Consider the following 211,429-nt stretch of genomic DNA (forward strand, 5'->3'; position numbering starts at 1 on the left):
GAGAACAAACAACATGTAACACGTGTGTAGTCATGTTACTGAAAGAACTACTGGAAAGTGCTCAAATACCATGGTACGAGTGTGGTATAAAAACCTATCCAGAATATAACTAAATCATCACTTATCCTCCCCATGAACTTGTATAACAATTGCAAAAATTGTATTGACTTGAAGAGATAACAGTTTACTATGGCCAAAGTAAGCCACTCTATGATGCAAGATGTAATTCTCATCTGGTAAAGGCAAGTCAATATAATTGAAGAAGGAACTGTAGGCTTTATTACCCCATCTCTCTATATGTGGCAAACAAAATGTGCAAGAGATTTGTTATTAATGTTAATTTTGTGCAAAATGTAGGTAATTGAAGTGTATGTGCTAAATTCAAAGAAGATTTGAATATTCTGTGGTTATAAAGTTTTGGGGATCAATTATTTACTAAACAAAGGAAATCTCTTAGCATAGGAATGACTAACAGTTCGTTTTACATTATGTTTTCTGGCCTGACTGCTCAGTAATTAGCAAAAATGAGAAAAAAGATAATGTACGTACATATCCATTGTTTCCCTTTCTACAGATTTAAAGTTGGATTTAAACAACAAATGATGTAGATAGGGAGGACTCTATTCAGAGCTGTGTAAATATTTTCCATGAAAGCCTGAAAACGTGAAACTCAGCTAGTTTCAGTTTGAACACAGATATTAAAGCAGCTGAGCTCTGTGCAAAGAATTGTTGATCCTAAGAACTCTTGATTTAAACTCAAAGCAAAACATGTTACTATCTAGGATTAGAAAGGAATTTCTCATGGTTGAGTGTTGTGATTTTCTTTCAGTGTCTTGGGCTATGTCTAGACTACATCCCTCTTTTGAAAGAGGGATATAGTTTAGATGTACCCTCTAGGAAACTCGTGACAGTTGCTCATATGATAAATCTTCAAGATCAATAGAAACTTCAAGAACCCACATGCAGCATAAAATTTGATATCAGACTTCTTATGAAGTTTTACCTTCAGCATCTTGACCTTGAATTAACCTGAATCTTAAGAAAAATGCAAGGTTGCAAAACCATTTGAATAAAAATGTCCATAAAAGTTTATCTCAGATAATTAACAGGTAAAGCCACAAAATTAAAATCCAGAGAGAGATTAAAAGTTGCAGGATTTCATATCTAGAGGATTTGGGTTTTTTATTTTACTCATCATATAAGAGGTCAGTGTGCAAATACTGGACCCAGAAATAGCCAACATCTGGATGTATTTTGGTCCAAGGTTTTGGGGCAGGACCAGAATTAGTATTAATCCATACAAACCAAAAATAGCAGGTATGCACAGCTTTGACTGAGCTCTCATATAACATAAGCTGTGCTTTTGCTATCCACTTACATTCTAATAATTGATCTACAGTTGTGACTATGTATGATTACGGTCAAAGGTAAATACTATACATGGTCAGAAGTAAATACTATACGTAATCAAACCCTGCTTGTTGTCCTTGACTACAGCTAAGGAACAGGTTGAGTGGATGTCACTGTTTTAGATTCTTACATGTTGCCTAGTGAGGCACACCCTGTGCTAGTCCAATGGGCAGAATAAGACCTATCAACACACCTTGTGTATATACTACTAGCTGGAGTTACCTGGCGTTGCTCGGGAAACCGGAGGAACAAATGTAGAAAAACAGTAGTCCATTATCTTTTTTTGAATGGTAGAAAAGTTGCACTGATTTCTATAGGGATTAAAATATAGATCCGCGTCATCCCCGGAGGGGGGATGCGACCCCAGGTGGAGAGGAGGTTACACGCGGGAGGGGCACCCCAGCTCGCGCCCGGAGCTGCAGGTGCCACGGGGGGCAGGGCGGATGCCTGAGCCGTTGTGTGCGTGGGGGTTGGGGCACTGGGTGCCGGTGAGGGGTGGGGGGAAAAGGGTCACTTATGTAACCTTGCGGGTGGGAGGGGGCGAGTCCTGGATGGCGCTGGGGGCCGTAGGAGCTTGACAACAATTGGAGCTTGTTTGTAGCAACTAACAGACGTGACTGTCCATTTCATAATTGTTTCTAACACTAACTTGGTAAGTGCCTTATAGAGTAAATCTTCCTAATATGTGAACTAGAAAAAAGTTGGTGCCACAAAACTAATTATTTCCCCCTTCATCTTTTAATAAAAAAAAGTTTTGGACATCCCTTTAACCATGTACAACAACACTTTGAAAACGCTCTGTACAAGTGATTAGATATCTCAGGAGACCAGTAATAGCATCTGGAATCTTTAATTTATATAGATTCCTGGTTTCAGTTAAACCCAAGCCAGATGAGCCTTTGGAAGGCAATTTGGTGTCTTGTGAAATGAAATTCGGTGCTCTTAGTTGAGTTCTTAGTGGACTAAGGTTGCCAACTCTCCCATTTTTGCCTAAAGGCTCCCAGAACGGGCTCTGTCTTCTGAAGGATACTGCAGCCAAACTGGAAGATTTTTGGCTACTAAAAGTCTGGACTGGTGCATGAGGGCTAAAGAAGGGATAGAAAAAAGACTGAAGGCTCCAGGGTTGGTGAAACTGATGTCTTTCACAAAACCTAAACACATATTTATACAAAACACATTAAAGAGAATGAGCTCTATGATAAAGTACTGTTAAGAGAAACATTGACAGTTTTGGAAAATGGCTTCTTCTTTGAGACATGTGTAGAGGCACCCTTCTTCCATCTTGCCGACTCATTCATTAACAAACATTGGAAAAGACCTAGTCTACAAAAAACACTTTTGGGGTGACAAATATTGTTTGATTAGATGAAGTGGTCTTCTAGTGAAGATGGGGCAGAATTGTTGTCAATACATTTTAGTGATTCTCTGGAGCAGTTTCTTAAAAAGGAAGATTATCTAATAATGGTGGTTTCCTGTACATATTTCATTAAATACTATAGAAAGTTCTGAAGTAAAACTCCTGCCCAAAATTTTGCTACTTCAGACCAGGTGGTAGGAGGTACACCTTCATGCAATAAGGAGTGGAACATAGTAAATTTACCCTTGGTTGCCTTCTATTCTTTGGATAAAAGAAGCAAATGTGAATGATCATTAATGGTAAAAATCTAGACATGTTAAGAAAATGTTTGTGCAACTGTTTAAATGTATCAGAGGGGGTAGCCATGTTAGTCTGTTTAAGTGTAATTTGTAACAAACAGGAGAGAAGCTAACGGAAACCAGTAAAAATGATAAAAGGTTTAGAAACATGACTGTGAGGGAGCAGTGAAAGGAAGGTCTGGTGTCCCAGAGGTTAAAGAAACCTTCGGAGTCCAACTAGTTCAATCCTGCAACCAATGCCAGGTCTGGAGGAGGAAGAAAAGGAAAAACCCTGGCTCTGACTAACAGGGAGGCAGGAGCTTAGTTCAGCAGTCTCAGGGCATTAACCAAGGAAGCAAGCCCCCCACTCTAGCCCTTTGGGTAGGGTGACAATCTGTCCCGTTCTTTATTGTCCCTGATTGAAGCTGTCTTCAAGGTGTCACAACTTTTTTTTTTTTAAAGGAGCAAATAGTCCTTTATTTGCACTCCCTCTGCTGGTCCTTGAGTTCCCTATTCAGTGCAACCACAGCAGCTCTCGTTTGTAGCTGGCCATAAAGGCAGGCAGGCATGACCAGCCCTGGTGTCTGAAGTAGGCAGGGAGAGGAGGGAGAAAGATAGAAACCAGGTAGTACTGAGGAATATTGGTAGCCTGTATATAGTGAGGGTTAGGGTGTATGGGGTGAGTGAGGAGTGTGCATCTTTCCCACACACCGTGCACCTTAAAGAAGTGGGGATGTCTGCCAGCCTTTCCAGAACATGGGGCTGAAGCCCTGACTGCCAGTGCCCCCCTCCTCCCTGAGATGAAACCTCTTTCCCTGGCACCCCCACCACTGGCTGCAGCTCCCAACTCCCTGGCAGCCTCATTGCCAGGTGGCTCCCACTGCTGGACTGAATCCTCTTGCTGCCGTGGGGCTGCAGCCACATTCCCAGGCAGCCCCTACTGCTGGGCTAAAGCCTTTTGCTGCCGTGGGGCTGAAGCCCCATTCCTGGGTGGCCTGCACTGGTGGGCTGATGACACTTTCCCTGGGGTCCCACCACTGGCTGCAGTTCCAATCGCCCTGGCAGGCCTGGTCCCTGGTGGCCCCCCACCATGGGTCAGCAACCCCTATCCCTGGTGGTCCCCACCATCCAGTGACAGCCCTGTTCCCCAGCAAGTCCCCCCATTCCCAGTGGCCTTAATCCCCAGCACACACTTCTGCTGAATACCCATCCCTGCTCCATCCTGCCATCCAAGCCATGACTGGTGGGGCTCAGGCTGAGAGCATCAGGGCTTAATCCTGCATGCCTGGAGCTCCCCATGGGGGAGAAGCCGACAGAGCCCACATGCAGAATCAGGGCCACATTAACCACCTGTGGGCCTGGAACCAAACATTTTTGTGGGTCCTCAGAAGGGCAATGGAACATGGCATTGGGATACCAGTCCCCAGAGCAAAGGGACAGCTAGAAGCAAAGGGGCATGGATGGCAGGCAGTGTTCCTTCTAAGCTACCCAGCAGCACAGCTTCACAGGTGATTAATCAGCCCTGCCCAGTCAGTCAGCTCCATGCAGGGAGCCCTGAGCCTCTGACTGGGCAACACTGATTAATCACTCGGGAGGGATGCTGTGCTGCCCTGCAGCTTAGAGGGACCACTGATGGCAGTGGCAGCCCTGCTCCACCCAGGCCAGTGCAAGGGCATTATTTACAAACTGGCAGTTGACAGGCACGCAGTGGTGCCAGAATCCCCCTTTCCCATGCCCCACAGCCCCTAGATGCAACATCCCCCCTGACTCCCTATGACCACAGCCGCCCACATCCCTACCAGAAGCACAGAATGCTGAACATCACCCCTGCCCACTGCCCCCCTGCCACAGCCTCACCAGTTGTCCAGAACCCGCTCCCTAGTCTTCTAACACATATTTTCTTTCCCACCATCTCACAGCCCACACACATAAGACCCTCCTAGAGACCCACTCCCCCACGCCGTGCCTCCTGGCTACATTCACTGACCCTATGTTGTGCTTAAAATAAGCACACGGGATCTTTTTTTCAGGGGGGATAAGGCAACACGTCACATTTATGGAGCATAGATAGACCACTCAATACTTTATCATACGCATATAATACATTACACTCATGCACTCACACACACACACGCAACTAATAGTTGCTCCCCTTATATGCACTGGCCAGGTGAGTTTAGATGGGGAAGGGGTGGAGCTGGGCTTCCGCAGATCCGGATTGATGCTCCAATGTTGACAAGACAAAACACAGGGTCCCTGCAAGATGCCTCATTTATCTCTCTCATGCAGCCAGTTGTTCATCATCTCGCCTTTTTTAATGCTGCTTCAAAGAGGGTCCTTCCAAGGGCAGGCACTTGCTGCTTGACTCCCAAGGCTGTCTATATGTCCAATCTTATTTTCAATGAGCTCATTTCACAAAGTCTTATTGTTCTTGGATCTGACTCCCAGCCCCTCTCCACCCTTGCAATTGCTGCTGAAGGTGCTCACCTTTCACACCTTCTCCATTCACACCTCATTCATTTCAATAGGGCAATCAATGAAAAGGGAGAGATCTATTCTACTCCTAGAAAGACATTTTTCTTTACCTTAACTATTCCTAAGGCCTATAACATAAAGTGCTTGATACAAAGTTTCTATGGAAAAGACTGGATACAAGGTTTCTCTTAATACAAGGGATTCTATAAGAAGGCTTAACACAAAGATATATATAAAAGGACAAGATCTATCTAATCTATCTATATATAAAAGGACTTACAAAGTTTCTCTTAATCAAAGTTATATGAGAATGACACATGGTTATATGGAAAAGTTACAGAGATTTAGCCACACCTGCTGGCAGGTGACGGTGTCTGCCAGGTTGAGTCCATTGCACAGCCATGGCTGGTCCTGAAGCAGGGAATTGCTCCAACTCCTTGGGATCGGCCAAACCCAGCCTGCCTCCACCGGGCTCCCTCAAGATACACTTGCTTGGAGGGGCCCAGACACGTCCCCTTAATGTTCACCCCAGGCCCTCTCAAAGGCAGTGCTGCACAGCTCAGCAAGGAAACCAGCTCAGACATTTTTTTGCTGTTTTATTGAACGTTCTTCCCTGGTTTACAAGTGCAGGTCAATGGGCGATGAATTTCTTTTGGGCGGGTTGAAATTTCTTATATACATCATCAATATTGAGGCTTTATGTGGATGTGGAGGGTGTGCCAGTACAAACAAATAGCCTAGGTATAAATATATATTTTAAACAGTCCATAGGGATGGAAGACAATATATTAAAACAAGGGATAATTAACAAGGAGCAATGCTTAAGATATTTATTTAATATGAAATCAAATGAAGAAAACTAACACTACCCCTGGAGTACATTATTATTGTCCTAACAACTCAAGCTATCACCAAAATAGGGCATATTGCACATAGCTATATAAATAAATCAGACATAGTCATTAAGTAAAAGTCTAAAAAATATGCACAGCTTTAAGATGCTAAAACAAATCGAGTCAACTAGAAATAGTCATGCTCTCCTTTCCAGTGTTAATACGAGAGTGAAAGGCATTCACTCAGGCTTACACACTCTCTCTGGGAAATGTTTAGGATCCATGCTATCCAAATGAAACAGAGATCTGTAAAATAGATAAAAGTTCTACTTTGAAACTTTCACCTTGTGTGTGTGTCACTAACTCACAGAAGTCCCCAGAACACTTGTCCAGAATCCAACTCCAATTGAAAGGCCAAACAAATGGAACAGGATCCATGGTAAAGTTCTTCCAGTTTTAACAATTTACTATGTATTAACTAGTGACATAGGAGCTATAACAATAATTAAGATCAGAGTTTGCAGATATGGACAACACTAAAAAAATTATGTTAAAAGAATCCTTTCCTTTTCTTACCTTAAGCCATTAACACCTATGTAAACTTTGAAATGTAATCATGCAAATGTCACGAGCTTTTAACCCACCTGAAATTTTGGCACCACCCCGTACAGACTGCCCCAGGCCAGGAGAGATTCCTATGTCTGCAGCTCAACTGGCTCTTGCTGCCTGCAGTCCAGACAAGAGCAAATTAAGATACCCCAAACAAACTCCGCTCTGTCCCCCCGCTCATTGGACAGATGCTAGCACCCACTCACCCCCCTTTTTTCTCCACATACCCTCATGAAATCTACTCCTCCTCCTTCTCCCCAGCAAGTTCTACTCAGGAGAGAGACCTATTTATGGAGCCCAGCTATGGCTGCTGTGCTGAGACAGACAGGCTGCGTCTAGACTGGCAAGTTTTTCCGCAAAAGCAGCTGCTTTTGCAGAAAAACTTGCCAGCTGTCTACACTGGCCGCTTGAATTTCCGCAAGAACACTGAATTCCTACTGACTGAAATCAGTGCTTCTTGCGGAAATGCTATGCTGCTCCCGTTCGGGAAAAAGCCCTCTTGCCCAAATGCTTTTGCGCAAGAGGGCCAGTGTAGACAATGCGGTATTGTTTTGCGCAAAAAAGCCCCGATAGCAAAAATGGCGCTCGGGGCTTTCTTGCGCAAAACCGCGTCTAGATTGGCACAGACGCTTTTCCACAAAAAGTGGTTTTGCGGAAAAGCGTCCATGTCAAACTAGACGCTCTTTTTCTGCAAATGCTTTTAACGGAAACCTCTGCTGTTGAGGAAGTGCCCCTTTCAGGCCAAGAAGCTCTCTGTGCAGCACCCCTAAACCTCTGGGCAGGGCTTAATTAGTAGCTGCACAGCTGCCCGGTTGTGCAGCTTGCAGGGAACTTAGAATAGGGCCCCAAAGAGGTTCACAGCCTCAGTGCATAGTCCTAACATGCATGTGGCGGAAAGAGGCTCTCAGCAAAGTGGGACCATGGGACCTGGCGCTGGGGCTCAGGCTTGTCTTCACTTCTTCCGCATCATAACATCTAACGTGTAAGGAGAGTCATCACACAGCTGGTGCTGGCAGGTAACCCCCCCTCCTTGGCAGCCACCCTCTACCCCAGGCAGGATAACTCAGGATCCAATCCCCACTCTCACCACCAGAGTGAACAGCCTGTCCCAAGCCCCACCAGGACACCCCAATCCTTACTTCTCATGGGAGCCAAGGGGATGACCCATCTCCAGGCACCCAAAAGTGGATTGGAGCCCATCCGCCACTACGCTCCCCTCTCACACCAAATCACAGAGGAAAGGGAAGTAGGGGCTGCAGCTGAGTCTGGGTCAGGTTGAACAGGGAATGAATTGGCCCTTATCCTCAGAGCCTATGCCTATTTAGACTGTGAAGGCCAAACTAGAGTTTGTTACTAAAAGAAATTCAGAGCAATGAAAAGGAATTCACTATAAAGGGAAGGGTTACATGGAAAACAACCTTCATTCTCTGGGGCCTGGGAAAGGGAATAAATCTGCTAGCTTCTTCCTCAGAGTTTATTTAGCTGTTTTACCTTTATCATAAAGACACCAAGGACAGAGGTAGGAAAGCTCTCCCCTGAGAGAGTGGCATTTGCTTTCATTCTTTTGCCTTTTACCACCTTTCACAGTGCAGGTTGGAGGGATGCATTTATTTGAAAGGAGTCTTGGCTGATGGGTATTTTCATTGTTTCCTTTCCCACTGGCTCATCCTGTGGTTGGCCTTGATAGCTGGGTTCTATGCAGTTGGTACCTCTTCTGCTTTTCTTCATACAAGGGGAAAAATAAGTTTGCCTGCTGAGATGTCATTCCTTTCAGAATCTTAGTGTCAGCAAAATAGGAACTTGGGTAAATCAGGCGAGGTGCAGTGAAGGTGGCCCACCTAACCTTAACACTACTCTTTTCCCAGTACTGCTTTAATAGGCTCTGTTACATACATGTATTTACTTTGCTAGCACCACATACGCACTTCACCTCCCTGAACAAGCCTTTAAATAAGAGTCCTGACATCAGCTGGACCAGGATGGGGCCCAGGGACAGGACACTGCAGCCACATGGGTGCTAGGCCCCAAGTAGGGTCTTGTTGGCCAGGCTGCCACAGCTGGAGCACAAGTTGGACCACCGCAGCTGGTCTGTTGCAGTAGTGGCATGGTCACCAAGGCTAGGCCACAGATTTTGCCCCATGAGCATGGCAGCCGGGGACTGACTGAGGCAGTTTGATGGGGGCTGGAGCCAGGGCTACCATGGCCAGGTGGAGGCATCTGCCACTGCCCGACCCTCTTACTATCCTGGCTGGGAGCACGCACACAGCCTCTACAGCGCTCCCTCAACTGGGCCTTTAAATGAGCAGAATGCTCTAAGCAGCTAGTTTTTACCCGGGATCATTGCCTTTCCATTACCTCTGTTTAAAGGAGAAATAGAAAAAATAAAAAAGACTATCTTGACATGAGTAATTATAAATTTTTAATTTTTTTTTAAAAATTTTAATTTGAAAAGTTGCATATATTTTGGAAATGACGAAAGAGACATATTTGGCTCAAGAACCATAAGTTGCTGACCTCTGATTGACATGAAGGATGCGTGCTGCTGTGGGATGAAGCTACAGGAAATTAAAGATGAAATCCCAGTGGATTTCCTGACCCCATTCCCACTTCATTCCAGTACAGCCACAAGAATATGAAAGGGATCTTAGACTCCTGTCACATTATTTCCAAGTTCATTGTGCTTTTGTTGTGGCAATTCTGCATCCTGCAAACATAGCTTGGGAGCCAGGAATGGATCCCAGAAATCACATTTGAGGAGTGACACACTATCACAACTTGCAACATGATAGAGACACACCACTCGCCTAATTCTACCTTGTGTCACTTGTAAGATGCCATGGGAAACAGTGGTTGTATGATTGGTGATAGAAATGTAGCCGTCTGGGGTAGCTGAAGCAAAATGCAGGACAATGTAGCACTTTAAAGACTAACAAGATGGTTTATTAGATGATGAGCTTTCGTGGGCCAGACCCACTTCCTCAGATCAAATAGTGGAAGAAAGTGGTTGTATGATTGTAACTGTAAGCAGAACTTGGCCCTGTCCTTTGTTGAGGTATGTGCTAGAATCCCAGCTCCTTGGAACTTTTAAAACTAGATGGGACCATGCAATAGAAAACGTACTGCGGAGGGACACCCTCCACCTGCAGAGGGGGTAAGGCTGCATCACCTACCAGGGCTTTTGCATTTCTTTGACATCAAGAACGATTTGAAATGCTCAGCGCCCACCCAGCCCGTATTTCAAGGGACTGTCCCTTATTTCACTGCTTTGCCCCACAGGGTGCTCACCCGTCTCTTCGTTTCAGATGCAGTGACGCGGACCCGCAGCGACACTGTTACCCGATAAGGGGACCCGCGCTAGAGCAGCCCCCTAGCGCCCGCGGGCTCTGGGCAGCTTCAGCCCGAGCGGAGCCGAGTCCGAGCCATGGCGGCGCCCGCTCGGCTCCCGCCTCCCTCACGTGACAGCGCCGGGCCCGCGCCAGGCGCCGCGCTCCGAAGATGGAGGCCAGCGACAGCGAGGAGGAGGATCTGGCGAGTTATGGCACCTCCCTGGAGCCTCTGCTCGAGGGTAAGGGGGGTCCGGCTCCCCCGGCTGGCGTGGCGGCATCTCCCTGAGGAGCCCGACTTACGCTGCGGGCGGGCGTTGAGCGAGGAGCCGCGTCTGCCCGCAGCGCTCTGCCCACATGGGGAGGCCGGAGGGGAGCCGCCTTGTAGCCAGACCCTGCGGGGCAGATCCCCGTCTCGGCAGCCGCCCAGCTAGGCCGCTCGTCCGGCTCCAGGCTGGCGAGACGAGCGCCTCTCCCTGCCGCCGCCTGCTCTGTGGCTCCCCAGGGGCCTGCCCTACGCGAGCGGCCCCGCTCTCCTCAGCCAAGCTCTTCCCGGGGGCGGTCCAGTAAACACGGCCAGGTTAAGAAGGGGCTGGGCGGGCAAATGCCAGTGAACCGAGGCTGCTGTGCTGCGGAGTGTTAATAGGGGGCGTAGAGGTGAAGAAACCTCTGGGTTTGGTCTGGTGGTTGGGGAGGCTTGATGTAGTAGTTGGTGCACAACGCAGTTGCGTCTATAGGGAAAAGGGGGTGGTACAGATCAGTGTTTCTCAACTTTTGTAATATATATATAAAGTACCCCTTTTTAAAAAAAGTATAAGTACCCCAAGTACCTACAGTTTTCAGGCACACAATTTTGTTTCTACCATTGCAACTCATTTGTTTAAACAATTTAATCATCGCCGGGCGGGCGATTAAATTTTTGGGTGTAAAAAGTACAAAAATAATTAAGCGCTGTAAAACTTAAAACAAAAATTCAGTTTTCTTCAAATTTCTGTTGTGTTGACGTACCCTCCAGACTTCTCTTGAGTACCCCTACGGGTACTTGTACCACTGGTTGGTACAAATGATAGACAAGAGCTGGCAAACATGCAACACAAGCAAACTGGAAGGGGAGCATGGGATTTCTTCTCTGATCTTTGTTACTAATTTCTAGATGCTTCTTTTAGCAGTAAGAGGTCCTCAGTTTTCGGACACAAATGCCATTAAGGCCTGGGATCTGCCCACAGATTTTGTACCAGTTTGGTTATGGTTGTGATTTTGTTTACTAAAATAGTGATACCAGTGCAACTCATAGTGGAAACACAGTTATGCTAATATAAAGATGCTTTATGTGAGTATAGATTATTTCTCTTCCTGTACAGGAATAAGTTAGATCACTCAGGATTACTTGTCTTTTAATAATGTCACTTCTCGGCCAAGTTGTCAAATGTCTGCTTAAATGGAATATCAAAAATCCTGGTACAGTTTTCACATTCTGAACAATTGAAGGCTTCAATTCTTAGTACATTCAGAGAAGTTCCAGCATTTCTGTAAGGTCTTGTTGGTGGTCAGATTGTTAAAAATAAAAGTATATTGTAGTTATAAAAGTTGACCCTTTTCACGTCTATACTCAGATAACCAAAAACATGTACATGGCTGACACAAGGCTTTTGCAAAAACAGAATTGTATTTCTCATAAATGTTGGAATAGGGCTGGAGTGCAGTAAACAATGAAAGTAAATGTATTTATTTAGATAAACTTAGAAAGCAATTTGTTACTGTAGAAGGTAGGCACAATGTACAGTAGATCTCTCCATGGTTTTTAGTGCATCGTACTCAAGGATGAAATACAAAGTGTTGCTCATTTTAATACTGTTTTCTATTGCCTTATAAGTAGGGTGATCAGATGTTCCATTTTTAAAGGGATAGTCCTATATTTAATAGGGATGGGGCTCATCCGTTAACACTCACTGTTAAATGCAGCCCCTCGCCTCCTCCGCTGCTGTCTCTATCAGAAGCAGCAAGAGGAAGCGGGAGCTGGTGCTTATGGGGAGCTGCTTGTCCTCCCCACCACCCCACTACTGCCTCCCACAGAGACAGCAGTTTGGGGTGAGGGGGGAAGGAAGGAGCTGGTTTAAAAGTGAGCGCCTGCCTTCCTGTGCTGCTGCTTCTGTGGCCTGCTCCCCCTCACATGTAAATGTGTAACCACTGAAAATGTCAGCAGTTACACTTTACACAAATAAACACCTTTTAACATCCTTGTATTTAATCCTTGTGCAGGTGTCCTGACTTTTTTCTTAAATATAGGCACATTGTCCTGAAGTTTTTGTCTCCCTCCTCCTATAAGTGTCAGCCGGACCTACTCACCAGCTGCCTACCTACCAACAATGAGTGGCAGGTGGGTTTAGTAGCTGATGATTGGGAGTAGGTGTACAAGCTGGTAGAAGGGCGAAGATGCAGTGTATGGGGCTGACTACCCTGCTGGTGCATCTGCCCAGCTCCCACTACATGCCAGCTCTCAGCCAGCAGAGTCCCACCCACATATCCTGTTTCCAGCCAGCAGTGGTGGTGCATTGCAGGCTGTGGTGGTTGGTGAGTGCAGGCAGGTTGCCTCGTGGTGGCTGATTACATGTTGCCTCTTCCCATTGGCCTTTTACATGCTCTTCCTCTTGCTATCCTCTCCCTGTCTTTCCCGTTCACTCCTCCCCCACCTCCAATATCCCCTTTCCATGTGGAGCACCTCTCACTCCCAGAGCTGTGTGAAGAATCAGCTCCTGGTCAGAGTGCTGAGCTCACCAACAGTCTGGCTGGCATGCCCCTTCCTTCCTCCACTGCCTCTGTCTCAGCTAGCACCCCAGAAAAGTCCAAGACCCTCAGGCCTGTGGCTGGCCAAGAGGAGCTGAGCTGAGCATATGCCAAAGCCCTGTACAGCTCTAGCACAAGAGAGCCTCTCCACTCACAAATTTTGGGATTGTGGGGTAGAGAATCAATTTCCAGCTTGTTTCCATCCCAAACCTGCAGTCCCTTGGGCAGGGGCTTAGCCCCCTCTTCTTCTCTCTCTCCCCTATTCTGTGTCCTGCCCTCAGGGAGTGTGGGACTGTTCTGTCCCCTATGCACTGTCCCTGCTCAGCCACCTTTCTGACCAGGCTCTGTGATACTTGTAACCCCTGCAGTCAGATTCCCTGGGCCTTGGTGCACAATAGGTATTGTTGTTGGCCAGCTGCAGCTTGGAGGTGTTAGATGCTATTTAACACTATGTGAGGCAGGAAGGGATGAGCTCTGCAAAGACATGGAACATGTCATCCCTTCCCCTCTCCTCCTTTCCTGCGGCTAGGGCAGCTCCCATCCCATCTCTCCTGCATAGTGCTGAAAGGCTGCTGCTGGCCACATTTCTGCTGGTGTTAGTGCAGAAATCAAGAAGGAGGCATGTGACCTTAGTGATAGAAATGTAGCCATGTTAGTCTGGTATAGCTGAAACAAAAACCAGGACTATGAAGCACTTAAAAGACTAACAAGATGGTTTATTAGGTGATGAGCTTTCGTGGGCCAGATTCACTTCCTCAGATCAAATAGTAGAAGACCTTGTGTGTGTCATCCCCATATGTTGCCTTGGGAAGTCACAGTGCCAGGTAACATGACAAGAGGGTCCACTGGGAGCCCAGCCAGGCATGGAGGGTGGAGAGTTACAAGTGGGGAGGATCAGATTTGTCGTTCACCCCCTGCTGTATGAGAGGTGTATAGGAGTATGTGTGTTACCTCTGCCCACGTGAGCCCTAAAGTCTTAAATATATGAAGATAAATACTGTGTAGTTTGATTTTTTTTAATTTCTTTTTAATGGGATTCAGTCAACTTGATTATCAGTGTGAATGTTTGTACTGCATAGTTCTGATGGCTGTTGAACTCACTTGAATATGAGTAATTTTACAAGTTGTCCCATATTCAGAATAGGGAAATATGGTTACCCTATTTAGAAGGGTCAGAGTCAATAATTTTCCTTTTATATCCAATTTCATAAAACTGCCCTGGAGGTGCATGTAAATAGGTATCCTGCTATCAAAAGCACAGAGACTCTATGTAACCAGAAGAGCATCTGCATGTGGGTACATGCACAGGACTGCTTGCCACATGAATGTTTAACCTTCATCTTATGTATTATATATGTACAATATTATATTTCAGTGGTAAATATTTGCCTAATATAGATTTCCACCCTTTGAAGGCCATGACAAAAGTTTTGGGGCCTTAGAGACCTATCTGATCCTGCAAACACTTAACTGGGACTTAATACTCACTACTGTGAGTAGTGTTGAAGTCAGTGGACAGTAAGCACTAAATAAAACATGTTTCAGTTATCTGTCCCTGAGATTATAAATCTCTTGGAGAAATGACAGTGTCTTACATGATTTTGTCAAGACATGCATACTTTTGGTTTTCAGTAAACAATACAGTAATGAGTTTACACACAACAAGTTTATATAAAAATATTATATATACACTTTAATATATATACACTTTAAAAGCGCTTATTATGCGAATCCCTCTGTTCCCTGGAAGTCGTCTTGTTAAAATGTAATTTCAGAACAGGCAATTGCACCACATATTTCAAGGTCCATGATTCTGTAATAGATTGCATGTTGGCAGAGGTCTGCACTTTCACAGAGCTTCCTTAACTCCGGTTAGGGTGATGGTGCTATTGGAAGTTTTTTGGTTTTGGGGCAGAATCATGCAATTGAGGTACTGGCCACTTAAAGATAAGCTTGGCTTTTAAAGATCCTGTTGACTATTTGCAATGATAGTGTTCTTAGGTAACCTCTGTGTTGATTAATTTCCAAATTGGATAGTAACATTCTGCCTTCTAGATTCTTAGAGCTTCAGTTGGATATGATATTAATATTAGTAACACTTAGCACTTTTAATTTTCATAATATTTTACAAACACCCTCTTATGTAGATAAATAAGTACAGATTGAATTTCTGTGGTCTGGGAATCTCTGGTCTGGCAACATACAGGGTCTGACAGGACTACAGAAGTTGCTGACCTAGAGAATCCCAGTGGCAGAGGTTGCTGGCAGCTGGGAGCAGAGCCAGCCAGCAGGGGCAGCAGAGCCCAAAGCCTGTAGGGGCAATGCTCATGGCACCACAGAGCTGCTAGGGCTGATGGATATTATGGGGCAGCAGAACCTGCAACCAGTGGGACTGGTGGGGCCGCTGGAGCTTGTGGGGCCACTGGCAAGGGCAGGGCTGCTGCAACCAGGATGCCAGGGGATTGGTGCTAGGTGGCTGGGGAGAAGAGCCTAGCAGGGAGGCTGCCCGCCTCCCACATCTCCAATGGTCTGGCAAACTCCCTTGTCTGGGACCGGTCAGGTACCAAATGTACTGGACCAGGAAAGTCCAACCTGTATTATTCTTCCCATTATATAGATCAGGACATTAAGGAGACAGTTTATGGTTTGCTTCCTAGCCATAGAAATAATGGGTGTCAGAACTGGGATTAGGATTTAGGAATCCTTAACTATTTTAATTTTCTTATTCTTTCTCCGTTCTTGTTTTAAACTTCAGTTGTTGTGGAGTTGTGAGAGTGCTGCTCTGAAACTGCTCTGTATGAAACCAGTCAGAACTCGAGGTAGTGTGCCTCCTTTCTCGGAGCACACTGTCACCAGAGCAAGAAGCTTTACATAGCCTTGACCTTCTTGGGCTTGACCTCAGAGCATTCAGCATCCCCTTCCATAGCATGCACTTCCACACCATGCACTTGGGTGGGGCTCCTGGAGAAGCGAGAAAGCACTGCCCCCCCAACTCTGCAGGAAGCAGACACTCAATCAGCATTGTAAAACTGATTTGCTTCCCGCTGCCTGGCCCCAGACCTCACCTGTGGCTGAGGGTCTGGCCTTTATCCTGCTTCCTGGGCTAAAGGTGTCACTGGTTGCATCCCCCTTCTGTAGCTCAGGTTATGGACATCAGACATTGTTTATGTGCAGAAAGCTGGGCCTCAGGAGAAGTCACATACCCAATTCCCATGACCATCTAGGCATTGGTGCAGTACCTAGGAAAACTGAGGTACACAGTATTTGTATCCAACGGTAAGACTCACATGCAATATGAGGTACATAAAACTGCACTTCATTACTACAGCATGTAGTGTTGACCTGCACAGTTGAACTGCTGTCGCTTTGCACTTCAGAGTTGGCTGCTATTCCTGTGGGGAACAAATGGTTGTTGAGAAGAGTGAAGATTTGATTCTTTTAACCGGGCTAATTCACTTTCCTTTGTATTTTTATAATTATAGGTCAACGAATTAAGAAGCCAGTTCCTCTTCAAGAGCAGACTGTTAAAGATGAAAAGGGACGATACAAACGTTTTCATGGAGCGTTTAGCGGTGGTTTCTCTGCTGGCTACTTCAACACTGTTGGTTCAAAAGAAGGTCAGAGATTGTATATGAAAGTCATTCTCGTGGAAAAGACTGCAATGCTACTTTATCAAAACACAACATTACTCTGTTTTGGGAAAACAAATGTAAATTGGCATTATATAATTTTTTCTGCTGATGTTCAGTGTTTAATACTTTTCTGTTAAAATGAACATTATTGAAGGTGCTTCCCTTGGAATGTTCTGCTTATGGATGCATCACATTATGTTGGCATGTCCTTCATGTGTTTCTAATTCATAGAATGTCAGAATGGCTATGTATACCATTTCCTTGCTGCATTCATACATTATATTAGAGTTTATTTTGATACATTTCTTAAAAATTTGCTTTCTTAAAAGGATGGGCACCTTCAACTTTTGTATCATCACGTCAGAAGAGAGCAGACAAAAGAGTCCTTGGACCAGAAGACTTTATGGACGAAGAGGTAAATTTACAAAAAGTTGTGGCAATATATGCAGTGATATATTGTTGCATGAATTATATAAATATGGATAATAGTCACTTTTATTATAGATAGCCTAATAAGAAATTTGTAAGAACGATTCATTTTAAATTTTCATGAAAAAAACTGATTAATTTTATCAGGGACAAGTGCATATTTGGTGATGGTGGGTTTTGCTTGCTTCTTAACTTGGAAATATTAGGATGTAAAATATGAGCATCTCGTTTTGATGGCAGACTAGTTTTGAGGGCTGATAGGTGTAGTTTTAAATGTTTGTAGGGAATTTAAACAAAATAGCATTTTCAAGAATCTAAATAAAATAATTTACGCTACATCTACACTACAGGGTTTTTGCGCAAGAAGTCTTTTGCGGAAGGTTTCTTGCACAAAAACTTTATTGTGCAAAAGTGCGTCCATACCTCAAAGCGCATCGCTTTTGTGCGAGAGAGCATCCACACTGCATGGACACTCTTGCACAAGAAAGCTTTGATGACCAGTGATAGAATGACCATCAGAACACCTGTGGTTTTCCAGATAAGTTCTTTTTTGTGCAAGAAACCCCTGTGGAATGTCCACACGTGCCTTTTTGCGCAATTGCTGTAGCACAGAAAGGAGTTATTCTTCATAGAAGGAGGTATACTTACACTTCAAAAAACCCTCTGTTGTGTCGATTGACTGTAGATTTTATTGCACAAAAGCGTACTTGAGGTGTGGATGTTCTGTGTGTTTTTACGCAAAACCAGCCATTTTTCCGCAAAAACCTTGTAGTATAGACGTAGCCTTAATGTTTTACTTATTTTGTATCTATGATATGATAATTCTAACCAGTTTTATAATAAACCTTAAAATCTTCTGGGTAGGATCTATTTAAAACAAACAAAAAGCCTTACTAAACAGAAAGCAAACAAAACTTACTAGGTCTCCATCATAAAGAAGCAGATGTAATTGAGGACTGTGATTTGTGCTAGTGCTTAAGAGGAGGTAGGTGCTCATTTCCCATTGAAATGTAATTGGAGTTAGACATCTAACCTAGTCAAAATAAAGGGCATAAACCACATTTTGTCCTTGGAATATTTAATATTAATCTATATTTGAAGAAAAGTTATTTTGTAATTTTAATTTTTCCATTTTGTGTGTCTGTTTTTCAGGATCTTGGTGAATATGGGATAGCACCTAAAGAAATTACAACAACAGAAGACTTTGCTTCCAAACACAAAGATAGAATAAAAGAAAAAGCTAGGCAGATTGCAGAGGTAGCTTCATCCATTCCAGGAGCCACTGCACTGGGTGATTTAATTTCACCTGCAAAGTAAGTAGGTATAGCTCCCTCCTTCCCGAAACCAAAAACCTATGCTGTATTGGCAAGTAAAGGAATTTCTGACTGCTGCATTAAGTGCAAGTAACTGCAAAATATGTAAAATTACATTTTCAAAGGTGTCTTCATCTGCCATCTTGTTTGGTACAAGCAAATTTTGTGCATAGTCATTTGCATTTCTGCATGCAAGGTACAAATACAAATGATATGTGCAGAATTGTGCTTATAGCAATTTTCTGTGAAAATTTGACCCATATTATGCAGGGGTGGGCAATAATTTTTGATGGGGGACCAGTCTAAGAATTTGGTAAGTGGTTAACGGATGCACTTTTCTGTGATATTAATGAAGGGGCTGTGGGGTCTGGGCAGTAGTTGGATACAGGAGGGAGCTCTGGATGGGTGATTAAATCAGTATCTTAGATGCCTATATACAAATGCGAGAAGTATGGGTAATAAGCAGGAAGAACTGGAATTGCTAACCAATAAATACAACTATGATATTATTGGTATTACAGAAACCTGGTGGGATGGGACGCATGATTGTAATGTTGTTATGGAAGGGTACGGCTTGCTCAGGAAGGACAGAGAGGGAAAAAAGGGAGGAGGGGTTGCCTTGTATATTAAAAATGTACACACTTGGACTGAAGTGGAGATGAACGTAGGAGATAGCTGTGTAGAGAGTCTCTGGGTTAAGCTAAAAGGGGTAAAAAATGAGGGTGATATCATGCTAGCAGTCTACTACAGGCCACCTAGCCAGGTGGAAGAGGTGGATGAGGCCTTTTTTAAACAATTAACAAAACTATCCAAAGCCCAGGATTTGGTGGTGATGGGGGACTTCAACTATCCAGACATATGTTGGGAAACTAACACAGCGAGGCACAGGCTATCCAATAAGTTTCTGGACTGCATTGGAGACAACTTTCTGTTTCAGAAGGTTGAAAAAGCTACCAGAGGAGAAGCTGTTCTGGATTTGGTTTTAACAAATAGGGAGGAACTAGTTGAGAACTTGAAAGTGGAAGACAGTATAGGGGACAGTGATCACGAAATAATAGAGTTCATGATCTTAAGGAAAGGTAGAAGGGAGACCAGCACAATTGAGGTAATGGATTTCAGGAAGGCAGATTTTGATAAGCTCAGAGAACTTGTAGGTAAGGTCCCATGGGAAGCAAGACTGAAGGGAAAAACAACTGAGGAGAGTTGGAAGTATTTCAAAGGGATGTTGTTAAGGGCCCAAAAGCAAACAATTCCGCTGTGTAGGAAAGATAGAAAATATGGCAAAAGACCAGCTTGGCTTAACAAGGAGATCTTGCATGATCTCAAAATAAAAAAGGAGTCATATAAAAAATGGAAACTAGGACAACTAACAAAGGATGAATATAGGCAAGCAACACGGGAATGCAGGGGCAAGATTAGAAAGGCAAAGGCACAAAATGAGATCAAACTAGCTACAGGCATAAAGGGAAACAAGAAGACCTTTTATAAATACATTAAAAGCAAGAGGAAGACCAAGGACAGGGTAGGCCCACTGCTTAGTGAGGAGGGAGAAGCAGTAACAGGAAACTTGGAAATGGCGGAGATGCTCAATGACTTCTTTGTTTCGGTCTTCACCGAGAAGTCTGGAGGTGTGCCTAACGTAGTGAATACAAGCAGAGAGAGGGTAAGTTTAGAAGATAGGATACACAAAGAACAAGTTAAAAATCACTTAGGAAAGTTAGATGTCAGCAAGTCACCAGGTCCTGATGAAATGCATCCCAGGATACTCAAGGAGCTGATAGAGGAGGTATCTGAGCCTTTAGCTATGATCTTTGAAAAATCATGGCAGACAGGGGAGATTCCAGAAGACTGGAAAAGCGCAAATATTGTGCCCATCTATAAAAAGGGGAATAAGAACAACCCAGGAAACTATAGACCGGTCAGTTTAACGTCTGTCCTAGGGAAGATAATGGAGCAGGTAATTAAGGAAATCATATGCAAACACTTGGAAGGTAATAAAGTGATAGGGAATAGTCAGCATGGGTTTGTGAAGAACAAGTCATGCCAAACTAATCTGATAGCTTTCTTTGATAAGATAACGAGCCTTGTGGATAAGGGAGAAGCGGTGGATGTCATATACCTAGACTTTAGTAAGGCATTTGATACGGTCTCGCATGATATTCTTATTGATAAACTAGGCAAATATAACTTAGATAGGGCCACGATAAGGTGGGTGCATAATTGGCTGGATAACCGTAGTCAGAGAGTTGTTGTTAACGGTTCTAAATCCTGCTGGAAAGGGATAACAAGTGGAGTTCCTCAAGGGTCTGTTTTGGAACCCGTACTGTTCAATATCTTCATCAATGATGTAGATATTGGGATAGAGAGTACGCTTATTAAGTTTGCAGATGATACCAAACTGGGTGGGGTTGTGACTTCTTTGGAGGATAGGGACATAATTCAAAATGACCTTAGCAAGTTAGAGAAATGGTCAGAGGTAAACAGGATGAGGTTTAATAAAGAGAAATGCAAAGTGCTCCACTTAGGAAGGAACAATCAGTTCCATACATACAAGATGGGAAGCGACTGTCTAGGAAGGAGCATGGCGGAAAGGGATCTAGGGGTCATAGTGGACCACAAGTTGAATATGAGTCAACAGTGTGATGCTGTTGCAAAAAAAGCAAATATGATTCTAGGTTGTATCAACAGGTGTGTTGTAAGCAAAACTCGTGAAGTCATTCTGCCGCTCTACTCTGCACTAGTTAGGCCTCAGCTGGAGTACTGTGTCCAGTTCTGGGCGTCACATTTCAAGAAAGATGTGGAGAAATTGGAAAGGGTACAGAGAAGAGCGACAAGAATGATTAAAGGTTTAGAGAACATGACCTATGAAGCCAGGCTTCATGAACTGGGCTTGTTTAGTTTGGAAAAAAGAAGATTAAGGGGGGGACATGATAGCGGTTTTCAAATATCTAAAAGGGTGTCACAAGGAGGAAGGAGAAAAATTGTTCCTCTTGGTTTCTGAGGACAGGACAAGGAGTAATGGGCTTAAAGTGCAGCAAGGGAGGTTTAGATTGGACATTAGGAAAAAATTCCTAACTGTCAGGGTGGTCAATATTGGAATAAACTGCCAAGGGAGGTGGTGGAATCTCCCTTTGTGGAGATATTTAAGAACAGGTTAGATAGACATCTGTCAGGGATGGTGTAGGTGGAGCTTGGTCCTGCCTTGAGGGCGGGGGGCTGGACTCAGTGACCTCTCGAGGTCCCTTCCAGTCCTATTATTCTATGATTAGGGAACAAGAGGAATGCAGGGTTGGGGAGGGAGTTATGAGAGAAGGGATGAAAGAAGGGATGCAGGGGGTTTGAGCTGTGACCTGGGGCAGGGAGTTGGCGTGTGAGAGCGAGTGGGTGCCAGGTGCAGGCTCTGGTTGGAAGGTGCTTATTGTAAGTGGCTCCTGGCCAGCAGCCCCCAATTTTATTTATAGCTTTAAGGAGCTTCATCATGAATACTTTAAAAGTAGACTGTCAACATAAATGTTTTGTTAATTTCTCTTAGAATAACTATTGGTGTTGAACTGTTGCGAAAAATGGGCTGGAAAGAAGGACAAGGCGTTGGACCTCGAGTAAAGAGAAAGCCTCGCAAACAAAAATCTGGTATGTTCAATGAAGTTTTGAGTAATGGAAAATAAATTTCTAATCTTCTCTGATATCGAGAAGCTGTTTTGAAAACTTCAATTTGCTTTTTTTTTAAATTTTAACTAAGAGAAACTTACTAAAGAATTGGAACTTCATAATATGGTGCTGTTATGTCTTTATAGATCCTGAAGTAAAAGTGTATGGCTGTGCACTACCACCTGATGGATCTGAGGTATTATGCAGGCAAAAGTTACTGTTTTTTATATAAAAATATAACTTTATATATATCTTTATCTATATACACACACTAGAACACAAACCTGGTGTTGATCTAGTCCTTAACTCAGTTTTTGAATTTTGGAAAATAAAATGAAAATGTATGTGTTTTATTTAAATCATTGTTCTGAGATGGGGCTGTAGATGAGGGGTTCAGCATGCAGGCTGTCCTGGGGAGAGAAGGCTACCCCAGCCCATCTCTTACCACAGCAGCTTCAGTCCAGGTGAGCAGTGCTTTACCCTAGCCACTGCAGTTCCAGTGGACCCAGTGCGTTGCCCCCTTTTTTCCCCCAGCTGGGAGGATAGACAAGAAAACAGACAAGCATATAAGCTATCTTGTATAGATAGCCGTCCCTTTCTCTATGCTTGCCCTGTGGTATCCCAATGGGGTTAGAGCTGTCTTTGGCCCTTTGCTGCCCCTCTGTGGTTGTTACACAGGATAGCTGTCCTTAGGAGCAGAACCCTTTCCTGGTTATGAGAAACAGTCGCATTTCAGGCACATCCCATTATCCTGGCACAACCAAACCTTTGCTTTGCTTTAAGTTGTGATAAAAGGAAGCTACATATCAAATTTGGTGGTCCTAGCTCTTCCTATTTGGGAAGAATTCTTGAACAGATAGACTCTCTCTATATATTTGAGGTTGTCTGTCTGTAAGCAAGTGATTGAGTCTAACACAAAAAAACTCCAACTATTATATAACTAGACTACTAATATTTGTAATGTTGGTCCCAGGATATTAGAGATGGGCAATGTAATATTTTTTTATTGGATCAAGTTCCGTTGGTGAAAATGACATGCTTTTGAGCTATACAGAGCTCTGCTTCTGAATGCTAATGGTTGGTTAATGTAAACCTAGAACAGCTCATTTTGTTAGGCATATGCAGTGACATTACTATGTATATAAAGAATTTTTAAACTTTTTCAGAATTGGACTTCATTTAGCTAAATGTTATGGGACTTGCATTTTTATATTGTTCTACAGTGTTTAATGCTTCTTTATTGTAATGTACTTTAACTTTGTAAAAGGATGAAGAGGATGAATATCAGCCAGAGAATGTTACGTTTGCACCCAAAGATGTAATGCCAGTAGATTTGACTCCTAAAGAGAATGTCCATGGACTTGGATACAAAGGTTTAGATCCCACCAAAGCATTGTTTGGGGTTTCAGGAGGAGGAGATTTCAGTCTTTTTACTGATGGTTCTGAAAATACAAGTAATCTGCTTGGTGATCTGAGACCTAGTAAAGGAAGAAAACTCGGAATCTCAGGCCAGGTAAAACATTACTGTATGTATTGTGTTGCAATGTCAGTTATAGGAAATAAATGTTTATTTTAAAATCTCTCAAATTAGAATTGAAACAGTTTTAAAGCAAATTTAAAATACTGTTTCTATTATTAAAAAGAGTACTTGGTGTTTCTCTGTTTCAATCTCTTTGAGAATCAGAGAGAGTATGAATTAAATCTTACAATATTTTGTGATGCAGAATAGTCATTTTATACCAAATTAGAGTTGGGAAAAACTAAGGCACAGAGAGGTAAAATGATTTGATCAAACACCAATAAATATGGTTAACCTGAATCTTGAATTTAGTATATATTGGTTGAAAGAAGTAAGATTTGGTTCCAATTAGATTATGCATGACATTCCAAAATTAAATTGTGATAGAAATGTAGCCGTGTTAGTCTGGTGTAGCTGGAACAAAAAACAGGACTATGTAGCACTTTAAAGACTAACAAGATAGTTTAGTAAGTGATGAGCTTTCATGGGCCAGACCCAAATTGTGAGAGAGTGGAATAAAACAAACCTCTCTCGCGGTCTTGCTGTCTCTCAGTACGCTTAATATTGCAGTAGAATCTGTAAGGGCCAAATGCATATCAGGCAACTTCCTAGTCCATATCAGGTAACACTTCTGGTTAAAGCAATAGCATTTTTTTCTATAAATACAGATATTTCTTTTTTTCTGTTATGAGAATATGGGATAATGCTATAACAGAAACTACCTTATCAATGTGAAGCAATGCTTTCATTAAATGATCCCTTTTATAAGGTAGTGTCATACTTTTTCTACTCTTTCTGGCTTTTTGGAAAATAAAATGTAGATAATTGATCTTTATTTCTTCTTGACGCCTGATCAAGATGGAAAATACTCAGAAACTGTAGAGTGATTGCAAGAAAGTTTATGTGGTTTGAAAAAAGGCCTGGGAGGCAGGCTACCTTGCTTCTTTTCCCATTGCTACAGTAACTTGCTATGAAGCCATGGCTGAGTCCCTTAAAGCTTCTATATGGTGTAGCAAATTCATTGATGTAATGTAATAATATGATGAGTACAGTTTAAGTACAAATTAATGCTGTATTTCTTTAGTTGGAGTAAAATGAGCTTTTCATGATACAAAGATGTTTAATTTTTGGCCATTTCTTTCCCATGTTAGGTTCTGTCAGCCACATTCAGTTGCCTTTTAGCATTATGCCTGTGATTCATGTTTTCACACAGAACATTGTCAAGTTATGTGATTTTAGGGGAAAAAAGAAATATGGTCAAATATGACTGTATTTATTCCCATTGCATTATTCTCTTTGAAGGCTTCTTTCCAGTAATTTATTTTTTTCCTTGAGAGCTAAACTAGTACCTTTGTTATTCAAATGGCAGGATATATTCTTCAGTATGAATAAGACTGCCAATTATAAGCCAGACACGCCCCTAACATATAGTAGTCCCATTCCCTTTCTGCTTAAGGACACATTTGCTGTTTTGATCATTGGTCTCTCATTTGGCAGGGTATAATGGAAAGTAGGGATAGTAAACTGCATTCAATTGTGTAAATTTCAGCAGTCGGCTCCTTGGAAGCCGGTGCGCCTTCCCGGCTATCCCTCTACCTTCCCTGCCTCCCCACACACTGCTGCCTCTACCTGGGCTCATTGGTTAACCATGTACACAGTTACACTTCACATCCCTAATGGAAAGCTATCAAACTTGTCCCAAACATGTAATTTTAATGTCAGACAAAATTTACATATTGTGACATGTTACCTTTTCAAGGGAAAAAATTCTACTGTGTCAAAATATAACCATTTTAAATTGAAAACTTTTTTTTTCTAGGCTTTTGGTGTAGGAGCTATGGAAGAAGAAGATGAAGATATATATGCTACTGAAACACTGTCAAAATACGATACAGTTCTGAAAGATGAGGAACCTGGAGATTGCCTGTATGGTTGGACTGCACCAAAGCAGTATAAAAACAAGAAAGGTAAGAATTTTATATCTGAAATTTCAGTATATTTGTATTTAAAATACTGTAGATGAGGATGCTAATCTCTTTTTCAAGTATGTTCATTTATAAAGGATTGATACTTTAGCCTTGAGATTTCAACATTTCACCTATTCCCCTCCATTCCTGTTAATAGTAGTTCAAAAGCAGATTAAATGAAAACTTCTTTTTTCTTCAGTTTAATTTATTTGAAGACATTTTTTGTGCTGGTGCAGGAAAAAAGTGAAAAGCAGCCACTGCTATAAAATACAGATCACCATTAAAAGAACTTATTCCAAAGTTGTCTGTGGTCTAAGTATAAAATATTATATGGAAAAAATATTAACTATCAAGATTGCAAAGAAAAACATTCAAAAGTTAGAAAATGTCAGTATGAAAATTTCCAGCACAATTGATCTAAAACTACATTAGCATTAAACAGCTCTAAATTACCATGAAAGAGGGCTGCTGTAGGAGGAAAATAATTACCACTAACAGTAGCAATAGTTCATGAGTAACATTAATGAACAGTAGCAATAGTTCATGAGTAACATTAATGGTTATTGTTGAAAATCTCAGAAATACTGTGTGTGTGCGCTCGCACGCGCACTAGGTTAAAAGTAATACTAGGCCTTGATTAAGACTTTTGAATAAGTTTTATGTCAGAAAAGATGCATTGATATTTACAAATGCTTCAGTAATTTACTTGCAAACACATGGCGTGATTTTGCACCCCATACTAATCTATCTATCTATCTATCATCTATCTATCTATCTATCTATCTATCTATAGCTATACTATTTTTAAAAAAAGGAGAGGCATCTATCACACCGTTTGTCACAGAGAACAGAGTTCTTGTGAGACTTCTCTGCCTCTGGTGGGTCCGGAGGCGCTGGGCAGAGAAAGGGGAAGGTGCAGCATAGACGCTTTGTGTGCCTTTCGCTTTCCCGCCAAGTTGCCAGAGACAAACCAGCCGCTGCCAGGTAATGGCGTGTATCCCTCCCTGGCAGTGGAACCCACACGCCATTCCCGGATTGTGGCGCAGCCCGTCTCACCCACCCTGAGTGCACAGGCACCTGGGCAGGGCTGTTCTGCCACACGGCCAGTGAACTCAAGGGAGACTTGCACAGAAGTGGTGTCCAAGAAACCCTTCTCCCGAACAACAGCCAGAATCCAGCTGCTCCCCTGGCACGAGCCTGGGCCCTATTAAATCCCTGAGTCAGCCCCTCGGTACTGCCCCGTGTTTGCAAACCTGGCCCTGAAATACCTCTCCCTCCCCCACTGTGACCCTCAAATCTTCCTTCCTCAGACTGGTTCAGCTAAGTTAGTGGGCCCATGGGCCGAGTGTGGGATGGAGGCCGCATCTTGCCAGGAACACAGGGAGTCCAGCCAGCAGATATGGGTAAGCTGGCCAGGATCCAGCCTGCCAGCACCAGGATGACAGACTCCAACAGCCCCAGAGTGCTTTCCTGCAGGTGTGAGTGCATGGCACGCACGGGCAGCACAAGGTGGGGCAGAGCAAGGCCATGGCAGCAGCAGGTTCTTCATGGGCAGGATGGTGACCAGGTCTGCTTTTACCCCCCTTGCACCAGACCAACCTGAGTGTATGTCTGTCCTCACAACAGGATGGGTAATGCTAATATGGATAATTTTGGAGATTTGAGTGGGGATGTTCACATAAAGCAGCACTTGGTAAAGTACTATCTTTGGATTGAATTTAATGCATGTGTATAAACTTGAATTTTTCCATTTTTTTTCACCAATTTTTCCACCAATATGCATAGTGTATAGCCAGTCTCAAGTGTGGAGGCGTCAGTAGATTCTGAATGAGTTAGGGATGCCTAAGGGATTGTTGCTTAGCAAAATTTTTGCAGGACATGTAAGTTAGCAGTAACCGTGCATACTGTGTTTGTATTAAACCATGCATAGTAGTATTGTGCTGATTTGTTTGAAAGTTGAGGAAAACCAAGGATTTTTAAAAAGGAATTTTTAAAAACGTCAGGATATACTAGTTAAAAGATGCTGTATCAGAAAATAAAATCTTATGAAATTATTTAATTAAAGTTGAATATTTCTGTCTATGAAGTTAATTCCATAGTTGAATTAGGACTTTGAAAGTCCTAACTAATACTGTCATCATTTTATAGAAGTGGAGAAAGAAGTTAGATATATTGGCAAAATTCTCGATGGCTTTTGCTTGGCTTCTAAATCATCGGCTCCAAAGAAGGTAAATGAAACATAAAATGTTTCCTCTTAGCAAAAACAGCTCTTACAATTTTGCCATCTTTATGTCTTTAAATATGGACAATAAGTAATCACTTATATTAGGTATGTAATAGTGTATTTGATTAACCAATAGGCAAAAACTTGTAGGTTAATGCTATAGACTGCATGCATTTTCCCCCTCTGCCCCGTTAGCACATTTTTTTGCAGGGTGGCCAGCAGCGTGTCTCAGTTCTGGCTTGTGATGGATCCAGGACCTGCCCCTGCTCCAGCTCTATATTTAAAGTGTTATTAGGAAATAGGCAGGCAAGCAGCCCGGCTTAGTTCCAGCTCACTCTGTCCAGGAACTCAGACACACACACACCCTGCCCCAGACAGTGGCTGCTGCCACCCCTGTATCAGAGGCAGCAGCATGGGGTTACAGGCAGCTGGTCCATGAGGGAACCTGGTTTTTAAATTGTCTCCCCTAGTGGACCAGCTGCTTCCTGACACCCTGTGCTGCCGCCTATGATAAGTGGCAGCAGCGCGGAGTGGCAGGGAACTCCTCAATAGTGGGGACAGAATACATTGGCTGCTGGGCCCACCCCGGGGGACTATAGAATAGTCAAGTAAACAGTAAGAATTCATGAGATTACTCAACTGTTCAATTAACCGATATTTAACATTCCTGACTCCTCATATATATAAAAGCCCAACGTCTGTGGCTCTATAACGCTGTAATACCTCTGTAACACTGTAACGTTTTCTGTTGCCTCTGGGCGGCGTCACGGAATTGATCAGTAGACAGAGCGGAGCACTGAGCGCCGTGTGACGGGGCAGGATCGTCCCGCGGCAGTGAGAGCGATCCACCCTGCACTCAAGTGGCGCCGACCCCCATGCTGCATGGAGACCGCAGAGCCCAAACGGCCGTTTGCGCCGCTTGCTCCCACGTGGCAGCCCGGCTGAGTGGCACAGAAGTCAGCCGAGCGCCACAGCGGGAGGTGAAGAGGGGTTGGGTGGTGATGTACCGGGGGCGGGGCCTGGACAAACATGTGTCTCTGACGTCAGGAAAGGGTGCCAGATTCAAAAGGAGGAGAGCGGAGGAGACAGAGGAGAGCGGAGGAGTGAGAGTGAGAGGCAGGAGGGGGAGAAGAGAAAAAGAGAGACAGAGAAAGAGGCAGGAGGCAGAGGAGAGCTGAGAGAGAGAGGGGGAGATAGGAGGAGGAGGGGAGAGAGAGAGAGAGACTGGAGGCTCAGGAGAGAAGACTGAGATAGAAAGAGAATAGGACGTGGAGGAGAGACCCGAGGGCAGGGCGAAGAGGTGGGGCAGGGATACTCGATCCCCACCAAGACACACACATCTTATGATTTCCAGGTTCCTTGCAAAATCCCGTCTTATGACGGGCTATTGGCTAGTATGTCAATAATAATCAAACTTATCAAGGAAAGATGTAAGCATGTCTAAAATAGATCCAAAGAGTGATATGCAATTTGACAGAGCTTCTTGGTTATTACTGTATTCTAGTGCGTTCATAATGTGTCTTTTAAGAAAAATAAGTGTTGATAAGCAGCAGAGATGTCCTAACTAGTAAAAACAATAGGTTTTCAGGCTGATAATACAAACTTGAAATATGTCCATCCACTACAAGTTGCACCTCTGAAGACTGGCACTCTCTGGTCTGGTAATATCCATGGTCTGTCTGGATGCTCCTGAACTAGAGAGCCTGGGAGCCTAATGGCAGGAGGGCCAGCAGTCTGGCTGGGGCTGGAGGCAGCGTGGCCAGAACACCACAGCAGTGCAGTGACCATGACTTCTCAAATACACTCATAGTGGCAAATTTGTTTTAATACTAATTTTATTATTTAAGTACAAGATATATTGTTGTAAATATAAGGTGGACTAAAATTCAAGCGTAATATGAATTTTTTTGTGACAGTAATCTTTTCTGAAATAGGGAAAAAATCATTTAGTATACTTTAGCATAAGCAGGTATTGGGATGTCTCATTTAAGAGCTATAGAAACAGAATTTCAGTGGAGGATGCTGAGGTAATTTAGAAGTTTAGGTAAACAATTTAACTTTTAAAATTTGAAGTTGCATGTAATTCCCCCCTGGAAGGATGATGAATTCTTATATAATATCCAAGGTATTTTCTGAAATAATTAAAAAAAAATCCAGTTCTTGATTTTTCTGTTATGCTACAGTATAATTTTAGACACTGACAATTCACTATTTTTCAAGTTTCAGATGTTTCTGTTTTTATTACAACAGCATTTATTTATTGACTCTAATTGGGCCTGTCCAGTTTGTTTTATAGCTTGTTTTTCTATTGTTAAAATTTACAAATTAAACTGATAGACTATACGGTTCAGGCTTGCAGAAAAAGACGAAGGGTATGTCTACACTACCCTCCTAGTTCGAACTAGGAGGGTAATGTAGGCATACCGCACTTGCAAATGAAGCCCGTGATTTGAATTTCCTGGGCTTCATTTGCATAAGCGGGGAGCCGCCATTTTTAAAACCCCGCTGGTTCGAACCCTGTGCAGCGCGGCTACACGGGGCTCGAACTAGGTAGTTCAGACGAGGTGTACCGGTAGTTCGGAATAGGAAGCCTAGTCTGAACTACCTAGTTCGAGCCCCGTGTAGCCGCGCTGCACGGGGTTCGAACCAGCGGGGTTTTAAAAATGGCGGCTCCCCGCTTATGCAAATGAAGCCCGGGAAATTCAAATCCCGGGCTTCATTTGCAAGTGCGGTATGCCTACATTACCCTCCTAGTTCGAACTAGCGGGGTAGTGTAGACATACCCTAACTTTTTTGTATTCTGCCCTGTGGTTTTAGTGATGGGCATCTCATCTGTTAATACAAATATGAAACTACATCTCTCACTGTGTTTTCTGTTTGTTTTGGAAGACTTACCTACCACCTGAGTTGCCAAGGGATTACAGACCAGTCCATTACTTTCGGCCAGTGATAACAGCTAGAAACGAAAACCCATTTTTACTTCAGGCATTAGTTGAATCAACTGGGAAGCTTGAGACTGATACTCCACAGGAAAGCAGACACACACTGAATGCATCTCAGAGGAGGGAATTGCTAGGAGAGACTGCTCTGGAAGGTATGTGATGGGGTGTTCTTGTTTTGTTAAAATTTACATTCAGTGAACACCGAATAGAGTACTAGTTTATCCTCGTAATATTTTTAGCATACGGAATACTTGTTTATAAACTCAAATATTTATGATCTTGAATATGTATTTTCTAACTTAATAAAAACTAAACTCATCCTCTATGCTAGCCAGCATATTGGCCAGTGTGTTCCCTGTGTTAATTACTGGGGATACCTACAAGCGTGTTTCAGTTCCTTACACTTTTTAATTTTAATTAATGTATGTGAAAATATTTCATTTTTTTGCATCCAGAAAGCCTTTATTTATTTTAAAACTTCTGCTTGTGTGGGTTTTTTTTAACTTTAGAAATTCAGATCTTGTATAGCCTATAAGATTTGATAGCTCTCTAGATGCTAGTTAGAGACTGGAGAAGATAGTAAATAAAAGGAAAAGGGAATGTTAAACTTCTTAACAAAATTAACACTTATTTTAAGGTCAACCAGTGAAGGACACTAGAGAGAGAATATATATTATTAATTGCCTTTCCCTTCAGTTAAGTTGAGAGGCTACAATATTCATGCAGGGTGGATTGATTTAAATTTGTGATTGTTAATCTTTAAATCAGGTAATCATTAATACAATCATCTATTTTTGTTTTTGTTTTGTTTTGTATTTGTACATTTGATTTATTACCCTAAAGAAAGGTTGGTTCTCATTAGTTGGTAACCATTAAAATATATTGATTTGTAATTAAATACAGCCTTTGTACTAATTTTGGTCTTTTTTTGCTAACCAAAAATACTCTATACACACTTATTTAAGCAAGTATATCACTTAACTTACATTTATTCAGATTTTTAATTTTTAAATGTACATTATTTAGAAAATTATCAATGCGTTTCTTTACAAGATACTTTTTTACTTGATTTGTGTCAAACTGTTTGAATAGGAAATCAATTAAAATGCACAAAACAATCATTTTTAGTTTTATTAGATAAATTTAAATCATCACATGTATTAGATACATAAGAAAAGCAAGTCTTAGTTTTTCAAAATGTGTTTTGCATTTAAAACCAATTTATTAAACAAAGGAAGTATGTATTATATGTAGTTGCTAAACTCGCTGCTTTTCATCAACATGTCCTTCAGGATTTTAGAACTAAAAGGCCGCATTCTCTCACCAAGTTTTATTCATAGTTTTTGGAAGACTTCTTTTTTGTCTTAAAAAAAAAACCCAAAGCCCCCCAAAAAATCCTCCAGTTGTCTTTTTTTTTTAAACTATGAGAGAATTGGTGATTGAATTGAATTAGTTGAATAAACTGAGACAAAGAAATATAATTTATTGGCATACAGAAGCTACTTTTGCCAGAAGCTGAGTTAGCACTTGAACACTCTTATTCCAGATGCTTAGCCAATGACTTCCTGCCAGTGCTGTGAATTGACTTTCTTTAAAACTCAGCAGCATGTACTGCTTAATATTTAATTTTATCTAAACTGTTTTAAACAATAATAAGTTTAGGCCTTAACATAGCAGTCGTCATTTCAGATTTTAAAAAAATAAACCTTATTTTATTTAAATAAAATCTGAATTATAATAATAAACTCCTGATATTTTTTTCTTTAAATGATAGATTTTTATCCACCCTGCTCTGAAACACCCCCAGAAGAAGGGGTCCCCGCAAAACCTGGAAAGGTCAGACTTCACTTCTCTCAGTAAAAAAATAAGTAGAAAGCTTCCTTTTTTCTTTAGCCTTTCAGGCCTTGTCCACAAATCATAAATAAACAAAACATTGCACAAAGCTGATTTAACAAAATATTCATTGCAGGTTACACTTAAATAGCTAAGACAAATTAACTTTGTAGTATAATAATGCTATTTCATTGTCTTTAAAAGCATTCCATCTGGCAAAGCTCCATTGCATGGCCTTTAACTTTGACTCGTGAGCACTGGAGATAGACTCTGAACTAAATACCATATATAGTATGGTCCGGCATCTGATAGTCCGGCACCATCAGGAACCCGGAAGTGCTCCGGGCAGCCGGACCATTGGAGCTGCTCTGCCCCCGGCTTCCCCGATTCAGCCGCTGCTGAAACTGACCAGTGGCTGAATTGGGGAAGCCAGGGCAAAGTAGCTGGAGTGCTGCCGGTAGGTCCCGTAGCGCTGCCCCTCGGCAGTTGGTGTCTGAAAGTTGGTGTCTGAAGAAACATACACAAGTTTTAGTAGATTTGTTTTAATGTAATCTAACACACAACCTGCTGTAATAACTGAAAAAAATATGTATTCACATACCTTCAAATTTATAATCCATGTTTTAATGGCTCATGTCATTCTAATGCACTTATTTAAAATCTTAAGACCCTTCAAACTCGGAATCAGTTGTAGCTGCTCCTTCATTGTCATTGTAGACATCAGCAATGTCCTCTTCATACTCAGATTCCTTATAAGCCTCCATTGTGTCATCAGCAAATATGGCGTCATCTTCTGATCCATTAAGTGGCCTGGGGAGCGCAGGGTGGTAGTTTGAGTCCTGCCTCTCTCCACCCACCTTTGGAGTGACCAAACCGCCAACACAGGATAAGGGATGTCCTGGAGGGAGGTGGGGTGGGTTATGGAGTGGGTTAGGGGTTAGGGCATTTGCCTATAGAGTGCAGGGTGGCGGGCTCGAGTCCCACCTATTCCTTTGGTAGCTCAAGTTTTCCCCCTTACCCACTCACCTTGGGAGTGACCAAACAGCCAACACAGGTAGGGAGGTGGGGTGGGTTCCATCCAGCATAACTTTTCTATCATTTCCAAGGGAATGGACTCCCACGCATCCTCGACCTACTGGGCAACCAGATTGATTTTGGGCTTCATAAGATTCCTGCCTTTTGTCAACTTCATCATGCCTGAGCACATCCAGTCAGACCACATTTTGTGTAGCCTGTCCTTAAAGGGTTTGTTCAGGCAGATCTCAAGTGGTTGTAGAACAGAAGTTAAGCCTTCAGGTATTACTCTAAAGTAGTTTTCAATTTTTTGGCCACATGTTTCACCATGTGAAACATCAGTCCTGTGTGCCCTGAACTTGTCCCAAACAAGTAAAGAAGGTTTCTTGGGAAGTGCTCCTGGTCTCTTATTTCACACTTTTTCCAGCCATTCAGTAGTCCCACTTTCATCCATCCATCCATCCCTTGTCATGTGCATGCCCAATGACACCCCCTGGAAATTTCATGGTTTTAGGTAAAGTTTTTCTTTTCAAAATAACAGGATGGAGCTTTGATCCATCAGCCAAACATGATAAAACCACTGTAAGATGGATTTTTTTCATGGCCATTGGTTTTAATTAAAACTGTTTTTTTACCAACACCATTTACTGTTGCTCAGGAGATCAAATGTCATTGGTGTTTCATCCATATTTCCTATTGGTGACAGCTCAAATGCACATTCCTTTCAATGTTTTATAATAAACCTTTGGAAAGGTTCAATTTTTCTTCAAGGTCTCTTGGCAGCTTTTGTGCTGTCTTTGGCAGTGAACAAAGATAGAGACGGTGATAGTTCATGAAGTACGTACGTCAACCTGCTGATGCAACAAATATTGATAGCTTTTCTGACTTGTATTTGTCGTCTTTTGGCATTTGCAAATCATACAGACAAATTCCAGTTCCAGTCAGAAGGTACCTATTTTGTTGACATTCAACAACGCAATCAATGAAATCTTTCTGCAGTTGAGAAAATGAAATGTACCTTGTTGGACTTTTTTTCTTGCTTCTTGACATATCTTTAGTGTTGCTTTATTTTTTTCACCATTCCCTTACTTGCTTCTCATGGACGCAGAATTCACAAGGAGCTGCACAATTATTGTTTGCTTCTGCATATTCAACAACTTTAGTTTAAATGCTGCATCATAAGCAGACCGTTTTCTTTTTATTTCACCGTTGTTCATTCTAAATTTTAGAAAATAATGTATAGATTTTGTAGAACTTTATAGAGGAATGTCACATGCTTTGAACAATTATAATTTGATAGTGACATTGTTTATTTCAAAGAAGCCCTGCAGATTGATTGGCATGTCTAGGGCAGTGTTTCTGAAAGTGGTTCCATGGAATCACTTTCAGAAACACATTAACTGGCCGCCCCAGTTTGTTTGTTTATTTACCAGCACCACAGCCACAAAGCCTCGTGGCTCCCATTGACTCCGTTTTGCCCTTTGCATCCAAGGGGAGCTGCAGGAAGTGGCTTGGGCCAGCCGGGCCACCACTTCCCGCTACTCCACTTTGCTGTGAAGAGAGAAATGGAGCCAATGGGAGCCATTAGGCTCTGTGGCCACGGCACCGGTAAATAAACAAACCAGGGCAGCCAGTTAATGTGTTTCTGAAAGTGATTCTGCGGAACACTTTCAGAAACACTGGTCTAGGGTGATAACAGGCTATTTAAATTTTATTAAAGATTTCAGGTCTGCACATTATATTTTCAGATTGCCTAGAGACTTAGGAGGTTCAGTGATCAACGTGCATGAAGACCTTAAATTACTCATAGCAGACTGACACCAGTGCCATAGTACTATCATTCATTGGTTTTTTTTTATTGTCTTGTAATGTCTAGCACTTTGAAGTGGAAGAGTCAAATTTCACGTGGATACAATTTAAATAAAGATAAAATCTTAGCACTTTAAAAAAAAAAAAAAAAAAAGCAAGTCCTGAACTGCGTCTACAACAGGGGTCAGCAAATTTTGGATCCCAGCCTGTTAGGGTGCGTCTAGACTGGTAAGATTTTGTGCAAAAGCGATTGCTTTTGCGCAAAAACTTGCCAGTTGTCTACACTGGCCGCTTGAATTTGCGCAAGAGCACTGACTTTGTAATGTACAAAATCAGTGCTTCTTGCGCAAATACTTTGACGTTCTCGCTCGAGGGAAAAAGCCCACTTGTGCAAGAATACTTGCTCAAGAGGGCCAGTGTAGACAGGGAAGAACTGTTTTGCGCAAAAAAGCCCCGATGGCTAAAATGGCGATCAGGGCTTTCTTGCGCAAAATTGCGTCTAGACTGGCCACAGATGCTTTTGCGCAAAAGCATCCATGCCAATTTAGACGCGCTTTTGCAGAAATACTTTTAATGGAAAAACTTTTCCATTAAAAGTATTTCCGCAAAATCATTCCAGGTCTAGACGCAGCCTTAGGGTAAGCCGCTGACACGTTGGGAGATTTGTTTGCTTTGTGATGGCTGCAGGCATGGAGCCTCTCAGCTCCCCTTGACTGAGAACTGCAAACAGCAGCCAAGGAAAGCTAAAAGGCTCTGTGCCTGCAGCCAGCACGTCCCTCAGTGTGCACTGATGATCTGGGACTGGAAGTTTATATACTGCCAGTATAGAGTCGGCTTATAAACAGGTCATTGGCTTTTTAACTTTTTTTTTTTTAAATGTTAAATGTTTTTTAAGGGGTTTGCTTATGATAGAACAGGCTTATGCTTGAGTATATATGTACTACAGGCAGTCCCCGAGTTATGCGGATCCGACTTATGTCGGATCCGTATTTACGAACGGGGCTTTTCTCGCCCTGGAGGACGTGGGCGGTGGGACCACCCTGACGCGCTGCGGTCCCGCCGCCCGGGTCCTCCGCGGCTTTGCTCCGCATCTCCCTGGTCTGCAGACAATTTTCGACACTTTCCAAAAAGGACTCAACAAACATTTGAACTGTCTCACCCATTACCAAGATAGTTTCCCCAATTATCACCTCTAATACCATTAACTCACAAACATCCCACTCTTCCTACCTCTAATATCAATTCACAGGCACTTACCTTCCTCCCCCCCCCTCCTGCATCCCCCTCCTGTTCTGCAATGTGATTTGTCCTTTTCATATTTGTTCATTTTTTTTAATTGTATCCTTTGGTATATATGGTTGTGACTACTTTCTTCCACTATTTGATCTGAGGAAGTGGGTCTGGCCCACGAAAGCTCATCATCTAATAAACCATCTTGTTAGTCTTTAAAGTACTACACTGTCCTGCATTTTGCTTCAGCTACCCCAGACTAACACGGCTACATCTCTATCACAAGTTTTAGGGAGTGAGAGTTTCGACTCAAAATGGTTCATTAACACATTCCAACCGCTCATCATCTTCTGGCTTTTTTCTCACATTGGTGAAAGTCAGTTCACTCACTGGTGTACGTGCAACGAGGAGTAACGGTAGTTCGGAATAGGAAGCCTAGTCCGAACTACCTAGTCCGTGTCGCGTGTAGCCGGTGGCACGGAGTCCGCACTAGCGGACATTTAAAAATGGTGGCGCCCGGCAAGATGCAAATGAAGCCCGGGAAATTCAAATCTACATTACCACCTACATTACCTACATTACCACCCTAGTTCGAACTAGGGTGGTAGTGTAGACATATCCTCAGAGATCTAGTAGGTTACAGTGTAGATATATGAATGTGTGAGGAATTATCCTGCTCCTTTTATGGCTATATTCACTCTACCAGCAGTAGGTTCACCAAAGATGTCACTTGTAAAAGCAACGTGTTTATAATTTTTATACTGTAACATAATTATGGCATAAAAAATTGCATTGAGGGCCACTTCTGGTAAAATACATTTTCCTCTTTAAATTACAATTTAAAAATATTTCCTAAGAGTTTCCAGAAAAATCGTAACATTTAAAATTAACTAATTCTAGACAATAGATATTTGATTGCTTGAGAGGTATTTGAATGTATGTACAGCCTACATTTTGTTTAGGTAGGGAAATAATATATATGTAATGTCTTTCTTTTACAGTAGAGGTAGTTAAAAAGATGTTTTCTTTTCCATTTATCTTATTATTGCGCTTTTTCTCCTCCTCAGGACCATCTCCTTCTGTTTTAGAGTATCTGTCAGGAAAAGACAGAGAGAGAATCAAAGAAGTGAAACAGGCAGCTGAACAACAAATGAAAATACAAACTTTCTCTCAGCAATCCGTGAATAGGTCCTCCTCGTCAGATGGTGCTCATCACAAGTGGCAAATGGTGTTGGGAGGGCAGATAGCCATACCTGGTTCTAGTGATTTCAAACCATTTGCAAAAAATCCAGAAAAACAAAAAAGATATGAAGATTATATAGAGAGTCTTAAACAAGGACAGAAAGGTAACTAGGAAGTGGTCATGAAACTCTTCTTTATTTCTTTTATTTGGAAACAATATTTCTGCAACTTTTATTCATTGTTTCTTTTTAAGTGTTTCACAGGCTTGATTCCAAAAATGTTTACATGCTTTTCCTTCTTTTTTCCAGAGTCCCTAATCTCGTAAAATGTAGGCATATATATAATCTAGGGATGTAATAGTATAGTCGATTAACTGATTAACCAATATGCAAAGACTTATGCTATAGACTACACGTATTTCCTCCCCACCCCTTGCCAGTACATTTTTTAACAGGCTGGCCAGCAGCTCAGCTCAGACCCGGCTTGTTCTGGATCCTGGACCTATCCCTCTGCATTTAAAGTGTATTGGGAGCAAGGTGGACAGGCAGCCCAACTCAGTTCTGGCTCATGCCAGGTCTGGGAGCTCAGACACTCCCCTCCCCCCCTGGACAGGGGCTGCCCAGGAACTATAGAATAGCTGATTAACCAATACAAATTCATAAGATTAAGTGACCATTCAATTAACCAATATTTAACATCCCCAATATAATCCCATTGACTTCAGAGAGACGAAGTCAACATATTAAATTGTTTGAAAGATTGGGCACTTCGATAATACTTATCTTAGTTTCTCTCATCTCCCCTCATAATGTAGCTCTTAACCTCACAGACTAGTGGTTCTCATCCTTATTCTTTCTGAGACACACTGCAGTGTGCTATAAAAGCTCCTAGCCACCTGTGCTACAACTGGTTTTCTGCAGATAAAAGCCAGGGCAATTGCCTGGAGCCCATTTCCTGTCTTTACAGAGTCCATAAGGTCCCCCTTACTAAGATAAAAGAAAGTTCAGAATCAGAAGCTTTAACCCACCTTGTCTCCGAGATGGAGGCAGCTCACATTTCTGAGTTATTATTTCAGGCTCTGGAGACTTGGCTAGCCACTACTATATCAGGTACATTTAGTTCGTATCTCTGCAATCATTAGGGCTAAAAACATTTTAATTGAGTGTCTGGAGCCCAATTCTACAGAAAAGGATGACATTTATGGAAAAGTCAGTGATTAATGAATTATAGAATACCTTGAACCCTGTTTTTAATTAATAAAAACTTTCCTCCATTCCTTCCATGTACTGTTTTTTCTAATTACATTTTTAATTGTAAATCCACTACTTTGTCTTACAACAAGATAATTATTGGGAATATTAGAACTTTAATCCTGTTTTGGGGTAGGAAAGGAGAATGGGAAACCCAATGTTTTTCTTTTAAAGCAGTTACTTGTGCTACATTGGAAATGTTGCTTCTTTTTATTAGTCAATAATCTAACTATCTTGAGAGAAACTACAATCCTAAAGAGAGTAATTTATCTGCTCAGGACTTAAGATTGTTGCTTTGTATAAAACAGATCAACTTAAGTATCAAACAGGATGAAAATGCAGGAAGTCCTGAAATAATATGGAAGGTCAAAACATTCAGAAGCTCAGCTTGGTGTTAATTCTATTCCTGTCTGCTCTAGAAGAAAATATGAACCAAAGTCTGTTCCTTGTAAACAGAAAAGGATTATTTTTTTTAAAAGCTACTTGGCATGTCCATATTTGCACGTATGATCATGCACATAGTATGCATCCAAAAAGCCAATTTGAATCCTCAGTGTAGGTCTGAAGTTTATTAGGAGGCTCACGTACTTAGCCTTTTTACCTTTACATTTGAAGCATTTTGTTGGAGTTTTGTGTGTGTGTGGGTTTTTTTTGGGGGGGGGGGGGGGGGGATGGAGCATTTCATATTGTGTATATTCCAGTGCATTAGAGCAGTGAGTTAGACATCATCAGCACAGTAATGGATTGGGTAAATGAAATAGCTGTCGTTCATTTAATAAAGATGGTCATTCTGACAGAATCTTGAGCAATCATCCCTGGTTACTGAAGAATAGTATATCCAGCAAGACACATGGGGTTACCCTTCTTATTTATTTCTGAAGTTGTCAGCACCTTTATATTCAACTATGTACTCATCGGACCCTTGTGGAGATGAGCTTGGCTTCTGGAATTATTTGAAAGAATAACACAATGAGTTAAACCTACATGCAAGTTAGTGTATATTATACATAGAGATGCTAAGTATTTCTGTCCTTTTAACTTGCAGTAGATACACAAGAGAGTCGTTCAGATCCAGGGATGACAGAATGGGAGCGAGGAAGGGAACGAGAGGAGTTCTTCAAAGCAGCAGTGCTCTACAAATCCTCCAACTCAGTCCTGTCATCAAGGTTTACTCGGGCCAAGTATGAAGATGATACTGACAAAGTGGAAGTTCCTCGAGACCAAGAGGTTCATGCTCTTAATCATCCTGCATTGTGATTACCTGTGTTAACTCTGAATAGCACAATCCAATTTATTTGAAACATCTTTGTAGAAAATAAATGTTATAATTTTCTATTGCTTTAGGTTTCTTTTGGTAGTGATTAAGAAACCAAAAGGTAATCTACAATACTATTCTCACAGAGTAGTAAAGTATTTGTGGTTTAAGGTCACTAAATGTTGACACTATTACTATAATAGCAGAATTTCAAGAAGCTGATTATATCATGTAGAGGATTTAATCAACATTTGAATTTTACAGACAGATATTGATGACAAGGAATCTGCAGTGAAGATGAAGATGTTTGGCAAGCTCACAAGAGATAAGTTTGAGTGGCACCCTGAGAAGCTACTGTGTAAAAGATTTAACGTTCCTGATCCCTACTCTGAGTAAGATAATGAAATATCTTAATGCTTTCAAAATAATTTTAATTCTTCTAAAATTTGTGTTTATGCAATGCTTGTGCAAAATGCTAGTTTGACATCTCTGGAGGCTGATACCCTCTTTATCTTCAGAATAGATGCAACCCAGAACAGTAGGCAAGCTTTCTTATGGTATCTTTCCAATTTTCTTTTTACTCAAATTTGGAGATACTTTGAAAGGAAATAGGTGATCCTCTCCCCCAGACCATAGTGGAAGCACCTTTGTTAGGGTTTTTAAGTGTTAATAGCTGTTTCATGGACTTCGCTTGTTTTGTAGATAATTTAAGCCTTCATTTTCCAGTATTTTCTATCATCCCATCATTAAAAACAATGATTGACCAAAAAATTCATTTTCCTCTAGTTCATCGATTGTTGGGTTACCCAAAGTGAAACGTGACAAGTATTCTGTATTCAATTTCTTAACTCTGTCGGAATCTTCCACGACAACCGTAACTCAAACAACTGAAAAAATGCCACAGAATATCAATCCTAACAGTAAGTGGGTCACAATTTTATTAGTATAATCCCAGTAGTTAAGAAGTACAGGCAGTCCCCGACTTACGCGGATCCGACTTATGTTGGATCCGCAGTTACGAACGGGGCTCGCCCCAGAGGACACGGACTGCGGGACCTCGTGGTCCCTGCCGCCCGTGTACTCTGGGGCTTTCTCCGTGTCTCCCTGGTCTGCAGACCAGGAAGACTCGGAGCAAAGCCTCGGGGAAGCCGGCAGCGGAGCAGGGAGACTGGGAGACTGGGAGCAAAGCCACGGAGGACCCAGGCGGCGGGACCGCGGTGCGTCTCGGTACGCTGTCTTCCTGGTCTGCTGGGGTGGGGGGGGGGGGGCGCAGCTAGTACGCCCCCTCCCCCTCCCCAGCAGACTAGCCTTTTCTCCAGAAGCCTGTGGCAGAGCAGATGGGGCGCTGCCAGTTGGTCCCGCAGTGCTGCTCTGGGCGCTACTGGACCAACCCGGCAGCACCCCAGCTGCTCTGCTCCAGGCGTTCTGATTCAGCTGCTGCTGGTCAGTTTCAGCAGCAGCTGAATCAGGACACCTGTGGCAGAGCAGATGGGGTGCTGCTGGGTTGGTTCAGTAGCGCCGAGGAGTGGCGCTACTGGAGCAACCCAGCTGCACCCCAGCTGCTCTGCCCCAGGCGTCCCCAAGTCAGCTGCTGCTGAAACTGACCAGCGCTGACTACAGGAAGCCTGAGGCAGAGTTGCTCTGCCCCGGGCTTCCTGGAATCAGCTGCTGACCAGTTTCAGCAGCACCTGACTTGGGGACGCTTGGGGTTCTTAAGTTGATTCTGTATGTAAGTCAGAACTGGCGGTCAGTTTCAGCAGCGGCTGAATCTGGACGCCTGTTCCGTCTTACATACAGATTCAACTTAAGAACAAACCTACAGTCCCTATCTTGTACGTAACCCGGGGACTGCCTGTATATCAATATTTTTTTACAATTATTATGGAATGTGAAAATACCAAGGTGCAGCTCAAGTAAATCTACACATATAGGGATAGATTGTACTGATTTTTTTTATACCAGCTGAGAATCTGGCCAATACAGAGAATCTAATTTTAATTTTTTTAAAGTAGGAAGTGTAATGATAAAGCAAGTATTTGTAAATAATTTGTAAATAATTGATCATGAACTGCTGTAGTGTTTTAACATAAAGCTAATTAACCATGTTGATTGGGATCTTGTACCATTTTTAGAGCCAAAGAAACCATCAAGATGGGATGTATCTGACAAAGAAAAGAAGAGAAAGGATTCTATTAGTGAGTTCATAAGTCTTGCTAGATCAAAAGTTGAAAATCAGCAGCAACTACCAGAATCAACAAAAGAAGAAGCCAGAAATAGAACAAAAGAACCCCTTACCAATAAGGTATAAAATCCCCAAAGATTTAACATTTTCAGTAACAATTGTGCTATTGTACATGGCTCTTCTTTGGTGTTTTGAAATGCCTTTCCTTGTGTATGGACAGAGTCACTAGTAGCAGCTTGTGTGGGTGAGAAAAGATGTGCGCACTTGGGACCAAGCTGTACCCTCCAGCTGTAGAAAAGAGATTATTTTCTACAACATGTCTCTTGTAAACCATGAGTTCTAACCCCCGCTCAAAAATGTGATTTAAAAACTCCACACCCCACCTGTGTCACAACTGGTTTTGTGCATATAAAAGCCAAATCTTGCGCTAAGGGATAGCAAGCAGGGCAATTGCCCAGAGCCCTATGACATTGGATGCCCCAGAAAGCTAAATTGCTTAGGACCCTGGGCTTCATCCCTGTGCAGCAAGATTTAGGCTTTCTATCCTAGGCACCTGCAAGTCTAACACTGATCCTGGTTGCCAGACCCCCTAAAACCTGCTGTGGCCCCCCCATGGGACCTATGGTTGAGAACCATTATCCTATTGAAGCTCCTCAACTGGCGCTTTACAAATAGTGGGTTACACAAATGGAGAGGCAGCAGGCCCAGGGCAGATCTAGCTGCTCTGTAGCATTGTACATGCACATATGTACACTAGGGAGAACTTCCTGACTTTGGCTCTAACTTACTCAGGTTCCCATTTTGGGGGCTTAACCTTCCACAGCTATGAAAGATGAGCGGTGATAAGAGGGTCCTGGTCACCAAAGTTCCCACAGCAGCATGTTGTCAAATAGTTGAGGAAACTAGGTGGCAATGTGAAGGCACCAGTCAAATATAAGACGCAATGTGTGGATGTAGGTGCTGCATGAGTTCTTTGACCTGAAATCTCCCTGTCATGGGTGGTGGGAAGACCAACTCCAATTTTGCCCTCTGCTCAAACAGAAAAGTGGGGGAGAGGGACTGCAACAGTAAACGATAAAATTTCTAGTTTTCTACATGGGAAAACATATTATACATTGATAGGGAACCTAGGATATTGCCATGAAATTATTTAGCATCGAAACACTTTGTATTTTTTTCACATCATTTTGCCCTAGAATTGCCTATATACAACACATACTTTTAATATCAGCGGTTTTCAGCCTGTGGTCATGTGCTGCTGGTGGTAAATGAGGAGTTGGCTAATCTCAGGATGTCAGCAGTCTTCTTCATTTCAAAAGCTTCAGGGGGTATCCGAGTTAGTCTGTAACTTGAAAAACTTAAAAAAACAACAAATAGTCTTGCAGCACTTTAGAGACTAAAAAACATTTAGATGGTATCATGAGCTTTCATGGACCTAACTCACTTCTTCAGATTAATGGAGTTATTAAAAGTCCAGTTTCTAAATACGGGATTGGAGGGGAGAAGGAAAAAGAATAGTGAAAAAGGGGGGAAGAAATAGTCAATTAGTGTCCATACTACATGAAGGTGATAGAGAAGCTTTTTGTTTTAGTAAGACAGCTAAAAACAGATAAGCAAGTTGGTGTTGTTGCCTCAGGGATATGTGGTAATGAATAGGAGGAAACGTGGTGCCTAAGGATGTGAAAGACTAGTCGCTTTATAGGGGGAGAATAAGAGGGTACTTCAAAGTGGCAGCACCGCATAGAGCCTGGGGTTAGCTGTTCTGTGCGGCGCTGCTGCATTGCATGTCGCATGGAGCCCAGTGTCAGGCTCCTCGCAGCATTTCAAAGTGGCAGCGCTGCGTGGAGCCTGGGATTAGCTCTGTACGGCATTGCCATTTTGAAACACTGCTGTGGTGTTTCAAAGTGATAGCAAATCATGGAGCCCGGAGTCAGTGGGGAACTCCCCCGCTGCCCCGGGCTTTGGTGCTTTCGCCTTTGAAGTGTAGCAACAGCCCTAGGGGCACCCTATCAACTAACTGAATAGTCAATGCAAAAATGCACCAACTATTCGATTAGTCAGTTACCTGACACTTAACAGCCTTAGTGGTGCCCACATCTAGAAGTTGGAGAAGAAGTGGTGCAAATGGCAGGAGGTGAATGAGGGAAGAATTCTTGCTTTCTATGGTGTCTTAGAGGGGTAGCTGTGTCTGCAACTAAAACACGTAAACAGTGAATGGTCCTGTAGCACCTTTGAGACTAACCTAAACAATATAGATAGTTTTATGAGCTTTAATGGGCACAACCCACTTCTAGAGGAAGAAGTAGGTTGTGCCCACAAAAGCTCGTAATACTATCTATATTTTTGGGTTAGTCTCAAAGGTACTACAGGATCATTCTTTTTTCTTTTTATTTTTTTTATAGAGAATGTATAGTTCAGATGAAGAAAAGTACTTGTATTTCTATTTCTTGCTCTTTTACTGAAGAAACAAAACAGGAAACTGCATGCATATAGATCTTTATATAAAGTAGGAAATTTGTTTTGCTTGAGTACTATCTATTGAGAGGAATGTGAGTCTTATATGTGGGAACGAATTGTGAAGACCTGTAGATCCAACCATGAGAAATTACAAGGATTAACAAAAAGTGCACAAAGTGGGTAGTTACCATAAATAACAGTTGCCCCTTTTGCTTTTGCAGTTTTAGCAAATATGCTGATGGAGGCTATTTGAAAATGTGGCACGAACCGTGAAATTTGCTTGAGAGTTAATGATTTTAGTTTAGTAGTATAGTTATTTTGTATGCATTAACTAACATAGGTCAGTTTGCATATTTGCCATTTAGGTTTGTTGTGAATTGACTTGGGAGTTTGAGGAACATTTAATAAAGGGCAGGGTATTTACGTTTTGGAAAGAGTATGCAAGCCTCTGCATTGACTTCTGAAGATCCAGATACTCATGGATACAAAGCAGATAGCCATACATTTGTAGGCTTCTAGATACAAAATGTTTCCGCATCCACATTCATATCCACAAAAATGAGCTGTGGATATCTGCATCCATATCTGCGGGTGCGGATACCCATGGATATAAAGCAGATATCCACAGATTTGTAGGGCTCTAACAGGAAGTACTTCCTGGCGGAAAGCCGCACAACAACTCTCAATCCAGACACCCCTCCTGCAGCCCAATCCACTTCATCCCCTCCTATATCCCAACCTCTACCCTATGCTCACTCTGGAGCCTCCTCCCATACTGCAAACCCATTGACCCAATCCAGAACCTGCACTTCCTCCTGAACTTCAACTCCCTGCCCCAGCGTGGTGAAAGTGAATGAGGGTGGGGGAGAGCGAGTGGCAGAGAAGGAGGGATGAAGTGAGTGGGACAGAGCTTAGTGGAAGGAGCGAGGTAGATCCTGGGCTACCCTTAAATTCAGAAATATCTTTGGCATTAAAAAAGTTGGAGACCCTGCCCTACAGTCTTTATAATCCCTAAGTGGTCTGCAGTAGTCTAACATAAGTTGGTGCAACTCACAGTGAGCAAAGAGAAGTAGGGGATCTGTGCTTATCAGGCTTGTATGGCTGTAGCACATACTTAGGGGACAAGAGGATAGCAAGTGTAGTCAGGGATTGTGACTGTAAGAGGGATAGCAGGTGGGAGGTTAAATTCCTTCCACTACACCCACTGTTTTCCCTGGACAATGTACACTTTTCTGTGTTTTGAACCTAGACAGAGGAAGATGATAAATTCATTGCCGTGATCTTAAGCTAATGAGGTGCTTGCATTTGTTGATTTAAAAATAAAAAGAGTTAATACATTATAGTCTTTCAAATGTGCTGTTCTGACATGCATGAAAAAGGCACAGGTTGCAGTATTCTTTATGGAAAGTGACTTAATTTAGTGGTGTCTGAGCTCTGCTATTGTGTATCAACAGTTGTCAAGTTTATAGACTTCCAATGTACTGTGAAATTTGCCAATTAAAAAATCTTCAATGAAAATACCATTAAAAGTGTCAAGATACATTAATTTTATTGGGAGATTTTTCTCCTTCATCGGTGTTTCCTTTTTTTCTTATGGTCATTGTTATGTAGGTAGTTAATGAAAGCACAGATCAGGAAGAAGAAGAAGAAAGCAGACCATCTATGGACTTATTTAAAGCCATCTTTGCCAGTTCTTCAGATGAAAAATCATCATCATCATCATCTGAGGAAGATAGTGATGAAGAGGTGCATCAGCCAACTTCTGCTGTTCCAGACTCAGAAAGTGGCAGTCATGCTAATCCACCAGATACCTCTGTATCTGAGGTACAAGGTAATAGTTGATAATTTTGTTCAATTTCATGAAGTTCTGGTAACTTTGTAAGTAATTTAAAACCTTCTGAGCCTAGTAAAAAAGTGTTTTACTCCAGTCTCTCAAAGGTGCAACTCTTCTTCCCTCCAAGAAGTTACTCCAGCTTTACACTGGCGTTATTGAATGCTGGATTAAGTTCTTTCTATTTAAATATTATCTACATAGGCATAAGACAAAGGCAGTTTTTACAGATATATAGTCAAATGCATTATTTGCTAAACACAAAGAGGGATGAGGACAAAACCTATATTTCTCTAGAAAGAAACCCCCAAGTTAGGTGGTTTTATACACTAGTAATAAGGTATATGATATATGTTAAAGTATATGTATTCAATGATGAAATTTTGACCAGACTAGAAATAAGTTGAATTTGCTTTTGAATTTAATTTCTATATTTTGATATTTTCATTTAAGATAATATTGAAATGGATTTTTAAATATTACAGCAGTATAGCCGAACCACTGCATTTTTCACAGTCTGTCTACACAGCAAATAAATTGAGAGGGGGGCGACTAAGCAATCTTATTCTATCTATGAAGACTGAATAGCAGAGTATTATAGAGAGTTCTCATACTAGAAATTAAAGTAACAATATGCTAGAGTACATTTAAAAATTTACTGTGAAATAGTATAAATCAAGATAACATTCTATTTATTTTAACATTTTAAGATGTTGAAAAGTCTGGGGGATAGCTGTGTTAATCTTTAACTTTAAAAATGAGTAGTCCTGTGGCATTTTAGAGAATAACAAAAATATATATAATCTTGAGGTTTTTGTGGGTAAAACCAACTGCAGATTAAAACCAACATCAGATGAGTTGGACAGGATCTTGTATCTTTAATTTTAAAATTGGCATGTTTGCTTACTTGCCAATTCGGGAAAAAAGGCAATATGAAATGGATCTCTTCATAATTAGTGCCAATTAATCTATTTAGAGCAAATGGCTGATGGAATGATAAATTCCTAAATAACCTAACACCCATAGTCAAACTTAAGGTAGCCTTTATTTTATAGTAAAAAGATCAATTTATGTATACTCTTTAATTTGGAAACTTTTCAGACTTCTAGATCTAAAATCACCTATTCTTACCATATCTTCAGCACTGTAATTTTGCCTAATTATTGAAAAATGTACACAAGTCTGTTTTTGCCCTTAAATTACAGATTAATTTGATAATTTCAGACAACATGTATATAAATATTTTTATTTTTAATTTTGATTTAGAAATCAGCAGCACTGTGATTAAATATTTCATGATCCTAGCCCAGGGCTATTTAACTTTGGAAACCCCGGGGTCCACAATGATACTCACAGCACATGCTGAGGGCTGCAACTTAAGTGAGGTTGCATGTACATGCAAATATATATGTAAATAGCTTCTTTCACACTGATGGTCATGAATACAAAGCACTTCCCACAAAGCACTGGCATTCCCAGCACCTCCTCACATGGTGCTAGAAACGCAGAAACCCCTATACCTGTCTGTTTCAGCCAGCCTGGACGCTTTCAGTGCTTACCCCATCTGGGAGACATCTCATTGTTGTGGAGTGTGTTCCCAGTGGAGGCCATGTTCAAAGGATCCCTCCCGTGGGCCACGTGATTAGCCTTGCGTAATACGAAACTGCCTCACATTCCGCAAACAAATGGGCCGCAGGCCGCATGTTAAGTAGCCCTGTCCTAACCAATGCAACCAATCTTTGAAATGCACAGGAAGGTGCAAAAGGAAAAGCATCAACTCTTCTTTGTTGATAAAGATTTTAAAAAGTTAAGGGGTTGTGTACAAAAAAAGGTTAAGAAATTATATAATGATGTAATTAATGCAAGTCCTTTTTTAAAGAATGTGTGTCATTATCGGAGGCTTCTGAGGATCCCAGTAATCAGAAATAATGGTTAGAAGCACCTTCTGCTTCTTTGAAAATCTGAACTGCAAAATCTAAACAAGCATGCAAGATTCATTAACTTATCTTCAATATTTTATTTTTATGGCATGTTTTCTCAGATGTCTTGGGTAGGGAGAGTTCTTTTCTCTTTTATGTTAAAACCTATATGTTGTTTTTCTAGAAAATATGGCTGTTACAAATGAGCCTGACTTTGTGCCACCTCTTTTGAAGGAGGAGCTGAATAAGGGAGAGGAATTTGGACCGAAGTTGCCTCCAGTTTTCTTTTCTAGTAAGTATTGAAGACTTTACATTTTGTACACTGAAAACAAGTATAAGATGCTTTTATTTATTTATGTTCCCCATAAACATCTTCAAAGTTACCTCATTATCCACCTTCAAATCCCCTTCTTAGACCCCTGACTTGTCAAGTCACCAAACCCAGTATACTGAGACCACTGTCTATCATGCTAACCCATACTGTCTTATTTCCTGGTAGTCTCCAACCTCTCTGCTGTCATCTGTTGTCTTTTGTCTTTTATATTTAGAGCCCAGCAGATGCAGATATCTGCAGACCTTTTTTTATGGATCATGAATCACCGACATAGGTGCTGAAACTAGGTGTGCTGCCACACACCTCTGCCTTAAAGTGGTTTCATATATATATATATATATATATATATATATATATATATATATATATATCCGTTTACAGTTTGGTTCAATGTCTTTCAGCGCCCCCACTATACACATTTTTCTAGCATCCCTGGATGTGGATGTAAATTTTTGTATCCACACAGGACTCTAAATAGAAGATCTGAAAGGTGAAGAAGCAGCTGTCAGTAGCTGATAGCCTTTAAGGTTGCTTTTCTGTCTTCCACACCCTGTATCTCCCCTCCTGCTCACTCCCCCTTACTTATTTTGCAGAAGCAGTGGCCTCCCTTTCCTACTAGCCTGTACAGCAATAATGAAGTTGGGAGATAATTCCTAAATAGCTTGGCTGCTTAAACTAGGTGGATACGAGTAAAGGGAATTTTGCATCCTGTTTTGACCTATCATCTCCTCCCCTTTCTCTTTATGAGGCTGAGGGGGAGGTGATAGATAAGAAGCAGCTGCTTCTCTGCCTTCCAGATCCTCATAGGCTATGAGCTGTAGACAGTTGCTTGCTCACATACACACTGTCTCACCAATGCTCCTCCTGAGAGACACTTTAGCATGTTGCTGCAGATACACTGTGACTCACAGGTCAGCTATAAGTTGATTCTTGTGCATGCAGATCCATAATATATCTGTAAAGCTCTACTTTTTGTTTAGATTTTTAAGTCCCTCGGGGTAGGGACCATCATTTGTTCTGTTTGTACAGTACCTAGCACAACTAGGTCCTTGTCTACGACTACAGTAATGTAGATGAGGCTAATTTTTTTTAACTGTTTGATTTTCAGAGGGAAATATATTGACTGCAATTTGATTTGCAATTAGGTACAAGGTGGGACTTCCCTGGTCTGGCACCCTTGAGACCTGAGCAGTCCCAAACAGAGTTTTCCAGACCAAGGGAGGTAAAAGCTCCCCTTCTGGCTATTGGCCCTTCTCCACACCACAGGCCTGCTGTCCTCAGCACTGCTAGGCTGTGCTTGCCACCCGGGGTGGGGCTAAACTCCCTAGCGCACTGACTCTAGCTGAGGCTGTGTTCTCACCACTGACCTGGGCTGTGCTCTCGGCTCCAGTCCGGGTTGCACTTCCGGGCGCTGACCCCATTGCCTCTGGCTGACTCATGCAGGACTGCGCTCCCTGCTGTGCTAGCTCAGCCTAGTCTGTGCTGCCAACCCCCATTGGCCCCTCTGCCTCCAGCTGTGGGGGGCTGCGTTCCCTGCTGTGCTGGCCCTGCTGCCATAGGGGCGGTGCTCCCTGCCGCCAGCCCCAGTGCGGGTTGTGCTCCCCACATGATGGCCCTGCTACTAGCTGAAGTGCGCTTCCCACCACCAGCCCAGCCCCTTAATCTGGCCAGCTAGGGCTCTTTGGTCCAGCAATATCTGTGGTCCTTACGGACCATGGATGTTGCCGGACCAGAGGGTCCCGGATTTTAGAAATGTAACCTGTACCATACAGACATAGATATTCCAGTGAAAGTGAATGTGCAGCTGTCCCTATGCAAGTAGAGATGTTATAGGTCAACAAGTAGATATCTGTTTATATACACATTACACCCCCATACACATACATTTTTTTAAAAATTTGGCTATCAGTTTGTGCTCATGTTGAAATGAATGTGTAGTTATTTTTTTCTGTACCCAGAATCAGACCTTTTAGATCTTTTAAGTAGGAGGATATATACTGTTGCCATTACCTGGTAAATGTTGAATAGACAGGATTTTTTTGCTGTTGTTTTAATCCTGTTTGTTTAACCATGTTCAACAGATTTAAAGTGAATAACGTGGCATTGTTCATCTCTGGGAACTTGCACGCAGGTTAAAGATATGACGAATATTTAGAATATAACTTCAATTTATATTCAGGTCCCTTTGCAAACTAAAAACACTGGGGTCCTTCATTCTTCTCTCCAGCCTCATATATACCTGTGTACATTAGGATCCACTAGCCCAGACTTATTTGCCTGTGCAGATGCCCACTGATTTCACGGGGGCTTTACATAGACTCAAATGTCAATGTTTAACAGATTCTGATGCAAAACAGGGGCTAAGGCTGAATTTTTTTTTCTTCACCAATATCTGATTGCAAAGGTATGTCTATCGAGAAGTTAAAATATTTGGAATTGGGAGTCCCAAATCTCTTATGTAACTCTGAAAATCTCAACCCATATATTAGGGAATTAAAATTGTGCATAGTTGAATATTAATGTTTGTCTTGGTTTTTATTTGTTTTTATTTCTCTATATTTGATTTTTTACTTTAGAGACTACTCAGAAGCCTGAGTCAGTACTTCTGTCAAGTTCTCCTGAAGTCAATAAGAAAGAGAAACATAAAAAGAACAAAGAAAAATACAAGGCTAAGAGAGAGCACAAACATAAAAAGGAAAAGGTTAGGGTAAATAAATTGGTTCTTTCTTTCTTTCTTTCTTTCTTTCTTTCTTTCTTTCTTTCTTTCTTTCTTTCTTTCTTTCTTTCTTTCTTTCTTTCTTTCTTTCTTTCTTTCTTTCTTTCTTTCTTTCTTTCTTTCTTTCTTTCTTTCTTTCTTTCGACTGATTTCCTAAGTCAAGTGAAAACTGCCAGGATATATGCTAGATCAGTGTTTCTCAACCTTTTTTTTTTAAAAAAAAATTATAAGTGCCCCCAGTACCTGCAGTTTTCATACACACACAATTTTTTTCTACCATTGCAACACTTTTGTTTAAACAGCTTAATCATAGATGGGTGGGCGATGACATTTTTTAGTGTAAAAAATACAAAAATAATAAAGCGCTGTAAAACTTAAAACAAAAATTCAGTTTTCTCCAAATTTCAGTTGTGTTGACATACCTCCCAGACTTCTCTCGAGTACCCCTAAGGGTACTCATACCACTGGTTGAGAAACACTGTGCTAGATTATGGAAAACAGAAATCAAGTTGGGCTGCTTGAACACTCTCCCTTAGCAGTTCTAGTTAAGCTAACATATCTTCAGTTCTAAACAGGGTGTTGCTTGTTCTTTATGTGCCTATGGACCATATGCATAATTTGCTTAGATACTGCATAATGCTGTAAAAAAACAAGATACATTATGATGATAAAGCTTCTAAATATGTTAATGTAATTTATTTGGTCCTTGCTTTCTAGAGACTAGGTTTATAAGTGACTCACTGCTTGACTACTCACACCTCCCCCCGCCTCTATATCAGAGGCAGCAAGCTGGAGAAGCAGGAGCCAGTGCTTGGGGAGAGACAGCTTACCCCTGCTGCTGGTCTGCCTTTTAAATGTAGTAAGAGCCATCGAGCTCTTACTACATTTAAAAGGCAAGAGGTACAGTGGTCCAGAACTCCATGTGAGCTAGGACTGCTCATGCCTGGCTCACAACAATTTACCCCTGCTTCGGGTCTTCAAGTTAAATGTAGTAGGAGCTGAGCTGCCTGTGTGCCCTGCTCATACTACATTTAAACTGCAGAGCTGCAGCAGAGGTAGCTCTTGGACTCCACCGGCTCTTATTTACTAATCGTGTACTTGATACAACTTGTATCGACTATACGATTAATCAGTTACCCGCTTCTTAACATCCTTACTTAGAGACATTGGCTTCTATTATTTAAAGTTTACACAACTGAAAATGTGTAAGTACTATTGTTATTGCTCTGCTCCAGTTAACTTTGGAATTTAACCTGTATATAAACTGTTTCCTGTGATCCCAGTTATTCTTTTTTAGTGACCTTTGGTTTTAATTTGACTGACTTAAAAAATACATGACTAGCAGACTCAACTATTTCTTTTTTTAACAGAAAAAGAAACATAAGAAGCACAGGCACAAAGGCAAACACAAGAATAAAAAATCAGAGAAAAGCAGTAGCTCAGATACTGCTGATAGTAGTGACAGCCTTAGTGATGTGGAGAAGATCACAAATTTGTCACCCCAGGAATTTCTACAAAGGTAAACAGATAATTTACTGAGATCTTTATAAATCTGGCAGCAGTAATGGGCCATAGTCTCACTAGTGTAAATTGGTGTAGTCCCACTTAAGTCAGTACAATATGTTTGTGTCTAGAATATAGATAGCTTTTTGTTAATCAAGTCTGAAAAGATAACTTATTTTAGGCTTTTGGATCTAGATGTGCCATTTGAGGACTAGTGTTAAGATAAAGTGCTACAGGAAAGAGAGCATTAAGCAGCTAATTCTACAGCACTAGATAAGGAAAGTTAATTTGGAAGAGATCTTAGTGTCATTGTAAATTGCTATAAATGGAAATAAATATTGCGTAGATAAGACAAATACAAATGATGAGAAGTGTTGCTGCTATATCTTTTCAGAATATTTAGTCAAGTTTAACAAAAATGTAACCCTCCCCTGGTAACTATTGGTATTGACTGATAGATTTTAGGGAAGTAAAATCCTGGTGAATCAGTTAACTGGTTAAAGGTTGTTTAATCTGTTAACAACTGTTTTTAAACGGGGCATGGTGGGTTGCTCCAGCTGAGCAGGGGGGACTGGGCCAGCTGGGCTGGAGCAGTTTTCTGCCCGTGGTAGGCTGGGGGCTTCTAGCCCCATTGGGCCACAGGTTAACCAGTTAACCACTGGCATCCCTAATGGATTTTTAGAATACAAAATAAATTGTCTGGCTAAAAGCCTTCACAACTGAATGACCCAGCTTCAGTAGGTGCAAGGTGTTAGGCTTATTTTGGTTCACAGTCTGGGCCTATCAGTATCACACCTTTCCCTGCTTGCTGGATCTGTTCTTGAGAATTGGCAATTTACTGAAGGTTAACAGCATTCTGTGCTTGAATACAAGGTTCCTGTAAGTCAGTAACCTGCTGGGTCTAATTCAGCATTCCAGTGGACTAATTTACTTTTAATTGCTTAAAAGAGCAATTTATTTTTGCTCTTTTAGTAAATCAGGATTGGCAAATCGAAGACCCTCCAATATGAACAAAGAAGAGGGTCTTCGATTTGCCAATCCTGATTTACTAAAAGAGCAAAAATAAATGATTGAATTCAGATTGAAGTTTGAGAAACTTATTAATTCTTGTTAAAGTGATTAAATATACCTGTTGCTGTTGTGTATATCTATTAAATATGGCCTTTTATTCCAGGCTGAAATGCCTTCCTGCAAGAAAGCAGTAACTTGTTTCTTCAATGCTATATGACTTTTGATCTGAAACTTTGATTTCCTCCATGATGGAAGATCAGTAATGTATAAATTGCACTGTAAATGTTGTATTTATGCTGAACATATATTTGAAATAATAAATTTATACATTTGTGATGTTTTATCATTTTGAACCTTATGAATTATGGGATGTTGGAAAGATACTTTTGATAATGCATGCTAGCAATAAAAAAACAGTAATAGCTTAGGTGCTAAATTTATTTAATGTGAGGGCTATAGGTAGCAAGGACACATGAATGAAAGTAGGATTTCTCCATTTCACCCCTATGTTTTACTTAAAGGTTGACTCAAAATAGTGACTCCTTGGCTGACTTCAGATATTTTAATAAACTATATATTACAAATTTGGTATTTCTGGTCTGTTAAATCATTGTGTGAAAGTTCTTAAAACATAAACAAGAATGTAAGTCCGTTCTGAAGGAAGTGAAGCCAGGAAGTTAAAAAGGCATAATTTACACAAAGACAAGTCATTCCATGTCTCTCTTATATAGATGTCCGGAATGTAGAATTTCTGTGTATTTCTAAATGTGATAATTTGCTTTCCAGACTTTTTGTCTTAGACAAAATTACCTAAGACAAATTCTATTACCCATCACCATCATATAGCTTTTTCAATAATTTAAACTGTTTGATGCAAGCTAAAATAGCATTACAGTACTGGATTATCTTGAGCACTACTTACATAAATTCCATCATTCATTATCAGCATTATTCTACATTCATGTTTAAAATTAACACAAATGTTATGTTGAAAAACCCAAAGATTCTTCAGATGTTCTTGCTTGCTGGGTACAGATCTGTGCTATATAATACACTTAAAAGGAGGCTGAAATTTCATTTAAAAAGTACATATTAGTCTATAAAGTCCTATTACATTTACAGGGTTGTTTGATGTGCACTGTCTGAACTCCTTGAATGGAACAAGTTGTTAAAACAGCTCATCATGATTTATTATGAGACTCAAAAAATGTTATCCATTTGCAATTGCTAACAAAAACATCAAACAAGCTCAAGGTTGTAAATGATACTCTTGTTTGGGCTACTTTAAAAAAGCAGTAAATTTTTGACATTGACAGTTCATTAGATTTACAGCAACATGGCATAGGGGAGAGAGTTAGTAACAAATATGGATTTGAAATGCTGTCAGGATTACAAGAAGGAGAAAATGAAGGAGCTGAATAAGATTAACTAAAAAGCAGCAGAAAACTCTCTTAATTATAATAAACATATTTTGGTAGACTACTAGTAGTACAGTATTATTATGAACATTAGTGCCTCAAGTTCTGGTTCTTTCAGAAGGCAAAAAGGCTCCTGTTAAATCAAACTCCATTTCTCAATCCTTTCCATTTAGAACAAAGATTTACTTTTTACCAATTATTTAAAAAAATCAAGTCAAAGTTAAAAAGCCATTGCTTCTTTTTAAATTTGCTAATATGACACATTATTTGTTTATATTTTTCTTTAATCCTGTCAAATTATACTAAACTTAAAAATGTTTTGCCTGTGCATTTGATAGCACTTTGTATAATCATTATTTTTTTTTATATACAGGCAGTCCCCGGGTTACGTACAAGATAGGGACTAGAGGTTTGTTCTTAAGTTGAATTTGTATGTAAGTCGGAACTGGCTCCAGATTCAGCCCCTGCTGAAACTGATCAGCTGCTGACTACAGGAAGCCCTAGGCAGAGTTGCTCTGCCCCCGGCTTCCTGGAATCAGCCGCTGATCAGTTTCAACAGCAGCTGAATCTGGACTCCTGGGACAGAACAGCTGGGGCGCTGCCGGGTAGGTCCCCGCAGGACCAACCTGGGAGCACCCCAGCTGCTCTACCCTAGGCGTCCCGCAACAAAAGCCTGGTCTGCTGGGGGGGAGGAGGCGAACTAGCTGCGCCCCCTCCCCCCCAGCACAGCAGGGAGACCCGAGCAAAGCCGCACAGGCGGCGGGACCCCGCCGCCCATGCAGCTTTGCTCCTTTGCCCCGGAGCAAAGCTGCACGGGCGGCGGGGTCCCCCGCCTCTGCGGCTTTGCACCTGTCTCCCTACTGTGCTGGGGAGTCCCCCCCCAGAACACCAGGGAGACCCGGGGCAGCTTTTCTCACCCCAGAGGACGCAGTGGCGGGACCGCTGCGCTCTGGGCGGTCCCGCCGCCCGCAAGCTCCGGGGCGAGAAAAGCCCCGTTCGTAAGTGCAGATCCGACATAAGTCGGATCCGCGTAAGTCGGGGACTGCCTGTAGTGAGTTTCCACTTTTGTCCATGTGGGTCTCTTCATACACCAATAGAGGAGAAAGATACTTTAAAAAGATAGGAAAATCTGATTACCATCCTACAAAATTGACAGGAAGATTTAGGACAAGTGTCGTTTTTGTATCTTTTAAAATGTTTTGAAAATTAATTAGTTTTCAAATTAACAGTGCACATTTAGTTTCATAAAAACATTATATACCCAGCTTGTTTCTTTAGAAGTACATGTTTTCAACACTGCATTAATTTTAAAATCCTTGTTATATCTTTTTTTCCCATGACATAAGAACAGGGTCAGATCACAGGTCCATGTAGCCCAGTATCCTGTCTTCTGACAGTGGCTAGTGCCACAGACAGTGCTGACTTCAAGTTGTCATTGTCAAGTCTCGAGTCCCTAACGTCACATTCGAGTCAAGTCCTAAATCGAATCTCCAGTCTTAATTTAAAAAATGTCAAGTCACTTTTGTACAAGCCATCAATATCGGCATTTTCAGACAATTTTTTCGCCAAGTCGATTTAACAAAATTAGCGAGTCTCAAGTCACAAACAATGAAGTCGAGTCTCAAGTCGAGTCACCTAGGTGACTTAAGTCGGACTTAAGTTCAAGTCATGGGACTTGAGTCAACAACTCTGGGCCCAGAGAAAATGAACAGAACAGTACTTATCAAGTAATCCCTCCGCTGTCACCCATCCACAGTTTCTGACAAACGGAGGCTAGGAATATCATTCCTACCCATCCTGGCTAATAGCCATTGATGGACCTATCCTCCATAAATTTATCTAGCTTTTTTTAAAAATCCTGTTACACTCTTGGTCTTCACAATGTACCGTGGCAAGGAATTCCACAAGTGGACTGTGTGTTGTATGAAGAAATACTTCCTTTTATTTGTTCAATACCTGCTGCCTGTTCATTTTATTTGGTGACTCCAAAATAAAATTCTTGTATTTTATGAGAAGGTGTAAATAGCACTTCCTAATCTACTTTGTCTACACCAGTCCATGATTGTATACACTTCAGTCATATTCCTTTAGTAGTCTCTTTTCCAAGATGAAAAGTCCTATTCTTATTAATCTCTCCTCATACAGAATGCATTCCATACACCTAATCATTTTTGTTACCCTTTTCTGAACATTTTCCAATTCCAGTATATCTTTTTTGTGAGATGGGGTGCTTGCATCTGCACATAGTATTGAAGCTGTGGGCATACCACGGATTTATATTGAGGCAATATTCTATTTTCCATTTTATTATCTGTCCTTTCTTAATGATTCCCAACATTCTGTTCCCTTTTTTGACTGCCACTGCACATCGAGTGGATGTTTTCAGAGAACTATCGACAATGACTACAAGATCTTTTTCTTGAATGGTAACAGCTAATGTAGACCTCTTCATTTTATATGTATATTTGGGATTGTTTTCCAATGTGCATTACTTTGTATTTATCAATATGAAATTTCATCTGTCATTTTGTTGCTCAGTCATCCAGTTTTGAGAGATCACTGTGTAGCTCTTTGCAGTCTGCCTGGGTATTAACTATTTTGAGTAGCTTTGTAGCATCTGCATATTTTGCCACCTCTCTATATACATCTTTTTCCAGAACATTTATGATTGTTGAATAGGACTGGGTCCCAGAACAGATCTTTCCATTCTGAAAACTGACCATTTATACCTATCCTTTCCCCCCTATCTTTTCTCCAGTTACCAGTTCATGAGAGGACCTTCCCTCTTATCCTATAGCTACTTATTTTGCTTAAGACACTTTGGTGAGGGACCTAGTCAAAGTCTTTCTGATAATCTAAGTACACTATATCTACTTGTCCACAAGCTTGGTGACCCAATGAAAGAATTCTAGTAGATTGGTGCGGCATGTTTTCCCTTTATGAAAACCAGAACTTTTCCCCAAAAAATTATGTTAATCTATGTGTCTGACAATATTGTTCTTTGCTATAATTTTAACTAGTTTATCTGGTACTGAAGTCAGGTTTAGCAGCTTGTAATTGCTGGGATCACCTTTGAAGCTCTTTTTAAAAATTGGCTATCTTATTTGCTTTCTTCTAGTCATTTGGTACAGAAGCAGATTAAGTCACAGACTATCGTTAGTAGTTTTGTAATTTTCACATTTATATTCCTTCAGAACTTGGCTGAATATCGTCTGGTCCTAGTGACTAATTACTGTTTAATATATCAGTTCTAAAATTTCCTCTAATCAGACCTCAATCTTGGGACAGTTTCTCAGATTTGTCACCTTAAAAAGAATGGCTCAGGTTTGGGAATCTCCATCAGATCCTCAACTGTAAAGACTAATGCAAAGAATTAATTTAGTTCCTTCACAATGGCCTGATTGTCCAGTGGCCCCACTGGTTGTTGCTTCTGAATTATTATTATTATTATTTTTTTGCTATTACTTTTTGAGTCTTTGGCAAGCTGCTCCGCAAATTCTTTTTTGGCCTTCCTAAATATATTTTTATATTTAATTTGCCTTCCTATTTTCCAGTTTCTAAATGATACCTCTTTTTGCCTTTCACTGCTTCTTTTACTAAACAGTCATGATTGCATTTTACAGGTTCTCATACTGTGTTTTTTAATTTGAGGTATACATTTAAGTTCAGACTCTATTATTGTGTCTTTAAAAGGTTTCCCTGCAATTTGCAGGGATTTCAATTTTGTCGCTGTATTTTTTTTAAATTTCTGTTTAACCTCCCCCTTTTGTGCAGTTACCCTTTCTGAAATTAAGTGCTACAGTGTTGGACTCCTGTGGTATTTTTCCTGCCATATGGATGTTACATTTATTTACATTGTGCTCATTATTACCAAGTGGTCCAGCTACATTCATTTCTTAGATCAGATCCTGTGCTCCACTTAAGATAAATCAAGAATTGACTCTTCTCGTGTGGGTTTTAGGACCAGCTGTTCCAAGAAGTTGTCATTTAGGGTGTCAAGAAATTTTATCTCTGCATTTTCTTCTGGGGTGACATGTAGCCAGTCAAAATAGTTGAAATCTCCCATTATTATTGAGTTTTTTTTATTTTTATAGTCTCTTTAATCTCCCTGAGCATTTCAGTTACTATCGCCATCCTGGTCAGGTGGTTGATAATATATCCCTAACCTATGGAATTTCCACCCATAGAAATTCTGTGATACAGTTCGGGTTATTTAAGATTTTTACCTCATTTGGTTCTATACTTAGTTTCACATACAGTGCTGCTGCTCCAACATGACCTCTTCTGTCCTTCCTGTATATTTTGTACTCTGGTATTATTATGCCCTGTTGATTATCCGCATTCCACCTTACTACATTTAAAATGCAGAGCCTCTCTGGTCCAAGCTCGTGCTGGTCCAGGACCTATCCTGTTGTGTCTTTGCAGTTTAAATGTAGTAGGAACCAGGTGTGCAGGCAACCCCACTTCTTCTACATTTAAATTGCAAAGACACAACAGGGGTAAGTCCTGGACCAGCGTGAGCTGGGACAGAGCATCTTCCCTTATCTACTAATTGTGTAATCAATACCAGTTTTATTGACTACAGGATTAGTCAGTTACCTGCCTCTTAACATCCTTAAATCAGATCCTTCTTGTATTATTTTGCATCCTCTCCTCCTCACTAGAAAATAGAGAATCTCCTTTAGTACATCTGCCCCTTCTGGATGTGTTGGTCCAAACCACTTGCTCTTTTGCACCTGTTGGCTTTTCCCCACCACTTAGTTTAAAAACTGCTTTATGACCTTTTAAAATTTAAGTGCTAACAATCAGTTCCATTTGGGTTTAGGTAGAGCCCATCCTTCCTGTTTAGGCTCCCCCCTTTCTCAGAAATTTCCCCAGTTCCTAATAAAGCTAAACTCCTCTTGTCTACACCATTGTCTCATCCATGCACTGAGACCCTGCAGTTTTGCCTGTCTAACTGGCCCCATGCGTGGGATTGGAAACATCTTTGAAAATGCTACTGTGGAGATCCTGGACTTCAGTCTCTTTCCTAGCTGCTTAAATTTGGCCTCTCAGATCTCTCATATCTAGGACCATCCGTAGGGGGGCATAGGGCAACTTCCTCCTCCTTGCCCCCACTCCACTCCTTCTCTATGCCCTGCCCCTTTCTCCCCACCCCTGAGCAACATAAAACAGGATTACAGCAGGGGAATGGGGATTGGGGAGAGGACTGGGTAGGGTGACAGCAGGACTCCCCCCCCCCCCCACCATGGTGGCCAAGGAGCCTAGTGTACTCCATCCCAGCCAGCTGCACTCTGCTTCTCTGCAGCTCCAGGAAGCAGAGTACCCTGAAGTCAGGTCACTCTGTTTCCAGCTGTTGCAGAGAAGACAAGCACAGCAGGCAGGCAGAGGGTGGAGCCAGCATGCTGCTGGGCTGCTCTGGCTTCCACTGCTGTAGTGAGTACAGGGGCCAGGAGCTATCCCTGCTGCTGCCTTGTTCCAGGCCTCCAGTAATCTCCTGGGTCCTGCCTATAGGCCAGTTGAGGTGGCTGCTATGGAGCCCCTCTAAAGTGTGAGACCCAGGAAGCCACCCCAAGTTGTCCTAAAAATGGTATGGCTCTGCTCATACCCTTCCTGTGTCATTGGTAAATACATGACTCCTAAACTAGCTCTAGTTTCTTGTGTAAGTCCAGACCTGTATCTTTGGTGGCCACACATTTGTCATTTGTATATTGTAAAAAGGTAACAGCACCTAAGTGAGGATGAAAGGAGTTACGAGATAAGGCAAGGGCGTCCTGTGGGGATACATAGTGTAGTCTTAGGTTGCAGAAACTCCATTTCTTTAGAAAGTATTCACGAGGAAAGCACCTGTTCGTGCTTGCAGCCATCAAGCCCGCTGCTTGGAGTTAGCCCGCGTCCAGCCGCACACAGCTTGAATTGGTAGGCGAGCGTCTCCAAGCCAGGGCTACGGGCAGCAAACCCCAGGTGCGTGGGCGGGTGGAGGGTCTTTAGAGCTTGGCGCCCCCCACTTCTCGACCGCAGCCTACCTGGCCCGCGAGCCCGTTCCCCGGCAGGCGCCAGTCAGAGCTGCCCCGCGCCGGCTGCAGCGCGAGCGCTAGGGGCTCCCGTGAGCGGCGGGTACCTCAGAGCCGGGGACATGGCGGGGGCGAGCGGCCGGGGGGATCCGCTGGCCTTGGAGGAGCCTCCGCCGCCCAGGCCCGCCCCGCAGGAGAACCGCTTGGGCGACCCGGACAGGCTGGCGCAGGTGGGGGCGGAGGCGGACGGCGGCTGCCCGTGGACTGGGGGGGGGGGGGGGGAGGGAGAGGAGCGGCGGGTACGTGGTGCCCTGGCTGAGAGACCGGGGGCAGGGAGTCTCAATGGGTGCGAGCCGGGAGGGAGGGGGCGTGTCTCAGTGCCGGGGGGGGGGTCTCACTCAGAGAGAAGGGGAGGTTTAGAGCCCGGGGGGGGGGGGGGAGTCTCAGTACATGGGAGCGGCGTGTGTGTGTCTCAGGGGCTTGGGGCAGAGGTGGGGAGTCGGGAGGGAGGGGGCATGTCTCAGTGCCTGGGGAAGGGGTGACTAAGAGGGGTGGGGAGCCCCGGGCGGGTGTGTCAGTGCCTGGGAGCAGGTAGAAGAGCAGAGTGAGTGTGTGTGTGTGTGTGTGTGTGTCAGTGCCTGGGGGAGGGGTGGAGAGTCTCAGTGCCAGGGGTGCGGAAGCCTTATTGTGTGCTGAAGGGGTGACTGAGAACTGGGGGGGAGTCTCTATGTGGGAGCATGGATAAGAGCAGGGTGTGTGTCTGTGTCTAGTGCCTATGGGCCAGGGAGGGTAAGATGGGATGGGGGAGGTGTCAGTGTCTGTGGCAGAGATATGTGAGAGCCTGGGGATGCTGGTTTCAGTGGAGATGTGTGTGAATGGAGAGGTCATTTCAGTACCTAGAGAGTTGGGGGAATCAGTAGGAGCACTGCTGGGATGAGCTGAAGACCACCTTGTTTTGTAGGACCAGAGTGCTAGTTGGGTAGCTTTCCCTGCCTGTGGAAAGTTATCACCCATCTAAGGCCTCTTTGCTATCAGCATGCTGACTTCTCCCCAGTGCCTATGTGCTCCTTTACTTCCCCTGAATCACAGTGATGTATATTTGTATTGCAAAACTTGGTTCATCTCCCCACCCCAAACATAATGCACTTTGTAAAAAAAACTGTGCCCTGTGCTAAATTGTGCTAATAGTCCACATGCATATTGCATGATGGTTTCATTATAATTAATATGCTATGCTGAAAATGTTATTAGTAACATACCCTATAGCTGTCTGTGAAGACCAGTGGAGAACTTGTATCAGCCTATCCAGGAAAAGAAAGTAAAGTAAGATCAAGGCAGGTTCCAAACCTTAAAATACTGTACTGAACAGCAGCAGCCACCACACTAATGTATACCTACAAAAAAGTCGCACAAAAAATGAAAACTGCTCATGTTAGTTTGTGGTGGCACAGGATGAAAGGCATGAAGGTTGTGGAGAGTATCCTATGGCCATGGACCACATATGGCCCATCAGGTTTCTATTTGTGGCTCGCAAGACATTTTATTTACTGTTGCCCACATACAGGGTTGCCACATTCTGCTGGTTTTCACCCATGTAGGTTTTTTCCTACCGGTATTACTAAAATAACATGCATGTTAAGTAAGGGCATGTGAAGTGAGGTGCATACTGATTGCAAAATGTTGACTGTGGAAGCTGTGTGCTCCCTCTGCATCTGATCAAAGTGCTATGGTTCAGTTGGCATACTCCTCAAATTCTAGATATGCAAACACAAATAACAAAACTACACTATTCCAGGAAACCATCTTGGATATGACAATCTTGCCACCCTCTGAAATAAGGATGTTAAAGAGCGGTTGTTTGGCTAATCATGTAGTCAACACAATTTGTATCGATTGCATAATTAGTCGATAAGGGGGCTCCTCTGCAGAGCCATAGTGGGGGTAGCTCCTGGAGCTGGCTTGAACCTGGACTGAGAAGTCCCAGCTTGTGCTAGTGCTGGACCGCTGCGGCTCTGCATTTTAAATGTACTAAGAGCCACCTTAAAAAGCAGAGGCACAGTGGTCCCGGACCAGCGCAAGCCAGGACTGCTCGATCCCAGCTGGGCCGGGTCCAGCAGCCCATCTTCATGATGGCCTGGGCCGGCCGCGGGCAAAGGCTGCTCTCGCAGCCCCCTGCTTGCAGCCAGCCCTGGTTACAACAAATGGGCTGCTTGGCAGCTGCTGTCCAAGGCGGGGCCCAGCTCCCTTCTGGGTCTCCCGCAGACAGGGGCTACTGCTGGAGCAGCCTCCCTTATCTACCGCGTTGTCTCTGACAGAGGCAGCTGGGAGCAAAGGGGCAGGCAGCACCATGGAGACTGTGCTGGGAGTAGCCAGATTTTAAGCCTCTCATACAGAGCTTATGCTTATTGGGTTGTCGAATAGCTGACTACTTGCTTACATCCCAACACTGAGATGAAGAAGGACTACTCATGCAGCCCACTTACTACCGTGGGTTGCCCATTGCTGGTCTAGGACATTAAAGTTTTTGAGGATAATAAGCTAAGGAGTAAACAGATACAGTGAAGTCTTTCAGGCAACATGTCACTATGCCTCGGTGGGCTAATCAAGCTGAGGATTTCAGGTCCAAGACAAACCGCTGAGAAACAGAGTAGTCTCACCCTAACTAGTGATAGAAACCTAACTGGTGGTTATACTTCCATAAGATACACCAACCTAGTAACATAAATAAATTATCTCAGGTCCCTGGTTAACAAGAAGTCTGAATAGCAGTCTTCTTAGGCATTCCAGCCCTTGTTTTACAACCCAACCTCTATCTAGACCCGTGGTGTCCTACACACTAGCCACTAAGCCACAAGTGGCTATTTGGCCAGTTGAGTGTGGCTAGTTGGCTGGTTGAACTATGTTGTTAGTTCTCTGTAGCAATAGCCACTATAGTGGCTACTGCTTCAGAACTGGTTGGACATCATGGATGTAGACTATATCATGAGTGGTTCTTTAAGACCAATTTAATCAAACAAAGGTTTTTTATAATCCCAAGAGATCATCCACACAGGTCACAATTTAATTCAGATTTTACATAATAATCACACCATTGGCACTCCTTGGTTGCGTCTAGACTGGCAAGATTTTGTGCAAAAGCGGCCGCCTGTCTACACTGGCCATGAGTATTTGCGCAAGAACACTGACTTTGTACTGTACAAAATCAGTGGTTCTTGCGCAAATACTTTGACACTCCCACTCAGGGATAAGCCCTCTTGAGCATGTATTCTTGCGCAAGATGGCCAGTGTAGACAGGCAAGTTAATTTCTTGCGCAAGAAAGCCCGATGGCTAAAATGGTCATTGGCGCTTTTTTGCGTAAGAGAGCGTCTACACTGGCATGAATGCTTTTTCACAAAAGCATCCGTGCCAGTGTAGACGCTCTCTTGCGCAAATACTTTTAACTGAAAAACTTTTCCATTAAAAGTATTTGCGCAAAATCATGCCAGTCTAGACACAGCCCTTTTGTATCTAATATTTAAAGGTTTTTATATATAAGAGAAAAGAAAGAGGGGAAAGTTAAAATAACCCAGGAAAACAAATACATACACTTGACACATTTCAAAGTTTATCATATTTGAAGCAGAAATGTTAGAGATTGTTGGCTTGTACAGACTTTATCCTCAGTTCATTGGTTAGAATGCTCTTTTTACTGTAAGTCCATACTCCAAAGATCAGAGCAGGTAAGAAGCAAAATGGAGATGCTTCCAGGGACTTGTATATATTCTCCCATGTGGAGGGAACTTCTTAGTTTGTGGGAATTTACAGGTGCAAGATGGAGTCCAAGGTCCCATGCAGAGGAATATTTACAGGGCCCTGGGCCCAGAGCAAGTGGGGGCCCCTCCTCACCCCTTCCACCTGTGGTCTCATCCCTGTTCTGCCCTCTCCACATATGACCCTAACCCACTGCCCCGCCACTTTCTGCCTCTTCTTGGGACCTCACCCCTTCTGTCTCTCCACAGTGGCCTCAAGACTGGAAAAGCTCTGTCTGAGAGCTCTTCTATTCTCAGGGCTGCAGTGGAGGGCCCACTGCTGGGGTTTCCCTCCTTTACTCCCAGGCTGCTGCTGGGTTCGGCAGGGGGCACTGGGATTTGGCCTCACCACCACACCTGGTGCTGCTGCCAGAGAGTTGGGCACCTATGTTATTGTGCCTGGATGATAACCAGGGAATAGGGTTGCAGTCAAGAGGTGCTTCCCCTACCACTGCCCTGTCACCTTTACCCTGCTTTGCTGCCTGGGAGTGAAGTTATGGTGCAGGGGCTTTTCCCACCTTCCCAGGACTCCAGGACCCCCCATTTGGTCATTGGGCATGTGACCAGTGGCAGATTAGCTACTGTGCCTATGGGGCACATGCCCTTGCATGCTTTGATAACTCACGGGAGTGGCTATTACCAATATTTTGGCTAAAGTGACCACAAAAAATCTCATGGGATGGGGATGAGCTGCCTTTGTGGCTCATGCTAAGAGTGAAGTGTTCCTTAATAGGCCATCAACTTGAATAGTTCATGTGTTGCTCATGTGTTGCTCAGACTGGATACAAATTGTCTTGAGGACGTTACTACTGGAATAAACACATTTGAAATACAGGTATTGAGTCAATATTCATACTTTTAGATGCAAGGATGATACATGTATACAAACAAGATCATCGTATTTGTTAGACTGTAACTTATCCATTGATATCTTACATGACATACTTTGTATAAAATGTGTTGCAATTCTCTAAAAGTGACAATATTAATGATTAAATGGTCATATTGCAATAAATAAACACCATACAACATAATTCAAGAATCAAAATAGATTTTTTTTTAAACAAATATAAATTTTGCTTGGAAGAGAAGAGCAAGATCCTGATCATGAACAAACAGGAGCTTAAAGTCTTGTTGTCATCTGATAAACCAACTAAAGTCTAATAAAAGAGAGAAATGCCTGAATGTTTTAAACAGCAGGAACTAAAATAGTCTGATCAGGTTATTACTTTCATACTATCTCTTGAAGGCTAACTTGACAACAAGAAGGATTTATTATGTACGATATAATGTATTTAGTCTTTGTTCTGTTCATTTACAGATCCACTTCAAAATTTTGAGAGGACACACTGATATTGTGAGCTCCTGCCATTTCTGTTTTGAAGATACAAAAATCCTTTCTTGCTCTTATGACAAAACAGTGAAACTCTGGGTATGTCATGAATCTGTAACAATCCAGCAGTCACACCATAATTTCTAAACCAAGCAAACAATGTCCTATAAGAATGGAGGTTGAGTGACTCATCAATTGACCTTCTAAACATCTTTTTATTTCACAGGCACAATTACAGTGATAATGCTCCTATTACATACTTTAATATACTTCATGTAAGCACCTGGAGATAAATGACCTTTCCCCCCCCCAATTACTTACAAAAACCTAGTCTCTCACTCACCAAAGCACTTATGTATGTAGGTGGACTCTATTGACTTCAGTAAGACTTGCATTTCAAATGCTTTGCTGAATAACTGTGGACTTATACAAATGCTTACTTTCCATTATATCTTAAGAAATTTTCTGAGAAGTTTTCTAGTTAAAGTTTGGGAATAAATGAAGAATACAGCTTTGCTTATCACAAGATCAGGCACTTACAGGCTACGTCTACACTGGCCCCTTCTCCGGAAGAGGCATGCTAATTTCAAACTTTGGAATAGGAAAATCCGCGGGGGATTTAAATATCCCCCGCGGGATTTAAATAAACATGGCCGCCACTTTTTTTTCCGGCTTGGGGAAAAGCCGGAAAAGAGCGTCTAGACTGGCGCGATCCTCTGGAATAAAGCCCTTTTCCGGAGGATCTCTTATTCCTACTTTCAAGAAGAAGCTGGAAAAGAGCGTCTAGACTGGCTCGATCATCCGGAATAAAGCCCTTTTCTGGAGGATCTCTTCTTCCTACTTTCAAGTAGGAAGAAGAGATCCTCCAGAAAAGGGCTTTATTCCGGAGGATCGCGCCAGTCTAGACGCTCTTTTCCGGCTTTTCCCCAAGCCGGAAAAAAAAGCGGCAGCCATGTTTATTTAAATCCCGCGGGGCATATTTAAATCCCCCGCGGATTTCCCTATTCCAAAGTTCGAAATTAGCATGCCTCTTCCAGAGAAGGGGCCAGTGTAGACGTAGCCACAGTGTTCAACAGCTTTGGGGTATTCAAAAAGACAGGACTCATTCCATTTTTAGCTCTTCCCATGAAACAACTGAAGAGTCCTTACCTTTTATGATAGGTTTCAAGGCAGGTTTCAAGGCAGATAATCATGATTACAAAGGTGGAGTTAAAGTTAATATTTGTAGGAGACAACATAGCAAGTTAATGTATCCAGCTATGTGGCTCATTAAGATGTTCTCAGTTTAATGTTGATAACTCCATCACATTGTCAGAACTACACACTCACTCCTCATTCTATCATAGAACTGGAATTTGCAAAGTATAGCTTCTTTTAATGAAAAGCTGATATCAAACTTTCATGTTGAGATTTAAATCAAAACAAAAAAAATAAGATAATTGTGAACTCTTCCTTAAATAAACTAGATGGAAGAGAGTCACAAACCTCTTCATTAAAAAGAGAATATAATGTACCAAATATTTTTTTCTCACGTGTGGAAGATTAGCACTATCTGATGTGACTTGCATATTTCAGGAACAGTCGTGTGAGAATATTTTTATCTAGTGCTGAGAGATTTTTTTTTGTAAGGACTTGTCTTCACTTCAGGGAAGATTGGTGCTCTAGAGGTTGATCTTGCAGCATTTGTTTTAGCGGGTCTGGTAGAGATCCGCTAAATCAAATGCTTAGGGCTCCTCCATCTGCAGGTATGAGGGGTAAGGAAAGTTAACATGAAAGTTTCTCCCTTGGACCTCCCACTGTGGGGCCACCCCAGAAAATTGATGCAAGGTACATTGATTCCAGCTACACAATTCACATAGCTGGAGTTACGTATTTTGCATTGATTTTATATCTGCAAGTGTAGACCTGGCTTCAAGTGCTATCAAAGAGAATCTGCCTCAATATTGAGGGATTATTCATAGGCAACACAGAAGAGAGACAATGGTTCATATATCCTGATAACTTCTACTTTGTCAAGACAGCTCTGATTTCCTCATCTGTAGGAGTAACTGGGCCAATAATCTTTCATAAAAGGCCAGTTTTGATCACAAAGAGCTAGTGAAACTGTAAATTCTAGTTTGAATTGTTTCTTTTGAAAGAGAAGTTATCAAAAGTGTATCTGAGAAAATATTTGGAATTGCTCTTGTGACTAGAAAGTGATTGGGCAATAAAGTGGCAAATGAAATTAAATGTTGATAAATGTAAAGTAATGCACACTGAAAAAAGTAATCTGAACTGTACATACAATATAATGGGAACTAATTTTGTTACAACTACTCAAAAGAGAGATCTTGGAGTCGTTGCGGATAGTTCTCTGAAAACATCCACTCGTGTAGCAGCAGTCAAAAAAGAAAATAGAATGTTAGAATAATTTAAAAAGGGTAGAGAATAGACGGGGAACATCTTATTCCCTCTATATAAAATCATGGTATGCCCACATCTTGAATACCGTGTACAGATGTGATTGCCTCATCTCAAAAAAGATATATTGGCATTGGAAAAGGTTCAGAAAAGGGCAACAAAAATTATTAGGGACTTGAAAGGGTCCCATATGGAGAGAGATTAAAAATACTGGGAGTTTTCAGCTTAGAACAGAGGAGACTAAGGGGGATATGATAGAGGTCTATAAAAATCATGACTTGTGTGGGAAAAGTGAATAAGGAAAAGTTATTTACATATTCCCACAATATAAGAACTAGGAATCACCAAATGAAATTAATAGGCAGCACGTTTTAAACAAACAAAAGGAAGTTTTGCTGTACTCAGTGCACAGTCAACCTGTGGAACTCCTTGCCAGAGGATGTGGTGAAGACTAGGTTTTGAACCCTGTTAAAATAAGAGCTAGACAGATTCACGGAGGTTAGGTCCATCAATGGCTATTAGCCAGGAAGGGTAGGATTGGTGGCCCTATTCTCTGTTTGTCTGGAAATGGATGACAGAAAAGGAATCACGTGATGATTACCTGTTGTGTTCCCTTCCTCTGGGAAATCTGGTATTAGTATCCTGTCTGCCAGCAGCAGCCGGGCTAGATGAAACTTTTGTCTGACTTTTTATGGCTGTTCTTATGTTATGTTCCTAAGTATTTCACTGGCAGTGCACACATCTTCTGGAAAACACACATTAATAAGGCACATAGTACACGTGATCTAGTTCAGTTGTCCTCAGTCAAAAGTATGTATGCCCTGGAAGGTATGCAGAGGTCTTCCAGTGGGTATATCAGCTCATGTAAGTATTTGCCTAATATTACAATAGGCTGCATAAAAAACACTAACAAAGTCACTACCAACTAAAATATCATATAGACAATGACTTATTGATACTGCTGTATATACTAGGGATGTAAAAACCCTTTTAATTGGTTAACCAGTTAAACATTAAGTTTAATCAGTTAATGGGTTAAAGGGAGGGGATTTAGGGGGACTGTTTCAGTGCAGATGGGCTGGAGTGGCCCCCACTGCCGCAGGCAGGGTCTGCTCCAGCCCGGCTCTGTCTGTGGTAGGACCAGGCATGTGACAGGCAGGAGATGCTCTGGTTGTGATGCTTACTGGGTAATAATTAACCAGTGTGTGGGGTTGGGATTGAGCGCTGAGAGCCCACCCCGAGCAGGATTGGGAGCAGGGGCCCCACATGGTGGGGACTACTCCAGCCAGTCTGGAGCGGTCCTTCATCCGGGATTCCACTTAGTCAGTTAACCTAACGTTTAACCAGTTAACTGACTAATCAGGATTTTACATCTCTAATATATATTACACACGGACATGTAAGTACAATATTTATATTCCAATTCATTTATTTTATAATTATATAGTAAAAATGAGAAAGTAAGCAATTTCTTGGTAATAGTGTGCTGTGGCACTTTTGTATATGTATGTCTGATTTTGTAATCAAGTAATTTTTAAATGACATGAAAGTTGGGCTATGCAGGTCAAATCAGACTTCAGAAAGGGGTACAGTAGTCTGGAAAGGTTAAGAGCTACTAGTCTAAATAGGATTAGAAGGACAGTTTTGACTGCAAGGTTTTTCTTAATTCATAGACAAAACAAGATTGCAAGGTGTTTTTGTTTTGTTTTGTTTTTGGTCAGCATTAGAAAGACACAATGACCTTAACATCTGCTATTGGAGCACTGAAAAATAAGAGAGGACAAAATAGTTAACTGGTTAACCTTTCACATCTCTAATACTAAACAGACAGTGGAGTAAAAGGACATAATAAGACAATATTGATCAGCATGACCGGTGGTAGTCTCAGGACACGTATTGATGTCTGATTTGTGGAACACATGAAAGATAATTTTTTTCATGGATAAAGGTAGTAATCATTCTAATTCTCAGATCAAATGTTACAAGTGAGGCCAACTTCACTGATTTCAGATCTTTTATATGTTGCATTTTATTTCAAAATCATTAATCAAGCTCTTTTGGATTTATTTAAGGATGTTGAAAAAAGTGTTCCTGTTCAAGTCTTTGAAGAAGAACACTTAGCTCCCATTTCTGAGTGCAGCTTGACTCCTGATAACAAAAGGTGACCTTTCATTTGTATTTCATATCTAAATATAAATAGAGAGGAGAAAATAGTGTTGTTTGAGTGTTACATGTTATATTTTTCCAACAAATGAAAAATGCCAGAACAAAATTCAGAACAAATAAACTGCGTATTGCTTTGATGCTTCCAGATGGTTTTGTTAGAGAGGAATTAATCTTTTCTAAATACACATAGATAGGTATGTTGAAGGTGATTAAACAAGTATAGATAATAAACTGTTATGCTCATTAGCTTATCTTTTACCATTTAATATTACTTTTATAATGCAGTAATATAAATTATTGTTTTAGTGTAAACTCATGTGTTTGAAATTAGACACTAAATTCAGTATTCTGTTATTATATTTAGAGCATTAGCATTTACAGAAATAACCATGATCATTATACCACACAGTAAAAGTTGCAATCCACTTCTAGCTGATTCTGAACTCAGTATTAGTTTTCTCTCTAAAATCCACAAAAAAGGCATTAGCTCAAACATCATAGTTTAGCCATCATAGAATTGTTCCTAAATGTGAAGAGAATTGTGCAAAAGTTTCCAAAATTATGAGATCCCCACAGAAACCAAAAATTCTTCTGTTTTTGACTCACTGAGCAAACTCCCCTGACTGAATGAAGGAGAGAAACTTAGGGCAAGTCTACACTATAGACCTATATCAGTATAACCATGTCATTCAGGGTATGTCTAGACATCAGCGTTATTCCGAAATAACATTTCAAAATAATGTTGAGCTGGAGGACTTCTTACTTGGACTCATGGTAACCCTCATTTCACAAGAAGTAAGGGAAGTTGAAGGAAGAATGTTCTTCCTTCGAATTCCTGCTGTGTAGATAGTGTCAAAACACAAATTAAGCTATTTTGACTTAAGCTACACAATTGAAGTTGTAGCGGAAGTGGCATAGCTTAATTTAACGTTAGCCCTGCTGTGTAGATGTACACTTGTGGGGGGTCGAAAAATCCATACTTTTGTGTGATGTAGTTATAGCGAGATAACCCTCCATGTAGACAGTGCTATGTTAAGAGGAGAGTTTCTCCCATTGATATAACTATGCCCTCCTGGGTGCAGCTTCTCCTGTCAGCATTGGAGTGTCTAGACTTAACTGTAAGGGTACGTCTAAACTACATGGCTCCGTCGACGGAGCCATGTAGATTTGTTGTTTTGGCAAAGTCAAATGAAGCCGCGATTTAAATGATCGTGGCTTCATTTAAATTTACATGGCTGCCGCGCTGAGCCGACAAACAGCTGATCAGCTGTTTGTCCGCTCAGCGCGCTAGTCTGGACGCTCCCCTGCCGACATCAAAGCCCTTTGTCGGCAGCCCAAGTAAACCTCATCCCACGAGGAATAACGGGGCTACCGACAAAGGGCTTTGATGTCGACAGGAGAGCGTCCAGACTAGCGCGCTGAGCGGACAAACAGCTGATTAGCTGTTTGTCGGTTCAGCGTGGCAGCCATGTAAATTTAAATGAAGCCGCGATCATTTAAATCGCGGCTTCATTTGACTTTGCCTATGTGTCTAATCTACATGCCTCTGACGACAGAGGCATGTAGTCTAGACACAGCCTAACAGTGGTGCTGTGCCCATAATTTAGATGTAGCTAAGACTTTCCGACAGATTGTTGGTTTAAGAATAATTTCAGAAGATTTTAACTTGACTGGGAATGTTGCTAGAAATCTTTTAGCATGTCAGATAATTGCCTGAGACCTAGGCTTTCATTTTTTGGAAGAAGAAAAAAAAAAGGGCCTCATAGTATATTTTTTAAATATTTTTTGCACACATTATCTTCAGTAATTTTCACTATTAGATTTTTTTTATTGTGAGACATCTTTATTCTACAAAATGAGAATCTTGAGATGATGGTATCTTGAGAGAATGAAACATCTGGGTGCTGGAGTAAATCCCATAAGCTGAGGCCCACTAGGGATATGGCTACATGTAGTGGGGTGGAGTGCCCCCCCCCACTGACTCTGAGGGGGAGGAGCCCCTCCCTGAGCATTGGTGGGCAGCACCTGGCCGTAGCAACTCACCTGGGCGGAAGTCACGAGGCAGGGCCAGGGGTATAAAAGGCCTGCCAGAGAAGTCAGTCAGGCCCCAGTGAGCAAGGAAGCCAGAAGCCTCCCCAGCAAAACCAAGCAAGGAGCTAGACTCTGGGGAAGCTGATGACTGGCCTGGGCTGCCAGGCCCACTGCTGGAGGACTGCCTGGAGAGTTTGTTTACTTGGCTGTAGGACTTCGAACTACAGTGCCCAGATGACCTGCTCCGGACCCAGGTACAACCCAAGGGGGGAAATGGAAACAGCCCAGTAATAGCTGACCTCTGTTTAGCAGAAGGCCCGCATGTTGTGGTATGGACCCCCACTGACCCAACAGCAGAAGGTCAGTGTGTTGCGGTATGGATCCCTGATGACCCAGCAGCCATCTGCTCTGCTGCTGTTAGGGCCCTGGGCTGGGATGCAGTGGAGTGGGTGGGCCTGTCCCCCCCCCTGCTACTCCACTCTCAGGTGGCAGTCCCCCTCCCTCAGCTGGTCCTGTTCAGCCACCTGCATCTGCCGGACCCCAGCCTGAGCAAGGGGTCCCATCTGGGGCTATTGCAAATGGGCCTTGAGCTATTGGTGTCTGCTTCACTGCAGCCCTGCTCTGAAGCAAACCCTGGTTCAGGGCAGGTCTGCAGTGAAGCAGACACCAATTGCTCAAGGCCCATTTGCAAACTGTTTCCCTGCAGCTCCGCACTGGACCAAGGCTCAGATTTATAAACTGCTTCTCTGCTTGCCCCACTCTGAACCAGGACTTGGGTATACAAACTGTTTCCCTGTAGCTTCGCCTTGAGCCAGGGCTCAGACTCATAACTGCTTACCTGTACTAACCGTCTAGTTACTTGTTACCTCTCCCTGAAGTAGGGTTGGGCCTGAGGATGGTTCTTGGGGTATATTGTCGCCCTGCCTAGAACAAGAGCTGGCATGTAAAGACTTCTCACTGTAGACTGTATGTTGTGGTAGTGGGGCGGATTGGCTGTCCACTGACCCCTAGGTGGGAGGAGCCTCTTCCTGATCCTCACTGGGCTACACTACACTGCAGAGTTTTTACGGAAAAACTACACGTACGTCCACACTTTTTGCCGTTGGCTAAGTGTTTGAAGATTGCTAAACAGATAAGCAAACATTCATAGTTTGGTGACTTTATATCTGTTTCCAGTAAAAAATACCACTAATACATGAATTAGATATGGCCTTTATGTATCAGATAATTCCTAATATAGAGCAGAAAATACATTGTTAGATATTTAAGTACAAATGTGTTTAAAATGAAAAGCTATAATCATAAAATGATATTTTTAGATTGTCAGAAGATTAATATATGAAGTTCCTTGCTGTCTAGTTTCCTTTTATTCTGTTAATATATTTAAAATACATTTTCTTATTGAACTTGTATAAAATAATATTCAGTGACATTGTAATAAATGTGAGCTCCCATTTACCTGAAAGCTGTCAGTTTGTCGTATACTTCATTAAATGTATTTGTTTTGTAATGTGGCTTTGTATTTGTGCATAGCAAGATTAGTGGTGTTACACAGCAATATCAACTGCTGAAAATGCAAAAAAACTAGCAACCAAAACACTTCACATTCAGAACAACAAAAACACCATAACTGCTTTAAAATAAAATAACTTGTAATAAGGTGAAATAAAAATGAGTAGGCTCTCTGCACTACAAATTACATTCAAGGCATTTTTTGTTACTTTCTACTTCAAAAAAATCCAACTTCTATTTCAGAATTAACTAACACTTTTTTGGCAATAGCTTATGCAAAGATATAAAGATATAAAAGCAAAATACATTTCCTAAATTATTGGGAAGTAGAGAGAACAAATAATTAACAAAAAACTAAAGGTGTGTGAGAGTTTTTTCCATAAAGACAGCTTTTTATTGTTTCTGCTCTATAGCATTTTAAGTCTGATTTCTTTTAATGGAAACATTGATTGTTGTTTTTTATCTTAATATGTTTCATTTTTAGAGTGATAACATCATCATATGATAAAACAGTAAAGGCTTGGGATATGGAAACAGGAAAAATGCTTGTATGTACTGATTTTTTTCAATGCTTTTCAGAAATGTATAACATCAAATTCATAAAGATTTTGAAATTAGAAGTATAGTAAAAAATGGAACCATCACATGGGGTAGCAATGTGGTCTAGTTGGAGTCTGCAGGCTCAGCTGTGAGAGCGGTCGCCTGAAGTGGGTTTTACCCATGAAAGCTCATGATACTATATATTTGTGTTAGTCTCTGCGGGTACGTCTACACTGCACAGCTTTTTTAGGATACTGGAGGCATCCAGAAATAGCTACCCCGCATCTACACAAGCCGCCAGTTATTTAGAAATAATTTTCGAAATAACGGGCACGCTATTTTGGCATCCTGGTAACCCTCATTCCACTAGGGTTAAGGGATGTCCCAAAATAGCACGTTATTTCGAAATTTGGAGCTGTGTAGATGCACCAAATTTCAAATTTCAAAATAGATTTGAAATAAGATATGCAATTTTTGTAGCACAAATTGTGTATCTTATTTCGAGGTTAGGGTGCTGTATAGACACACCCTAAGGTGCTGCAGGACTACTTCTTGTTTTTAAAGTTACAGACCAACATGGCTACCCCTCTGAGACTGTTTAACTGTGTGAGGCATGTCAGTTTGGTGATGTACCTCAGTTACCTCATCTGTAAAATATCATAAGAATGATTACCTACCCCAAAAGGCTACTTTGAAGATGAATTCATTTAATATTTGTCTAAGTTCTTCTAAGTTTTTCTAAGTTCTAAGACATCAGCTGGCCAATGCTATTTAATTTTAAATTTCCTGTTAATGCAAAATATTAAGGGGGCTTAAAAATTGAAATACTGAAACACACATCTCTCAGAACTTGTTAAAATACCAGTGGCAGAAAGTATTCCTTCTGCAACTATTTACTGATTATAGAAAAAATGATAGTTTCTTATCTCATAACCAATCTCAAAAAGCATGACTTTAAAACCATTTATTTTCTTTTTCAGTGGACCGTGGAGCAAGAAGGCCTTGTAACTTCATGTAATATTTCTTGTGATGGTAAATATGTGGTATCTGGGTTGGACATGGAAAATGCTATATGTGTTATTGATGCAGTAAATGCCATAACAGTGGCATATGTCCAAGGTAATAATTAAAATCTTTACATTGTTTTGTTCAGTTCTTTAGTGTTGCATCTGATGAGATAATTTTTGTTTTGTTACATAAAGTCATAAAAACTAGATTAATATTAAACTCAAGATCAATTAGATTCAACTAGTTTTTTGTAAGGTTGGAGAAATAAAGTAATATGTAAGGAAGGGTAAGCAGAATATAATAAGTCATATCACAGATCTGCTGGATTTTCTTTCTATAAGATTTTTTTATCCTGTTATAGTTTGCACAACTTTGTCAGTATGTATTATATGAGTGTGTGTGTACAAGAATCTTAACCATTTATGTGAGTTAGCAGTCTGCTATTCACCCTTCCTTTTTCTCCAATTTCTTTCCTCTCTCTCTGAAGTGTTTGTTTTCTGTAATAGACTCCTTCTAGGATTTTTAATTCTAGATTTTTCAGGATCAGCAGATTGGTGTTGTCTGGTCTGAGAGCTGCATTTGCGGTTCACTGGTGATGGAATTTATCCCATGTCACTAGGTCTGATTAGGCATTTTGAATTACTTAAAACCCATATAATTCTGTGGGTCTGCACTACCCTTGTGTACTCTTTAAGTGGTAAAGAAGGGCTTGAATGGGATGCTGGAGCAATGGCTACCCTGTAGCCTTCTTGCGGAAAAGCTTATGCAAATGAAGCGCTGCACTTCATTTGCATAATTAATTAGCAGCCACTTTTGTTCAAGAGGCTTTTGAACAAAAAAGAGCTGTGTAGATGGCTCCTTTTTGTGCAGAAATCCCCTGTTATCGCGTTCCCGTTGCCCACCTTAGTCCGCGGGAAAGTCTATAGTTCGTGTCCCGGGAGAAAGTTTCCATGTCCTTTGTTAGTTCCCCAACAGGAGGGGTTTGCACGGTGAGGGGGAAGGGAGGCCTGGGCCTGCCCTCACTCCGGTCTCAGCCCAAGACCCTAAGAACAGGCACTGCTCATTCCTGTTCGACCGGTGGGGGAGTCTGTCCCGAAACTCACCGGTCCGTGGGCTACCTACTGCCCCGTCCTAGGCTTCTTCCTTCCTTCCTTCCTTCCTTCCTTCCTTCCTTCCTTCCTTCCTTCCTTCCTTCCTTCCTTCCTTCTCTCTCTCTCTCTTCCTCTGGCTCCTGCTGGATGCCTGGCTCCAGCTCCAGTCGTCGTCCGGGGCTCCGGTCACTCCCCCTTCTTGCCCGGCACTATCCCTCTTTTAAAGCTGGCACCCTGACTTCAGGATGCCAGCGCATGCGCTCCTCGCCACCGTGGGAGGCCCGTGGCCCGGGACACCCGTAGTGTCCAGCGCAGGCGCCGCCTGGGTCCTCATGGCAAGCCCCGCTGCCCTGCTGGGCTGCTGGCTGCCCATGTGTTCGCTCTCTGACTCCGCCCGGGGCTGCCGGGCAGAGATCAGCTGTGTCCTCGTCTCCCGTGGCTGCTGAGCAAGCCGCACCGGGTTTCCGGCTGGCTTTAGTGCAGGGAGCGGGGCTACGGTCCTTGGATCCCACCGCCCCATCACACCCCCTTTTCCTGAAAAAATGAGAAAGAGCGGCTCTTGTGCAAGAAGGGGTTTTTGTGCAAAAAGGAGCTGTCCATACAGTTCCTTTTTGCGCAAAAGCCTTTAGCGCAAAAGCAGCTGCTAATTAATTATGCAAATGAAGCACGGCGATATTCCATGCCATGTGTCATTTGCATAAGCTTTTCCGCAAGAAGGCTACAGTGTAGCCGTAGTCTAGGCGAGTTGCATCCCAGATCTGGTGACACAAGTTAATATTTCCTTCTGTTTTCTTTCCAAAACCTCTGTGATAGCTACTATGCTATAAACACCAGGAACTGGAGGAAGATGAGATAAGTGGTAGATTGATGATAACATGGTTCATGAGTCTACTTGTGGACTCATAAATAAACATGTAAGACTGAATTCCAGTGGTTGCTTTGCAGTAACCAAGAAGTCGTGTGTGTTTTCTGTATGTACATAAATGTATTGTCAAGTTAAGCTAACAAATATCATCTTACATTGTTACAATTTTTAATTATCTAATTTACTTTCCATAGTTCATTTAATTTTTCTTTCTAAAATTTCCTTCTCTTTGAAAACTGAAAACTGACTATAAATTATATTTTTACAGACCATATTCTGGCATAATAATATATGTTTGAGATGCAAACACTACAAGGTCATGTTTATTTGATTTAAAATAATCTTTCCATGCCTGTTGTAAAGAAGTTCATGGAAAAACTCATCCTAGAGTTTATAAGAACTTGTATCTATAAAAACTATGTTGTGGACCAAAATTAGCCTGACAGTTGTTTTTATTTTTAAGCATTCTCGTTTTAAAGCAATTTGATCACCGATACTGCAGTTCAGCAAGTACATCAACACATTTTTAAGGACTTGATTCTGGGATATGCTGAACACTTTCATTTCCCACTGATGCCAGTGGGAGCTGACGATGCTCAGTATGTTCCAAAATCAAGCCCTAAACATGGGGAAAATCTTATAAATTAAAAGTTAAATGTGTATTTAAGTGCTTTGGTGAAATTGCTTGTTCTTAAGCCAGTAGTACACTACAACTGAATGTAGTTTCAAGGTGGACAACCCTTATGCCTTAAAGGGACATTGTCAGTACAGAGTTGGGTTACATGGACTTTAATGGAACTACTTACATGCTTAGAGTTTAATCATGTACTTTGCTAGTTCAAGATTTGAAAGCTTACAAATCAATGGAATGGTGAGCTAGTGACTTATTTTTAGATTCATTACAAACAAATCTACAAAGTTACTACTCCTTTACATTTTAAATTTTAATTTAAGGCACTTTATAAGGATATGTTTTAATAAAGTTATTGGTCAAAAGACAGCTGAGATTTATTCATAACCAAGGAAAACTTACTTTTTCCCATAATTTTTCCAATGCAGTGTATTGTTTTTACTGGAGTTTATTGTATCCTTTCAACTGAACTGTGATACAAGAAAGACCTTTCCATGAGCTTGTTTTATATTCAAACTGGATGATTATCATGGTTTAAACAAAATTCCACGTACGATATATTGGATTTTGAGTTGTACCATGTACTTCAAATGTTCTTTAACTTTTTCCAATTTATTTTTCTCATGCAAATTCTAATCCCATTGTTGAGATTATTGCAAATTAATGTTTAGATTAAAATGACTTTAATTTTATAGATTGAAGATGGTTTCAGCATCTACCGATGCTAATTTATTGATTGGAAATATTTACAAAGAGGATAGTTTTACTGTGTGTCATAAAGGTATTTCTCATGGCAGAATATCTGACAACTAATATAACAAAACCAGTGAGGAGTCAGTATTTTCATAATAGAATTTCACTTTGGTAATACATTAGTAGTAAACATAAGATTTATATTTGCAAGTCTACAGTTTTATAGAATTGCTTAATGAATCTATGATATTTCAATTTAATGTAAGATCCTCTGATCCTTGAAGAATGCAGGTTGTCAAATCAAGTCGGATGCCTGCAAGATTAGTGCTCATCTCTTTGCTTCAAAATTGCCTTTTGGTTTAGATATAGGTTCTTAATCCTCCTCTCATGTAGTGACAGCACCACAACACCCTTTTTCCTGTTTAGGGATTAGGGTAAGTGATCTCTCCTGTCCTTGCTGCCTACACTATTCCTAAGATTAGCCAAGAATCTGTGCTTAAAGAGTGAAGTGCTGTGCTCTTCTCTAAAGAACAAGCTAGCATATCAACTTCATTGCAAATTTGGATTGCCTGGATATAATCCAATTTAGTTCTTTCCCAGGTGACCAGCAAGACTGGTTTAGCAGAGAGACTTATCTCAAATCATCAGTGATTATTTTGGCATGACATTCTTTCTATGATAGTTAAAAGAATTGTTATAAATTACCAATTAAAATCAGTGGTTAATATATTTTTAAAATAAATTTAAAAAACAACAAATAATCTGTTATCACTTTAAAGACTAACAAAACATGTAGATGGTATCATGAGCTTTCGTCAGCACAGCCCCACTGTCATCTGAAGAAGCGGGCTGCGCCCACGAAAGCTCATGATACCATCTACATGTTTTGTTAGTCTTTAAAGTGCTAACAAACTATTTGTTGTTTTTTAAGTTTATCCTGTACAGACTAACTCCGCTACCCCCTGAATATTTTTACAAGTTTATGTTTGTTGAGGATTCTCACTCTTGGACTCCAGCTCCCTAGTGTAAAATAGGAGGAGCTATCTCCCCAAACTCTTAGGCTACGTCTACATTGGCCCCTTTTCCAAAAGGGGCATGCTAATTTTACAGGTCGTAATAGGGAAATCCACGGGGGATTTAAATATCCCCCGCGGCATTTAAATAAAAATGTCCGCCGCTTTTTTCCGGCTTTTAGAAAAGCCGGAAAAGAGCGTCTACACTGGCCCCGATCCTCCGGAAAAAAGCCCTTTTCCGGAGGATCTCTTATTCCTACTTCAAAGTACTTCAAAGTAGGAATAAGAGATCCTCCGGAAAAGGGCTTTTTTCCGGAGGATCGGGGCCAGTGTAGACGCTCTTTTCCGGCTTTTCTAAAAGCCGGAAAAAAGCGCCGGACATTTTTATTTAAATGCAGCGGGGGATATTTAAATCCCCCGCGGATTTCCCTATTACGACCTGTAAAATTAGCATGCCCCTTTCGGAAAAGGGGCCAATGTAGACGTAGCCTTAAGGTTTTAAGTCCAAAGGTTAGTGATAATAGGTAAGTAGAGAGCCACCAAGCCTATACTGGTGTTTCATGCCCAAGGTTTAATTGCTTGTTCACGTTATTGTTATTGGACTTGTTCTTGTTACCTATTGAGATTAGTCTTTTGGGGTTATTCCTAGCGCTGCTTACTCTCTAGCAATTAGAGTCTTGGCTAGAAGATATCATTAGAGAAGGGGGAATGGTGACCTGCTTCTCTGAAGCATTTTACATGATACTCTTATTCACTCTCCCTACCTACCTCCTCTCAAAGTTCAGAAGGGAATTTCTGGGGTGAATTTTTTTCTTACACTTTGATATTATAATTTTCTATCTTTTGACAGATTACATTTTCAAACATTTTGTTGTGTTATTATCCAATTTTGTTTGTTTTTCTTTTCCTTTCTTGTTTAATCAGGAGTGGGTGATTTGAAGGGGAATAAGTTAATGCAGCTGTTTTGTATGATCACAGTTGCAAAGGAAAGGGGGATTGTGCTTCTGTTTACCCATGTAGGGGTAAAAAACCCTTAGGAGTTTAGGGAGTTCTGCCTTTGTTGAGCTAAAGAGCGGAGATCTAAATGTGACAATCTTGACAATAGCATATTCAGGGAATCAGAATTACAAGGTAGGTAATATTCTCATTTTGGTTTTTATTACAGATCATCACAGAAGCACAGTCACAAGATGTTGTTTTGATCCTGACAATGAGAGAGTCTGTTCAGTATCATGTGATAAGACCATAAAGCTTTGGGACATTATAGCACAATCCACCACTATTACTATTGATGAGTAAGTAAGTGGACTAAGTTATTTCAAAATAATGTTAGTTATTTCAAAATAATGTTGCTGTGTAGAAGTACCCTGATAGATCCAACCTGTCTATCCAATCTGCTCTTAAATATCTCTAGTGATGGAGATTCCACAAACTCCCTAGGTAATTTATTCCAGGATTTCACCACCCTGACAGTGAGGAAGTTTTTCCTAATGTTCAACCATAAACCTGTCTTGCTGCAATTTAAGCCCATTGCTTCTTGTCCTATCATCCAGGGCCAAGGAGAACAATTTTCTCCCTCCTCCTTCTAACACCATTTTAGATGCTTGAAAATACTTGAAAATGGCTATCATGTCCTCTCTGTCTTCTCTTTTCCAAACTAAACAAGCTCAATTCTTTCAGTCTTCCCTCCTAGGTCATGTTTTCGAGACCTTTAATCATTTTTGTTTCTCTTCTCTGGACCTTCTCCAGTTTCTTCACATCTTTCTTGAAATGTGGTGTCCAGAACTGGATGCAGTACAGGCAGTCCCCGACTTACGTGGATCCGACTTACGTCGGATCCCTAGATACGAACGGGGTGAGGCAACTCCCGCACATGCGCAGCAGCATTCCCGGGGCTCGCTCACCTGGGTCCTAGGATCCTCCTCCTCCTCGGGCCGGCTCCGACTGGGGTCCCGCAGAGCTGCCGGGCAGAGGAAAAGTGCCTCCCCACGCCCGCGGCCCCCCCCACCCCCCTGCCAGCAACAGGCTGCCCCCGCCCCTGAGCAACAGGCTGCCGAACAGACAAAAGCAGCCTCTCTGCCCCTCCTCCCCTCTATACATGCCGGGCTCCCGAGCACAGCAGCGTCCCCGGGGTTCGCTCACCTGGGTCCTAGAATCCACCTTCTCTTCCTCTTCGGCCGGCTCCAACTGGCCTCTGCCTGCAGCAGCTGGCCACAGGGACAGGGATCCCGCAGAGCTGCCGGGCAGAGGAAAAGTGCCTCCCCACGCCCGCTGCCCCCCCCCCCCCCGCGGCCTCGCATCCTGCACGCCTCCCCCCTCCCCCCCTGCCAGCAACAGGCTGCCCCCTCCCCTGAGCAACAGGCTGCCGAACAGCAGACAAAAGCAGCCTCTCCGCCCCTCCTCCCCCTATACATGCTGGGCTCCCTGGGCAAACAAAGACTCCACCAAAACAAACAAAGTGCTGGCCTCATTGTGTTAGCAAAAAAAGGACCCTCCTCCTAGAACCCTGGGTGGTGTGTGGAAATAAAGCTATTAGCTCAAAGCATGGTGCAGAGCTGTTTGGTATTTGATGAGTTACTCCTTTAGTCCTGAGTTTGTCACAGGGACAGAAATAGATGTGAAATCTTCTGAACAGGGGAACAGACAGCAAAACAAACTTTAGAGGGGAGTTAACCTTTCCCTATGCTATCCAAAACTAAAAAAAATGTTTGGCTAGAGTTTCCCCTACAATATGTACCAGTTCCGACTTACATACAAATTCAACTTAAGAACAAACCTACAGTCCCTATCTTGTACGTAACCCGGGGACTGCCTGTACTCCAATAGAGGCCTAATCATTACAGAGAACAGCGGAAGATTTACTTCTCGTGTCTTGCTCATAATACTCCTGTTAATGCATCCCAGAATCATGTTTGCTTTTTTCTGCAACAGCATCACATTGTTGACTCATATTTAGCTTGTGATCCACTATGGCCTTTAGATCCCTTTCTGCAGTACTTCTTCCTAGACAGTAACTTCCCATTCTGTATGTGTGAAACTGATTGTTCCTAAGTGGAGTACTTTGTATTAGTCATTATTAAACTTCATCCTATTCACCTCTAACCATTTCTCTAGTTAGTCCAGATCATTTTGAATTACTATGGCCTTATCCTCCAAAGCATTTGTAACCCATCTCAGCTTGGTATCCTCTGCAAACTTAATAAGTGTACTCTCTATGCCCGTGGTCACCAACCAGTAGATCGCGATCTACCGGTAGATCTCGGAGGCTCTAAGAGTAGCTCTTGAGCCCTCTCTGAACTGCGCGCCTGTGCACTACATTTACATTAGATTTCCTCATTTGAGGAGCAGCTACTCACTGAGCAACAGCACAGGTGAGTAGATGCGAGGAATGGTAGGAATATTTTTTTAAAGTAACAGTATAAAGATTGGGGATAGCAAGTGATAGAGAGGAGGAGAATAGAGAGGGCGGGGCTTCAAGGAAGGGGCGGGGCAGTAGCTCTTGGCTTGGTCTGTCATTTAAAAGTTATCTTGGGTATAAAAAGGTTGGAGACCACTGCTCTATGCCAATATCTAAATTTTTGATGAAGATATTGAAGAGAACCTGTCCCCAAAACAGACCCCTGTGGAACCCCACTTGTTATGCCCTTCTAGCATGACTGTGAACCATTAATAACTACTCTCTGGGAATGGTTATCCAGCCAGTTATGCACCCCCTTATAATAGCCCCAATAGGTTGTATTTCCCAATAGTTTATTGATAAAAAGGTCTTGCGAGACTGTATCAAATGCTTTACTACAGTCTATGTCCGTGGTCACCAACCCATCAACCACGATCGACTGGTCGATCACGAGGCCTCGACCAGTTGATCATGCGGTGTTCGGGCACCACCACCCTCCATTTTCCCCCCACCCCTGAGAAGCCCCACTACCTACCTCTAGTGTAGTGCCGGCTTCCTGTGGGGTGGACAGAAGTCCTGTCTGAAGCCCACATCACTTCCGGGGGTTCCGGAAGTGCGCTGGCTTCTCTCCTCCCACAGCTCTGTCACGTGCTGGGGGAGGGGACATCGGCCCCGGAAGAGGAATATGGCGGCTTCCCTGCACTGCCGGCGCTGGAGGGGTGAGTTGAGCGCAGGGGTTTCCCTGCGCCGCAGGAGCAGGGGTCGGCCCCGGGGTTTGGGCTGCGCTGCGGGAGGGGCGTTTGGCCCCGGGGCAGGCACCCGCGGGGGTTTGGCCCTGCTGTGGGAGAGAGGGTTTGGCCCCGGGGCAGGTGCCCGTGAGGGTTTGGCTGCGCTGCAGGAGGCACGCGCCGGCTTCCCTCAGGGGTGTGGGGGGGAGAATCCTGGGAGGAGGCGATAGCAGGAGACTCTCTGCCTCAGTTCCCCCTGTTTCCTCCCCCCTCTCCCCAACCCCCTGTTCCCTCTCCCCACTCCCCAGCCTCAGAAACCTGTCCCCACTGGCACCCTGTCCCCTGCCCTCCCGGTACCCTGTCCCCTCTCCCGTCTCCAGCTGCAGAAACCTGTCCGCACTGGCACCCTGTCCAAACACGTTCCCTGTCCTTCTCAGAAATAAAGACAACGCAGAAACTTTTTGTGTTTGACATAGTATTATATTTGAAAATGAAGCCTGGCCAACAAACCCCCAATTGGGGCCAAGCCCCCATCTGGCCACAGCATCATGACCAGGGCTCGCCGAACCGCAGCAAGCCCCGCTTGCCAGCCGCGTTGTCCGGAGATCTGCGCATGCACAGATCGTTCTGTGCATGTGCAGATCGCCTGAACCTGGCTTTTCCGGGTTGCAATCTACTCGCCACGGGCGAGTAGATTGCATTATTTGTCGAGCCCTGATCGTGACACTTCTGCACTCCCCTTTCCCCCAGACCCTACATATCAGCCTATCATACACTGGAACCCCCTGCCCATAGCCCCTCACATACCCCAACCCAAATTCCTGAACCCTCACATCCAGAAGTCTGTGGCTTACTTAGTACCCTAACCCTACATCTGACCCCAACACTGCCTGGCCTGGAACTCCCTCCCCAAGCCAGCGTTCCCTTATCCACTTCCTCCTGCATCCAGATTTCCTCCCAGAGCTTGCACCTCTCACCCCTTCCCACACTCAAATCTCTCATTCCCACCCCAGAGCCTACACATCCTGTCTCAACCCAGCGAGGGTACGTTTAGACTTCAGGAGTTTTTCAGGATTCCAGAGATACCCCAGAAAAACTCTTCTGCACCCAGGAATGTGTTTGTTCTTCCACTTCTTTAAGTGGAAGAGCAAACATGATCTTTCGGTCACCTATATTCCTCTTTCCACGAGGAAGAAGGGGGCTTCCAAAAGAAGGGGTTTTTCTGACATTTGGTCCAGTCTAGACAGGCCAAATGTTGGAAAAACTTCTTCCTACAGAAGAATTGGGAAAAAAGCAGCAGTGTAAGGGTTGGGGATAGCAAGTGATGGAGAGGAGGCAAACAGAGAAGGCGGGGCTTCAAGGAAGAGGCAGGGCTTCAAGGAAGGGGCGGGGCGGTAGATCTTGGCTTGTTCTGTCATTTAAAAAGTGATGTTGGGTGTAAAAAGGTTGGAGACCACTGGTCTAGGTATACCACATCCACCATTTCTCCCTTATCCACAAGACTCGTTATCCTATCAAAGAAAGCTATCAGATTGGTTTGATAAGATTTGTTCTTTACAAAGCCATGCTGGCTGCTACTTATCACCTTATTATCGCCTAGATGTTTGCAGATGAATTCCTTAATTACTTGCTTCATTATCTTCCCTGACAGAGAAGTTAAACTGACTGGTCTGTAGTTTCCTGGGTTGTTCTTATTTCCCTTTTTATAGATGGGCACTATATTTGCCCCTTTCCAGTCTTCTGGTGTATCTTCCAGCTTACATGACTTTTCAAAGATGATAGCTAAAGGCTCAGATACCTCCTCTATCAGCTCCTTGAGTATCCTAGGATGCATTTCATCAGGCCCTGGTGACTTGAAGATATCTAACTTTCCCAAGTAATTTTTTAAAACTTTTTATGACCTCATCCAGAAGAGCACTTAATCACATACTTGACCTTTGGCAAACGAGCAGTTACAGTGAATTTTACAGGACTATTCTGATGCTAAAAGCTAAGAAGGTATTTAAATGCTTCACTAGATGGAGCCAAAGTGCTCAGAACTGGCAAGATTAAGCCGTTACAGCAGGGGTGGTCAGTGTTCCTTGTAAGATGCATGGCAGCACAGCTTCGCAGGTGATTAATCAGCAGTGCCCAGTCAGTCAGCTCCCTGCATGGAGCTTTGAGCCTCTGACTGGGTGGGGCTGATTAACCACTTGTGAAGCTGTGCTGCTGTGCCTCTTAGCGGGAACACTGGGGTGGGGAACCTTTTCTGGTCAGGGACCACTGACACAGAAAATTCAGTCAGGGGCCATACACAAGCGAAGAGCAAAAAAACAAAACCAAACTCCACAACAACGCCACAACCCTCACTTGACTCCCCAGTGAAAAACAGGGGGCAAAAGATACTTCCTTCAAGCTCAAGCCCTGTGGAAGGGGGAGTTGCTGAAATTCCCCAGGGTTGTATTAATTTTTGTAGGGTCTGGATTTTGTAGTGAATTTTTTGTGGCCCCTTAGGCTCTGGGGTACACCAAAATGAGGAATTCAGCGTGTAGGAGAAGCTGCTGGGGAGCAGGCTGGGGGTGAGAGTACAGGATTTGGGTAGGAGGTAGGGTGCAGGAGCCGGCTGAGGGGGAGAGTGTGGGGTCTGGGTGAAAGGTAGCGTGCAGGAGCAGACTCAAGTCGAGGCAAGCTATGGGCCTGATCCAGCCTGCAGTCCATAGATTCCACCCCTACCCCTGCCTTTACAGCATTCTAATGGCTTTAAAAATCACAATATCCTGTTGCAGTGATTTTCATGTATTTCAGGGCACACAACAATGTCATCTCAGATTGTTGCTTTTCCATAGATGGGCATTACTTGTGCACTGCATCTTGGGACAAAATCTTAAAAATATGGGATGTAAAAATAGGGGAGTTTCGTTGTCATGGACCTATTTGCTTGAACCAAGGCCATAAAGGTTCTGTTAGTTCCTGCATTTTTAGCAAAGATGGTGAGTTAAGTTAAATATCATTATACATATTTTTTAAATATAAATATGTAAGGCATTTCAGATGAGTCACAAAGGGGTCACATACCGACCATATGACTAATTTATTTCTCAATTTCAAATGTTAATGTTTTTCATTCTGATTAAATGGCTACCCACATAATGTCAGTAAATTGAAATTGATGGTCTGTGTTCTGCTTTATTTGGACATCTGAAATGCTGGTTAATTGATATAATCATCAAGGATTTACTGAACAATGATCATGATTAAGAGAAATAAAAACAGTATTGAGCCACCTCATGCATGAACGCTTGCTATTATCCACCTAGTATTAATTAATGGTTGTAAGGCACTATAGAAAATGTAAAGCACTATAGAAAGTAAATGCTATATATTATTACTGTTAATGAGAGAAAGGATGCCACTATGTGTCTTTAGTCAGTACCTTCCAGGAGTAAAGTTTCGATATGGTTCAATCAACATTTTCCAATAATGTGATATTTCAGAAAAACATCTTTATGGTATTTTGTGAGATACAGTAATAATAATTAATAAATGTGGTTGTTGTTTTTCTTTCAACTTTTTAAATATAAAAAGTCTCATCACATTTCAAGACATAAGCATTTTTTTTGTAAGCTCAGTTGTATTTTTGATAACTTAATTTTATGCCTATGTTCTTACATATTAAAAAGCTCTAGGGACTTTCATTATTTTGCTAAAGCATAACTAATACCAGTGCATTATTTAAATTTTGTAACAGTCTGATTCAAATCTGGATTGAGCTTGTTCTGTTAGTCTGTATAGAAAAAACAGAGAGATAATATGGCATCTAATTTTGTATTTTAGCATCCCTTGTAGTATCTGGAGCATATGACAAAACTATAGCTCTGTGGGATGCAGGAGCAGGATATAAAAAACTAGCGTTAAAGGTACTAAATTCCATTTTTGTCACTAGTTTAGCGAGAAGCTATATAAATGCACTGCTTATATGAGTATTTTGTATTTTTTTACATTACCGGTAACTGATGTGTGTGTCTTTTTCTCTCTTTCCCCCACCCTAATCCTTATAGATGTAGACAAAACTCTGTCATTTACCATATGGGCATGTCTACACTGCAGTGCTATTTCAGGATACCACATCTCTTGAATGCATCCACTAGTTCGAAATACAGTATAGCAAACGCGCTATTTCACCATCCCTGTAAACTTCATTCTATGAGGAGTAAGGGATGGCTTGAAATAGTGCTTTATTTTGAAATTTGGCATGTGTAGACAGAACCAAATTTCAAAATAGCCTATTTCAAAATAGACTCGAAATACACATATCTTATTTTGAGTTTTGGGTGCTGTGTAGATGCACCCTATGTGATTTTAATTTCCTGGGACACACACTCTTTTATAATTACCGGCAAGGCTATTTTGTAAGATGTGTTATTAGCATACCACTAGATATCTTCCTTACTGCATCAGCTATGTTAGTAACTGCATTGTATGGATCTTACCTTGGAAGATCATGAATTTCACTCAGCAAGAGATTGTCCAGTATGTGTATAAATTTATAAATGCGATGTCACTTTATTCATATCCATAAAATATAGTGGTCTACGTTTAAAAAAAAATCTTAAGGTCACAAGGGAGATGCACTCAAAAATCAGGCAATGCCAAAGTCATGGTTGTCCATTCATCTTTAGCCTGCCCTCATGTTCATATGCATTATAATCCATCTTTAGTTATGGGTACATGTCTGATCAACTACTATATTCTCTTATTCAGTCTTAACAGTGTAGATGGTGCTTAGTAAATGAAGCAGCTTTGTGATATTTACTTTATCCTCAATGCTCAGTGTTTGCCCTTGTTCCTCATTCACTACACACAGTATGACTGCCTTATATCTGAGGAAACAAGGTGGTACATCTATGGAGGAAGTACATTATGGTTGATACATAGGAACTATTAAATTTAGCACTTTATGGTGAAAATTTTCAAAGGCCCTTCAAAATGTACCATTATAATTTTATTATTGACTTGAAATATTCAGATGTTAACTGTGGATATGATGGATTTTACCTCTTAAGAGTACAGTTCTTAATTTCATTTTGTCCTTAATCCAGTTTTGGTGATATTAAGATTGGTCTGCTGCCATGTGCTGTAAATTGACTGCCAAAGAATCATTGCCTGTAGCAGATGCAGAATACAGTAGCTACATAGTTCTTCTTTGAGGAGTGTCCCATTGGGTACTCCACCTTAGGTGTGCAGGTGCTGCTGCGTGCCTAATCAGATATATTTGGTAGCACTACCTTCTGGTAGGCTGCGCATGGGAAGCAGATGGCATGTGCAGCCAACCATCCCTTCAGTTCCTTCTCTGGTGCTGCCGGTGTTGGTCAGAACCACAGTGGTCTTCACCTATTTTTCTTCAAAAGACTCTCACTTTGTTCTTGTTCGTGTAGTTTAATATAGTTAGCTGATCTTCATAGTTCTAATAGTTAAAAGAGTTAGTGTTATTTAAATTTGTTTTCTTTTTTCTTCTTTGTTTTACTTTGTGGAGGCCAGGTTTTTACCTTTCAATCTTTCCTCTCTGGAATGCCAGGTTCCCCAGGCTTTAAATGTTGCATGTCTTGCAGGTTCTCCATTCTGGTTTCTGATGGGCACAAGCAGTTAACAGCCCAGACATGGAAAGCCAGGGAGCTACAACTGAAGCTGTTCTCCCTGGAGAACACAGGAAGACCAGCCTTAGACCGGGAACATTTCACTCCACCTTGGTAGCCCTTCCCAGTGTCTATGTCTGAGAAGGCAGCTCCCTCAGGTTCTGGCGTTAGGGACTCTTCCTTAGCCCAGCCCAGGAAGAGATCCTATGCATCAAGTAAGGGTGACTCCCCCTCAAAAAAAAGGGACAAACACCCATAATACCCCCTGCACTTACTCCCATTAGGGCATCAGTCAGGGAGGTACCAGGACCGTCTGGTTCTAATGGTTCCTGAGGGTCCAAGGACTTCACAAAGGCAGCTGCAAGGGCACTGGAGAAGCCTAAGTCAAAGTTGGCACCGCCAGCACCACCTGCCTCCTAGTCGGTACCAGTGAAGGCAAAGTCAAAAATGCCTTCTTCAGACACCGAAAAAATCTAAGGTACACTCAGCGCCATCGGTACCCACACCACCCCTAGTGCTGGGGAAACAAAAACAAATGGCACCGATGAATACGCAATGGGCACTGTCCGCACCACAGGTACCACCCTACACACTACCTCTGGCACCAGTGACACTGGAACTGCACTCATTTACAATGGCAGAGGAGCTCAGAGTGACATCTGTGCAGATGACCCCATTATTTGGCACCGATGGTACACCCACATCCAGCAGGTTTACTTTGTCCACTCCTGTGGGTTCAGCACCACCACTGTCGAGCAATGAAGATAACAAGCCTCTTGTTGGTGCCCATACACCAAGGCACTCCTTGACCAAGCAGCGTCAACTCCAACAGCAGCAGCAAGTGCAGCAAGTTTTACTCCAATGGGAACCACCCCAGTTTCTTCCACATCCAATGTCGAAGGGTCCTTGGGGTCTTTACAGAGCACAGCAACTGCCACATGTGCAACCTCAACCAACCCCACCTAGGGCTACTTCTATGCCATCATTGGACAGATCAGTGTGCCAGGAGGAGGACGATCCACCTTCAAGGGACAATGAATCTTCCATCTCTTAGTCATCTTCTCTGGGGGTATGTCTACACTAGAAAGTTAGTTCGAACTAACGGACGTTAGTTCGAACTAACTTTCCTATGCGCTACACTAGCGCTCCGCTAGTTCGAATTTGAATCGAACTAGCGGAGCGCTTAGTTCGAACTAGGTAAACCTCATTTTACGAGGACTAACGCCTAGTTCGAACTAGCTAGTTCGAACTAAGGGCTGTGTAGCCCTTTAGTTCGAACTAGTGGGAGGCTAGCCCTCCCCAGGTTTCCCTGGTGGCCACTCTGGCCAACACCAGGGAAACTCTATGCCCCCCTCCCGGCCCCGGACCCCTTAAAGGGGCACGGGCTGGCTACGGTGCCCGTGCCAGGTGCAAGCCTGCCAGCACCCAGCTAGCAGACCCTGCACCTGGCACGGCACAGAGCCACCCACCCGATGCCCCCCAGCCCACCCCCTCTTGCCGGGACCAGGCTGGCGGCTCCCGGGAGCTTGCCCTGGACCGCAAGAGGCGGGCACCTTCCTGGGCTAGTGCGGACATCGTGGACCTCGTCCACGATCTCCGCACTAGGCACAGGAAAGTGGCCGTCTAGGGCAGGAGAGCTGCCAGCCTGGCCACCCAGGACCAGGTGTGCATGAAAATCAAGGGGGTCCACTGAGACCCCCGACACTGAGCCCTGAGCTTACAATGGCCGTCCTGGGTCAGACCAAAGGTCCATCTAGCCCAGTAGCCTGTCTGCCGACAGAGGCCAACCCTAGGGACCCTGGAGGGGATGGACCGAAGACAATGACCAAGCCATTTGTCTCGTGCCATCCCTCTCCAGCCTTCCACAAACTTTGGGCAGGGACACCACTCCTACCCTCTGGCTAATAGGACTCCATGGACCCAACCTCCATCACTTTATCTCACTTCTCTTTAAACTCTGTTCTAGTTCTAGCCTTCACAGCCTCCTGCAGCAAGGAGTTCCACAGGTTAACTATTTGCTTTGTCAACAACAACTTTCTCTTACTAGTTTCAAGCCTGCTACCCATTCCTTTCCTTTGGTGTCCTCTAGTCCTTCTTTATGGGAACTCAGGAAGAACTTTTCTGAATGCACCCTCTCCACCCAACCCCTGCTTTGAGAGACCTCTATCCTGTCCCCCCTCCGTCTCCTCTTTTCTAAGCTGAACAGTCCCAGTCTCTGTAGCCTCTCTTCATCTGGGACCTGTTCCCAACCCCTGATCATGTTAGTTGCCCTCCCCTCTCCCAGCCTTTCTCTTCCCCTCTCCCACCTCCTTTTCCCAGTCTCCCCCAGTTTTTTTCAATAAAGACAGAGTCAATGTTGGAAGAAACGTTATCTTTATTTTGTACATCAATAAGAAGGGGGGATAGGGAAGGGCAAGTGGAAGGAGGTGAGGGAGGAATGGGGTACGAGCCCCCGATGGGGAGGACTGGGCTGGCTCTGCGGGCTTCTGGGGGTGGAAGCTCTCCTGCAGCCCCCCAATTACTCCCTCTCCCCAGATGGCAGCCTGCGGCAAGTGCAGCCGGGCTGATGGCCGAGTGCTGTGATGTGCCCAGTGTGGGCACTCAGGGCACTCCAAGCCAGAACTTCTTTGCAAGCGGGGCACCCCTTAGAACTGTGTGTTCGGGGTGGGGGTCGGGACCCTTTAAGCGCAGCCCTCGGCTAGCCTGAGACAGTATCTCCATGCTCTAAGTCCTCCTCTGATGCCCTGCCGGCACTGCTTCCGGCCATCCTTAAGCCCTGTTCAGAGTCCACTCAATGTGGACTTACTAGTTCGAACTAGCAAAACGCTAGTTCGAACTAGTTTTTAGTTCTAGATGCGTTAGTTCGAACTAGCTTAGTTCGAATTAACTAATTCGAACTAAGTTAGTTCGAACTAGCGCTGTAGTGTAGACGTACCCTGGATGACACACCTATGCCTCCTCCTCCTGCAGCAGGAGATGACTTTAAGTCTTTCCAAGAGCTTTACAAGAGGGTGGCAGACATCCTTGAGGTCTCCCTACTTAGCCTCTGTGAGAATCAGCACTAATTAACCAATATACTACGTGCCTCCCTGGCAGCTAAACTAGCCCTGCCCATGGACCCAGCCCTCTGGACCCTGCCAAAGCCACCTGGTAGACACCAGCGACAACACCATCAGTTTGCAAGAGACCAGACCACAAATATTATGTCGCACCACAAGGGACTGACTTCTTGTTCTCACATCCAGTCCCTAACTCCTTAGTGGTCGATGCTGTGAAAAAAAGGGGAAAACAGTGTGTTACAAGGACCACTCAGTGGAACATACAACAAGGAGTGGAAATGACTTGATTTAATGGGAAGGAAGGCATATTCTTCTGCATCTCTCCAACTATGCATAACAAACTACACAGCCATGCTTGCCAAATACACACACCACATTTTTGAGCACACTTTATTGAATGTCTCCCAGAGGACAGAAGAAATCAGTTCAGGGTCAATATCAATGAAGACACCACAGTCTCATGTACGGCCCTTGAAGCAGCTCTGGCTGCCTCTGACACAGCGTCTCGTTCCATCGCTATGGCAGTGGTGATGAGGAGGTCATAATGGCTACACTTGTCTGGATTTCCCTGAGAGGTGCAGGCCACAGTAAAAGATCTTCCCTTTCAGAGGTCTAAGCTCTTTGTCAACACCACCAGTGCTTCCTTTCATTTACTCAGGGACTCCAGTGCCATCTTGAAGATGTTAGATATTCATGTTCCCACAGTAAAGCACAAATAGGGAAGACACTTTACTCAGAGGTACAGACCCATGCCTCTTAGCCAAACACAAAGGCAATTTGATAACAAATGGAGACAGTGCCAGAGCAGAGGGAGGCAAACCACTGACCAACCCTCCACCTCTCAGCCATCAATCTCAAGACAAATGTTTTGAAGCTCAGGTCTAGAGTTTGGTAACAACTCTCTGCTTAGGGCAACCCATCCTGTCTAGCTATTCCATCAATGTCTAGCCCCCTTTTACCATCAATGGTTCTCCATTACAATCAACAGATGGGTACTGGACGTTGTAAAGAATGGATGCTGTATCCACTTTTCTTTTACCCCCCTCCCTCCCGTCCACCCACCTTTCATGTCCCTTTTCAGGGACCCATCTCACCAGAGCATTCTCCTCCAGATCGACCACCTACTTCACCTCGGTGCAGTGGAACCCATTCCACATTGTTATAAGGGAAAAGGGTTTTACTCCCACTACTTCCTCCTGTCGAAGAAGTCGGGGGAGGGGGGGAGGAATGGAGACTAATTCTCAATCTCAGGAAGCTCAACAGACACATGACCATAACAATTCAAAATGGTCACTTTATCCACTATAATCTCCGCCTTTAAACAAAGAGGATTGGTTATCAACTATCAACCTCCAGGATGCGTATTTTCACGTATCCATTCACTCATTGCAAGAACCTCAGATTCACAGTAGGTGGCGCACACTTCCAATATACAGTGCTTCCATTCGGACTCTACACAGCCCCAAGGGTCTTCTCAAAGGTGCTGGCAGTTGTTGTTGCACATCTATGCAGACAAGGGATTTCCATATTCCCTTACCTCAATGACTTCCCGATAAGAGCAAGCACAAGTGAAGAAGTATAAAATGCAGTCTCTCTGACCAGAACTCTTTTTCAGATCCTGGGGTTACAGATAAATCTTTCCAAATGCAAACTCCAACTATCCCAGAAAATAGAGTTTATTGGAGCTCACCTCAATTGCATGGAAGCCATAGCATCTCTCACACAACAGAGGTTTCAGACTATATGGGACCTCATATCACTGTCTCAAGCCAGTCTGCAAGTACTAGCAAGGACATGCTTGCAATTACTAGGGCACATGGTGGCAACCATGTCAGTAGTGTTGCATGGGAGACTGCATATGAGACTGCTGCAACAGTGGTTGAGGATGGTGTATAAGCCACTATGCAACAGCATCGACAAACTGGTTTTGATCCCAAACAGAATCAAACGCTCTTTGGTCTGGTGGGCAGACCCAAAAACATGTGTGTTTGGGTACCTTTTCACAAACGTCCCCCATCCACAACTCTCACTACGGCTACCTCTCTCCTGGGTTCGGGGGCTCATTCAGGCCCTCTTATGACTCAAGGACGATGATCCCCACAGGAATCGAATCTACACATAAATATATTAGAACTCAGGGCGGTATTCTACACATGCCAACATTTCCTATACCATATATACAACAGCACGGTTCAGATTTTTACAGACAGCCAAGCAACAATGTTTTACATCAACAGATGGGAGGCCAGATCCAGCCATCTGTGCATACTTACAATCCCATCTTTTCAAATGTGTGTGTGCAAGATGTCTGTATGCACAATAACAGTAATTTTATGTGCTTTGTAAAGTTGGCCATAATATTGGTTTGCTGGGGGCTGGATAAAAATTTATTGAAACTGGTGAATATGATAGCTGCCATTCATTCAGTATAAATGTAAGGAGCAGTTAAGCTCCTTTTTGGAGTACAGTTTTGGAAACAATAGGAGAACCACCCAAAACAGGTCACATTCAAGGTTAGTCAGGAACTGAGATATGTGAAAGGAAGGATTCTTTGAGTATTGTTTGATGTAGATGTGTGCATCTGTGGGCAGATGCAGGCAGAGAGAAGCAGCCAAAAAACCAAGCAAGCAGCAAAAGAAGCACTGGAAAAGTGGCTGGGAGAGAAAGTAAAGTGGGGAAGTTTATTGGGTAGAGTGTAAACTGAGAAGAGTCTTGACACTCTGAGCAAAGGAAATGCTTTCCTATAGTTTCATACCCACTGTGATTAGGGAAACGGGCTTTGTATACATGCATTGTAAATTAATGGGACTGCATCAAAATACATGATTCTAAAAGGCAAATTTGCCATATCTCCTATTAAATGTCTTTGCCTTTCTCCCCATGTTTCTTTTTTGATAAATGTTAATGCATACTTTTCATATGTGAAGTTTGTCTGTCAAAATGAAAAACACTTTTTGAACTAAGGGGTTTATTTTAAAATGAACAGAATTAATGAGAAAATTCACTGCGTGGGTTACATCTTCATTTTTAGTTATAGCTTAATTCTCTTCTTGTGGTAGGAGACCCAATGGTGCTTCCTCAAATCTCCATGCATGCTCAGTGATCAGCTGTGCAGCTGCAAGTAGGAGCAGTCCACCCAATGCAATTGCCTGCCTTCTGAATCATCTCCTTCCCTTGAAGTAGGGAAAGGTTGGTGGCTGCCTCAAAGCTCTTCCCTTTTTTGTTATTTCAGCCACATCTTCAAACTGCTGTGTGCACTAGAAAACAACTCTCTCCCTGTCTTCTTCTCCCCTGCCTATAGTTTATATATAGTTAGCTAAATTATTTAAAAACTTAGGAAAGAAAACACACAAGCAGGCCTGGAACCAAAAATAACTATCACACTAAGGCTACGTCTACACTGGCCCCTTTTCCGGAAGGGGCATGTTAATTTCAACTATCGTAGTAGGGAAATCCGCGGGGGATTTAAATCCTTTGAAGTAGGAATAAGAGCCTCCGGAAAAGGGCGCTTTTTCCGGAGGATCGGGGCCAGTGTAGACGCTCTTTTCCGGCTTTTCTAAAAACCGGAAAAAAGTGGCGGACATTTTTATTTAAATGCCGCGGGGGATATTTAAATCCCCCGCGGATTTCCCTACTACGATAGTTGAAATTAACATGCCCCTTCCGGAAAAGGGGCCAGTGTAGACGAGCCCTAGCTGCCTGCACTGCTTCCATCAAAACTACAATACTAGCTTACATGCTGCACTTTCACAAACCATGGATAGAGAATCTGGCCATGTCAAGTGTATGCTGGAAAAAATGAACCTGATCTTCTGACCAGGGATGAGTGAGCATGTCTGGAGATTTTGCTTACTGTAGGAAGGGCTGCCAGAATAAATTTATGGTGAAGACAGCTATTTTATTTATTATAAAAGTAATAAAGTGCTTACTTTTGGGCTACAGTTACAATTTGCTTCTTCTTCAAGTGGTGTGTCCCTGTGGGTGTTCCACTGTAGGTGTTGGGTCATCCTGGAGCTGCAGATTGGAGTTTTCTTGAGCAGTGGTCAGCCAGACCGCACATACGCGGCACGCACCTCATGCCATTCGTGCTCTTTTAATCTCTCACGGTCTGGCTCCTGCCAGTTGCTTCTTTACCGACTACAGTTGCAGACCGAGCGAGCCTTCTCTCCTCAGAGAAATCCTGTCAGGAATAGAATAGTTAGTTATTTAGTCTTGTAGTTAGAGTTACAGTTTTTATAGTTCTAGATATTATAGTTTGTTTTTTACTTAAAAAAAGAGCAGAGTTCATTATTTAGCACGTCGTACAATTAGCGATGCCGAGCTCCCAGCTTTAAGAAGTGCACCACATGCCGTGACACCATGCCAGCTACAGACGGTCATGCCGAGTGTATCAAGTGCTTCGGTGAGGCCCTTGTGCCTCAAAAATGGGTCCACTGTGCCAAGTTGACCATTAGGGCATGTAAGGACAGGGAGATGAGATTAAAAAATATTTTATTTGACAAAGCACTTCAGCCACCAGAGCATTCTCATACAGTTTCCACTTCACAGTCTTCTAGAGCAGAGAAAAGAAAGGCTGTGTTGCCAAAGTCAGCTTCAGCTTGAAAAAGAGCCTTGCCAGCTCAGTCTTTATCTTCAGCACGAGTGAGTGTCAGTGATAAGCCTGGCACGTCAGGCTCAGTGGCGCCCAAACATCCGTCGCTTTCGGAGCTGAAATCACGACGAAAATCTGCAACGGTGCTGTCAACGGTCGTAATGGTCTGCCACTCAGCACCGCTGTTAATGGCAACACGTACAATGGTACCGACAACATTGGCACCTTCCGTGTCAGAGCAGTCAACAAACGTACCAATGACCTTGGCACCAGCCACACATGTGCTGACAACCTCAGCACCAACCAGCTCAGCACCGACCAGTTCGGCACGAGCATCTTTGGTACCATATGCCTTGTCCAGTCCTCTGGTGCCGAAGAAAGCACCTCATGAATCCACCTCCATCAGATCAGCCAGCCCGGAACTATTGATGTTCTTACTGGCACCGTCTTCCGCTCCACCTTCTCCATATTCTCTTCAAATAACAACTGATGATAGGGGTCACATCCCACGTGAACAAGCTAGGCATCACCTTCCCCTTATACAAGATACCTGCCTCATTCTCCTCCTTCTTCAAGGGGATCACCACACTCACCCCATTCCCTGCACCTACCGCCACATCATCCAGTGTACTACAGAAGTGGTATGTCATCTTGGCATGTTTCACCAGTCCAATTTTACCACAGACGACATAGTCCAGCATATTACAGATATCACTCTCGGCATGACTCAACCCATCATTGCTATCATCATTCTGAATACGACTGTCCTTGCTGCCACAGTCACCCAATCTCCCATGCTCCCTCAACTTCCCCACAACCCTCATATAGTCAGAGAGTAGCAACGTCACCATCTAATGTGCTGTCTACAGTTCATCATTAAGAACCGGAGGGAGGTCAACTCTCCGAGGCCGAAAAGCACCCACGAGATGTATCACCGACCGATCAGGAGTCGTCATCCACTGACGAAGTGGTCATATCTGGCAACCAGTCCCCTCCTGACGACCTGAGGCAATTTCAGGAGCTTTTCAAAAGGATGAATGCATCTGAGGACATCACATTAACTGAGATACCTGAGAAACAACACAGGCTCCTTAAAAACCTCTAGCCCTCACAGTGGGGAAAAGTTGCAATCCCCATAGATGACGCCATCATGGAGGCTGCTGATGAGAAATTGCAGACCCCAGCTTTGGCAACTCCATCTAATAAAAGAGCTGACAAATGATATTTTGTCCCTCTAAAGGGAACCGATTTCTTATTTTCTCACCTTCAACCAAATTTGTTAGTCGTTGACGCTACTCAACACAGAGCCAAATTACCACAATATAAAAACATGACGGATAAGGATAATAAATGTATGGATCTCTTTGGGAGAAAGCTTTATTCTTCGTCCACCTTACTCCTGCATATAGAAAACTATGCAGTGGTACTCTCCAATCACAACTTCGATAACTACATGAAGTTGACCCCTCTCTTAGAACACCTGCTGGACTCTAAAAGACCATATTAAAAGCCGTACTTTAGGAGGGATATGTCTCCTCCAGAACAGCACTCCAAATAGTGCTAGATGTTGCTGACACGGCAGCCAGAGCTACTGCGACATCAGTAGTTATGAGAAGAGCCTCCTGGTTACAGTCTGTGGGGGTCCCTCATGAACTTCAGTCAAAGGTGGAAGATCTCCCTTTCAATGAGCAAAAATTATTTGCTGAGAAGACGGATGATGTGCTGCATTCCAGCAAAGACTATAGAACAACATTGTGCACACTTGCGATGTATACTCCCCCATTCTGCTGTAAACTATACACTCAATATCAAAAGCAGCGGGAGTTCTCTTACTCCAGATACCAACAATGCTCTTTTGATCAATCAAGGAGCAAACAATGCCCATAGAGGAAATGCCCACAGGGCACTCGTAATACTGGCAGCCAGGTGAACAAGCAGCAGATTTGACCTGTTGGTTGAGGGCCTGAAAAATCTCCCCATCTCGCACGAAACATCACACCCTGCTCTGGCCTTCCACCACCATCTGAGGCTTTTTCGTCATCATTGAGTGGTTACCACATTGGACCGTTGGGTCCTCAAAATAGTAACATTGGGGAACACCGTCCCCTTTACCTCACTTCCCTCTACCTCCCCACCCTCCCCGTCCCTCTTCAAGGACCCCCTCACGAAGACCTATTAAAACAGTAGGTACAATGACTGCTCAGTGTAGGAGCAGTGGAAATAGTTCCAGAGGACTTCAGAGGCAAGGGGTTCTACTCCCATTACTTTCTCACACCAAAAAAAACCCGGGAGGATGGTGGCCTATTTTGGATCTCCACTAATTGAATCGGTATCTTCAAAAGCAATGATTCAAAATGGTTACCCTAGCTTCAATAATCCCATCATTAGTGAAGGGAGACTGGTTTTCAGCCCTTGACCTGCAGGATGCCTATTTTCATATAACTATTCACTCTGTGCACCCCATGGTTCCTACGTTTCGTAGTGGGTACAGATTTCTACCAATACCGAGTACTACTATTCAACTTTTCATCAGCACCAAGAGTGTTTTCAAAGATGTTAGCCATTGTCTCAGCCTACCATTGTAGACAAGCTGTGATTATTTTTCCATACCTCGACGATTGTCTAGTAAAAGGTCCATCAGAAGTGGAGACACAGCGAATCATGGCAACAACCAGGCAAACATTTGATCTCTTGGGTCTTATACTCAATACACAAAAGTCAACACTACAACCTACATGAACTCTAGAATTCATAGGCGCCGTGCTAGATTCCGTATCTGCAAGAGCATAGTTCCCCATGCAAAAATTCCAAGCAATCCAAGAACTGATTACTACTGTTACTCTCAGCCCCACAGTTCCCATACTTACCTGTCTCCAGCTTATGGGTCACATGGCTGCTACAGCCTATGTGGTTGACCATGCTCGTTTACATCTTCGATGTCTTCAACACTGGCTTGAGACAGTACAGTAGACTTCCGATAATCCGGCACCCTTGGGACCCAGGTGGTGCCAGATTATCAGAAATGCCGGACTATCAGGAGGTACTCTGGCAGAGGCGGATCTCATCGGAGGGGAAGCGGGGCAGGGGGCGGGGGTGTGCCAAACCCTCCCTCCTGCTGCAGGGAGGCAGAGCCTGTGAGCGGTGGAAGAGGAGAAGCGGTGACAGGCAGGCAGCCGCATTCAGGACGTTCTGGTCAGTTACAGTCACTCCGGCTGGATCCACAGCCGACACGCAGTTAATGTAACTTTCCTCTCTACTGCCGGGAGGAGGGGGGGGAGGGGAAGGTAGGAGTCGGTGGGAGAGGGGGAGGGGGAGGAGGAGGGGCCGAGGGTGTGCCAAAGCAGCCGCATTCAGGACGTTCTGGTCAGTTACAGTCACTCTGGCTGGATCCACAGCCGACACGCAGTTAATGTAACTTTCCTCTCTACTGCCGGGAGGAGGGGGGGCAGGAGAAGGTAGGGGTCGGAGGGAGAGGGAGAGGAGGAGGAGGAGCCTGTCACCTGCGGATCTACCTGTTCCCACTGCCCCCCCCTTCCGGCAGTAGAGAGGAAAGTTACATTAACTGCGTGTCGGCTGTGGATCCAGCCGGAGTGACTGTAACTGACCAGAACGTCCTGAATGCGGCTGCTTTGGCACACCCTCGCCCCCTCCTCCTCTCCCTCTCCAACCGACCCCTACCTTCTCCTGCCCCCCCCCCCCATCAGTAGAGAGGAAAGTTACATTAACTGCGTGTCGGCTGTGGATCCAGCTGCAGTTAATCAATTACTCTAACAACTTGAAGCAGCTGCCGGAGCACTTCCGGGTTGCAGTTGGTGACGGACCATCAGGCGTACCGGACCACTGGATGCCGGACCACCGGAGTTTTACTGTATATGCCCATCACAAGAGACAAGTGCACAGACTGATCTCCCCTCCACTTCACGTCTTAAACTCTCTTACATGGTAGACCAATCCCTGCAATCTTCCAGCATGTGTACCATTTCCATGAGACCAACCATCTGTACACATAACTACCGACATGTCCCTCATCGGATGGCGAGCCCACATGAGTGCCATGTCAATACAAGGATGATGGACCACACAAGAGACTACTTTACATATCAATTTATTAGAAATCAGAGCTGTGTTCAATGCATGCAAGCATTTTGTTACACACTTTCAAGGCAAAAACGTCAGAATATTGACCAACAACATCAACGATGTACTACATAAATCGCCAAGGAGTGCCCGTTCTCATGCTTTATGCATAGAGGTGGTCCGATTATGGAACTGGTGCATATGAAACAAAATTACTCTTGTAGCTTCATACTTACCAGGAGTAAACAACATCACAGCAGACAACCTCAGCAGACATTTTGCCCAAGATCATGAATGGGAACTGCACCCTAGGGTCCACCAATCCATCTTCCAACAATGGGGTACACTGGAAATTGACTTATTCGCTTCCTACATAAACAAGAAATGTCACTGTTACTTCTCCCAAGCAGGCATCAGACTGGGGTCTCTAGGAGATGCCTTCCTTCTCAGTTGGAAGGGTCCCCTCTCATATGTGTTTCCCCCATCCCACTCATTCCCAACGTGTTGGAGAAGATCGCCAGAGACAGAGCAAGAGTTAGTCTCATAGCACCGTTTTGGGCATGAAGATATGCTTTCCTTGTCTGTATCTGATGATTCTTCAGCCTCCCTACCACCTTCCGATTCAGCACGATCTTCTAACTCAGAACAGGGGATCCTTACTTCACCTACAACCACATCTTCTCCGCCTAACAGCATAGCTCATTGTTGGTTCCACTAGGAAGAACTACAGTGCTCAAACCAAGTAAAACACCTACTCTTACACAGCAGAAAACAATTCACCCGAAACACTTACCTTCAAAAGTGGTGTAGATTCCTCTCTTGGTGCTCTAACAAGCATTTAGACCCCTGAACAGCACCATTACATACAGTTTTGGACTACATACTGTCCCTCAAGGACGCTGGATTATCACTTTCCTTTTTAAAGATACATCTATCAATTTTCACTCACCTCATCACAAAGAAATTCATAAAAGGCCTTTCCCCAACCTATACTCACCACACAGGCTACTGCCACCATCATGGAACTTAAAAATGGTTCTGGACACTCTTACCCGGGCACCTTTTGAACCTTTAGCTACTTGTCCACTCTCTATGATGACATTAAAGGTGCTTTTTCTGCTGGCAATCACTTCTGCCTGTAGAGTCGGTGAGTTGGCAGCCTTAATGGCGGTTCCACCCTACACTATTTTTAATAAAGACAATGTAGTACTACATCCACATCCTTACTTCGTTCCTAAGGTTTGTTCTGACTTTCACATAAATGAACCCATTGGACTCCCCTCATTCTACCCTAAGCCACACTCAACTACAAAGGATGCAATATCTCATTCATCGGATGTATGCAGAGTTCTTACATTCTATATAGAAAGAACTCAATCTTTCCGCAAGTTGGATCATTTGCTCATTTCTACAATGGAACGCAATAAGGAATATCCGCTATCGTCACAACACATCTCCAAACTCACTGTCTCCTTCATTATGCAATGTTATATGTTAAGGAATAAACCACTACCTCAGACACCTAGAGCACACTCGACAAGGACAGTGGTGACTTCTACAGCCTTTCTTCATGGGGTTCCCCTCAAGGACATCTGCAGAGTGGCTACATGGTCCACCAATAACACTTTTATGAAGCACTATGCAATCTTGAAGGCTTAAGCGAAAGACACTATCGTGGCTTCCATGGTCCTATCGACTGCTGTTAAACCATAAATCTGAGGCCTACCTACCGCTTATACTGAGTACTGCTACACATTCAACTACAGTGGAACACCCATGGGGATACCACTCGAAGAAGAAGAGGAAGTTACTCACCTTGGTGCAGTAACGATGGTTTTTTGAGATGTGTGTCCCTGTGGGTGCTCCACTATCCACCCTCCTCCCCGTCTCAGATTCTCTTTCCTTATTGTCTTTCAGATACAGGGTCAGGCTCGAGGAACTGGTGGGAACCAGACCTTGAGAGAGATCTAAAGAGCATGAACAGATTGAGGCGTGTGCTGTACATGTGCAGTCCGACTGACTACTTCTCAAGAAAACTCCAACACCGACACCTACAATGGCGCACCCACAGGGACACACATCTCGAAGAACCGTCATTACTGCACCAAGGTGAATAACTTCCTCTTTTCTGCAGGGCCATGAAGACTGGGTGACGGATGTTGCAATTAGCAGCAATAAGAAATGGATCCTTTCTTCCTCAAAGGTAGCAGCAAACTTACAGATGTGGTATAGAAAGCTAATTTGGAAACAGATTTCACTATATATTTCAATGTTTATGTTAGAAAAATTATAACATACTGAAGCAGTTGCCCCAGTCTTTCATTTGTAGTTTTTTGTTTAGCTGAGAAGCAATTACAAAGAATATTAAAAGGAAGTTTATGTGTTGGTGTACGTTTGGTATGACCCAAAAACTCAATTTCTAAGACTATTAAAGAATATTTATGCTTGACCAGTGATAATATGTACATTAACGTCTTAATTGTTTTTTCTAATTTTTAGGATGCTACTTTGAGATTATGGAACATTGAAAAGGCTGATCATGTTCCTGAGGCAATAGAAAACAGAAATACAAGAGACTCAAAAATAGTTCAAGTAAGCATTATATGTAGTTACATCTGATGGCTTTGGCCTTTTAGTCTCCAAGTTACACCTCAAGCTGTCTCAAGTGTCTGGGAGAGAGCCACAGGAAGGACAAGTGTCATATTTGTAAAAACTTTGGCCCATAAAGAGCGTGATATCAGCTTGAGGTTTCTCCTAATGAAACCCACTCTGTCACACTCTGGAATCATCTTCATCTGACCCTGAGGTGAATGGATTGGCCTAGATGCCAAGTGTGCCACTTGCCCCCAGACTCAACCAATCACCACTGGTGCCCAGGAAGTGGAAAAAGAAGGAGAGCCCTTCAGCATCAAAGGTCCGAGAGCCTGGAGGCAAAGCACTTATGTCAGGCCATGTGCCTGTCTCAGGCTCCTAGGGGGTACCACTGTGGTTGGGGTCCAGAGCCCAGCCAGGAACCCTCCCATGAGGTGGTAATATCTCCCTGCCTACAGTGGGGCCTTCGGTGCTCGAAGCAATTCTGGCAGCTAAAGACCAGAGCTGACTGGTTCCTCAGGTGCCCCACTAGGGAAGTGAGGCAGCTCCACCTATGGCACCAAAGACCTAGCCCATTGGAATGCAGCAACATAGATTGGTGGAACACCCTCGGTCACCAGACTGCAGGCGCAGGTCTCCTTAGCTGTGACCTCACTGTGGTCAGTGTGACCCAACTTGCAGGCCAGAAGGTTTATGTCCCTAATGAAGTCTCCATCAACCAGACTTGGGACTCCTGAGCCAAGGCACTGTTCCCTCTACCACCGGTACCAGCCAATGTCTGGCCACAAGTTGCCCAGGCACTGGTCAGCCTTTTTCCAGTGGTCTTCTTAACATCAGTCGCCATCTTGGAAAGCTTGGAACTTGGCATTGGTCTTGTTCACTCCAGTACCGATCCTCAGGCAGGCAGCACAATTCCACCCCTTTGTTCATCCACCAGGGTCAGCAGACAGGCCCAGGTCCCAGTGGCCCTGCTGTGGACACTGGAGAGGATTGGATTGGGACTTCAGCCTGTTGCCAAGAAGGGGCAACTCCCCCTACATGAGAGACAGTGGCTAACCCTAGTATAGTGCATAAAATTCATTGGAGTGATCCTTGACTCCACTGGGTCTTGGATCTTCCTCCAACTCAGACCACACCCAGCATCAGGGCCATCCTTGGAGCGGGGGGGGGGGGGGACAAAGTCCCACCCTTGCTCTGCCCCAACTCCACCCATTCCCCGAAGTTCCCACCCCTGTTCTGCTCCCACCCCACCTCTCCCTGCCTCCATCCCTTCCTCCAAGCCTCTTCACCAGAGTGAAGTGGCTGGGAGCAGGTCAAGCAGAGCAGACTGAGGCTGGGTCACTCTGCTTGACACCGCTGCCGGTGAGTGCGGGAGCAGGCCTGAATCCTGCTGCCAGTGCCAGGTCTCTCACTCATTCCCTGGGTCCTTGGGTGCCACCTTTGACCCCTTGGGAGGCCCCCCCAAAGTGCAGGGCAGTTGCCCCAAACCATCCTGTGAACAGCATTACCTGGCATTTCTCTCCAAGGTTGTCTTTTAGTTTCATTCGAATCAAGACATCTCTATTTACTGGTCTTCTTCCCAATACTGCATAAATTGGAGGAGGAGCATAGGCTACATTCCCTGGATGTCTGAAGGCTCTAGCCTTCTCATTGACAGAACCAGGTCATTTCATAAGACGACATAATTGTTCATCACAGTGGCTGGCATAATGAAATGTTGTCCCACATCCACTCAAAGAATTTCTTCTTGGATCACAGACTGCATTCATTTCTGCTATGACCAAGTGAAGGTGCTGCTTCTGGTGATTGTCACTGCCCATTCTATCATGGCACATGCCTCCTTCACAGCCTTTTTGGCTCATGTGCCTTTTCAGGACATCTGTAGAACAGCCACCTGGTCATCTGTTCATGCCTTTACATCCCATTGTGCACTGATCCACCAGACCTGGGATGATGCTGGCTTTGGCAGGGCAGGACTGCAAGCCACTAAGCTGAGAACTGAGTCCACCTCTGTACATATTGCTTGGGAATCACCAACATGGAATTGACATGAGCAAGAACTCAAAGAAAAAACAGTTACCTACCATTCATAACCATTGTTCTTCGAGATGTGTTGCTAATGTCCATTCCATTTCCTGCCCTTCTACCCTGCAGTCAGAGTTACCAGCAAAAAACCAACCAACCAAACAAAAAAAATATGAGAGGGTGCAGGACTGGCAGCACCTAATCTCCCCTGCTGTGGTATTGCCAGTCCAGGGGACACCGTGGTCAGCCCTATCGGTACCACTAAGGCAAAAATGTCTGGCAACTGTGCATGTGATCGTGCACACACCTAAAACGGAATGGACACGAGCAATACATATTGAAGAACAACAGTTACTAAAGGTAGGTAACCATTTTTCTGCTTGTTTGCATCAGATTGTTATTTTCAGATATTTTTATTTGATAATCTAATTTATTTTTTCAAATACTGTTGTTTAAATTGATGTTTCTTGTTGAATTTCATGTTCTGAAAACCAAGCAGTACAATTTTTCTAAACTTTGAAATACATTTGTGACTGAAGTGAAAAATATTCCCTGCATTCATATAAATTCATCAATTGACAGAAGTTTGTAAATGGAGGACTATACAAAAGAACACTGGGGAGTTTTAGAAATGTTGGAAAGATATTGAAAAAAAGATATTGATCACTTAGAAGATATACCTCATTCTGTTTTTTTGTATGAGTACAAGTAGATACGGCATTCCTGAATACATGAAGAGGGGTGAGATCATGCTCCAATTGAAGTAATTGGTAAAACTCCCATTGATTTCAGTGGGGGTATTATATGCCAACTGTTTCTACATTTCAACAATCAAGAGGTGTTTTGATTGTAGCAGATGGGTACAGTGGTAACACAATTAATAAAGAACAGGAAAACAATGTCTGGCTCCCTAATAAACATAAAAATACTGAGTGTACAAAAGAAGGAAGAGAAGAGGTATGAAATCATTACCACAGGTTGAGGAGAGAGACATTTTTATGACAATTCAGTTTTAATTTAAATGAAACAATTTGTTCTAAACCCATGTGATATTGGGAAAGGGAGCCCATCTTTGTTTTGTAGTCGATCACACCTCTAGTGCTATATAAACTACTACTAATAAATTTGCTAAGACAATATCACAAATTACAAAATAGTATTAGTAAATGTAGGGAAACTTCCTGCACAATGATTAAATGGGCCTTCTTTTCAAAAGTATTGAGCACCCACTGCTCCATTTGAAGCTAACCAGCTGCAAGTGCTCAGCACCTCTGAAAATCAGGCCTGCATATTTTTACTTGAACATCAGTGGTTAGATGATTCATGTCTGGCACATATGATGAACTAACATCCTTTTTGTTGTTTTTTAATGTTCTATTTACATCAGTGTGAAGAATGTGAAAAACCTTTCTCACTCCTACAGTGCGATGACTCTGAAGCAGTAACCAAGTGTGTATTCTGTCGACTGGCTTCTCCTTCGAGAAATATTTTGCCATTACCACCTACCATAGCGCCCGATCTCTAAATTCTTCCCAATAGTCTATTTGTGCAAATACATCTGTGTTTTTAAGCATATGCCTATTAGAGAAGTAAAAGTCTATTAAATTAGTTAACTGGTTAAACTTAGTTTAACCGGTTAAGCAATTAAATGGCAAGGGCAGGTGAGGAGGGTTGTGGGTATGGACTGCTCCATATGGGCTGGAGTGCCCCTGCTGATGGTATACTCCTGGCCCACGGTACTCCTGTTCTGGCCAGGCTGGAGCATCCTGCCCACCATATGCCCCAGGCCCACCAAGGACAAGGACTGCTCGGGCTGAGCTGGTGCTCCTCCAGCCTGCAGTGGGTCTTGCAGGGTATGAGCAGGGAGCTACTCCAGCCCCCACCAGTTAACTGGAACCGCTAAACCTCACCCATTAAGAATGAGGTTTACTGGTTAACCATCAACATTCATAATGCTTATTCATATTTGTGATTACTGTATCAGTATATATTGCATGTACCTACATAGCCAAGAACTTTTTACATACTTCTGTGCCAGAAAGTGACTTCAGAGTTAAAAAAAAAATGCTGATTATAGACCTGTACAAAACATACTGAGTTCCACTGTGTGACAGAGAACCAGATCAAGTCCTAAAATTTTAAATCTATGCATATTGTGTAAGAAAATAAAATTACATCAATACCCTAAAAGTTATTGTGATAAAGAAAATATGTGACTATGTAACTTGCTGAAAGGTTTTCCTTAAATTGTGTAGAATAAAACCATGCTTTTTTGTAATGGAGTGGAGTATACTGGAAATATGAAAAACATTTGCATCAATTGAAAATACTAAAGGATTTTGAAATTCAAATGTGGAGAAGGTATTTGGACCATGAGGTTTTTATCATCTTGATTCCAACATCCCTTACAAAATGTTTCTAAGAACTTTGTCATAAGAACACATTATTATTTGTGTTTGATGTATCATGTGGCAAACTAGTTCTGAATATTCAGGGCCCAATCCTGGAAGCACCCTCAACTCCAGCACCCTTCAGGATTTGACCCTAAAAGTCTATTCCTCTTCACAAGCTATGAGAGGATGTTAATTAATGTGAGATTAATATTTCAAGATGTGGGGGTCTCATTCATCAAAAAATGTTTCAGCAGATTATATTATTTTAAAGGGGATTTATAAGGAGAAAAAAATATATTGTACCTTGGTATGTAACACTCTGGAATGTAGTTAAGCTATGAAATAAATTGAAAGCTATTATAGTATTTCTATCTTTTTTAAGCCATGTGAATTCTGTAGCTATCAAGGCTACATTTGCACTTGAATAAAATAAAATGATTTTTTAAAGAAATAGTATGTTTTATCCAGATTTACTGCTTTGAATTAAACATGAGGTGGCAAGTTGTAACCTATTCCAAGACAATGTCCTCTTTTTTCTCTTAATTAAATATTGTTTGTTTGCAATAAAAAGTTGGAAAAATGCAGTTTGTGTGGTGCTACAATTATTTTTGCAGAATACATGAAATGTGCTTATCTTATTGTTGGAGTAATTACTCTTATTATTTATATTTAATACTGAACTTGTTTCTGCATGTTTGAAAATAATCTTTTTAATTAAATAATATTCTTATAATATTTGAATTGGGAATGTCCTTTATTTATTCTTCCTGTCTCATTTAGCTGAGAAATCAAAGCTCTAAGATTTTCCATTGAGAGAGCAAAACCAATTACTCTATAATGGAGGATTTTATGCATAAATAATATGACATTCAGAGATGAATAAGTTGGAAACTTTCTTTTGAAAAGGTCTTTTATTTTCCAAATTAAGAAAGACAAGTCAAACTGATACTTACTTTGTGTAGCAAATCTAAGTCTTATTAAATCAGTATGTATTATTACTGCTTATTTAACAGAATCAATTTGATATACCAAGTCAGAGATTAGAGTCTCTAGAATAGGAAATTCTACAACTATATCATAAACAGTTTTAACCAGTTTAGTGCTTGGGAATATATAGCTTATTTTGAGCCTGATTTATAAGATGTGGTCCTAGCCACTTGCTAAGATAGGGCATTCAAGAGTTACATAGCATTTTTTTTGATGAATAAAGGATTAGGGTTAAGAACTCCCTAAAATTATCTACTGTGTCCCTCTTTGGCTACTAGCACTATCTGCACTGCTGCCTAACTTCTTATGTTTTTGCATTTCTTTTAAAGTAATTATGGCTTCTCTTGTGGGTATGTAGAGGAAAAGGAAAGTCATACTGACATAGCCATTATTTGGTTCCAAGTATGGCTCTTAGATTCCTGGTTAACTGTCAAAGGGATCCCTGGCTTTACTTTTGAGCAGTGGCTCTCAAACTTTTTGGCCTACGGCCCGCCCACTCAACTCAAATCTTTCCACGGACCCCCAGCTAACCACCCATGATGACAAAATACCTTTGCTTATCACTAAATACCTTAAATACTAAATTATTTGTATTAGGCTACTGGAACATAAAAACATAAAAACGCAGCTATAACATAAGTGGCTGTAAATAACTGATAAGAAAGGAAATATTATGAATCAAAATCATTAAACAGATTAAGCACTTTAACTTTATCAAGTTAGTTTACCAAACTTCATTTTAAATAAATTAAAATATTAATTTATGTCCAAAACAAAAGGTTTCAACATTGTCCTTATTTATGGCAGGCATGAAGAACCTTGTTTGGGTCACGGGCCACTGATCCACAGAATAATCAGTCAGGACCATTCCCCAAAAACCCTAAAAAAAACCCCAACTAAAAAACCCCAACCCTCACAGTTGTGACCCCTGAGACACCTCACTCCCCTCATGCAAGGACAGAGGTTTGGGCCTTCCCCCAAGACAGATTAGCTCTTCTGGGGTCTCAAGACTAGTAGATTTTGTGGGTCACCCTACGCTCTAGGTTGAAACCAAAAATGAGAGGTTCAATGTGTGGGAGAGGCTGTTGGGGAGCAGGATAGGGATGGGAGTGTAGGGTCTGGGTGGAAGGTGGGCTGCAGGAGCTGCGTGAGAGTCTGAGCAGGAGTTGGGGTGCAGGGGCAGGCTGAGGTTATGGGGGTATTGGCAGGAGTTGGGGTTCAGGTGGGGGTCTGGGCAGGAGGGAGAGTGCAGGAGCAGGGGGATCTGGGAGGGAGGGAAGATGCAGGAGTGGGGTGGGTGTGGGGACTCTGTGGGCATGTGTGCGAGGGCAATGGGGGTGTGAGAATGAGAGGAATGGGGGGCGCTTACCTGACTGTGCACCCCACTGCTCCCCAGCACTGCTCTCTGCTGCTTTCATTGGCTCTGATTCTGGCCAATGGAAGTGCAGGGAAAACCTCCTAAGCAAGAGGTTTTATAAATTTGTGAAGGTAATGTGTGATCTTTCAGGTCTTACAATAATGGGTGCACACAAAAAATATTCCCTCAAATACATATTCAGTGTGTGTATATGAATATTGACTTACTATAGTTATTAAAAAAAATTAAATTAAAATGTTAGGGTCCTTATCCCCTACAGCAGTGAGAGGCAACCTAGGCTACTGAGTGAGCCTCAAGAATGGCCCTTTTCATCTCAGTGCACCACAAGATTGTTGTAACCAAGACGGTATCCCACCATAGGTAGTTTTGTGGTTTGGCCAATTGAACTGTAGCAACACTTTGATTGGATGCAGAGGGACACATGGCTCTTACAATGGTGTGTACAATCAGCATACACCGCCCTTGCTTTATGTGTGTGTCACTTTTGTAATACTATGGGGGGGGGGGAACACGGATGAAAACCAGGAGAATCTGGCAACCCTGTGCATGTGCAACAGTAAACAAAATGTTTTGTGGGCCATGCACAGAACCCCAGTGGGCTGCCTGCAGGTTGTCGACCATTGCTATATAGCGGTCTGCCAGCATGGACTCTGTGCCATTAGGACACAGCTTTTATGTATGCCCAGTCAGTTTTGGAACTTAAGCATATATCATTTTACACGTTTAAATAAGTTTGTCCTGGCAATCTTAACATTTCTTGTACCAATGCTAGTGTATGAATTAAAGATGTTAAGTATCATGTAACTGAGTAATCTAATAGTCGATGCATTTTTGCATCAACTGTTAGATTAGTCGATAGGCGGTGCTGCCTCTTTGAAATGCCTCTATGGTGTTTCAAAGCAGCAGCACCGCACGGAGCCTGGGGTCAGCTGGGGAATCCCTAGTTGATCCCAGGCTCCATACGTTGCTGCCTCTTTGAAACGCCACGGCATCTGAGGTTCATATACATCTGCCAACTTGCTCTATTCTGACTCTCACACCTTTAAATGTGTTGTCATATAAGCGTAGTGTACATAGGGTTGCCAACTTACTAATCACAGAAAACCAAACATCTTTGACCCCCTACCCTGAGGCTGTTATGCTTAAAAGAAGTACATGGGATCTTTTTCAGGGGGATAAGGCAACACGCCACATTTATTGATAATATAACAAAGTAGCATATGCACTTACACACTCTCTGTCTCTCTCTCTTGGCTGATGGAATTGTTACCAGTCTATTGCTCGGCTCAACCTATTGACCAGATAGGTCAGGTGCAAAGAAGGAGTTGGGATCTTGTCAATCCGAAATGATGCTCCATAGTCTCAGCAGGACTAGAACCCGAAGAACCATACAAGATACCCCATCCTTTATAGGATTTTCCTTCCATGCAAGTCTATGCATTTTGTCTTGTCAGGCCTTAATCAGTCATTCAGCATCACAGTCAGTTTTTCTGCAACATATGTTTAGCTGGAGATTGTTCTTGCAGTCATCTGCATGCTGACAACAGTATGCTGACAACTCCTCAGGGGTGTTGTCTTCTGGTGGAAGTTGTTATTGGTTCCCTATCAAGGGGTGCTTGCCACTAACATTGGGGTTCGTCAATCTGCCTCAGTCCAGTTTGTGTCTTCAGTGTGCTTTCACTTAGTTGATAATTATTTGGTGCTTCTGAGACTCGGCCCCTCCTTTGACCATTTGAACATGCAGTGGCCTCTCCTAAACATGCACTTTTCTCTCCTAAAACATTCTCTCATTCACACAAACAATACATCTGCAGAATTGCAGCATGGAACAAAGGGGTACTTCTAGTCACTTTAACAAAGTTACAAAGTCTTTCAACATTAAACTTCTTTCTATCTACTACAAGGCCTTGCCTAATATTAACATCAGTATGTATTACAATATTCCATCCCTTTTCTGTAACATCACAATATGCTAACATCAAACAGAGCTGGAGCTACCTTAACAAAGCTCCCTGGCCTGTCTGAGGCCTACATCTTGTATTTAAGTTTAATTCAATCCTTTGCTATAACATACATTCATTATAACTAACTTCTTAGTTACAAAATTCCAGGGCTACAAGGCCCCTCTCCCACCTTGTCCCTTCTTTCAGGGCCTGATCCCCATTCACTCCATCTGCCCTCCCTTCAGTGCTCACTTTCACCAGGCTGGGGCAAGGAATTAGGGGTACAGGAAGAAGTGAGGGCTCTGGTTAGTTTTTGTGGGCTGTGAGGTGAGACTAGAAATGAGGGACTCAGGGTGTGGGAAGGGGCTCCAGGCTGGATCAGGGGGTTGAGGAGTTGGAGGGGTTGCAGGCTCCAGCTGGGGGGGGGGGGGGGGTGTCTGGAGCAGGGCTACAATTGAAGGGTTTGGAGTGCAGGAGGGGAGGGGAGAGGTTTGGAGTGCAGGAGTGGGCTCAGGAATGGGGTAGAAGGAGAGGGTGCATGGTGCTCTGACAGGGAGTTGGGGTGTGGGATCCAGGAGGGTGAGCTGGGATATGAGAGGGGGCTTAGGGCCGAGGCAGGTGGTTTGGGTTCAGTAAGGAATGAGGTATGTGGGCTCTGGGTGGGACTTACCTCAGGCAGCTGTTGGGGTTTGGCAAGCATGTCCCTGCAGCCCCGGGGCCTGATGGGAGCCACGGGGGCTACTCACACTGCATCTATGTCTAGAAGCCAAAGAGACGTGTGCAGCGGAGTAGGGGCTTACCAGTCCTGCACCAACTGGACTGTTAGCCACCTGATCAGTGGTGCTAAGCAAAGCTGTAAGGGTCCCTTTTCAGCCCAATGTGCTGGTCAAAAACGGGACACCTGGCAACCCTAAGTGTAACTGCAGTCTACAGTGAGAGGGGCTTTTTCTGTTCCTGTTGAAACACTAGCTCTCCAAGCAGTGAGGTAAATGGAAGCATTCTTCTCCTCAACCTAGCTGCATCTATGCTGGGGTTTAGTTTAGCATAGCTCTGGGCCTGGTACACCTACCAGTGTTTCAAATGGAGAAAGTGATACACACAGTGATATGCAGGTTTGGCCAGTCTGCCCCCAGGTAGAAATGGAGTGCTGGCCAGCTCATACTGATTGGTATTGAGACATGGGGGTGCAATACCACTCAGATTTGATCTGGCTGCCACTCTGGAGATGGGAGGCAGCTTGAGCCTGACCAAGCTGTGCACCAGGACCTTTAAACTGTGGGCTTGTACCACCACTTGGGAGACATTCCCATCCTGCCCAGCTGATTTGCAGAGTGCTAGATTCCTGTACAGGGGGTCCTCGCTATAAGTCCAAGATACTGACCAAAAAACTTGGACTTATAGTGAAATAACTTAAAGCGGGAATTTTTTTCCCCGCAGCTGACTTCCATTTAAGCAAATTGAGGGGTGTTTTGCAGGAGGGAATGTGAGGACTAATAACGTATCAGTTCCTACAAACATCAACAACTTTAGTGTGGAACGGATGTATAATGGGCGACTTAAAGCGGGGAACCCTTTAGCTCCTGGTGGTGCACATTCATACATGCCTTGGTGCATGTAAAATTTATCCTGCATCTGGAAGGAAAAAATCTTCAGGGGAATAGAAAAGATTAGAGGGAACATTGGCCCATGTTGCAACCTGGCACGCAGGGAGGCCCAGGGCAACTGCCCCCTTTGTCAGAGGGTGACTCTGAAGGTGGGAAATGTTCTGCTTCAGCTAGGACAGTGATTTGAGGGTGCTGATCAAAGCCAGACTGCCCCCTACACTGCGGGGAGGTCTGTTATGCTGCTCCGAGTGTGGATTTTTCGTGTCCCTGAAGAATACCGTAGGTAGGGGGACCTGACTTTTAAGGGTAGGCAATGGCTGGGCAATATACACCCCTCCCCCACTTTTGGGAGCGTGTGCGTGGGGGGGGGATTGCCTCTGCCTGCGTGGCACAATGGCAGGTTTGCAGAGGGACCGAGAGCAGCGTGAGGCCCAACCTAGCTCCCGGAGCAGGGAGACGGGAGCGAGCGCCGTGTTATGCAGCGCGCCCGCAGCAGCGGTAAGAGCAGTGTCGGGGTCTCTCCTACACCCCATCCCCGCGTGCATCTATCGCCGAGCAGCAGCCTGGCTGCCGAGCCATCGATGGGCCGCCTGGCCGCACAGAGGAGCAGCCGGCGCCGTGGCTTAGTTGGTTAAAGCGCCTGTCTAGTAAACAGGAGATCCTGGGTTCGAATCCCAGCGGTGCCTGCGCGGGCCCAGCCCGCCTTTTGCACCCGGTTATTTTTATCTCCGCTCCCGGCTTGTCACCCCACGGCTGGGTGCGTGTGACGGGGCCCAGCTGCCTGCTGCGGGGCCGTTGCTGGCAGAAGGAGACGCCGCTGCCAGGGCAGCCGGGTCTTCCCAGTCCCCTCCCGGAGCCAGCTGCCATGATCCCGGGCAGCGCGGCTCTGCTCCCCAGCGCGCCCATGGTGCCTGGCCCCGCCGGCTGGGCTGCGCTGCGCGCCGCGGAGCGCCTGCCCTGCCGCCTGTCCTACCCCGTCTTCTGTGCCTCTCCCCTGCCTACTCGGCCCTCGCCGGTTGTGTTATGGCACCCATCGTGCCTGCCTCTTCCTGCCCCCCCGGGCGTGTTTTGCCCCCCCCCCTTGTCTGCTGTTCTGCGCACCGTGTAGTGCTTCTCCCCTCTTCCGTCCTGCCCTCCTCCCTGCCCGCTGGGCCCCCTACAGTCCTACTCCCCGTGTGTGCTCTGCCCTCGTCTGCTGCGCTGCGCAGGAATTACGGTGTGTGTGTGTGTGTAGTGTATGCCTTTTCGTACATGTGGATTGCAAGGGTGTGAATGCACCCCCACGGTGCCCCAAGTAAGCAGGGAAATCAGCCCCAGCCTTCCCTGCTGGTCAGAGCATGGGGGAAGGAGGCTTGGGCAGCCCGCCACTCCTGACTTTCCCTGGCCTGTCAGAGCATGATTACTTGGGGGGGGGGGGGGAAGAGGAAGGGGCTGCCTTTCACCCTTTGCTGTTCACACTGCTCTGCACCCATAATGTTGGGCATCCTGACCTGTGTGTTGCCTGCCTTACAACACCTGTAAAGCTTGGCACCCTGCCGTGCCAGCTGCATGGTCAGTTCTTAGAGGAGATTCAGCTGGTGCTCAGCATACACAGCTCCTATAGGCAGAAGATGAATCCTCAAGGTCTAGCTCAAGCTGGTAGGTAGCTGCTCTCTGGGAAGCTCTTGTCCCCTGACTGGCTGGGCCCCTCTCCTTTACAGCAGTGGTTCTCAAGCAGGGGTTTGGGGACTGCAAGCGGGTTTCAGAGGGGCTGCCAAGTGCAGCCATTGTTGTATGGGGTTGAAACCTGGGCCTTGAGCCCTGCCAGCTGGGTCTGAAGCTGAAGCCTGAAAAACACAGTTTTGCCTGGCTTGCTACTCCCTAACAGCTTTGGCTTCCATGTGCAGAAAACCAGTTATTGTGGCACAGGTGGGCCATAGAGGTTTTTATAGCATGCTGAGGGGGCCTGAGAAAGGAAAAGTTTGAGAATCCCAGTTTTATGGGAGAGCAAGCTAACACATTCAGTAGCAGAATGTCTGTAGTGGAGGTTCTTCAGTATTTACTGGTTTGTACCAGTGACTTCTTTTAAGCACGCTGAATATCTATAACCAACTGTACCTTAAGGAGTTGACAAGTTTAGAGAGCATGTTGGGGTCCTTTTTTGTCCAATAAAAAAGACATTTTAGCATATGAATGTAGCTGGTGTGTTTTATGTGTCCTGAACCAATCCCCCAAACTCTCCGTACTCTGGGTGTACTTAATTTGGAAACACACATGGTATGACCCTGGCCGGCAGAGGCAGAAGGGATTGGCAGCACAATGATGTGCTCTGCTGGAGGTTTTTCCCTTCGATTCCCATATGGGCTGGGGTGGAGGTGGGGATTGCCCAGGAAGCAGCGGGAGACACAGAGTGCCAAGTAGGCACCCTGCTCTTTTCCCCCTTATTCCCTCCTTGGCTCAGCAAAATCTGTAATCCAGCAAACCCTGTTTCCCAGGATTGCTGGATTAAAGAGGTTCAGGTGTATTTAGCTAATTGTATGAATAAGAAATACTAAGCTTCTCTTTTGATTGGAAGAGCAAGGTTCAGAAAGAAAAGTTATCATTCACTGCTTCCCAGATTGCCTTTAATGAGGCAAGAGATTGTCTAAATGAGTGAAGGGGGGGGGGATTTCTTTGTTTGTTGCAGTTTCAGTAATTTCAAAGTAGCATGTATTATTAAATGCATCAATTTTACATCCAATGGGTAATGGATAGTGAGTGGTTACTTATTATTTATGGTGCATGTTATACTTTACTCTGGATCATTACCAAGCTGAGAATGATTAATAGTAGGAATTTAATAATATTTCTTCAGTATGGTTTTTTTTTATACTAGGCTGTTTATTTAACATCAGGCTTACAATGCCTATCACCATTATTCTTGTCCTGTAGAATATTAAGTTGACCTGTGTTGCAGTAATTGAAGTTTTACCAAGTAATTGGTTATTTTTATATTTTGAAAAGTATCTTCTCATAGAGGGTTTAATAAATATTTTAGAATGTTTAAGCAAGTGCTTTAGAGATAGTGAAAGTGTGCCGCAGTGAAGGAACATCATATTTACTAGAAAGGCTTACAGTATCTAGCCCATGTTTAATTAGTTGTGGTGTAGTATGTTTCAACTGCTGAAGTTCTGGATGAAGTTTGTTGGCAACTTCAGTTGTCTATATCTGAATTTTGAGGAGCCTGTTCCTTAATGAGCTGAAAATGGTATCTCTACCAAGGATCTGAGCCTTTCAACAGTTTTTTGAGATTTTCATTCACAAAAAGGCAGGGAAATTCCCCTCTCAAAACTCTCTGTTCCCACGCTCTGACTATTCAATAGCTTCTTAGGGAATTAACTTATTTTTTTCCTCCTTTTTTCTATAATTGGTATTTATAGTTGAGAATTACAGAAAAGTATTGACACCACCAAAACCTTTGGGACTTTTTATTTAGCCTTCTTACTGAAGGCTTTCACAAATAGATGACTGTCTATTCCAAGTGTAAATGGTAACAAGGTCTCTGTGCACCTAGTAATGCTGGATGCTACTAGGAGGAAAAAGTAACATGTTAAATATGAACCTTTAAAATGTATATAAAATTTGAGAGACATATTCTGCCCTCAGTCATGCTATTATATTGACTTCAGGAGTATTGTTCCAGACTTTACTCCCAGTGCAGTAAAATTAGAGTGACTAGATGTCCTGATTTTGTAGGGATATTCCCAATAGAATCATAGAACCATAGAGCTGGAAAAAACCTCAGAAGGCCATCAAGTTCAGCCCCCTGCCCGAGGCAGGACCAATCCCAATTAAATCAACCCTGCCAGGGCTTTGTCAAGCCGAGTCTTAAACACCTCTAGGGATGGAGACTCCACTTCTTCCTTAGGTAACCCATTCCAGTGCTTCACCACCCTCCTAGTGAAATAGTTTTTCCTAATATCCAACCTGGACCTCTCCCACCGCAACTTGAGACCATTGTTCCTTGTTCTGCCATCCATCACCACTGTGAACATCCTTTCTCCATCCTGTTTGGAACCTCCCTTAAGGAAGGTGAAGGCTGCTGTCAAATCCCCCCTCACTCTTCTCTTCTGCAGACTAAATAGACCCAACTCCCTCAGCCTCTCCTCTTAGGTCATGTACTCCAGCCCCCTAATCATTTTGGTTGCCCTCCGCTGGACCCTCTCCAAAGCGTCCACATCCTTCCTGTAATTGGAGGCCCAGAACTGGACACGGTACTCCAGATGTGGCCTCACTAGAGCAGAATAAAGAGGAATAATCACATCTCTGGATCTACTGGCAATGCTCCTCTTAATGCAACCTGATATGCCATTATCCTTCTTGGCTACAAGGACACTCTGTTGACTCTCATTCAGCTTCTCATCCACTGTAATTCCCAGGTACTTTTCTGCAGAACTGCTACTTAGTCATTCAGTTCCCAGCCTGTAACAATGCTTGGAATTCTTCCGTCCCAAGAGCAGGACTCTACCCTTGTCCTTGTTGAACCTCATCAGATTTCTTGTGGCCCAATCCTCCAATTTGAGGAGGCTTAGTTGGAGTTTTGTCTTAAATAGGCACCTACTATCCCCCCATCCCGGTCCAATTTTTCATATTTGTTATCTGGTTACCCTAAGTAAAGTATTAGAGCCTTAAGGTCCCAACCTTGCAGATTCTTACTAGGGATATGAAAGTGGAACCATGCACATGGTTAACTGATGAGCCTGGGCTCATTGGTTAATCTTCACAGTTACGCGCAAACTCCAGAGGAGCCGACTGCCACCTCATGTTTAACTGTAGGACTGCTGAAGTTTTCAGTGGCTTCACAGTTATTTAAACACATTTTAACAGCTTTAATTCTTACACAAGTGAGTAACCTTAGTCGTGTGAAATTCTATAAGCTAATAAGACTGTGCATGTTAATCTACTGTATATTTTAGAAACTTTGTATCCATCCATCGGTGAGTCCGTTTGTTCAAGAACTTCTAAATGATAGGCCCCCCCCAAATTTGTTATGCAGCTTCTCCTTGTAACTTAAAGCAAGGTAAGTGTTTGATTGCCACAACAATGCAATGTGCCTGGAATTCCATTGTTTCTCATAAAATGGAAATGGAGAGGCTTGGTAGGAGGGACAGTTGTACTACAGAATGACTACACAGGGGCAGCAAGGGGCCAGGGATAGGGACTGGGACAGCTTTAATCTCATTGGGCCAGCAGGAGACAGGGATGGAGAAAGGAACTACTATATATTTCAGAGAGTTTATGTGAAAATAATATTTTAAAATTGTTTATAAAATGCTGATTCTCCTGTAATGAACCATGGGCCTGATTAACATTAAATAAATCCATCACATAAGTATTTTTCCATGTTTTAAATCTAGCCAATTAGACAAATTGCCTCTCTGTACGTAAATACCCACTGACTACAGGTGGGAGAGAGTTCAAGGGTCTTGTATGGATGGGTCTATTTTTTCAATGTTATAAAGACATTCCTGAAATAATGTGAACTCTGCTTGGCTGTATTCAGTCTTCATTCTGCTGACAAATCTGTCTTTTCATAGCTACTGAATTGTTCAAGGTTTGCAACCTCTCTGTTTTGAAAGGAGTTAAGCATTCCAATATTACAAATTGGAAGAAGATGACCAAGTCAACCACCATTTCTTATTCACTTGTTTCAAAGTTTTGCGCAATTGTTGGGAGACAAAGGTGACTTGAAATCCAAAAAGTCATTTAGGACTCAGTCTCTATCTCAGAAGGATCATATATGTGGGCACAGCCATGTGAGAGTGTATTGCAAATACACATGAATTGTGAGTAGGCCTATTGAAATCCAAGTTAAGCATGTACAATATGGATGTAATAGTGTAATTGATTAAATGATTAAAGGTTAATGTTACTAGCTACATTCATCCCCGCCCCCCCCCTCCCCCCACTCTGCCCATAATATTTTTAGCAGGGTGGCCAGCAGCTTGGCTCAGTCCCGGCTCATGCTGGATTCTGGGAGCTACCTCTGCTGCGATTCTGCAGGGAAAGTAACTTAGGAGCTGGATAGGCAGGCAACGCGGCTCAGTCCCAGCTTGCAGCTGGTACCAGGAACTACCTCTGCTGCTGCTCTGCAGGAAAAGTAATTTTCCTGCCCACCTGGCTCCTAAATTACTCTTCCTGCCAAGCTGCACTGGGGGTAGCTCCTGGGACCTGTTGTAAGCCAAGACTGAGCTGAGTTGCCTCCCAGTGGGCTCCTAAATTACTTTTCCTACAGAGCCGCAGCGGGGGTTGCTCCTGGACTCGGTGCGAGCTGGGATTGAGCCAGGGTCCCTGCCGTCTGACTCTTAAAATACTCTTACTGCAGAGCTGCAGCAGGGGTAATTGCTGGACCTTGAGTGTTTGCAGTGCTAACCCTTATTGATTAATCGTGTAGTCGACACAATTTTTGTTGACTACACAATTAACAAATTACACGCTTCCTAACATCCCTAGTGTACATAACTGTTGCAGGATCAGGAACATTGACTCATCGACTTGCATGAGTAGTTCCATTTAGGGTTGCCAGATGGTTTCAACAAAAATACTGGACACACTTGACATTACATCACAATCTACATTACATCTTATTTAGAAAATATCGCACATTTATATTTTCTCAATTTGTTTCCTGAACAGAAAGCTCAAATACTGGACTGTCTGGTTCCAAACCGGACACCTGGCAACCCTACTACTATTGACTTCAATGAGGCCACTCGCTCAAAATTACTGACATACATAAGTAGTTGCAGGATTGGTACCACAGTTCTCTTTTCTTATTTGTTTCTTATATCTAGGTAGTATTTAGTCAGTATCTTGGGACTTATAAAATGAATTAATCAACATGATTCCGAAGAAGTGTTTTAATGCAAACATAAAATTGTGATTCTCTTTTAAAAGCTTGAAAATTGATTCATGCTAAAACGATTCTTTAAAAATATTGTTATCCCACATGAAATACCTTGGAAGAATAGTTTGTAAAGCTATTTGAAAACATGAAACAAATGCTAACACTTAATTTTAATGTTTTTTTGCATGTGCATAAGCATGTTTGCTTTATACTTTTACAAGGATTTGAATTCCAAGTCTCTGGGGCTGTTGTTTTTAGATCCTTTATCTTTCTCTCTCTTCCCCAAGCTCCTTTCTCTTTGGTTCCTCCTACCTGCTACAGTCTAAAGAGTCTGGAGCAGCAACAAGGATGAGAGAAGCAAGGCTAATTTTAAAAAGCTCTTAATTCTGTGGCAGTGCTAATTAACATCACCCTGGGGACTGCTGTAGCATTATATTTAACAAGAGTGTAGTAACCATTTTTTAAACAGCTTTAAAATTTCTATATCATCTGCCAAGTAGCAGGTTGGAGCAGCTGCCTCCCTATAAATATTTTCATTTTTGTTTTATAGGGATTTCAGCTAATACATAGACCTTTCCCACCCCCAGCACTTTCAACATCATGGCACTTAAAAAGGAATTGTACAGTTAATAAAATTATATAGCTCTAGATTACAGCACCTGGTGTTCATAGGGCATTGTACCCAGGCACTTAGCTTATACTGCCAAGCAATGTTATTTAAAAAGAATATAGCCAAGCAAGACCTGCATAATTTTTCAACATATGGCTGGAGTAGTGGTCTTGTATAATCAAACTGTAGCCTTGACAGTCAGGAGGGCTGGATAGTAGTCCCAGGTTTGGTACTCACATGCTGTTCCATCCTGGGCATGTCACTTACCTCTCTCTAGTCCATTTCCTTACTTGTAAAAGGGCAGCACTATGAGAATTAGGTAATACTTTGAAACAAAAGACAGGACTATGCAGCACTTTAAAGACTAACAAGATGGTTTATTAGGTGATGAGCTTTCGTGGGCCAGACCCACTTCCCATGAAAGCTCATCACTTAATAAACCATCTTATTAGACTTTAAAGCGCTGCATAGTCCTGTCTTTTGTTTCAGCAAGACCAGACTGACACGGCTGCATCTCTATCTATCAGGTAATACTTTGTGAAGCACTTTGAGCTCTTGGAGAAAAGCTCTTTTGAAAAGTATTATTCTTATTGATAAACCCAGTACTTGTGTAACACAGGCCACATTTACAGCCAATATCTTCAACGCCATCAGCAAAATTCACCAGTTTATTTGAGCTCTACATGGGTTCTGGGGTCTGCCCACCTGGATCTGATTGCAGGATTGGAGCCTTTGTTTGCAAATGTAACTTTTTGGAGGTTTAATTGAAAAAAGTCCCTTGAAATTTTTGCTCTAAAGATTTGTATTCCATATAGTTTTCCATCCGTCACTAGATGTTCTTTAAGCATTGGGCTCAACTTATGTTTATACTAGCAGAATTACCCAGCATTGCCTGGATCCTTCAGGGGATCAGGTTGGTGATGTGGTGGGTTGCAGGACTCAGAGCGGTGCTTTACGGTTGGGAGGAGGGGGGAGAGTGCAGGAGCTGAAGGTAAAGCATGTGTGCAGGAATGAGGGTTTGGGGCTGAAGAGGGGCTCAGGGTAGGGGGTCCCATCTGGCACAGGCTTTTTTCCTCCTTCCAACCCCCCCTTCCTGGCCACCAGGGGCCTTTTTTCCACAGTGTATATGACACATATTTTACACTTAAATATTTTGCAGGCTGGTGTTTTTCATTTTGTGTCTCAAAATATTTCAAAGTTTACATGAAAGTGTTAGTGAAATATATTTGACATTGACATAGAAGAGAAATATACAAGGGGAGTAACATGAGATGACGTAGTTGGAAGCTGCTTTTAAAATATCATAAGCCTTTTGAAAGCCATCAATTTCATATGACAGTTTGCTAGACTGGTTGCAATCATATTTCAATGGAACAAATTAATGCTTGGTTGAGGAAAGATAATTCTTGAAAGTTAACTTAGGCATGGTGAACTGAGTAACCTTTCTCACTGGTCATATGTGAGGGCATCATACTGACTACTTGATCTGTTTATGCATACCAAGGTGTAACTGCGTGATGCGCAGGGAACCTGCCAAGGTGACTCAATAGGACAGCCAATCCCAAAGCTGATGGTTATTCCAATATTTATATTTACCAAGCCAGCATCTAACAGCTTTTGTATTGTTCAATCAGAGGTCCAAACCATACAGTTCCCTTAAAGTACCTAACCTCAGGCCAACACCCCGACACTACATCTAAATAAAGTTCTGTCAGTTCCAAAGGATCAGACACATCACCTTCCAGGTCAATAACTATTTCAGACCTTATCCCAAATAGACACTTATTGCCAATTCTTATTAACTAGACTAAATGTATTAAAAAAGAAAAAAGGGAGTATTGGTTAAAGGATCAGTGTACATACAGACACGAACGCAATGTTTGAGGTTGTTACACAATGGAGATGGTGATCTTGTCGTTGCAAAAAATTTTTTTAGAATTTAGTACATGATTATAGTTCTCCAAAAGCCATATCTAGGATGATTTCAGTCAATGACTGGGGCATCAATCCTTGTGGATTAGGGTTTCCCCTATATGAAATCTCAGGCACAACTGAGGCCCTAAGTCAATGTCCAATGAAGGGGCACCAGGGTATCCTGGGATCTCATTTCTTATGGCTTGCAGCTTTCCCCATGAACATCCAAGCAGATATGAGACAAAAAGGATCAGGACCCAAGGGCCTTTATATATTTGCAGCAGCCTCTTGACCTGGGACAACACAGTAGTCTTTTGATGTAACCTCATGATAATTAAACATCAGGTAGCTAACATAAGGTGATTTATCCATTAAGCAATTTATCACAAACTTTAGAGAGACATCTTGAAAATTACATTATCTCAGCCAAGGTTCATCTAAATGTTAATAATCCCTTTTGAGCTCTGAATAGACAGGAAATGCCTGTTTAGAGGATTAGCATCTAAGATATAAGTAAGCACTTAGGCTTTGTCTACACTGCTGGTCCTCCACCCCTCTGGAAAATATGCTAATGATGGACTCATTAGCATAAATTGCAATCTCATTAGCATATTATTTGCTGTTTCTTTTTGCACAAAATGGGGGTATTGTGCAAAACCCCCCACATCTCCACTGCTTTTTTGGGAGGGTCAAAAACCCCTTGTGCAAAAAGAAACAGCAGACAATATGCTAATGAGATCTGCTGGAAAAAACTGGCAATGTAGACGAAGCCATATAGCTAGTATTACCTCTAATTTCTAACAATACAAAAGGTCTACTTGTTGTTTTCTAACCGTACAAGTTTGCATTTCAAAGTTCTAGTCTAACTAGCATTGAATGGTATCAATTACCATTGTCATACTTGTCTCACCTGCCTGTACTATTTCAAAGAGGTAGTCCTGTTAGTCTGAAACTTAAGAAAACAATGAGTGAGATCCCAGGGTTGACTATGAATCTTTTGGCCTAGGATTGTTTGCCCCCTTCTGGCCGTGTGTCTTGCTTGGCACAAGACTTGTTGCAGCTACATAACAGTGATGGCAGCAATGATCTGTATGGCCACATTTTAATCAGATTGTGTCCCAGACTGGTCTCTGTATTTGTATTGAGTTTTGACCCTTCTGCAGCCTGTATAGGACACTGTACAAAGAGGATGGTTAGAACCGGTGAGTTCTGCAGGGATGCTTTTAACTGCACACAATGGCAAATAATATATTTGAGAGTCTTGTCTTTTTGTCTGTCTGTTTGTTCAGGAACTCCTCCTAAACGGTAAGAACTAGGACCACCAAATTCAGTATATGGCTTCCTCTTATCGTAACTTAAAGCACTGGTTTTCAAACTTGGGTTGTGGGCCCGTCTGGGTAAGCCACTGGCAGGCCCACAATGCTTTGTTTATTCAGGCGTCTGTAGCCACAAAGTCTTACAGCTCTCATTGGCTGTGGTTTGCCATTTCCAGCCCAAGGGAGCTGCGGGAAGCAGCGTGGAACATTTGTAGAATGATGATGAAGCATTAAAGTTTATAAGATAAAATGTCCAAAAGTGTATAGAAATGAAGAAATACATTTGGCTTGGATCTGCTTATCATTGAAGACTTGATGGGAGGAACCAAGCTGAAATAATTTTGAAAGCAGTGACTGCTCAGATCCTCTCTGTGGCCATGGCACAGAAGTAATGTTACTATGTCCTTCTCTAGCATTTGACAAAGTGTATAGTATTCTCCTGATTAGGGATGTAAGTGACTAGTCCCTCGACTAGTTGCCTATCCCCCACTTACTGCCTCTATCAGAGTCAGCAAGGGGGAGGAGCAGAAGCCGGTGCTGGGGGGGGAGAGCTTAAAAGCTGGTTTTCCCCAGTAACATCTCTGCAGGGGGCAGGAGAGGCGGGGGGGGGGGTAGTGGGGACTGGGTACGAGCCAGGAATCAGCTGATTCCTGGCTCGTGCCCAGTCCCAGACGCTGGGCCTCTGCTTTTTAAATACATTTAAATATCAGAAGTGCAGCAGGGGACCTGGGGCCCTCCCCAGTTCTTTAGCCCATTTAAATGTATTATGAGCCTGCTCTTAATACACTTAAAAGGCTAAAGCGCAGTCGGGAGAGGGGGAGGGGGAACCCGGTGCAAGCCAGGATAGCTGATTCCCAGCTCACACCAGGTCCTTTCTGTTATACACCAGCCTTTTAAATACATTTAACCCTTTTAAATACATTTACAAGGCTGGTGGGCAGCAGAGAAGCCCCCATGCGAGCTATGAATCATCTGTCTCGGCTTGTGCTGGGTCTCTCCTGCTGCGCTTTAGCCTTTTAAAGAGCCGATAGGCTCTAAATACATTTAAAAGGCAGAGCCACAACAGGGTTAGCTCCTTGGCTAGGAGCTAACCCCAGTGCGGCTCTCCTACATATCAACTAGTCCATTAGTTGAAAAATCCATCAAACTAGTCGATTAGTTGATTTAACTAAATTTAACATCCCTACTCCTGATCATTGTGGACTTTTCAATGTTTTTAAATTGTATCTTTCTTGTTTGGGCAAGAATGAAGTAGATGAGATACAGATATATGAAGAGTGTACAATGCCCTGGATTATTCCTCTGTGATCTTTGTAATAATAGTCCTCTGTAAGTAGTATACAGTATATTGCAAAAATTAGCAAAGATGCTTTGAGATTAGAAATCTTGCATTTTACATTGTTAGATGTGTTACCTTAAAAATATTCTCACTGGAGGCCACCCAGGGTTACACTAGTATGAGTTTATTTCCACTAGGTAAAAGTAAAGAGGAGAAACCAGCCACCAAAGGTTTAAGCTAAAGAAGATAGAACTCTCTCTTTCTTGCACCCACGCAAGCACACACCCCTCCATTCATTCACTCATTCACACCCATTCATTCCTTCCCTCAGGCAATCACACACTTACACAGACATATGGGTTGCAGAAGGAGCCAAAGCATGTGAATCCTGGAAGGTCAGTCTGCATCATGGCTGGGGAAGCTGGTCAGGAGGGACACTGAAGAGGAGTTTCTCAGGAGTAGGGGAAGGAAAAAGAGAGAATCTCACATGTGCTCCTTCTCTTTATACAGTGTCTGAATGGCTCCTGTGACTTATTCACCTCGTCATCAGGGAGCATGCCCAGACTTCCCTTTATCCAGCAAGCAGCATGCCCAGACTGTGATGACTCATTGAAATACGCTCCATCGATCCCAGTCTTCTTCAAACACACTCTCACACTCTCTCTCCATTCACTCAGGGGAGAATGCAGCTTAAAAGCAAGGTGGCTGCATGTTACAAAGATTACAAAGTTGCAGTTTACAGTAAGTTTGAGAGTTACACAGATTGCAAAGATTGACAATCATAATAAATTAGTTTAAAACAGACCTTACAGTTTGGTGTCGCTTTAGAAAATCCATGTATATAAATCTAGTGAGCTCAGGCAGAGGCTTTTTTATGCAACAAGATGTATAACCTATTATATTATGATTATTATCCTGCCACCTGCATGTTATTTGTTTTTACGTGTTTAGTAATAAAAAGCCTTGCTTAAAGTTACAGCAACTTGGTCAAGCATACGTCTGGCATGAATCTATTTAATTTTTAGTTACAAACTCATGAAACCAGAGTTATTAGAAAAATGTTATAATGTACAACATACAGATAAAATGTTTGCTATCTGGAACTGATATGTGGGGAAATTATTGAGGTCTGCCTCAGTTCCTCTCTGAGGGTAGGTCTATACTATAGCTTTTTTTTCGGAAAAAGCTACGCAAATTGTGCCCGGCAATTTGCGTAGCTTTTTCCGATTACTTTTCTGAAAGAGGCTTTTGTTTTCTTTCTGGTCTAGATGGGGCCAAATGGTAGAAAAGCCTCCTCTTTTGGAAGAACCCTTATTCCTCATAGAACAGGGTATACAGGGCTCCCTGAAATAGCACATTTGCTCTTCCGCAAAAAAAAGCGGACGAGCAAACACATTTCCTGGATGCAGCGGAGTAAACCCCCACAGTCTAGACGTACTCTGAGTGTCCAGACATAGCCCAAAGAGTGTTTCCAAGTGTAAATATATCTCTGGTGGAGTTCATTTATCACTGCATACCTAGGCAGATAAACCATAAGAAGCCCACAACCATAATCCAAAATTCTACAACATGGTTCCAAAAGTACATGTAACATGCAACCCTGATGTCTTCACCACACCGCAGCTCTCCAGCACTGCCCTCTCCTGTCTTTTATCAGCACAGACACCCCCATCCTTCCAGCTCCACTCTTCATAGGAGGAGCCCCCAGAGCCTCTCTGCTTGGAGAATCCTTCAGTTTCCATGGTTATCTTTCAGTTCCTCAGGGTACAAGTCCAGCCCCAGTTCCTTAAGCTCTCTCCAGCCCTGGCTCTCTGCCTTTTGCTGTTCTCAAGCTCTCAGCATCCTTCCAGGCCCCAAATATGTAGTCTCATAGTCAATTCTTCCCTCTTCCCATGGATGGGTGGCAGAGTGCTTTCTGCTCTCAGCAGCTTTCTCCAAAGATGATGATAGTGTTGACAGTTACTGCTGCTACTACGGCACCAGTTGTGGCACAGGGCAGCTGGACCCATTTCATTGACAGGAGCCAGTCCTGCCTGTGACAGGCCTTGTATCTTTATAAAGAGTAAGGACCACATTTTTAGAAGCCTCAACACAAATTCTAATTTTGATCCAACAATTAATTGCTGGCACAAGCATTTGTCTAGATTCTATTATTTATGCCCATATTTAGCATGCTGATTTGTTCCTGCAAAAATATATGCTGCAAACACCATTAAAAAAGCATCCTTTACAGTGGCATGGTATTTGACTTTACTACTGAGTTTACTACAAATACAAGAAGAAATAATGTAGGACACATAACTTCTCTATTTTAAAATATATTTATGTTCATATATATTTATTATGTATCTCTTCTTAGAGGGTAAAATTCAATCATTTTCATCCAGCATTGATTTCTTTCAAAATTGTGGGTACAAAATTAATATTTTTTTGAGATTTTGGATCTAGGGTTTCATAAAAGATGCTTATGGAGGAACAGCAGTGATGTAAGATCTCATGTTGTATAGCCTTTGCAAAAAAAACAAAATCAAAACCAAAACAAAACCGTGGCTAGAGCTTCTGAAAATGCGCATCCACAGTAGGGATGTTATATATGGTGTAATTGAATAATTGTGTAACTGCATCAAAGTTTTAGTGGTTACATGATTATTTGATAGTCCCTGAGGGCAGAGCCTGTAACCAGTGTGCTTTCGGCTCCACTCCCTCGGAGCTCCCTGCCACCTCGCGCTGCTGCCTCTGATACAGAGGTAGCAGTATGGGGTGGCAGGCGGGAGCCTGTCCAAAAGGGGAGCTGTTTTAAAAATACAGAGGCAGCAAGGAGAGAGGGGGAGTGCGAGTAGTTGACAAGATTAAGCCCAGGTTTATTGTATAATCATGTCGTCGGCTACACGTTGACGTCCCTAATCCACAGGGATTTGCTCCAAAAGTCCTTCAACTCCTAGATTTCATCTAGTACATTTCCTCAGAAGATTTTTCAGGACTGAAGCCCATGGTGTCCTGCCAAATTTTATTCATTGCTTACCCCAGTTGTACAGAGACTTCATGCTTCTTGCTCAGTAAAGATGCCTGTGAGTGCATCATCACTTGAACTCCCAAATATGGACCAGATCAAACTTGATTTTCAGCTATCTCTTGCTAGGAATAGCAAAAAAGTGACACAGGTCCTGCAGACAGATCATCACATTGGGGGCCATCTTTGTTATACAGATGGTTGCCTAAAGAAAGAAAAGTCTTAGGGGCAGTCTAATGTTTAGTGACTGCTTAGTGTTGGTGTGATTGTAGGCTGTCGGGGTGGATATTTTCTTTTTTTGCCTAGGAGAGTAAATATTGCTGCACACTTCTTTTTCATAGAGGTTTGGATAAGAACATTTGATGCAAACATTGAGTGAAGTTTCTTCCCTTCTTAACCTCAGTTTGAAAGACTGCTCTTTCATAGTCCCGGGCATGCCATTTTGTGAAGTGTCATAGTTTGACAGACATGTCCAGTTACATATTGTCATATTTATTTAATTTAATATGATCTATATGATATAAAAAGATTTGATGGAATTTGATAGATCAGCTCTGAATGTCAGAGGGGAAAAATATTTTTTGTAGTCTGCAGCTGAGAAAACAGTCTTTTTGCATTGACTGCTTCAGTGGTAACAAACAAAATAAGCTACCATTTTGAAAAGATTTTAAATGGTTGTTTACTATTTGAATGTTTTTATTAGGAATTATTTGTGGATGTGTTACAAGAATTTCAGAATATTGTCTTACAAAGTAAAACAGTAGTATTAACATTTGTTTATGGACAGAGAAGTTCTCCTTTTGACATATCACTGTCTTCAAAGGGGGTAGATTGGTATAACTGTCACTCAGCGTTGTGGATTTTTCACACACCTGAATAACAGTTATACTAATATAGGTCCTTAGTGTAGACGTGGCCTTAGAGTGTCAGATCTAAATATAACGTGGAACAGATTGTTTAGCGTATGTTCAAGGTGAACACCTGTGGAGACATAGGACAAAAAAAAAGGGGGGGGGGCTGGGTGTTACAGATTGTTGTAATAAGCCATAAATCCAGTGTGTTTATTAAGACCAAAATTTGTAGTGTTTAGCAAAGTGATGAATTTAAGTTCCCAGGAATATCGGGACTCATAGGGTGTGTCTACACAGCAGGGCTTAACTTGAAATAAACTACGCAAATTGAGCTACATCAATTGCGTAGCTTATTTTGAAATAGCTTATCTCGAAATTGGGAGCATCTACACAGCACTTATTTTGAAATAGAGCATTCCTCCAACTTCCCTTATTCCTTGTACAATGAGGGTTACAGGAGTCGGAGTAAGAAATCCTCCAGCTTGACAGTATTTCAACATTATTTCAGAATAACTGCCTGCTGTGTAGATGTGGACTAAGTTATTTCAAAATAATGCTGCTGTGTAGACGCACCCATAGAAACCATCCTGAATCCACTTATCACACAAAGGGCCAGCTTCTTCCAGGACACAACTGATATTCTCCAGAAACTCCAGGATTAACAGTCTCTGTTAGAACACTGTTCTAACAAAGAGATGTCTCCCTCTACACCCAAGGTGCGGAACCTTTTTTGGGTTGGGGGCCACTTACCCACAGAAAAATCAGTTGGGGCTGCACACAAGGGAGAAGCAAAACAAAACAAAACAAAACAAAAAACAACAACCGAACAATCCTGACTGAGAAAGACACTCCCCACGTTTCCCCCTAAGGCGCCCCAGCATAGTAGATTTCAGTCCTGTGCTCCAGTCCTGTGGTTGGACAGTGGGGAGCTAGAGTGCCAACACAGAGGGCCCTGAGCCTCGGGGGTCCATATCCTGAGGTCCCCTGCCCCTGCTCTTCACCAACATTTGTCACAAGGATGGGATTGCTGCCTGCCTCAGTATCTACACGACAATGGACAACATTCAGCTATCCAACCCAAATACGTCGCCAAACTCATCCATTTTGTCCTCACTCATATATCAATTCTTCATTCAACAATAAGTCCAAACCATGGGAATCATCATGGGTATGTGACCCTTCTGCTGGTAGCAGTCAGCAGCCAGAAGGGCCAGGTTCGGTATCTGGGGGGGGGGGGGGGGGGGGAGGGTTCTTTCAACAATGTAACCAAACTGGCTCGAGCCCCCACTCAGTAAACTGGGAAAATTCCAACCTACCACCTGGATGCCTTTAGAAGCAGTTCTTCCCCTCTCGCAGGCACTGGGTTGGAGATAGAAACAGTCTGTTTAATAACAGTAAGACCTGAGTGTGAGTACTGCTGCCTGACACAGTCAAGCAAAGTGCATGGCTGACAGGTATTGTAGGCTGGAGGAAGCACTGCCTCCTCACACTGATAGGCGTGGCCCTGACCATGCTTTGCCGCCAGGTCCACCTCTGAGGCTTCCCCTGTGTGGTGTCCCTAGATAAGGGGTGGGCAACAATTTTTTACTGGGGGCCACTTCAGAAATTTTTGAAGTGGCCTTGGGCTGCCCCGGAAGGGGCGGGGCCTCGAGTGGAAGGGGCCGGGCTGGGATAGTTCTGGATTCCCTATCCTTTGCCCCTCCGCCCCCCTTTCCTCTAAGTGTCCATGCCCCTGGCTGGGAGGAGACTTCCCATCCTCCCCCGCCCCTGGCCAATCAGGGCTTGGGGGCGGGGGAGCATGTGAAGTTTACTCTGTCCCCGCCCTGCACGGAGCTTAAAAGTGCCATGTGGTCCTGGCAGGGTGGGAAGAGGCTTCACGTGCTCCCCCACCCCCAGGCCAATCAGTCTTTTTCCACCATGCCAGGAGCGCGTGGCACTTCTAAGTGCTGCGTGCTCCTAACAGGACAGGGCCAGGGCAGAGGAAACTTTGTGCACTGCTCTGTCCCCAGGTCCTGATTGGCCTGGGGGCGGAGGAGCACATGAAGCCTCCTCCTACCCTGCCAGGAATGCCTGGCGTTTTTAAGTGCCGTGTGCTGCTCGCAGGGCAGGGACAGAGCGCAGGAAACTTTGCAGGCTCCCCTGATTAGCCTGATGGCAAGGGAGTGGCAGGGCCTTTGTGGGCTGGATCTACCCTCTTGGTGGGCTGAATCTGGCCCGCGGAGGCCCTTTTGCTCACCCTTGCCCTAGAATCAGCTTTTCCTGTTGTGGGCCAAATTCTTATTTACACTAGTGAAAAAGAGAGCCAAATTTAGCCATCTCTTTTAGTGCCATCTTGTGGAGATTCTGATCTAATAGTGTCATGGTAATTTTTACACCAGAGATTGTAACTGATGATATAGTTGCTGCCAGCTTCCATATTTCATCAAGCCTGAGCAAGGGGTTCCTGAGAACTCCAAATCTATTTTTCTGCTCTATCTTGGCACTATTGGCCTCATATTTGATATTGATTATGGCTAATTTGGCTGGAGAGCTACTGCTAGGTACTGTGAAGCTGAAGTTCATCTATACCTGTCCACTGTGTATTTATCTTCTCCATTGCTAAATACTTCAGTGGAAATATTGGTGAGTGACCAGTATTGTGGATACCTATTTTGTTTCTAATGTACTATGGACATATTATAGAAGCTTGTGGAAAACTCTAATGAGACCTTCTGTGTAGGAATGCATCAAGTAAAGATACAGCCAGAAGGGAGCAGAGGTAAGTATGGCACAGCAGTAATTGATTGTTTCCAGTTGGGATTACCATACTTTAAGTACAAGTGGGATGAAATATTGAAAATAGCGGGGCAGTTAAATATTTGCCTGTATATCATCTTTAAGGAGTAAGAAATCTTTATGATTTGTGTCCCTGTTCCTGCACCATTAAAGTCAGCAGGAGCTTGGCCACTGACTTCAATGACAATAGGATTAAGCTCTAAATGAAATACTCATGGAAATCAAAGTTGTTGCTGATAAAGGAAATGAGAAGAATTAGCTGTGATAGAGCTATAGAAATGAATCAATGTCATATTGCTTATAGAAACCACAGTACTAAATGAAATCTCTTTAGACCTCTTTATTCAAGTTAATATAAATCCCCTATTATAGAGCTGAAAATCATGCTGGATTTCTGTCTTTTGTAAAGAGTGTGGAAGACAGTTATTTGATTTAGCTAATAAAAAGATCTATTACTATCACAATAGCCTCTCTACTTTCTAAAATGAATAAGTATGCCATACTAGAATAATATATTAGAATGGTCATACTCTCCTAAAACCATATAAATTACACATGGGCTGCTTTCCTTTGAATTTAACAATATAAGCAAGCATACATGCATACCATTTAGTTCTTTTTTTTGGATACTGTTTTAAGGTGGTCTTTGAGTAATGGCAGCAGTTATGAAAGCTAATTATAACAAATTTCCCAAAGCAGATTCTTGGTTGAGTTAGCAATTGAAACAGAAAAATATAGTGAGTCTCCAAATACTTACATAAATATAAACATAAATATATGCTTTAATTTTTACTTGACCAGTAAATAAATATTTAATCTTAACAGCACTTGTTAAAATGTGTCAAGTGCAAGAATGTGTTGTCAAGGAAATATTTCACAACAAAGGATATTTGGTTACTGATCACTATACAGATGGGCACCATGGGGATATCTGTGATATGTATGTAGTCTAATAAAAATACATTACTCTAAAACTGTACCACTTTGAAACCTCCTTAAAAAGCAGAGCTCCTTTCAGATATTTTTTACGTGGAATTTTGCTCTGACTGCTGTTTCCGTCTACAGTCTTAGGTTGCCTTTATAAGAGAATTCTTAAAAGTCTATAATTTTCTCTGTACTCATTGTTGATATTTGCTTGTTGCAGTTTTCATTGTGTTTTTCTTTTGGAACATTTGTTGAACTTTTTAGTTGCTAGGAAGTGAGAATCTTGTGTGGATGATGAAGTCTTTTGAGAAGGGAAAATTACCTTCCTGTATTTCTGCTTCTCTGAAGGCTGCTCCCTACTCTAGCACTTTTGAGTGCAGAAGGGGGGCCACAAGACACCTGAAAATACCTTACCTCTGTAGGCTTCTGCTTAAAAACTCCCCAAGGTTACAGATTCCCTGACTCTGCGAGGGTTGCTACCACCACCCAAGTGAAAAAAAACCCCTTTCTTCTTGAACCCAGGAAGAAATCACTTGAGAACTTCTTCCAGAGGGGTACCCCAAACCTCTTTACCACAACAGAGCTTGAAAAAAACAAACTGCAATCACTGATAGCCGAACTCAGTCTTAGGCATGCATACATAGACCTCCTATTACCTTTCAGGAAGCAAGAATCAGATCATAGTCTTAAAAAGATGATTTTATTAATAAAACAAAAAGCTATATCTGGTAAAGCATATTTCGTTGCTAAGTACTATAAAGCAACTGAGGAAAAAACAGATTAAAGCAGAGAGAATTGCTTTCCTAGGATTCAACTTTAGATACAATATATGAAGGGGGGCACATGGACTTAGCACAGAGAAGTTTAACCAAACAACAAAACAGAGAAAATAACCTGATCACATCTAAACAAACATTCCCTATCACTTACATACCCATGTCTTCAAGATCCAGTCCATTTCTAGGCATGGGTATTCCTTTTCTGGGCATGGAAATCCCTGTGGTTCAGTTCATCTTTTTCCCCTAGCTCCTGGTTTTAAAACTCCCACAAAGAAAGCAGCAAGCAGATTCTCTTTCAATTCAAATCTCCACACTTCCCATTGGTTCTCCTGGCTCCTTTCTAACATGTCCTACCTACCTGAGTGTAACGTTTTAGCTGAATGCTGGTATGTTTAGAAAAGGACAGCATCCCTTCCCTCCATTATATGCCTCCCAAATCACAGATAGTGATGGGCAGGTTGGTCAACTTTGTCTGTGATTTCCTTCTGAAGATGCGCTCTTTCGAAAGGGAGCATCCAGACTGATTGGACACTCTCTTGCATAAAAGGCAACCACTGCAGACAGGGCTTTAAATCACCACTTGCTTCCGCTGGTGCTGGAGCCTTGCAGAGACATGTGCTTAAGGGACCCCCCTGGACAGCCATTTCTCTGCTTCTGCTGAGTGCTTGCCTAACTCTTTGAGGGACAGCAAAGCTCTCACAGTGCCTGCTGTGGTTGCCCTGCTTTTGTGGATGCTGCAGCTTTTTCCTGTGAGCCGTGGAGCTGGAGCTGCCCCTGAGCATGCGATGGCCCCACACGGCCATGCTGCAGTTTTTGCAGCACTTTGTGCCAGCTGCCTTCCTGGTCCTGACTGAGCTTGACCCCAAGCTCATTCTGGGGAGCTACACTCTGGCAACTGCACCCCACAGTAGAGAGCCATTTTGGGAGGTTCGACATCAGTTCAGACTGGTGGGACCAGCTAATCATGGAACAGTGGAATGACCAGCAGTGGCTCCAAAACTTCTGCATGAGGAAGGCCACCTTTTTGGAGCTATGTGCCTGGCTCGCCCCCACCCTCTGGAGACGCGACACCCACTTGTGGCCTGCCATCCCCCTAGAGAAGCGGATCGCAATAGCCCTCTGGAAGCTTGCCACCCCCGACAGCTACTGGTCAGTGGGCAACCAGTTCAGGATGTGGAAGTCCACCGTCAGGGCCCTCCTTATGGAGGTAAGACACTCTGCAGTCCCTGCACAGGGTGGGGGAGTCCTGGAAAAGGGGCACTGTAGGGAAAAGAAGGTTGGGGGCTGGAGTTGGAGTGGGGGGGAAACCCCGGCTCTGCAGGGTTGTGCTGTCCCTCCTTCACACAGCCCTGCTGCTTGGGGGGGGGGGCAGCCTCATAGGGGGTGGCTCCTGAGGTGTTTGGGGGGCGAAAGGGTGAGAGAGGGATGGGCACCTCCCAAGGGCTCAGGCTACTCCCTCTCATTCTCTGTTTTGTGTGTTTGTTTGTCTTCTTCTGCAGGTGGTGAGAGCCATGAACTCGATCCTGCTTTGGAGGGTCATCTGTCTTGGAGACCTGGACCTGATTGTGGCTGGATTTGCTACCCTGGGGTTCCTAAAGTGTGCTGGAGCCATTGATGGGACTCTCATCCCAATCCACACACTGGAGCATTGAGTGACCCAGTACATTAATAGGAAGGGCTACTTTTCTATGGTGCTGCAGGCCCTGGTAGACCACACTGGACAATTCATGGACATTTTTGTCGGGTGGTCAGGCGGGGCACACAATGTGTGGGAAGCTGGAAGCGGGAACATTCTTCCCCCACAGTGAATTTGCAGTTGGGGACGTGCAGATGCCACTATGCATCATAGGGGACACAGCCTACCCCCTTGTGCCATGGCTTATGAAACCCTATATCGGCCATCTGGACCCCAGCAGGGACCAATTTAATGCCCACCTGAACCGGGCCTGGATTCAGGTAGAGTGCACCTTCGGCTGCCTCAGTGCGCATTTCAGGTGCCTGCTGATCCGCCTCAATGGGGGAGCATAACATCCCCGAGGTGGCCGCGGCATGTTGTGTCCTCCACAAAATTGTGGAGAACAAGTGGGAGGCCTTCCTCCCAGGATGGAGGGGCAGACGCTGGCTGCGAGGGGTGAGCGTTCAAGCAGCCGAGAACAGCTGCCATCTGCCAGGCCTGTCAGGCCGGGGTGCGCATCGGGAGGCCGCGAGGGAGAGGTTCTCTCAAGGACCCCAGTAACTCTCCTCAGGGCCTCCCCAATAGGGGCCTCTGGCTTGATGCTCTATCCCTTCCCCACCACAACCCCTCCGTTTGCTCCTTCCCTGACTTCTCAATAAAAACACCTGTTTGATTTCCAACAAAATAAACTCTGCATTTATCTTTCATTACAAACAGATGGGTGGGGGAGGGGGAGCTCATAACCTGGAGGGTGAGAGGGACTTATAACCTGGAGAGGAAAGGGGGACCGGAGTGGCGTTAGGGACGGCTAGATGTGCCACATCGGATGTGGGAATCTTGTCAGGGTTGTGTGGGTCTGGGGACCACAGGGTGGGTGGGCAGGAGGGGGGGCTGGAGTGGGGTCAGGGATGGCAGGTAGGGAAGGGGGAGGGGGCATGGGCATTACCTGGGAGGGCAGACAGAGGTGGAATGGTCATAGCGGAGGGGGGGGCATAAGGGTGGAAGGCAGGAGCAGCGACAGCAGGCGGTTGTGCCATCATGCGTGACATGGTATCACATGACTGCATGAGCTGGTCCCATGTGCGGTTCTGCCACGAGGGGTGTGTCTAGACTACAGGGTTTTGTCAACAAAAGTGGCTTTTTGTCGACAAAACAATACCTGCGTCTACACTGCCGCTGAGTTCTGTCGACATAATGTCGACAGAACTCAGCAGTTTTGTCGACGTCTGTAAACCTCATTCTACGAGGAATAACGCCTTTTGTCGACAGAGTTCTGTTGAGAGAAGGCGTTATTGCATCTATACTGTCCTTTGCGTCCACACTGTCATGTCGACAAAGCGGCTTGCTTTGTCGACAGAACTGGATGTAGTTTAGACGCTTTTTGTCTACAGAAGCTATGTTGATAGTATCTGTCGACAAAAGTCTGTGGTCTAGATGTACCCTCAGTGACCTCGCGGACCTTCTGAGCCGGGATCTGCTGCATGTTGTGCAGCATGCTGACGCAGAAGGTGCGCGAGGACCCTGGCGTGCCTTCAGGTCCCCAGGGCTGTGGTAGCTGGCATGAGTGGTGTGGCTTGGCCCTCAGTCCCAGCTGGTCTGGCTGTGGAGAACACAAAGAGTGAGAGGTGGTCAGTCATCCATGTAGACACTGTCCCAGAGGCCGTGCCCACCTCTGTGAGCAGCGACCAACAGTCCTCGAGGCAGAGAAGGTGGATGTCTTGGGAACAAGGCTAAGTGTGGCCTGCACAGCAGGCCCTGCCTCACAGGGGCCTGGAAGTGCCTCAGGGACCATGCTGCCCACTTTCCTCTCCTCTCCTCTGGCCCACGGAACAGCAGGCAAGAGAAGTGTCTGTCTGCAGTGGGGTCCCCCATGGGCAGCAAATGAGCTTGAAGCAGCCTGGCTTTCCCTGGTGTCCACACACACACCTGTGGAGTGCAGCTCTGCCCACGGTCATGGATAGTGCCTTGCATGTGCATGTATGGCCACCTGCTGTGTACAGCACTCCTGAGTGTGTCTAGGGTCGTACCTGCACTCTTATGGCTAGCCTGCTTCCAGCCGTGGCAGCCTAACCCTAACCCCTCCCTGCCCCCACCCACCTCCACAGCTGGACTTGTCTGGTCTCCCCTGAGCCTGGCAGCAAGATCCCACCTGTGCTCAAGGGCTGCCTGCTGCATCTGCATGCCACACGCTAATGCTGCACATGGTTCCACGTGTGTGGACCGCAGCACGATGTCCAGCCCAAGCAGCCCGAGTGACAGTCGCACTCCTCCCCCCTGCGGTCATCTCCCTGGCCCTGTGTGTGCTACAAACTGAGACCACTCACCTGAAGATCCCTCCCCAGCATCCGACGAGGCCTGGGCGATGTCTTGGCTGTCTGGCACCAGCTCCAGGGACAGGGTGACAGTCTCCTCCTCCTCCTCCTTCTCCTGCTCCTGCTCCTCCAGCTGGCCCTGGTCCTCGTGGTCCTCCTCCACTGTGACCTTTGGCCAGCTGATGACGGGGATCTCGAGGTAGGAGTCGATGATGGGTGGGGAAGACGTTTCCCCACCCCCAAGATCTGGTGGAGCTCCTGGTAATAGGGGCAAATGTGGGGTCCTGCCTCTGAGCGCGAGCTGCGCTCTCTGGCCCGGACGTATTCCTGATGGAGCTCCGGACCTGTTCCAAGGTCTGAGGTGTGTGTCTGTGCTCCGCCAGGGACTCAGCCATGCGCTCAAATATTTCAGTGTTCCGGCGCCTGGAGCGGAGATCCTGCAAGGTGTCCTCCTCACCCCTCAGCTCGAGGAGGGAGAGGATCTCCACTCTGGACCAGGAGGGTGTGTGCCTCTTGGTCCCCCTGGGTGGGTTCTGGGATCCCTGGGGCTGCTCCCTGTGAGGGCCAGGAAGGCTGCGGGAGGCTTGAGGCTCTGCCATGGGTGGCAAGGTCTGTGAAACGGAGAGCTGTGTGGTGAGGTGCTGCTCTCAGGCTGGCTTCCTGCCACGAGGCTTGTCCAAGGGGCCTGCAGCTTTAAGAGGAGCCAGGAGACAGGAACTATAGAGCCCTAATTACTTTGGATGGAGTGTCCACCAGGGCACCTGTGTTATTTCCTGGAGGCCTCTTCTTCAGAAAAAAACCTCTCCTCCTCGTCCACACATGCCTTTTTGCGAAAGAGCTCTTTTGGAAAAAGGCTTCTTCCTCGTAGAAAGAGGATTACCAATGCCAGAAAAACCCCTCTGTTCTTTCGATTTACTTTTGGAAGAATGCGATTGCAATGTGGACGTAACGCAGGTTTTATCGGATAAACGGTCGTTTTTCTGACAAAACTCTGTAATGTAGACATACCTAGTGAGAATAATTGGAGTCCCTCCACCTGGCCCAGGATATAAAAAAGGTCTTTGCGGGTTCCTTCCTTTTGTCTTCAATCTGGCTCATCACTTCTGGAGGATCTTTGCTATGAACTGAAGCCTGAAAGGAGTGATGACCTATCAGTTGATGTATTTAAGAGACTGAATTTAAGACAGCAGAGGATTCCACCTCTGATGGGGGCCTGCGGCACCACAGTTGTAACCTCAGTGGGCTGTGGGTTGCTGCAGCCTACTGAGGTAAAGGGGAATGGCCTGTCGGCTCTTAATCCATTTGAAAGGCTGGTGAGTAGATGGGGAATCTGCACGAGCTGGGAATCAGCTGTCCCGGCCTGCGCTAGGTCCCTACTGCTGCATGTTTTAAATGGATAAAGAGCCAATAGAGGCTAACCCTGCTGGGGCTCCCTTCTTATTGAATAGTTAATGGAAAATCCATCGATTAGTTGATTAATCTAAATTTAACATCCCTAGTATATTGTAGTGTCTATGACATCCTCTTTTTAACTTCTTTTCTGAATTAAAAGCAGGAAAACTGTGATGGATGCAGTGAGACCTAAGATCTGTGAAATAAGTTATTCTATCTGTCTGAATTATGTGTAAGGTAATTCTTCTATACGCACTTCACATCCGGTTAAACTATGTTTTTGTTTTTTATTTTCTGATTTGCAAGCAGATGAGAATTGCTACCGAGTCATTTCTAAATCTTATTTATTACAGTTTATATTTGTCAAGGACCCTAGAAAATCCTTCAGTGACTCCAACTAGTAGAAAGAATAAACATTTGCAGAAAGAATAAAAGGATTTATCATAAACTAAATTAAATTGTCCAAAGGCTGTTCATCATTAGATGTGTGGGAGGAAAGAGAATTAGAAAGCAACATAGCATATTAGTAGATCAGGGTCACTCAATACTTCATATTATGCCTTTTCAATATGTTGATAATAAAAAATTACTTAACCATTGTATAAATCAATCAAAAATACAGTTATTAAATGTTAAAGGTTGACAAGGGGTCTAGGAGTTTCAGTGGGTAGAACTAGCTTTTCACCTCTAGGTCACAAATAACATTAACAATGAGATCATCCTATTTGTAAGTTACAGGACTAATCCATAATTTGGCATGATTGGCATACTGCTGAAATGATACCAAGAACTGGAAATGCAGAATTTATTGCAGGATAGGATTTATATGTGTTGGCAGCAAGATATTTATGAAAGCTTGCAAAACAATATGTATTTTTCCTGTCATAAATCAGTTCTATTGGTCCCTACCTTTTAAAATGAATGTATTGCTTGTAAAATATAAAGACTGGTAAAGAGAGGAGAGATGAAAGACAGGGCTCCACTTTATGTGCTATCAGCTAGATTTTTAAAAAAATACACCATATAGTTGCAACATAGCATCTGTTCTTCAGTTGATTTTGTCTTTTTGTAATCTTGTGTAAGTCTCTTGATCAGTTTTTGTCAGGAACGCTCTTGGTTCCTTGCCAAACCGTGCTGCTTCAAAACGAGACAGGAAAGAAATGGAAAAGATTCTGATGTTCATTCACTGGTATCAATCCGAAGTAACTCCACTGACTTCAGTTGAGTTACTTTTTAATACAATCAAAATCTAGCATGATGTACATCAGTCATAGAGCAAGTTAGGCAGGCCTTCAAGTGTATAAAGATTAGGTAAATTATAAGTACTAAAAATTATATTGATTTATGCTTCCTGAGTAACAATTAATAAAGACAATTGAAATCTTTCAAGGGAGAAATTAAACTTTTTCAAGCAATTGCCCTAAAGTAATTGCTAATTTAAGTCTGGGCTGCTTAATAATAAATTCTAACCTAGATTGAATATTCAGGATATCACACTGAAAAGATTTAATAATAACATTTTAGTTTAATTTCTTCACAAAAAGTACAGATAAATTGCTGACCTTTATGAGAATATTTCTCCATTAGTTATGTGTCACCTTGACCGAGTTGTTTGGCATACCTACCTGATAACATTTACTCTCTGCCTGTTTCACACAGTGAGTGTGAATTATTAGTGTTTCCATTCATTCTGTCACACATGGATAATTCAGTTCTTAAACTAGGGCAAAAGAATAATAATCTATGAATAGTTTGGTAATGACCTATGCATGATAGGTGCTGATAGGTATAGTGTGAAACTATTGGATGCAGAGAGTCATAAAGAATTTGCTTTCTTTTTAGAGATGGGTTGGCCATTACTAAATATAAATATTATAAATTACAAACAGATAATGTAGTAAATGAGTGGCACATAAATGTATGTAATAATAAAAAACCCAGCAATATACTATGTGAGGCTGAGACAAATAGTTCGCTACTTTATTGTCTAGGAAGGAGCATGGCGGAAAGGGATCTAGGGGTCATAGTAGACCACAAGTTGAATATGAGTCAACAGTGTGATGCTGTTGCAAAAAAAGCAAATATGATTCTAGGTTGTATCAACAGGTGTGTTGTAAGCAAAACTCGTGAAGTCATTCTGCCGCTCTACTCTGCACTAGTTAGGCCTCAGCTGGAGTACTGTGTCCAGTTCTGGGCGCCACATTTCAAGAAAGATGTGGAGAAATTGGAAAGGGTACAGAGAAGAGCGACAAGAATGATTAAAGGTCTAGAGAACATGACCTATGAAGCCAGGCTTCATGAACTGGGCTTGTTTAGTTTGGAAAAAAGAAGATTAAGGGGGGACATGATAGCGGTTTTCAAATATCTAAAAGGGTGTCACAAGGAGGAAGGAGAAAATTTGTTCCTCTTGGTTTCTGAGGACAGGACAAGGATTAATGGGCTTAAAGTGCAGCAAGGGAGGTTTAGATTGGACATTAGGAAAAAATTCCTAACTGTCAGGGTGGTCAAATATTGGAATAAATTGCCAAGGGAGGTGGTGGAATCTCCCTCTCTGGAGATATTTAAGAACAGGTTAGATAGACATCTGTCAGGGATGGTGTAGACGGAGCTTGGTCCTGCCTTGAGGGCAGGGGGCTGGACTCGATGACCTCTCGAGGTCCCTTCCAGTCCTATGATTCTATGATTTATAAATTGTATTCTGACCAACTTGTCTTTAATATTACCAAGTGTTTTTAAAAAAGCAGTCATATTTGGGTTTTCAGACTTGTATCTTATGTGCAAAACACAACAGGTGTTATTTCCTCAGACTAATTTAGCAAGAGCGAGCACAATGTGTTGAAGAAGTTTGTGACGGTCAATACTATGCATTTAGATTAGAAGAGCCTCACCTGAATGAATCCCAAGAAAAAGAATTAAATGAGAAATTCAAGTTTCACTGAACAATAAAAACTAAATATCTAAGGCTCTGAAGTGGGGAATCTAATAGAATTGTAAAGTAGGCAGAGTAAGTATGATGACTCACATGAACAGAATCAGGCCTGAACTTGTTGCTATGACATCTTACAATATATTACTGGTAACCCATAATCTGTTGCTTCAGTTCTGCTGCATTATTTTCTCTGACACCCTCACTGACCCTAATTTTGTAAGAAAATAACTTGCACTGTCAAATGTTCACGCTCAATAAAAATGATCTCATAAATAAAAATGTTTTTTTCCTTATAAATACAGGTTATTTTTGTTATCATGGTGAGTGAGGGAGTCATAAGCATGAAAACAAATGAATGCATGTGGCTATACTGCCAGAATTTTCAGTAGATTTATCTTCTCTTAATGGTCTCCAAGAACCTTGTCCATATTACACATTTTAATTGTATAAAAGAGACTGTATTGGCTTTAAAATAACAAATATTTTGCAGCCACAATTCAGACTTAGACTACTGTTTTACTGTTATGTTAGAGCGTGGTGTTTAAATCATGCTGGAGAAAAGACTGAATATGATTCCGTTGAGCACAGTCCATGCAGAGTGAAGGTAATCTGCATTTGTTTCCTGAGAGTTTGGGTGTGTGCTGCTCTGTCACAAGAAAATGGTTTAAATTCCAGTTTTGCCCTCCCCCAGAAGGTGTTGTTCTTCTTTGAGCAGAGGCAGACATGTATTCCAAGTAGATGTGTGCATGCTGTGCACATTTGGTGCAAAGTAACTGAGAGGGTCAGAAAACACCGTCTCATATAACCAGTGCAGGAGTTACAGGCATGAGGTTCACAAGCTGCATCTCTGGATACTCTGTCAGAGGCTGGAAATAGGTGGCAGAGGAGGGATCATGTGATGATTACCTGTTCTTTTCATTCACTCTGGGGCATCTGGCATTGGCCACTGTCAGCATACAGGATACTGGGCTACGTGGACCTTTAGTCTGACCCATTATGGCCATTCTTATGTTCTAACAGACTTGCTGGGACTCTGGGCAAGGTGGGATGGAACCATCTCCATGCTCCTGGAAGGGGACCTCGGGCAGAAGGGATGGAGTTGGGGGCAGCCATCTTGCAGTGCTGCTCAGACCATGTCAGACCATGTCATGTTGGCCCTTCCCTACCCAGGCAGCCCTCAGAGCACACAGCACTCCCTGTGGCAATTTAAAGGGCCTGGGGCAACTGTCCCTTTTATCCCCTCAATTAGTGGGCCTGGATACAGCTGAGCAAAATTCTGCAGTGCCAGAGTGCTTGCACACCTATTTGGAATACATGTCAGTGTAAGCAGGGTTTGAATGAACGCTTCCCTGACAGCTAGCTGGAAGGGGAAGCGATTTTGGGTGTGTTTATGTAAATACAGTTTGCTCCTGTTCTGCTTAGCTATTCAGCAAATAGAGGGGTGTCAAAGTGATCAACTTTGGCAGGTGTTGGGTTACAAATTATCTTAGTACTGACTGTAGGGGTAGGGAAATGTGGTTACCTGTGTTGTAATTATTGTGCGATTACAGGGAAGCAGGACTGTGCTTAACTTTGTCCAAATAAGGGGAGGTCACCCTTCAGGGAGCCTTGTTAAGCCAGGGGCTTAAATGCCAGGGCCCAATCTTCCCTCTAATCTTTTCCATCCATGTGCAGAATAAATTTTGTTATGTGCACTGAAGCATGTGGAGAGGTGCACCACCATTATAAACATATACCGCTGGCTGTGGACCCTGTGAGCACTCTGCTAATCAGCTGGGTCGCATTTGAATTTCTCTTAGGTGGCTGCCCATGCACTCAGCTTTCAGGAAACACTGCCAGGGCCTTGTGAAAGTAAAGGGTGGGAAGGACAGGTGTCCTAGTAAGGAGGCTGAAAACCTTTCCAAAGGATTTTCCTTGGATTGGTTTAACTTGTTTCCTCCCACCATTTAAAGAAAGAGCTAAATAGCATTAGGGGCATCTTTGTTATGTTAAATATCCAAAGAGCTGAAATCACTTGAGGTGGTACAGGGTTCCTGCCTGGCCTACAAAGAGCTGACAGTTACTAAGAGCAGGGCCATTCCTGGAGTGTGTGTGTGTGGGGAGGGGTTTGGAGAGGGGCTGGGTAACTTCTTCCCCATGCCCTGTCCACCCCTCATTCCACTCCCTCCCCCAAGCACTTTCCCCTGAGCCACACAGCCCAGCGAATTAGTGAAGGAACAGGAAGCACCGCATGGAGCCTGGGGCCAACCTTAAGTCCCCCGCTGGTCCCAGGTTCCATGCGGCGTTTCAATCTTTGAAATGTACAAGAGCCCCCCCCCCCCCCGGTGCTCATGTACATTTCAACGTGGAAGCGCCACATGGAGCCCAAGATCAGCGGGGGACTGGCCCCAGGTTCCACGTGCCATTTCAATCTTTGAAATGCATAAGAGCCCCTGCTGGGGCTCTTGTACATTTCAAAGAGGAAGTGCTGCTGTGACCCTGCCCCTTCCCATGGAGCTGGAGCTGGAGCTGGGGGGAACCAGCTTTTAAGTCGGTTCCCCCCAGCACCTTCTCCTCTTCCCCCTCTTGCTGCCTCTTTGTGATAGAGGCAGCAAGGAGGAGGGCGGGGGCGGGGGCGGAAGCAACTAGTCGACTAGTGTGTTGAATATCCAATAAGATTTTGCTTATCGGATAGTCGATTAGTCGCTTGCATCCTTAGTACTGAGTTGCATCAATGGAAAAGAACCTCTAGATATTGAATCCAGCCCTGGTTGCTGTTGGCTCTTCTTGGCAGTAGGGTTACATCAGCATCACATTTAAAAGAATTGCAGTTATTGTAAGTTAACAAAATGCAGGACAATGTAGCACTTTAAAGACTAACAAGATGGTTTATTAGATGATGAGCTTTCGTGGGCCAGACCCACTTCCTCAGATCAAATAGTGGAAGAAAGTAGTCACAACCATATATACCAAAGGATACAATTTAAAAAAATGAACAAATATGAAAAGGACAAATCACATTGCAGAACAGAAGGAGGATGCGGGGGGGTGGGAAGGGGGAGGAAGGAAGGTAAGTGTCTGTGAATTGCTGATATTAAAGGTAGGGAGAGTGGGATGTTTGTGAGTTAATGGTATTACAGGTGATAATTGGGGAAACTGTCTTGATAATGGGTGAGAAAGTTCAAAGACTTGTTAAGTCCCTGGTGGTAAGTGTCGAATTTTAACATGAATGACAGTTCAGAGGATTCCCTTTCAAGTGCAGATGTAAAAGGTCTTTGTAGCAGAATGCAGGTGGCTAAGTCATTTAGAGAGTGTCCTTTCTGGTTAAAGTGGCAAGAAACTGTTTTCTCTTTGTGATCTTGTCTAATATCTGTTTTGTGGGCATTAATCCTTTGGCGAAGTGTCTGAGATGTTTGTCCAATGTACATAGCAGACGGACACTTTCGGCACATGATAGCGTAGATTATATTTCTGGATGCGCAGGAATATGTGTTCTTGATCTTATAACTCACTTGGTTAGGTCCAATAATGGTATCAGCAGAATGAATATGTGGACAAAGCTGGCAACGGGGTTTGTTGCAAGGGAAGGTACCAGGGTTGGTATTAGTGTGGTATGTCCTGTGGTGGTTGGTAAGAATCATCTTGAGGTTAGGTGGTTGTCTATAGGAGACTATGGGTCTGTCTCCCAGAGCCTCTTTGAGTATGGTATCCTGTTCCAATATAGGCTGTAGTTTCTTGATAATGTGTTGGACAGGTTTAAGTTGGGGGTTGTAGGTGATGACAAGTGGTGTTCTATTGTTGGTTTTCTTGGGTCTGTCTTGAAGTAGATGGTTTCTAGGTATTCGTCTGGCTCTTTCAATTTGCTTTTTTGTTTCTCTGGGTGGGTAGTTGAGATTTATAAATGCTTGGTAGAGATCCTGAAGCTTCTGGTCTCTGTCAGTGGGGTTAGAGCAGATGCGGTTGTATCGAAGGGCTTGGCTATAGACGATGGATCGTGTGGTGTGTTCTGGATGGGAGCTGGATGCATGTAGGTAACTGTATGAGTCAGTGGGTTTTCTGTAGAGAGTGGTGTCTAATTTTCCATTGTTGATTTGTACGGTGGTGTCCAGGAAGTGGATCTCTCGTGTAGAATGGTCCAGGCTGAGGTTGATGGTGGGGTGTAGGTTGTTGAAATCTCTGTGGAATATCTCCAGTGTTTCTTGGCCATGTGTCCAGATCATAAAGATGTCATCGATGTACCGTAGGTAGAGGAGGGGTGAAAGGGGACGGGAGTTGAGGAAACGTTGTTCTAGGTCAGCCATAAAGATGTTAGCATACTGTGGGGCCATGCGTGTACCCATGGCTGTGCCGCTGATCTGGAGGTATAAGTTGTTCTCAAACCGGAAATAATTGTGGGTGAGAACAAAGTTACATAGGTCTGCTATCAGGTTGGCAGTAGTGTCCTCTGGGATAGTGTTTCTAATTGCTTGTAATCCGTCTTCATGTGGGATGTTGGTATATAGAGCTTCTACATCCATGGTGGCAAGGATGGTATTATTGGGGAGGTTATCGATGTTTTGTAATTTCCTTAGGAAGTCAGTAGTGTCTCGGAGATAGCTGGGGGTATTGGTTACGAAGGGTTTGAGAAGAGTGTCTACATAGCTGGATAGACCAGTAGTGAGCGTGCCAATACCAGAGATGATGGGACGTCCGGGGTGCCCAGGTTTATGGATCTTGGGAAGTAGATAGAACAATCCTGGTCGGGGGTCAGAAGGTGATTCTGTGAGGATTTGTTCCCGAGTAGCTGTGGGGAGGCTTTTAAGGAGACAGTGTAGTTTCTTTTGGTAGTCCAAGGTGGGATCAGAGGGGAGAGGTTTGTAAAATGTGGTGTTCGAGAGTTGTCTGGTTGCCTCCTGGTTATAGTCGGCCTTATTCATAATGACCACAGCACCCCCTTTGTCAGCTGGTTTGATTACAATGTCCAGGTTGTTTTTGAGACTCTGGATGGCATGGTGTTCAGCGCGGCTAAGATTGTGTGTCGCTTGTTGTCGTTTGTGAATAATGTCAGTCTGTGCGTTGTTGCGGAAGCTGTGTATATAGAAATCCAGATTGTAATTCCGACCGTCAGGGGGAGTCCATATAGAATTATTTTTCCTTTGGTGTTGGTAGGGGGGATCTGGTAGATCAGATTGATGTTCAGTGGTGGTTTGGAAATATTCTCGGAGACGGAGGCGGCGAAAAAAAGCCTCAAGGTCACCACAAAATTGTATCCAGTTTGTGGGGGACGTGGGGCAGAAAGAGAGACCCCGGGACAAGACAGACTCTTCTGCTGGATTGAGTTTGTAGCTGGAGAGGTTAACAATATTATTCGGTGGGTTGAGGCAGTTGCTGTTGTAGCCAGTGGTATGGAGCAGGTTAGAAAATTTATTGTCTTTTCTTTGTTGTAGGGAATAGAAGTGTGTATAGTAGATTTCTTGTCTGGTGGAACAAAAGTCTTGCAAGGTGTCAGTCGGTGTGGATGTTTGTCTTGAGATGAGACGATCTAAGTTAGAAATGTCATTCTTGATGGTTTTCTGTTTCTTGTATAAAATACTTATCAGGTGGTTTCTTAATTTCTTGGATAGTGTGAGGCAGAGTCTTTCACTGTAGTCAGTGAAGTATGTTGATCTTAGTGGATTGTTCACTTTCAGTCCTTTGGGTACGATGTCCATTTTCTTGCACATTTTCTAACCTGCTCCATACCACTGGCTACAACAGCAACTGCCTCAACCCACCGAATAATATTGTTAACCTCTCCAGCTACAAACTCAATCCAGCAGAAGAGTCTGTCTTGTCCCGGGGTCTCTCTTTCTGCCCCACGTCCCCCACAAACTGGATACAATTTTGTGGTGACCTTGAGGCTTTTTTTCGCCGCCTCCGTCTCCGAGAATATTTCCAAACCACCACTGAACATCAATCTGATCTACCAGATCCCCCCTACCAACACCAAAGGAAAAATAATTCTATATGGACTCCCCCTGACGGTCGGAATTACAATCTGGATTTCTATATACACAGCTTCCGCAACAACGCACAGACTGACATTATTCACAAACGACAACAAGCGACACACAATCTTAGCCGCGCTGAACACCATGCCATCCAGAGTCTCAAAAACAACCTGGACATTGTAATCAAACCAGCTGACAAAGGGGGTGCTGTGGTCATTATGAATAAGGCCGACTATAACCAGGAGGCAACCAGACAACTCTCGAACACCACATTTTACAAACCTCTCCCCTCTGATCCCACCTTGGACTACCAAAAGAAACTACACTGTCTCCTTAAAAGCCTCCCCACAGCTACTCGGGAACAAATCCTCACAGAATCACCTTCTGACCCCCGACCAGGATTGTTCTATCTACTTCCCAAGATCCATAAACCTGGGCACCCCGGACGTCCCATCATCTCTGGTATTGGCACGCTCACTACTGGTCTATCCAGCTATGTAGACACTCTTCTCAAACCCTTCGTAACCAATACCCCCAGCTATCTCCGAGACACTACTGACTTCCTAAGGAAATTACAAAACATCGATAACCTCCCCAATAATACCATCCTTGCCACCATGGATGTAGAAGCTCTATATACCAACATCCCACATGAAGACGGATTACAAGCAATTAGAAACACTATCCCAGAGGACACTACTGCCAACCTGATAGCAGACCTATGTAACTTTGTTCTCACCCACAATTATTTCCGGTTTGAGAACAACTTATACCTCCAGATCAGCGGCACAGCCATGGGTACACGCATGGCCCCACAGTATGCTAACATCTTTATGGCTGACCTAGAACAACGTTTCCTCAACTCCCGTCCCCTTTCACCCCTCCTCTACCTACGGTACATCGATGACATCTTTATGATCTGGACACATGGCCAAGAAACACTGGAGATATTCCACAGAGATTTCAACAACCTACACCCCACCATCAACCTCAGCCTGGACCATTCTACACGAGAGATCCACTTCCTGGACACCACCGTACAAATCAACAATGGAAAATTAGACACCACTCTCTACAGAAAACCCACTGACTCATACAGTTACCTACATGCATCCAGCTCCCATCCAGAACACACCACACGATCCATCGTCTATAGCCAAGCCCTTCGATACAACCGCATCTGCTCTAACCCCACTGACAGAGACCAGAAGCTTCAGGATCTCTACCAAGCATTTATAAATCTCAACTACCCACCCAGAGAAACAAAAAAGCAAATTGAAAGAGCCAGACGAATACCTAGAAACCATCTACTTCAAGACAGACCCAAGAAAACCAACAATAGAACACCACTTGTCATCACCTACAACCCCCAACTTAAACCTGTCCAACACATTATCAAGAAACTACAGCCTATATTGGAACAGGATACCATACTCAAAGAGGCTCTGGGAGACAGACCCATAGTCTCCTATAGACAACCACCTAACCTCAAGATGATTCTTACCAACCACCACAGGACATACCACACTAATACCAACCCTGGTACCTTCCCTTGCAACAAACCCCGTTGCCAGCTTTGTCCACATATTCATTCTGCTGATACCATTATTGGACCTAACCAAGTGAGTTATAAGATCAAGAACACATATTCCTGCGCATCCAGAAATATAATCTACGCTATCATGTGCCGAAAGTGTCCGTCTGCTATGTACATTGGACAAACATCTCAGACACTTCGCCAAAGGATTAATGCCCACAAAACAGATATTAGACAAGATCACAAAGAGAAAACAGTTTCTTGCCACTTTAACCAGAAAGGACACTCTCTAAATGACTTAGCCACCTGCATTCTGCTACAAAGACCTTTTACATCTGCACTTGAAAGGGAATCCTCTGAACTGTCATTCATGTTAAAATTCGACACTTACCACCAGGGACTTAACAAGTCTTTGAACTTTCTCACCCATTATCAAGACAGTTTCCCCAATTATCACCTGTAATACCATTAACTCACAAACATCCCACTCTCCCTACCTTTAATATCAGCAATTCACAGACACTTACCTTCCTTCCTCCCCCTTCCCACCCCCCCGCATCCTCCTTCTGTTCTGCAATGTGATTTGTCCTTTTCATATTTGTTCATTTTTTTAAATTGTATCCTTTGGTATATATGGTTGTGACTACTTTCTTCCACTATTTGATCTGAGGAAGTGGGTCTGGCCCACGAAAGCTCATCATCTAATAAACCATCTTGTTAGTCTTTAAAGTGCTACATTGTCCTGCATTTTGCTTCAACTACCCCAGACTAACACGGCTACATTTCTATCACTATTCTGTAAGTTAACAGTTTCTTAATCTGAGCCCTTCTTAAACTCCTGCCCCTTCTTAAAGCCCCCTCCTATTTTGCTTTACTCTTCTTCCTTCTCAAGGTTTTGCATTACAATACTATCCTGGCAACCGTGACTTCAGCAGCTGTTTTTGCAGAATACTGAATATCTAGGATCTCACTATAAGCCAGAAAACATGCACTCTAACATCTATCTTCAAAAGATGAATCTGTTATTGACTCAGACATGAAGGCCTGTAGCAGAAAGGAGAATTACAATATGGTCATATTCAAATATCAATTTGCTAATGTAATTATTTGATTTGTATATGAAAATGAATTTTGTATGCACAAAAATATAACTGCAATTTAGGAGTTAGTCTTTCAAAACGGTTTATTTAAACTCCAAAGTCTGAAAGCGGTTTGCAGACAAGTGGAATTTTGTCTCATTAATAATTTAGGGCATGTCTACACTAGTAAACTATTTCAAAATAACTTAATTCGACTTAACTCCCAATTTTACAAAATTGAACTAGCGTGTCCCCACTATGCGGAAGCGTTGAAATTAGTCCAAGGCAGACTTTGTTAATGTGGACACACTAACTTGACTTAGCAGCACCGGAGTGTCCACAGTAATGCTATTTCAAAATAACTACAGGTTGTACCTCGCTGGTCCTGAACAAGGGGATTTGCCGGACCTGTTCTGCCTGGCCTGTGCTGCCACTGGGTTAGGGTGCTAGCCTGCCCCAGCTGCTGTGCCAGGCCTCCTGGGGGCTCCCTAAATGCTGCTGGCCTCGCTGCTGCCAGAGCCAGAGCACCACAGCTTGAGCTCTGGAGTGGGGAGAGAGCTCCGCAGCTGCCTAGCTCTGCGGCTGGGGCCGGAGCAGTACAGCCAGAGCCAGAGGTCCCTGGATGTCGCTGGGGCTGGGGCTGGAGTTTCCCAGGTGCCTGGAGCCAAAATGGGGCCAGATCTGGAGCTCTGTGGCCAGGACCAAAGCTCTCTCACCACCACCGGGACTGGAGCTCCATGGCTGACATTGGGGCCAGAACTTCCCACCATGCCACCCATTCCAGAACACCCCAACACTGGGCTCCCGGCTGAATTGCTGGTGCCTCTACAGCACTCCTGCCCCGTCGCCAGACCTCCCTGTTCCTAGGCTCTGTGGTCCAGGAACAAATGTGATCCATGCTGGACCAGGGATGTTGCCAGTTAAGGCAGGTACAACATGTATTTCAAAATTAGTGTTATTACCTGAGGAAAGCAGGAGTACAGATTTTGAAATAAGCGGCCCATTATTTTGAAATAACGGGTGTGGTAGTTCCACTTATAAATTCAACCTAAGGAGAGTTTTTTCAAAACAACACCCTAGTGTAGACCAGGACTTAGTGATAAGATGATTTCTAATAAAGTTAATAAGCAAATGAATATTTTTATTTCTGTCATGTCTGTTTTACTATAATTTAAAAAAAAAAAAAGCAAGGAGTTTTTTTCTTAAAATGAGAGATGCACTTTACTCACAATTATCATAAAAATAATTAATGCAGAATGTAGAGGTGACTAGACACATCTTTTAATTAAAATAATAGACTCACCGAAGAACAACTCTTTTATGACATGTTCTATTATTGCTGCCACAGACCCATAATTTAAAAATTACTGCCTCGGAACCCAGGTAGAAATGATTTTGCAATCATTGTCCTGTTAAAATGAAAGAATTCTCTGTTTAGGAAGAATGTAGTTGTATAAAATGTGTTATGATTTGTAGGATAAGTATAAAGTTAAAGAATTTAAGTATGATTAAGAATATAACAGTTTCACCTTATAGGTTGTGGCCTGCAGGGAAAAGGTTACATCAGCAAGTAAGTGAAAGCTGTGAGAATAGGTAAGTTGTGTCATTTGTGGTAAGGTAAGGATGTATGGTTCTAAAAGTAACTGGAGCTTTTACTTTATTAATAACGAGGGGTATGTCTACACTACAAAGTTAGTTCGAACTAACAGATGTTAGTTGGAACTAACTTTCATAGGCGCTACACTAGCGCTCCGTTAGTTCGAATTTAATTCGAACTAACGGAGCGCTTAGTTCGAACTAGGTAAACCTCATTCCACGAGGATTAAGCCTAGTTCGAATTTACTAGTTCAAAATAAGGGGTGTGTAGCTCCTTAATTCGAACTAGTGGGAGGCTAGTCCTACCCAGCTTTCCCTGGTGGCCACTCTGACCAACACCAGGGAAATTCTATTGCCCCCCTCCCGGCCCCAGACCCCTTAAAGGGGCACGGGCTGGCTACGGTGCCCGTGCCAGGTGCAAGCCTGCCAGCACCCAGCCAGCAGACCCTGCACCTGGCACGGCTTGAGCCAGCCACCTGATGCCCCCCAGCCCTCCCCCTCTTCCCGGGACCAGGCTGGCGGCTCTCGGGAGCTTGCCCGGGACCGCAAGAGGCGGGCACCCGCCTGGTCTAGTGCGGACATCGTCGACCTCGCCCACGACCTCCACACTAGGCACAGGAAAGTGGCCGTCTAGGGCAGGAGAGCTGCCAGCATGGCCACCCAGGAGCAGGTGTGCATGAAAATCAAGGTGGTCCACTGAGACCCCCGACCCTGAGCCCTGAGCTTACAATGGCCGTCCTGGGTCAGACCAAAGGTCCATCTAGCCCAGTAGCCTATCTTCCGACAGCGGCCAACCCTAGGGACCCTAGAGGGGATGGACCAAAGACAGTGACCAAGCCATTTGTCTCGTGCCATCCTCTCCAGCCTTCCACAAACCTTGGGCAGGGACACCACTCCTACCCCCTGGCTAATAGCACTCCATGGACCCAACCTCCATGACTTGATCTCACTTCCCTTTAAACTCTGTTCTAGTTGTAGCCTTCACAGCCTCCTGCAGCAAGGAGTTCCACAGGTTGACTCTTTGCTTTGTGAAGAACAACTTTCTGTTACTAGTTTGAAGCCTGCTACCCATTCCTTTCCTTTGGTGTCCTCTAGTCCTTCTTTATTGGAACTAATGAAGAACTTTTCTGTATGCACCCTCTCCACCCAACTCCTGCTTTTAGAGACCTCTATCCTGTCCCCCCTCCGTCTCCTCTTTTCTAAGCTGAAAAGTCCCAGTCTCTTTAGCCTCTCTTCATATGGGACCTGTTCCCAACCCCTGATCATTTTAGTTGCCCTCCCCTCTCCCACCCTCTCTCTTCCCCTCTCCCACCTCCTTTTCCCAGTCTCCCCCAGTTTTGTTCAATAAAGACAGATTCAATTTTTGAACACAATTGTCCTTTATTTTGTATATCAAGAAGAGGGGCTAGGGAAGGGTAAGTGGAAGGAGGTGAAGGAGGAATGGGGTATGCGCCCCCGATGGGGAGGACTGGGCTGGCTCTGTGGGCTTCTGGGGGTGGAAGCTCTCCTGCAGCCCCCCAATTGTCCCCTCTCCCCAGATGGCAGCCTGCGGCAAGTGCAGCCGGTCTGATGGCCGAGTGCTGTGATGTACCCAGTGTGGGTACTCCGGGCAATCCAAGCCAGGACTGCTTTGCAAGTGGGGCACCCCTGAGAACTGTCTGTCCGGGGTGGGGGTCGGGACCCTTTAAGTGCAGCCCTCGGCTAGCCTGAGACAGCATCTCCACGCTCTAAGTCCTCCTCTGATGCCCTGCCGGCACTGCTTCCGGCCATCCTTAACCTCTGTTCAGGGTCCACTTAATGTGGACATGCTAGTTCGAATTAGCAAAACGCTAATTCGAACTAGTTTTTTAATCTGGCTCCGTTAGTTTGAATTAGCTTAGTTCGAATTAACTAATTCGAACTAAGTTAGTTCGAATTAACGTTGTAGTGTAGATGTACCCTAGAAGATTTACCCAGCATTGCTTGGGTCCTTAACTAATTTTTGGTTTTTTGAAAATAACATGAAAATGTACATTCTTTATTTAGATCATTGCTCGGGAATGAGGAGTTCAGCATGCAGGCTGCCCCTGGGAGAGAGGACTACCCCGGCCCTCTCTCACCGCAGTAGCTTGAAGCCAAGTGACAAGTGCCTCTTCATAGCTGCTGCAGTTCCAGTGGGTGCAGCCAGAGGAGGGTTCATGTCCCCCAGCTGGAGCAAGTCTGTGTTTATCTGCCCTCTGTGCTCCCCAGTCAGAGTGAGAAATGCAGTGAACTCTGCACTTTCTCCTCACTCCCTGATGAAGAGGCACAGCCAGCAATGTCCCTGTAAGAGCCTGGGGGTGGGGGAGACTTCAGCCCCCCCAGCTTTCCTAAAGGGCACCTGGGATGTGGGAGACTCAGGGCTGGGGTAGTCCCAGACAGGGAGTGAGGGACGTGTACCCCCAGCCAGCCTCTTTCACCTGTCTGGTGATTCTCATTTCTGTATGGTTTTATGAGAAACAATCCTATTCCAGGCTCATCCTTTTTTCCTGGCACAGCCAAACCCTTACCTTGTTTACAGTATGATAAGAGGAAGCTGTAGACCAATTTTGATGGTCCTAGCTCTTACTGTTAGGAGTTCTTGAACAATCAGACAAACTCTCTCCAATATTTAGTAGACAGGAAACAAATGCAAACACTGCCACTGTTCTGCTGTAAGCAAGGAGATTGTGGTGGTGGGGAGAAGATAAGAGAGGAAAGGCTTTGGGAAAAAAGCAGCAGTGAATTTTGCCTGGGTTAAGTCTGAAAATAAGAAGATTGTCTCTCATTGATTTTAAGCTGAAATCAGTAATTGGCAATGATATTACTTGTTTGTTAAAGGGTATAAAAATAAACTGTTAAAGGGATTCATTACTAATACCTGTCTGACTACATTGGAACCAAGCAATATAGATTAGGTATGTTAAATTTTTATTAATCAACTAATTGAGTAGTTAATGGAATTTCCATTGACTACGCAATTAGTTGAGAAGGGGACTCTCACTATCCTGCTGCATCTCTGCCTCTGAAACATACAAGAGCCACCAGCGGCTCTTGTACATTTCTTGGCTCTTGTACGTTTCAAAGGGAGAGGCACAGCGGGGAACTGTGTGAGCGGGAGCTCCTGCTCCCCTCCCCTCCCCTCCCTGCTGCCTCTCTCTGAGGTTAATTTACCAGTCGAGTAGGGTACTATAGATAAGAGATTCTGAATACACACATTAATATGTAGAATGATAGCAAATTGAATGACAGTACAGGTTGGACCTCCGTGGTCAGACATCCTTGGGATGTGAGTGGTCCCAAACTAGGGAATTCGCTAGATCAGAGGAGGTCAGGCCTTGGGCTCTCCTGGTGCTCTCTTGGCCGTGGCCTCAGTCACTGCACTACCTCCAGAGTGTCTGCTGGGATCTGCTGCCCCTAGTGGGACTCCTCTGTGGGCCACCAGCCCCACTCTGGCCAGTGGGGCTCCCAACCCCTGGCCAGGCTCCTCTCCTCGCCGCTGCCCATCTCTGACTGGCTGACCTCACTCCAGCTGCGGCAGGGCTTCCTGCCCTCAGCTGTTGGCCCCACTCCCTAGCTGGCGGGGCTCCCTACCCCAGCCACTGGACCTGCCCCCAGGCCTCTGGCCCTCCAGGCTGCTCTCTGGTCCTGCAACATCCGTGCTCCTGCTGGGCCATGGATGTTGCCAGACCAGAGAGTTCTGGATCAGAAAGGTTCAACCTGTATATGTAATGTTACCAAGAGGTTTCGAGCATAAAATGCAGGTGTTAAGCTCATGTAGGATATGGATTCCCCTGAAACCCAAATATATCATTATAGCCTCAATTTGGAGTGTTAATTAAAAAAAAAAAGCAGAAATCTTGCTCTTCCATTTTTTTGCATCTCTTACTATTCTGTCATTGGGTCCTTTTATTTCCTGTTGTTACCAAGTCCCTTCTTCTCCATTAATTTATTTAACCTTTTCCTGTTGTTCCCAGGCAGGCTACATCTCTTTTCAAAACTATGCCAAGTGTCCTCATTTTAAACCAGAGGGCGAGGAGGTGGGAACGTATTTTGAGTCGGGGACCATTGACCCACAGAAAAATTGGCCAGGGCCACCCCCCCCCCCACACACAAAAAGAACCACACACACACACACATACACACACAAAGAACCACCCTCACTGGCATGGTCCCTGACTGAGGAGGAGAAAGACACTTCCCACATTCTTCTTGCACACCAGAGCCTAGGGCAGCACATCCTAGCAGATTTTGTGTGCTCAAGTTCCACGGTGGGCAGTGGAAAGGCTGGCTCCCCAAAGCTGGGGGGAGGCCTGACAAGCCGGGGCTTCATTTGGCCCCTGGACCTGTTTTAAACAAACTACAGAGTAGGTTTTATCTCGGTACCATCAAAACAGTTTTATTTCAAAAATACCCATTGTAATATTTTCAGTGCAGAAATATGTAAACATTGGTTGTTGTTGTTTTTAATAGATGGAGTAATTTGTTTAAATTACACTCTTGAATTAGGGGTGGGTGAAGATCACACATTTGAATAATTAACGGGTTTGTACAGATGTAACACACACAAAGCATGTCAGCATAGAAAAAAATAAGTATTTTCCTTTACAAATTACACTGACTCCTTTTTGACAGCATGGGGCAGTCCTCCAGGATTGAGTATGCATTTTTGCATAAAATGTATGATTACTATATATGTGAAAATCTGGAAATAACATGTGGGCACCTACACATCAAACAGGTCATTTATGTGAGTAAGTGGATAATTTGTGCATGGCCAATCAGATTCCTCCTTTTCAACATTCCTAAATCTTCCAATTATAGGAGTTTTAGCCTCATTCTGAATAATTATTTACTTTTGAATCTACTCTTGAACAGTGTGCTTCACCTAAGCTTGGCCTGCAAGAAGATGGCAATTTAAAGTCTGCAGGAGCAGAAAACTTTCAAAAATATCACTGGACAAGAAGTTTGTTGCTTAATTCTTTTGCCCTTCAAAGAATTATAATGCAGTCATATTGTCTGCTTGTGCTGCTAATAGATAGCATTTACAGTTAGCAAACACCTCAGCTTGACTTCAGTATCTCATTCCCTGCTTAAACATGTATTATCTTGTATATTCCTTCTAATAAACATTATATTTTAGTTATATTCACTCATGTCACAGGTTAGTGAGAACTATTAACTCAGAAATTATATTTTTAGTGGAAAATCTAGTACAATCTTAGGAACTTTTCAGTATCATGGGTTGTTCCATAATGTTGATTGTGCAAGTAAACAAGCAGAAAAATAATATATCAGGAGCAGACAAAATGCACATGGCCTGGCTGCCAAAATGCTGGATGGCCCAGTGGAAGCTTCAGGCAGGCTTTCTGTCTACCACACCCCCAAACCACTCAAAATGGCTAGCTGTGGAGGGCCATATGTTCTGCAGGTTGCGAACCGATGGGGGGGCTTTGCACACTGCCCCTGCCCCCAGCATAATCTCACAGCTTTCATTGGCTGAAAACTGGCCAATGGGAGCTGCCTGGGGCTTGCGGCTCAGGCGGTGTGGGACATTTGTGCCCTGCCCTCCACTAGCTCATGGTGCGCAGGGAACACATGGCCCCACAGCTGGTCACTTTGAGCGTCGGAGGGGGAGAGAGCGGGAGGGGAGGGGGGGAAGCATGGAAGGCAGGGAACCTGCCTGATGTTCCCACTGGACTGCTGGCAGGGAGCCACTTAAGATATGTACCACTTGGCCAGAGCCTGCACCCTCTCTCAACTGTTTGCTGCCTCTCCTGCACCCTTGCCCCACATAACCCACACCCTCTGCACCCCATTTGTGCACTAGGGATGTAAATGTTTAACTGGTTAACTATTGACTAGAAGGATGAAAGAGAACAGCACCTGCCAAGGCACCTGAAGGATGAAAGAGAACAGCACCTGCAGGCAGGACTGCTCTAGCTTGGATAAATAGCCCCTGCCTGCAGGGAGTTCTGGCAAGTGCTGTTCTCTTTCATCCTTCTAGTCAGTAGTTGGGACTCAGGCAGAGACAGATGCATCCTGGAGCTGAATACCTGCCTGGGTGGATGGGTGATGCTGGAAACCTTTGGCATCATTGACCATGGGATGTTGTTCTGGGAGGAAGGACTACTAAGCAATGTTGGGTTCCACCAAAGAAGGGGAAGAGTATATTTGCATACAGATTGGTTGGAGCAGCCCCCCGCCCACCTTCCCTTTAATCAGTTAACTGGTTAACCAATATGTTTAACCAGTTAACCAATTAAACAAGATTTTACATCCCTATCCTGCATCCATACCTCTTCCCAGACCCTGCATCCAATTCACAGCTCACAACTCAAACCCCTGCACCCTTGCTCCAGGTCACAGCTCTTTCCCAGACTGTGTACCCCTTCCTGTGCCCCTCCTCCAGATCAAAATCCTCTTCTGCACTGATACCCATATCCCCTCCCAGACCCCTCACCCTATCTTGCACTCTGTGCCCCTAGTCACAAACTCCTCCCAGACTGTGCACCCCCTCCTACACCCTTTTTCCAGGTCAATATCCTCTCCTGCACTGATACCCATATCCCCTCCCAGACCCCATATCCTATCTTGCACTTTGTGCCCCTAGTCACAAACTCTTCCCAGACTCTGCACCCCCTCCTACACCCTTTCTCCAGGTCAAAATCCTCTCCTGCACTGATACCCATATCCGCTCCCAGACCCCACACTCTATCTTGCACTCTGTGCCCCTGGTCACAAACTCCTCCCAGACTCTGCACCCCCTCCTACACGCTTTCTCCAGGTCAAAATCCTCTCCTGCACACAAACCCGTATCCTCTCCCAGAACCCACACCGTCTCCTGCACTCCATCCCCAGCCCTAAGCTTCCTTCTGCACTCAACCTCCATCCCAGACCCCCCACCTCCTCCATTAATATGGAAGAACGCAATCCTTGACCGTTTATCAAATTCTTGGAGAGGCTCCGCCATCAAAAATTACTGCCCACTTCTGTGTTATATCGATCAGAATATGTGTAATGTGGGGCCAGTTTCAACTGTGTTCTAAATAGGTGTACCATATACTTAACAAATCTGATAACATTAATGTGAACTAATCAGAGAATGTAAAATGCAATATTTTTTTTTAAACAACCAGTAGGCTATGTCTACACAGCAAGCAGTTATTTTGACATCATGTCAAAATAATGTTGAGCTGAAGGACTTCTTACTCTGACTCCTGTAACCCTCATTTTATGAGGCATAAGGGAAGTCAGAGCAAGAGTGCTCTATCTCGGACTTACTTCCTGCTGTGTACACAGTGCCAAAAGTTGAAATAAGCTATTTTAACTTAAGCTACCCAATTGACGTAGTTCAAGTTGCGTAGCTTATTTTGGCTTTAGCCCTGCTGTGTAGACGTGCCCATAGAGACTAACAAAAACAGTATCATGAGCTTTCATGGATAAAATCCACTTCATCAGATGATGATTTTTTAGTGATATAGAGAAAATTACAAAGTTGAAACTTTCAGTGCATACCTATAATTTATGAGGGATGTCTTCATAAGGGAACATGTAGGATCAAATTCAGCCCTAACTTGCATTCTAGCAACAACAGTGTACATAAGAATTTGAATCAGCATTTTTAATATTCTGCTGATGAGTAACAGCACATCTCTGAAAACCTTCTGGCTCCAAATCCTAAATTTGTTCAGTTTTCAAATCATAATTAACTTAATCCTAATGACACCTTATATCTTAATTGCTAAGCAGATCTCAAATACAGGGTCAAAATGTCAGCAAAGCAAGGAAACTTTGAAACAAAGCGGCAACTTGGGTTATTTGGATTGAAAGAATTTATCTTAGGTTCTCCTCCATGAAACCAATCAGTCGCTAGGAGGTGCCACTGCTTGAAGTCTTAGCTATCCTAGAAAGTTGTTCTCCATACATTAATCTGCCCTTGGTCACATCTGTCTCTACGGTGCATGTATGTGCAAAAGCCACCCCTATGCTGTGGTTAAAGTAGGGGTGGAGCTGCAGGAAAAAATGCAGGGGTGTGTGACCAATATTTCCTGTCATAACCTCATGAGACCTTATTGAATAAATTTAACTATCTTTGGATCTCAGCTCTTATGAGCTGAGATTGTATGTAAGCTCTGGAGGAGAAAGATGTGATAGTGAGACAGAGGGATTCAAAAGGCTAATGTGCCAGACAAGTATGGACTTTTTGGGACAATTGCGTGTGAAGTGAATTTCCTAGGGATTCCATAGGGAGAAATTAATGCAAATCACTCCAGTCGTTATGCAAAACTACAGCCTTTTGAAGCTATACTCTGAGGAAAGTCTGTGTTGATTACATGTTACCAAAGGCCTCAGCTGAGGACACGGGTGAGGTCTCATGGACGGGCAGAGGAAACACTACAGAGATGTCCTTAAGAACACCTTGGTAAAGTGTAACATTGACACTGACACTTAGGAGAGGCAGGTGAAGAATCAAGTAACATGGAGGACCACCATCAAGAATGGTGCCCAACACTTTGAGATCAAGCATTGTCTCCATGAAGATCAGACAGCCTGATGAAAGGAGCATGCTCAGCCACACATGCCGGTGGAGATAGAGACCTCACATGAAGCCACTGCAAGAGAGTGTCCTTGCCAGAATTGGCCTAATTTCTCATCCTCATGCTTATCAGTTATAGGCGTCCAAGGGGAAATCTTACTCAATTCGAGGGATCCCAGAGAGACCAATGGCCAAGATCAAAGGCATGAGCTTTATAAAAAAAACAGCTGCTCTGCACAGCCTGGTTTCTGGTTCTTAAACTTATGAACATGTAACCATGAGAAATCCCAGATGTGGGTTTTGAAGTTGGAAAAAGAGTGATTCTGCTAAGCTTTTTAGCATGAGTAGTCTTTTCTAGTGTCATTAATGTGTTTTCTCTATAATGTTTTCACTTGGCATCTGCTTGCCTCAAAAGCTCTATGTAGTAGTAGCTTACAAGAGTGGGCATAGCCTTTGGAGACAAATCGAAGTATAGATGCTGATCTTGTAGCAAGTTTTGCTTGCTGGGAATATTACAATGTATGTAGGGAACTGTAGAGCCTTTAAAGATCCCCTGGTCACAATGGGGAGAAATATGGGGCTCAGCTGAAGAAATACGGCGGGCGGGAGGGATCACCATCGGGGAATATAGGTGCAGTTGCTCTTTGTGACACAGGATCCTACCCCTGGCTTGGAAGAGAAATGTTTTGCTTCTAGCTCCTCCTCTCCCTTGGCAGGGTTGGTAAGAATAATTCCCATCTATGTTATCTATAACCTGGGGGGGGGGGAGGGCCTCACAAGGGTGAGGGCTTTCTGGGGCTAGCAGCCATCTCTTACCCTGCGTTTGTACAGGGCAAAGCACACTGAGGGCTTGAAGCCCCTGAATGCTACTATAACACACACCTTGGGGGATATCTCCAGAACTTGCAGGCTCAGGCACCTGTGTGTCTGGGTGTTCCCCAATCCCTGCAGGCTCACCCCCCCAGATCTCTGCGGGTCCCCAATCTCTACCCCGGTATCTGTCCCCGAATTTCTGAAGGCTCAGCCGCAGTGCCTCTGAGGTTCCCCCAGTCCCTGCAGGCTCAGCCCCCAGTGTCTATGGGTCCCCACTTCCTGTAGGCTCAGCCCTCCCTGTCCGAGGACCCCAGTCTCTGTGGGCACAGCCCCCCCATGTCTTTAACGGACCCCACTCCTGCAGGCTCGCCCCCCGCGTCTATGGGGTCCCCACTTCCTGCAGGCGCTGCCCCCGTGTCTATAGGGGACTCCGCTCCCTGTAGGCTCAGCCCCCCCCCCATCTGTAGGGGTCCCCCAGTCCCTGGCTTGCAGGCTCGGCTCAGCTCCCTCCCGGAGTGGCGGGTTTGCCCGCAGCCACCGGAAGGGCTCGCTTGCCGCCCCGGCCAGCCCCATCTCCGGCTACAGCCGCGGGGCCGCTTCCCGGCCTGGGAGCCGCCGCCGCGCCCCGGAGCGAAGGGCGGCCGCGCGCGCAGCTCCCCTCAGCCTCGGCCGCCGCAGCTGCACAGCGAGCGCGTCACGTGGGCGGCGGCGGCGCAGCGCCGTGTCCCTTCCACCTGCCCCGAGCGGCGCGCGGGCCGGCCATGGGGCTGCGCCAGGGGCGGGATGCTCCGGCGCCTCCACTGGCCCGTCGGGCTGCAGGGGCGCCCCGGGGCTGCCGCGCTGCGGGCTGGGCGTAGAGGAGAGGCGGGTGAGCCCGGCCGATTCCCCCCCCGGCGAAGGGCAGGCGGCAGCGGGGACCCGCCATGGAGAAGGCGGCGGCCGCGGAGCTCCGGCAGGGCGCACTGGTGCCGCTCACCGCCATCTGCCTGGGTAAGTGCAGCGTCCTCCCCCCGCCGCTCTCCACCCCCCTGCCGAGCCGCAGCCGGGAGAGAAGGGCGCCAGTGCGGAGCCCGGGCAGCTGCGGGATGGACACACGCTGGGTGGATGCGGAGCCGGAGCGTGACGGGCACATGGGTGCCCTGGCCATGGGTGGCACTTTGGGCGCAGGTAGCCCTATGATAGCTGCGCACAGGCAGGGAGCCGTATGGGCACCCTGGTCATGGGCAGGCACCCAGCGCCCTGCCAGCCTGCCCTATGTGTGTTCTGGGCATTGAAAGACACGGAGACACCTTGGGCACTGGCAGAAAGCTCTGACTGCAGCTTGGGCATGGGCGCACACAGGGCACAGGTGGACACATGGCCGTGCATGCCCCTGGGGTGTGGGCAGACATGGATGAATGCCTTGGGTAGGGACAGGTAGACATGCTGATCGCAAATCGCTGCCAGACGCGCTGGGCACAGTGCTAGTGTCTGTACTTCGAGCAAGGAGACTGCAGACTGAAATGGGATCAGCTGTACCTGGTGTGGGGCATGACGTGTCTCCTGGAGCTTGGGCCAGGTTGGTGTGACTGCATTTGTTCTCAGTTGTGTTTTCTGTTTCTGCACAGATTTCTGTGACCCTGTTTTCAGTCTAGTTTGCAGTAGCTAGAGGTTATTTCTTGGAAGTTAGCAGTATAGTTACTGTGTAAGCAAGGTGGGTGGTTTGGGGCTTGTTTATGGTTTACAAATAAGTCAGCATGGTTTCCCTTAATAGCATTTTTTATTGTGTGTGTTCTGTGCTTTACAAAAATGCCACTACCAAGAAAAACGGAATATTCTTACAAAGGTTACTAATGCTGCTGCAACCACATAAACACATAACACTTTTTATAACCAATGTTAGGTGTTATTTATTTCAACATACCTCTATGTGTGCAAACTTCTTAACAAAATACATATATTTAATAGCTTAAAGGAAAAAGCTCATAACACATTATGAGTTTGATACTCTGTTGTTAGTGAAGCACACAGTGCAAAATCTCTGGCTCTATTCGAGTTTCTGTTTAAATACCAGTGGTTTATAACATCTCTATAACATAACTTCCTGTGTACTAAAACTTGGCACAGACATTGGAGCTTGTCAAGATGGCTAAATATAAAATTTGTATAACATTTACTAAGGTTTTAACTTTGCAATTCCTCTTGACTTCAAAACTATCACTGTAACATTACATAATGCTTAGAAAGTTTACCAATATTTGGATAATTGCCACTTTTTCATAATCCATACCCTGGTCTAACTCTTGTGAGACATGTTGAAGGTATCACTAATTCTGCAACAGTTACAGTCCTATCATCAGAGGTTCCTACCAACTACCACTGGGCTAGAGCTCTCATCTGGTTGACAGATTAAAAATAGCAGTAGTTTAATAGTAGTAGTAGTAGTTGACAGTTTCTCTTACTCCATCATCTTCTGTTTCCCTTCCTCTTTCCCTTCTGCCTGGAGCAACTGTTCTCATCTCTACTTCATAGCAAGTTTTAATTTCTGGGAATTCAAATGCAGAATACATAGTTACTTATTTTAGATGCTTTTGTGCATAGCTGGCTGCCAGTGCCCAAAATGCCTGTGTGTCCATTAATGTCCATAGCGCTGCCTGCCCATGCCCAGGTAACTGACCCTATGTTCTAAACTGTTTTGATACTTAGTTATCTTGACATATATTTGAACTATGATGTCCTATCAAAATAAATAGTATTTTTTTTAAAAAAAAGACCTTATTTGCTAATATAATAAACTAATACTAACTTCCAGGAATCCTTAATGGTAAATAATACTAATTGTAAAAATGCATTGTATAATTCTATCCACTCCCCATGGTATGTACTCAACAAACTAACTTGAGCTGCCATCCCTAATGCCCTGGCCACACTGCTATTTTTAATGCAGTAGCTGGTGCAGAGCTGGAATATGGATGTCCACCCCAGATGGGAGTCAATCACACCTCCTAGCTGCTGTGCAGACATCCCTAGGAATATCGCTTATAATGGATTCATTTTATGTTGAACCATAATTGACTTCTGTATCTTTGGTTTTGTACCAGAGGTGAAAAGTTTTTTGGCGTCAAAGCAGAAGTTGATAAGAGCTATTTTCCAATCCAAAGTCCTCATCTTGAAAGACAGAGCTCATTGGAAGCTGCAGATTTTTAGCACCTCAGAAGACTATGCCCTGAAGCAACAAAATAGCCTATACAATAAACTTATTGCATGCAATACAAGCCCACTTACTGTGGACTGGGAAAACTGTGACTCCTTGTTTTTTCCAGCTCCCCTTTTTCATCCCATGAGTCTATCGATCTTCCTATGCGCTATTTTCCTTGCAGTTTATCTTCTATACCCATACTTTTAAGGATTCCAGTGTTATGAGACCACTAGAAGCCAGTATAGGTGAGTGTTTTCTTCTAGGCCTCTAATGTTTGTGACAGCATGTAAGTTTGCACAGCTACAACCTAACTGAAGGCAGTTTGACTTAATGTGGTCCCTTCAGTAAGAAGGAAAGGGACATTGGAAGTTATGTACTGGTTGTGCATTTGGGAAAGGTAAAATAAAACTCAAACTACAGTTCAGTCCAAGGCCCTATTTATAATGATAGTTTAATTTGAAATGAAAGCAAAGCAGCTCAGAACTCTTGGTCTCAGCCACCAAAGTCCTTTCTAGCCTTCAACAAGCTGGGAAGATAGAGGACACACCCTTCCTTTGGGTAGCCTTTTCCAGAGACATAGGTCTTTGGCTAAGCCCTATCCAAGAGACTTCCTTCATAAAATTATTTGAATCCTCATTTTTCAAGCCCAGTTTAGGAGCGTTCTTTTATATAATCTCCAGCAAGCAGTCATGTGACACTAGGTCAGCTGAACCATCTCTGTGTTGAGCACTGTCTACAGATAACAACTCCCAGTGTAACTCAAGTCGTCATAGCTTAGATCTACTTACTGCAGGATCCATATTATACTAGTTTGATGGGAGAAGCTCTCCCATTGACTCCCCTTACTCATCTCATTCTGGAGTCAACGTCCAAGCGAGCCTTTAACAGGCCTTTACTAAATTGACCCTGGTGGATTGATCACGACAGTGTGATCCCGGTTGTAGTAGACTCAGAGACCGACCCTTACTGTTCAATCACTAAGGAGTCTGAGCTAAGTCTCTAAATCTGTCAGCTTTTTCCTGAGATTGGCATTGAGTCACCCTACAACTGAGTGGGCAGTGACTATCTTCAGTTTGTCTATTAGATTCTCTGTGCTTGTAGACTAGCTTTCTTATGAAAACATTTCATGAGAAGCAGAGAGGTACTCTGACCTGTGGAGACCAGGAAAATCTGAACAGAGTTGTGTGATGTGGATAGAAGAACTGATGAGTGGATGACACTGGCAGATCTGATTAGATAGGAATATGACCGAGTGAGAGCAAGCTGGGAAATACCAGACTAAGTGCCATACTCGAGCTGAGCATCAGTGAGCTTTAATAGATTACTACAGACTTGCCCTAAGATATACTTACCAACATATCACAGTACGCTAATGCTGTGTGATTATGTTATTAGTTTCACAGTATTACATATGTTACTGTACATTAATTATGTAATAAAATTTATGCTATTAATGCTATTAAAATACTTTGAAGATAATGTTAATGCTTAATAATACAAATCTGCAGCTCTATTTCTGACACAGAATACACAAACATTGTTATTCAGTTGCCCTCCTGCCCACATATTTTACTAAAATGTGCAATCCTTTTTAGATATTTAGAAAGCACTGAAGATCATTTTATTGCTTCAGAGCTTCGCTCTCCCTGTCACCAATATTCTCTCTTGGCTGTGTTCATCATAATATCACCAGCACAACAATTGCAGTTTTGTGTGGTTAGTCTTCTGTTAGGGTCCCTTTCTATCTTCAGTTGTTATGGATCTCTCCCTTGAGGTAGTCAATAGTCAGCTGAAATCAGTGAGGGTCTAGCTAGCTTTTGGACTTTTGATTACAAGGGTGAAAAGTGTTCTAATTAGTGTGATCAGTGGTGGTTTTTCAGTGTGAATTGCTGTCCACAAAAAACACCACTGTTTGATACAGGGTACTGAACTGCTCTGCTGCAGTGGTGACTGGATTTGAATTGGCAACTAAGGTATGTCTAGAATGCAGTTGGATACCTTCAGCAGGCCTAAGCTAGCTGGTTTGGGCTTGTGGGAGTCAGGCTGTGGGGCTTTTTCATTGGAGTGAAGACTTCGGAGTTTGGGCTGAGCCTGAGCTTGGTCCCCAAACATAGGATGCAGCCCAAGCCCTGAAGTCTTCACTGTAATGAAATGGGCCAATCTTGTTTTTTTATTTGCAGTGTAGACCTATGCTTAGCAGCATGTCCCATTGGCTGGCCTTTGCAGTACCCTTTGTTAAGTATTTAATATTTCTGTTATGCTTGTTTTAATTGTTTTGTAAGCTCTTTTGACCAAGGGCTATTTTTTTCTTCTGTGTTTGTACAGTTCCTGGCACAGTATGGCCCTCCTCCAAGTCTAAGACCGCTAGATTCTGTTGCAGTACAAATAATAGTTGGGTGCAGCATCCCAAGTGGCTGTCTGAGAAGGAGACAAGTCCTGTTCTTCATGTTGTTTTTATTACACTTTTGTCAATAAATCCTTTTATCATAAAAGCTTTATGATTGGTTTTATTTTCCAAAGTTCTTCAAAGTGGGCATTCAGAAGGGATATTGTTGAAGAAAGTTTGAGAATTTTCTGATCATATCTATTTTTCAGTGTTTCTAATGCACCTGTCACTATAGTGTCTGGGCATTGTATGTGGGTTATAGAAAACTGTCCCAAAGGGTAGTCAGGACTAGTGAAACCCCCTTATTAATGAAGCAGGTGCCTCATTTACTGTAATGTCAGTCTGTTGCTGTACCCTTTGCTACATTTAATTAATGTCTTTAGTGAATCGCTATTTCTCATCCTGTATTCTGAAACATTTTCTGGTGAAGTGAGACTTTGAAAAATGAAGATCGGTTGGGGAGTAATTTGCAGTGGGATAGCGGCAGGTATCTCCATATCTCTCATGATTAGCACTCATCTCTTTTTTGTTATACCTCTATAATGGCATTGAATAAATGGTGTGTTGGCTTTGGCAAAATCTTCTACAGAGTGACATTTGTTGGTAAGGAATAAACTTTGCTTTAAATAGGGGGGCCAAACTTTAAAATAGTATCATAATAATTAATTTCCAACATTGAAACGGGTGAAATGGTCAACTGTTGTTATGCATGTTTTTAGTGTAATAAATAACCTATAGAAGATAACTTAAAAGTAGATTGGCAATTGATTCTCTTCATAGAGTAGTTGACAGACATCTAACTTCTTGTTTTCTGGATATCAGAAGAATAGTAAATTATGCGAATTCTCAGTATAGATAAACAAAGTTCTTGTTTGAAGAATGCAGCACAAGTATCACTGCAAAGGCTTAGAAAAATTGATAGCTAACTGCTACCTCATGCCAATTAACTCTATAATGAATGCTATTTTTTGTATCTTACACAGTGAATCTCTTCCTAACTGGGAAAATAGAAAGTGCTGTTACCTCATTAGGTAAGAGATGTTTATCTTATTTCCTCCAAGCATTTGCGGTTCTTCCTATTTTGATGATGTTGCCATTCCCCCCATCCAGATAATGCTGTTGCTGAAACTGGATGACTCAGAGAAAAAGTTTAACAATGTATTGTTAGAAAGTTCTTGTTTGAAAAGTTTAAATCTCTAGATGAGTATAATACTTCACCAAAATAGACATTGCTTTCCTAGACAAAACTTTAAGCTTGAGATTGTTTGCAAATACACATTAAGATTTTTTCCCCTGAAAATATCAGTGAGAGAAACTACATTTTATTGTACCAACTTCTGCTGGTCGTATGGACAAACGTTTGAGTTTCACAGAGAGCTCTTCTTCAGGTCTGGGGAAGGTAACCATAGTGTTCAAACTAAATATAAGGTTAAACACTCCTGTGTCCCATATTGTAGGTAGCCTCAATGCTCTGATCCAGCAAGAGAAGTTGGTCCAGTATTACCTCACAAGGGGAGCTGACAGACATGACAGGCCTCTGGGCAAAGTGCGGGGGGGGGGGGGGGGGGAGAGGGAGGGGAGGAGACTCTGCATTCCTGAAAGGGGCTGGACCTTGGGCAGAAGGGGCAGGTTAATAGCGCCACTTGGAGTGTGCTTCACTCCCCCCCCCCCCCCCCCACTCTCAGAACCACCTGGAGCACGCTGTGCAGTAGTGATTTAAAAGGCCAAAAGCTCCGGCCACCGCTGCTGTTCCTCCCATAGCAGCAGCAACTGGAAGCCCTGGGCCCTTCTGAATCACTGGGTTAGTGGTCCAGTACCGCACCCACCTTATCTCTTCTTATATCCTGGGATTAACACAGGTACATCGACACTGCATTGAACAATGTTATGTTTTTGTAGAAAATGGGAAGCCATGAAACTCACGTATGTACAGGAGGCCCCCGACTTGCGACGTGATTGGTTCGGGGGGGGGGAAGTGTCACAAGTCGGGGGCGTCGTAACTGGAACCTGCATTTACAATAGGCACCGTGCGCCGTTGTAAATGCGGGCCGAGGACGTAAGTCGGGGGTTTCCAGCCCCTTCCGCACTTACAAAAATGGTTGTAAGTGCGGGGGGGTCGGAACTTGGGTGGTCTCAAGTCGGGGGCCTCCTGTATTTACATTCTCTGAAAATACAAGAAGATCTAGAAATGCTAAGTGGGGGGCCTCTAAGCAAACTTTATTCAGTTTTGTGCAAGATGGGTATGTGTCTGACCAGCATCACAGCTAGGTAATACGTTAAATCCTGTATACCGTGCTTGTGTGGCCAGGAAACTAGACAACTGTATTCTCGAGTGTTTCACTTGTGGCTTCAGACTACTTGTAATGAATCCACGTATTCACACAGTGTACATAGTTTAACACTGATCCATTGATTCTCTTAATTTCCATGGAAGATTCCAGATTTCTGATGTTTTCTCCAGGCCTCCTGAGCAGCTGCCTGAATCTCTTGGTGAGCAGGAAGGCTTAATGGGAAGTGAATATGACTGGAGCAACCTGAGACCAAAGAGAATACAAGTGTATGTGGTGAAGCATTTTTCCCTGCATTCTGATCATGAGGTGCTTTTAGGGTACAGAGACTTCTGGTCACTGGACCCAAAATGGAAACTGCAGCTGTGAAGATGCAGCTCCTGTCATCCCATCTGTTGAGAAGCTGGACAGGTCACAACAGCCCCCCATGGAAAAAGGCTCATCCTGAAAGAGCCATCAGCCTCAGAGCTCCAGCTGCCCTGGCTTCTAAATGAACCTTGGACCTCTTCTCCAGAGGGATAGGGATTAGCTAACCACAGTTATAAACACCCTCTCTCCTGACTTCCAGGCTTGTACAGCTCATTAGAGATTTAACAGGTGATGTAGGCGCTAAGTATTTAGTTATTACTGGGTCTGAAAAAAATTGAGACCAGTTGTGTTCAAAATAGAGATGTAATACTGTAGCTGATTAACCGATTAGCAAAAGTTTATAGATTAATGCTATAGACTACACGCATTTCCTCCTTACCCCCAACCAGTAAATTTTTTGCTTTTAAAGTGTATTAGGAGCTGGAGCAGACATCCCCGCTCAGTCCTGGCTTGTGCCAGGTCCAGGAGCTCAGACTGTTCCCTCTCCCACCTCACCCCCACCCCGGACAGGTGCTGCTGCCACCCCACACTGCTGCCTCTGATACAAAGGCAGCAGCAGGTGGCAACAGTCAGCCAGTCCATGAGGGGAGCTGGTTTATAAACTGGCTTCCCTTGTGGACCAGCTCCCACCTGGCGCCCCACACTGCTGCCTCTGATACAGAGGCAATAGCATGGAGATCCTTGAGAATGGGGCTGGATTTCACTGGCTGCTGGCCCTGCCCCTGGGTACTATAAAATAGTCAAGTAACCAATAAGAATGCATGAGGTTAATCGACTATTCAATTAACTGATATTTAACATCCCTAGTTCAAAAGTTTTGTTATGAGCCATAGGTTTATGTTTTATGCTTGAGCTGCAAATAATACTTTCTCATTATTGATATAATATTCTAGTCAATAGCAATATTCAGGGCTCGCCAAGCGGCGGCGAGCCCTGCTCGCCAGCCGGATGGTTCGGCATGCTGCGCATGCGCAGACCGCGCTGCGCAGCTGTGCCGGCTTGTAATCTACTCGCCATGTGCGAGTAGATTACACTAATTGTCGAGCCCTGGCAATATTATTACTTATATCTATTATTATGAGTAACACTGAATCCTAATAAGGGCCAGGGCCCCATTTTAAGAGAAACTATTCAGACTCATAGATATGTATAATCCCAGCTCAAAAATGTTATAATCAAAATCTAAATAAAACATAATAAGTGAATGTGACAAACTATAGGAGAGAGAGAGTAGGAGGGAGAATGAAGTATCCAGAAGATAACATAATAAGCTAGTTTTTGCACAATTTAATGCTTTCAGAACAGAACTGGAGCTTGGAAGGCAGTTGTGAGTGCAATGGGAGAAGGTAGTTTCCCTTTGACATACCAGCAGAAATGTGGGTAGTTTACAAAACTATTTAAAAATATTTTTGGAACAAAAATATTGAGCTCTAGTCAGTATTCTGCCTGAATGATTGTTTGGCTTTTGTTCTGTATCCATTACTGTATACTGTATGTGAGGTCACAACTTATTTCATTCAGAATTGCACTGCTTCTTGTTGATTTAGTTTAATTGAAAAGGTCTTGGCATTATCATTTTAAAAATGCTATTTCTGGTTAGAAGTTGGAAGCGGTAGATGGGTTTTGTTTTATGAGGAATGTTGAGATACTGTAGCTCATAGAAGTTTCAGGGTTTGGCTCAGCCTTGGTGTTGTTGGCTTCTGGCCATGCAACTGGAATGGTGGAAATTTAACCCAGAGGGGCATTATAGTGGAGTAAGTCACCTGCAACCACTTCTGTGCTTGGGGTTTGTGGGGAAGGGAGAGTGGGTCAGTATAGCTCTAAAAATTATGTTCATGGTGAAGGAGGGGCACAGCCAGGTTCCTGGAGTATTTGAGAGTTCATTCTCTGCCAGATTTATGTTAAAAATTGCCCTTCCATGGCTGAACCCCCAGTATAAGCTCATTTTGTAAACACTGTCTTCCCATGGGATTGAATTTCTCTTCTGGTTCAGTTGCTTTTGCTGAGCCAGAGGTTGCAGTTTGTGTCTTACCTCTAATAATGTGGATGGATTAATTCACTCCATGTATAATAGTGATCATAAACATAAGGGGAAACTGATGGGTGCATGGTACTATGCATTGCAATCTTCCTCATGAATATTTGGTAACAGGGAAAGTACTCTAACACAGTTTATCTGGCCAGCAGACCGTGTGTCTGTTTACATTCAGTTTGATCAGTGTAAGCCTCCACTAGGGATTTGATTCAGTATTCCATATAGAGGACATTATTAGGATGCATTTCTGTTTGAGAGAAGCTCTCTGACCTCAGATCACTCATGTCAAGATTTGCATAGAATATTTGTATACAGTTTTTTAAAAAGGGATACAAACATAAAAGATTAAGTATTGTTGTCCTAAATATTGATTTTGCTTTTAAATACAGCATTTCTGAAAATAATGTAGCGTTATCTAGGGCCTACAATTCTCTGTGATGTACTGTTCTGCGTGGCTAATCTTAAAGGCAGGAAATGTAGGCTGTTCTTGGCTTTTAATAAACTCTGTTCTCATTCTTGTTCGGAATTTGCTTAAAAGATTGATCCTCCTCCCATCCTCCCAGGAGCACATGGCGCTGGGCTGCGGGGAGAGCAGAGGAGGTTTCTCACACTCCCCCATCCCCAGGCCAATCAGGGCCTGGGGTCAGAAGAGCTGCGTGAAGCTTCCTTCACTCTGCCCCAGCCCTGCGAGGAGCCCGCGGCATTTCAAAGTGCCACGTGCTCCTCGTAGGGCGGGAGGAGGCTTCCCACGCTCCCCTGCCCCCAGGCCCTGATTGTCCTGTGGATGGGGGAGCGTGCCAAGCCTCTTCCAGGGCATGGGTGCCGAGTGGGAAGGGGAGGCAAAGGGGCTCCGCCACCACCAGACCTGGGGTGATGGTCTGGGGGTGGGGTAGCCCCACTCTTCCCATTTAGGCCCCACCTCTTCCGTGGTGGTCCGGGGCTACTTCAAAAATTTTTGAAGTGTCCCCTGGGCAAAAATTATTGCCCACCCCTGCACTAAAGTAAACTTTACACACTGTCACACACTAAAGTAAACTTTAAAAACCATTATTTCCTGATTTCAGATGCTGTGTTTAGACTTCAGTGATCTTTGTAACAAGTCCTATAAATACACACATTAATAACCACATCTCCATCAATCTGTTGCTGATTGCTAGAAACCATTTGTATAATTCTTAAATACCAGTTATTATTAATGGACATTTTGTCTTTGTATGGACTGCATGATTGAGTCTAAATTTATTGACATCACAATCCCTTCCAAATCACAATGTTTTAATTATGGAACTGAACAAGTGGCATACGAGGTAGTTTGTTGTACTGCTACGCTATGGTGCCTTTTTTTCCTCTTCACATTAGTATCCCTCTCACTCTGTCTTCTACTCTCTGCCCTTAACTCCTGAGTGGCAGCTTTTTAGGTTATCACTCTAAGGGTGAAAGCACAGTGAGCTTAGTTTTGAACTAAACTAGGGCTGTCAAGTGATTAACAAAATCACAATTAATCATTCAATTAATTCCAGCTGCTAAACAGTAGAATACCAATTGAAATGTAATAAAATGTTTTGATGTTTTCTACATTTTCAAATATATTGATTTCAATTACAACACATAATACAAAATGTATGAACACAGAAAACATCACAGAATCTAGAAATGTAGAATTATGTACAAAAATACCTGCATTCAAAAGTAAAACAGTATAAACATTTAGAGCATAAACGTCCATTTAGTCCTACTTCTTGTTCAGTCAGTTGTTCAGACAGCTTATCTCAGACAAGGAACATTTGCAGGAGATAATTCTTCTTGTTTACTGTCACCTGAAAGTAAGAAGAGGTGTTCACATGGCACTATTGTAGCTAACATCACAAAATATAAAAATTCACATGTTTCTTAGAACATAAAAACAGCCATAATGTGTCAGATCAAAGGTTCCTCTAGCCTAGTATTCTGTCTTCTGACAGTGGTGAATGCTAGTTGCTCCAGAGGGGAATGAACAAAACAGGTAATGATTAAGTGATTCATCCTGTCACCCATACCCATCTTCTGACAAAGAGACTAGGGACAACATCACAACCAATCCTGCCTAATAGTCATTGATGAACCTATCCTCCATGAATTTATCTAGCCCTTTTTTGAATACTCACAACATCCTCTGGCAAGGAGTTCCATACGTTGACTGCATTGTGTGAAGAAGTACTTCATTTTGTTTGTTTTTAAAACTGATACCTTTTTTATTTGGGCTACGTCCTCACTACAAGGTTATTTCAAAATAACTACTCCCAGAATAACTATTTTGAAATAATGCATCCACACTACAAATCCCCATCGAAGTAGCACAGATCTATATTGAAATAGTGTGGCCACGCTCATTGGAGCCCCTTCCCCGCGGAAGCACTCTGGGCAGCTCACTTCCTGTAGCTGTTTCCTGAGGCTTGTGCTTAAAGGGGCTCCCCTCTACAGCCATGTCTCAGACTCTTCACCTTTGCCTACCTCCTTGAGGGACAGCAAATACCACGCCTCATGCTCTGGTCACCCTTGCGGATGCAGCAGCTCTTCCAGCATGGAGCTGCAAAGCACTCACTGGCTCTTGGACCTGCTGCTGCAACTCCTAGCGCAGTTTATGCAGGCTGCTCTTGTGGCACTGCTTGAGGACGACGACCAGCTTGGAATGGCTGACCACTTCATCCAGGCCCAGATGCTCCTCATGCACCACATTCCCGTCCATCTTCCCCTACACACTGTGCACCACCGCTTCTGGCACCGGGACACCAGTACCGACTGGTGGTACTGCATCGTCATGGAGCAGTGGGATGACCAGCAGTGGCTCCAGAACTCCGGCATGTAGAAGGCCACTTTCATGGGGCTGTGCGAATGGCTCGCCCCTCCCCTCCAGTGACGGGATACCCTCCAGAAGCCTGGCGCCATCACTATTTAGAAGTTTGCTACGCCGAACAGCTGCCACTCTGTCGGGAGCCAGTTTGACGCGGTGAGATCGACCGTCAGGGTCATGCTCATGCAGGTATACCTCTCCTGCTATTGTCCCAGGAGTGTGGAGAAGCACTGCAATGGGTTCCCTAGGGAAGGGTGGGGGGAGAGGGGGAAATCTCCTCCTTCCCTGGAGGCTTTTCAGTCCTGTCTTCACAAAGCCTGCCGGAGATGGGGTAGTTGGGGTTGGTCCTGCAGTGGGAAGGGGCTTAGGCTCAGGGATCTCCAGAAGACTCTCTCAACCCTGTGATTCTATGATTCTATCATTCTACAGGTGGTGAGGGCCATTAATGGCATCCTGCTGCATAGGATCCCCAACCTGGGTGACGTGGACCTCATCATTGATGGCTTTGCTGCCATGGGCTTCCCCTACTGTGGGGGTGCCATTGACAGCACCCACATCCCCATCCGGGCCCCCGACCACCAGGCCTCCAAATACATCAATCAAAAGGGGTACCTTCCAGTGGTCCTGCAGGCCCTCGTGGACCACTGAGGCCACTTCACTGACATTAATGTCAGGTGGTCAGGCAAGGTGCACCGTGCCTGTGTCTTTAGGAAGTCCAGCCTGTTCCAGAAGATGCACACCAACACTTTTTTCCCCGACTGCACCATCAGAGCTGGGGACGTGGACATACCCATGTATATCGTGGGCGATGCAGCCCTCCTCTTGCTCCCCTGGCTAATGAAGCACTACACTGGACACCTGGACCCCACCAAGGAATGGTTCAACACCAAGCTCAGCAGGTGCTGCATCATGGTGGAGGGTGCATTCGGCCTCCTCAAAGGGAGACTCTGCTGTCTCCTCACCTGCCTGGACCTCGGTGACGGGAACATCCCCCAAGTGGTGGCAGCCTGCTGTATGAGAACAAGGGGCAGACGTTTCTGCCAGGGGGGAGGGCAGAGGCCGAGCAGCTCATAAGGGCTTTTGAGTAGCCACACACGGCTGCCATCAGGCAAGGCTGTCGGGGACTGTGTGCACCTGGGAGGCCTTGAGGGAGAGTTTCAGACAAGGCCAACTGTGACACTCTCCCCCAGGCCTCCCCACAAGGGGTCTCTGCATTGCGCCTCTGTGCCTTTCCTCCCTCACACCTCCCTTCCCCTGCCCTCCCTTCCCACTTTCACTCCCTCCACTCCCCTGCAGACCAAATAAAAAAAAGACTTTTTGTTTCAAACAATAAACTCTCTTATATTTATTTGGGGAATATATAACTGGGGAGGGACTGGTAAATGAACCTGGGAGGGGGAATAAGTGGGAGGAGGGGCACAGGGATGGGGCTGGGACTGGCACCTGCTTCAGGTGGTCCCACCGCCTCATGTGCAGGGCCCTTGGCAGCCGTGGGGGAGCTAGGAAGAGAAGCCGGGGGCTGGGGGTAGAGGGGTGTTGTAGGGACTGGGAGGGGAGAGAGTGCTGGAGGGTGGCTGCTGGACTGCTCTATGACAGCGACCATACACTCAACAGCCTTGGTCTATGCCATGCACATCACCTCCTGGTGCCAGGACAGCTGCTAACCAATGTTGTGCCACAGCTCCCTGTCAGCACAGTGCTCCTGGCAGCCCTCCTCAGAGTTCCTGTTCATGGAACGGAAGCAGTCCAGATGTTCCTGCTCCAGGTTGTTATGGGGTCACCAGCACCTGCGGCTATTGTGGGTTTGGGAGGATGGCACGGGAGTTGGCGGATGCATCGTGCTCATAGCTGGTCCAGCTGCGAAGAAAAGTGCGAAGGGCAGTCATCCCAGGAGACAGTATGCATGAAGCCCAGCCCTAATGTCTGAGATTACGCCGAAGGTCTCGGTTCAGACAATGGAGATGTGCTTCAAGCAAGGCCATCTGTGGCATAGACAGTGGGCACTGTCCTGCAGGGGCATAGACGTTCCAGAGGAGCCTTGCTACCCCCACTTCCCGGAGACAAGCAAGCATGAGACGGTGCTGGGCAGGACAGGAGCCTGTGGGTGGCAGGGAGGAGAAAGGGTGGCTCGGATTCCCTCTGTGCCACTCACACACGGCGTCCCACAGAGAGAGGACTTCTATCCCTGCCCGCTGGAGGAGATGGGGCAAAGTGTTTGATCAGCTGTTGCCGCTTACCAGGAAGGGTGGTACTGAGGTCCCCTTCTCTACTTCCCTCCAACAGGTTCCACTGCAGAGGATCAGTGTCTTTCGCCTTGCTGTGCTTGACCAGGAGTGGCTGCTGTCTGAGTGCAGGCATGAGCCTGTGCTCTGTGCAGCACTGCTGTGTGTTTCCTTGACCCCAGCCTCCTTAGTGGTGGCCTGTGGAGGGAAGGTGTCCCACCACAGTTGGGAGTTAGGCAGGCCTGTCCAGGTACCTTGTGAGAAGGAGCAACAGGTTCCCATTTGGCAGCCTCATGGGGCTGTCTGCTCTGGACTGGCGCTCCATGTATATCCATGTGGTGCGATCCTCAGGCCAAGAGAGAAGTGTGCAGCCCCTCGCAGCCCGCTGCCTGACCCCACATGTAGATAGGTAATGGAACTCTCTTGATGTGCTTTCCCTGGTTTCATCTGAGCCCTGGGGGATGCCGGGAGGGGGGGGTGGAGGGCAGCTCCAGGCTGAGGATGAGTTCCTTGCTGGCTGGCATAGTGTCAATGCTGGCCTCCTCCTCCTCCTTCTCCTCCTCCTCCTCCTGGTCCACAGCCCTGCCCTCTTGGAGGTTGAGGCCAGGCTGGAGTCCACAAAAAGGGGGGAAGGTACCGACTCCCCTCCAAAGATGCCATCCAGCTGGGCTTAAAGTAGCATGTCTGGGGTGCTGTCCCTGAGTGGGAACTTTGTTCCCTGGCCTTGGTGAAGGCCTGCCAGACTTTTCACCTTCATCTGCACCTGGCCCTGGCTATGACAGTGCCCCTTCTGGGTCAGGCTGGTAGCCATCTGGCCAAAGACACTGGCATTCCAGGGCCTGGTGCGGAGATTCTGGAGATTCGACTCTTCACCCCAGACCACAATGAGATCCAGGATCTCTACCAGTCTGGGAGGGGGCCCTCCTTTTCCACCCCTGGCTGGAGGCTTCTCGGGTGGCGTCAGACTTGCTTGCCCCCGTGAGGGGCTTGGAGGGAGCCACGGGGTCTGCCATGGCGGCAAGCAAGAGCAGTGAAAGCTGCTGGTGCATGGCATGGGGCTGGCAGGGTTGGTATGGTGCCACAAGCCCTTTCCCTTCTGCCTGTACCTTTAAAGGATAAAGGGAAACTACTGCATTTTAAGGGGTGTGGACAGAGTAGCCACCAGGGAAGCTATGAGAAGCCCTGGAGGCCAATTATTTTGAAATAAGCACAGCTGAGCCATCCACATTCACCCTGTTTCAAAATAGAAATTTCGAAATAGGCGTTATTCCTTGTGAAATTAGGGTTTATGATTTTGGAATAAAAAGCTTGTTATTTTGAAATAAATAATGGTCTTGCTGTGTGGATGCTCACCTTGTTATTTTGAAATAATGCTGTAGTGTAGACGTGCCCTTGGTGACCTCTAGTTCATGTGTTATGGGAAGGAGTAAATAACTCTTCTGTCTTCACATTTTCTACACCTGTTATGATTTTATGTCCCCCCTTAGCCATCTCTTTTCCAAACTGAAAAATTCTAGTTGTAGTAATCTCTCCTCAAATGACAGTTGTTCCAAACCCCTAGTAATTGTTGTTGCCTTTTTGTGAACTTTTTCCAATGCCAAGACCTCTTTTTTTTTTTTTTAAATGAGGCGACTGCATCTGCAGTAGGGATGTTAAGAAGTGTGTAATTAATTAATTAATTGTGTAGTCGACACAAATTTTGTCGACTACACAATTAATTGATGAGGGTTAGCACTCCCTCCCAGCTTGTGCAGGGTCCAGCATCTACTGCTGCTGCAACTTTGCACTAAGAGTATTTTGGGAGCCGGCGGGCAGGTAGCCTGGCTCAGCCCCGGGAGCTACTACCTGCTGTGGCTCTGCAGGGAAAGTCATGTAGGAGCAGCTGGGCGGGCAGGCAGCCCGGTTCAGTCCTGGCTTGTGCCAGGTCCCTGGAGCTACCCCCTGCTGTGGCTCTGCACTTCATGCACATAGCTCCCAAGACTTTCAAGCCAGCTTCCTGTGTGTACTGGCTCACAGGGGGCCAGGGAGCTGCCCCCCACACTGCTGCCTCTAAAGCCGGCTTCCTGTGAGCATCGGCTCCTGCCTGCTTTAACGCTGTTAAATTGCAGTTAATTGACTAGCCAAGTAGTCGATGGAATGTCCCTCGACTAGTCGATAGGCACTTCCACATTCCTCCTTTGAAATGTACAAGAGCCCTCACTGGGGCTCTTGTACATTTCAAAGGAGGAATGAGGAACTCCGCATACAGCCTGGAAATCCTGAGGACTCCGGGCTGCACACAGGTGGCTGCTTGGAAATGTACAAGAGTCCCCAGAGGGGAGTATGAGTTCCCCACTGACCCTGGGCTCCAGACTGCACTGCATGCCACTTCCCCAGAACCTGGGGTTAGCTAGAGATTCCCCAGCTGATTCTTGTTCTGTTGAAATGCCTCATGGATTCTCCAGATGACCCCAGGCTCCATGGTTGCTCCTCTGAAATGTGGAGGTGGAGTTTCAAAGGGTCAGCCACTGCACAGCTGAGCCCGGGATCAGCTGTGCAGCACTGCCCATTTGAAATGCCAAGGCAGCCCCCGGGTTCTGTGGAAATGCTGCACAGTATCCCTCTCCCCCCCTTTTTGCTGCCTCCATCTAATAGAGGCAGCAAGGGGATGGAATCGGCTAGTCGACAGACTGTCCAATAAGTGCATGCTTATCGGATAGTCGACTAGTCCTTAACATCCTTAGCCTGCTCTCCTACGTGTAAACGTGTAATCGCTAAAAATTCAGTGGTTACATGTTTATAAAAATAACGTTGTATTCTGTATTGTAATTGAAATCAATATATTTGATAATGTAGAAAAATGTTCAAAATATTATGTCATTTTCAAAAGGTATTTGATAGTTTAACAGTGTGATTAAAACTGTTATTAATTTTTGAGTTGATCACAAGTTAACTGCGATTAGTTGACTGCCTTACACTGAATGTAAATTTAAAAATATTTGATGTGACTGAGATGACTTGTTTTGTGTTTTGTTACCAACATTTAAGGCTCTGCTAACATAAAAAGGTACTGAGTTTTTAAAAATATATATCTGTTCATTTATTTTACCCAGCACACACTTTATGAAAGGTGAAAGAAGAGCATCTTAGAAAGCAGATTTTGAACAGTTCATTATGTATAAATAGCTCCCTATTATTACACAGTAGAGCCAATGCATAGTGAATAGGGAAGAGGCAACTAACTAGGAAGGAGATTTTTCTGTTGAAGCACAAATACCATAGTAAGGAGCATTGATAGGAAATGGGATACCTCAAAAATACATGCCCATTAAATCATATTTGGACAAATATGAGCATATTTTTTTCAGTTTGCCTTAATGTGTCAGTGGTCCTCTGACTTTAATAAAAATATTTTTGTGGCAGTAGGAGACAACAAAAGGAAAACTTTGCTATTAAACTGTTGCCCATTCAGATTAGGAATTGTAATAGGAGCAGCAAAGCCCAGAGTGTTCTTGTTCTGTTAGAGGAGGTATCCAGTGGCAGTGGACATTATCAGATAAATTGCCAAAATTGGCAAAGCTTTGTTTCCTTTATAACCATTTTTTCCCACATATACTTTCAAATGAGTGAGTTAGCTAGCACAGTATGTAGTTCTTTTAGGGGTGTAGTTGACAGCAGGCATGCAGAAATAACGAAATAAACTACTTCACACCTGAAAAATTAAAATCTCTGTTGCATGAAATCCACTGCATGTACTTTCTAATATTGGAAAAAGCTAAACTGTCCGAAGAATCTATTACTTGGGGTCACTCTCGTGATCATTCTAATCTAGATCACTAGTGGGCAGTAATTTTCACGGGGCGGGGGAGGGGGACTCTTCATTAATTTTGGTATGTGGTCATGGGCTGGCTCCACCCCAGAAGAAGTGGAGCCTGGGGCAGAAGGGGCGAGGCTGGGGACTAGCCACTTCCAGTGCTTTTGGTTCCCTGCTGCTTCATTGTTCTTGAATCACGGTGCTGAAGAGCCTTTGTGAAAAGAACCTAATATTCATAAAGTTGTAGTTGCAGCAGTTAGGAGATCTAATTGTTGCAGGTTCACCTCATGTGGTTTTAGTTCTGCCCATGTTGCATTGATACAGTGATGATAGTGGAGAGGGAACTCATTTAAAATTCTACGTACAGTCTGTAGCAATACATGTAAGGAGAGAACTTTAGAGCTATGGTGAGACAATCATGTGGTTCATACTTTCAGTATAGTTGCATCCACTTCTCAGTATTCTGCCTATGAGCAGTTTCAGGGGGGGCCACATTGGGGGGCACTTTATTTTTAGAAATGTGAGCAGACAACATTTCACTGTTATAAAATTCATTGTGGAATTATTTCATGTTGCAAACATGCGTAATTAAAGACTATTAATGTAAACTAGGTGTCTTGGTGTATTTGCTGTTTACAGGATGACAGTAAAGTTTTTGTATCTCATGCCTCAGGTAAGTTATCTGTCTAATGGTTTTTATATTCATGTGGTGTACACTTAAACTACAATATGTAGTACTTTCTGCATATCAAGCTGTAGAGTATGAATTTAAAAGTAACTATTTTATGGTGGTAGATTTCCAACAATCACGTGTTAGCCCATGATTTACAAAATGTTGATGGTATGTTCTCAGCACACTGAGAACAGTGTTAATAGTATGTACACATGCACAAGAAAATCCAAGATAAGGTCCTCCTTTGTCTCTTTATAAGCATTTAGGATATGGGAAATGAAGCTCCCATCAAAAGGTAAAATGGTCTACTGTGAGGACCAAATTAATTTCAAAATCTAACAGAACGTTCAGAGCAATTATTACATTATCCACACAGGGTACATCTAGACTACAGGGTTTTTTCGAAAAAACTTCCCCTGCGTCTAGACTGCTGCTGCATTCTTTCGAAAGTAAATCGAAAGAACGCGGCATTTTTTTCGACCACGGAAAATCTCGTTTTACAAGGAACAATGCTTTTTCAAAAGTGCTCTTTCTAAAAAAGTCATTATGTGATGCAAACTGTGCTTTTTTCGAAAGAGAACATCTGGACTGTCTGGGTGCTTTTTCGAAAAAGTGGCTTGCTTTTTCGAAAGTACTGGTGGTAGCCTAGACTCTCTTTTTTGAAAGAGGCTTTTATGAAAGTATGTTTCGAAAAAGCCTCTTTCGAAAGAGGCTCGCAGTCTAGACATAGCCACAGTTTCCCCCTCATACTGTACTAAATGAATTTTCCTAGCAGAATTTTGTTCTTCGAACATTTCAATTTCCTCTTCCATTAAATTGGATATTTGCAAATTAGATATAGTCACAGGCTCTGATTTAATAAATGGCGCTCCCATAGTGCCCTCCATACGAACATCTAACATTGTTTTGAAAACATTGGGCTGTATTTAACATTACTACTTCTGCTGCTCCTCTCTCCAGAAACATTTCTCATTGACATCAGTAGTCCTTGCTGATGATACCACAAAAGTTTTGTGGGAATAGGGCCCAGTAGCCATTTACATTTCATGACGTCCTGTTAGAATAGGTAAGTAGTATCACAGACTTTTATAGAAGAAAAACCTGAAGTGGAGTGTTGGAGAACCTGATTTTTCTAAGGCTTTGTGTACACTTAAAAGTTTAAAGTGTAGCTGCAGCAGCAATTTAAATTGAAAGTTTGACCACAGAACTCTATATAAACACCTCCATAAGGAAAGTAGCTAACAGCACTGGCTGCACAGCTCCTAGTGCTGTAGCATGGTCCACACTCACACTTTACTTGGTGTAACTTGCTATGTTCGAGCCTGTGTAGACTTACCCAAAAAGTTAGAGGTGAAAGTAAACCTGTGTGCCCTGGTATGGTGCTCTGGCAGGAGGCTGGCTGGCTGGATCGCTTAGCTGCAGGAGGAGGAGCAGGGTGCTTTCAGCACAGCAGGCAGCCAGGCAGGTTAGATGGGCGGTTGGGGGCACCCCACACTCCTGGGGACTGCCCAAGTCCAAAGCTGCCACTCCCTTCCCTGGCTGCCATTTTGAGGGGTGGGGAAGCTTCAGCTCCACTTGGTTGCTGTGTGCGAGTTTTTCCTATTTGCTGTGTGTTGTTTTTTTTCCTGTTTGCTATGACTAGGGAGCAAGGGGAAAGTGCAGAGCCTGCTGCATTCCTCTGCCCCCCCCCTTCCGCCCCAAGGCAGCTAGGAGCAAGACTTGCCCAAGATCACATGGAAAGTCTGAGGCAGACGCAAGAACTCATGACTCTTGATTCTTGACTCTTGATTCTTGCTGCAATGGGTGAACCACCAAATTAGCCTTCCTCCTCCCCTCCTTACAAAACAACCAAGCAAAACAAACCTAACCCTGCATTGGATATCCTCACCCATTTTCTCATTTATGTATGTCTTTGGTTGCTTTTTAATAGAGAGATAAAATATTCAGTAAATTTACAAAAAACAACTATGCCTTGTTAAATTAACAACCCATGGCAGGGTTCTGAACCCAAACATTGTGCTTGTGAATGAAAATCAGAACGTGCAATGGACCATGTAGCTCAGTTATGCAAATGCAGTGAAATAAAACTATATATTTTAAGCACAACTAAAACATTTTCATAAGACCTTGGCTTCTATTTGGGCACCTATATAAAACTGCCACATTTTCAAAGGTGTTCAGCCTCTGGCAGTTTCAATTACTCAAGATAAATTAGGAGAATCTTCAGTGGAATCACACTTATGTAAAATTAATATAAAATAAGTGACATTAAAATTAGGCCTGGTCTGTACAAAAGCATAATGTTGCATGACAGACCTGGACTATTAGTATTTGTACGGAGTAAGCTGAAGGGAAGGAAGGAAGGCAATTCACTGAAATACGTTATCCTGCATAAACATTCAAGCAACAGACAAAATTCAACTGATATTATTCCCAGCAGATGTGGTCTGCATGAGCACATGGTTTAAAAGCAGAGATGTGCTTGAACCAATGCATTGCATCTGAACACCCTTCTGTCTTTGGGAGTATTTAATATTAGGATCTGGTCTTGTGTCTTTCACTTCTTTCATATATTTGAGAACTCTTTTTTTTTTTTTTTTAAATTCCAACTCTGACGGATTGTGATTCGGTTAGGAGAATTAAGTTTTCCAGGAACTTACTATTAAAAAGTAAGGTTCCAGATATTTCATGTTGAATATGGATCTCCTCCTGTTGCTGAGTGGCATCTCAGTCTCTGGGAAGCTGGTAAATAGGTAAGGAAGCTTTCTGCATCATTTTATACTCTCTGCAGATCCATGCAGGATTATTGATTGTATCTTTTTGCAGCTTCGTCCAGGACTATTGATTTTTTTTTTTTTGTGAGGTGTCTGCTCACCTGCATTTAAAGCAGAAAACCACGTGTCTTAATTTAAGACCAGGGCAGGAGAGAAACTGACAGCAATGAAAGGATACAATTGTTGACTCCTAAATTATCTGTAACCATTAGAAATTGATGACAGCTAGTATAGCTAATGTGTATTTTTGATTAGCTTAAACATTTAATTGAAGTGCCCTTTTCTTTTCTTGGTTGACAGCTGCTTGCAGTGGAAAACTGGAACAGCACACAGAAAGACGTGGAGTCATCTATAGTCCTTCCTGGCCACTAAACTATCCTCCAGCCATAAACTGCAGCTGGTACATTCAAGGAGATCACGGAGATATGATAACAATTAGGTATGATTTGTAGTGTTCTGTTGAGATAAGATTGCTCTCCTGAAATGAAGCATAAGGGTTTGTGTAATATGCTATTATGAAGTTGTGTCTAAAAGAACTGTAAAAATTATAAAGTTCTTTTGCTAAGAAAGTAGTGGTTGATGCTTGGTGAAATATAATTGCTGGTCAGGAAGATCCTTTCGTTTAAAAGATATTATGCAGTTTATTTAGGTGTCTGAGGTAGTGAGATGGTCCCTGTAGTATATGAGTGCTTCACAATTTTGTAATGTCCTTACCCTTACAAAGTTGTATGAAGCAAGAAAGCACTACTGTGATTCCTATTTGGAAGGTGGGGACCTGAGGCACAGGAAGACTAGTTTGGTCACATCAGCTGAACAATCATTTTGCTTTAATTGTAATAGGAATGAGAACACTACACTTGGATTTAGAATAGCATTTGAGTTTAAGGTTGAACAAATGTTAGGACTCATGTCCGAAGATATCAAAATCTTGAGTTTTTCCTGTTTGAGTTGACAGAAATCTTCCGGATGTCAGTGAGATATGAGCCATTTGAGGAAAATTGTACAGCTCCCAGTTTTGGGTTATTGTAGAGGGATGGTTTAGATCTGGGGACTTAGCTACAAAACTACCTTCCAGCTGACATTCATAGTTGAGTGTTTGGGTTTCAGGTTGTTAATCAGACTCATGTCTGATCTAAAGCAGTTGTTAGTAGTCACATAAGGAAAAAAAAATCCACACATGGAAGATCTAAACATGGTATCCATGATTTTTCTGTTTACTCAGATGGCTAGTTAATAACCCATTGGAGGCAGCCAGGCTAGAGTTCATATTGTTCGGAATAATTAAATTATATTGGTACATGGTAGTAGGAAATTGAATAATCTACCAAGTAATATCTAAAGCGTTAACAGTGGTTAAAATGGTCTGAAAGAAGTAGGAAGGGTCTATCACAATCTGAAAGTTGCAGCTTTGGTCAGTTGGTGCTTAAAGTGGGTTCCATGGCTCAGTTTTGTTTTATTTTGTGTGTGCGTGTATGTGTATTTTATTTCCTGGTCTGCAACCCCTTGCAAGTACTCCATTCCCCTGACTCTATAAATACACACACACACACACACTGTAAGCACTGAGTATAATACAGAAGGCCAATTTTTCAAACAAGTCTTTTAAAATAGACCCATAGAATTTGCATGCTGTTTTTATATGTTAAGAACTGTTTATACTTTAGTTCTGCTTGATAAAGGAGTCAGTTTTCCACTGCCATATATCAATATACTGTACATTATTGCAAACAACATGAACTCCAGCCTGGTCATCTCCAAGGGGTTATTAACCAGCCCTCTGAGTAAACATAAACATTCTAGATGACATATTCAATTCTTCCATCTGTGGATTTTTCTCCTTACTACTGACAACGGCCTTTGATTAAACATAAGCCTGATTAATAACCTTAAATCTAAAAAACGAGTAGTCCTGTAGCACCTTAAAGACTAACAAAAACATATATATAGTATCATGAGCTTTTGTAGGCAATACCCTTAAGGTATACAGGTCTACTCATTTTTAAAGTTACAGACTAACACGGCTACCCCTCTGAGACTTAAATTCACTCTCTCCTGTGAATGTCAGATGGAAAGCAGTTTTGTAGCCTAGTTCTCAGATCTAAACCACCCTTTTACAGTAATCCAAAACTGGGATCCATTATATTAACATTCAACAAAGCGAATTAATGCTTCCAACAATAAGCAATTACAATTAAAGAGTTAACATCGATGACATAATTTCAGTCCTTTCTGGGAAAGCACTCTTAATAAAAGAAGCATATACACACATACTCTCACATATACATCTACATATCTGAAAAGGATATTTTGGACTCTAATGCTCTCATTAAGTAAAAGTACTTAATTCTCTGTGCTAATCACAGTATCCTCTTCAAACCAAGAACTATTTATTTTTGAAAAAAGCCATTTTTTGTCTTTAATACTGCTGTATTTGGCACCATCTGCTGAGTCGTAAGCTCAGCTGCTTAAAAGGACTGCAAACCTTTTTAACTGCAGATGCTCTACAATTAAAAAGAAATCTGCTGCAGATGGAATAATAGGAGGGTTCCTTCTTCCACTGTTTGAAATAGGAGCTAATTATAATAAACAAGCAAATGCATACCTGCCAACATTTGAGATCCACTAATAGGTACATCGCTTCAAACTCCATTAAAATATACTGGAGTAGGAGAGAGAGAGCTTCTAAATAGAGACTGTTGGAAATTAGGGGGAAATACACTAATGAAATATAGAACTTGCTTTAGGTGTACAGATGGCAGAAGAGTCTAAAGAAGGTTTATATAGAAGTTTTCATTGAAATATATTTGGCCAAATTATTCATACCTGTTGTATCCATTCACAACTCTGTTTCAGTTTAGCTAGGCATTATTTAATCAAAATACTGTTGTTTTGTATTGTAGTAGCACCCCCTACCAGAAGCTTGAGATCTGATTTGGGGTCCCCATAGTTACTTTAAATTCTTTGTTGCTAATAGGGTAAAGATGACTATGGAAATGATAGTAATTTGTTTCCCTAAGCTAGGTATATGCACAGCTATGTGGTTTTAAGTTATTGCTATGTACACAGCTAACAGTGTTTGGTTTTTTGTCATAGAGAATTGCACAGGGCCAATGCCTGCTCTGAGATTCACATGTACAGGTTTCACTGAAGATACTGGGATCCTTGGGTGTATATGTCCAAGAGATCAGTTTGGTTCACTGGTGACAGATGGGTTAAGATGTTTTGTTAAATAGTTGCTTTTCTATCTTAGAATTACTCATATTAGTATCACTTTGCATCCTATGCACAGTTAATTTGAAGATCTCTAAGCACATCACAACTATTAATGCATACAATGCCACTAGAAAGCTTACAGTATTAGCAATATTATCCATAAGAGGATACTGAGAAATAGGGAGGGTAAGTGACTTGCTCAGAGTCACATAGCATGGTCCATTGCAAAGTGAATAGAATCCAGGTGTTTGGATTGTGTTGCTCTAACCACTAGTCATGCTCCCTAACATTCTTATAGAAAGGTATGGAAGGGCAAACTGACATTGTTACTGTTCTTGATTCAATAGGATTTGGATTTTAGAAAAACGAAAAAAAATCCTTGAGCTGTTTTAAACCAGCTGTATTTACTTTGACCTTCAGTTCTCCTGACCAGCAAGACAGCTGCATTACACAATATTATAGTTGGGGTACACCAGAAATCCCTAAAGGATGAAATTACAATTGTAAGTAGTTTGGTAAACAAGACGATTGCAATCTGGGCCAGTTTCTTCTAAACCTATTAGTCAGCAGCTTAAAAAAAAAGTCCTCTTCTACATGTCTTCCAAGGGCATCCCCTTTGAACACTTTGTTTTAATATTTTCCTTTCCTATGTTTGTATTGATTTTCCTCAGCTGTTTACTTTTTCATGATTTCGCTTTTTCTTCCTTCTATAGTTAATTTCTCAGACTCAGCAGAGACAGGTTCAACAGAACACACATTTGCTTTTTTGCGTACTCCTCTGTTAACTTTTTCCTTATCATCCCCAAAGAAGCTTCCTGAATAGGAACATGTTGCCAAAATTTGAGAACAAGTGGGTAGCTACTAGGGATGTTAGATATAATGTCATTTAATAATCGGGTAATCGCACCAAATATGATTGGTTACATGATTATTTGATAGTCCTGGCCCCACCCCTGGGGAACCCCGTGCCATCCTGTGCAAAGGGGATCTCACCTGTCCTGCGGACACAGGTTGCACCAGCATCCCACACAGCAGGCTATATCTGTGGCAAGCCTGGACCTACTGTGGACAGAGGCTGCTCTACGGCAGCCTCCCCTGCCCCCCAGCCCCACTGGGGGTGCAGGAGACCAGTGCTTGTAAGCTGACTCCCCACCGAGCACCAGCTCCTGCCTCCTGCTGTGGGAGGCAGCAAGTGGGGCAGGCTGCTTCGCAGAGCCGGCATTCAGGGCTTACAGTGTATACCGGCTCCCGCCTGCCCACCTCACCCTCCATGCTGCTGCCTCTTTATCAGAGGCAGCCATGTGTGGTGGGGGGTGGCTCTGCTAGATCCAGTGCCTCTGATACAGAGGCAGCAAGGAGGGGGGAAATGCATGTTGTAGATAGAATTATCTGATAAGCCTAGGATTATCTGTTAATCGTGTAGTTGATTACACATTCACGTCCCTAATAGCTAGTAGACATGGAGTTTCTAGCATTGCATTGCATTGTTGCAAATTCAGGAAGCCAGTTCATTAGCAATTGTGATATGTAAACAGCCTACTTTCCCAGCATGGCTCTTCTGTTACCAACCACCTACAATTACAAAATATCTGTCTTAATACAAAAGATCTCCAAATGTATGTCAGGAAAAAAAGACTTGGGTAACTACCAATTACTACTCCCTGAAGCTAGGAATGGGCAATATGAGGTAGATCACTTGATTACTTGTTCTGATCATTCTCTTTGAAGCACCTAGCATTGACTCACTGTTGGGAGACAGGATGCTAGGCTAATGGACCTTTGGTCTGACCCAGTATTGCTATTCGTACGCACAAATATGGTGACCACAAGCAAAATATTTTCTTATGGTTTCTTTCATGACAGTGTATTTTCAATTATCTTGTGAGATCAGCTATTGATCTTTCATACATAGTATATGTTCTGTAACAGGGCTTACAATTATAAGATCAGGATCAGTCTTTTTGTTCATAGTGATTGTTATCCGATTGTTTTGATTAACCACGTCACAGGGTGGAAATGTCCAGCCTCGTCAGGGGCCACTCCCAGCTGATTGGCCTCTGTGGTTCAGTCGGCTCACTGCTTTTCCTCCAGAGCTCTGGTAGCACTTCCTTCCGTGGCAGTGATCAGCTCTGAATGAGCTGCTCCACTGGCCTTTATATCTGGAGCATGCTGAGCAGGGCTGTGGGGGCAGAGCTCTCTCGGCCAGGTAACCCTGGTTAACCCGTGCTGGTCCAGTGTGGGGTTGTTACACCACTCACACATGGTAACACTATAAATTAAGTGCATTTAATTATTCTGAAGTTACAGAAGTGAGAGAAAAGTCTATTCCACATTTAAACTTCAGGGTGGAATGGTAATAACAGATCTGCTTTGCCAACTAGCCTCCCTAACTATTTTGGCATGTGTCTTTTATCTGGTTTTGCTTCGGAGATACAAGTTATCTGCCTTGTGAAAATTCAACAAAGTTCTCTTGAAATTCCTATTCGTGCCAGCAAAGTACAGGAAGCACCTTGTAAAACTAGGGCCTGCTTCTGGCAAACCCTCACTAATATGAGTAATCCTGGAAAAATAATGGGAGTGCTTTCTGTCTCCTATGTGAGGCAGGTCAATGTTATTCTCATTTTTATGAGGGTGGGAGGAAGTTCCTGGAGAGATTTATGGCCTGATTTTTCCAGAGGTACTGAACACCCACCATTCCTGTTGCCTTCAGTTGGAATTGCAGGTGTGAGCCTCACCCTTGAAAGGCAGGCTCTTTGTGTCTGTCTTGAGGTTACACAGCAGGTCAGTTGTTGAGGTGGGAATAGAGGAGACTTGCTGTGTCCCAGCTCCTTTCTCTAAACAGTTAAACGGAATTTTTTTAATGAGCCAATTAAGCCATCATCTGTGTTCACAATCTGCCCTTGCTGAGAGAGTTGGCAAACAGGAGTGACTTATCTTGCTTAATTGGCTGTTACATTGAGCCAGTGCTTTCAAAGGGTTGTAGAGGATTCTTTATACATAATATTATCTAACTAAATTTTGACTGTACATTGCCCCTTTAAGTCTAAGCAGTAAAAACTCAGTATAGTCTTTCCTTCATAGATGGCATGACTTTTTTTAACTTACAGCGGTGAAAATGACTATTGATGATAATGTTATTAATGCAGTTATTAGCAATTAATTTGGATATTAGAAAATTATTAGGAAAATGTAATTATTGACCATTTATGCTTTATTTGGAGCAACTTTACAGACTATATACATTATACAGTCTATTCTATCATTTACAGTAAGCTCCCCAGATCCCTGCAGTGTACCAAAGTAGTCTTTAATGATGTGATATATTGATGGAAAGAAACAGTACGTGCTTTACCTTTTTCTTGCAGAATTCTAGGTAAGCAGACTTACTGGTGTCTTTCCATTAAATCACATTAGAACTTTTTTGGTCCTTAAAAATGTAATGTCTTCAGTATGTAGTGGGATATTTTTAATAGGTAGAATGTTGTAGTTTGCATAGAATTGATTTTAAAAGTTCAGCAATAAAACCGATATTTTAGAAGGCAAGTTAACTAAAGTTAATATTTCTCATTAAAGCACATTTGTTTCTCCCAAAAGATTCAAATCAATTTGGCCAAATTTCACACCGTCATGACCATCCCCCCATGTCTCTCTTGATATCATTGGGGATATATTGCCACTGTTAATGAGGGAAGTTACAGGCCCACATCATTTTAAAAGAATACTTTCAATTGCAAAGCAAGCTAACTTTTCACCTTTTTATTAATTAATCAATCAGAAAGAATAAGAAGTTACTTATTGGCTCAAATGAAGGCTGCAAACTTCCTCGGGATCTGTAAATTTTCTGGCTTCCTTCATGTACATTTCCTAAGAATGTCTGAAATCAGTCTGAAACAAAATACAGGACTATGTAGCACTTTAAAGACTAACAAGATGGTTTATTAGATGATGAGCTTTCGTGGGCCAGACCCACTTCCTCAGATCAAATAGTGGAAGAAAATAGTCACAGCCATATATACCAAAGGATACAATTAAAAAAAAAAAGTGAACACATATGAAAAGGACAAATCACATTTCAGAACAGAAGGGGAATGCGGGGCGGGGGGAGAAAGGAAGGTGAATGCCTGTGAGTTAATGATATTAGAGGTGGGGAAGGGTAGATGTCTGTGAGTTAATAGTGTTAGAGGTGATAATTAGGGAAGCTATCTTTGTAATGGGTAAAATAGCTGGAGTCTTTGTTCATGCCCCCGCGGAGAGTGTCGAATTTTAGCATGAATGCCAGTTCAGAGGATTCTCTTTCAAGTGCAGATTTGAATGTCTTCTGAAGTAGGATGCAGGTGAGTAGGTGATTGAGACAGTGTCCTTTTTGGTTGAAATGGCAAGCAACTGTTTTTTCTTCGTGATCCTGTCTAATGTCTGTTTTGTGGGCATTGATTCTTTGGCGAAGTGTCTGAGACGTTTGTCCAATGTACATGGCAGACGGACACTTTTGGCACATGATAGCATAGATTATATTTCTGGAGGCACAGGAATATGTATTCTTGATCTTATAACTCACTTGGTTAGGCCCAGTAATGGTGTCAGCAGAGTGAATACGTGGACAAAGCTGGCAACGGGGTTTGTTGCAAGGGAAAGTACCAGGGTTGGTATTAGTGTGGTATGTCCTGTGGTTGTTGGTAAGAATCATCTTGAGGTTAGGTGGTTGTCTATAGGAGACTATGGGTCTGTCTCCCAGAGCTTCTTGGAGTTTAGTGTCCTGTTCCAGTACAGGCAGTCCCCGAGTTACGCGGATCCGACTTACGAACAGGGTTTGCTGCCCATCTCCCTGGTCTGCTGGAGATCAGCAGACCAGGGAGACGGGGAGCAAAGCCTCTGAGGACGCCGGCAGCGGGACAGCCGCGGCGCGTTTGGGCTGTCCGATGCCCGCGTGCTCCGCGGCTTTGCTCCATGTCTCCCCAGACCAGCAGACGTGTTCCGCGGCTTTGTTCCCCATCTCTCTGGTCTGCTGGAGACCAACAGACCAGGGAGACGGGGAGCAAAGCGGAGGAAAGCCGCGGAGCACGCGGACAGCCCAGACGCGCCGCGGCTGTCCTGCTGCCGGTGTGCTCCGCGGCTTTGCTCTGCTTTGCTCCCCGTCTCCCTGGTCTGCTGGAGACCAGCAGACCAGGGAGACGGGGAGCAAAGCCGCGGAGCATGTGGGCAGCAGGAGAGCCGCGGTGCGTCTGGGCTGTCCCACTGCCCCTGTGCTCCGCGGCTTTTCTCCGGACACCTGTGGTACAGCAATTGGGGCGCTGCCGGTTGGTCCCGTAGCGCCGCTCTGGGCGCTACGGGACCAACCCGGCAGCACCCCAGCTGCTCTGCCCCAGGCGTCCTGATTCAGCTGATTCAGGCGTCCTGATTGGAGCAACCCAGCAGCACCCAAGCTGCTCTGCCCCAGACGTCCCCAAGTCAGCCGCTGCTGAAACTGACCAGCGCTGACTACAGGAAGCCCGAGGCAGAGTTGCTCTGCCCCGGGCTTCCTGGAATCAGCCGCTGATCAGTTTCAGCAGCAGCTGACTTGGGGACGTCTGGGATTCTTAAGTTGAATCTGTATGTAAGAACTGGCGTCCAGATTCAGCCTGTTGAAACTGATCAGCGGCTGATTCCAGGAAGCCCGGGGCAGAGCAACTCTGCCTAGGGCTTCCTGTAGTCAGCCGCTGGTCAGTTTCAGCAGTGGCTGAATCTGGATGCCAGTTCCGACTTACATACAGATTCAACTTAAGAACAAACCTACAGTCCCTATCTTGTACGTAATCTGGGGACTGCCTGTATAGGTTGTAATTTATTGATAATGTGTTGGACAGGTTTAAGTTGGGAGCTGTAGGTGATGACAAGTGGTGTTCTATTGGTTTTCTTGGGTCTGTCTTGTAGTAGATGGTTTCTAGGTATTCGTTTGGCTCTTTCAATTTGCTTTTTTATTTCTCCGGGTGGGTAGTTGAGGTTTATAAATGCGTGGTAGAGATCCTGAAGTTTCTGGTCTTTGTCAGTGGGATTAGAGCAGATGCGGTTGTATCGAAGGGCTTGGCTATAGATGATGGATCGTATGGTGTGTGCTGGATGGGAGCTGGAAGCATGTAGGTAACTGTATGAGTCAGTGGGTTTTCTGTAGAGGGTGGTGTCTAATTTCCCATTGTTGATTTGTACTGTGGTGTCCAGAGTTCAGAGGATTCTCTTTCAAGTGCAGATTTGAATGTCTTCTGAAGTAGGATGCAGGTGAGTAGGTCATTGAGACAGTGTCCTTTCTGGTTGAAATGGCAAGCAACTGTTTTTTCTTTGTGATCCTGTCTAATGTCTGTTTTGTGGGCATTGATTCTTTGGCGAAGTGTCTGAGACGTTTGTCCAGTGTACATAGCAGACGGACACTTTTGGCACATCAATCTGTATTTTGTGTATATACTAATGGTGTGGATCTCTCCACCCCTCATCTATTTGTTACCATCACCCATTGAGTAGCCAGGCTGATGCTCAAGATAAAAGAATTTGCATTGTCGTTTGAGAGAATTCAGTTGAATAAACTGTCTAGAATAGTAAATGTCCACATCTTGTGTTTTATAGATGCCAGGGGGGAAAAAGGACCGTGGCAGCAGCACAAGATCAAATTACCAATGGTGAAAGATGGGAAATAGTGGAGATCAGGCAAATTATGTAGAATACTTAAAGTAAAATAAATCAGTGAGTGAGTCATTTAATGCTAAATTAATGCAGCAGAAACTTCACATGCAGATTCTTACCTTTTATGATTGGTGTTCTAAATAGTAAACCGATTATGATTTCTACACACTAATATCTAGTTCAGAGTACAACTCCATACCTTGTTAATTTACATCAAAAAATATTTTGGAGTGCGAACTCCCTATTCTCAGCAATATTCCTTTAAGGAATGACACATTTTCCAGTTTGCAGGTGACTGTGCAAGGCGCAAAATTACTTTCCCTTTACCTCTTTTCATTGCCAGCTCAGATATGAGTTGCACTTGGTACTATATCTGTTGGTTATATGATTTAATAATAGACTAAACCCAAATTTACATGTCCTATGGCAGTTTGGTAAACTGTTTATTCTGCAATATCTTTTTCTAAACTGTAACTTGCTAGAAGCTGATATTTGTGATTTGAAGGTTTAGAGAAATATTGCTGAAGAGGAGACTTAATACATTCTGCATCTGACCTTTTCATATGCTGAAATGGCTGTTTCCAAAAGACATGCATCTTCATGGCCCCTTTACTCACAAATACAGTTTTGCTTCTGCCCCAGTATATCTGTGCTAGATTTAAAGGGAGGGATGGTCTTGTGGCTAAGGATGGGGCACAGAGTTGAAAAGCAGAGGTTCTGTCTGCAGCTGCCTCTGACTTTATGGCATTTTGGGGAAGATCTCTTAACCTCTCTGCATCTCATGATCTCTGTTGGAAAATGGGGATAAAGATACTTCCCTAACTCACAGAATTGTGATAATTAACTGAAAGACTTATAATTAGTAATGCCCCTTGAGAACCTCACAATGGAAACCATCTTACAAGTACAAGGTGTTGTTCGTTACAGACACTTGATATAATGTAGCACTTTATCATCTGCAAAACATAGACTTAAGGCAAGAATCAGGTTAAGTTGACACTGTAATGTAATTCTAGTTCTGACTCCCCTGATTTTTGTGTGTGGATACCTTAGTGTGATTGAAATGTCTTTAAATTACTAGAATTAGAAATATAAGGCAGGACTCAAAAAAGACAAACCTTTGGGGATAATTAAGATTTATTAAGCACGTTATTGGAGAATTATTATTAATCATGAAATTAGAGATGGAAAATGCTTAAGTGATCTGGTCCATCTCTCTCAGCAGGATTGTTCCCTTCAATATATATTTCAAGTGATTTTTTTTTAATCCAGATATGACTGAGCAACTGCCATGTCACGTGGTGCACTGCTTCACAGTCTAACAAATTTCATTGGCCAAAAGATTTTCATGCTGTTCATCCATACTAATATCTTTGCTAGTTTCATCCTAATACTTCTATGTGTATGCAATTTGTATCATTCTAAACAATTTCTTTCTTGCTTTTTTCATGTTTGCATGTCCATCTTTCATCAGTAAGAAGGTGAAGGACATATAGCACAGATACATTTTAATTTACCATTTGTATAACCCAGTTATAGTCCTAGGCTTCACAACATCCTCTGGCAAGGAGTTCCAGAGGTTGACTGTGGACTGAGTGAAGAACAACTTCCTTTTGTTTGTTTTCAACCTGCTGCCTATTAGGGCTTGTGAATATTCTGCCTTCTCATCCTGGCAGTGAAAGTCTCTGGCATTACCTAATTTACTAAATCCATTTAATACTATCACTGGAATTGGAAAATGATGTATTTTTGAGGTGTATCTTGCAAATTAGAGAGTGCTAGAGAACATCACAGAAGGAAAGGCTGTGAAAAAAGTGAGTTAAGCTATTTCTTTTGTTGATTTGTTCTCTGTTGCCTAGATGGTTCTGGGGGCACTGCACATATATTACTAGACTTCTCTCAGTTTTCACTTCAGTTTTGTGCTTTTAAACCACTCTCCTTCCATTCTTTCCATGCTTTAGCCTCTCTCTTGCTAATCATACATCTTTGTCATAGACCTTTTTTTGGATATTGCATATGCATAAAATAAGTTTGAGATTCCTGGCTAGAGTGAATTCCATAGTCTGCATGGCAAATTCACTTTTCCTTTGCCTCAAAGAAAATGATTTGGCTTACTTAGTGTTTTCTGGTATTGTGGAGTATATTTCTGATATTAATTTGAGAAGGCCATATTCTGTCACTTTATCTTTTCATGGATCTTGCTCTGATATCTATGAAAGTTTCTGTGTAGAACGTGGCCCATCTTTTTGGTAAGGCTTTCTCCATTTCTAAAAGTTCTCAGTCCACATGTTATGGGGTTGGGATATTATGCTAACTTCTGACATACTTGCCTTAGGTTATCCCATTTCAGTATGTAACAGGGAAATAAAACATAATTTTGGTACCTTGGGTATGTTTTTTGTGACAGCAACATTCTCTCTTTCAAGGGGATAACCCCAGGGTCCTAGCTAGGGATGTTAAATTTATATTAATTAATTGAATATTCAATGGGATTTCCATCGACTGTTTGATTAGTCTATAAGGATGCTTCCACCTTTTAACTGTAGCAAGAGCCCTGTCGGGGCAGGGAGTACAGGGCTTCCTTTTGAAATGTATAAGAGCCCCACTGGAACTGTTGTACATTTTAAAGGCTGAGGCGTCACCGGGATTGCGGGGCCAGTGGGGGAACCTGGCAGGGCTCTTGTATATTTCAAAAGTAGAAGCCTCAGTGGGGCTCTTGTACATTTCAAAAGCAGGATCGCAGCACACGTGGCTCGAGCAGAGACTGCTTCAGTCCCCACTCGCGCCATTTGCCACTGTGCCTCTACCTCCACTGCCCCCTATGGAGACAGTGCTGGGAGGAACCAGCTTTTAAGCCAGCTCTGCCCAGCAGTGGCTCCTGCTCCCCCACTTGCTGCCTCTCTGTGATAGAGGCAGCAAGGGGGGGGGGGAGCGACTAGTCACATCAATAGCCGACTATTGGATAAGGTTCTGCTTATTGGATAGTCGACTGGCCGTTTACATCCCTAGTCCTGGCCAACGCTGCCTTTCTCAATGAGACAAATTTGTATTTGTCCAGGGCTGTGTGATGTTTGTACATTACTTATGTGACGCTTTTTGCTTAGGATGAAATGCACCAGTATGTGAAACACCCACCTCCACCCCCAAAAAAAACTTTCACCTCCCTGAGCTACGAGGTACAGGGTGTGAAGTGGTCTTGCAAATTGGGATCCTCTCTGCCACAGTTTTAATTAGGGTTTTGTGGAATACCTTTGAGTTTGGCCCAGCAGAGGGACTATTCAATCTGAGCGTTTGATGACAGAAGCTCAACATTAGTTTGGGAGGCAAACGCATGGGATGCACAAAAGAGGGACACCATCGTTCCAGCCTTTGGGCTGCAAATAATGGATTAGAGGAACTGTGCTGCATTTCCTTTGCCTGTGCACAGGCCGAAGAGTTGTTTCGCCCTTCCCGATACCTTGAGAGTTCTTTACACAGCTCCCCTCTCTGCTTTGTCCAAGAAGGGTTTTATTCATTGGAAGTTTTTAAGACCACAAGGGATCATTATTATCACCTAGTCTGACCTGCATAACACAGGCTGCAACTTGTGGTTGAACAGAGTATTTCTTTTAGAAAGTCATCCATTTTTTACTTAAAAACATCAGGCAATGGAAAATCCATCATTTTACCCTGTCATGGTATCCATTCGAGTAGATTTGTCAGTAAGCTTTGTATATTATTGTAGTTTTTGGTAGACAGGCCTTAAGGCTCTTGTGTGGGTACATTTCTAAATAGGAAAATAACAACAGCCCTGATTGCCCGCATAGTCACCATCTTGTGAGTGTCTAACTTATTCCTATCAGATATTTGGGATATGAAAGGCTGTATCCTTAAATTCAGACTTTATCCTTTGTCTTTCCTTTGTGTGTGTGTGTGTGTATGTGTTTTTTTTTCTCCTGGCAGTTTTAAGAACTTTGACTTGGAGGACTCTCAGAAATGTGCAGTAGACTGGCTGATGATTGGTCCCTCTTCCAAGAGGGAGGAGTATAGAGTATGTGGATCCTCCATACCACCATCCTTTATCTCTGCACGGGATCATGTCTGGATATTTTTCCACTCTGATGCATTGAGTTCGGGACAGGCTCAGGGATTTCGCCTTTCTTACATCAGAGGTAAGCTCTATAGTTTCAATGGATTTTGTTAGACTAAGCAGAAATATTTTACGATCCTAACTACCTGTGACAAAAGTGGCTTCTGTTGACCAAAACCCCCTGTAAATGCCGATGAGTCATTAGAAATTTGAATACTTTCACCATTTGGCTTGTATACTTTCACCATTTGCCAGAATTGTTCTGGCAGAAGAGCTGGACCAACAGATTCAATGTTAACACCTTGGGATAACATATTAGAACTAACCTATGGCATTAGATGTTTCATTATTATTATTATTATTTTTTTCTTCACAGGAAAAGCAGGCCAGACTATTTGCCAGTCGGATGAATTCCATTGTGTAAATGGCAAGTGCATTCCCAACACTTGGAAGTGTAATTCCATGGATGAGTGTGGGGATAACTCGGATGAAGGAAACTGTACCATTCCTCCAACAGAGCCTCAATCTAGCATCTGTCCCTCAGGAACATTCCAATGTAGCATAGCCCATTCCACCAAGTGCTTGGTAAACGAGTTGAGATGTAATTCTGTTAAAGACTGTAGCGATGGTTCAGATGAAGATAACTGTCCGGATCTTTCATGTGGCAAAAGACTGGGTAATTTTTATGGGTCTTTCGCTTCCCCAGACTTATTCCGTGCAGATCATAGCCAGGCAGACCTTCGCTGCACTTGGTATGTGGATACACAAGATAATCGGCATGTCCTCTTGCAGCTTGATTTACAGCTAGGGTACAATGACTACGTAAAAGTGTATGATGGAATTGGCGAGAGAGGTGAAAAATTAATGCAGACTCTTTCATATCACAACAACAGGCACTCGGTGAGTGTGGAGTCCTCAAAGGGTCAGCTCACCATTTCATATCACGCCAGATCAAAGAGTACTGGCCATGGGTTCAATGCAACCTATCAGGTGAAAGGCTATTGCCTTCCATGGGAGCACCCTTGTGGCAGTGATGAAGAGTGTTTCACAGATAAGCAGCATTGTGATGGTTGGTGGCACTGCCCAAATGGTAAAGATGAAGAGAACTGTCCAGCTTGCCAGAAAAATGAATACCCGTGCGAAGGAAACAGTGGACTGTGTTATTCAATACTTGACCGATGTAATAACCAAAAGAACTGCCCGGATGGCTCAGATGAAAAGAACTGCTTTACATGCCAGCCGGGAAACTTTCACTGTGGCACAAATCTGTGCATCTTTGAGACCTGGCGTTGTGATGGCCAAGAAGACTGCCAAGATGGAAGTGATGAACATAACTGTCTGGTTATAGTACCCAGAAAAGTCATCACAGCTGCTCTGATTGGGAGTCTTGTGTGTGGCTTGCTCTTGGTGATAGCACTGGGTTGTGCATTTAAACTCTACTCACTAAGGACCAGAGAATACAGGTGAAAATCTTCTATGTTCATAATGTCCTAACTTTAGTAGGCAAGCCTTTCTTTCAATCCCTTTAGGAGAGAGAATAAAATATCCATTCAAGTGAATTTTAAAACACACAATAAAATTAATCCAGAGTCCAGTGAAATTGATGTGATTTAAAAATGGCCACTATGCTGTTTTTCTTAGCATTAAAAGTTAATGGTCTACATTTTGATAAGTGGCTTTTGTACTCTCTCATCTATATTTACAGAGGAATATGCTGTTATCCTGTTACTGTACTGTTAGTTCTCTTGCATATCTCAGCATCCTAGTGGAGAGAAGGATTTCAGTGAATTACAGTGGGTTACTTTTACCTCTATTGTTATAAAAACATCTGTTATAATGTAGTGCTGCCTGGTGACATTAAACTTGAGGGATCTGGGAGAGAGGACTGTTTTTAGAAAGTTCTGTGTTATTTTTATGGGGCTTTCCCCATTTTACTCTGGTTCTCTTGGTTTCAGAGCATTTGAAACCCAGATGACTCGTCTTGAGGCAGAGTTTGTACGACGTGAGGCTCCACCTTCCTATGGGCAGCTTATTGCACAAGGACTTATCCCTCCAGTTGAAGACTTCCCTGTTTACAATGCATCACAAGTAAATGGTTTCATTCTACATTCAAACTATCAAAGATTGGATAGACTGAATGAATCTGAAGCAACAGTAACAATTAAATCATTTTAATTGAAAGGCTCTTGTAACAACTGTGTACTGGAGAATTGCAGTTATGCTGTTTTATCTGGCTAAGTTTACTAGTTAGATGGGAACTCATGAATATTTTGAAAGTCAAACGGATAAAATGCTTTACATCAAAATAGCAATGAGTAGGCAAATATCTTACTAAAACAGAAAGGAGATCAGCATTTCAGACTGAAAGAGGAAAGGGTTTTTCTTTGTAGAAAATACAATAAGGAGTGTGGTCATTTGTCTTCCGAAAAATGTGAGTTATTTTATTAAAAAATGCAAAAATTATTTTAAAGAAAGGCCTGTTGTATTTTTGTACTCTCCCATACCTACCTTCCTCTTTCTCAAATTCCTATTATAATAACTTTGTGGCCTGACACAGCAATTGTAATTATGTAAGCAAGAGGGGAGGTTTGAGACATCAACTGTTATCAAGTCCGCCTGGCATTGCTTGTGAGACAGGATTCAGTGACCCAACAGTGTGGTCCAGTATGTCAAATCCTGCATCTAACATCTCAGTTGACCGCTGTGGAGGTTAAATAAAAGGGGGTATGCCTATTCCGAACTACCGGTACACCTCATTTCACGAGGAGTAACGGTAGTTCGGAATAGGAACCTAGTCCGAACTACCTAGTTTGAGCCCCGTGTAGCCGCGCTGCACGGGGTTCGAAGCAGCGGGGATTTAAAAATGGCGGCTCCCCGCTTATGCAAATGAAGCCCGGGAAATTCAAATCCCGGGCTTCATTTGCAAGTGCGGTATGCCTACATTACCCCGCTAGTTCGAACTAGGAGGGTAGTGTAGACATACCCAGGGAGTGATACAGACTGAGCTGTCTTTGGCTTGATTTTTAAGCAGGAGTTTAAATATAAAATGTAGCCTTTCCATCTGAGTAAGCTTTCTTAAGAGTCAGATGGACAATTTAGCAGGCAGGATAACCATAGGTATTTGATAGTGTTCTCCCATGGACATGTCAAGAAATGTCAAATTATTGATTCTGTTTTGCAGGCATCTGTGCTGCAGAACATCCGAACAGCAATGAGGAGACAGATGAGACGTCATTCATCGAGACGGAATTCATCTCGGAGGCGCTTGGGCAGGCTCTGGAATAGACTGTTCCACAGGCCACGAGTGAGAGGGCAGATTCCACTCTTAACACCTGCGCACACTTCTCAAACCACACTGGGTGATGGAATTATCAATCACACAGAAGGGAACATCCATAATCCCTCACCTTCCCCAGAAGGACCTAATTCAGAGGCAGAGACCTACGGCCAGGCTAGAGGGTTACAAGAAGCTGGAAGTAGCAGTTTGCAGCCAGAGACAGAAGACACAGAGCCATCCCACTCTAATGTTTTATCTAATAGTTGCACGGCTGCACATGCAGAGCCTGAGACAGGCCACAGTGACAAATCTTCAGGTGCTGAGGAATCCTCTAGCACTGAGCTTAAACAAACCAAGAAAGTGGATTCAGGAAAGGCTTTCAGAGACCCTTTGTCCGAAAGTGTTACAGAAACACTTTGTGGAGGCTCGGTATCCAGAAGGACTGTTGCAGAGAACAGTAATTTAAGTAGGAGTCATCCCCTGAGTGAAGACCCATGTAGATTACCCTTAAAAAAGTGGGAGTCCACTTACTCAGACAGCTGTATGAATGTTTGTATTCAGGTGGATGGACAGCAGCGATGTTGCCCTCATTCCTATCAGGAAGAGCCTTTGGGTATTCATGCGGCTTGTTGCCATTCTGTGGAAGTGCCAATGCTAGAGTCCTCTACTCCCCTCTCAGAAATCAATACCAGTGATGATGAATCATTGCTAGTTTGCTAATGACATTTTGTTTCGGCCTGGTAGGTTTTGTAACTTTTAAAATGTACATCGCAGTACACACTGATTATAACCGAAACACCTGCGCTCTCAGTGTTGTCTGTTAGAAGCAAAGTGCATTTACCCCATAGGGAGTAGAATACCTATGTCAAGACTAGGAGACAAATTTTGTCATTGTTAATATGCCCGGAACTCCAGTGGGGTAAGATTGGGCCAATGTATGTGTTCAGGGGCCAAGAGTGAATGAAAATCTGTTGTCACAATTTGGGAGTATTTCCCTCTTCTTTTGTTTGTTCGGTGCATTTGTTCACTTTCGCTTTGCAATCAGGGAATTTGAGTTTATTTAAAGTCTGTTACTATTGACATTAATGTGTTAGAGAGAAATCAGCAGTCTACGTAAACATCAGTCACAGGAAATTACAACTGTCAAGTGTTCAGCTAGAAGTATCAAATTGTTGTCTTTTTTTAGATTTTTTTGGTTTTAATTAAGAAATGTTTACAGAGCCCCAAAATATATTTAGGAGAAAATTGGATCCTTATAGCTTTTCTTCCTCTTTTCTGAAAATTACCGCCTTTTTCTCCACTCCCTTCAGAAATGTATTGTTGGCCATAAATAGGTAGAGGCATCCATTGCAACCAAAGTTTCTGTATTCTGCATACAGAAAAGAATCAGGTTTCTTATCTGCTATAACTTTGTAATAATAAATTAGCCATGTTAACCATCACTGGAGTGCATTGAGCTCCATTTCCAGAAACATATTTATATTATTGTATGTTGTATCATATTCACAATGGTTTTTGTTAAATTTGAATTGATTTTCTTCTTTATCTTTTATGACCTAAGTGCCATTTTAGGGCATGGTCTAAAGAGGAAGTGAGTGCTTCCAGCTCTCATTGGCTACAGTGGGATCTGCTGAACACTCGGTATCATTCAGAATAAGGCTTTTAAATTTGTGTTGGCGTAAAATTTGGTACCCAGGTTATTGGCCTATATACAGATGTCTTAACTCAGTGGGTTTTTAATGGTATATTCATTCTTTTGTTGTTCTTCTAGATACATGGTAGCTGAAAAAAAATCAGCACTATTTTCAAAATGGAAAATGTACAGACCTTTAAATACTTTGGGTAGACCCTGGTGCCTTTTGCTTTTAAAAAATTAATTAAAAACAGCTAAGCTATTTAACTATGAGATGTGGTGATGTTGCCTAGATAGGAGTGTCTCACTATAGAATAACAAAAATTATCTGGTGAATACTGGTTGAATTGAAGTTACTGGGAACTCTGCTGTAGACTCCAACAGGGTCATCCATGTTTTAACATACAATTTGTATTTTTAATTTTCCTATTACAAAGAAGCACATAATTTAAAAAAACACTGTAAACATTTTTTTTAATGGAGAAACTAATTTTATTTTGCTACTCCTTTTGTAGGGAAGCAGGTGCAGAATGGGGTGTATCTCAGTACTCTGAGAACCTGCCTATTACTTCAGGGCAACTTTGATTTAGGAAGTGAATAGGAGCTTTAATTCTAGATAATAATGACAGCGTTATTAATTGATCTTCTATTAAAACTGCACAGGAGTTTAACCTGGGCTGTGCAATCCAAATAGTCTTTAGCTCTTGCACGTTCCTTGAATGTGATAGGAGTTGAGTCTGTGCAGTGAAGAGTGAAGTGACACCTGAGTGTCAAAATCCTTTACATGGACTATATTCTGCCCTTGGTCTTTCTACAGAACTCCCACTGGGAGTTCCAGCCAAGAAATGAGGTCAGGCTAGGCCCCTGTGCTTTGGTTGGCTTTGCCAAATCATAATGTGAAAGAACATTGATGTGCTTTATGTTTTCTCTGACACAAATTACTTTTGTATTGTGTTTTGCAGAATCAGGAGAACATTAAGAGTAAGCAAGGGTTTTGGTCAAAGTGCATCCTAGTAAAGAATCATAGTTACATTAAATAAAAAATAAAAGTCCTGTTTGATCAGTTATTTCCTTCAATGTGTTTCTGTGGTCAGATATCGGTTAGCCCAACAAAAGGGTAATTCTGAGAATATTTACTTTCCGAAGCATTTTAGGTACATTCCACCTTTAAAAGATCATGTACTGTAGTCATTAATCTGCCAGGGTTGTTTGTGTCCAAGGCTACAGTTTTTAGTGTCTTTTTTTTTTTTTTTGGTCTAAAAGTAATTTTAAGAACATAGAATTGTATTTATAAAGTAGTAAACTTAGTTATAATTGGGTGGGAAATTATATTTCAGGGTAAATACTATACAAACACAAAGAACCTTATAAATGTATATTTAATTCTGTTACAGAAACATACTTCTTTGTATAATAAAATCATTTTGATCTGACTAAGCCTTAAATTATATTATCACTATTGTAATTTTCTTCTTACAGCTTAAGTTGAAATTTGTACTTCAAAACAGCATTATCTTTTGGTACCGCAAGGCACACCTAGTAACATCATCCTTTAGCTTAAAAAAGATGTAACGTAAATAATTTTTTAGTATCACTGTCATAGTATTTTGTGTGTTGTTGAAGATGCATTTTAATAACTAAATGATAATTTAAGTAAATCTGTTTTTATTTCTTCCTTGTATATCTCAGCATCACAACTTCATTTACAAAGATTAGGAAATTGAAAAATTGAAGCAGTAATGAAGTTTACAAATGTCATCATCCAGGAAATGTTTAGCTTCCTCTTTATGGAATGTACAGCCCTGGACAATTAAAATATATGGCTCTGTTGCTTTTTGAGAAGCACATAGCTTTTTTGTAGTCTGCAATAACTCCTGATTCTATTTGTCTAGTACAGTGCTTAAAGTGAAGCATCTCTAACTGTTGTTAAACTTTAAACAGAAATCTGTTTTGTTCTCTAAGGGTATGTCTGCACTTGCACCCTCTTTCGAGAGAATGATGCAAATGAAGACATTCGAAATTGCAAATGAAGCTGGCATTTAAATATCCTGTGCTTCATTTGCATAATTGAGTTATGGCGCTATTTCAAAATACAAAATGTGGTGTAGATGCGGTTATTTCGGGAGAATACCCTTCTTCTGAAAAAACCCTTATTCCTCATAAAATGAGGTTTAACAGTTATTTCGGAAGAAGGGCGTTCTCCCAAAATAACCGCATCTACACTGCGTTTTGTATTTTGAAATAGCGCTATTTCGAAATAGCACCATAAGGTGATTATGCAAATGAAGCACAGGATATTTAAATCCCAGCTTGATTTGCAATATCGAATGTCTTCATTTGCGTCCTTGTCTCAAAAGAGGGTACAAGTGTAGACGTACCCTCAGTATAGATAAGTTGTGCATTATGTCATGGATTGGAGGAACTTTATAGAAGATAAGAGGCTTGCCTTACTATAGGTCTAGTATTTTCCCAGCTTTTAAAAATGTATTTAATTGTATTTAATTTTCCAAGAAAAAACCTTTGTTTTAATATAAATTGCACATTCATAAAGGTTTAAAAATAGTTAGGAAAACTGTAACTGAGACAAATGTAAAGGAAAAATGAATAATAACCTTTGTTTCTTTTGAGTTGAGGAAAATATCATGCATTAGTGGCTACATAAGCTGAAATGAATATCATAAAATTGTTCAAATTCTTATTTTTGTTAATCTCACAGTGCACATCTTGGGACCTTTAAGTTTTTGAGTGAAATGGGGAAATACTTTAATTTTTTTTTAAATCGTGTCTGGTGTATTTAACTCTAATTACAGTTTTTAGAAAGTGTGGTGCAAGCATTAAAGAGAACTGAACTCCAAATGCTGTTTATCTCTCTTGTTGCTGTTAAAACAGAGCCACGGAGTGGTAAACTTTCTGACATCTGTCTGAACAACAGTACAGTAAATGTAATTTTGTTGTGTAACTACCTTCTTGGGCAATTTTATATAAATCTCTCCCTGCTGCAATATTTTGCTTATGTTTGTATTTATTCCATGGAATATTCTAAAGCTTTACCATACTTTATCATGCATATGCCTTAGAACATCTAGTGTCAGTTATCTTTTTTGCTCATCTATGTGCTTGTTTTAGTGTACAAAAGCTACATGCATTTGTGTGTGTGTGTGTGCGCTTGTTTTAGTGTACAAAAGCTACATGCGTGTGTGTGTGTGTGTGTGTGTGTGTGTGTGTGTGTGTGTGTGTGTGTGTGTATATGCAGAGGCTCTCAAAAATTTATGTTCACTCCTTGGAGGCACATCTGAAAATTTGTCCTTAATTCTTTACAGCAGTGATGTCAGTCATTCCTCTCAAATGGGTTGAAAAGGCATACATTTCCCGAAAATAACCAACATTAAGTCTGGAATAACTCGTTCGAAGTCTTGTTCCATCTGAAAGCAGCTTCTTTGGACTTCTGGATCTCCAAGCCTCTACATTCTTCACATCTATAGGGGATACTCATATTTGTTGTGGTGAAAGATCACTCTCTCCAGTGATTGCTCAGTTTTTCTTAGTGAAATCCTTGTGTCTGCTCTGCCTGATTTGCAGTAGATAACAGTGGTTTTTTGTTAAGTATTTGTTAAGCTGATAGGAACCAACTACCCAAATTCAAATACTGTCTCTTTATGAGGGGAACTGGATGAACTCTGTTGCTAAGACTTTTCCATAGTCAAAAAGAGTGGAGTATGAATGACTTGTTCGCAAGTAAACCCTTATGACAACAAATGCTCAAAGTGGTTTACAATAAAATGCTCTAATAGCTATAACTATAGTAGCACAGACAGTGGAATTGTAACTTAAATATTGCTGTGAGGCTGAAATGAATATAGCCCATACGGGAGTAATAAACCCCTAAACACCACACACTCATAGCAAAACTCATTAACAGCCGCTGCATCAGAATGGATGTGTACTATGGCAAATCAAGGAGCCATTGCTGATTCAAGAGTTTTGGTCTTGTGAAAACAGGATTTTAATCACCCAAGCTATAGCTGGTATTTTTAACCTGTCCAAATGATAGATGCCTGAAATAAAATATTGACTGTCTTCATTGTAGTATGGTCACCAATGGAGTATGTCAGGATTTACTGTTGTGGTATCATGACAGGTCTCCTGCTCTGTCAGTGATGATAATCAGAAGGCTACATGCATGTGTGTTCAATCATGTGTGTTGTTGTTGACTTGTGCAATTAGTCAACCCAGCATATTCCAAGATCCCCCAAAGACCACAGATCAGTTAAGGACTGAAGGCACCAGCCATGTTTATTGTTAAGCGAAGTACAGTAATAGTACTGTGGACTTTACTGTCAGTAGACTCTATCAAGCCACTACACAAATGTTCCCCATAACAGTGGACTCAGCTCAATCAGTAGGAGGTCCCACTGCCCCATTGCCAGGACAAAGACTGCCCCTCCAAGACACCATTTTATGTACAGGTACAAACAAGTTACACATCACTCCTGATGTGTCAGGTTGCCACCCTTTGATGACAGGTTACCATTCTTTTGGAATGTGATTTCAACTTATGACCAGTACCAATTACTGTTTTACAGTTGGTACCTAGTACCAATTACTGTTCAACACCTGGGCCTATTACCCAGTAATGTTTTACACACTCAGCCCTGTTTGTGCCAAGTTCTGTGAGCAGGGGCCTGCCTCTTGCTCACAGCTTAGCTTTGCTTTATATTAGGCAAGCTTTGTCCATTGTTAGCTAGGCTTCAGGCTTCAAACTAGGCCTGTGCTACATAGGCTTTTGCTTCAGGCCCTCATCTTACTATACTTATCACCTCAGTTCTGCAGGTAGCAAAAGTAATCCTAATATTTGTTTTGCTAGTCTATTGTTAACCTACCAAATGATATTAAACTGTCCTTTCCCTTCTCCTATGTCCTGGCTTTGGTGTTCTTGGCTGAAAGAATTAAATGGCCACCAAGAAAGTCACAGGATGACATGAGTGAGTGGGACAGGCTTATTTTTAACTACCATGTATTGTTACGCTATTTATAACTTCTTATTTCTTCTCCTCTAAGTTTTCCTTTTCTATTAGAGCTGTTTCATTTCTTATGAGATTAGAATAAATGGAACTGTGGTAATTGAGCCTTTATTCCCTGTTCCTTCCATTGACCCTCAAAAGGAGACACCTTCAGCCTCGCTTTTTTCATGTCAGTGACTAAAAGTACAGAAGGAACAATAATTTTAGCACAGGGAGCTGATGGAACTGTGAAATTGGTCACAACACTGTAGCTGTTCCCTTCCCAGTGAGCATTAGCCTTTTATAAGCCATTCTTGTGTCTGATGGTTCAGTAGCTGCTCTCCCTGTTGCTCGTGAGGAGTCAGCCAGAGCAGGTGGCTTTTTGCTGCTGCACTGCTGCACTTTGTTGCCAATGCATGTACTGGGAACATGGAGTAGGGGACTAAGGGCCTCCCTCTTTTCTTTGTTCCATCTGCATCTCCTAGGATGCACTTGTGTGTGCTCCAGCCTTCAACTTCAGTGGGTGCTATGTATGCACACTGAAATATCCACATCTCCTTTAGTAGCTACAAAATATTTGGAGGGTTGTCCTGTCTTATGTACACAAAATATTGACAATTGTCAAAGCAAGTAACGCTTTAGTGAGACATTTCCATCAGGAAATTTTTCCTGAGCTGAAATACCTGGTGGTCTGTGGGATTATTGAGTGAGGAGAGAAGGGAAATAAGGGTGAATTTGGCCAACCACTGGTAAGAGTTTATCAAATCAATAAAATGAATGTTTGAATATACCAGCGAAAACCCTTATTTTCTATTAAGGAACAAAGTCAAAACTGGCAAGCCCAAAATTTGACATTCTGTTTTCTTGTACATATGTTGCGGAAAAGATTATCTAATTACTTAGTTTTTTCCTTCAAGTACTTCAGTATTTCATGTAAAAAAATAGTCCTACAATAACACACATATGTCTAACTAGCTCATGGCACAAAGGAACTGAAAAGTAAACATATTTCATTTTCAAGGCCACATAGAGCTATAGACAACACCGAGGGAAAAATTATTTGAATTGACTGTGTCCTCAGAAAAATATTTCTGCAAACAGTGCTTATTTTTGCTGAAAATAATTTATGGATCATGCTGCTTTGTGAGTTTTAAAGCAGACTCCAAAGAAGTCCTCTGCTCCCTAATATAAAGGGTCTATGCAGATGATGCTGTTGTGTAGCTGGTAAACTCTCTGTACATTATCCTCAAAGCAATGGAAAATCTGCTTTCTTTGAAAAATATTATTGATTGAAAATAACAGCATTGTAAATAAATACAAAGAAAATACAGTTTCTGTGTTCAGCAACATCTAAGAGCTGACAGTTTACTGGCAAGGTAATAGAGTGAGAAGTATTCTGAAGAGCAGCCGGTTGGCACATTGTATAGTGTGAATTAGAATCCTAGGGCTGGAAGAGACCTCAGAAGGTCATCAAGCCCAGCTCCCTGCCCAAAGCAGGACCAATCCCAACTAAATCAACCCAGTCAGGGCTTTGTCAAGCTGAGACTTAAAAACCTCTAGGGGTGGAGATTCCACCACCTCCCTAGGTAACCCATTCCAGTGCTTCCCCACCTTCCTAGTGAAATAGTTTTTCCTAATATCCAACCTAGACCTCTCCCACTGTAACTTGAGACCATTGCTCCGCCATCCGTCACTATTGTGAACAGCCTCTCTCCATCCTCTTTGGAATCTCCCGTCAGGAA

General features: G+C 43.4%; 3 protein-coding genes and 1 non-coding gene across 8 annotated transcripts; all 4 read left to right on the forward strand.

Moving 5' to 3' along the window:
• The first annotated feature begins 10,389 nt into the window (after positions 1-10,389).
• On the forward strand, positions 10,390-54,612 carry GPATCH1 (G-patch domain containing 1). Of its 3 annotated transcripts, none has more exons than XM_025180615.3 (20): positions 10,390-10,527; positions 16,552-16,686; positions 17,031-17,116; positions 18,283-18,443; positions 21,976-22,073; positions 22,238-22,287; positions 23,359-23,604; positions 25,430-25,577; positions 27,726-27,805; positions 30,691-30,895; positions 37,697-37,975; positions 40,107-40,288; positions 40,581-40,708; positions 41,103-41,236; positions 42,449-42,618; positions 46,567-46,786; positions 48,890-48,997; positions 51,616-51,746; positions 53,126-53,274; positions 54,433-54,612. In XM_025180615.3, exons 1-20 carry the CDS (start codon positions 10,458-10,460, stop codon positions 54,461-54,463), a joined length of 2,811 nt encoding a protein of 936 aa, XP_025036400.2. In that variant the 5' UTR covers positions 10,390-10,457; the 3' UTR covers positions 54,464-54,612. The 3 variants fall into 3 exon arrangements, with proteins under 3 accessions (XP_025036400.2, XP_006114992.2, XP_006114993.2); XM_006114930.5 differs by having other exon boundaries at positions 51,616-51,740; XM_006114931.5 differs by lacking the exons at positions 53,126-53,274; positions 54,433-54,612 and having other exon boundaries at positions 48,940-48,997; positions 51,616-51,740.
• A 6,313-nt stretch (positions 54,613-60,925) lies between these two features.
• WDR88 (WD repeat domain 88) lies at positions 60,926-108,679 on the forward strand. Its single transcript, XM_075940110.2, has 11 exons — positions 60,926-61,931; positions 66,812-66,922; positions 71,296-71,384; positions 75,417-75,480; positions 76,453-76,591; positions 81,939-82,068; positions 87,683-87,867; positions 88,712-88,794; positions 104,372-104,440; positions 104,737-104,829; positions 108,242-108,679. Exons 1-11 carry the CDS (start codon positions 61,824-61,826, stop codon positions 108,377-108,379), a joined length of 1,209 nt encoding a protein of 402 aa, XP_075796225.2. The 5' UTR covers positions 60,926-61,823; the 3' UTR covers positions 108,380-108,679.
• A 6,838-nt stretch (positions 108,680-115,517) lies between these two features.
• On the forward strand, positions 115,518-206,768 carry LRP3 (LDL receptor related protein 3). 3 transcript variants are annotated; one of them, XM_014569490.4, is made up of 7 exons: positions 115,518-115,657; positions 169,847-169,894; positions 186,148-186,286; positions 199,651-199,859; positions 200,154-201,240; positions 201,733-201,865; positions 202,959-206,767. In XM_014569490.4, exons 1-7 carry the CDS (start codon positions 115,636-115,638, stop codon positions 203,772-203,774), a joined length of 2,454 nt encoding a protein of 817 aa, XP_014424976.1. In that variant the 5' UTR covers positions 115,518-115,635; the 3' UTR covers positions 203,775-206,767. The 3 variants fall into 3 exon arrangements, with proteins under 3 accessions (XP_014424976.1, XP_075796222.1, XP_089637624.1); XM_075940107.2 differs by lacking the exon at positions 115,518-115,657 and adding an exon at positions 163,943-164,289; XM_089781498.1 differs by lacking the exons at positions 115,518-115,657; positions 169,847-169,894 and adding an exon at positions 189,408-189,563 and having other exon boundaries at positions 186,161-186,286; positions 202,959-206,768.
• Positions 115,772-115,845, forward strand: TRNAT-AGU (transfer RNA threonine (anticodon AGU)). Its single transcript has one exon. It is a non-coding gene; the product is annotated as a tRNA-Thr (tRNA).
• Positions 206,769-211,429: the final 4,661 nt, after the last annotated feature.

The sequence above is a fragment of the Pelodiscus sinensis genome, chromosome 12 (genome assembly GCF_052426305.1).
Source record: "Pelodiscus sinensis isolate ZL-2025 chromosome 12, ASM5242630v1, whole genome shotgun sequence".
NCBI lineage: Eukaryota > Metazoa > Chordata > Testudines > Trionychidae > Pelodiscus > Pelodiscus sinensis.

What these genes read in the sequence shown, in the direction of transcription:
- GPATCH1 (XM_025180615.3), top strand. Translation starts at nt 10,458, where the DNA reads ATGGAGGCCAGCGACAGCGAGGAGGAGGATCTGGCGAGTTATGGCACC. An exon ending in GATTTAATTTCACCTGCAAA is followed by an intron (nt 18,444 to 21,975) that starts GTAAGTAGGTAT and finishes AATTTCTCTTAG; the next exon opens with AATAACTATTGGTGTTGAAC. An exon ending in AAGTTCCTCGAGACCAAGAG is followed by an intron (nt 40,289 to 40,580) that starts GTTCATGCTCTT and finishes TGAATTTTACAG; the next exon opens with ACAGATATTGATGACAAGGA.
- LRP3 (XM_075940107.2), top strand. Translation starts at nt 164,223, where the DNA reads ATGGAGAAGGCGGCGGCCGCGGAGCTCCGGCAGGGCGCACTGGTGCCG. An exon ending in GGAGATATGATAACAATTAG is followed by an intron (nt 186,287 to 199,650) that starts GTATGATTTGTA and finishes TTCTCCTGGCAG; the next exon opens with TTTTAAGAACTTTGACTTGG. An exon ending in TCGCCTTTCTTACATCAGAG is followed by an intron (nt 199,860 to 200,153) that starts GTAAGCTCTATA and finishes TTTTCTTCACAG; the next exon opens with GAAAAGCAGGCCAGACTATT.
- WDR88 (XM_075940110.2), top strand. Translation starts at nt 61,824, where the DNA reads ATGGCGGGGGCGAGCGGCCGGGGGGATCCGCTGGCCTTGGAGGAGCCT. An exon ending in ACAAAACAGTGAAACTCTGG is followed by an intron (nt 66,923 to 71,295) that starts GTATGTCATGAA and finishes GATTTATTTAAG; the next exon opens with GATGTTGAAAAAAGTGTTCC. An exon ending in TGGAAACAGGAAAAATGCTT is followed by an intron (nt 75,481 to 76,452) that starts GTATGTACTGAT and finishes TTTCTTTTTCAG; the next exon opens with TGGACCGTGGAGCAAGAAGG.